The sequence below is a fragment of the Amblyomma maculatum genome, chromosome 2, assembly GCF_055883805.1.
Source record: "Amblyomma maculatum isolate TAMU_Amacu chromosome 2, ASM5588380v1, whole genome shotgun sequence".
Classification (NCBI taxonomy): domain Eukaryota; kingdom Metazoa; phylum Arthropoda; class Arachnida; order Ixodida; family Ixodidae; genus Amblyomma; species Amblyomma maculatum.
Window position 1 is genome coordinate 15,583,122 of NC_139345.1, and position 288,358 is coordinate 15,871,479.

Genomic DNA, 288,358 nt, shown 5'->3' on the forward strand with positions numbered 1-288,358 from the left:
GTTCGGTAAAATGATAGGGGCGACCCTGCATGCGGGGTGTTGTGTTGTAGGGCCTTCTCAGTGAATGTTCGCAGCCGTGTCGACAGATAGTACGAAGCCATAGTTTTTGTTAGCGGCATGTCGCATTCGACGGCTCTGAATGTCCATTTGATGTGCAGAGCCCTTGCGAGAATATCCAGATCGGGCAGCCCCAGGCCACCTTTGAATCTGGGCAGGCAGACAATGGCTCGTTTTACCTTATCGGGGGCTCCCTGCCACAAAAAGCGGTATATGTGTTTCTGGAGCTGTTTTTTCTTGTCTGGGGGGATGTCAAGAATGCTGGCCACAAAGCTGAGGGTAGAAATCAGCATTGTCTTGATGATGGTGGCCTGCGCAGTCAGGGGACATTTTAGAGCACCAAGGTTGTGGGTTTTGATGCTCAGTTGCTCTTCAGCCCTATTCCAATTTCTAGGCGCTGGCCCAGCCGAATCGAAGAAATATCCGAGGATTCGTGTCTCGCGAGTAACAGAGATCGATTGGATAGTGGTAGGGGAGGGGGTCGCGTTCAAGGCCATAACAGTGGATTTTTTGTGATTGAGGCGAGCCCCACTCGCTTGGCAGTACTCCGCAGTTAATTCAAGTAGTCTCTCCAGTGATGTTGTGTCTGGCACCACCACAGAAACGTCATCCGCGTAGGCGAACACTGGAGTGCAGGGAGGGCCAGCTGGCAAAGGTGTTTTGTGGATGCCGCCATCTCTAACAATCTTTTGCAGGAGGGGTTCAATCGCTATGACATAGAGCAACGGGGAGAGGGGGCAACCTTGACGGACACCCCTTTCCACGGGGAATGGCATTGAGATGCGCCCTTGTACAATGACTGCTGCTTGTGGTGCGGCATAAAGCGCCTTGCACATATTTATGTACTGTACGGGAATGCGCGCGAGCTCAAGTGTCCTAAACAGGTACTCGTGACTCAGGCGGTCGAATGCCTTCTCTTGGTCCAGGGAGCAAAGAAAGCCATTGATGCTGCGTGATTCCATCCATGTCAAAAGGTCTCTCAGAGCCATGCCGTGGAGTTCTACCGAACGGCCTGGGACACAGCAAGCCTGTTGCGGGCCTACTATTGACGATAGAGCAGGCGTCAGGCGTAGGGAGAGACATTTGGCAATTGCCTTGTAGTCCGTATTTAGAAGGGTTATTGGCCTCCAAGCTTTAAGGTCACTGCTCCTGGAAGTGTCCTTGCACAGGAGTGTGATGAGGCCTTCGTTCATACTTGGAGTTAGTTCCCCTTGCTCTAGGGCGTCGTTTGCTAAGTTGGTGAAAGCGGTCTTTAGTGACGGCCAAAACTTTATGTAAAAAGCTGGCGGGAGTCCATCCATACCCGGGCTTCTGTTTGGCTTCATCTGTTTTAGGGCTGTGTGTAGTTCTTCAGACGACAGCCATGTGTCGTCTAGGTTAGGTGCGTCAGTTGCTACCTCCAGCTGGAACGATGTGGGGGTGCAGGGCTCAGCAGCATAAAGTTCGATGTAGAAATCGCGTGCTAAACTCAATACCTGCTCAGGGTTCGTAACAATATGGCCGGTGAGTGGATCTTCGACTGCAGAGAGGGTTTCGTTCTTTCTGGCAAGGCGACGGCGTAGCAGATGACGCGAACACCATGCCTCGGTTTCCCATCGTTCAGCGCGTGCTGTTGCGCGAAGTCTGTCCCAGCGCCGATTTAGAAGACGATGGAACTCCTTACGCAGGGTGGCCAACGCCGCGGGGATGCTTGGTCCCTGAGAAAATGGGGCCGATAGCGCGATGATGGCATCCGAGACTATTCGGATTTCTTCTCTCTCTTCCCGCGCCATCTTCTTCCCCCACTCTTGGAGGCAAATCTTGATGGAGGTTTTCATATTATCCCAGCTTTGTGCATCCATGTTAGGGGAGACGTAACGCTTTATAACTTTGACGACTTCCTGCTGGACACGCTCGTCATCCAGAAGTCGCGTGTTTAATTTCCAGCAACCCTTTTCTCGTGGAGAAATATCAGCCGCACACAAGCGCGTGATAAGCAGCTTGTGATCACTTAGGGCATTGGGGAATACCCACACAGAGTGCAGGGAATCAGCTACGCTAGCAGAGACATAGACGCGGTCAATACGGCTTTCGAGACCACGGCCAGACCAGGTCATGCCGGCGCGACCAGGTTGTAGTGCGCGCCAAGCATCGGTTAAGTCTAACTCCTCCACCAGATCACGCAAGGCCTGTGCGCCATTGTGGTCTCGTCTAAGCCGCCGCGGTGTACCCCGAAGAGAGCGGCGGTCTTCTTTGAAGAGGACACAGTTAAAATCGCCCAATAACACTATTTTGGCTGGGCCAATAAATCTCTCTTCTAGCCCCTCAAAAAATTCTCGCTGTCCAAAACGGCATGGGGCATATACATTAATGATGCGCATGCCATTGTTAAGGTCAATCGAGACAAAGCGTCCTGCGTTGTCCCTATCATGGCGTAGGACTGACAGGCCGGCGTCTCTTAGGAAAATGAGCGCAACTCCCCCTGAACCCTTCCTTCCGAAACTCCAATAGGATTTTGTGCTGAAACGGAGGTCAAAATTTTCAATTTGCTCTTGCCGGTGAATATAAGTTTCTTGAAGTGCGAGGATGTCGATCTTTTTGGCGCGGGCTATGTCTATTGTTTCAGCTTGTTTCGGTGCTTTAGTAAAGCCGCGAATGTTTAGCGTTGCGAGAACGAAGGAAAAGGCCAGGATGTAGCTAAAGGAAGGAAAGGGGGAAAGCGCGACCACCTCATGAGGAGGGAGCGGTGTCATGAGCAGTGGGAGAAGCGGAAGGCGACTCCGCTGTGGAATCGGCGTCGTAGATGTCCGAGATGTCCGAGTAGCAATCACAATTCGTTGTGTTGCAAATGTGACAGCGATGTTGGCTCGGCATTTCTGTTTCAGTGTCAGAGCTGCTCTCGCTTATTGGTGGAGGGTTTTTCAGAAACGCACGCTTCGTCAACGGCGCGTCGGCGGAAGATTCCGATGATGTTGATGGTGCTGATTTTTTGGTTTTCTTCTTTTTGGGACTCCGCTTGCGTTTGGGCCGCACTGTGGTCGTATCCATGTCCTTCTCTTCATCTTCTTCAGTTTCAACCGATCGGTCTTTTTTTGCGGCATCGACGCCGGCTGCACACTCTTGTTCCTCTACCGTGGCGGCCACTGAGGGCACCTGGCAGTGTCCAGTTTCAGTTTTCTTTTCGGGGTTCTGTTCGGGCGCTGTAGAGGGTGCGGCAATGTCCGTAACCGCTTTCCCGGCAGCGGACGTTGGGGGCACCTCGTGGTCTTCATAGACAACTTCTGCTTGTTTTTCTTCTAACTCTTCACATGGCGCGGCCGCAGCCGTCGCCTCCTTGCTATCTTCCTCGGTGACGGCGTTTGTAGACGCATCACCCTGCGTCTCGGTATCTTTCGGGTTCTCAGGACTTGCCAGCGCGAGTGCTGGTGCGGGCTGCTCCCAATAATCGGCTGGCTGTTCATTCACGTCTTCATTCCCTAGCACGGACGCAAATGTCCTCTTCTTACATGCCTTTACAGCGTGGTCCTCACCACACTTAGGGCACACGGCATCGCACACTTCATGCCCATACGCGCCGCAACGCTCGCACTGTGGCGTGTTGCAACTCGCGCCCATGTGGCCTTCATATCCGCACTTGCGGCATACCCTCTTGACTCCTTCATACTCGCACTGGATGGTTGTATCAATCACATCCAGGAAGTTCGGAATCTCAGCCTTCATCTCTATCTTTATCCGTCGGATCCCCGTGGTGACGAACGGGAAACCGGGGACGGTCTCGCGGGCAACGCTGACAATTTTTCCATAGGGCTGAAGTGCATTTGCCAACTCTACGTCATGGTGCTCCGATGAGTAGCCAAAGACGCGCACCAGCTTCGCGCGCGTGCCTCGATACTCAAAAGTCACCGCAGTTCCCTTAACATCTACGACGGGATCGTTCAGGAATCTCTCAACAGCAGCCCTAGTCTTCAGGAAAATCTCGAACTTCCCGCCTGTGAAATCTTGAACGCCACCAAGTTCCGTTTTCGAAAAACGTTTCACTAGGATTTTCGTCAGTTCTAGCGTTGTGGTGCCTTGCGGCACACGGCCGAAAAACGTAAAAGGCTTCAGCCGCTTGGCTCCTGGCATTGCAAGAACGCGCCGGCGAGCGCCGGACGCGCAAGTGTCCTCTCAGCGACGCGAGGCAAGAATGGCGGTGTGGACGCACAATAATCAAATCACAGGGCCAGCTGGCCAACTCACCCCTTTAGGTAACGTATCCGTCCTTGCGTCGCCTTCCTTATCGCTTCCTGCCTTCTTAATGGAGCATCCTCACACTACTTCAGAATGCCCCTTGTCCCGCGCAGAGCCAATGCCAGCTGACCGAGCGGGCAGAGCGAATATGTGACCATGCATCGGGGTTATATAGACTGATAAACTTGTACCTGAAACCGCTGAGATTTGAACAAGAAAATGGCAGCCTGCTTCGTTTTAATGCAGACCTTATACATTCGAGCGCGAAGGGTCTGAGACCGCTTTTGAAGACTTTAAGCCCTGCCCGAGTTACTTAGCAAGGCAATGTCAACAGTGAATCGCAGATTACTGAGACATTCTCCATCGATCCTTATCCCTGACTGCTCCCATTTCAAGTATCCGAATACCTCCTCTAGGCAAGCTGTGAATAGTACTGGGGAGATTGTGTCTCCTTGCCTAACACCTTTCTTACTTCGAACCCGACCTCGGCGGCTGCGTTTCGATGAAGGCGAAACGAAGAGGCGTCCGTGTGCTGTGCGATGTCGGCGCACGTTAAAGATCCCCAGGTGGTCAAAATTACTCCGTAGCCCTCCACTACGGCTCCTCTTTCTCTCTTTCCACTTTCACGCCCACCTTCCTCCCTTCCCTTACGGCGCGGTGGAGGTGTCCACAGAAAACAAGTGAGACCGCGCCTTTCCCTTCCTACAAATCAATCAATCAGTTAACACCTTTCTTAATCGGAATTTTATCACTTCCTTTACGCAGAACTATGGTTGCTGTGCAACCACTATAGATATCTTCCAGTACTTTCGCATATGGCTCACCTACACCCAGATCTATCTCGCAATGCCTGCATGACCGCAGAAGTTTCGGCCAAGTCAAATGCTTTCTCATAGTCAATGAATGCTATGTATAGGGGCTGGTTATATTCCGAGCACTTTTCTATCATCTGGTTTATAGTGTAGGTATGATTGATGGTATAGTGCCCTTTCCGAAATCCTTCTTGATCCTTTGGTTTATTAATGTTTAACGTTGCCTTGATCTTATTAGCGATTACCTTAGTAAATATCCCAGTCGAAAATTGTAACTGGTCTAAATGGTTTAAGGAACAATTCCCAGATCATACTACTTGGATCCGCCCCGCCGGGGCAACCACGATCCTTTACTGATGTATTTGTACCAATCCATGCAATAAAGAAAAAAAAAAAATCCGGGGTGGTGCAGTGGTAAGACGCCCGACCACTGTGCCGGAGTTCCCGGGTTCGAACCCGACCACGACGGCTGCGTTTCGATGGAGGCGAAATGAAGTGGCGTCCGTGTGCTGTGCGATGTCAGCGCACGTTAAAGATCCCATGTTGTGCCCGGCTACTCTAAAACATTTTGATCCGCAATTCGACGTGCTGTGCTCGCACTGTGGGGAGGTGTCTGACACTTACCACATGGTGTGGGCCTGCCAGAAAAACCCATCTTTGCCCCCTATCCCCAACCCCACCCGAGAGAACTGGGAGGCGACTCTGTCCGGCTGCTGAACCCTAGAGGCCCAAAAGGTTTTATCGCAGCGCGCCCGGGCTGCGGCAAACGCCAATGGAGTGCCTGTCTAGGCATCCCACCTAGTGTATACACCTCCATGAATTAGAATAAAGGTTTTCACCACCACCGCCCACCCAGGTGGTGGTGGTGGTGGTGGTGACTATGTTTTATTTTTGGGGAGGGGGTACTGGTCACGTCTTATGTTAGCCATCTTTGTGGCATCACTCTTGGTGACCAGGGGGAAGGGGAAGTTGGGATTAGGGGAAGGTTGGGGAGGGGAAGGTTGCTGACGCCGCCTATGTCGCCGCCATTTTCGCACGAAGCACTATAGGCCCATGCAGGCCTACAGAACAGAGCTGAGGCCAGACTCTTCCAGATAAATCAGGAGGAGCCGGTGAGCAGAAAGTTGGTTCCGAGCTGGGAAGAGCAATTGCCCTTCCGTATCAGCAGGGAGACCAAGATTCCGATAGCCATTCATAAGTTTCTGGCGATGGCCAGCGGAGGCTGGACACACGAGGAGCAAGTGTCCCAGTGTGCCAGTATTGCCGCAAGAGGGACAGGCTGGGCTGGGAGCTCGGCCACAGGCATACATGCGGGACGGAGTCCACGTGCAGCCTATTCGAAGTCGTAGGAGGAGGGATTTGTCCTTCCGTGGAAGTTTGTCAGAGAGCCGTTGGAGATGTTCACCAGCGGCAATACGACGGTCAGGATGGAAAGACCTTATCGACCTTATCAAGAGGGGTCTTGAAAAGTCAAAAGGTGTGACAGCTTCAGTGACTGGGGCGCCGTTGTCGTGCGCCGCTTTGGCCAGGGCATCCGCCTCTTCATTGCCCTGGACTCCAGTATGTCCTGGAACCCAATGTAGGGCCAGTTGATACCCCGAGTCCTGAAGGGCTAGGAGGCGGGCTCGGAGAATGTTCACCGAGAGGTTGGTGCCGTGGTAGATAGTCAGGAGCTGCAGAGCAGATCTGGAGTCGCACAGAACATTCACAGGTCCAGGAGGGACACTGGAAGCGATGTACTGTGCGGCTAGATGTAGACCGGCCAGCTCAGCAGCTGTTGAACTGGCAGGGAATGACAGGCGGCAGGACCTAGACTGGTCTAGCTGCGGTGCTGTCATAGCAGCAGCTGCTTGGAAGGTAGCTGGTCGAACCGAGCCATCCGTAAAGAGGAGTGTAGATCCTCTACACTCCTCAAGGAGGGCTGCAGTTGCCTGCTGGAAGGCAGCTGCAGGGGTGTGACGTTTGGTGAGACCATCCGTATCCAAAAAGACAGGAATTGGGGGTCGATTGGGTGGAGGGGGTAGGACTGAGAAACCTGGGACAGGACCGATGATTTCTCTGTACACTGTATACAGCTTACCCATACGAGAATGGGATTTGCTGTGCAGCCGTGCTAGGAGTGAGGCACCATCTGGAGCATGGCTGAGGTCGAAATTACTCCGTAGCCCTCCACTTTGGCTCCCCTTTCTCTCTTTCCACTTTCGCTCTCACCTTCCTCCCTTCCCTTACGGCGCGGTTCAGGTGTCCACAGAGCAAGTGTGACAGATACTGCGCCTTTCCTTCCTGTGAACCAATTATTATTATTATTATTACCATTTGGATCCCAGTTGAATTCCAGTTGGATCTAAATGGAATTCAACTGGAATTCAACTGGGATCCAAATGGTATCAACTGAAACTAATGGTCTGTAATTTTGCAAGTCCTTAGCGCTCCATTTCTTAGGAATTAAGATAAGGTTAGCGTACTTCCATGATTCCGGTACCTTCGATGTCATCAGGGATTGCGTACACAGGATGGCCAGTTTTTCTAGCACGATATCCCATCCGTCCTTCAACAAATCTGTAGTTACCTGAACCACCCCAGCTGCGTTCCTCCTTTTAATAGCTTCTAAGACTTCTTTCGTTACTGGCGGAACGTCTCATTGGTCTTCATTACTGAGAACAGAGTATGAGGTCAATTTCATGCTTAGTCTCTCCGCTAGGGCTTTTCCATGTCCACTTCCGGTCCTTCCGTGTGCTGAAGAAGGTATTCACGATTCATAAGTTATTTCTTTCAGCAGACTCAATTGCTAATACCTCCCCCGTTTATTCCTTAATATATTGCCATAGTTGCCTACTGCCTAGTCTCTAGCTTGCTTTCTGCCCTTGGCATTAAAGTCGCCTTCAGTACTGTACACTGTGTTTTTGCTTTACCCATTGCCGATTCTACACCTTTTTCGTAGAAGCTTTCGACTGCCTGATCATCATGACCTACATGTAGGCGCGCATACTTGTACAACATTCAGTTTATACTGCCTATTAGGCTTAACTGATACCTGCCACAATCTCAATCTATACAATTCAACTATATTACCAGCTATATATTTATTGACAAGGAGCCTGCTCCTAATTCTCGTCTCTGGTAAACCTCGATAGCACAGTACATGCCCGCCCTCTATGAGTATGTGCGAAGCACGTTACAAGACCCCCGATTCCATGTATTGCGTTAGAGTAAGGGTTATGGTATCTTCCCCATCAAACAAAGCGGCATCAAGGTATCAAACAAAGCGTGCGCAATACAAAAAAAAAAAAAATAGGTGTGGCTCAGCTCTGGTTAAGCCTGAGTGATTGCGAAAGCAATACCTCCCTGGCTGCGCTTGGCTCTGCTGGTGGTTTGGCATGGCTTCGCCTTTTGTGCAACTAAAGGATTTACTTTGGACACAACATGGTTTCTACTGTTTGTTTATTCCAATGAACACGCTTTGGTGGTCCGTAAAGTAGTGAATCTTGGTCTGAACACTGGCTCGCTCACTGAACTTGTAGAACGCCGCCGGGCTCGCCATTCTGCGGCATAGGCGCGTTGCTTAGCCAACCGCCCTCGCTTTTCTTCATCTGTCTCCTCGGCACGGCACCGGCGTTTGCGCGCAGCACGTCGCTCCAGCGACGCCTTGTACACCTCAGACATGGATGGATGGATGGATGGATGGATGGATGGAATATAGGAGCGTCCCCTTTGAAACGGGGTGGTAGCAGTAGCTATCATGCTCAGTTTTCTCCATATATCTTAATCATTGATTTAGAATGGTTAACTAAACCATCATTCTATTTATTAAATTTTGCTCCTATACATTACTAACATTATGTCACATCTCTGCTTTTAAGCCACCAATCTTCCAGCCGTTTTTTGCTAGTTTCCACCGCCGGTTTATTCACCCGGCCACTGTTATCTCTAAACCCCAGAGCTTCAGGAACAGTGATTGCGCCTGCATCAACGTCCGGATGGATACCATTGCATTCGAGTATAATATGGTCAATTGTTTCACTGGAGTTTCCACATACAGCACATGCGTCATCTCCATTGTTAAACTTCTTTTTGTAGCTTCGTGTTCTAAGGCACCCTGATCTAGCTTCAAAAAGTAGGGCACTGCCTCTTGAGTTATCAAAGAAATCTTCCTTCCTGATCTGCATTTTCCACTTTCGGTATAATTCCACACTCTGTTTTTTTTTTCATCGAATTTATCCAATTTTTACCTTCTGTGTTTTTCACCTGTTGCTTAATGCTATTTATTTCTCCGTCCTTGTTACTAGCATACTTACTAGTTAGTTTCCTAGTTCTTTTCCTCCATTGTGAGTCAACGCTTTTTAGGTACAGGTATTTAAATACCTTAGCTGCCCATCTGTTACTGTCCAATTTCCTCAGGCGTTCCTCATATAATATTTTACTCTGAGCTTCCCGACTTCGAAAGATGCCCAGCCCATATCTCCCTGTACCACCTCATTTGTAGTTTTGCCGTGGGCACCTAGTGCTAATCGTCCAACGGATCTCTGATTTGTTTCTAATGTCGACTGTACCTCTGATTTTAGGCACAAAACCGCATTTCCGCATTTCCACATGACTAAGCGGAGCGAGCGCCCTCACGCGGCGGGCCGAGGAGGCCGTCACGTGGTAGCCGCCGCGAGCCGCGCCGAGCGAAGGAACGACTACGGCCGGAGAGACGAGTTGGGGACCCTGCTCTCCTCTGGTTGTGACGTCACGCTGTCACGTGGTAGCCGGAGCGAAGGAACTACCTCCTAGCAGTATTGCTTTAGCAATAAAAGGAAACACGTGACTAGCACATTCGTGCTGTACGATTGTGCTGCTCTCAGCCGTGGTATGAGTGTAAGAAATTAGCCGCGGCTGTGATCCGATGGCCCGTTGCAGCAGTTTATTTGTCGGCGTCAGCCGGTAATTGTCGCAGGAAGGTGCAACAAGCTGCCGCGAGAGCATCGCGTTTCGCAGCGGCAATCGCGGGTTCTGCTACCCCAAATGTAAATATTACGGGGAGGAGGCAGGCCTGCATCACATGGTGTGGACCTCCCCACACAATCCACCTGATGACCCAAATGGAGGCTATGCCCAAATGTAGTGCCAACTATTGAGGGGTGGGAGACTGCCCTATCCAGCTCTGGGCTAGAGGCCCAACGGGCCCTCCCCAGACGGCCACTGACGTCCGACGGACAACCGAACTCGGCCGCAACTCGGCGGCCGATTTCGGACGTCCGCCGGAATTCCGGCGTACGTACGAAAGCGGATGGTCGAATCCGTTCGCCCAGCGGACAGCCGCCGTACGTCCGCCACTGGATTTGCTTTCACACAGCTATGATATAGTTTGTAGTCGTCGTGCTCGTCTGAACTGCGTATAAATCAGTAATGCCGTCAAGTCTGCATTATATGATGCCAGAGCGAATCGATGCGATAGAAAGCGTTTCCATTAAACAGTTATTTTATTTTCCGCATGTTTCATCGTTGAATTCTTCCATCAAAAATTTTTGATTGAAAGTTAAATGACCATTAAACATGTTTCTATCATGATGCTTCGGTGAAATTTTAATCAGTGGCTGAATAGACGCAGCAAGCAGCAAGCTCAAAAAGAACGAAACCGAACCTATCCTCAAAAAAATCTGAAATGAGCCAATCCAATCCACCTGACAAGTTGAAGTTTAGTCATGAAAGATGGCTTCACGTTTCCGTGTTCTGCATTTTCTGCGCAGTTACAAATACCTACGGCTGTAATGCACTGCTAGCATTGTTTTTGCTGTGGCTTGGTGCGGCTGGCACACTTTGTTCACCCGCTGATTCCAAAGTAAGTATTTCACCGAACTTTTGTTTCTTTAGTTGAACTTTTCGATGCACCGATAGTGGTGAGCTTTTGCGTAAGGAAACAGCTCTGTACAGCAGCCGAACGGTCGAGTGTTTTAGGCGAGACTGACAGGATGGCTCCGCGCCGACTAACTAAAGTGCAGCCTCAAGTCTGAGGGCCATCTTTTCGGCATTACTGGACGCTGCGCCAGTAAGCCGTGCAACTTCTCTGTCTCTGATAAAGGAGTGCCTGCCCGTTAACCATGCGCAACGTGCTGAGTTGTAAAAACTATACGAGAAAACTATTGCACTCCTCGAGCCTATCGTGGGACATGCCTGCACTTGTGACAACGTCGCGAGCTTTTTTTTTTCTTTCTTTTTTCTTTTTTTTTAATGGACAGCCGCTGATCTTTCTCTCTCGAGCTTTACGGCAACTACAGTTTCTAGAAGGAACGGCTGTAGCTACTAAATAACTAAAGGTTTAGTACTCTCCTTCAGACAAACCAGGACAGCACCTTACGCATGTTGGTTATGCATGTGGGACCGAACCGCGCAGAACAACCGGACAAGGAGATGAGAGAAAAAAAAAAAAAGTCAGCACTTGTCTTTTTCTTGACCCGTTGTACTGCGCTGTTCTGGCACGAATTTGACATACCGCCGCCGCGATACAGTTGGGCTGTGAGGTCTGGTGCCTGCAACGCCTTCTTTTATGCAAAACAGGCGTACTGGGAGGCCATGCAAGCCGCGGGCTCAAAAAAAAAAAAAAAAAAAAAAAGGAAAGAAAAAAAAAAAACACGAGTTGAGCAAAAGTGAGATGAAAACAAAATTGTTGTTGCTTTGTCCTTACAGATATTCAAAGGCTCCTCAGAACTTCACTGCATTATTGACAGCGAGATAATGCCAAAGCTACACTAGAGCCATGCAGCACCTTATAGTGCATGATACTGAGCTTATGTCTCGCACTGAAAGCTCTTACCATGTTCTTAGATTATCATATTAAAGTAGCTTTAAACCCATGCTTGTTAATACAGTGATAGCCATAAATTGAATCTAGGGCATCATGCTCACATACAAGGCTTCTGATAACCGCTGGTCACATGATGTGGGCTATAGCAGAAACCTGTACCTGGTCATCTTACAAGCATTTGTACAATTGATGCTTTTAATGTGTTGTAAAAGATTTTGTGTTCTGTTTCTGTATGGGAATGCTTTCCTTATTGAAGGCTAACATTTGGCTTGCTACAGCAAAACCTGTACCTAGTCATCCTAAAAACAGCACTGCAGTTGGTGCTTTTAGTGTATTGTAAAAGTATTTGTGTTCTGATTCTGTATGGCAATGCTTTTCTCGTTGAAGACTAGCATGAGGCTTCCAAAAATTTTTCAGATGCCATTTGCTGTAGCCGATTTCGTAGGCCAACAGGAATCAGCACTTTGAACATGAAAACTGTCATCCACGGGGGAAAAACAGCAACATCCCTTTGCATTCTCATTTCTTTGGTATGGCTAAAAGTGAGTATTGTATCATTATCTATATTATTAATATTGAATCATGATTGTCAGTGTTGAAGTTGTTTGAGCGTGATGATTTTAAACACACAGGACATCCCTTCGACATTAAGGTTTTAGCTTGTTTACATGTAGGATGTAGAACTGGTTTCAACAAACTTTATGCAGCAAATTCTTTTTGCATTGTCCACCATGTTACTTTTTGTCATTGGACACAGTCGTCCACTCTTAGCTTGAATGGGAATGTGTGGCATGCAGTTTGCAAAATAGCAATGCATCCGTCACAGCCATGCATCAAGGCTAAGTGGCTTGTGCGTAGAGGGACCAGCCGCTCCAGCTTCACGTCATCTGCCTCTTTGCTCCGGTGTGCAGACGTGCATTGAGGCAAAGTGGTTTATGTGTAGAGAAACCAGGAGCTTCTTTGTCACATCTGGCTGTTTGTTACGGTGTGCAGATGCGCATCGAGGCAAAATGGCTGATGTGTAGAGGGACCAGGAGCTGCTGCTTAACGTCCTTCGCCTCTTTACTACAGTGCACAGCCGTGCATTGATGCTAAGTGGATTGTGCATGGAGGGCCCAGGAGCTGCAGCTTCACGTCTGCCTCTTCGCTCAGGTACGCAGGTGCGTATTGAGGCAAAATGGCTTATGCATAGAGGGACCAGGAGCAGCTGTGTGGCGTAGTGTGTATATTTGCTATGGTGCGTATCGAAGTACAATGGGGGGCTCATGTGTAAAGGTACCATGAGCTGCTGCGTCATGTCGTCTGCCTCTTTACTATGGTGCGCAGGCATGCATCAAGGCAAAGTGGCTTATGCATAGAAGGACCAGGAGCTGTTGCTTCACATCTGCTATGATGCGCAGCTGCGTATTGTGGGTGGTGGTGGAAAACATTGCCATCAGATACAAATACAGGGGGTTACTCACTAGCTGACCCTGAGGGGGCCTGTCCTGACAAAAACAAGGGGTCCCTAGTTTGGGACCCCAGTGGTGGTAGAGGGACTAGAGGCTGGTACTTCACGCTGTCTGCCTCTTCGCTACGGTGTGCAGCTGCGATGGATGCAGTGGCATCTCAAAAAGTGCATGCCACGCACTCGCATGTTCAGCCTGAGTGGACGACTGTGTACCTGCTATAGCTTTGTTATTCATAGAATAAACCTAGGCCAAGTTGGATAAATTATAGCTCACCTCAAATGTGGTCAGCAAAGAAAAGCCACTCCAGAAAATCTGATGCATTTACTGTCATAGGATTCTTATTCATATACATGCTACTGACAAGTCAGATTCTTCACCCTCAGAAATGCCAGAAAAATAACCAAGGGTGCGTCTGCAATAGTCTAGCTTGCTCTTTCTCTGCAGACTTGAGTCAGATGTGTGTTCCATTGCTGTGGGTGGGACAGGTGTGAATCTTTGATTTTAAGCTTGCAACAAGTATGTTATTGTAGTTTAAAGGCAAAACGGTACTAATAATCGTAGCCCCCCGTGGCCTTTATCCCCTTTTAATAGTGTTGCTAGACACTGAATTATTAGTTTACTCTGCACTGTTTCTGTCTAGTTAATGTGCGGAGATGTACATATATTTATATGACTTGGAGTTGTCGACTTTGTACTTAGAAACATTGTAGCGTTATCTGATGTGTTGCTTTCATTTCTTTAATGATTTCTGTAAGGGATCGGTGGGTATGCTAGGCACCATTATTAGTCTGCTCTTTTTGGGTCACCTGTTCAATGCCCAGCTGCGGCCGTCTCCCACTTGCCCTCGGACAGGAGGCGGAGAGACGCGCACAGAGAGGCAGCTACAGCAGCTACAGTGCTTAACGGAAACGTAGGCAGAGAGGGAAAGAAGTCCCCTCTTCCGAGGACTTTGCTGTCGCACTCGAAGACGCGGGGACAGGCAGTTTGTTCTCATTGCTGTGTCATGTAGGGGGCTCATTTTTATTTAAGGAGCTTTACGAACAGTATACAACTAAGGGGTCCTTAGTACTAAGCGTACTAAGGGATCCTTAGTACGCTGACTGGACCCATCACCCGGAGGCAGCACAGCTTTGAAACGAGCACCTCTTTTGGAAGAACTGCTTATCGTTCAAAGAAAAAACACTGTCAGGTTGAAGGGTGCAAGGCCCTCTTCCTTGTTGGGGAGCCCATAAAAGTGACAATTATTCAGTGCAGGCGCGCTGAGTGGGGTCTCGTTGAGGATTCCAACCCTGGATGTCAACAATGGTGGGAGATAGCGGCATTGAAAAAGGGCAATTGTGTAACAGTGACGGTATGATGCGGAGCGGGAGGATGTGGGTTGACTCTTCTGATGTGGTCCGCAAGGGTGCTGACTCGGACGCCAATAATTGCAATAATTGCCCTGTAAAAGGAGCCGCCAAGGATGCAAGCTTTGGGCAATGGTTGCGCACGTGGGACACCGTTTTGATGGGTTCTAATTTTTTTTTTTTTTTTTCCTAGGGGAGAGAGTTTGGCATGTGACCTAGTGAGCCAATCATTTCGAGGTCCATTCTCTAAATTCCGTTTGTTGTGAAACGAATTTGTTGTCCCTTTTGCATTGCTTGTATTAGGGAGAGGTTGAAGAACTTATGAAAGTGGAAAGACATGCCAAATTGTTTGTTAGCCAGTCATGTGTGAGTTCGTTGTCATCGGGGAGAAGAAATGTGGGTGGAGTCCCTAAGTTAATGAAACGGCCCCGCGGCCTGGAGAACTTGTTCTGAGCTAGATTTTGATCTCTTTACTCTTCGGCATAGATCATGGTCATTGTTTCACCTGTTGTAAATACGTACATTCATGTATAAAATTTTCAGTTCATCTTCCTCTCCGTGTGCAAGTTGTTGTGGCCAGATGCAGTAAATTCACTATTTTCATTTCTATATAACATGCCTTTCTGAAGACGGTGAGCTCTTTTGTCCAATCCTGTAAGAAAGCTGCAAAGCGCTCCCAAATCTTCCACAAAACTGTGTGATATCTTTAATACTAACTGCGGCTTGGTGTCACTCAAAACATGTAATTGAGGTAGATTTCTTCCCCCCCCTCTTTTTGTTCGTTCAAATGAGGATCAGCGGACACTAACTCTTGCTTTTGTAATGCCCTAGGCCCCGCCTTAAGGTAGTACTCCAATGTCGATACCATTTTTATAGCTATGGCTGTCCAACAGCACAAATGTCTTTTATACACTTCTTTTATTAATCTCTTACCCAAGTGGTGGCTTATACTGCGGGGGCGAACGTCTGGACAGTATGTCTGTAGATTTTGGATTAGAATCGTGATGAAAACGAATTGTAAACGCCCAGGGAATGTCTTCAGTAGAGGGTACATGGAAACCAGCGAAATGTGTAGTTTACAGAACAAAAAGGTAACAATTTTAAATGATGTTATTATTGATCACTTCTTTTCAGAGCAGGAACAATGACTTTAGAAATCTGCCTGTTAAACCGCTCAAAATGCAGGTTTCTGTCGCCAATGCGTACCTCTGTAATACTGCAATGCTCTGGCTGTGCTTTATGTTCATATACAGAATCCTTTATGCTTAGTTTCTCTGCATGTGCACTCCATGTCTTGGGCATTGCTGAGGGTGCATAGCAGCAAGCATAACATGCCATGTTTGTTCAGAGTGGCATGTTCAAAGAGACGACATAAAAACATTAAAATACTGAATGCCAGGTTCTGGTCAAACTACGTTTGTATCTTTTGTTATTCTGCATGGGTTTTGCTGCAGTTGTATGACCTTTCTATATAGTATGTGACAGTTCTGAATGGAGATGCATGCGTACAGTGCCATCTGGAAAAAGCAATTGAGAGAAACTGGCAGTTGCCCTTGGAGATGTGTAATCAAAGTTCAGCACAGATAACTTGAATTTCATTTTCCCTTCTATTGCAGGAGGAGCCCAGCCTGCTCTTTCCATCTTAGGCCTGAAAGACCAGCAACAGCTGATCGAGCAAATGCACAGGATAGTAACTGCTCCTGGAATCCCGGCCTGCGGAGGCCGCCCACAGAGAACTCGATCATCTCCTCGCTAATTCCGAAATATTAGGTTTCAATAAATACCTTTTCCTCCACCACCTCCCCAAGGGAAGAGCTGTCACGGCCAAGGATAATTAAAAAAAATTATTCAAGTAGATTCTTAATACTCCCGTTGGCCTGCATTTTACCATGCCATTCCTTAACATCGATATTTTTTTAGTGTAGACTATTTATGCATGCAGTTTTTGCAATAAAGTAAAAAAAAAAATGCTTTTTTTACAACCTCGCATGCTGGTATGCCTATGCACTTAGCATGTTTGCAGGAATGGTGCATTTGTGTAAAGCTCAGCTAGCATATGTGCCTCTTTGATGGAAGTTTTAATTGCACACTACTGTTCAGTGCTTTGTGTGTGAAAGTAAAGCAGACAACAGGAAACTTGAACCTGTTGCATAATCTGTTGTCTGCTTTACTCTCACGACAAAGGCATTGAGCACTAGTATGTGACTGAAATTTCCATGGCACATGCTTGCTGAGCTTTACACGAATGTTATTGGCAAGTTTAACACGAATAGCGGGCCCTGCAAGCATGTTCCGGGAAACGTCCGAATGTCCGCCTCCGGCTGCCCGTCGGACGTCCGTGGGACGCGATCCGGATCCACGAACGATAGTCCGACGGACGTCCGCTGTACGTATATCGAACATAACCGGACTTCCGTCGGATGTCCGAAGGTCCGAGAACGGACGTCCGTCGGTCGACCGTCGGACGTCTATGGCCGTCTGGGTCGTGACACGCGTGCGGATAGCAGCGGCAGCCGCTAGAGTCCCGGACTATATATAGGGACCCCACATACACATTCCCCTCCCTTACCTCTGCTCAACAAAATTTTTAAATCAGTCAGTAGCTGGAAAGGATTCAGATAAGACAAGTTTTATTGTCTTTTGTTAAAAAAAAAAAAGATAATGTCGCATCTTGTGGCTTGGCTGCGCAACGGTAGAAGTCGTGACCCGTGGCTATTCTGAACTCCTTTCACTGCTGGCTGCTATCGTTTATAACAGGTTTGTTTACTTACTTAACATTTATTTATTTATTCATACCTACAGCCCCAAAGAGCACTGGGTGAGGAGGCTTATCAAGAAAGATTGCACAGAGATAAAAAGCAGAATAACGGTATAACCGACATATGGTACAAAGCAAATTCTGTACAAAGAGAAGGCGTTCAAAGTTGATCTCAAAAGGGAAAAAAATGAGCCCGTGAAGACAAAAATTGAAAATACGAACAAAACTAATACATATAAAACACGAATATGCAGAAAAGTGCTAACCGAGTGCAACTGACACGTACGCCAGTACAAAAAATTCAGAACAACTGAAACAAGAACAGTTACACAAGACAATGCTTAAAAAAAGATACTAATAAAATGAATGCAAACAGATTTTTAGTCTCACCAGGGTTAGAAAAAGTGATTACGGTGTTAGGAAGAATTAATTCCAGAGCCTAATAGCCAAGGTAATAGCTTTATAGTTAATGAAGATGAATTGAATGACGGAATTTTTCCATATGTGCGATTGAAGCAGAGATTATTATGTAAGCGTCGCGATGAGCGAGCAGGTGATTCTAGCGACAAAAGCGAAGTGCGAGCGTAGACATATTTATGAAGCAAACAGAAGTGAAATAGAACGGCGAATAGGTCACCTTGCGCAACGATACGGCTGGTATCACAATATACGTGATTGCTTTTCTTATGACCTACCATGCCCGGGCATGGTAAAGCGAAGTTGGTGCACTGCCTAACGTTCTCCTTTACGTAACGTACCCATAAAATTGGGTGTCGTCTCAAATGGCCTGACGGGCCAATTTATGGGCCATAACCTTATCCACGACTGGCGGCTGACTGATGCAGCTGCACATATGGTACGGGTGCAGATAATTCTTCCGCAGTATCCTACACACATGACGACATAGAAATCGCGATCCCGGCTCACGCTGATGACGCTTGCTTGGGGATCCGAAGAGAATAGCGACATAGTATTTCGCGACGTCCTCACCACAAGAGGTGATCGGCGTGTAAAACCACCCTCCTGTCCCAAAGACCCTTCAGCTAAATGGCTTCGACCGGTTCTCATGAGGTCGCAGCCATAGTTCTATTAAAGGGCCACTGTCCAGGGAAGGCCCTTTTAAGCAAAGGAGCCCAGTGTTTCGATCAGGTACCGGAGATAGTCTGTGCAAAATGCTACAGTGACACGCGCGCCGCAAAGCATCGAAAATACAATTCAAAGCTGTCTCATGCTCTCCTCCGGGAAGCCAGATTCCCCGTTTCCTGCGCTGGCTCGACGGGCCACGATAATGACGTACGTACCGGGAACGACGTCAATTGGTCCGTCTCGCTGACTGACGGGAGAAGGATGGGGGTCTACCGCTCGCGGCGCGCTTTTCCCTCGCCACGGCCAGGCTGAATCCAGCGGCGCGCGCTCCCTCGACCGTTTCTTTTTTTTTTTTTTTTCGCGCTCGCGGAGAGCCACGCCCCACCTCCCGCCAAACGCGGAGGAGGAAGGGGAATTTGTATTGCGGAGGCTAGACGACCTCGGGCAGGAGAGTGAAAAACCTTTGCGAGGGAATGGAAGGAAAGAGGCATGACAGAATCGGGTGATTGCGGTGGCTGTAACTGCGTTATTAGTTACTCTTTTCAAAAAACATTTTGCGGCCTTGCGTTCCAGGGGCGAAGTCTCACAGTCACCGGAATATTTTCGACCGGAGGGTGGACAGTGGGCCTTTAACATTGGTCGCAGCTACAGTGCAGCAGAGGCTTGACGGGAAAATGAAGGAGATGGTTCTATCTCCCCTTGACTTGGGGTAGGGTGGCTCTTGGGGAGATAGATGTATCCAACCCAGATTGCTGCCATATTGCTCGCTGAAATATGATTTTTCAACTGGAGTGACCAACCCATCAGTGGGCAATGCAGGTATGCTAGGAAAATGAAGAAGACGGGATTCTGTCCACTTGCCCTGGGGAGTGGATGTTCGCTCATTGTTCGCTTTTCGTGTGGATAAGTGAACGGGGAATATGGGGAAAGGGTGCGAGGATAATTATAGAGTTCAAAAACCCACTTCCACGTGATGGGCACAACACCCAGCAAAGGCTCGCCTCTTTTGCTTTCTTGTCCTGCCCCTTCTTCACCTGTCTCCACCTGAGTCACACGTAGTACACGGCTTGGGGATACAACTAGTGTATAAGCTACAGCCATCCATAGAATACAGCATCCCATGGTGGCTGTAGAGGGGTGAAAGTGTCTTCCTTTTGTTGGATTCGGGGACACAGGCGAGCAAGAAGTAAAGAGGAAAAAATACTTTCGAAATACAGCCCATGCAAGAAAAAGAAGTCAAGCAAGTTCTGAGACATGTTCGCATGAAAGAGGATGGTGGTAGAGCGTAGTATTGTCAAAACAGTTTGACATAGATGCCCCGCCGGGGTGGTGCAGTGGTAAGACGCCCGACCACTGTCCGTAGCTCCCGGATTCGAACCCGACCACGGCGGCTGCGTTTCGATGGAGGCGAAACGAAGTGGCGTCCGTGTGCTGTGCGATGTCAGCGCACGTTAAAGATTACCAGGTGGTCGAAATTACTCCGTAGCCCTCCACTACGGCTCCCCTATCTCTCCTTCCACTTTCACTCCCACCTTCATCCCGTCCTTTACGGCGCGTTTCAGGTGTCGGCAAAGCAAGTGTGACAGATATACTGCGCCTTTCCCTTCCTGTGAACCAATTATTATTATTATCAGATATAGAGTGTACTAGAGCCACGATGCAGTTAAATTTGGCGCGAATTTCGAATCGCCGTAGAAAACATAATTCTACAATGGAAAACATTTATACACAATTTTCAGAATCTGTAAAACAGTAGCAATAGGCTCGATATGGATGAAAATTACGGTCTAATAAGCAAGAAAGAAAAATGAAGGGAATGTTAGAAACCAAGTTTTAATATTTAGCCTAGCTTTTTCTTTTCTTTTCTTTTCTTTCTTTCTTTCTTTCTTTCTTTTTTTTTTTACGAGATGAAAAGAATACCGACGTACCTAAATGCAATTTTTATTGATGTTTATCTCTGAAGTTAAAGACAATAAAATTTTCAAAATAAAATCTACCCGCAGCATTTCCTCTATTATACCTCTATCTCTAAAGAAGAAAACGCTGGTACAAACCTCATGTAAGTTACCATGTGTTTTCAATGGACGTTGGCACTGGTACAGTATTCCATAGGTACGTACAGCCACCATTGACCTTGCAGCCACTGTAGCACTGGTTCGAGAACATAAAATATAAAATTTTCTGGGGCAATCAGTCCAAGTTTGCTAACCTCAGAAAGTGGGAATACGGAATCCAGCTATCTAATGTATATTTTTGGGCTCACATTGTAGCATATTCTTGATTTGATGATAAAAGAATATCCGCAGAATTTCTGGCCGGACTATATTTCACTGCGGAGTGACTGGTGCTGTTCACCGGTTCAGCGGAGCGGAGCGGACTGCTCGGCGAGGAGTCGGTAGTTTTACCAGAATCAGCAGGGCAGCAGTCGTGCCTTGGCAGCAGGCTGCAGGGCAGCCGCTGCATCTGTTTACGCTAGGGTATTGTTTCTTTTTTTCAGTCTGCACCGAGGACAAGTCGTGCTGTATGGTGGCCGAGTGCCATTAATATATTCCAGGTAAGCGATCTGTGTCAGTCAATAAGTATGCGAACTATGTTGTCAGTTTGGTTTTTGTCTTGCTCTATCCTCGGGCATTCGAAGGCATTAGCCGGCGCCCCGCGTAAACGTCTTTACGCTCTTTGTGCTTTTGTGCTGGTGTGAACAGCGATATCGCTACGTGGTTTAAACTTTGTGCCGCTGCTGTGTGGCCTTGCACTTGTTGCGTAGGCCTTACTTTGACAAAGAAGAGAAGCGCATAAGTTTGCAACGGCCGCTCGGCGCGTTCCTTACGGCTAATTTGCTAGGTAAACAGTGTAATCATTTAGGGTTTTTCAAGTGTGTCTTCTTATTTATATGCCAACCAGAGTATTAGATTATTTTTTCTTTTTTAGGCCTACACTTCCTCTTTTGCTCGCACAGCTTGTTACAGCGCTTTGGAAAGAATATTGTCTTCTGAAGCACAGTGGTCTTGCCACGGGACTGCTTTAAAGCGAAGTCAGATTTTCCTCCATTTGTTACAGCATGGACAAAACTCCCTGCGTGCTGCTGGAACGGATAACAGCAGACATGCGGCGGTCGATAGACGACATCGCTGACAAGATCCCCCATGCCAACAGGTAAAGATTTACAAATTTAATTTCTGCGCAGGTAAAGCTGCCTAGTCAGTTACGTGTATGGGAAGAAATGTCTGCCGTTTCTGCGCTGCCGTTTTGTTAGGAGCAAACTATTTTGAGGCACCGGCTATGATAGTGTCCATTGTGTATTTCTCACACAAAGCCTTGGCTCTTGTTTATTAGCTTCACACAGTGCTGTGTTTGATACTGCAAAGATTATTATATTAGCTACTACATGGTGCTTGCTTTCATGCCCTTGTTAATGGGCTCGGAGTGACAGCTTTCTTGTCTTGTCTTTCTCTGGTAGTAAATAGCACATACCTGCTCTAGGTAATTAGCCAAGACACAGGTATTGACTGACAGATGCTCAGAAGCATTTAGCACAAGTTTTAATGAAGGGTGTACAGATTAATGTTAACTAATTCTTTCCTGTGAGATGACTGAATTTGGGAAGGGTTTTTACTTGATATGTGAGTACTGAATGGTTTGATTATGAATGAATTTTGTGCTTAAGCAGAATGAAGTAAAATTCACAAAAAATTCAGGATGGGAGGAAGCTGTTGGAACAAATTTTCTCTCAAGGAAGGAAAAGTGGTACATTGTTTCTGTGGCGGTAGAAGTTTAATTGAGGTACGCGGCAACATAATCGTTTAAAAAAGCTGCGGTCTTTGGGGTTGCCATTGATTGCTTATCTGAGTGAATAGAAAATACTGGTCGTTGAAGATGAGATTTTTGCTCTGGTTATAAGCTGTGTTGATAATGCTCATAAATCGTACAGGAACATTGCACCCTGATCAGTTTCATCCAACGCGTTAGCACAAGTTGCTGTCAGACACTTTTAGTTGAGTGCTGATGAGAGAAAATGGCCCCCCTGTATTACTACAATGTTCAATATATATAGTGCGCCCATCACACCATTTTTTGTGATCGCTTTGGATGGACGAGCAAAAGGAGTATGCTCGCTCTTGTCTGGAAGCTGACATACATCTCCTTTTTGCGAGCAAAGTACATTGAAAGTAATTTGAGTGCGCAGTTATTAATTTGTTGAATCCAAGTCGTTTCGGTTTCTTGATGTGACCGTAGCGAGTGGTTGTATGGTGTCCTTTAGCTTCACTGGCTTGATGAGCATCCTCATGCGGTGGCTGTAGATTTGCATACTTGACTGCCGCCGTGTCTGGTGACATTGACTCTTGCGGCATCTTTAACGTTGAACAGATCTTTTCTGGTTGCTCATCCTGCTAAGTCGCTGATGATGCACTATCGTCATCTCCCGTGGCTGGCAGTAAGAACAGGTAGCGTCCATTCCAGCGAGCAATTGTGGTGTTTGGGATGGTCTCAGGATAGTTCCGAAGCAGCCTTGTCTTTCAGTTGCAACTAGTTCTCAGCGCATGGAAATTATCAAAGTATCTTTTTGCCCTTATCTGTAATCTATTTTCTGCCAGGAAGAACTAACGACAGGGTTTTAGCTCAGACAGAATACAAGGTATTCTTGAGTGCAGTCGGCAGCTCGTCAGAAGTTGTTCTGGACTGTAGATTGTAGGAGGACCTGGTGAGCTCTGTAGTTCAGCAAGGAAATGCAAAGACAGTCTCCTTTGTCCAAAAGTAACTATCGTTCTTACTGATGTTGAGCTTTGCTATTGGCTTGCAGGAAGAGAGGGTTAGTTGGGGCGTGCTTGAACCTGTACTCGTGGGAAAAATTCTTGGAAGACAAATGAGACGAACAGCGGCCTGTTGTCTAATACCACGCTGTTTGGAATGCCGTGCCTGGTGACGACGCTCTTCAGATGGTTGATGACCGCTTCTGATCAGGTGTCCTCCTTCAGCAGGGCTAGCTCTGGACACCTGGAATGATAACCCACGACAACAGGGTACACGGTGCTTTCATCTCTAACAAGTCAAAGCAGACTTTTTGCCATGGCAGTTCAGTCTCTTCCCGCAAACTGCACACGTTCGGCCACACACATTACAGCTTTTGCTCTCTCTTTGCTGAGCCCCGGCTACCAAACTGATTCCTTTGCTTTTGCTTCACAGCAAATGGTACCTTGGTGCCCTTTGTGTATCTGTTCGTTTATTTATTTCCGAAGACTTCGCGGAATAATAATGCAAGCTTCTTTTAACAACAGTGCGCTGCAAACTGAAATGTTAGCACCTTCGGGCCAAAACTGCTCCAAAATTTCTGCTAGTCTTTCTTTTCTTGGCCACCCATGGTGGCAGGCTTCCAGCAATGACAAGCCCTTGTGGTCTTTTCGTTGCTCGGCGCGTATGGCATTAAGCGTGCTTTCTGTAGTAGGTAGGTCCTGAAAGATTCCATCTACAAAAGCAGATACGTCAGCCTCTGTCATGGTACCTGGAGTATTTTTATCCATGTTTTGTCGCACTCTTGATAAGGTGTCTGTTGTCACAATGCTTTTGGCCAGTACAAGCACAATGTGTTAAGGACCAGCTATGTCATTTTATTTGTATAGACAAGGAGTGAGCCATAAGTAGAGTAACAAACCGTACAAAATTGTGAGCATTTTTCTTGTTCTTACTATTGCTGTGCTCATTTTATATCTTCAAGGATAACTACTATACTCCGTTTCATACATCAGGTGCAACGCAGCGAAAGCTACGCAAGTAGTCCGCAAGAAAAAGAAAAGGCGTACCACTACGCGCTCGTTTTGTGGCCGAGTGGTTCCTGTGGAAACGGGCTCTATTCCGAGCATATACGTTTGCAATAACTTGCTTCGCATACCTAGACATCTTCGCAGTGCGGATCTTAGAGAAAAATGCGCACCAATGAACCATTTTCTCAAAAAGAGATGCGCTGCGCGGAGGGCACAGCCAGCGCCATCTAGTAACACAGCTGGCAAGGTTGCGGGGCAGCGAGAACGCGACACGAACGAAAACGACATAAAAAACATACAAATTCACCGAATCTGATCCTTTCTCCCTAAAAAAGGTGATCTTTGTGAAGTTAATGGCAAATGTAAGATGTATTAAGCTTGCAGACAAAATAACTATTATTTCTTCTCGTCAAGAGCAGGCACTATTTTTCATCGCGGATGCGGAGAGCGCAAACAAGAGCTGTAGCTTTGGCAGCGTTGCACTTGATGTATGAAACGGAGTATAGTGTACTAACTTTAATTTAAAGACCTCTTGAACAACTTTTATGGTAATTTTTTGAGATCCCTTCTTCATAAAGTATGCTATGTAAAACCATGAAATAACAATAAAATATTCCATATTTCTGTATACTTCTGCGTTTTATATGCTTTCCCTGCTCTCGCCATAAGGCTGCTTGTGGTCTTCGTTTTATCATCTGTTCCATCAAGTGTATTCGAAATGCAGCACTTCTGAACAAAATTGCAACTAAGCTTTTCATGATCTCATTCTAGCTAGATTTATGTGGTCTGTTGGGGCTTTTCTATTCTTTGTTTCAATGAGCCAGTCTACACAAGACTACCGCAGACAATCTTTAAAAGGCTTCTTGGTGCATCACAGGAAATAGTTGTCAACTGTAAAATTATTGTAATTTGAGCCAATGTATTGTGTGCTAAAACTATCATACGCATGCGGTGCAGACTTTCAAGCCCCATTCATATTCAGTGTACAGGTTGCCAGGTCGGGTGGCGGGACAGATTTCCATGCCCCATGGAAATTCTGTATGAAGTTTTAGCCACCTCCTCAAGTGCTTTCTTCAGCAATCATTAAGAGTAGTAATGGCTGCAATACTATATTTTGATTGATTTTGTGGCACTTGTGGGCCATTTCTCCACTTTCAACGAGCTGTCATCCTGTATTATGAATGATGTATCTATACAGTTGAAGAGACAGAACACTGGCTAAAGTATGTATTGTGACTCATATGTGCTCATCAATCACTACAATATCAAGGCTTTACAATTTACCGTATTTACTCTCATAATGCTCGCACTTTTTTTCGCAGAAACTCGGTGCTAAGTTAGGGGGTGCGATAATTACACGGGGAAAAGTTTTCAACAATTGCTTTGGAGGGCTGAACGCAAATATAAATAGGCTGTGAACCGGGGTTCTCAAGCCAGCTATTGTAAATATAACCAAAACATTGATTTCTAGCAAGTCTTACGTTTGTAATAAAGCACAGAGACGACAAACACTGACTGCAAAATTACTTTATTTGCGAAGGCTTACTTTATTTGCGAAGGCTGGCCGCCCGCAGCATCGCCATCACTCTGAGTCAGCGGAGTCTGCGTCGACACTGCCATGGCTATCGCTGGTCGCTGCTTCATCGGCTTCACCTCTGTAACCTTCGTCCCACGCCAAGTCATCTTCTGTCGCATCCAGGGCGCTGGAAATGCCAGTTTTTTTTTAAGCTCTTTACGACGACTTCAGCCCCAATCATGTTCCAGGCTTCTGTTATCCAGCTGCACAGCTGCTCTACAGATGGCCTCTTTATCTTGCCGCCTGGCGTAAGAGCATGTTGGCCTTCGCCCATCCATTCTGCATACAGCCTTGAACGTTATCTTTGAACGGCTTGTTCAAATACATGTCCAGAAGCTGTAGCATTGATGTGAGGCCGCCTGGTATTAATGCTATGTCTGTGCGTAATTCAGTCAACTTCGCGCGAACAGAGTTCATGAAGTGACCGCGGAAACTATTGAGAACGAGAAGCGATGGATAAAGAAGTTCTCCCGGTCGCCGTGCCCACATCATCTTTAACCAGTCGGTCATCAACTCTGCCGTCATCCAACCTTTCTCTTGTACCCTTCCGTGTATTCCGGAGGGCAGCTATCCTTTTGGCAGGGTTTTGCGGTTGAAAATGACATGGTGGCAGCTTCCGCCAGTCTGCCGTCACACCTAGCATCACAGTGCATCATTGTTTTCAGCACCAGTAGTCCTTATGTGCACAGACCGCGCGCCTGTCTGCTCTACTGCCGTGTTGCTCGGCATGTCAGAATTGAGGGTCGTTCTGTCCACGTTCCTTATCTGCAAGAGCAAGAAGGTTTTTCTTGCCGAATTCGTATCTAGAAGCGATGGACGTCCACGACCTTATCTTCATAGGCTGCAGGTAGTCGCTGGCAAAGTGTCGTCCGCCTTCTCAGAGAAAGTCCATTGCGCCGAGATGTCTTCCAGAACTCTAGGGAGGACATTTCAAGGCCAAGACTAAGGACTCTTGATGCCTTTGCTGGCTGTGGTGGTACGTTTCATTGAGCTTCCTCTGTTGACATGACTTCTAGCCGTGTGATTGATTTCGGGCATGGTGTAGAATGGGAAAGAGGTTCAAGAGCCCGCAACATATTTGCAGAGTCTGCACCTAAGTGGTATTAGAACACCTCGATAGTATACTCACATGCCATTAGTAAAAACACGGGTTAGTAAAGTGAAACTGTGATCCCATGAACCCTTTCGCTCTCACGAACGTACCGGTACGTTTTCGCACTTCCCCCCACAGTGTCACAGACATGCCGGTACGTTCTCTATCGTGCATTCAAAACTTCGCGCCATGGCGCGAGACTGGCACGCTTGGACAGGCTGCGCCATCTGTCAAATCTTTCCACAAGTTCGTATTTTCGTGCCGAGATCCTGCGGCACGCGTTTCACAACGTGTGCGTGTGGTTAGGGGTTCAAAGGTTGTTTTGCCATCTGTCACAAGTTTGCAGGTTTTTATTTTTATTCTGTTGGCGTGTCTGCTACGACTCGTCACGTTCGGGGGCTCGCACCATTGCCTCTCCAATAGGTCGACACATGACTCGATCGCTGCTTTCGCTCTCTTGCGGTGCGCTTGCTTGCGGCTAGCAGCAGCAAAGGAGGTTGTTTTAACCTCTTTCCATCTTCCTCTGTCTTTTTGTTTTCTTGATTTTACAATGTGCCATTTATCTCTGTCGTGCAGGCCACCGAAAGTGCGCCTTCCGTGCGCACGGTTACTTTAGGATGACTGATCGCGCAGGCCCTTCGACTGCGAATTGAATCGATGGCTCTTTTGATTATAAATACGAGTCGAGCTCGGATTTCGGTCTCTCAAGAAGTTTCGAGCAGTTTTTTTTTCCCTTATATTATCCTCATTTGCGAAATTTATAATCAGGCTGGTAATGATGATGATAATTAACACCTACAGAACAATGAAATATACATATTCCGTTGACAATGTATTTATTTGTATAGCAATCATAATCAAAAATAAATTGCCTGAAACCAAGCCTACACTATGGTTGCGTCACAGCCAGAAACGCCTAAAAACGAAAGGGTTAAATGAAAGCCCCTCCTCCTGTTGCATTGCAAATGGTGTGCTTGCAGATTTTGTCACTAAATGGCACAACAGTGTTTTAAATTCCTTGGATGAAGTGGAAATAGGGACAACTAAAACTTTTGTTGAGGAGGTGTATGTTATTGTGCCATACGTTTTCTGTGTGGAATTTGAAATGGTCGCTATTCTACACTAAAAGTGTCTAGTTACTGTCTGGCAGGTGGGCTTTTGTCGACTACCAGTTGCCATTGCAATCTCTGCTTGTGGTTTATAACATCAGACTACGTAAAAATAACCGCATGCACTGATAAAAAAAAATTCTCAAATTTTCTACACCATTTCTACCAAAGCTGCTATGGAATCGAACACTTTAGACAGCAGTTGTGGCGAAATATTTTTTTGCCTAAATATCAGTGCTGTGTTGGCTTAAATGCACAAGAGTTGAGTCATAGGAGAAAATGCCTCCGCCTTAAGTGATTACATAATATATTGCACGATTGCACTGGTATCAGCAAATTCAATTACCTTAAGCCCCCAAGCTATGTATCGCAAAGAAGAGACCAGCCGAAAAAGATCTGACCATTTCAATGGAAAACTAGCTATTTTAAACATTCTTTCTTTCCTAGAACGATGGAGGAGTGGAATAATTTGCCAGTTTCTGTGGCTCCTGTTTTATGTAATGACTGTTTCTTTTTAGCGCTGAACGCTTAAGGTTTTATTTGCATTCTAGTCCCCTTTCTTATTTATTTTAAAGCAATGTCTTAAAGCTTAGCTGTCCTGTGTGCTGCGATATTGAGGAGAAAAGTGTGCACTATTGTGATGTGTTGTTAAGAGGAACTGTGCTGCATGTACGATTTTATTTTGCTTGAATATATCCCCCCCCCCCCCCCCCCCCCGCCTACTGTAATGTCTAACGGCGCTTTGGGATTGTGCATAAATAAATAAAACAGTACTGTTTGGGACAGTATATGGGCCATAAGAATGGACTATAACAATGTTGTCATAGTGCATTATCAGTTGTAACAGCTAAATATGGTCACTGAGAGCCAACTTTCAAAGAGAAACAAATGTTACAACCACGTATGCCAGAACATGCCCACAAAAGGAGCTGGCAGAGCCATCTGACGGATCGACCTGGTACTGTGGAAGTGAAAACTCCCTTTCACACACAAACGTCACGCGTGCTGGATATGCCGACATGCTGTGCTGGTGCAGAGAAGAAAATACGGATACTTTTTTTTTCAGTGGAGCAATTCATTTTATGTTCCGAAGTGTGTGCCTCTCCTAAGGATGGACGGGGAAAACATTATTTTGTCAAAAGCTTGTGTAGACTGTTCCTAGAAAACTGGCTGGGCCACCAGTGCCTTGCTGCATAGGCCACATGCACCGTACATAACTCTGTCAGTTAGTGAAGTGCATGTGCTTTTTGAGCATGATTTTCTCGTTCTCATTTGCTGTCAACTAATTAGATTAACTATGTCAGGGTGCCAGTGATGCAAGGGTTTGAGAAGCTCCTGCTGATGTAATGATGGCGGTGGTGTATCGAGAATTCCTGCATGTCACGATAAATGAACGATTTTTACCAATGAGGAGAGCATCTCTGCTGTAACCTGTGCTGGCAGTTACAACGAATAGGAACCCATGTTCAAAAGGCTTTACAAATGGTAGTCGCTCCGGGGCTCCACTTTTGTGAAACGCTCCCACCAGAGTATCTACAGCAGTTGGGAACCCTCCAGAGCGATGTGAATGAAATGTGGCATGAAGCAGTCGGAGCTGGTTGATAGATTTTTCCTGCAAAGGAATCATTGTAAGCTGCTTTGTAACTAAATGCTTTGATCGGCTTAACCCGCCTATAAGAATTTATACCAGTGATATTTCCTTGTACTTCAATACTGTAATAAGTAGGTTTGGCTATAAATCCTTGATTCTGTGCCAACCTATGAGCTTTGTATCATGCAATTCTAAAAGCTTTTAGTTGAATAAATGTAATAAATATGCACCATAAGACATGCACTTCAAGGTACAGACCCACAGTACAAAGAAATGTGGACGGTTTCAGGAAAAACTGTTGGACCTGTACATGATAAATTTGTTCTGTGCATTCATGAGAGCACCAGGATTCGAAAAATATGTTCCGATTAATGCTGAAAAGCTTTGCTTTTGATTAGATGGCGTATATTAATTGATTAGATCATCATATATAGCATTCATTGATAGAAACCTCAGCGGTCATGCAGGCATTGCGAAATCGATGTAGAGGAGTCATATGTGAAAGTACTGGAAGATGCATATAGTGGCTGCACAACAATAGCTCTGCATAAAGAAAGTAACAAAATTCCTATAAAGCAAGGTGCTAGGCAAGAAGACACCATCTTCCCAGTATTATTCACAGCTTGCTTAGGGGGACTATTCAGAGATTTGGAATGGGAGCAATTAGGGATAAGGGTAGATAGAGAATACCTCAATAATCTGAGATTCGCTGATTGCATTGCCGTGCTAAGAAACTCAGGGTATCAACAGCAAAGAAGGATTGATGACCTAGACAGGAAAAGCAGAAAGGTAGGCTTGAAAATTAATATGCAGAAGACTAAGGTAATGTTCAATAGCCTCAGGTAGGAACATCATACGTTAGGTAGTGAAGCACTGGAAGTAGTAGGCGAATGTGTCTACTTAGGACAGGTGGTAGCCGCTGATCTGGACCATGGAAATAACAAGGAGAATAATACTGGGATGACGCTTATTTAACAAGTACTTGCAGATTATGAGTAGCAGCTTACCATTATCGCTTAAAAGGAAAGTATACAATAGCAGCATTATACCTGTACATGGAGGTTAACGAAAAGGGTTCTACTTAAGTTGAGGACAACATAGAGGGATATGGAACGGAAAATGGTTGGTGTAACATTAGGAGGCATGCAAAGTGGGTCAGAGAAATAACTCAAGTTACTGACATTGTAGTGGAAATCAAGGAGAAATGGGCATGAGCAGGATATGTAGTGCGAAGAGAAAATAACTGATAATCGTTTAGGGTAACAAACTGGATTCCAAGAAAAGGAAAGCATAGTAGGGGGTGGCAGAAAGTTAGGTGGGTGGATGAGGTTAAGATGGTTTGGTTTGCTTGTGGGGTTTAACGTCTCAAAGCAACTCGGGCTATGGGAGACGCCGTAGTGGAGGACTCCGAAAATTTTGCCCACATGGGGTCCTTTAACGTGCACTGACATCGCACAGCACACGGGCGCCTTGCTTTTCGCCTCCATCGAAAAGCTGCCGCCGAGACCGGAATTCGATCCCAAGCCCTTGGGAACAGTAGTCGAGCGCCCTAACCACTGCGCCACCCCTGCGGGGTTGAGGTTAAGAAGTTCACAGGGGTCAAGTGGATGCAGTTAGCACAGGACTGAGTCAGTTGGAGGAATATGGTAGAGGCCTTCGTCCTGCAGTGGGTATAGTCCGGCTGATGATGATGATTATGATGCATATACTATGTTGGCTTCATATGTCTGTGTTGCACAAATGGGAGGCTCTATGTCAGAGCTGCCTTGCAGGGGATATATTTTAAAGTAGATGTTTGGTGGACTGAGCGACCCCAAGTATCCTCGTTTTGCCATGCATGGCATCACAGTCTTTGGGGAAAAGGAACCCTAGTTGTTGAACTAATGCCAAGTGTTTGGACTTTTACACCCCTCAGCAGAGGTAACTTGCCACTTCTTGCTCCCTGTAGAAAGCTCCTCTGGCCTGAGCAGATAGGGTAATCGGCAGTCACCTTTTCCTGTCCTACCTTCCATCTTTTACTTTCTTATTCATAACTTTCTTGTTTTTTCCTCTTTTTTTCTTTTTTTCATGCGGCAAGGATTAACTTTGTGTGACTAACCGCCCTGAGTAATGCTCTATTGGGTTATAATTAGGGTTTACAGCTGGTGTAGGCAGGGCTTTCCGTCTAATTTCCTGTCCGGTCCCCTTGTTCGGCTTCATAGTGGATGGGTAGCACAATGACCAAACAATATATTTCATGACTTCTTCCCTTCTTGCAGTTGTCATCTTACCAAAGGAGGGTGCACCGAGATGACGTTGAAACTAATAAAAATGCAAACTGCTTTCCTTGCTTCCATGTAATTAAGTCTGTAGAATCAGAATTAACTCCATGACTAGTCTCACCATTCATAGTTGCAAAGACTAATAAAAAATGATTGGTCAGTGTGTGGTGGGAAAATAGTGCAAAATTGGAGGGGGACGGATGATGAGGGTGCATACTTTTTGTCATAGTTCATTTTTGCTTTATTTTTGCTCTGTGCATCCGCTCCAACTCGCCCATATTTGCATCCTAGTGCAGGTCCTTTTTGTGCAATAGGCTCTCTTTCCCACCTTATCTTCGCTGCATTTTGCACAGTTTTGCATTTTTGTACCATTTGTCAAGGCTACAAAATCAAAAAGCTAATTGCGACCTTCTACTGGAAGTGCTGCTGCTGAAAGTGACAGCATAAGTGAGTCTTATAATAGTTTAATTATACTTTAAGAAATTCATATGGTAACAGTACTTTTAAAATTCTTTAAGTACAGGCCATGAGAAAAATACCTGTTGCTTGGAAGACTACCATAGTTGTACCATTTCTCAGACATGGAAGCTGTCAACCTTTTGTACTAGTATATGCTAACAGCACCCACATGCTGTCTCAGTAAGGCCTTTTAAAGTGTCCAGAATGTAAGGGTAATGCTTATTCTCTAATCCCGTGAATTTGTTGACATCTGCCAGTGCAGATTTAAAAAGTCTGCTGTACAGCTGACCATCTAGTCCAGCTGGAAAGCGGCTGGAGGCTCTCCTGCAAGGAAGACTACCATAGTTGTACCATTTCTCAGACATGGAAGCTGTCAACCTTTTGTACTAGTATATGCTAACAGCACCCACATGCTGTCTCAGTAAGGCCTTTTAAAGTGTCCAGAATGTAAGGGTAATGCTTATTCTCTAATCCCGTGAATTTGTTGATATCTGCCAGTGCAGATTTAAAAAGTCTGCTATACAGCTGACCATCTAGTCCAGCTGGAAAGCGGCTGGAGGCTCTCCTGCAAGGTTTTTGTCCGACCATTCATTTCATGTCCACCTGGTTGGCCCTCTCAAGGAACTTTATTCAGGTGTGCAATGTACCTTAGGGACGTATTGAACAGCATGCTCTTCATAGTAAAAAATATTTTTGTAGCCAGGTACATTTATTATTACGCAGCCTACATCACTGACCTTCAAATTGTATGCACACCCTCCAGCATGTCAACATATCAACTAACTAGCAATACGGGTCGACAGGAATTGATTAATGTTAAAGCTCCTGAGCTGCTATTTATGCTGGTCTTGATGCGTGAAATCCAGACCTAGCACATGAACACTACGTGGACTTCGTGCCAGGCATGCCGGTGCTACTTCCTTATTAATGCACTAGGTTTAAAAGGCCATGACTTCATAGCCTAGCATGAGCATTGCATGTGGACTTTTTTTTTTTTTTTTTGAGATGTTTATTGCCTCAGGGCATAAAGAGAATGTTATGGCGGGTGAAGGGTGAGGTCAAATAAATGAAAAAAGGTTGGCTGGTGCAATGAAGTCGAGGAGTGAACGATGATGCGGTCCCTGCGTCTAAACGGACTTATTCCTAGGCGTGCTGGCGCTTCATCCGTCATGTACTCTGTGTAGGATGGCGTGACGTCACGCCCTGTCATGTAAATGCCGTATTTTGGCTGCTCAGTGAGCCAAGTTGATAATGTGACCAGATTTTGGTTCACTTTGAAGTGACCTGATTTTGGTTCACCTTGAAGGGCTTGACCCTTGACCTATGCAATGGCTTGACCATTGATCATCGAGTGGTTCTCCAAACTTACAAACTGAAGGTTTGACCTTGTCTGAGCCTTGGAGGACATGAACAGCACACACTGAAGAGAGCCCGAGACCTCTAGTAGTCGAGCTACCGCTTCAAAATTTGCAGGCATGCCTCTGGCAGGTGACGTGGCCGGCCTCTGATTGGATATTGTGTTAAGTGACGTCTTAAGACATGACATGGTATATTTGGTAGTAGCTGTCAACTCTCGCAGCTCCTTTGAGATGGGATTGGAACTCTGCTGGACCCGTGAAACCAGAGTCAGACATGCTACCCTTGGGCTATGCTGGCACATTCCTACAGCTTGGTTAATGCGGGGCTTTATGTCTGTGTCTGTGTTGTCTCGCGTATTGTGCTAGCTTACTACTGTATGCAGATGAATATGTGTGAATAACAGAGGCACAAATCAAGGGATTTGTGATAAGCGAGTAGCAAGGCATATATGCTAATGAGCATCTCATGGGGAGCCAGACACTGGAGTCATTAACGCTGTCACATCGTACCCTTAAAAACTGAGCGCCTCCCGTCTTTGTGTCACTAAATAAAATAATTGAAAAAAAAAAATAAATTGGAAAGAGGAGATTCAAAGGTGTCATTCTCAGAATGGAAGGCAACATTTGCTGATGCTAAATATTTGTGTACAAAAAATTAACATAAAAAGTAAAAAAAAAAAAAGTTATCTGTGTGTGGAACTTACAGCGTTACTCTTAATTGGAGAACCCCAGCGTTACATAGCATACAAACAGCGCATTCTGATGAATGTGCATTGGCATGTCTGAAGTTCAAAAAAGCGGCGTCCCAAGTTAATGGCGATGTCATTGCCTGACAGGTTATGAGAAAAAATGAAACAAATAAACTGCTCAAAAACAATTTTTTTAGTGAGTAAACATTGTTCATGAGCGTTTGCTATTGCGTCTTAACGACAGAGCTTATGTGTCCTCTAATCTTCTGTTTTACCGCTTTGTGGCGTTACCCAACATTTTTTGTAAAATTGGTGCATCTCATTTTGCTAGAGTTAATGCGTTCCTGTTGAAAATGCATGTTTTTTACTTTTGGCTTTTCTTACTCCTGTACATTAACTGACCTATTTTAGCTTAAAAGCCAAAACAGCGCATTTTGGCTCAATCTTTGTTTGCAGAGTGTTTCAACTTCATCCGAATTTTGCTTATCTGGGTGCAGTGTTGGTGTTATTTATTTACTTTAGATCTTTGTGTGACTTACTTGTGTTTTGTAGGTTGTGCTTCACCTTCATTTCTTGCACATTTATTGCTTTAAAGGGGTCCATATGTTTTGCTGAAAAGGCTTCCTTCCTCAATAAACAGCCATAGTGGAGCAGCTGAGAATGATGAGCCTGCTGGCAGTCACTGTGAAAGAGCTCCCAAGAGGCACCTACCACCTAGTCCATCAGAGTATGTGAATTTTTCTGTTTTATTCACTCTGCAGTCATGATCCAAATGCTTTAACAAAACTGCATGGATAGGTGAACAAACGTCTGTATTATGAGGAAACGTTTATCAGCTATTTCCTAGCAGTTGCCCCGTGCACTGGAGCTTCATATGAGGCGAGCATTGCTTCAGCATGTGTAACCAGTTACAGTCGTGCCCCGTTAATATGACCCCCGTTAATATGGACAGTTTTTAGGGAGACGAAACTTTTTCAATGTATTTATGCCTTGTTAGTATGGAAACTCGCTGTCAGTACAAGTGACAGGGGAAGAATGCACGCGCCCCACTTGGGCCCATGTATTTTTGTCTCGTTAATATGGACATTGCTTGAAAAAAAGCACAGGAGTCCGAACAGAAGTTAAAGAAGGACATGCCGCCTGCGAACCTATGCGACAGCCGATACGGCGGGATGACTAAACGAGTCCTGTGAAGTTGAACAGAACCAAAGCGGGCGTGTCGCCGTTTTAGGGGGGCGGGGGCAGGCAGGGGAGCGCAAGAGCGGAGAGGAGCATGCACAGCAAACAGAGGGTCAGCGTAAGAAAGACCCCGAAAGGGAGATTTCTGCATGCAGCGGAAGTACCGCCACAGTCGGGAAAACAGCAACATGTGGTTGCAATAAATTCTGCTGAACGTGAACAGAAAGGCCGGTAAAAGCTTAAGAGAGAAATGACAGGAAGAAAGACCCTACAGTGGCGGTGGAGCTGACGTTTTCTTTCCCAAAGCGCAATGTGTGTTCTATGAAGCCGTTAATGCTTTTCGGTGAGAGTTAAGACACACTCACAAAGTAGAGCGACAAAAGAAAGGTGACGTACGAACACGCAACCGGGGCCGGGCGTCCTGTCCTGGACGCGCTTCCCTCATGCTCCTGGTTTTCGTCCCTGTTGCGCTGCCGAACTGCCAAACTTTGCACACTAGGTGGTACGCATGTCGGCTTCACTTTGAGTCAGCAATGCGGCCTTGACAAGGTCTGAGCTCTTCGTAGTCTGCTAGCCGTCGTTCTAAACTGTACTTCAGCTTGCAGTGTTTGCTTTATAGGAATACATAAAAACGGCGCCAAGATGGGATGTTCGATAGGCCTCTGCATAGCAGCTTGCCAGCTTGACTCCCTTGCTTCCTTACAGAAACAGTACAAGGCAAAACAAGAAAGAATCAGAAGAACGGAAAGGCAGAAAGGTTAACTAGGCAAAAAAGTGCACAGCATCAGGAGTCTGTAAGCCTCAACTTGAGTCTGGCTTTTGGCATGGCGGGAGTAAAGGGGGGACGAGGGTCTTAAAACTAACTTTTTTAGTTATGGCTAGAGTCTCACAAAACTGCACACAGATGTGGTTTTCTCTCCTGATTTCAAAAATGTAATTATAATTGAGCTGGTGGTCTTAGATCAAAAGTTATCTAACAAAGTCCAGAGCATAATTAGTGAATTTCTTACGCAGCTTTAATGAACTTTTTCATTGCATTTTGTTGCTTTTAATTACATAGATTGATAGCCAAAGTCTTCCCATACCCGATGACATCCTTCGTTTTCCTCAAAAAGGCACGTCATTCTCACATATTATGGTGGGAGTAAAAGGCTGCATTATTTGAAACGAACTCAATAAGCTAATCTCAAATTGACATTTATCCATTGCCTAAACTAAAAAATTAAAAATGTCATCGGGTACTTCATTTCTCTCTGAAGAAAATGGTACCAAAGGTATTTGTGTGAACTACCGTATTTACTCTCACAATGATCGCACTTTTTTTTTTTAAATACTGACGCAAATTTCGGGGTGCGATCATTACGCGGGGTAAATTTTCTACAAAAAATTTTTGAGCACCGAAAACGCAAACAAGTTGCAGGTCAGACGTCTTAGAACATATATCTCGATTACAACCAAAAATAAAAGCTGAGTAAGGCTTACCTTCGCAATAAACACGCACATTAAGCATCACATGGAGTGCACAATGCCCATTTATTTTTTTTCGTCAGTACTCTAATCAAAGTCTGAATCCTCGCCATCCTCGCTTTCACTGCTGCACGACTCATCGGAAACAGCAGTGTCGTCGCTGGGAGCATCTTCACAATCCCACAGGAAGTCATCTTCCGTTCCATCCAAAGCGTTAGATATGCCTGTCTTCTTAAAACTCATAGCCACTACCTCGTCGGGGCTACTGCTCCACGCTTCTGTGATCCACGAGCACAGCATCTCCACGGATGGCCTTCTAATCTTTCCGCTCGGCGTCAAATCATGCTGGCCCATCGCCATCCACTCAGCATAAAGTCGTCGAACGTTGTCCTTGAACGGTTTGTTCAAAGACACGTCGAGAGGCTGCAGCAGCGAAGTCAGGCTGCCAGGAATGACTGCAATGTCCGTGCGCAGCTCTTTCAGCTTGGCACGCATGCTGTCCACAAGGTGACCCCTTAAACTGTCCAAAACTAGAAGCGAGGGAAGCAGAAATGCTCCTGGTCTTCTTCCCCAAACAGTCTTGATCCAGTCGACCATCAGGTCTGCAGTCATCCACCCTTTCATCTGTGCACGTATATGGATGCCACGGGGAAAGTTTCCCTTCGGAATAGTCTTCCGTTTGAAGATCACGTATGGTGGCAGCTTCCGCCCGTCGGCCGTCACAGCAAGCATGACTGTGCATCGCTGTTTTTCTGCGCCAGACGTCTTCACGAGGACGCTCCGAGCACCCTTCTCGTTCACAGTTGTATTCCGGGGCATGTCGAACGTCAGTGGAGTTTGATCGGCGTTTCCAATTTGCGACGTGAGGTAACCGCATTTTTCGCGAAGCCTAGTGACGAAGTGATGGAAGTCTATCACTTAGCTTTCATACGCGGCTGGGAGCCGCTGGCACAACGACGTCCGCCGCCTCAGGGAAAGTCCATTCCGTCGCATAAAGCGAGTCGTCCAACCGGAGCTAGCGCGGAAATCCTTTGCGGCGATTCCCAGCTTCCTGGCAGTTGTGCGCGCCTGCGTCTGTATCATTTCTAATGACACTGCACAACCATCCTTGCGCAGGTCCCTCACATATTCTAGGACCGCCTCCTCAACACGAGGGAACTTGCCCGTTTTGGGTCCACGGAAAGCCCGCCGTGTCTTGTTTGTAGCCATCAGCTTCTCGCGCTGCTTCTTCCAATAGCGTATCCTCATTTCGTCCACGCCGAAATGCCTACCAGCAGCGCGGTTGCCATGCTCCAGTGCATAGTCGACAGCCTTGAGCTTGAACTCGGCGGTGTAACTGGCATACCGCCCCATGGTGAAATGGCGTAAACTCGCACAAAAACACAAAGCACGCTACGACGCTGCCGAATTGCAAAATGGCGAACGCCGCAAAGCATGGAATCATGGGAACTCCAACGTTACTAGACTAGGTTGGGAACTCGTCGGAATGCATTCGCTGCAGGATGACTGCAGATCAACCACCAGGCGGCTCCATGTTCGGGGTGCGATCATTACGCGGGGAATTTAAAAAATGGAATTTTGACCTCAAAATTCAGGGGTGCGATCATTATGCGAGTAAATACGGTAAAAAGAAGTTATCAAAACCCTGCGTAAGACTGTAGAGATCGACCAAAAATATGAAACTGAGAAAACTGCATTTGAAGTTTGACCACATATTATAACTTGAACAATCAGTAGCCTCACTGTGATATTTCTCACCAAAAATGTCATGCTCTTCCCATTTCCAAAACTGTCTTTGGATTTTGAATATGTCAACTAAAACTGAAGCTATCACCATTACCCATGGCCAAGGTAGTGTATGCCATTAGGAAATCAGCAAAATTTTTGACATGCAATATTATTTTAATGGCAATTTGAAAAAATCTCGATAGAGTGATGCAAGTGTTGGATCACCCCCTGATCTTCTCAATATGACCGCAGTGATGCTAAATTTGTCATTGTCACTCGGCGACAATGTAGAGAAAAAGCACAGCAAGGCTGAGTACAGTGTCCAGAAACAGCACCGAGAAAAACTTGTTTGCATTTTGAGACCTTTACCTTTTGCTACACTGCAGGCAGCTATGGTAATATAAATGGAATCGTTGTGAGGCTTTGTTTCTTATGAGAAAGGCTATATACTAAACATATAACAGTACCCTCCCCAAATACTGGTAAAAGCTTGCCACACAGTCTAAATATACCGCCACTAGAACCAGCGTGAGAAGCTTCATTTACCACTTCATATGCCTGTGGCAGTGCCCTTTAAGGCAAACAAATACTCAAAATTACGATAAAACGATCTTGCAATATTAATAAACTTGCACAAAGTTGAAGGCTAAAACACAGCGGCATACTTGAATGACCTAATAAATTGGCTAATGTTCCAGAATGAAACTTTGCTACTTTGCTGTACAGCGCATGCAGGGCCGCACGCGGGGTCCCTTGCTGGAGCTAAAGCTCGAACTTTCACACCCCTTGAGCGCAGTGACGCGATTACTTAGGTAATCTGCAAAAAAAAAAAAAACCCCGAAACCGTTTGCGGAAGAGAAACGCGGGAGACGGCGCGATATCAGGCTCGCCTGTCGTCTGAAGCGACGCGATAAAAAAGCAATGAAGTAGTAGTGTTGGTGGGGACCATGGGTATCAGCTGAACAGTTAAATCTATCGATGCTATCTTTGATGCCTCTGAACCGCTCGCAAACGATTATATGCCGCCGGACGTGCTGCAGCTAGGTCGAGAACACGCCGCGCGACCCTGGCAGCGCGCCGCCGTACTCGTTCTTCGACGCGCACTCGCTAGGCGCTTCCATTTTCAATACACTCCTAATACGGCTACGTCCACCGAACTACGTCTAAAGACCAGCACAGGCTGCGGGAACGACTGATACGATCGCGAAAGCGCATCATAAACGATCGAAGCAGCAACCGCGACAAAGAACGTTAAAAAAAAATGGTAAGTCAGTCGCGCTGGCCAATGGGAAGCGCGAGATGAGGGGCTCTCTTCGCGAGCGTGCGCTCCAGCCAATCAGCGGATCGGAAACTGCTTTCGGAAAAGCCGCGACGGTGGTCGTTCTGTTTGAGCGACGTCATTTGGAGATGCCGCAAAATGCGCACAAAGAAACAAGCTTCAAAACAAGTCCAAGATGGCGGCGGCCTGCCGGCTGCTTCACCCGCGGTGAGCGCGGGAAGTTCGAACAATTTTCACCCCTTTTTGGCCATTTCGAGGCTCCCGTGTCGTTTTAAAAGTCGATTTTACGTATTTCCCTATCGAATTCAGTGTTGCTATTTTGAAGGCTAGTGCTCAAAGGTACAAACATTCCGAAAATGCGTTTTCCTCAAAATCAAGTTTTTGCCCATTTTTGACCAGTTTAAGACCCGCGTCCCCCCTTAAACGCAAAAGAACAGAGCTGAACATAGGCGTGAAGAAATCTGTGAATACAAGCGGCAAAAGCCATCTCTGTCAATCCAAGCTGCGAGGGACTAGTATTGGCAGCTCAGCTGTTTCCTCGCCTCAGGAGAATCTCAAGCAGCTACTTTTCTCAGTGAAGAGGCCGTTTTGGAAGTGGCGGTGAGTAGAGAATCAGACGCTGATTCACCGGCCAGTGAGGAGTTCGTGCTCGAAAGTTCGACCAACACAAAGCCCAACATCACGGGTGTCATGGTAAGCGAGTCGCTTCAGACTACACTACAATTTTTCGAAGACAACAATGACAAGAATAATGCACTCAAAATTACCGGTGTTCTGTGCAATTTTGAGTCCAGTGCACACCGTTATGTACAAAAGCAGTTGTTAATTACAATTCTTTTTCTCAATAAAATCCTTTTTGTTTTTATTCGTGACTTGTTATTATGGATGACTCTCTTTATGGACAGTTTTAGTCGGAAACCAAAGTGTCCATATTAACGAGGCACGGCTGTATTGTCTGCTGCTGACCATTTGATTGCTGCTGGAGTGTGACATGGTGTGGCAGCAACTTCCATTTGCTGAAACTTGCTTCCCTGGTGTAATTCAGCTAGACTTTGCACACCTTTTTTGGTCAGAGGAGAAGGAAAAACTGTGCCACACTGTAGCTTTTGTCTGAACTGTGGAGCATGTGTATTACCACTCGGGGGTGGAAGTGCTGCTCCAATGGCTCCATTCTGCTCCAAACCGCTTTCCCTGCTCCATCCTGCTCCAAAATGCAATATTGCTCCAAAACTGCTCCAAACTGGCTATTTTGATGCTCTGCCATCAAATTTAGCAGAGCACAGGAACAATGTCATTCCACCAGTGGCAAAGATATAGCGCATCTTGCACTGGGCTTAATAGAAATGAAATTTTTGCAATGGAAGGAAGCATGGAGCATAATAAATATTTGTTCGCAAGCAAATTTAGTATAAGCCACCGGCGACTGGTGGTAATTGCAAAAGAAAAAAGAAATGCATTATGCATGTGACGTAGCACCCCCTGAGAGGGGGGGCTACGTCACATGCATAGTGCACCATCACTAGGAAGCTTCTCAAGATTGTTGCAAAGGCATACGGAATTTATTGCGAAAATGTTAAAAATGAGCCCCAGTATTGCTAAAGCAAAAAATGAACTATTGGTAGGAGGCAGTGAAGTAAAAAAGCTGCAGAATGGAAAGGCTACCCCTCAAAGCCATCTCTCTATATCCAAAAGCTGTTCCAAAATGCCCGAGCCTGCTTTCACCCCTGTAAACCTCCATCATATTTACAAATGGACAAGACGATCAAGGTTGTGCTGCAGTAGTCTGCGATCCCACGGTAGGCAAAAAGCAAGGGAGCGTCACTGGCGCCAAGCCTGTCAAGGCGCAATATTGTGGTATGAAAGCGCCTTTTTTGCAGAAGAAATATCCATGTGCTTGGGAATTTATCAGTCGAGGCATAGCATCAAAAGGAACCATGTAATACCCCATATCTGGTGGCTTTGAGGTGCATTCTAAATAAGCAAAAATTAAGTAGATAGAAGTGGACAATGGCGTGGGCAGGCGCGCTCGCGCTAGGTCCGCCATCATTCATTAAACGTCATCTACCATTGCCATCGGTCATGTTCTGTCTCCTTTCATCATCGGCTTGCTGCCCCGTAACATTTGGTTGGAGGCGCGGGGTACATCATCATCACTCGTCATCCTGGCCCGGAGCTTCGGCGCCCTGTGTCATCTTGCGGCGTCGGCAACGGGTTCCTGGGACGACGCATCACCTGGCTGTTCCCTAGCCTGCTGGACCCTACGCCTTATCGCCGTTCCCCACCCCCGCCCAGTCCGCCGCCCTGACCAAATGACACAAAGAAACACGAGCAGCCCAACTTTAAGATCCCACCGATCTGAGGCTCCACGAACATGTGCAAGGACACATCACAAGACACAGCGCATGAAAGACCTGACCGAAGAATCCGACAGATCCGAAACGCCGACCAGATGAACCCACCGACCCGATACAACACTACACGTGAAGACATCGCCCCTGCCTGTGCCGTTTGATGCGTACCTAGGACCCAGCCATCAAATCCTGGCGACCGGTTCAACGAAAGCTTCCTGGACCAGGCTTCATTGGTCATCATGGTGGCAAGCCGTTACCTTCTTCACTGGTCCACACAAGATCACTGTCATGTCACAAATCTGATCAACTTTGACTTCTTCTTTGTCCACCGATCGGGACGATCACTCGGTGGCCCCGTGTAGTGTTACGGGTGAAGAAGAAGCGGACAATGGCGTGGGCAGGCGTGCTCACGCTAAGTCCGCCATCATTCATTAAATGTCACCTACCATCGCCGTCGGTCATGTTCCGTCTCCTTTCATCATCGGCTTGCTGCCCTGTAACAATATGCACAAGATAGGGAGCATAATTGCCATGACCATTAATCTGAACTCCAAATTAGTATCGCTGTTAGAGTGCATAGCAGTGGTAGACTCTGCATTTGAATCTATCAAGTCAAAATAGGTGAATGCATTAGTTGAGACTAGATGTCCAATTATAAAGCGCACCAGCAAGTGTTACATTTGCTGGTAGTCTTTTTCCAAGTTTTTGCTAAGGTTCATCATCATCAGCCTGACTATACCCACTGCAGGGCGAAGGCCTCTCCCATATTTCTCCAATTAACCCGATTCTGTGCTAGCTGCATCCACTTGACCCCTGCGAACTCTTCACCTCATCCACCTAACTTTGTCACCCCCTGCTACGCTTTCATTCCCTTGGAATCCAGTTTGTTACCCTAAGTGATCATCAGTTATCCTCTCTTCACACTACATGTCCTGCCCATGCCCATTTCTTCTTCTTGATTTCCACTAGAATGTCAGTAACTTGAGTTATTTCTCGGACCCAATCTGCATGCGTCCCATCTCTTAATGTTAATCCTACCATTTTTCTTTCCATAGCCCTCTGTGCTGTCCTCAACTTAAGTAGAACTCTCTTGGTTAACTCTCTTGGTGGACACCTCACAAATTTTAGTGAATGAAAATGGTCATCGAGTACAGTTTTGGCAACAGTGAACTGAAATTACAATTGCTTACATTGCAGAACGCGCGCACAATCACCACGAAGCGCCAGTGTGACCCCGTTGCGTCGAGCAATGCTGCAAGCGGCTCGAAACAGTCGTCGGCGCTACTTGGGGAGAGCAAATTAGGCCGATTAAGGACAGTCGCCATACACACATTTTCTCGAGCTTATTTTATTATGAAATAGGCCTCCTATAGAAAAGCGGTGACGGAAGACGAACTTTTATTAAAGCGTTGCGTCGCTGACTCGTTCAGAGTGCCGCCCTGCGAAACAGACCAGGCCTAGCGACTAGCAGGGCAGGCGGAAAGCAGCGCAGTTCGTCGCCCGGCACGCCTGCGGGAGGTGTTGTTGCCGAAGGCTCTATACTTGTGCAGGCATGCTATTGTTGCACAAGTATAACAGATAGTCCTGATAACATTTGTCTTTTCTGATACAAAGCCAAGGAGTGCTACATTGCCTCACTTCTGCGATGCCGGCCACTCCGGTCTTGGCTACGGCGACTGACAACAACGCCGTCCGCCGACCATTGCCGCTCCGTCGGCTGCAGCCTTTGAAAATTTTAGTGGATGAATATTGCCATTAAGCATAAAGTGCTACATTGCCTTACTGCTGCGCCGCTGGCCACTCCGGTCTCTGCTGCGGCGACTGACAATAACGCCGTCCGCCTACTATTGCTCTCCGTCGGCTGCAGCCTTTGAAAATTTTAGTCGATGAATATTGCCTATAAGCATAATTTTGGCTACAGTGAGTGGTCGTGCTGCCCATGCTTAACAACTGTTAGAATGCTACGGCTGCAAAAGAACAGACGAAACGAGCTGATCAGCAGCATAGTCTCTTACATCAGAAAACTGTGCAGTGACGTCGCTAATACTTGATTATAGTTTTTTCAGTGAACCTACGTTACATTCAATGCGCTACCAATAGGTCCGGAATGCAATAGCGACCATTTCCACAAACTTTAAAAAGGAATTAAAATATTTTCTGCACTTCTGAGTCTAACACTTGGCTGTGATGGTCTTCAAACACAAAGGAAGCTTATGACAAGCTTTGCACAACCTTGTAATATAGTGTCTCTACCCCTTTAAAGGCTTGGTATTCTTGTAGTTTCTTAGGTTTCTTTTCGCAATTACGTTGTTAGTAATTTTTTTGTTTCCGTGGCTCACTTATTTTCTTTTCTGTGTTAACCTCTAGTCTCACCTGCCCTGAAAGACTGACTGAGCATGCTCACTGCAGCAACAAAGTCCCACGGAAGCTTCCACGGATGAGTTTGCTTCGATCAGGTCCAAAATCTGCCAAAGAAAAGTGAGTTGTTTCTTCAGTGTGAGCACTGTTGGGTAGGAAAGTGGTGCTGTCCTGTCCTCTGGTACTTGTGCTCAGTGAATTAGACTAATGTTTCAAACGGTTATGTGAATGTTGTCAATAGTTATGAAGTTACAGTCGACAGCCAATTTTTTGGATACTCTAGGGACCACGAGAGCGTCCGAAAATTTGGGCAGTCTGGAAAATCAAATTTTATAAAAAAAAGTCTCTTTTCATAACCTTCTGATTGCCACTATAGTGGAGGAAGGGGTCACTAAACGAGTTTGATGCTTGATGGTCTCGCCGCGCAGTGTTTGCACACAATGGGCAGCGACCGGCGCTCAGTAACTCTACTGTTGCTTTCACTTCCTTGCGGGCAAACATGCTGGTTTAGATCAAACCCAGATGGGAGAACGAATCTGCCATGGAGAGTTCGCTTACCGCCTCGTTTTGAGGACGCTTCACCGCACAGTCCCCATACGCTGTGCAGTGCAGCTACTGCGTCGCACTGTGTACAGGGCTTCACATGTCTAGTTTTCAATTTGCTTTATATAATCGCAGAAATTTCGGTGGAGCTCATATACATTAGTTCCATGGAGCATGTCGTGGTGCCGCGAAAAAGGCTTAATAACCAAGCTTGTCCAAAAAAATCTGGTGTCCAAATTTTTGGTTGTCGACTGTAGTTTCCATTAAATGATTGGCTGACACTAAACATTTAGTTTAGATATCCTTTGCTTCAGACATTACCTGCTACTACAGGTTGCGTTATGTGCACACTCCAGGATTCATGAGCGACGTTTGCATAAATGCAGTGGATGCCAACTCAAGCCCAATCAACTCAAGATAACTGAGCCGAGAGTGTTAACTGAACAAAAATGTTGTTACATGTATTGTATGATGTAAGAATATGCTCTGAAATGCTGCTCATGGACTTCAACTTGACTGCTTAGTGTTCTGATGTTGAGAAAGGCATGTCACATTTTGTTAAGCCTTTGGTAATATCTGCAAGCTAACTGTAGGCTGCACTGGGGGATCTCTTCATGAAGTATGGTGGTCATTACCACTGATAATGTGCATAGGCTTCACTTCGCTGCCTGTCCTCAAGGCGGTTGCTCAAAAGATTCGAGGTAGGGCTGATGCAGCAGTAAGCACTGGGTCCCAGTGTTTGCAGCTCATTCGCCTTGCTCATTAGCATCGGGGTTAAGAGGGGAGGCTACCCTTGAGCACCAGGTTTTTTATTTTTGTGAAAGCAATACTAGACAGCCAAAGCAAGACCTCATGTGGCTGCAGCTATGCTGTGAAGAGGCGTAGCTACGGTCTCCTCATAAAAATATGATAAGCATGCCATGACATTCGAATTCATGTTACCGCTATGCCACGGGTAAGAGCTGCCAACTCGGGTCGCTCCTTTTAAGTGGGAGGGTGATATTAAAATCAGCCTGCCAGAACCGTTTGCATTCTCGTTACTCCTACAACACCTACGATGCGTCCATGTAGCTTGGTTGAAGCATGACTTTATATGTGGGCTGGTAGCTTATGTACCCTTAAAGGATGGCCTTAAGTGTCCTAATAATGTAGCACCTTACACTGATAGGGTGTGATAGGGGAATAATGTAGCAGGCAAAAGAAGCTTTCGCTGTTGCTTTCACAATTCAACTAATTCAACCACAACAAATTTGTTTTTAGATATTTGAATGAAATTTCCAGGGTAGGCTCATAGTTCAAACATTTGAAGAACTACCAAGTTTCATGGAACTGGGCTCATTGGTTCTCAAGTTAGAGAAGTGTATCAAGATGGTTTACAATCTCTTAGGACAGGTGTGGAGAATTTGCAAAACATGTTGGCATTATGAAATTTGTTATGATTATTCCTGGATAGTTACCCCAGGTGAAGAAATTTCCTTTTTTTTCCAAATTTCTTCACTGAAAAATTTTAGCACAGCCCCAAAATCAGTGTTATTAATCAGACTTGCATTAATCAAATTGTAATTGTTTGTCATTAATTTCAGACACTTCTTAAAAAAAATGAAAAAGCTTTGCCGTCAGAAATTTATTGAGGTATGGAATGAAACAAGCCTTATGAAAGTCTGATAAGCCGTTCCCCAGAAACTGCTTTCTAAAGCAGCCACACTAGGCAAAAAAGGGGCTCTGAGAAAACGACCCTAGAAGGTTGAGAGAATGCCAACTTTGTTGTTTGTCGAGGTATTTCACTGAAATTTTTAGGGTAGGCTCATAGCATGGACATTTGAACTGCTACTAAGTTTCACAGAGCTGTGCATGCTGGTTCTCAAGTTACAGGAGTATATAATAAGGGTCACATAAGTCCAGGCCTGGATAATTTGCAGCATGTTTGGCATTGTGAAATTCATTGTGGTAATTTCTTAATAGGTATCACAGAGCAAGACTCTAAATTTCCTTATTTTCTAAGTTCCACTGTAATAGATGCTAGGACGCTGCAGGCATCGATGCAATTGTTGGCAGTACGCTTTGCCAATTAGACGGCCTTCACTTCCGTGCACTGAACGTGTGTCGCATCTCGAAGCATCGTGAGCAGCTACGCAACATTTGACACATTGCACGAAACCCGACGAGAGATCGTAAAGACGGTGATCGTAAAAATGGCAAAAGGCGAAGGGAACACACGAAGTACTAAGACAGCTAACAAGAGCAAGGAACCGGAGCGGAGGACACTTGGGGGCAGCCACGGAGACCATCGCGTGAGCGGGTGCAGCAGCCAATAACAGTCTCTCAACACCCCGCTTTCTTAAGGAGCATGCACTTTGCCCAATCGCAGCCTTGAGTTTGAGCGTGGGAAACTCGAAAGCCGCCGCGAAGCTCCCAATCGGAAGCAAACCACACTTCGACTGCACCGCCTCCGAGGGTGGAAAAAGAAAGCACAAGCAGGATGGCGCTCGCGTGAAGTTTCTAAATTTCCGGTGCTTGCTCGTGGCTCCGCGGCTGCCACCGCTTGTTTATAATTGCTTATAATTAATTTCCAGTATTTCTACTACGAGTTCGGCATTGATGATTACAGAAAGGATAGTTTACAAGGCATACTACCGGAATATATAACCTTCCAAAAATTGACTTTCACGATTTTCCGGTTTTCAAAGGTTGCGTCCCCCCTTAACAGTGGCCTCGGCTTTTATCCTGTTTCTGCCTGCAGCAACCTTGAAAGCATGTTTGAAGGCAGCATTAGAGCACTGCTTGAGCTGGATTTGTCAGCCCAGGCCTGGGCCCGGCTGCCTTTTGTGTTATCCGCCTGAGCCCGGCCTGGCTTGTCTGATACAATCCCGGGCTTAGCCCAGGCCCAAGGAACCTCTTATCTATCCGGCCTGACGCGGCCTTCCAAGTGGGCAGGCACGGCCAGGGCATGAAAAAAAAAAATTTCGTAGCTAAGCGCTCATCCCTAATGCAGATGTCCTTGGTAATTCCAATTTCCATGAAAAGAAGCCTTCGTTTTTAAAACAGTATACTGTGAAACTCCAGTTCCTGGTTCTGGTTGAATTCTTTATTGTTTCTGTGCCTGAACAAAGAACAGTGACTTGGGTTCCACAGATACGAATTTCTCGATATTAATTCTACCGACTTACTAAGGGATATGTAAACTAATTTCGTCTTCAAAATCCATTCGCTGCTAGAATCGGTTCAAATCGCCTATGTTCCCATCTCATGATCTGGTTCAGTCTGGACAGGCAAGGAAGCGCGGCATACGCATATAAGGTACCTGAAACCTAATTACTCAAACTAAAAAAACAAGCAGCAAAAGAATGAAACTCACCTCCGATCTGACTACACAACACTTCTCAATTGGTCAGCAAGTTTCCTGAAGATATCCGAGGGGGTTGCGGCACTAAACTCATTCGCACCACTACACATGGGCTTGACATACATTTTGAAGCCGCCCAACAAACTTGTCAATTTCAAAATGTGTGTAAACATTTTCAGTGGTCAGAAAGTCACCTAACACGCACAGAAGAGTTCGTCTAGCCTGTGTCTGACATCGCAGTGAATTGTGGCCCCTCAGTCAGACCGAGGGTGCGGATAGGAAAATGATGCTGATGGTGGGCCTTTCTGCCGGTTTTTGACGGAACTTTCGGGGCCTTGCTGCCACTTTCGCCCTAAATACCTGGCGCTCAGCGCCCCATGGTAGACCTGATGTGAGCACTGTAGGAGCGCATGGGCTGCCTGCCGCGGCGCGGCAGATTTTTTTTGTTTAACACATTCCTACTCACAGCAATCTGGAATTGAGTGGAGGGTGAGTCGTGCTAGTGTTGTCGGTGCATTGTCGCTGGAAGGAAAGCCGAGTGCACTTTTTCCAGCTTTGTATCTCTTTTACTTTCTTCCATTCAAAGCATATGTTAAACAGTGTTAGGCTATATGCACTCCACACTGATTGTTCGTAACGATCGTAAGCATAAGCTCAAAAAACGTAATGTGTGTATTTAGACTGCTGTCACCTTGAACGTAAGCTGCGCAACATCTGCAGCCAGCATGGGCGTAAATGTTGGTGGGCCTGCAACTTTTACGACTGTCATAGATACGTCTGTTACTGCTCCACCAATGCACACAGCTGTTTTGGTTTTCCCTTTCCGGTCATGGGGGCTTCCGGTCCTCCCAGATTTCATGCACAAACCAGCTTGCAGGTAACATCATCTAACGCTCCTACAGGCTAGCTGGTGTTATTATTGATGTTGTCAGTGATTGTGTCTGTCCGCAGTTTGATTGTATGCAATACGGAATCTTCTTCGCTGTGTATTATTAGCCTCTCATAAAGGGGCAGCAGGGGCCGGTTCTCTATGACCAGTGGCTGAAATTGCACCGAGACAAGTGCAAAATAATGCCTGGCTGCAAATTGCCAGTGCGTTCAGTCAAAGCAGTAAGTGCTTTTCAGTTGGTTTTTTTTTGATGTGTGAACAAACTCGCGACAATCAAATGCTTCCTCTAGGTTATAACAGTGAGGTTATGGCAGCGAGTGATGCCCGCTTCGTCCCAGTGCATTCTCGCAGTCTGTCTGAACTAAGACGAGGAATAACCAGCTCTGACAGCGTTTGTGTTCGAACAGTTTTTTTTTTTTTATTGTACTGTTCGTGCTGAGGCGCCTAGTGCCACCTCTTCTTCATTGTCCAGCGCCGTGCCGTGGCTTGCGATAAGCGGTGCGAGGGACACTACAGGGCTCCCCTCATAAGCCATGGGATCTACCCATGCAGCAGACGAGTTTGGTGGCAGAGTTGGCAGAGTCGAAGCGAAAGTGAGTGGAGGGGGGGGAGGGGGTCACGGTTGGAGGAGTAGCAATATAGGCAGGTATCAGCCTGTCAGCAGACACATCTTCACGACCGTTGAGGTCTAGGGAGAATGTCTTCGTTGCACATTGGAGCACGCGGAACGGTCTGTCATAGGCTGGTGTTGAGGGTGGACTGACGCGGTCACAGTGAGCGAAAACATGGCTGCAGGAGTCCAGATCCTGGCCCACAAACACGGATTGAGGGTGACCATTAGCAGGGATGACCGGAGTGATGTCATTGTATTCTGGAGGTCCTAGAGGAAGGGTGAAGCATCATGGATGAGCGAAGGGGACGAAGGAGAGAATTCCCTAAGAAGTCTCGGGAGAACGCCATACACCAGCTTAGCAGAAGCGCATCTAAGGTCAGCCTGCAATGCTCAGCGGATGCTCACAAAGACGAGGGGAACATGGCCGGACCAGCGTTCCCTCGGTTTATAAGTGGTAAGGGCAGCCTTGAGTTGGTGATGAAGACGTTCCACCATGCCATTTGCTGAAGGATGGTAGGCGGTCGTATGAGTACGGCAAATGCCCAATTTGGGCGATGAACAAGGTCGACTGAAACTGGCGGCCGCGGTCGATGGTGACGACAGAGGGGAGCCGAAACGAGACACCCAGCCAGCCATGAAGGCCATAGCAACTGTCTCTGCCATAGTGTGAGAAATGGTTATAACCTCAGGCCAGCGGGTGAATTGATCCACATATGTGAGCAGGTATGAGGCCCCATGTGATGACGGAAGAGATCCAACAATGTCTATGTGGATGTGGGAGAACCTGCATCAGGAGGCCGACAAGGAGAGGCAGGCGTGACGGTATGCCGTTGAACTTTCATGTGCGGACATTGAAGGCAGGTTCGTGCCCAGCAACGGACATCGGCATTCATGCTTGGCCAAAGAAAGCGCGATGTTACCAGCTTCTGTGTGGCACGAATACCAGGGTGGCTCATGTGCAATTTGTCAAATGCGCGACGGAAAGCCAAAGGTATGTAGGAGCGCAGAACACCAGTGGATGTCTCTCACGTTGTCAACGTGGAGGAAAACGGCAGCGGACATTAAGCGAAGGGCAGGGCCGTGGCCGAGGAACGAAGGCAATGCAGCTGTGGGTCGTTGCACAGTGCGGCTGCTAACTCTTCCATGTCTACTGTGAGTCGAACGTCGTGGAACCGACACGGGAAAGTGCATTGGCAGCAGCATTTTCCGGCTCATGAGCGTGACCGAGATTCACTGTAAACTCTGAAATAAAGGACAGTTGGTGAATCTTGCGTTCAGGGTAGGTGCTGTGATTCTGTTGGAAGACAAATGTCAAGGGCTTATGGTCTGTGACAACGTGGAAGTCCCAATCCTCCAGGAAGTGGCAGAAATGCTTGATGGCGAAGTACACCGCAAGGAGTTCTCTACTGAAGGTGCTGTATTTCCTCTGGTGGCTTTGTGAGAAAAACCGAGAGGCTAACAGCTAGAGACGTGCTGCTCAAGTACTGTGCCGACTGCAATGCTAGATGCATCAGTGACAAGACGCAGGGGAGTGTCAGGAACGGGATGTGTTAGCAAAGTCACCTCTGCGAGCGCCGCCTTCGCAGCAGCGAATGCAGCTGCAGTGCCGTCAATCCACTTAAGTGGCGCAGCTGGATCTTTTTTGGTAGCCAAAAGATTAGTTAGAGGCTTCAGGAAATTGGCACACTTAGGGAGAAAGCAGCGTTGAAAGTTCAGAAGGCCCAAGAATTCTCTGAGCTTCCTAAGTGATGTAGAGGGTGGAAAATCCTTTGCTGCCGAAAGGCCGGATACCTTGTGGAGTGATAAGATGGCCTAGAAACTCAATTGTAGGGACGCCGAAAAGGCACTTGTCCGGATTGATAATAATGCCGTATTGATAATAAGGCGTTTGAAAAGGACGCACAGGTGAGCATCATGCTCATCCTCGGAGGAGCTTGTGACGAGGAGATCATCATTGTTAGGTGAAAACAAAGTCGAGGCTTCGCGTAACCTCTTTTATAGTTGGCTGAAAAGTGCTCAGCGTTGCGCGATCCAAAAGGCATCGAGCCGAATGGTGGGGTAATGGCCGTCTTCGGAATATTAGTGGGCTAAGCCTTCACTAAGTTAATCTTAGAGAAGATCGTGCAACCAGCCAAATTTGAGAAGTCTTGTATGTGAGGAAGTGGATAGCGGTGTGGTAAGGTGTGAGCATTGAGGGCGCGGTAATCCTTACATGGTCTCCAGTTGCCGAGATCTTTCTTTGGCACCATGTGGAGTGGGGATGCCCAGTTGCTGGAGGAAGGGCACACAATGCCGAGTTCAAGCATGTGTTGAAATACATGGTGAACGGCAGCGAGGCATTCTTCAGACAAGCGGCGAGGGCGAGCGAACACAGGTGGTCCAGAGGTCACCATGTGGTGGGTGATCGAGTAATTCACCGGTGGCTTCCTAGTGTGAGCTCTGAGACCTGTCGCCAAAGAGATGGAGAGTGCGCCGTTGACGAAGAGTTTTGTGCTAAGATCGATGAGGCGATGGGCCTGCATTTCGACAGCGAGGCTGAAGAAACTGAGGAAGTCGGTGCCGAGAACAGCTTGCGAGACATCGGCGATGATGAAAATCCAGCGAAACGTCCGGCGCAATTCGAAGTTAAGAGTAAGAGACCGTTGGTCGTACGTGCGGATGGGGGAGTTGTTTATCGCTTGGAGCTGGGAGGGTGGTTCGTTGCGACGACAATCTGCCCAAGCTGCTTGTATTACACTGACCTGTGCTCCCGTGTCAACAAGGAAGTGAGTGCCAGTGATCTTGTCCAAAAAATAAAATAAGCGGCATGTCCGTCCACCAGTACCACTTGGCTGGTCTCAGCGTTTCCCGACCAGGAGTATGGGTGGGTGCAATTGTGGGCAGAGCTGCCCAAAATACAGTGGTACCAGAACACAGCCGAGGTGGAGGAGTCTTGCTGCGCTTCGTGTGGTTGGAGTTCGGGCAAGGGCGACAGTGCCTGGAAGTGGCGGCAGGACTGGAACCTTGGCGGAGAATGGTGTGGCAGGGGCACGAGGTCATCAAGACGCCTGGCTAAAGCATCTAGTCGCTCTTCTTTGCTCACAAGCTTTGAGGCTGTGGTAGTAGTGGAAGGTGGAGTGGTCACGGTGCTGACGCTGGCGTGCCTTGAGTAATCCGCAACACAGTCCGTGAGTTCGGTGAGCTTGTGCAGAGGGATATCACCCGCAGCCACGAGGACGAGGACCATATTCTGGGGAAGTCGCTGGAGAAACAACTTGCCCAGTAAACTGTCTGGTCCCGAGGGGAGTCTCCGAGCAGCTGTTGCATGCGACTGAGGAGCTGCGAAGGACTGCTGTCACCGAGTTGTAGCGGTGAGGAGCTGCTGGAGTCAGCTGCGCTCGGACACTGATTTGCGGTCAATGAGAGCCGCCTTCATATCAAAAGGTCGGGCTGTGTCCGGCGAGGTGATAATGTCCGCTAATTCCTCGGCGACGTCGGGAGGCAAGGAGGACACGAGATGGAGGAACTTGGTCTCCTGGCTGGTGATACGCCGCAAGTGGAAATGCGCCTCAACCTGGAGTAGCCAGGCACGAGGGCTGAGTGTTGGGCCAAAATGATGGCAGGTTGACTGGTTGAAACATGCCCAATGAAACGCCGTTATGCTGAGTGTACTGGAGCGGGTCGCTGGCTTTAGGGGGAGTAGAAGAGCTAGCAGAATCCATGTAAGAGTGCGGGGCTGCGCGGTCGATGCCGGGTCACCAAATATATTGGAACTAAGACGAGGAATAAAAGCCCTGACAGCGTTTAGGTTCAAACTGTTTTTTTTTTTACTGTGCTGCTCGCGGTGTGGCGGCTAGTGCCAACCTCCTCCTCTTTGTCCATTGCCGTGCCGTGGCTTGCGATGAGCGATGTGAGGAGCGCTACAAGTCCATCAGCTTCGTTGACAAGTGAGGGAACAATTGGCCTGCAGCGAAAGGTCAATGCATGGTGAGGTTGCGGCTGGGCCACAGAATGGAGCTGGTGTGGACCTATCTATGTTTAAAAGAAGCCTACCATAAAAGAGGAAAAGAAAACGTCTTCCGAAGGTGGATGAGTTAATGGGACACATTCTGCGGACGTTTCTGTGTCTGTCGCGCGCCCCGATTGTTTGAAGTCAGTAGTATGACCGTTTGAGTCACCGCCCCGAACTGCTTCCAAGATCGCTCCAGGGCACTGGTAAACGATATCGCATGCAGGGATGCAGACAGACCGCACGCCGGAACTGCGTGCGAGCTGGGGTTGCCGCAAAAAAAAAGATGCTGCCTTGCTCCTTAGACTGAATGTTGCAGAGCGGTAGGGCGGAATCTGGTATACAAGACCACTGTAGGACCATGCGGACAGGCATCCACTATTGAAAATTTCACTAACCCTAATTCTGAATATTACTAGCCCTTATATATAGCTTTCAATAATTACGAAAAAGCATTTGACACAGTCAGCTGAGGCAGCTGTCGCAGGACCAGGCTAATTGGAGGAATGTGGGAGAGATCTTCACCCTGCAGTGGATTTAGTCTGGCTGCTAATGATGACAATGATGATGGCGCAGATGCCATTTCTTCAGTGTGACCAGCTGCGACTTCTTGCTCTAGCTTCCCAGCATAGTGTAGTGGCTTGTGTGCTGAAATATTTCCCTCTTCTATTTACAGCACTGAATATCACTCACTGCCCAGCATAGTGTAGTGGCTTGTGTGCTGAAATATTTCCCTCTTCTATTTACAGCACTGAATATCACTCACTGCCAGAGGTTGCCAGATCTATTTCTTGTGAAAGTACCGTTGGTCACAAGGCAGGGGCACAGACACAAACGTAAGTAAAATCGAGGAAGAGCAAATTGTTGCAGCATAGCTTGGCATCTTGCAACTACCTATTAGGTGCCACATTCTATTCGGCTGGTCTTTTATTAAGGGTGCATTAAGAGCTGCCTCTTTTTACAGGAAAAAAATAAAAGCTTTAAGGAGGTTAAGAGCTTGATAACTACCCTACTTCTCGGCAAGCTCTTCAAAAATTAGTTTTGTTATTTACCAACTAAATTTGTTGAAACTTCACTGAAATGCTTAGTTTTTCATTTTTTACTGATTTCAAATATGCAAACATTTTCCTTCTGGGACAATTAGTTCGAGAGCTATTAGGAATGTATTAGAAAACTACTGTTGTCTGCCCAAATCATAGGGGAAAAAAAATGCTCATCAGAAATTAATTTGTAATATACAGGTCGATACTACAAAGTGTAAGGAATGCAATGTTTGAAGCACTTTTTGAATTGAGCTAATATATTAGAGATTTAGGAGCTCGTTGAACTTTGCACTCATAGCCATGGCTACTACGTAAGAATTTCAAGAGAAAATAAAAAAAATCTAAAGTGAAAATAAAAAAATGTGCATCCAACATTGCATGCATTATACTTTCACCTTCACAATACAAAAAGAATTATGGCTCCAGCTACTCTAGTTGCTGAGATATCCTTTGAGCAAACTTGTAGTTCAAATCAAAACACGGTTTTGAGAAAAAGCCAAAAAACGCACCAGAGTAATTTTAATGATTGAAAGAGAGAAATATTTGCACAGTTACATTGCAAAAGCCTAATAAGCCCTAGGCAAGGTCTCTCTCTCATAGGAAACTGCAATATTTCTCGAATTGCTCATTCAGTTCGGCGTACAGCTTGTGAACAGATTGCGCGCACTTGTGTTTTTTGATTGTGTGACTGGCAGCAGACTGCGTTTATTTTTATTTTTTCACATAAGGCCTGCCACGTTCATGGTGACATTCATTTTGGAAAATACATCATTCAAAGCCGTTTAACAATTGGCAGTAGCCTACATCGCACGCGTCGCGAGAACGTTCAGTGCTCTCGATGCACGGTGAACTGATGACATCGCGCCGCAGCCTTCCCGCATGAGATATTTCAACACAAGGTTGTATTCCCGCTTATCGCCAATTAATGTCAGAGCACCATAGCAAAGTTTGCTGTCCACAAGTGACGCAAGTCTCGAAATTGAAATTTACAACGGAGAGAGAAGTTCCGCTGGGTGGTTGGGTCGCGACGCCGGCACTGTCAGGGAGAAATTCATTCTTCCTGTCTGTTACATTTGGAGCTGCTGTTGTATCTTGTCCACCGCTATATTTTGTCGCTCTTTGGTTTCTCTGGCCTGCAGAAACGCCGTGTCGTGGCGTACATAGCTGTCGCAGGAGATACTTTTGGTCGCCGGGAACGTTAGGCCTAGTTCGGTAGGTTCGACGTCGCAGTCAGAGTTCATCTCGTGTGTCCTATGATGTCTTCGTCGTGAAGTTTTCCAATCTGTGAACGATCCGCTTTCTCGCCAGACTTCTTTCTTAGGTGAAATTTCACCGCTGGCCGGTGCACCTCTTATTGTTTCGATCACAACACAGGAACGAAATGGTACTGCCTTTCGCGCTGGGCTGCGTCCGAGCGTGTCATGCAGATGATGCAGGCCTAATCAGCCAATCGGGCAGCGCCTTGACGTCACGTGCCCCGAGTGACGAATAGGATTGTGCATCGGGACATTTTTTTGGCGCATTTTTTTCTCATGCCAAAAAACTGGCGAGAATGGTGGTGGCGGGAATTAGAAGAGGGAAAGCTGCTCTTTTAATCGAGACCAAGATGGCTTCAGTAGCATGCATAGAACCAGATCTGCGCGCTGCTGAAAAATTGTTATTTTGGCATCGATTTTGGTTGAAGTTCGGTCAGAAGTGACAATATAAATTGTTCTTGCGGGCAAAATACTGAACTTAGAACTGTGAGATTTTGCAGAAAGGTGCACAACTGGCTGCAGACTTCGAAAATAATGTTTTCGAAAAATCGATTTTCTGGTGGTTTTTCGGTTTCTAAGACCCGTGTCCCTCTTGAACATGCAATGTCATATCGTACAGCACACCAAAGTTTTCAAACCAACGTGTTCTTAAAGAGGCCCGCAGTTTGAGCACTTGCAAGGAATGGTCCCTTTCTAAATTTCAACCTTGTCACGGTCTAACGGCGGAATGAATGTAAAGATCAGGATGCAGCACACTTTGTCATCTGCTTTCCCTCTCCTCTCTTGCCCTTCCCTCCATTTTTCTATCCTCAGTGTGTTTTGGATTTGCCTCTTAAGGAGTGCTGTGTCATGCTGAGCTTGCTGTCTCCTACGAATCTCCTGTTCTATCCATCTCATTGTTTTGCTTGGCATGCTGAGTGCACAGTTGTGAACTAAGCTGACTCGTAGCTTTGGCAGCAAACATTTCTTTGCTTCCGGTGAATTTTACATCTATTGCATCACACAATAAGGTATTTTTTTATGTTGTTAAAGGTGAATTCAGGGACAATACTATTTCACAAAGCAGTTAGCTGTATGCCACATCTCTGCCACTTTTACATGGATATATTTTGCCAATTCAACATGCAAAAGACTAAAATAATGTTCAACAGCCTCGGGAAGGAGCACCATTTTACAATAAGTAGCGAAGCTCTCGATGTGGTAGGTGAATATGCCTACTCAGGACAGGTAGTAACTGCAGATCCGGACCATGATTGGCAGATCTGGACCAGAACAAGATTGGGATGGAGCGCATTTGGCAAGTACTCGCAGATTATGACTAGCAGCTTTTCGGTATCGCTCAAGAGGAAAGTATGCAACAGTTGCATCTTAACTGTACTCACCTATGGTGCTGAAACATGGAGGCTAATAAAAAGATTTCTACTTTTAAGTTGAGGACAACGGAAAGGGCTATGTAACGAAAGATGGTTGGTGTAATGTTAAGAAATAGGAGGCATGCAGAGTCTGTCAGAGAAATAACTCTTTACTGACATTCTAGTGGAAATCGAGAAGAAGAAAGGGCATGGGCACGGCATGTAGTGTGAAGAAACTATAACCGATGGCCGCGAAGAGTAACAAATTGGATTCCAAGGGAAGGAAAGCATAGCAGGGGGCGGCAGAAAGTTAGGCGGGCAGATGAGGTTAAGAACTTGGCAGGGGTCAAGTGAATGCAGCTAGTAGAGGGCTGGATTAAGTGGGGACATGGGTCTTAGAGCTATTTTTGTTACTTTTTGGCAAATTGTAATAAAAATTCACAGCCTTACTGAACTGATGAGCTGCTGATGGTAATGCTATTGCATTCTGGTAACATTTTTTTTTTTGACAGCATCGAGTGCAGTGTGCACTGTCAAAATATTTTATTTCCAAGGTGCTATAAACAGGTTGCAGCATTTTGGTGCTACTGTTGCCATAAATTGTGACACTTCATATGAAATTTTGCTACAATATATATCATCTACATATACCATCTATAAGGTACTCATTCGTGGCAGGCCATTGAATGTCTTTCTCATGGCAATTTGCATTGCTTGTTGGGCTTTACAAAATCTAAATGCCATATGGAGGTATTCATACTCCCCATCTGATGTGATGAAGGCTGTTTTATGCATGTCCTCAGGTTTTGCACGGATTGTGAGGAATGCTGACTTGATATCCATGGCCGTGAAGTAATGTTAGCGGTCTCTCATGACTTCATCAACAGCATCTGCTATCAGCGGAATCGGATATAGCGGGTTCACCATTTTGGCATTGAGTTTGTGGTAGTAATGAACCATTCTCGTCGCTGGGTGGTTTGGCTGATCTATGATGAGTGTCGGTGCAGCGTATTCGCTCCGACTTGGTCTGACTGTTCCTGGTCTGATGTATTCGTTGACCTTTTTCTTTATGAACTCGCTATTTGCATTTGAGGCTCGGTATGGGTGTGATGCTACAGGAATGCAGTCTATCAATTCGATCAAGTGTTCTGTGTGCGGGCCCATTCCCAACCTGTGCTCCTTCGTAGCAAAAGCTTTATGGTGAGTTGTCATGATTTCATGTACAGTCGAACCTCGCTATAACGAACACGTATATAGAGAATTATCGGAGAAAATGAAATAAAATCAAATTTTTATTGGTCTATGGTTTATTTCTATGGGAGTTCTTTTTGTATAACGAAATAAAAATTTCAATATTTGACGCTAGATCGGTTATAACGAAGCAGTTGTTTTGCATCAAAACGACAAAAAATGTGTAAAGGAGCCAGAAAAAAATGCCAAGATTGCAATTTTTCAATCAGTAGCTGCACCTGCTGGAGAAGTTTGTTTAAACCACCCGCGCATTCTCATGCCACATCATTTAGCGGCGGCAATAAAAACTACCGCCAACAGCTTATCGTTTTCAATATCACACCCCTGCGTGAGGTGATCCTCTGAGGTCATGAACACCATGGGACCATGGCCGGACTCGAGCGGCGACGCCGAAGACGTGTTTAAATTGCCCGCGTGTTCGCATGCCGCGTCATCTAGCGGAGGTGACAAAAACTAGCACCAACGGCCCATGGCCTCCGCGATCACACCTCCACGCGCGGTGATCTCTGAGGTCATGAACGGCCATGGCTGGACTCGAGCGTCGGTGCTGCTCGAGTCTGGCCATTCAACGGCTGACAGGCATGTGACTGGCATGCCATCATCATTGCCTCGTGATGGCGCGAGCCCCTGCCGTACCTCTGCTACTGCGACCGACCCGTGCGCGCGCGCTACACTTCCAGAGTCTTTTGGCTCCATCGCGCAAATTGTGCGCGGAGGCAACATCCCAAATTAGTATTCATTTTTGCTCCTGAAATTTTGTGCTTATACCCAGTTCTTAATTAAAAAATGTGCGTTTTTGCACTTTTGTGTTGTCCATATTAGTGCAAATTTTGTTTCGTTTTATTAGCAAACTTATTTACAGGAATTTGGGTGCACACTTTTATGACGAATGTCGGATATAACAAACAAATTTTCGTGCCCCGTACTACTTTGTTATAACAAGGTTTGACTGTAATCTCTTGCGCTCATCTGGGGTTGCATCAGATGTCATGAGTGCTACTGCTTTTGGGATCTTTTCAAGTTCAAGGTCTGGGCCTGATGAGGTAGTCTCTATTTTGACAAACATGGCAGTATTGCTACATTCCTGTTGTTTGCCTTTGGTTGCAATGGTTGCAAAAAATGAAATAAGGGCTTCTGCCTCACCTGCAGACTTTGAAGGCTGGTCCTCCGCAACTGTACTACAGTAAAACCTCGGTAATTCGGCCTGCTCACTCCCTCCCTTCAAAATTGTACATAGGTCTACGGCAGCAAACTCGTTAATTCTGCGCTAAATTACATGCGCATCGGTTAATTCGGACTGGAGGCGGGCCGAGGCTGCCGCGAAAATTAGTTTTCTGGGCACGAATCACTACGGCCATCATTCCCCAAGGACCGAAAACGCCCGAAACCACTATTTCAAAAACGTACCCGTGTGGCGCGCATCGCTACAGCCATAGAGGAAGGAAACAACTTGCTACAGCCATCATCTATCCATCTGCAACTCCGCTGCTGTGCAGACATGTGTGCAGACGATCCAGCTCGTGCTTCTGCCTCCGTGCTTCACCCTATGGATCAAGGAGTTATCCAATATGTAAAGAAACATATCGTAGGCAAGTGCTAGAGTGTATGCTTCTATGCATGGATCTGAAGCAGGCGTGCGTCATCACGCTTCTGAGAGTGCCATTCATATTCCGGCTCACGTGTGGGCACACGCGCCGCCAGGCACTGTGGATTTGTGCAGTCTGCCACAAGCTTGGAGTCTGCAGCGCCAGCAGCTGCTCCCCACTGAAGTGAATCTCGCCGAGCATGCGCCGGAAAAAGGAAAAACCATACCACGGTGGATGCTCTCGACAACGAAAATTTATTGCCTGGCTGTACAACTCGTCTCCACTTCAGATCGTTTATTTCGGCGATATACGCTGCAGGCTTGGCCTCCAACCATCTGTGTCCCTTGGAAGCCTCTTTGCTTTGCATCAAAATTCAAAATTTTGTCTCGCTGCCCCCACTACCACCGCCACTCCCGCATAACCAGTTTAGAAGCATCGAACTTGCGACCCATAGCACAGTTCTTTCTTCGGCATAAATGATAGCCGCCTCCTTGAACGCTGCACGGAACAAGCGGTGAGGGCTTTTTGGGCTGGAGAGCTTGAGGCGGAAGCATATAGCTGGTCGTAAAGTTAAAAGTGCAAACGCGGAATGAGCCCAAACTCTGCGAATGATCGGTGTCAGCTCTTCCATCAACCATCGGCACCCTCTGGAAGTGCCGCCGGGTGACTGACGTGCAAAAAGAGAGCATCGCCGCGATTCGAACAGCGGCTCTTCTGTAAACTATCGGCACTCCCGCAGCTGCAGTTTATGCTGCGCAGTAAAAGTTAAAAAATTCTTCCCGAGAAGCACGCACAGTAACTGAATGTTGCACTTAAAGCCGTAGAGCAAACAAATTTGCCATAGACTCCCTGATATGGTTATTATCTTGCACTTGTGGTCAGTGCCATGCTTTGATTTCGAGTGTAAATCGACCCCCCAACTTATTATTTTCGAATTTGAAAAAAAGGGGTCGACTTACAATCGTGTACGTACATAAACAATGATGAAATAATCAGTGATGCCCTCAATGTGGCAGATGAGGTGTCTGGTGAAGATAGCTCGCTCGAATAATGAGCCCCCGGTGCGTCGTACCGCTACAGAAGTCGCGGATGCTCTTGCAGTTTTAGAGGACCTCTGTTTATGATGCAACACGCTCGCCCTGGAAGGGTTGTCCCATGTCCACTAACTGGTCCTCACTGCCCAGCTTTCTGCGAAAAAGCTAACGGGCATTTTTGACTTCTTCACGAAGTAAAGGTATGCAATAACAAAAATAATAAAATCACATGCGGTTTTTCTTGCTCATTCGATAATTCGACATTCGGGTAATTCTGCATTTTTTTCACTCCCATGAGATCTGAATTAACGAGGTTTTACTGTACCTTCTACTGGAAGCTCCACTAAGGTCACATTGTTGGACACATGAATGGTGCTACATTGGCCCTTTTTCTCCAGTCTGATCCGAGAAGAATGTCCATCGTTGGTGGAAGGGGCAAAACATAGACTTCAGGCAAACTGATGCACACTTTGCCGACATTGACTGACACGCAAGTCTTCCAATCAGGCACAAGTGGTCGGTCCACAACAGGGGCTTTGTTCCGTTTCTGTACAGGCACTTTTCTCTTAGTCGAAGACAGCACCTTGGGGTCTATGATGGAAACATTTGCTCCTGTGTCAATGCACGCTCTCACTGCGGTGTTCCCATTAGTGTAGGCAGTGACAATCGGAAGGGTGTCCCCATGAGTGCACAGGAAACAATGCACGTTTTTGTCGTGGTTCCCGTTCAACCTCCTGTTCCTTTTCTCCTCTGCTTGGAGAGTTGCCTGGATCTTTAGTTGCGGGCATTCTTATGGTGTATGACCTGTTCCCGAACAGTTATAGTACTTGCGTTCTCTTTGTTTGTAGCTGTCCTGTGGCCTCAAGTTTAACTGTTCTCGCCGTGGCGATGGGAGATGACTTGGCTGCCGTCCTAATTCTTGCCGTGCCATTGTGAGATGACTTTGTTGGTGTCCTGGCACCCTGTATGCACCAAGATGCATTTCTTTGGGTGGCACCTGCTGCACTTGTCAGCGGTTGTCGAGGTTTGTGGCCCAATCCATGAGCTTTAGCACAGAATGACAGTTCTGGGCAGCCAGAGGAGCCACCCACTTGTCTTCGTGAATGCTGCTCAGTATAAGAGATACGCATTCTTCGGGGCTGAGGCTGTGCGGCGCCATTTCCAACATTGTGTTTTTGGCGTACATATACTGGACAAGGGTTTCGTCTGGCCGAAGTGTGTGTTCCTTTTGAAATTCCAGGAATGCTTGGAGGTTCATTTTGTGTTCGAAGTGTTCAGTAATAGCTTGCTTCCATGTTCTCCAGTCGTGGATGTGGCTACTGTATGACTCCTGCAAATCACCTGCTGCTCCGCGAAGTCGTGAGATAGCATTGAGCATCGTGAGAGATTCGGTCCAGTTCGCAAGAGATGAGACACGTTCAGCCTCTTTGAGCCACGCTTTCAGCTTCTCTCTTGCAGTACCTTCAAAGTCGCAGATAACTGTGGTCGTGTCTCCAGAGGAATGTACTTGAAATGGATGCATGTTCTGTTGCATGGCTTGAGCAAGCTGCCGCTGCGTTTCAGCTATCACGGGGAGGATGCCGTTTGAACTCCGGGGCAGTGTCCTGCAGTCTTCGTCTGCTTTGACGAATTCGTGCGTTTTGTGGACTGTCATGGACGCCACTCGTGCTGCTGGGCTTTTCTTACCGTGGCCGTGAGACTCATACCACTCCCTTGGCTCGTTGATCTTGGCCGTGATCGTTGCCGAGGTTCAAGGTGTGCAGTAGCATCTGCAGCTGCGACCGGATGTCCTTGATTTATGCTCTTAAAAATTTTAGATTAAAGTTTATGCTCTTAAAATTAATATGCAGTGATCAGTCAGGGATGTTCTTTTTTTTTTTTTTTCATTCTCGGTGAACCTTGACTTGTATCTGCATCGAGCAGGCATCGTGCTCTGTGCAATTTGTGACTCTTCAGCATCATTTGAGGTTTATTCTTTGCCTCACTTAACGATCCTTATTACTGGCATTGTGATCAAGTTACTACAGGTACTATATCGTATGTAGGATTTTCTTCCTTTAAGGGGGGATGCGGGGATCAGATCGCGAAAATCGCGGAAAAAATCGATTTTTGAAAAGTGCGCTTTTCGGAATCTACAACATTATTTCTATGTTGTCCTGAAATATTTCACCAAAAAACAAACTCTAAGTAGTCTAAATAAATATATTTATCGGTGCCGGCGTCGAGATATTCTTCCCGAACCGCGAAAAAGCTGCCAAGTTCACGGCATGACTGCTTGACTTTCCCGCCACGGAGCGCCGCCATTTTGGCATCGTTGGAAAGCCCGACTCTTCAGCTCTTTGTCCCAACCCCTCCCTCCCTTCTCCGCCAGCTAGCAAGCGCACAAAAAAGGAATATCCGCAAGACGGCAGCACGAAGCAGCCAATGAATACCGCGCCCCGATTGGCTCTGCGCCGCGACGTGTTGCTAGGCGCCTCCTCATTGGCTGATGCCGCGGCAATAATGGCAGCCAGCGCAAGGAGCGTCTGCTTTGTCCGCCGCTGGAAAGCAATTCTTTTTCTTGCGTTTCGAGTCTTCGACCACGTGCAATGGATCAGCGAACGTTCGAAAAGAAGTTCCGGACAAAGCATGCTTACGGGAAGCGAAAACGCAAGCCTGTTACAGCAAGGAAGAAGCGGCGATCATCAACAGGTGGTTCTACCGAGCCGAGCGTCCGTTCGGAATCGGCGGAGTACGCGCCCAACGTGCTACGCGATCTCTCTCCCAATGTGCTGTGCGATCTCATGCCGAGTTGGGCACCAGCCAGCGATTGTGAGAACAACCAACAACGTGCTGCGCTGTCGAGGCACGGGTGCAATGTTACTTCACCAGCGACGATCGACATGCCAGTGAGCGTCGCCGCACACGTGCGTCTCGCCGTGCACGGACGTGCCACTGCAAGTTCGTCGGGTGAGACACCAGCCAGCGAAGGTGAGACGGGCCACGATTTCTCGCCGTTGAGCCGTGGGCGCAACGTTAATTCGCCAGTGAGGATCGACACGCCAGTGAATGTCACCGTATGCGAGCGTCCCGGCACAAGCTCGTCGAGCGAAGTGGTCTTGCAACAGTCATCACCGCCTGACTGCACAGTGGAGACACGTTTCCGCGATGTGTTTTTCAACTCCAAAATGTGTCCACAGCCGACAACCGCGAGTGAAGGCAATCCTATGCCATCGACGAGTTACGGTGTTCGCGGGCGCGCGCTCGCTTTCGCGGACGCGCCGGCGGCCGAGCCATCGACGAGTTACGGCGATCGCGGGTGCACGCTCGCTTCCACGGACTCGCCGGTGGCCGATCATCGCAGTGACGAATATTCATCCAGTGAACGTCGCACTATTCAAGCTCACCTCAGAACACGATTTGTGTCCGCGGAAACGGCAAAGGTGCAAGCATCGAGTGTTTGCGAATCGCTTCGCGCGGTTTCAGCTACGGAGCGCAAGTTTGCGCTGACCGACTCAAGAGAAGATGCCATTTCCGCACCTCCAGAAGAGGAATTTATGCTTGTGCAAGTAGCAGCCTTGAACTCGCTGATTAGTTCCATGCTTTGCCCAATTTGTCATCAGCCTGGCCTAACAGTGCATCGGGAAACTAAATTAGGGCTAGCTGTGAAGATGGTACTTTCGTGTATTTCCTGTGGTGCCCTCCAATCTGAATGGTCTTCACAAAGGCAGAGTGGTTCTAGAGCCTTTGATATCAACATCAGATCAATTCAAGCGATAAAGAGCATTGGTAAGGGACCAACTGCTCTCAATGACTTCTGGGCCACCATGAATGTTTCACATAGAGGATTACACCACAAAACATATGAGGAGCATCTAAAAAAAACTTTCAAGCCTGCTGCAGAAGCAGCTGCAAACAACATCTTTGCAGATGCTGTAGAGGCAGTGAGAAAGGTGTACACAGAAATGGAAACTACCTTTTCGAAGAATATTACAGTCGTGTACGATGGTACGTGGCTGACACGTGGCCACAGTTCTCACACTGGCGTTGGCTGTGTAATTGAGTTTCATACAGGGCTTGTGTTAGACTGTGTGGTTCTCTCGAACTTCTGCCTTGGGTGCAGCAGACAGCCAGCTGAAAGTGACCCCACTTATGCTGAGTGGAAGCAACAGCACCAGTGCCAGAAAAACACTGATGTGAATTCTGGACGAATGGAGGTGGAGGCTGCACTGCAGCTGTTCAGGCGCTCTTTGAGCAAGAATGATCTCCGGTACACAAACATAGTCTGTGATGGGGACAGCCGCATGTTCCGCACTCTGTGTGACGAAGAAGTTTATGGTTTTGTGCAGCTCTCCAAAGAGGACTGCATAAATCACGTGAAAAAACGGATGGGTGCTGCACTTCGCTCCCTGGTCAGCAAGGCTAAAAAAGGAGAGCCACTAGGTGGAAAGGGGGGCCTGACACAGCAGCTGATGAAAAAATTGACTGACTACTATGGCCTCGCTCTGCGGAACCACTCAGAAGTTGAAGAAATGCAAAGGGCAGTAATGTCGACCTATTATCATGTGACGTCGACGGATGGTGAACCCCATCATGAGCTGTGTCCCCCTGGCCCCCTCAGCTGGTGCAAACATCGATCAGCAGAGGCAGAAGGACAACCACCACCCCCTCACAAGTACAAGTTATCACCGAAGGTCGCTGAAGCACTTCTGCCAGTGTACCAGCGCCTCTCAGACCCTCAGTTGCTGGCCCGGTGCAGGGGAGGCAAAACTCAAAATGCGGCTGAGAGCCTCCATTCAGTGATTTGGTCACTATTATCGAAAGACCAGCATGCCTCACTGTTCGCTGTGGAAACAGCAGTGCACGAGGCGATTTTGAAGTACAACTCAGGCAATCTGAGAGCATATTCAAACCTGTGCACAACATTGGGCCTGCGCCCTGGAGCCCTTTCTCTTCAGCGGGCCGCCGAGAAAGACTCTCAGCGCATTAAGAAGGCGCACAAAGCCCATCTTTTGAAAGGACAAAGGTCTAAGAAATTGCCTGCTGCCAGAGACATGAAATTTTACAGTGCAGGAGCATTTTAGACAGTGTGTGCCAGTTTGGAACTTTCGAGCTTGTTTTCTCAAAACTTCGTTTTGAACTTACCACCTTGCTTGTGGAAAGCGCAGCATCGCAATGGGTGCATGGATTTTTATCCCGTTTGTCTTGTTGTAATTGCTGAAATGTGCTTTACATCAAGACAGTCTCAGATTTGCTATTTATATTTAGGCTCACCATTTTTTTATTACACAGTAATTAGAGCACGATACCTTCTAAACATAAAGAGAAGATGTATAATAAGTCATTTAGGAAAAGAGCAGAGAAGTTTAAAAAAATTTAAGGAGAATCTTGACCTAGACCACACTTCTTAGTAACTATTAAGAACATTTACAGACCCATAGCCCATTTTGCTGTCATGCTAGGCTTTCCACGAGCAAGCAACATGTTACCAACATATAAACAATGGTAAAATAAAAACTACTGAAGCTATCATTTTGAAACTTTATATCTTTCTGTTTGATGCTATTTCAAGCCAGCCTACCAAATTTCATCCCTCTAAGTCAAAAAATAAAAAAGTTTGCTCCGATCCCCTCATCCCCCCTTAATAGCTGTCAGTGTGTGCACGTTACAGCAAATAAGAGCTGTAAGGTTGAGCCAGGTGTAGTGGAGTGAAAGTGAGCTTGCTGACCAATTGATATTTACACTATTTTTTTTTTCCTTTTCCAGCCTCTCTGTGTTGCTTGGTGTGCGGAACAGAGGAGTTCCTGTTGTGGAACTTGAGCGCCTTGAGAATTTTCTTCCTGACATCCATTCCGATTCAGCCATCCCGGCCACCGGGACCAACGGGGGCCAAGAGCCTAAGACCACGAATGGCTTTGAGAGTGATTCTGATGCCAGTTGTGATCCCCTTCCCTCACCGAGTACAAGACGGCGGAAAAAGGCCAGCAAGAGCCCACGCAAGACTGCTTCTGTAGCCTACAACGAAACAGATTCATCAGACGACAACTGGTCAGTCTCTTCGTTACGCCTCTGGCGCTGACTCACCGGGACAAACAATCACATGTGCTGGAGCTGCTCTGAACTTTGGGTTACTACCTTCCTGATGTGCAGAATTTAAAAATTCTGCTTCTGTTTAACTTTAGTCTTGGGTAAAGTCTTGCTTTAAAACGTAAGTGAAACCTTTGTTGTGCACATCTCTTTGTCTACTGGCACCTTTAAGAAAACTAGTGTGTGAAAAGAAGTCATATAAAACCAAAGCTTGGCTCTTTCGTTCCAGTATGCTATCATGTGCTTTGTCTGCAGTCTCTAGGGTCATGTATAAGTTGCCAGCACTGGGGACGTCTGTACTGTATTAGCACTGCATACTCAAAATGACTTAAAGCTTATAGCCCCAGTGGAAGGAAAATAATGACAGTTCTGTTTCAAATGGATAGATGAAGTAAAGTTTAATTTTAACTTTTTTTTTCTCTCTTTTAGCATACCTTTTCCGAACAAACCCTTGCAGTACACGTAACCTTGAGTTATGCAATATGCTCTGGTACAAGAAAAGGGAATGAAAAGGGTTATGGCAGGATCAGCTAAGACATTGTTGGTGGGTTCTAAAGCATGTTGCTGAGTTACCCAGTGTATTAACATGCACATTTCTGTGCCATTGTCTGTTATATTTTTTAGATTAGCTTGTGTTTTGAAAGAACTGCTGTGTTCAATTGCATACTATTTGCAAGACTTTGATCCTGTAAGAGGGCAGATGATATGTATTCAGAGCTTGAGACATCTTTCATTGGCAGGCTAGCTACCTGGATTGGTAAAAATTGGGCGTGTGCAGAAAAGGCTACCTTTTGGCTTGTTTGAGTTTTCGTCCTTTTTTCGTGGGACTTTTTTTCATTTACACAGCAGGGTAGGAGCAGTCCATGCGTGTAGTATTGAGTGCGTAGCTTGCTCTGGCCATGGTTTTTTCAACATGTGTATAGCAGCAGTGTTTTTACATGTTTTGGGCAGGCTTGAATGGTTTCATGCCGTAGTTGTATTGCCTGATGAATCTCATTCACCAGCATTTCATTAGGTAGTACATTGAGAGCAGAAAGTTTCTAATTTTCAGTGTTTAAACTAGTGCTTGAACACTGTTTCACTTCTTTTCATGGCCTGCTTTCGATTGTAGTTTCAGATGAGGGAAGGCTAAGCTAAACACTTTGGAGTTGGTTGTTTTTGTTCTCAATCCGTCAGTGCTTTCTTTTAATGTGGCAGCCTCGCTACTTGGGTTAGTTCTTCAACACATAGCATAAGCACTAGCTTGCAATTGGCTCATTCATTATCAGCAGACATTTTTTGCTTCTTAAATAATGAGAATTTTCTATTTAATGAAAGTGTAGGCTTTATTTTTAAAGCTTTGCTGAAGGCAAAGTTCTGAGCTAGGGTGTATGAGCAGTACTGCCTAAGTAACTTGGGGGTGGCAAGTGTAGATCTCAAAACATGACCTTAGTATTGCAGAAGTGGCAACCTGTTACTATTGTGACATTACAGATTGCCACTGTAGTGGGATACTGTTTGCACCTTGACTGGCGATTAATCATTTTGCTTGTGCCACTAATAATATCAATTATGCCAACTGCATTTGAAAGCTTTGGGCCTGCTTCTACCTAGCTCATTGACGTAGCTTCTTGTGTGCCAAACATGCTCTTGAGCCTGCCTTTCAAGCATGCTTTGAACTTTTTCAAGTGCATGGCTGTCGCTCTGCGTTATTGGATAAGTTTGATCTTACCATTTTTTGCTTTAGGTATTTAAAACGTAATTTTCAGCAACCTTCTGCTCCCAAAGAAATGGACAGCTTGAATATCTAATTCTTAAGCTTCTTTTCATCTGTTTGCAAGCATATTTATGGCAGTGTGTAACGTGTGTTTATTTTTGTGAGACAGTGGATGTCAAGAGACAGATAAAAATTCATTTGTTCGTACTAGTTCTGGGAGGCCTAGCCTGACAGTGGCCATTTTAATGGTGGTTTTGTTGATAGCCACCGATTAATTTGTAGCTCAAATACTTTCGCTTTAGAATGAGTTATGTAATAACACATTGACTACTTCCTGTCTTTATCGATGTGTTCATGTGCTATAAATATATAGCACATGAATACATGTGTAGCATTTGTATTCATGGACTACATAGCCGTTGGTGTTCCACTTTGCATTTTGGCTTAGCACAGCCAGAGGGGATTCACTCAGCACCATAACTGGTTGCTGTGCAGCTCTTGTCAGTACTCTGTTCTTGCATAGCTTCCTTGTATTTGGGGCTTTCAAATAAAGAGAGAGCACACTTTCTGTGTTGTGTGCTTTTTTGGGGTTTTTAATGCCGGTGCTGGCTACACAAGTCTGTAAAAAAAGGGCAGCAGAAAGGGTGGTTACTTTTTTCCAAATGAAGCAGCTACTTTTTTACATTAAGATCAAAGCGACTAGGTAGCATTTACAAAATGCAACCAGTTCTTACATAATGGTGTTTTGCAATGTAAAGCTGAAATTTTTCTTTTAAAATGGTAGAATTCCGGCAGTTGCTTGTTTGTTGCCTTGAAACCGTTTGTGTCATAGTGACACCCGAGAGCTTGACATGCTTTTTCATACCCTTGAGTAATTGTAAGGATGCGTTCCCTCGCACTGTGAGAAATTTTCAAAACATGCTCCTTTTGCACTCCTCGCACTCGGCAAGACAAATTATAAATTAGCATGTGCAAGAAAAAAAAAGTTGCCCAGGTCGCATCACACTAGACTGACAGCATGAAGAGTGCCACCTTTGCACAAGAGGAGCTCTACTACATGACTTGTCACATTTCAAGTATAGCTTAAAAATATTTTAAAAACCGCATATTTAAAGTGAATACTAATGGGCAGATGGCTGATTGAATTTATGTAAAAGCCTACCTCTTGCTAATTGACAGTGCTCTCGGTTCTTGTAGAAATAAGTGTGTGTCAAGTAAAGCACAGATGGGAACTTTGACACTGGTTATTACTGTTTCATCTTAAGAAGCAAGATTGACACTTCATTGCCGCCGAGTGGACTTTTCTGCTTTTTTTTTCCTTTTACCTGCTTTGGGCAGCAGCAGTTCTTGCTTAGGATGCTCTTCAGCCTGATTCGAGAGGCTGCTGCTTGATTTTTTTTGGGGATGCAGGGGGTGGGTGTGACACAGAGCCATCTGCCTTACACATGTTTGGTCCTTGATTTCCTGGACTTATTGAGCCCTTTCATATGCCAGTTGCTTTTGCTTAATGCTTTGGGCGAGTTATTGGCAATATTGTGCGAAGAGCAGTCGCACGTGAGCACGCAGTTCTGTTGGTGCATCATGTTATGTGTAGTGTGCCTAAATAGGTTACTTTTATTACTGGGACTAATCATGCATTTAACTAAAATTGGCTTGTGTATGATGTGGTCGCTTTGGTAGATTGATCAGATACTATGCAGTAGTTAGATGTTGTTTGGCAATTGGTCCCAAGGTCTTTAGTTTGGTAATGCCTATAGCTACCATATATTGATGGAGCCGAAGACAAAAAGAGAAAGAAAAAAAAGGTTCATGTGCTATGCAGTACAAGCGCTCAATAAAGAACTTGAGATAGTCTAAATCCTGAGCCCTACAATAACAGCATCTCTCCTTAGCGCATGTCTCACTTCAGGATAATAAAACATTGCATAAATAATATTCAGTTTTTGCTAGGGGTGTGTGAATACTTGAAGTTTTGAGTGCGGATCGAATATGTTCTTTTTTTTTTGTGATTGTATTTGTATCTGAAAACATATTCGGAATTTTAAGATTTGATAATTGTCGATTACGCATAGAATTTCTGAATTCACCGCAGTTTCACTGTAATGCTTGACCGCAGGGAATGTGCAATGAAGCATCCAGAAAACATCACAAGGCTGTTTTGCAACTGAGGGACTTTTCCTTTTGCAAAGAGGGCCTTTGCGACGGTGTGCACGAGTGAAGCACTGACAAAAGCAGGAAAAAAATGTTTTCACTTTTGTTTCATCTGAAATGCAGGCAGTTGCTGTGAAAGTGTTCAGCAGATAAAATTACTTTGTACAAATGGTTTTCAGCAGCTTCTTCAGGCCCATTCGATAATGCGAGGTATTTGGTTAACTTCGGCATTTTTTTGGTCCTTTCAAGGCTGCATTAACAAGAATTAAGTGTATTCAGCAGCAGTATGACAACTCGATCCAGTTTCATGCAGGTCCTTACTCTACAAAAGACCAATATTTGGAATGTTGTATAAAGTTTATACTAGATTTTACAGTAAGGTATACACTTCTATGCAATTATAGTTTAATTTTATTTGCAAATATCGTGTGACTTCTGATATAAAAAAGGTAAACAATGGTTGCTATTTTTACTTTTCTGTTTTTCTTTTCACTGATTAGATATTAGATTTGTATTCAAAAGTTTCAATATTCGCACACCCCTAGTTTTAGCCCTTTGGCTTATTGAACATTTTTTTGGAGTCCTAATTTTACTCTTTGGAAGGTAGAATGAGAGAGAACACCACCTATTCTCGACCGTAACTCTGCTTGAGAATGCCGGGTAGCTCTCGTGTACTTATCCCAGGCTTAATGTCATCTGTGGAGAAAGTGGTGACAAACATGTTTTCTGGGCATATGGACAGTCCCATAATGTGCTAATGCAGTCGGATTAGTCCCAGTAATATTTGTATTGAAGTGACTTGGGCTTGTTTTGTGTGGAGCAGTAATAGGGATCACTGAGGGTAGAATTGACTTGGGTGCCTGACCAGTTCAGATTGTGAAAGCGAAAAGTGCAGTGACCTTTTAAGAAGTAGTCTTCTTATAAATCCTCTGCACGGTACTACTCTGCATAGCCTCTGCACCATGCTGCTGTTAGACAGTCCAAAATTCTCATGTGGGGATAACCTCTACTTGTTTAGAGGACTGCCTATTTTTTCTGTGTATTGTGTGAATTTGAGCATGTAGTTGATATCTTAGTTTAAGTATAGTTACTATAGGGGATGTTTTAAGGGGTGTTCATGATTACAGCTAAAAATATTGGTGCAGTGCCAAGATGTCATAACAGGAGCATTGACATGGTGCTGCAGGGTCAGGGGCCTCGGCGCACTCCTACTGCTCGTAGGTGGCTGTGTGTGTCCTCACACTTGTACCAGCACATCAAAGCTGTGCATTACCTTTCTGTGGCACAGGTTATGGTTTGCCATGTGAAGTTTAAAAGGAGTTCTAGTTGCCTGACCTTGCGATACGTCTGTAGTGTGTTCGTTGTGTGCAGTTACAAAGCTACAGGTAACTGAGCACTGAGATGCACGGGAACATATGTTCAAGTTGTTATGTTTCACCTCATTTTCAGAGCTTGGAAAAGAAGCTTGAGGTTATTTAAGCGGTGCAAGTTAAAAGTAGCCTTTTCCTACTATATAAAAATGCTTCTCATTGCACTGCTCTGGTGCATATGGTACAACAGGCATTCAGATCATTCAAGGTATTGAAAATATACACTAACAGGCATGTATAGCATAGTGCATGAGAGCCTGTTAGAATAAATGTTGGGTATCTAAAATATTGCCTACGTTCTTCGAGTAAAGTAGGGCTCTTTGCAGACTATAGATGATCAGCAGTTCGGGAAATAAAAAATGCCATATTTACTTAATGACCCCCCTCCCCCCCCCCCCCCCCCTTTTTTTATCATGGGGATATTAATAAAGAGTTCATCGTCAGCGCGTCCCTCAGTTACATACTGTCGTCGTTGCAGTGCGCCAAAATGGTGTGCCATGATAACATCATTTCAATACAGTAGACTCTCGATAATTCAAACTCTGATAATTCATACTTGCGGTTAATTCAAACAAAAATCAAAATTTTGGTTGGTTCGTCATGTTTTCAAGTATTTCAGCGCCGCTTAATTCAAACACCGCAATTCAGTGAATTCATACTTTTTGTTCGCCCATACCGGAAAATTATCGGCTATCGTTTCCGCCACTGGCGAAAAATCTGAGTTCTTATAACACTAAAACAATGGAAAATGTGAAAATAAGCGCTTTATGACTTAAAAAAGAAAAAGTGAAGAAGAGCCTAACAAACATTCGAAATGAAACAAAAGCCTCCCGAAGGGCTCTGCTCAACTTTTTGTGGCTTGCTAGCCAGTTCAATGGAGAAAATTCGAAATAACAACAACACTTAACCCCCAAAGCTTGTGGAAAAGACGACTGTTCGCCTGCACTTGTCAAAATTCTCAAAACTGCAGGAGAAAAAAAAAAGCAAAAAAAAAAAAAAAAGGGATGTGAAAGTGATGCGTGTAGCATCGGCCGACTGTGAGTCACGAGACCGCTCGTGCTTTTCTTTCCCTAGTCGGTCGCCCGCGTCGGTAGCACCATGTCTCCACGAGGGAAGTATCGGACGCTCTCTGTGAAAGAAAAATTGGCTGCCATAGAAGTTGAGGCTGGAACGAAGAAGACTGCTGTGGCATTGAAGTATGGGATAACTAAAAGTACACCGACAACGATTGTAAAAGCGAAAGACAAGCTGCGAAACAATGCAAGTCGCTTCGCTTCTGACAGAAAAAGGTGCATCTGGAGCTTGAGAAAGCGGCTCTCCTCTGGCTTAAGCGCGCTCGGAGCTCCAATCTATCAGCAAGTGGACCAATATTGCGAGAGAAGGCCGAAGAACTATCTGTGCGTTTTGGAATGGACGATTTCAAGTGTAGTGATGTATGGGTGTCGCGATTCAAGCAGCGACATGGCCTCGCTTTCAAAACTGGAAGTGGAGAAGCGGCAGCGGTGAATGAGGCGGTTACTACCGACTGGCAGCAGACGCGTCTTCAGAGCCTACTGCTTGAATACTCCCCCACTGATATTTATAATGCTGATAAAATGGCACTATTCATCAAGTGCCTGCTTCTGCAAACATTGTGTCTCAAGGGGGAACGTTGTACCGGCGGTAAGCCGAGCAAGAAGAGACTCACAGTCATGGTTTGTGCCAATATGGATGGTAACCACAAGCCCGAACTTTTCGTTGCGGGCAAATCAAAGCATCCGAGGTGCTTTAAAGGCGTCCGAACTCTACCCGTTTCATATGTAGCAAATTCACGTGTGTGGATGACGCAATCTTTGTTTGAAGAGTCGCTGCGGAAACTTGACTTGGTGTTCAAGCACGATAAAAGAAAAGTGCGGATGATTGTTGACACCTTTCCCGCTCACGGGGATCTGGAGGCAATTCTCTTGAATTCCTCCCTCCAAACTCAACTACTGTTCTCCAGCCCCTGAATCAGGGGGTGATCAAATTTACGAAGACAAACTATAGGAAGCTACTCCTTAAGAAGATGCTAATATGGATGGACAATTCCATGTTGCACAGCATAACATTACTGTCGTCGGTGGGAATGCTAGCTGACGCATGGAGTGCAGTAACGCCCGCAACGATATGGAACTGCTTCCAGCATGCCTTCCGCATACCAGGCCACAGTAGTGATACTTTGCCTGTATGCGCTCAAAATGAAAATGAAGACTGCCTCCAAAAGGAGAGCGAGATGCAGGGCTAGTGCTTTCTGCCCTCCAAGCACACAACATAGCTGCGGACCTCAGCGAATTTGCAGTTGCTGACGATAACCTCTGCGTGTTCAGGGAAGACACTGTGCACAACTTGGTAGCTAAGGTGCTGCCAACACAGTACAGCAGCGAAAGTGAAGAGGAGGAATCAGAAGAACAATTCTCTGTGACAGCAGCACAAGCCTTCAACTACCTTGCCGGGGTCCGGAAATTTCTGACTGCAACAGAAAATTCGGAAAAAGAACTGGCTGCTCTTACCGGAATAGAGAACTTTGTTCTGACTGCACATATAAAAAAAGAGTAATCAACAATTCATGGTTTCTTCAAACAGTCTAGTCAGCCATAGATTTCCAATAAACTTGTTCTGGATCTTTCACCTCTGCTGTATTTATTGTGTTTAAAATGTGATTTAAGTGGATACTTAATTATAATTTGCACTGTAATCTTGCTCAGAGTCCTATATGCGAGAACGCCCGATAATTCAAACAAAATCCTGGGGTCCCTTAGAGTTTGAATTAACGAGAGCCTACTGTATTATCTTCTGATGCTAGCTCCTGTGGTGGAGGGGGATGATGGTGACTTGCACTGCAAATTTGGCAGTGTCGAGACACACAGGCTGGATGGAGTGCCAGTGATGGTCTGCTCGGCGAGCTGCCCGAGCTGTTGCAAGTCTACTTGCGTAAGCTTGGTGTCCATTATGTTCGCTCAGATCAGCGAACACCTTTCTAAGTGAACGAAGCTAAATATGAAAACTAGCATCTTGATCGCGGCTGAACGGGCGCGTTTTCATTATAATTGATGTGTAGGATGGAAGGTGATGGACGGGTGTGCGTGAAATTTCAACTCGTGAAAAATCCACCTTTCCCCTAAACTGATCCCAATTTTTTTTTAAAAAGAAAGGGTTCATTGCGCGTGTATATGGTATAAGCATTTTATATCTCTAGAATTTAGTCATTCATTTCATTTTGGCAAAGAAAGACAAACCTATATGCAAATACTGTGGAGACGGGGTCACCACAAACTACATTTTAATATTGTGGGCAAAACTCTATTAACATAAAAAAAAAGAGTATTTTCCCACAGTTCTATGATGAGTGCATCTCATTACACCTTAGCTTACTCTTAGGAGGACAAAATTCACTAGTTAAAACTTATTCTCTTGTTTCTTTCTTAAAAGATGCAAACATTCTAAACCTACTGTAGTGTCTTAAAATAATTGTTTAACTTCCTCTCACCAAAGAGACGTATAAACTTTCTATTTGGCGCATGATGACCTTAGCCTTATCTGCCTATGTGCCATGAAACCCAACACAACACAACACATTTATTGCTGGAAATGTTTTCCCAGTGCTAACTTTTGAGCTAGTCTACGGTGTAGGATGCTACGCAGTGTAATGGGTGGGATTGAATCTGAAAATAGTCTAAAAAAGAGTGGTGGATCTTTCTGAATACGTACAGTGCATAAGACTGAATGCATGCAATTTAACTCTACCACAGGAAATGTTTAGAGCCTATCGAACCTACACTGTTAGGCGTGAACTCAAAAAAAAAAAAAAAAAAAGTGTCCTGCATGTGGAATACTAGGAATATACAAGTTAAATTATTGTCACATGGATGTGGCAGTAAAGTGTTGCACTTGCAGATGTACACATACACGCAAATATATCTCGCATTACATAACAGAGAACAGAACAACTAGGAATATATTGTCACATGTTTACAAAGAAACATTAATTGGAGGATAGGTAATTAGGTAATCTTGGTTTGCAGTTTATGGTGAGAGCCATTAATGAGAGGCCACCTAAAGTTGTTGGGTAACTGAAGCCCATTGTACTTATTGTAGAGATCCGCAAGCCCACCCAAGCCAAAGTTGAGAAAAAAAAGAAAGAATAGCTGAGCCGTGAGATAAGGAGAATAAATGGATGGACATGACCCTTCTCCCTTGTCAAGTTTTGAACTGAACTGTAGCCTAGTTGTTTAGCCCATAATTTCACTTGCTCAGGGTCATATTTTTCTTTTTAAAATGTATGCAAGTTAGTTGACCAGGCAGCTTCTCATTTATAAAAACTACCATTCACCATAATGTATTTCTATATTCTCAACTTTTCCCGAAGCTATTAATGCATTTTATTTTAGCACCAATTTGCATGATCTGAACAGCAGTAACTTATCAGTGGGAGGGAAATGTCTTAACTGTACTACATCACACGGTGTTATAGTTAGAAGCAAACTACAAGGCCTGAGTATCATGATAATTGGTGTTAAAGTTAGTTTTTATGTGAGATTCAGACTAGCATTGTAGTGAACACAATCCTCTCTATGCCTTTGTTCTATTCTGGGCTGCATCTTTCAGTTAGAGATGAGGGAGTTATTTGAGAAAGGGCAGTTTTGGTGCTTTGTGAGGGTGTTCACTATATGCTGTTGCTTACACTGACTTATGTGCAATCGGTGGCCCTCTCTCTAATTTTGTAGTCTTCTTCTGTGGACTTGAGTGTTCCTTTTATTTATTGGCTTAACATTTTTTGGTGCTGTTGGAAAGTGATCTGTAGCCATCACACACGTACGTATAGATTAATTTTATTTTCGCATTGATAGAGCCCTGTCGTGCAGTCACATAAACCGTACGCAGTCTTGTGTTTCTTGCTTATTTTTCTCTTGTTGGCAGCATGACTCGTTGCAGGTCCTGCTGCCAGCGTTTGGGTGAAGTTGTTGTTGCAAAATTTCCAAAGAGCTCCGTGAGTGGTATTTTTTTTTTTTTTTACGCATGCTTTTTTCTTTTCCTCTCCAAAACATGCGTGCCTTAGATGGCATTCAGCAAATGCTGGGCCGGCTATATGTGAAGTTGATGATCGGTGTTCAGGCTTTTTAATTCTGTTTACGGTTTGGTATGCACAAAAGTTTCATAATGTAAAAAAGATAGGCTATGTGGGCTGAATGTTAATCTGTGAGTGAAGCTCAAAGATGGGAATTTACTTACTATTGCGGTATGTAGGTTTGCTAAAAAAAAAAACTCCTTTGAAGTAGGCTTAAAATATTTGCAGCTGATGCAGTGGGTGGGAATATTGTGATGTGAACTAGTTGGTCAGTGTTGACTTCTTTTAAAGTACAACAGAAGTTATTGCACGTCTTGTCCTTTGGATTCAAAGCGACAGGTATCAGTTTCTGGTGGTGGATAGGAAGGAATTCTGATTCTGTTATTTTTCAGAGGCAGACTATTTGGCCAAGGTAATTAGAAACACTTGCTGTAAATGCTCTGACTTTTGTATGAGCCCAGATTTTGCATAGATTCGGTGTCTGGCTGAATCTGCATCTTTTTTAGCAAGCATGTTAGAATAACATACCATAAGCAGTGACGGTGTCTGGTTGAATCTGCATCTTTTTTAGCCAGCATTTTAGAATAACATACCATGAGCAGTGACGGTTCTCTGTCAATCTGCCAGGCCACAGAAGAGCACTTGATGCAGCGGACCGAGTTCCTCACAGAGACTGGAGAGAAGCCTGCATGCAGGGCATCTGATGTGCAGTGAGTATGCCCCCCCTTTTTTTTTTTTTTTTTTGTGAAGCATTGGGCAAGGTAGTTTCCCTGTAGAACAGGGTGATATGTGTCATCTGCACCTGGAAAGTTGTCTGTGCATCTAGGCTTACTTCTTGTGTTCCTGTATGCTGTTCTGCTCAGTTTTTATAAGCATAAATTGCTTTTAGAGTCTAATTTCGGCATGTCGTTTGGGAGAACACTGCACCGAACCAGAGGAGAACATGCAGGTGAACCTAAGCAAAGTTTTATGGGTTCACCCCGTGCATTGTTGCACTGTTTCTTAGTGCATATATCTGATTTCTGTCTATTCCTACTTTTCTTTTGATAGCTTTTAGACTACCGCCATTTTTCAGAGCATGCTCAGTTCTCTCATATTTTCTTATGTTGGACACTTAGAGCATGCTCGATTTTCTCTTTATTATATTTTCCTATGTCTCAGACTTTGCGCTCATTGATTATCTTTGATAGCTCTGGCTGTTCTATCCTGCTTGTTGGTTTGGAGACTTCCATGCTTCGGTGTTTCCTCATCAAACCTTTCGTCTCCTTAGGTAGTTTACTGGTATCCTAAATACAGTGTACTCTCGTTAAACGGAACCTCAAGGGACCGGGAAAATATGTTTCGTTTATCAGGAGTTCCGTTTACCGTGAGAATGGGTTCAGCATTGCACAATCAGCTTCCGCGGTCCCGACACGACAGGCAGGCGCACAGTTTGTGATTTCCGCGGAAGTGAATCCCGAAATGCAAAATTTCGGTAAAAAGTAGAACAGTATACAATGGGCAAGAACTTTACTGCACAAAGTACACAGCGAACATTTTTTTTTTTTTTCAGAGTACAGGAATATTAAAAAAAAAAAAACAAAAAAAAAAACAGACCGCTTACTTTTCTGCTGGTAGGGCAGTGGGAACTGCGATTTAATTTAATGGCTGCTGAAAAATGATTTTATGCTTGATTGTTTTAGCTCTCGCAGCCGCTTCTTCTGAATAGCATTACCCATGCTGGACAGGCTGCGGAGAAACAGTTCGGAGCCATGTTCTCGCTGGAAGAAGCTCTTGAGCATTTGGACGGCCGACTGCGCTTGCAGTGGTGTCACCACGGGGTCAATATCTTCATTTTTGAGCTCTTCCTCCTCGTTATCGGTTTCATCGGGGGGGCAGACATCGGCTAAAATACTCTCCACAGTATTTTGCGGGCATGTTGCCACGTCACTGTCAATTCTGACATACTCTTCAAATTCCATGCCCATCGCAGCACAATTTTTCACCAGCAGATCTTCCTCGGCTGCATCGCAGAAATCATCAGGCTCGTCCTGTGTGCAGGATTTTTCTGCCGTTGAGGCAAACCCAGCGTGCCTGAAGGAGTTGGAAATGGTCGTCGCGCCAACCTGCCGCCAAGCGTCATCAAGAATATAAATGGCACGCAGGACATCCACCTTGTAGTCCTTCCCTCGGTCCATACATAACACCATTCTCCGAAGAAGGATTTTGCGGAAGCGCGACTTCAGTGCTTGAATGACACCCTGATCCATAGACTGTTGTGCTGTGGTGTTGGCTGGCAGGAATTCCAATGTGATGGACTTCAGCCCCGGCACAGTGCCATGTCCAGGGCAATTGTCCACAAGGAATAAAACTTTCCTTTTCTCTCGTGAGAAGCGTGCGTCCTCGCGACAAATCCATTCTCTAAAGATGACCTGCTTCATCCACGCCTTACCGTTGGCCTGGTAGGAAACTGGCAAGGTGGCGACATTTTTAAAGCAGCGAGGATGCTTGGATTTTTCGATTACTTGTGGCTTCAGTTTGTTGCTTCCAGTCATGTTCGTACCGATGAGGACGGTCAATCTGTCCTTACTCTGCTTTTCGCCGGTGCACTTCTCTCCTTTGAATGAGAGGGATTTTGAAGACAGTAGCTTGAAAAATAATGCCGTTTCATCCATGTTGTAGACGTTTTCACGGTTGTACTCCTTTAGAATTTCGGGCAGCCGTCTTGCTTTCCACTCTCCGCATGCCGTCGTATCGGCAGCGGCAGCTTCCCCTGAAATGGCACAAAACACTACACCATTCCGGTCTTTAAACCTATTCAGCCACCCGTCGCTGCATGAAAAGCCCTCAATGCCGAGCTGGAGAGCGAATTCTTCTCCTTTAGCACGAATGAGTGGTCCGCTGATGGGGATGTTTTCGCTGCGGGCCCTTCGCAGCCAAAGCACGAGGCACTTCTCCAGATCCTCGTGGTCAGCTGCTCATAGTCTTTTTCGCTGGGGACCAAAGCGTGATGTTTCGAATGCCGCCTGCAGCTTGTCCTTGTCTTGGAGGATTCTCGTCAGGCTGCTCTTCGGGACGCCATACTTCGTCGCAAGCGCCGTTTTAGTAAAGCAACCACTCTCGAAGTCATTGATGATATCCATGTTCTTTTCCAGTGCAAGCGCATTGTGCTGTCGTTTTTGCGTAGTCATCGGATCCTGACTTCACGACGAAATGTCACTACGACACCGAACACAGGTTCTGAGGCTTAGGCCTAACTGAATACGGAACAGCACGCACACCACGACAAGTAGCGACGCGGCGCACTGTGCGAGAAAACCCGGAACTGCCGAAACCGCCAGGAGGTCGGGGAGGTTGAGGGGGGCAGTGATTCGCACCGCAATGGCGCTGTATTTGCCCAACTAGTTTTGGTTTCGAGTTTGCTTTCGGTTCCGTTTATGCGATGGTCGAAAAACTTGAGTTCCGATTAACGAGATTTTTTTTTACATTGCGTTGATAGAAAACCAACCAACTCTGATGAGTTTGTTTCGTTTAAGCGTCTGTTCTGTTTAACCAATTTTCGTTTATTGAGAGTCTACTGTATCGTACTGCTTACTTCTACTGCGCACTTGGTAATATCTGTGAAATTGTCAGACATTGCTTCTAGGCTAAGGTCATCTTCCTTGGTTAGAGCTGGATATCTGTTCTACAACAAGATCCTGAATTTCTCTAGACTCCCTCTTACCTCTGATTCATTGATTGGGTTCTTTCATACTAGTTTTGTCTGCTCCCTCTTTAAATCTAAACTGATTCAGGATTTGCCATCCTGTGGTCATTGCATCCCAACTTTCTGATAACCTCCACATCCTGCATAGTGTCACGATTAGAGCGCAATATGAAATCTATTTCATTTTAGTCTCTTCATTTAGGCTTTCTCATGTCTACTTACTATTCATTTGCCCATTTGATGAAAGGGGTTATCATGATTCATAAATTGGATGTGTGTGAACTGTACTAATAACGCTCCCTGCTATTTCTACAGCCTATGCCATATTCACTCACTGCATGGTCTCCAGCCTGCTTCTTGCCTACCTTGATATTGAAATCCCCCCTCACTACAATATGCAATGTTTTAAGGCAAAAGCCTTACTTAGCTCATGAGTGACATCTGCTAGGAAGTGGCAACGAAATAGATAACCTTGATTTCTTGTCAAAATTATGACACAACTGTTCTTTTTGCTGCACTCAGGGTGGTGTCATGCCATTTCACTTTCCATTAAGCATCCAACTGAAATAATAATAATTGGTTCTCAGGAAGGGAAAGGTGCAGTATCTGTCACACTTGTTTCTTGGACACCTGACCCGTGCCGTAAGGGAAGGGAGGCAGGTGGCAGTGAAAGTTGAATTATCAAATGGGGCAGGAAAGACTGCCGATAAATGCCTGCTTCCCAGCAATTTTATCCAATGGACACCTGTATGATGTTTGTCTGCATTTGAAATTAAACACAAGTGAGAATGGTGGCCTTTCTCAGTTCCTTTAAGTGCAAGTGCACAATGTCAGAGGAACATTGAAGAATTGCGCCAAAATCATAAAGGCCTCCACTACCATTTTTGCAATGCAATGCGAACCCCTATTGCGTTTTCATGATTCTGCACTGCATCGTCCACATGGTGAAGCACCGTGGCAAAGCACGCAGTGTGGTGGAACTGCGTTTGTCCAACACCTAGCTTCAGTGATTTCAATGTATCGGAAGCAGCATGTGGATGCATGCAAGAGTTGTATACATAGGCATTAACAGCCTAACCCTATTCTGAAATCAAAGCATCTGAAAAACCGTAACTGGTCAACGCGTGTGCCTGATTGCAACCATGAAATGACGTAAGGTTAAGCCGACAGTATGTATCTAAGGTATGTTTCAGTAATGGTTCGCTTCTGACAGTCATATTACCTGTCATAGTGCTTTCGTGCAGGGGCACCACTTTTCCATGCTAGTATTGAGGTTCGGGGAGGCCTGTTTTGCTGATTGCTGGCTGCATGGGTAGTAGTTAGATGCAATCCTCCGTCTGAATTAACCGGAGCAAGCTCCCCCATTCTTTGAATTAATGGACATCCGATGCCATAGACTTGTACATGGGCATCTGCTAGGACCACGCCCCTAGTTCAAATGATCCGAATTTCCGACTTAATGTTGGCTAAATTAATAAGATTTCACTGTAAAAGGCCGAGGAGACATACCATTTTCAAGCAGTTCTGCTTTAACATTTCTGACAACATTTCTGAATAAAACATTGTTCAAAATGAGAACTAAATCGTAAGTGACCACTGCACTGTCTTTAACGAAATAAATTTGCAGTGGTGCAAGTGGTTCTTGTCAGTTTTTTGGGGGTCATTTGATAATCATACTTTTTTCCCCATCCCTTGGAGTTTGAATTAATTAGTTTTACAGTATTAACAATTAATATTCACTGTACTGCGGCCATAAAGAACCCTTTCAGCTATAATTCCTGTTTTGTTCTTGAAGGCGAGAAAATTGTAGTACATTCGGTTAGGAGGGCTATTATAGTGCGTATTTGCCGCCTTACATTATGACTGTTAAAGGAGTATAGACACCAAATTTTGGGGACATTTTCCTGCTTGGTAGTGATGCTTAAGACATTCCTGTATGTTGATCTGCACACCGTTTTCACCTACGACCGCTAAATAATTCATAATTGAATATTCTTTTCTCGCCAGTTTCGGTCTCAGCAGATGGCTGTGACGTCACAGTCGAGTCTTGACGCGTGACATGAAAAGTAGCGATATAAACGCCAATTCTTCACTTGTAGTGATTTCTGTTCTTGTGGTAGGCTGGCTTTACCACTGTAGCGAAATAAAATGACACGGGAATGATTATATCGCTGTTTTTTTTTTTTCATCCCTCACATGACCAAGACTTGACTTTGACGTCACAGCCACCGCTCGGTTGTTGAAACCGAAACTGAAATAGACGAGGAAAGAAATTCGATTATAGATTATTCAGCTGTCGTAGGCGAATATGACGGGGTGATCAGTGTACAGTGATATCTTACGCATCATTACAAAGGGTAAAGCACGAACCCAAAAATTAGGTGTCTATAGTCCTTTAAGAGAGATCGGGTGATTTTGCCTCACTCAATGTCTTCACAGGGATTATGTTTGTTTATGCGATGCCACATTATAAAAGAGTTCAGCTCGATTGCTGTAAGCTATGGATGGGGCTAGCCTTGCAACAGTTATGGCAGCGATTGCTCCCCCATAGCGAGTACAGTAAAACCTCGATATAACGAACATGCATATAACGAATTATTGAATATAGCGAACTCTTCCGAATTATTTTTGTCAAACACATCTATTTTTAACTTCCCATAGCGAATGCGGTTCGGCATAAAATGGATATTACGAACTTCGCGACGCCAAGCACTACCTTACTTTAATAGCAGGAGGCAGGCTTCGTTGCACTACATGTATGTTATGCGGCGCAGCAAACGTTCAGGATTACCTCGCAGGAGCTGACAGCGCCACAGATGCCACGACGGCATTGGGAGTTGACAGCCAAAGAAATCTATGGCCTCCGATATTACCCCCGCACGCCTGTTTGTGCGCACGGAGGTGATCTTGAAGGCCATAAGAAATCATTTGCATCTCACAATCGCCGACAGCGCCGCTTCAGCGGCGGCGGCAGCGGCACGATCGAATGTTGTTTTTTGCCTTTTTGGATGGAGGAAGGAAACAACTTGCTCTTTTGGTTTTTGTGCCATTCGCGTTTTTTGGTTTTAGTGTTAGCAGCGGCGTGGCTGTCGTAGCGTTCGGCTGAGGCTGCATCGGTTGTTGTGTCGAGTGTGGTGCGCGGGTGTGCGTAGTGCTGTGATGGCGGTGAACGTGAAAAAAAGAGCAGAACTGACATTAAAGACCAAGCTCAAGATAAAGGCAGTTTACAAGAGGAGACTGATTGACACTCTTCTCGTGAAGCTTCTTATGAAGCAGGACTTGAAGATCGACTTGCTGGGAGTATTAAACTGGCATGGGACAGCGTGAAAGGCGGAACGATTGCCAACTGCTTTCGGCACGCAGCTTTTGTTCCAGCAGAGGCGTGCGCATCAAGTGACAATGAGGACGAAGCAGAAGCAGAGCTCCACGAGCTTCTGACATGAGGTGACATGCCCGCAACAATGACTGTAGAGGACTTTGTAGGCGGCGACGACATCGCGGCGACCACAGCTGTATTGATGGACGCCGAAATCGCTGTGGACGTTTCTGAACATCCTGCAGACGAAGCTCAGGCTGACCGTGCAAGCGATATTCCGACTTCACAAGAAGCGCTTCCTGCATTGGATTTACTGCGCCGCCACTACAGTGCTATTGAGAGCAGTGGGTTTGCCCTTGTTGAGCGTTTGCAAACTGTGGAACAGGGCGTGATACGGAATGCGATCGACACAAAAAAGCAGGCCGCGATAACGCAGTTCTTTGCGCGTAAATAAACGGACGTGACCCAAGAAGGCACCCTCCGAGTTGCTGTGCCTTCTCTGATTGAATTTTGCTGCTCTTGCATGGATCTTCTACGAAATTTTATATTACGAATTATGGATAGAGCGAACTATTTTCCGATTTTTTAACTGTTCGTTATAACAAGGTTTCACTGTATGTGCAGGTGTATTGCAAACTTGGTGCCACATTATGAACGCCACTTTATAAGCAAGCTACTAAAAGTGGATAGTAAACTGCTCACTACTGCACAATGATATGCTTGTTCTATCCACAGATAATTCCCCTCTCACATTTCCAAGAAAGTTAGCTATGTACATATAATGGCTAATGTGTGGTATCAGACTGTGCAGTGTAGCCATTGTAATTACCTCTGTGGATTTGTTGTCCCAGGATTTATGACAGCAGTAACCACCTTGTTGCCCTTGATGGACGTGGACCTCAAAAGCGTGACCCGACACGTTTGTTTTTGTCTGCTCGTGTTTCACCAATGTGGGTTGAGAAGGGCCGAGGTGAGTGTGACCGGCTACTTGGCTGAACTTTGCATGCTTTGTTCAGCCAATACAGCGCTACTCGGTAGAGCTGTACTCGCTCAGCATAGCTCACACAATTCTTGCTTTTGTATGGTACTTCACCATGCGTGAGCTAGCTCTGTGTGACCCAAGAGCAACGTATGGGGCTAGGTGGTACTTCATTTCGTAATGAACAGGGCCATCTTCAACATAATGAGGAATAAAAGGATGAAACGGGCAATTAGAGACAGGATAAAGCACTTATCCTTACCTGGAACTGTTTTGTGTTCGTGCAGAACTACAGTACTAATACCAACGGATGGGCAATACTGAAAGCGTAATGGTTGCCACTTTGAGAGAATCATTTTTTTCTGCAAGGAAGGCTCGCAACCTTTTTATTTGTGTGGGAAGGCTTTGGATTTTGTGGGCAAACTTTTTCAACAGACTGTTAGAGGAGGAATGCCAATGTTACGAAATACGACAGGGATGAGCGGTAGCGAACGTAACGAGTCAAAAAAATCAAATTGCAGTTTTATACCTTCCCTTACATGTTTATCACCCCATGTACGTCCTTTTTTTGGTTACAGAAATGTAGCAGCAGGAAAACGCTAAAAGTGAGGCTGTACTCACTTTTCCAACAATTGATTTCTTGCATCATTCAAACGCTGTATTCCAAAATTAGTGGATACCCAACGTAGAGCTGAGAAACACAGCAGAACGATTTATGAATTCATTTTTCCTTATGGTAGCTTCGTTTTCTCAATGGCATATGGCACCTGCAAACCATGACATCACTGACACAATATACATTAAGTATAGCAACTATGCAGCTCTGGGGACACAATGACTGCCCCGCCTTCTAGGTTTCATGCAAAGCGTGACATTGACTAAGGTGTGCAGATTTTGTCAAAATTATAATTGAAAATACTAAAGTAGTTCTAAATGGAATAAAATGAATAAATAAACTAAATCCGGTGATTTCTATCACTGATACCAACAACCATTTTTACCTAGCACTGCTGATAGCAGTAAAGCCAAATAAGGAATTTAAAAGCTTATTAAACTTGAAACAAGTTATGCGGTTGGATGTAGCTGGTGCATCAGCTCTTGGCTTGCATCGGCTTTCATCTCCCCTCATTCCAAATGCTGCTCTGAGGGGCCGAGCCTACCTACGATTCTTCTGTGAAATGAATGCACACAATGAAAGGGCACTACATACTACCACCATTCATTCTGTCCCGACTTCCTTGACCAATTTAAAACATAGATTCCTGCCATAATTGCTACCTCTGCCCTTATTACTGCTACCATGTGGTCAAATCTTCCAGAATATTTCAGAATTTCTATACTTTTCTCTAGTAGTGGACTATTCCTTTAAGTGCGGTTTCCTCTTGTCTAGGAGGAGGAGGAGGAATAAATTGATTCCTCTTGTCGAGAGTGAGGAACTTTCAGCTTTACTTTTATTTACCTGATGTCATAAAAAACAAGGCCTATCACATGCTCAAGGAACCAGGTGACCTGATTAGGATGTTGTTTAAATTGTTCTTTATTGAAGCCTATTGCATTTTCAAAGATGTTTGAAAATGCAGAATTCGATTTGCTGATTGCGTATATGTCGATTTGGCCATTACTTGTATCCATAATTTGAAAATTCATGTCATTTTGCAGGTATTGCTTGCAAAGGTATTGGGCCGATAAGGTCTTGGTGGCTGGCTGGATATGGAAGTGGAGAGAAGCCTGTGGTTGGCATAAGCACCAGTAAGCATCATTACTACTACTACTACCACTACTACTACTGCTGCTGCTGCTATTGTTATTATTCCTTATATATTTATTTTGGTCATAGGTGGAGCAACTTATTTTACAAGCCAAGATATGGCAAGCGCTTATATAAAGTATATAAAGTAAAAGCTTGTTAATTCAAACTTCACAGGACCGGAAATAAAGTTCTAATTATCCAGTTTTCAAATTATCGAATGGCCTAAAAAATAACTGATAAGGCCCACTTGCATTACGATAATTTAATGTACCATATTTACTTGCCTATCGGCCTCTTCGCATAATGAACCCACACTCACTTTTGCCGCTGAGAATCTGATAAAAAAAAAAAAAGTTTGTTAGCGTCTCTTTAGTTTCCGCCGTCACCGTCGCATTCCACCTCGCATTTCTTGGCAGTACGCAAAGATGCTGTGCAGCGATAACATTACGGTGCGTTTATTTTTTCGCGTTAGCTCTAGTGGGGAAAGGGGGCAACTTGGCAGAGTGCGAGTGCTCGTTTGGTTATTTGGTTTGGTTGTGGGGTTTTAACGTCCCAAAGCAACTCAGGCTATAAAAGACGCTGTATCGGAGGGCTCCAGAAATTTCGACCACTTGGGGTTCGTGCACTGACATCGCACACCACGTGGGCGCCTAGTTTTTCGCCTCCACTGAAAAGCGGCTACCGAGGCCGAGGTTCAACCCTACATCCTTTAGCACAGTAGTCGAGCACCCTAACCACTGTCCCCCCCCCCCCCCCCCAACAGTCTTAGTGTTCAGTATGTTCTATTTATCATGTCATATTTGGGATCGACGCCATCCTCTGCAACATCTCATTGGAACGCATGTGCAACACGCCTTCTGAAACGAACAATGCTAAAAATCAGCGTCATGATTGCAACTGGCCATCTACTTTCGTTGATGATTGATGATTGATGATTGATGGGTTGAAGGATGGACAACCGTTACAAAAAAAAAAAAAAAGTGTTTTGACAGGTAATGATTTGGTTTTTTATTTGTGAACCCGTATACCACCCGTCTCACGTCATAGCCTCTCATGAGTGTTGGCTGGGACCGCGCCAACAGAAATACTTATCTGTATTTCCGAATTAACGGGGGTTGAATTAATATTTAGTTGTAAGCTTCGGAGGTTTCACGGAAGAGAGAGCAGGCAGCCACCGCCGCGGTCGCCAACCAAGCTATACTCCGGTGCTGCTGGCTGCTGTGTTGGTCATGGCACCATTTAGGCTTTATCCACTATCCACTTGCGTTCGAATTAACGTATTTTTTCTATGTTTAGACCTCTATGGAGCTTGGCCGGGCCAAGTAATGTAATTTGAATTACCCCTAAAGTTTAAATTATCGAGTTTTGAATTAACGAGCTATCACTGTGTATGGACAACGTTAATGCGACAGTGTTATAGGCACCATTTTGCAGAAAATCCGGAATTGTCAGCGTTGTACATGAAAAGTCATGGGCATGTCTCTGGTGGGTTGTAGCTTGCAAGTTACATGGCTGAGCACCAATTCTGCAGTGTATTGTGTGGCTCAATGACACCAGATGGTATCATAAAGTTCAGAAGAGATGCAAACCCTGGTAGCTGACTTGAGATGGTAGGATGGGTTAGTTATCTGCTATTCAGGACTCTTCTATGCTGAGCCTGGCACGCTGCTTTTGTGCCGTGCATGTTCGTATGGGTTGGCTGAAGCGGAGCTTTGTGTCTGTCTGATGGTTGTCTACGACCAGTAGCTGGATAACATGGCAGCTTAGGACTGAATGCTAATAAGAATGTGTGGGATATTAGGGGCACAAATTAAGGGACTGGTAATTTAGCACACAGGGACTATATGTATGCAAATAAGAAACCTTAAAGGCAGCTGCAGATGTTAGCCTTTAATGTTATGGCATCATACCCTTAAAGGGCAACTCCGGAAGATTTTCAATATTCGAATATTCCGGCAAAACATTTACTCTAGTCTTTCCTCTCCATCCTGACCATTCTACAGATTTGCAAGCTGTGTGCAATAGTTAATTCGTGCGCTACTTGATTTTCGCTGTCACGAACGTACCTGTACGTTCGTGACAGCGAAAGGGTTAAGTCATCTCGGCCATTTTATGAACTTAATCGGGATGTTCAGTCTATTTCTGCCGTTCAATGCACGCTCAAGTTCTTTTCCAATACTGTATGTGACATCACTGATTCTTTAACCGGAGCATTGTTTCTGGCTATGCAACCATTTTCAGTTTAGATTTGCTGCTTATTAAAGAAGAAAAAAAACTCGTTTGAATGGATTTCTGAAAAACTGTTTGTTGTGTCAAAGATCAGGGGCACCAAGAAATGAATGCAATAAGTACCTCGAAATGAATAAAAGCACTGGAGTTTCCCTTTAAAGACGGAGCTTAAGTGTCTCTGATACTTTTTTAACACTTAGTACGTCCTGGTTGAGAGAATGAGGAGGGGCCATAAAAATTGAGAATTTATATGAATGAAATTTTGTCATTTTATTAAGGAATTAAATTTTTAGAGATCATACACTTTTGTGTGTAGATTGCAAATATGTCATACAATTGCTCATAAAACAAGCCCTTGTGCTTTAGCGTTAGTTTTTTGTAAGCTTTTCTCGAGAGTTTTTTTTTGTCACAGGGGATTTTCTAATATGGGTGAATTTGGTTTCTTTCGAAATCAAGGAATGCAACAAGAATAAAATTGTCCTGCTGCCTGTTACAGTGAAATTTTATTGGTATAATCTTGCTTAATACTGTAGAGCCTCATTGATATGTTCACTGTTCATGCAATTTTTCGTTTCATATGCTCAGTATTGATGGCAGTGAAAACCTCTCATATTGTAATGCTATTTTTCTCTTGGTTAGTGTGTTCCCAGATAACACGATTTCCCGGTTACTGCATTCAGAATTTTGACAAACAATGATTGTATAACATGTTTTGCAATCAACTGAACATGTGCCAACGTGGGAGGGGCCCAAACATGGCGACTTGCGATATAAAAAACTGAACAGCGGCGCTCACCTGCTACTGTGCTTTCTTGTGGTGCCTAAGGCCAAAGCACCAAAGGACAATGAACCAGCATCGGAGTACTTGTTCCCAAGGAAGCATGACTTTATAAAGAGAAACGCGGCGGCTTCTTTGCAGTGCCTTGGGGGCATAGGGGTGGACCATTTGATAACTACAACTGTGCGCTTACATACGAGGGGGCCAAGTTCTGGGGATGCAGCATGAACAAAAAAAGTGACTGTAAGCCATCATGATGGCTTCTCCCCATATCACTGGTGTAAGTGGGCGAAGCATCCGGATGCAACCAAGGAAACTATCCTGGCTCGTGATTGCCGTCTACGAACCGGATTTTACTGAATCTCTTTTGCGCTTGGGACATCATAAATGTGAACTGAATTCTGCAAGAACTAAAAGAGGAGCTGTTCATTTCTGATGTCAAGAAATGGTAATCTACATATCTACATTTTTATGCAGTTGAAGTGTCAACTCTAAATGACTTTGTACCTCATTCTAAAGTTTAATTTTTCATAATCAGGCAGTTTGCATCATACCTTTTCTTGGATAATACTTTTTTTTCCTTCAATTGTTTTAAAAAATGTATGATGAAGTCTTACTGTGCTTTTTCTGTGCTAACGTGTTTCTTTTTGTTCCCTGCTGGTGTTTTATAGAGGTAGTGCATTTTCGTATGGCTAATGCAGTTGTATTTCCACTTGTTATGGATATGATCACAGAAATATACGAGAAACTTGGATGGTGTCGAGTTTCGCTCCAAGAGACAGCAAAAGATTCCTAGCAGGAGGTTATAGTAGCCATTGCTCTTTTGACCGAGATTTGATGTGATCTGCAATAGATGGTGTATTTACTAGCATAATAAATCCAGACCCCTACTTTTGTTGGTGAGAATTTCTTTTTGTTTTGTTTTATTTTCATATGTCCTTCAGTTCAGTGCGGTTGTCGTCACAGTCTACAGCGCTGATCGAGACAGCATGCCAGGATGCTGCACGCACAGAAAGCATCTTGGCATGTTTATCTTTTCACAAGATCTCGTCTGGGGCTGCAAGACCTTCTACAATGATTTTGCTGCAGGCTTTCTCCAGTGCACGGTTCAGTGATTTGTTGAGTTTTTGCTTGAACGAGCATGTTTTCCTCCAGTTACTCCCTAAACAGCAAAGTCCTCCAGACTGAGATTGGGGGAATTTGATGGTCAAACTTTCTTTGTTTAGAAAGTGATGAGATTTGCCTCATACATGCAAGATTTAGCATCTTGGGCTGGTGCCTAGTCTTGGTGATAATGATGTTGGCCCACCCTTGGTAGCGTGCCACTGGTTTAACTCCAAGAAACTAAAGGCATGCCAAAAAAGAACAAAAAGAAAAAAAAAAGCACAGTCATTGCAGTTGCGGCAGGGTTAGTTTGAACTGCATCTTACTGTTGCTCGCAACCACCAAACCTCCAAACATTTCTTCATTGCCTCAAATACATCCACTGAGGCTGCTTCTCTGCTGCCAAGCCTAAAATCAAGCGCGTGACACCATATGGGCAGATGGGAAAGTAGCAGTCTTGCTGAAGCTGCCAGTCAATGTTTCCAGCATTCTCTTTAGCCCAGGAAATGAAGTCTCCCTGTAGGATCAGCTTGTAGTGTCTCTCCTCGTTGATTTTGACGTCTTATTTTTTTTTTTTTTGCACAAAAACAATTTTTTTCTGCTATGAGGGAAATGAATTTTTTCCACTCATGCAGTTGGCAGAGAACCGTTTGGCTACAAGTCTAGATGATTTGGTAATTTCAGGCTGGTTCAAGACTCAAAATTTTCTCATCTGTTAACAGAATACAGTTCGGGGCTTCACCGCAGCTTAGCTGCATCGTCATGTGACAGTCTTCCATTCTGCAGGCTTTGATCTGTCCCTTTTTACTGATTTATGCATTTGTAGTCCAAGTTCCTGTTTGACAAGTAGATGCTTGGTAGTTTTGCAAACTCCGTGCATCTGAGCGAGTGTTGTCAGGCTTTTCAGAAAGTTATACTTGATTTTTAGTACACACAGGCAATTTCAACTACCAGGTTTTGGTTACTGGAAGTATTCCTCCCTTCTGCTGTGACTCGTGGAATAGGTTTATGATGCAATGGGTTTTCACTTATAGCAATCTCAGCCTCTCTCAAACTCCAGAATTGGCATTTTCTGCCTGTGACGCGTGACAATGGTAGTTCCGTCAAAGACCATTTTTTCCAACAATATTGCATCAGTAGCATTAAAATTAAGCATTGTATTTGAACATAGCAAAACAAAATAATATTTGGAGTGCTTTACAGTACTGTTTGGTCACCCCATATGGGTTGCACATAGTACATGAAATGTAGTTACGCCACAATGCTTTTACAGAACAGCGCCTTGTTCACACGTCACTGTGTGAATGTTGACACGTACAGACTTCTAGTGAGTACAGACGACATGTAAAATGCCTTGTGAACATTAAGATGAGCAGAAAAAGACCACAAAAAAAAAAAAAGAAGCGTTCAATATTCCAGTAGAAATGCAGTTGTAGGGGTTTACAACTTCCTTGGAAACAAGCGAGGCATTGCTCAGTATGCTTCTTGCTACTTTTGTTTTTTGCTCTTCAGGTCTTTGTTTTTGTTTGTACTCATTGAGCATCCAAATATGCTTATTTATGCGGACTTAATGTTATTGCTGCTTTTGAGAAAAAGAGTCCAGTAATGTTTTATCTCGTCACCCGTCAGACTTCACTGCTGTGACATGCGGCTGGTAGGGAACGTGTTCTTTTTTTTTTTTTTTGACAAGCAGCTGTATCTGCAGAAATAGCGATATCAAACCTTGACCACATCATACAGACAGACAACAAATATTGCCCATAGTATAACTGCTGACATTCCTGTTTTGTCTTTGGTAGCACAAAAACAAACAAACAAAAAAAACTCCATAAACAAGGTACTATGGATGCTTATAGTATAATTGCAATTTTATGTTTTGTTCTGTGGCTGTTCCCATACCATGCAGCATTTACAGTTGTGTAGATATGGAACTGGCATAAAGACCCTGAAATATCACGAAACTCTGTTCGTTTGCCGTAGTTTCTGGCTATCAGAAGGTTTGGAATTCTTGCCAAAAATTGTTTTACATTGCATTCTCTGCTTAACAAAACTGTGAATCATATCACCGCAGATCAGTACAGCTGGAACACTGCTCTGCTTGCAGTGGTGGCTGCATTGAAAGGGAAAACAGAGTGCTGGTCATTCTTACCTTTGCAGATTCAGCAGACTATTACATTTCGAGTGTGCACAACGCCTACGCTAACTTTGCCAGGCCTCTTCATCGCAAGGTGCACCTTACGAAGTTGGTCATTGATGCTGTCAGTGACAACCCACACTGCAGCTACGAAAGTCTTGCCAGCTTGATTCAGGTAAGGGCTAGTGATAAAAACATGTTCTACTCGCTTGCAGAGAAAAGAAAGAGGGCACAAACAATTTGATCTCTGTTTGCATCAAGCTAGCACAGAACGTAAAATATTTTCCCCTTATCCTGCTTGCAAGTACTTTGTGAGGGCAGTTACTCTAAGGAAGAAGGGGCAATTCTGTCATTTCTTCTGCCTCCTTAAATTTTGCTGAAATTTCACGTTAAATTTTGTAAGTGTTCTGGTCTTTTATGCCACATTTTGCATCGGGGCGCTGCATCATTCTTTTTTAAATGTGTTATTTATTTTAAGTTCACAATCTGATTGCATTCCATAGAGCCCCCCCCTCCCCCTCCCCCCCCTTCAGTACAATAAATAGTAGTTTTCAAAAACTACAAGTGGAAGCTCCTAAGAAAGTATGTAATGCCATAAAACCAAAATTGAAAGTCAGTTTCAACTAATCAATAAAATCATAGATATTGTCACTAAACCTGTTGCATGCGCATTGTGTGACTAAACTGGCTACTGTAACTGACAGCATTGGGCCATAATTTTTCTGCAGTGACCAAAAGCAAGCTCAATTTTTTGTCTGTCAGCAAACTCACAACTCATTTCAATGACAATGTGTCTAGTGACATCACACATACAAGACTCTTGGTAGAAATGTTCCAAATGAAGGCCACAGAGTGAGAAAATTAATGTTAATTTTTGCTGCAACAAAAGACTGCCCAACTACAAAATTTGGCATAAAGGGTTAGAAACTTCGAAGAATGTACCATGAAATTTTCAGTAAAACCTGAGGAGGTAAAGAAAATGGTGGAGTTTGTAGCCCCTTAGTTGTCGTATAAAAAATTTGGGAATAATAAATTTTTTGGCAGCTTTTGTGAGCTGGAAATCAATTTATAATCATCTGGCCCCAGGTGAAGAGAAGCTGAAAGCACAAAGTGTGGGTGCACAAGACACAAAATTGAGGGCATGCCAGTGCAAGGCTGAAGTGGTGGCCTTGTGGTAGAGCATCCGCCTTGCGTTTGGGAGGTTTCGGGTTCGATCCCTGGGGCCGCTGGGTACCCACTGGTTTTCAGGGTACAAGATTTCCTCCGGCCGGTGCTTGGCGCTTCTTGGGTGAAATGCTTGGGAAAGGGGTCATGGCCCGAATAGTGCAAGGGTGCCAGCTGTGCCCTTGATCATACATGCCTGTGTACTCATCATTTAGTTGGCGCTGTTATTTGTTTGGTTATGCTGGCATCTGGTATGTGCTGAGGAGTATATCATCATCCTTGCCTAATATTCTGTCAAACTCATCCTCTTGTATATTTCTTGATGCCTTTCTTTCAAATATAATATAACCTTTGCGCTGACATGCTGTCCCCAGCTTATATTGCCTTTGTGGCCTATTTGGTGTAACTTGCACATTCTTTTCTCTTGAGAAAAACATATGATATTAGAAGTACGTGAAATCTTCACATTCGTTGAATTAAGTTTCGAGGGAGGCGAAACAGAGTGACATCCGATGTTAGTCCACATAAAGAACTCCAAGCGGTTGAAATTTCCGGATTTTCTCCACTACGGCGTCTCTCATAGCCTGAGTCGCTTAACCCCTTCACCGTTTTGTTATATCAACAAATTTTTTAACAAAACTGCTTAATTTTTTTATTCCTGATTTCGGTTATTACTGCAATAAAAAGCATGCATTCGATCTTTAAAAAATTTTTCAAGCACACACGAAGTCAAATTAGCATATTGAACTTTATTATTTCTCACAATACGGAAGAACTGCTCAGCATGAAGTCATCACTGTCGTCCTCGCTCCCTGAAACAATGTACACTTCAGTGTCTGAATCACCATCGTTCGAAGAAGATGACAACGAAGAAAAGCGTCGTTTCCGAGAAGACGGGCCAGCAATGCATGCATCGCCTCCGCCGGATGCCATTTTTAAAACCCATGTTGCCATACGAAAAAGACGTTTATGTGGTAGAAAAAAACCAAATTATCAGGTCAGTGCTGCCATCTGTCGAGCAAAATGCCATCTAAGCCACAAACGAGCGCTGCTCGTCCGAAACGCTGAAGGGAAGAACCTATTCAGCGAGGACGAGCTACAGTCGTCCAAAACGGTTTGGGGACGGCTTGGCAAGGACGGTTAAGGGGTTAAACCCTGCAAATCAAACCGAACCTACTCCGAACCTAATTAAGTCCTCTTCCAGGTGCAGAGACAGGAAACTCTGGTTTATAAAGCAATTTTTTTAAATGGGGATGGCATGCCCTGCATTGTAGAGTAAAAGCTTGTTGTTTCGAACCTCAAAGAATCGGAAATTAAATTTGAATTATCCGAGGCATTATCCAAAGTTTGAATTACTGAATGGTTTTCGAAAGAAACTGACAAGAATTGCAGGGTGGTAAGTATATTTGTTGAAAGACTGGGGCAGTGCCTGTTTTTAGCAAATTCTTTACTGTGTGTATACTGTCCGGAGCATCGAAGCAGAACTGCTTGAAAGGCTTCAGGGCATGTGGGCATACACAGCTTGTACAGTCAGGGACAAAAGTTTGTGGGATGCGGATTTGTGGAAAAACATTCATATCTTTGTTGCCTCGTTTGCTTTTCCTGTGATATTTTCTTTCTGAATGAGGCCTGCATGTCCCCTCAGGATTCAGTACATTTCATCATTAGTTTGCCCAGTCACACAGAAATAAATATTTTTCCTCGAACTCACATCCTGCAAACTTTTCCTCCTGACCGTACAATGTACAATGTAGTTCAAAGACAATGTAGTTCAAAGCTACATTGTCATTAAAAGTGATGTCAAAGCTAAAAAGGGTCACAAAACTAAGTGAGTGTCAGCCTACCCTTGGAGATGAGGCTGTTTATGTTCCGTCACACCTGCTGTTGCAGGCCTGTCAGAAGTGTACGGTCAACTGCACAGCATGCTGTTCCGATTTGAGGACTATTTTGAAGATCACTTACCATGTTGATGTTACCCGATTGTGGCCTGCCGTAATGATGTGAAACCTGTACTGTCCAAATTAACAAGTATCTAAAACTAGCCTTACAATGATGTTGGATGGCACCACACTTAGTCATAATTAGAGATGTGCAAATAGTGAAATTTTTTAATTTGAATCGAATATGAATATGGGGAAAAATGGCTTTCAGATCAGTGAAAAAAAAATTTGAAAATAAAAAAATAGCAGCCAATGTTTATGTTGATTATTTCAGAATTCACATGGTATTTTCAAATAAAATTAAACTAGAATTGCACAGAAAATTTCCCGGTTTATGAAACAATTTTGTTATGGGGGATGGTGTAAAAAAAATCTACTAAAACCTACTAAAAAATCTAGTGTAAATTTTATACAGAACTTCGAATACCATTTGGTTTTGCACAGGACGGACCTGCACTAAACAGTGTGATATCACTGCTGAATACAGTAGACTATTGTTTACTTGGTCTCTGAGGGACCAGAATGAAATGTCCAAATTGACCAAAAGCTCGGAACTATCGAATGTCCCTGAAGAAACTTCTGAAAGGCATTTGCATCACAGTAATTTTATTTGGTGAGCACCTGCACGATGGTTATGTGCATAAAGTGAGAGTGACTTTTTTCTTTTCAGCTCCATTATGTGCTTTGCTTTATGCACCGTGTAGGAAAATGCTGGCTGCAGAATTTTATTGAATTCTCATAGGCTGAAATGTCGCATTGCTTATATGATTTTTGAATTCTCTAGGCAATTGATGAACTGAAATAGTTGAGTTAAATACATTGCTTGCCTTTTTCTTTTTTTTTACCCCGGTGCGATGATTGAGTGGTGTGTACGGTCAACTGCACAGCATGCTGTTCCGATTTGAGGACTATTTTGAAGATCACTTACCATGTTGATGTTACCCGATTGTGGCCTGCCGTAATGATGTGAAACCTGTACTGTCCAAATTAACAAGTATCTAAAACTAGCCTTACAATGATGTTGGATGGCACCACACTTAGTCATAATTAGAGATGTGCAAATAGTGAAATTTTTTAATTTGAATCGAATATGAATATGGGGAAAAATGGCTTTCAGATCAGTGAAAAAAAAATTTGAAAATAAAAAAATAGCAGCCAATGTTTATGTTGATTATTTCAGAATTCACATGGTATTTTCAAATAAAATTAAACTAGAATTGCACAGAAAATTTCCCGGTTTATGAAACAATTTTGTTATGGGGGATGGTGTAAAAAAAAATCTACTAAAACCTACTAAAAAATCTAGTGTAAATTTTATACAGAACTTCGAATACCATTTGGTTTTGCACAGGACGGACCTGCACTAAACAGTGTGATATCACTGCTGAATACAGTAGACTATTGTTTACTTGGTCTCTGAGGGACCAGAATGAAATGTCCAAATTGACCAAAAGCTCGGAACTATCGAATGTCCCTGAAGAAACTTCTGAAAGGCATTTGCATCACAGTAATTTTATTTGGTGAGCACCTGCACGATGGTTATGTGCATAAAGTGAGAGTGACTTTTTTCTTTTCAGCTCCATTATGTGCTTTGCTTTATGCACCGTGTAGGAAAATGCTGGCTGCAGAATTTTATTGAATTCTCATAGGCTGAAATGTCGCATTGCTTATATGATTTTTGAATTCTCTAGGCAATTGATGAACTGAAATAGTTGAGTTAAATACATTGCTTGCCTTTTTCTTTTTTTTTACCCCGGTGCGATGATTGAGTGGTGTGTACGGTCAACTGCACAGCATGCTGTTCCGATTTGAGGACTATTTTGAAGATCACTTACCATGTTGATGTTACCCGATTGTGGCCTGCCGTAATGATGTGAAACCTGTACTGTCCAAATTAACAAGTATCTAAAACTAGCCTTACAATGATGTTGGATGGCACCACACTTAGTCATAATTAGAGATGTGCAAATAGTGAAATTTTTTAATTTGAATCGAATATGAATATGGGGAAAAATGGCTTTCAGATCAGTGAAAAAAAAATTTGAAAATAAAAAAATAGCAGCCAATGTTTATGTTGATTATTTCAGAATTCACATGGTATTTTCAAATAAAATTAAACTAGAATTGCACAGAAAATTTCCCGGTTTATGAAACAATTTTGTTATGGGGGATGGTGTAAAAAAAAATCTACTAAAACCTACTAAAAAATCTAGTGTAAATTTTATACAGAACTTCGAATACCATTTGGTTTTGCACAGGACGGACCTGCACTAAACAGTGTGATATCACTGCTGAATACAGTAGACTATTGTTTACTTGGTCTCTGAGGGACCAGAATGAAATGTCCAAATTGACCAAAAGCTCGGAACTATCGAATGTCCCTGAAGAAACTTCTGAAAGGCATTTGCATCACAGTAATTTTATTTGGTGAGCACCTGCACGATGGTTATGTGCATAAAGTGAGAGCGACTTTTTTCTTTTCAGCTCCATTATGTGCTTTGCTTTATGCACCGTGTAGGAAAATGCTGGCTGCAGAATTTTATTGAATTCTCATAGGCTGAAATGTCGCATTGCTTATATGATTTTTGAATTCTCTAGGCAATTGATGAACTGAAATAGTTGAGTTAAATACATTGCTTGCCTTTTTTCTTTTTTTTTACCCCGGTGCGATGATTGAGTGGTTAGGACATTTTAGTAGTGATCCCAGTTCGTTCTCAGCCTTGGTGGCTACATTTCCATGGAGGCACAACCCAAAACACCCATGTGCTGTGCAATATCAGTGCATGTTATGAACCGAAGATGGTCGAAATTTTTAAAGCCCTCCACTTTGGCATCCTCTTACGTGATGGAACTTTGTTGCATTAAACCCAATGAGTTAGGAAACCGATACGTTACTTTTTTTCTTTGTTGCAGCACAAGGCTTTAGAGTGATCAAATCAATGAAAGAGCTGGATTACAATCTGTGCAGGACCAGAGTCATTGTGCTTGTGTGTGCATGCAGGGTGCCAGCGTGCCGGAGCAGGAAGGCGAGCATACTTTCTCTGAGGATGAGCTTCTGGAGCATGGTGAATTTATTGCGAAGCATGCCTGCAGTTATGACCATGCCCGGGATGTCAGCAGTGAGCCTACAGCACTAATCGCTCCATGCCTTCAGCGTCTGGTTAATTTGTGCCAGCTCAAGAGACTCGAGTAATGGCCTTTCACATGCTTATTTCAGTTCACTGATTTGGAACAATTGAGCATGCTTTGCGAGTGCGCGGTCTGTCTTCCTATAAATCATGGTACATTTTTGTCTTGTGCAGGTGAGTTGATTTCAAAAGTTTTAAGATTTCTGTCATGTGAGATGCATTGCTGCAAGCTATGTGTTCTGACCTTGGCTCACTCAGGGCAGCTCTGGCCAAACATCATTGCAAAAATAAAAATAAAATACAAAATTGTCACCAATCATATTTAAATACACAAGATCACTGTTTGAGTCATTAATTTGTAACACCTTGTGTTTTCTTGCATTTCCTTTATCATTTTTGTGTTACAGTAGTGAGCCTTATGATTACTACAAAAAGTGTGAAAATATATTAGCTTTTAAATATGAATTGAATGTGAAATCATGAGAAGTAGCTTCATATACTGAATCAAATACTATTCAGCATTAAAAAAGTTTTCAAAAAATAAATGGGCATGTGCTTTTTTCCTTTTACTTTTTAGCATAATAGCATGGGCCCTATGCAACTAAAATAAACATGGTTGATTTGACTCTGTACTATGTGAAAAATAAAATGATATGATAGAAATATATTCAGTTTGCCTTGATATCATAATAATATTCAGCCTGTAACGCAGTCATGCAAAATCTGCAACAAAGTGAAATATGCGACAACAAAAGTGCTAAATTAAAATTGCATGATGGCCAGCCCCGCTGTACAGTAAAACATCATTATTTCAAACTTAACAGGCCGGAAAAAATACCTGAAATAACCCCTCTCTCTCATGAAGAAGAAAAAAAAAAAAAATTTTTGAAAGTCCTTGCAAAAGAGGGTGTGTATGAGCCCACAGTTTAAACTGACTTTAAGAACAGCGCAGACATAAGCAAGGAGATTGCAGGTTGGTGCCAGAACAATGATGCTGTTCTTAAAAAAAAAAACATTGTTTAGTAGTGTGTTAGTTTGCATCTGAAAGCAGCATGCTATTGGGTTACGTCAGTTGACTAGCGTGTTTGTTTGGCCATTACTGGTGGCTGTAACGATGGGCTGGCAGCAAAGCCGAGAAGGCAGAACTGTAGCAAAATGACCTCGCTTAGCTATTTTATTGCGGGGGGTTAGACGCCCCGTTTTGCAGAAAATCCGGCATCAGTGTTGTCGGGTGTTGTGGGCGAAAAATCACGAGTATGTCTTTGGCAGGTGACATGGCCAGACAGGCAGGAAATGTTAGTTTAGGCAGCTCCTTTGAAATGTGAGGATGAGGTGGGAATCAAACCCACAGGGGCCCTTGGAGGCTGATTCAGACGTGCTGCCCTTGGTCATGGAGGCAGATTTGTGCTGTCTGGTTAAAGTGGGCTTTGTTACATGGTCTTTCACACAATTTCGAGCTTGCAACTGCATGCTAATGTATGTGCGAAAGATTAGAGGCACAATCTAAATGAGAAGCAGAGGCCGCATACGGAAACAAGGATCGGCAAATGAAGCATAGATGGGAGCCGTTAGTACTATTGTTGGGCCACACCATTAAACACAACGCCCAAGTTCCCCCCCAATTTTTCTGACCTAGCTGCAGGATCTGCAAGAAAGGCATGCCGATGAAGAACTTCGACTGTGAAGGGCTGAGGCGATGCCACAAAAGGGCCAGCAAGATGCAGAGACACGATGAGAAGCCGAGGCAATACTATTGGGGTGGGGCACAGTAACGCTTTCGCATTATCACATCTAAGCAATCTTACATGTTTTTACTGGAATTATTTTTACCCTTGGAGGAGCCACTTTCAGCAGCTCTTTAATGATATAGATATAGATATATGCTTCAACCTGCTTTCAGCCTACAATCTTTTTTTTTTTTTTGTGGAGCCCTAAATATGGGTCGAGGTTTGTTAGATCTGGTTTGCGCATGTCAGAATAGATATAGTAGTTTTCACATGCAGGACATCAACTGCTTTCTTTTGAGTCAGGCTGAATGCTTAAGACAGTCTTTATTGGTGGTGAAATTCAGTATTTATGTAATTTTTCGCACTCTTTTCTTATGTTGGTTATGTCATACCTGTGACATCTTGTTTAGAGTTGAATGAACTTTTGTAATTGCACGTGTGCATATAGCAGCTATCAACTGGGCTTTTATCACTTTTTTTTATATATATGTGGTTTGCCCCGAATGTTACTGTGCTCTGTCACTCAGCCTTCCTCTGTAGTGCGGGTTTAAGTCAGATGGCGACTGTTTATTTTGTCTCTACTTGCTGGCATTGTGTGATGCCCAAACAATACATTGCAATAAAGGGATTGAGTGCTTTATATTAGTAGGGGGGTTCTGAAAAGCATGGCTCAAAGGCCTGCATCCAAACACTAGCCATGATTTCATCATAGTTTGCCTATGAACATGGCCAATGCTGGCTATAATGCCTTTATTTTATGTGTTCACCTTTTATAGCTTATAAAACTGCTATCATTAGTGAGAGTGGTATTTCTGTCATTGATGCACTAATACTTTTATGCAGGTGAACTCCAATCGGTGTTTGTTTCAATCTCAAGCACAGTTTTTTTATGCTTTTGCCTTTTGGCCTTGTTGTGCAGTGTCAGTGAGGACAGCCCATTGAGGCAGTATAGTCGAGCGGACGAAACTTTGGCCACCTGCACTCCATTGGTACGGGATGTGTTCTTGGAAACATTTGGTTCCCACATGGCAGATGGAAGTTGCCGACGTAATGCGACCAAAAATCAGGACTTGAAAGTGTGCACATCGTGCAAAGGTTGGCTGCACAAGGTTAGTGATGTTAATCTGAGCAAACATTTCGTAATGCACTGCTTTCAAAGTAATAACTTTAAGGCTGACATTGAGGTGAAGTTGCTGCGCCGGCATTTTGTCTAGAAGCTCACATAAGGCAATGCTTTCTGGAATGGAAATAATTAAATATAGGACTTTTGATATCAAATAAAGGTTACCGCAGGTGTCAACCAACTTAGCTTTATAATGTAGCTTGATTTTAGGCAAAGATTTTTCATACGCATCATTTAGCATTCAAACCCACAACCCTTCTGTCAAGAGCCAGGTACTCTGCCAACTAAGCCACAATGGCATGCTTGTATGGTTTTGGTACAAGTGGGGATTCATATTGTTACATCCTTAGCGTCACTATGGAGGCATCCTAGAGTGTTCAGCAGGCCAGGAACATAGGGTCAGCGGGCAGTAATGCAGGTGCCACCAGAGAATGTCGAGGCTGAGCAGCATGCGCATGCTTAGTGCCCCTCTTCCTTCTTCCTAATTGTATGCACTGCCTGAAGCAGAGTTCGTAACACCTCCCCCATCGCAAGCAAAGACTGCTGGGCGAATCAATTGTCAGCATGGGATCGCAGGGTTTCAGTCACATCACATGAGTAAGTTCAGTGTGCACAGAGCATCGTCCACTTTTTGTTAGGTGTGCAGTCTGATAGGTGAGGTCACTGATTTTTTCGAGAATAACATAATCAATATAGTGTACCAACATTTTCTGTCTCAAGCCATGCTTCCGTATTGAACGCCAAACCCAGACCAATTTAGCAGGGTGGTAGGTAACGTGGCGATGGTGGTCGCTGTTGCAGACTGAAGCACAGTTGAGGGGTGCGAGTCTTTGGTGGGCTACCAGATGGGCTTCTTCAGCTATGCAAAGGATCCCGCTAATCTCAGGATCTTCATTTGGGAAGAATGACATAGAAGACATACAAGAGAAAAAAAAATTGCCTATAACTTGTTGTTTTCTGTTGAGCAGTATTGTATGCATATGTGATAAATGGTAGCACAGTGTCCCTGTCCTTGTGGTCAGCGGTGACGTACATGAAAAGCAAGTTAGTGAGTGTCTGGTAGTTTCATTCAGTCAACCCATTTATTAGTGGATAGTAAAGGGTGGAGGGCCGGAAAGGCGCTTTCACAAATGGAGGAGTCCCTCAACAACATCAGCTGTTAATCAAGGCTCGTGGAGGCCCATGGCGCAGTATAACCAAGTTCAGCAAGAGTTACGAGACCTATTGTGCAGCAGCCGATGGAAGAGCTGCCGTTTCACAGTGATGAGTGTGGCAGTCAGTGCAGATTGCAATCCAGCAGCTGCAGGTGTGAGACTTAGGAAAGTGTGCCAGCCCAACAGGTCTATCCCGACCTTTTCAAAAGATCTCTAGGTCGTCACAGGATGGAGAAGACTGAGAAGAGTATTGGTTGAGTGTTTCTGACTCGCATGCTGGGAGCAGCTAGCCACATACTTAGCTGTTTCATGCACCTGCAGCCAGTAGAAACGTTCTTTGGTGTGGTATAGTGTCCGTGCTGATCCCAAATGCCCTAAAGAATGGTTGTCATGAATGCCGCGCAAGACAGAGGAGTGTAGGCTGTTGGGCACCGCCAGAACATAGCAAAGACCAGTGGCAGAATAGTCTTTCCTGTACAAAGACCACCCCTTACACTAAACAGACTTGAAGCTGTAATGCCCTCTGCAGCAGCTAAGAATGGCTTGAGATTCTTATCCAGCCTTTGTTCAGTGCGGAACATACGGTCATCAGGGAATGGAGGTGATTTAGCAGCAAAAGTAATAATCGAAGTGACCGGAGTCACACTCTGTCATGGCAATCGGCAAATGTGACAGACAGTCCACGTCAGTGTGCTGACGTCCACTCTTGCATGAAACTAATTCTTGCAAATGGACTGCCCATCGTGCGAGAGGGCCAGATGGATCACAGAGGTTGATCAGCCAACACATTGAATGATGATCAGTAACCACTGTGAAGGGTTGCCCGTATAGATAGCAGCAAAATCGCTGAACGGTGAAAACTACTGCTTAGCACTCCTGCTCAGGGATTGTGTAATTGCGTTCAGGCTTGCTTGAGGAGCAGCCAACGTAAGTAATAACATGTTCTTTGTCACCATTATGCTTAATCAATGTGCATGTTGTGGGACCATTCACTTAAAATGGCACTTTACGTGTGTATGCTTATGAGATGGCATTTAATTAGAGAAGTTCTGGATATGGTAGTAGGAATTAAGAAAGTAGCAAAGTGCATGTTGGCATTTCTCATCTTTGCTTGACATGGCATAGTGGTGCCACCATGTGATGGTAACTGGAGTACCTCCGCGATCTTATGTGCCTTGCTGCCCCAGCAGATAACATGTGAGGTTACTGTGCAAAACTTGCACACTAGTGGAATGCTCCTTTGTGGGCTCAGCATTTTCCATTTGGAATGGAGAGTGCACTGTGATCTTTTATAATCTGTGCATATCTTCATACGATTTCTCAGTGTGTACGCACCCATTTGGCATGGGCCATTGCTTGGGGATATTTCCTGCAAATGGGTGGAAGTGCTGCTCCAATTGCTCCATTCTGCTCCAAACTGCTTTGCCTGATCCATCCTGCTCCAAAATGCGATATTGCTCCAAAACGGCTCCAAACTGGCTGCCTTGATTTTCTGTCATTAAATTTAGCAGAACTCTAGAGCAATGTCACAGTGCCAAGGGTAAAAATATAACGCATCTTGCACTGGGCTCAATACAAATGAAATTTTTGTAAGGGAAGGAAGCATGGAGCATAATAAATATTTGTTCGCAAGTAAATTTATTATGAGCCACATGTGATTGAAGATAAGTTAATTGCAAAAAAAATGCACTATGCTTGTGACGTAGCGCCTTCTTCGAGCTTTCTGAATTGCTAGTGGAGAGAGTAGCGAGAGTAGCAAACGAAGAAGATAGCGTAAACTACCACGAGCTGTTAGGAAACTTGTCCTGTTGCAAAAAATACACAAGTCTTTGTAATGCTTTTACTGTGAAAACAAGCCAATACTTCAACATCAAGCTCCTTTGTCCCTAAGAAGCATGTCGGGCTTACGTCAGACAAAATCATACTTGAAGCGTTATGGGTTGGAATGCCAAAGTTGTCAGTCACTAGGAATCTTCTCAAGGGTGTTGGAAAGGCATATGGCCTACTGCCAAGATATTAAAAATGAGCCCCAGCATTGCTCAAGCAAAGACTGATAAACTGTTGGCAGGAGACAGTGAAGTAAAGCTGAATGTTGATATACCCTTCAGTGCCATTTGTTTATGTCCCAAAGTTGCTCCAAAATGCTCAAGCCGCTTCCACCCCTGCAGACCTCCTCCATGTTCACAAACAAACAAGGCGATTGAAATGGCACTACAGTTATCTGCGATCCCACGGTTGGCAAAAAGTATGAGGGCGGGACTGGCGCCAAGCTTACTAAGTCGTGTTATTGTGGTCTTAAGGAGGCTTTGGCAGACCAAATAACCAATTCTCAAGAATTTATCAGATAAGGCCAGGCATAGAATCAAGAAGGATCATGTAATACTCCATATTTGGGGGCTTTGAGCTGTATTCAAAATAAAATAGGTGGGTATGCACAAGGGAGTGTCATGCCCATTCATCTGGACTCCAAATTAATATCACTGCTGAAGCGCATCGAAGTGGTAGACTCCACATTTGAATCCATCAAGTTAAAATAAGTAAATGCATTAGGTCAGACTAGGTGTTCACTTATGAAGTGCACCAGCAAGCGTTCTGTTTGCTGCTGGTCTGTTCCGAGTGGTTGCTAAGGTCAGCCTGTGTTATATATATATCTTTACATGCTTTGGCCGTTTGTCTTGTCAGGGATGAGTGTGAAGTTGGAAAGGCATTGAACGTGCATAAAAAGGAATCAGATTGTAGATTTTGTAGTTCAGAAAACTAAGACTGCAATTATCAACGACGTTTGACCTTAGAAACGTGCTCCAAAACGTAATTCAAATGCTCCAAAACTATTGTTTTGTTGCTCCGAAGCTGCTCCAAAATGGCTTTATTACTGCTCCCAAAGCTGCTCTAAAATGCTCGTGCCTGCTTCCACCCCTGTGCAAAGCATTTCATGCTTTATTTTATATGTACAGTAAAAGCTCGTTAATTCAAACTCGAAGGGGCCGAGGAAATTGTTCGAATTAAGCGGAGTTCGAATTAACAGTCGGGCACTGGAATGAGCGCCATCGTGGCCCATCGTGCTGGCCGAGCCCACATGTTGACTCATTACCATGAGTAAAGAGGGCTAGGCGCTACTGCACGTTTACGGAGGGTGATTCCGATAATTTTTGCAATCGAGCCGCAACGGTGAATGAACGGGACTAATCGGTCAGTCATGCGCCGCAAACAAGAACCAGAATGCATTCGTGTGAGTAGCGAGCTTCAAAACATGTTTATTTACACGGAAAAATAATCGGTAATGTGCGTTTGCTTGCGTGCCGCGACTCCACAAGCATCGACTGCAGCTTGCCCAAGAGTTCCAGCACAGGATCCGAGTTCTCATCGGTGGAGAAGTATCGTGTAGCGAGATCGAACGCTGACACTACTTCACATGCACTAGGGGGTGGCACCGGATCGTCGCCTTCGTCAGACGCTTTCAGCCGTGTTCGCCACCCGTGAGCCCTGTGGAGCACATGCAGCCGCGATTATATCCTCTTCACTCAAGGGCCCAGACGTCTCCACATCGTTGTAAACGTCAACGTAGGCTTCAAAGGCGACACTCTCCGACAAAGCCGTGTAGCCACGGTCGAGCACAACGGAGTCATCGTCAGACGAAGCCTCCGCTACCTCCACGCTGCATGCTTCTGGGGCGTCACCGAAGCCACACTTGCGGAAACAATTTTTGATAGTTTCCGGCTTGACGGTATTCCACGATGATGCCAGCATGTGGACAGCTCCAAGCAAATCGATGTTGTACGACTTGCCACTGTCCAAACAAAGAAGTCTCTCTAGGAGGGGGCGCCTGTAAAGCATTTTTAAGTTCTGAATAACTCCAAGATCCATAGGCTGGAGCACAGAAGTCGTTTTTTTAAGCAAAAATGCCAAGCGGATTGCTGTCAGTCCATTCACGTCACAATGAGCTGTACAGTTGTCCACGAACATGAGAACATTCCTGTTCTGTGCAGCGAATTTTCTGTCTAGCTTGCGCAGCCAGTCGGTGAAAATTTCCCGTGTCATCCACGACTTTTTGTTTGCGGTGTAATCAACAGGAAGCGTCTTGATGCCTTTAAAACAGCGAGGCTTCTCTGCCTTGCCGATCACCAGCAAGCGGCACCGCTCCGTGCCCGTCGCATTTGCGCACATCATGACGGTGATTCTTTCTTTGCTTCTCTTTCCGCCAGCACAAGTGTCGCCTTTGTAAGTGACGGTCTTCTTGGGGAGCAATTTGAAATACAGCGCCGTCTCGTCAGCGTTGAATACATCGCTGAGCGCATAATCAGCGAGCAGTTCCTTCAGTTCACTGGAGACCCACTGTTCACACGTTTCCTTGTCGACTTCAGCTGACTCTCCAAAAACGTTTCTAAATGTCAGCCCGTGACGCGCCTTGAAACGCGACAGCCATCCTTCCGACGCGCCGAACTCGCTGATGCCCATTTGGCTGGCAAAGACTGCAGCCTTCACAGCAATTATGGGCCCGCTTAACGGAATGTTCCGGCTGCAAACTTCTTTTATCCATGCCATTACGGCACTCTCCACTTCGGGATGGGCCGACGTCCGTAGCCTTTTGCGAGAGGGCTCCATAACGTCTTTACGAAAGGCAGCACTGATCGATTCCTTGTTCCTGAGATACGTTGACAGCGTGCTCTTCTTGATGTCATACTTTTTGGCTATATCCGTCTTGGATAGGACACCACGTTCCACCTCAGTCAAAATCTCCATTTTCGTCTTGAGGTCCTTTGCCGTGTATTTATCGCGGTTTGCCATGGCTGTCACAATCGATGAGTCGTCGCTGGCAAAGCGGTGAGGCAACGAAAGTGGTAAAACTTGGACCACCGCGGCACGAACAAATGCACGACACCGACAACTGCGTTGTGCACACAACGTGACCGCAGGACCCAGCAGCCAGGACCCAAAGCGCACCCAGCAACCGCGATGCAGCCAAAACCTGCAGCGGCTTGCGCCTGACCGTTGGTGTGATGGAGCCTGGCGGCACCCGGCAGCGAAAATCTGCTACGGCATGCACCGGAATGCTCGCTGTGACTGTCGAGTGCGCACCTCGTCTCGCGCGCGCGGGCAAATTTGAAAGATTTTGTTTTTTGCGTCTTTTGTAATCTTTCTGCGCATTGTACACAGTATTGGCCGACTTCTGTCTGCGAGGAGCTGTGTGAGCCACGGGCTCCTAGTTCGAATTAACCATTGTGGATACTAGCATGTTCGAATTATCGGGCGTTTTCTCCTATTGAAATACATAGGGCCATGCCGGGATCCGAGCGTCAGTTCGAATTAACCGAGTTCGAATTAACGAGGTTTTACTGTATCTTGTGCGGTGAGCCAACTGGGATTTTTTTCTTTTTTTCATTTCTCACAAAAATTTTCAGCATCCACCTCGTATAAAGAGAAAAATAACATGGTGCGGAAGCCCGAAAAGAGTGAATGATCTGGTACTGTACCCATCAGTGACAGTCGGCAGTGAGAAGGTGAGAATGAGAACATTGCACTTTTGTTGTGAATTTTACACAGTGGTCTGTTGTACCTAATAAAGAAGGGCAAGAAGAAAAGTTTGTTGTCTGAAAGCAGTTGTGGCACCACTTGGAGCAAATTTTAATCTGTCTGCCATGATGGGGAACTGAAATTGTGGTGGTAACATTGTGGTGGTAACAGTGGCTCTACCGACTGAATTTCATTTCTGTGCAGAATTGAGCTCTAAGAATTCAACGTTTTAGTTTGCAAAAATATTCCATGAGATTCGTATGATTGCGCAGTGCATTGTAGGCTACTTTTGTCTGCTTTAGCTTTGTCCCACCTAATGGATTTGTTTGACCATCACTAAAGGGGACGTTGAAAGACTGAACACGTAGAGAAGCATTTGGTGGGAGGTTTGCTTGGCACCGTCATCAACACTGTGTCGTGCTGCATCGTAGTGGAAATTATTGCGGCAGTGTTTTTTGTTTTTGAATAACTGGCTGATCGAAGTCGTTATCCACAATTTCTGGGAAGCTTGGGTCAATGTTTAAAGACTGCTTCTTTGTGCTGTGTACCATTTTTGTACCATTTAGTATACGGTGTTTTGTAGATTTATTAGGTGCAGTAAAACCATGTATGCCTTTAGTGTTGCAGACAAATTGTTTTCTAGCTTTTACCGCATCATATTTTGCCCTGTGTCCCCCAAAAGATAAGCTGTGGCGATTACGTAATGGCTTCCCGCCATGGCTGCTGCTGCCCGAGAGTCGGCCGGGCCATGCACTTCTTCGAAGAACGTGAGGGCAAGAAAATGGTGCATGTTCAGTGGTTCATGTGAGTACTGAAAAATTGTCACGATGGATTTCTTTGCATTGTTGCTTGCTCATGGGCAGACTGAAGTGCTTGTAGACAACCAATGCTTATTTTTGAACAGGAGAGCATTAGTGCCCCTATGTTTAAAAAAAATTTGTGTGGCACTTTGGACTACTAAGTGTGATAAGACCTTTGTTTGAAACTTCGCTGATTTCTGGTTTTACTGTGCCTGCTTCTGTAGGCTGTGTGGTGCGGCGTTCGAGGAAGTGCGAAATGAAAGGCGCCGCACGGATGCCTGGATTGGTATCACGCGATAGCGTAAGCTACCAGCTATCATATAAATCCCCGCTTTAACCGTATGAATGCGCCTGTGTGGCCCAGGGATAACGCGAATGCAAAGGTCTTGGCAGGCTGATTCTGATATGACTCTCCCATATGAAAGGAGAGGCCCGATTTGACAGCGCCTGCCAAATGTAATGTCAGGGAGCCCTACGTCCACTTAGTGCTCGGCCATGTCAGCTGCCAGCTACCGCCTTCCAGGTAACGAAAACGTATTGAAGCGTACGCCTTAATACATTCCCCTTTGGTGGGCGTAGGCCCGGAGTGGGCTTTGGTTGGTTGCCATCTTGGGTAGCATTACATGACCTAGGGTGGGCCTTGAAGTGGCTGCCAACTTGGGTGGCACAACTTGACCTATGGTGGCCATCATCTTGGGTGGCATCATGCGACCTAGGGTGGCTGCAAAGTGTGGCACCTGTGACTTGCGTGGAATGTGTCCACCGCACGCTGAAAGACGAAGGGATCCCACAGGTGCCGGAGCAACCACAGGCGCTGTAGCGCCACCACATGAAGAAGAAGGCCTGAGAAGAAGTGGTGCCCAGCACGTGCTGAAGAGAAAAGGAGGCAGCACTGGCACGAGAGCTTCGGAATGCTTGGGACCTTCGCCTCAGCCAGGCGCTGCTGCTGCCGCCTCTTCAGCTTCTTCTCAAATAAATGTGGCCGCAGTCTCCCCTGCCTGGCAACCTCCACAAAGGCTTTTGCCTTAAAATTCTCCAGCAGTGTTAGCTTCGTTATTGACGTCGACTGTCCGCTCTCCCTCGAGACCGGCTGTGACTTAGCTCGCATCGAGGCTTCCTATATACACCCAAATTTTGACCAATCAGAATCGTCGGTTTTTTTATACTTGGGGCCTGTAGGAAATTTCGCAACTGTTGTATCAAAGAGCTCTGTTGAGGGTGACTGCCATCAGTGTGCTTTTAACTTTCAGTAAACTTGAAACGTTTTTACCCACCATTAACACTAATATCAGCCTTTAACTATTGTAAATTGGAGAATATGATTAATTCCCAAGAAAAAGCTATTTATTATTAGTCTATACTTATTATCATCAGCAGCTACATTTTTGAGCGTCTTCACTCGTCAGGGAATTTGACCTGAAATAATCAGGGAAAACCTGGAAAAGTCGGGGATTTTGAAAATAGTGGCTTGCTAGACACCCTTAGGTGGAGCCTGCTGTTGATCCCAGTACCTCTCAACCAAAACCCTGCAGCTATGCTCCGGTTGAATGCTGGTCGACCAGTCTGTCAGGATGGAACATCACAGTCAGCATCCCCAGGTTCCGGCTGCCGTTCCCCCAACTGCTGCTACTTCCTCAATTGGTATGCTTCCCAGACTGAAGGCTTCTATCAGCACTGCTTACAGTCACGCGTCTCGGGCTGCGCCGTTAGATTGGCCAACCTGGATCATAACCATCCGGCAGCGCAATCCCCCATTTTTCCTGGCCTCCCCAGCCATGACGTTGAGAATTGGCTGGAGCAGTACGAAGATGCTGGCACCTACAACCACTGGGACGTTTCAAAAAAACTTTTGAATGTTGGCTTCTTCTTGAGCCATGTATCCAAGACCTGGTTTGTCAACCATAGGGCCGCCGGCATTCCCTACTGGACTCTGTTTACAACTCGGCTTTGTCAGATCTTTGGAATGATGGCCACCGGCCCCACTGCTTACCAAAAGAAATTAGATACCCACATGCCTACATGCCTGGGGAAAGTTACATGTCATATAGAGAGGACGTATGTGCCCTTTGTCAGTGTGTCAACACTATCATGCCTGAAGCCGACCGAGTCCATCGTGTCGTCATCATCATCAGCCTGGCTATACCCACTGCAAGGCGAAGGTCTCTCCCATATTTCTCCTCTGCTCTGAAGAAAACTTGAAAGGCCACTCATTGACAACGCCCTTGACTCTCCAAGGTGCTGACCTTTTCTTAAGTTTGGACCTCTGATTGGGTTACTGGCAAATACCCTTGCATGAGGAAGACAAAGAAATGACCGCTTTCGCCATTCCTGATGGGCTCTACAAGTTTATTGTGATGCCCTTTGGCCTATGCAATGCTCCTGTAACATTAGAGCGTATGACCGACAGCGTTTTGCGAGGCCTTGAATAGAAGGACATGCCTGTGCTACTTCGACGACATAGTGATATTTTCTCATTTTCAGAACACCTAAAGCGTCTCGAAGAAGTTTTAATTGTTTCAGCTTTAACTTCAGCTCAATACAAAAAAAAATGTCAGTTTGCCTCAAAACCCATCGAAGTTCTTGGGCATATCGTCAGCAGGCATGGCACTAGGCCTTATCCCGACAAAATTGCTGCTGTTGTGCATTTTCCGCAACCCTCCTGCATCAAAGATCTGCAAAATTTCCTTGGACTAGCATCTTATTTTTGCCGGTTCATCCGTTATTGCACTTCAATTGCATCCGCTCTATATCGGCTGCTTCCAACTGGCGTTTCTTTCGACTGGACTCCCGACTGCAAGACTGCCTTTAAGAAGCTGAAGCAACTTTTGACATCACATCTATTGTATGCCATTTTGATGAGTCTTCTCCAACCATATTGCACACTGATGCTAGTGGCCGTGGCATTGGCGCTATGGTAATACTACAAGATTCATCCGTCGAAAAGGTTATTGCTTATGCCAGACACACGTTAACGCCAGCTGAGCAGAACTACCCTATCACTGAACAAAAGTGTCTTGTTGTTGTGTGGGCTGTTCAAAAATTACTCCCGTATCTTTATGATTGGCATGTCATGGTAGTCACTGACTACCACGCTTTGTTTTGGCTCTCATCCCTGAAAAATTTAACTGGGTGACTTGTGCACCAGATTCTTTGGCTTCAACAATTTCACTTCACAATAACTTACAAATCTAGCAAGAAGCACTTCGATGCCGATGCCCTCTCTCATTGCCCCCTTGTCTCCCCATTGCCTAGTACTTCTCCAGGTACTTCCTCCTCAGCACGGGCAAACGATTTGTCCGACCAGAATGTGCATACCGCGTTGATTGCTGCCTTGTCTGGCGCCCCGCATGATCTGCCTTCTGCTCGGCAAGCAGGCTCATACCATCGCAAACTGACAGATCGGCTCAGCGGTACTTCGCTACTGCCGAATTCTCGATTGTGCCGTGAACTTGCCAACTTTAAAATGAAAGATAGATTTCTTTACGGCATAATCACAACCCTTTCGGCAAACCATGGGTGCCCGCTGTTCCAAGTTCTCTTTGCCATCAGATCTTGCACGCCTTCCACGATGATCCCACTGCTGGTCATCTCGCTACCATAAGACCTATGACATAATCAAGAGCCTCGTTTTCTGGCCCAGTCTCTCGACGAGAGTTGCCAAGTAACGTTACCTCTTGTGTGTCATGTCAGCGCCGTTAACGGTCGACATCACCCCTAATGAGCCTACTTCAACCTCTTCCCTGCTCTTTTACACTTTTCAAAGTTGGAGGCATTGACCTATGCGGCCCTTTACCGTTGACTGAGGCAGGAAATCGTTGGATCATAACAGCTGTGGACCATCTTACCCATTATGCCGAAACCACAGCCATACCGTCTGGTTCCGCTGAGGCGACAGCAAGCTTTTTCCTGCGAGATATTGTTCTGTGACACAGAGTCCCTCGTGTTCTCCTGTCTGATCGCGGCAAGTCTTTTCTCAGTGCAATCCATGCTGCAAGCACTGTTCACAAAACAACATCAGCCTACCACCCGCAAAGGAATAGTCTCACCGAACGCTTCCGTCGCACTCTGTCCAATGTGCTATCCATGTCTGTCGGCCCTCATCATAGTAACCGAGATTACTTGCTTTCTTTTGTCACCTTAGCATACAACACTGCAGTCTAATGCACAACCCGCTACTCTCCATTTTTTTCTGGTCTTTGGTTGCTTCCCTACATTCTGCCTAGAAGTATCCTTCTTTGCACCTGTTCTCTCTGACACACCCTCTTATGAACTTCACATTTTCTCTACTGTCGCGAATTTGCCAGACTCAACACAGAAGCCACCCAGACTGCGCAGAAAAGCAGTTATAACTCCTTTCACCGTGAGGTGTCATTCAATCCTAGTGACGAAGTCTTGCTTTGGATGCCTACCCCCACACCAGGCTTGTCTGACAAGCTTCTCAGCCGCTTCATTGGCCCATACACAGTGCTCGAACAGACTTCACCGGTGAACTATCGAGTAGCCCCCGCGTCTTCTGTCAACGACAGTCGTTGTCATGGAACTGAGATTGTGCATGTGACTTGTCTGAAGTGCTTTGCCCGCCGTGCTTCTTCTCTTTGATTCCTGCGACCAGGATGGCCACACTTTCGTCAAAAAAAGGGGGGGGGGGGGGGTGAGTACTTATCGTGAACTTCATCCATATCTGTGATTACTCATCATCACCCTTCGCTTCACGGGAACTTCATCCTCATTGATGTATCATCATCACCAACATGCTGGATGATTGTTTTTCGACACCAGTGTTGGCAGTGCTAATAAAGGCCGGTCGCTAGCTTTCAGTGTAAAATTTATTCTGGATTCTTCATTAGGGTGTACACTACTCTGCAATTTTAGTTTAATTTTTGATAATACCCCATGAATTCTGAAATAAGCAAAACTAAGAATGGTAGCTGTTTTTAATTTTCAGTTTTTCTTATACTGATCAGATATTTGTAAGCATATTTTTTTCTCGTATTCATATTCGGTTTGTATTAGAAAATTTCAATATTTTCGCACCACTACTTATGATCCCAAGGTAGGGAATCAAATCCCGCCTATGGCAACTCCGTTTGGATGGAGGCAAAATGTAGTTAAACCTGTATGTGCTGTGCTGATGATGTCCGCACATGCCAAATAACTCTATATGGTGTAAATTAATTCAGAGCCTTCCACTGCTATATACTCCATAGCATCGTGTGCAGCATAAGAACCTTAAAAAGTTGACGCGCCATATCATACCTTATGGTACGAGACTAATGGAAACAACTAGGGTCACATTAGGTAGGTAATATTATTGTCATAAATGGGAATAACAAGTTGATTTCTTTGCTTTAATGAGTCCTGTTGGCTGGTGCAAGTTGCACACCTGTTTCTGCGTATCTCTACTTGTATGAACACATTCAGTTCAAGCCAGCTATTTTAATTGGTCTATGGCCAGTCAAAATACCCTAAATGATATGGCGCCGGAAGATGAGCCCCCCAGGATGGAAGGCGTCCCACATGTTACTGGGGATGAACAAAGGGCGATTCCTAGTAGCTCCAGGACGAATGAAGTGGCTGGGCTAAAGCAAAAAGGATGCTCAGTTGTGGATGTGTCGGGAAGCGACCGGAAAGTCCGATGTTGCAAGGAGATATATCACATAGCAACATGGAATGTAAGATCTATGACACAAGGTAAACTGGATGTCGTCAAGCGAGAAATGGACAGATTGAACATTGATATCTTTGGTTTCAGCGAGCTCAAGTGGACCGGAATGGGAGAATTTAACTCCGGTGACCATTATGTCTTTTATTGTGGGCACGAATCCAAGAGAAGGAATGGGGTCGCTCTCATAGTAAACAGAAGAATGGGCAAAGCAGTGCTAGGGTACAACCCCAAAAACGACCGAATGATTTCACTTCGGATCCAAGGTCACCCTTTCAACATAACAGTTATCCAAGTCTATGCACCGACCACTACTGCTGAAGAAGCTGACGTTGAGAGATTTTATGTGGACCTACAATGCCTTTTAGACCGCACCCCATCATCAGACGTCGTTTTTCTCATAGGAGACTGGAATGCTAAGGTCGGGAGTGAAGAAATATCCGGAATTATAGGCAAGTTCGGTCTTGGCGAGCCAAATGAAGCTGGGCAAAGGCTAGTAGAGTTTTGTCAAGAAAACAACCTGACCATAGCGAATACTCATTTTCAACAGCACAAGAGGCGCCTGTACACGTGGACTTCACCGGACGGTCTGTACAGGAATCAGATCGATTATATTCTTTGCCGGCAGAGATGGAGAAGCGCTATACAAGCAGTAAAAACAATGCCTGGGGCCGATTGTGGCACCGATCATCAGCTTCTTGTTGCCAAAATTGAGCTTCGATTGAGGAAAACGCAGAAAACTAGAAGGCCTTTCAGGTATGATCTGGATCAAATTCCATTAGAATATGCTGTGGATGTGAGGAATCGATTTCAAGAATTGGATCTAGAAGACAGAGAGCCCGAAGAGATGTGGACTGATGTTTGTGATATAATACAAGAAGTTGCTACTAAGGTAGTTCCAAAGCAAAAGAAATGCAAGAAAGCAAACTGGTTATCTGAAGAGGCTTTGCAAATAGCTGAGGAAAGGAGGATGGGGGAAAGAGAAAGATACAAGGTTCTCAGTGCGGATTTTCAGAAAATAGCAAGGAGAGATAAGAATGCCTTGCTGAACATACAGTGCCAAGCAGTTGAGGACAACAGCCAATTAAGGAACACAAGAGCTCTGTATAAGACAATCATAGATATCAAAGGAAGCTTCTGTGCTAAGCTGGGCGTGATAAAGGATAAACGAGGCAAGGACCTCACTGAAGCCTCAGAGATAAAGAAGAGGTGGCAGGAATACACAGAAGAACTGTACAAGAAGGACCCGAATGTGCAAACCCAACGTAAGACGGTTGTGATTACTGATCTCGAGCTGGGCATCCTGAAGAGTGAAGTTGAATGGGCCTTAGCAAGCCTTGCTATGAACAAAGCTAGCGGAATTGATGGCATTCCAGCTGAGTTGCTTCAAAACCTCAACCATGACGCTATTAACATTCTGCATACATTATGTCAGAAGATTTGGACAACCCTGCAGTGGCCACAGGATTGGAGGAAGTCAGTTTACATCCCCATTCCAAAGAAAGGCAGTGCCAGAGATTGTTCCAACTACCACACGATCGCGCTTATTTCGCACGCTAGCAAGGTGATGTTGAAAATCCTCCAAGGTAGGCTGCAGCAGTATGTGGATCGGGAGCTTCCGGACGTGCAAGCTGGGTTTCGCAAGGGCAGAGGAACTAGAGACCAAATTGCCAACCTTCGCTGGATCATGGAAAAAGCAAGAGAGTTCCAGAAACCCATCTACCTCTGCTTTATTGATTATGCGAAAGCGTTTGACTGCGTAGATCACAGCAGATTGTGGCAAGCTCTCCAAGAGATGGGAGTTCCAATTCACCTCATCTGTCTCCTCAGGAACCTGTATGAAGGACAAGAGGCCACAGTCAGAACTGGGCATGGTCTTACTGATTGGTTTCCGATTGAGAAAGGAGTGAGGCAAGGCTGCATACTGTCGCCCTGCCTATTTAACCTATATGCAGAGTGCATCATGAGGAAGGCCGGTCTGGACGAGTCTTCAGCTGGAGTGAAGATTGCTGGAAAACATATCAACAATCTTAGATATGCGGATGATACCACTTTAATGGCAGAAAGTGAAGTGGAACTCAGGAGACTTCTGATGCGCGTACAAGAAGAGAGTGAGAAGTTTGGGCTTAAACTGAATATTAAAAAGACAAAGATCATGGCGTCTTGCCCTATCAAGTCCTGGAGCATCAATGGACAAGAAGTGGAAGCTGTGACAGATTTTCTCTTCTTGGGCTCCAAGATTACCTCGGAAGGAGACTGCAGCCATGAAATTAGGAGACGCCAGCTTCTGGGAAAGAGAGCAATGGTTAGCCTTGACCGCCTGGTAAAGAGCAGAGACATTAGTCTGCCAACCAAGATCCGTATAACTCGTGCTATGGTCTTTCCAGTTGTGATGTATGGATGCGAGAGTTGGACTGTGAAGAAGGCTGACCGCCGAAGAATTGACGCGTTTGAATTGTGGTGCTGGCGAAGACTCTTGAGAGTTCCTTGGACTGCCAGAAGATCAAATCAGTCGATATTGTCGACCGTAAACCCTGACTGCTCATTGGAGGGTCAAATTCTAAAGGTAAAGCTCAGCCACTTTGGTCATCTGATGAGAAGAGAGGAGTCGCTGGAGAAAGATTTGATGTTGGGAAAGGTTGAGGGTCGCCGGAGAAGGGGTAGGCAGCGAACGCGATGGTTAGATGGCATCCTCGAGGCACTGCAGATGAAGTTATGTGATATTAGGAAGATAGTGAGAGACCGGAAAACGTGGCGGGACATGGTCCATAGGGTCACGAAGAGTCGGACACGACTGAATGACTGAACTGAACTGATGCTCAAGGTAATTGAGCATTTGTTGAGTGTGCAACATGCTGCTGTAAAAAGATGAATAGCATGAATTCAAATCTGCCAAATGCATTTGCTTAACCCTTTCGCTGTCATGAATGCACCAGTACATTTTTGCGCTCCCCCCCCCCCACACACACACACACGTCACCAACATTCCGGTACAGTCTCTATCGAGCATTAAAATCTTCGTGCCTCAGCATGAAGCTGGCTTGCTTGGACTGTCCACACCATCTGTATAATCTTTCTACAAGTTCATATTTTCGTCCCGTGCTGTGTTGGTACATATGTATTAAAGAGTATGGAACGGCCGCACCTACCCGCTATCTTCTTTGCTGAGGCACATGGCCGCTCCGTGCGCGCTACTCTCTCGCGCCAAGCGATTATGCAGTGCACGCTGGTGTTACGACTTCAAGGGTTATTCTGCCATTTGCAGGAGGCTTGCAGGTTTTTATTTTTGTTGTGGTGGCGTGTCTGCTACGGCACGTCAAGTTTAGGGGCGTGCGCCGTTGCCTCTCCAATAGACCGACACAGGACTCGATCGCTGCTTTCGCTCTCTTGCTGCGCCGTCGCTTGCGGCAAGTAGCAGCAAACGAAGTTGTTTTTGCCTCTTTCCTTCTCTTTCTGTCATCTTGATTTCACAACGTGCCATTTCTCTCCATTGTGCGGGCCACTGAAAGTGCGTCTTCCATGCGCGTTGTTACTTTCGGATGGCTGACTGTGTGGGGCCTTGGACTGTGAACTGGAGTGATGGCTCTTCTGATGATGAATACGAGCCGAGCACGGATTCGGACTCTGAGGAAGTATCCCAGCAGTGTTTTTTTTTTTTTTTTCTCATATTATCCTCATTTATTTCATTTATAGTCAGGCTGATGATAACATTATTAATTAATAGCACCTGCAGAACACTGAAATGTGCATATTCTGTTGACTGTGTTATTTGTACAGCAATCGTAATAAAGAATAAATTGCTATGCTCATTCCCTGATATACTCGTTCCCTGAAACCAAGCCGACACTGGGAGTGCGTCACGGCCAGAAACACCCATCAGTGAAAGGGTTAAAAAGGTACATTAATCAAGGGCAATACTCATGTTTAATAGTACTATAATGCTGTATGTTATTGAAGTCTTGTAATTATTTTTTGCACAGTACAATATGTGAATGATTTGTCAATAGCGTGCTAGCTGCAATGCCCCACTTTAGAGGCAGGGGTCACAAATTATTCCCCTTCTGCCTGTTAACTTATGGGTATAACCCTCTCATTAGGAGAAAAATACAGGGGCACAACAATGGCAAAAAAAATATATAATTTTCAGTTACGCGATGATATTGAGTTGAGTCATGATTTTAAATGCGTGGGAAAGCATGAACTGGATTGTCTCTGGTCTGGGCCGATGTTAAAAAAGGCAACTTGCAAAAATGCAGAAGGTGCATGTAGTAATTTTTCTTGATAATATCTTGTTTTTGCTTGCTCCTGCGGCTTTGGCACAAAATACAATGAAATTATTGCGGCAGCTGGAGTTTTACCTGCCTTGACCTATTTAAGGGCACATAGGTGTTATGTTCACCACACATCTTGCGGCCATACTTTAGCAGCTGTGTGTGCGTGAATGTACCAGCTTATTTATACTGTTGCAAAATAGAGTATGTACCTCTGCAAAGCGAAAAAACAAATGTTTTTAGTGTTCCCAAGGTGCTCCAAAACTGTGTTTTGCCTGTTCCAAGCCTACTCTCAAGTGCAGTTTTTTTCTACTCTCAGGATGGCTCCGGGAGACAGTTTGTCAGTTTCACCTCTGGTGCTGAAATGATAATGGAAAACTCTTGTACAATTCCTTAACAGTGCTGTGAACACTTACTTCTTTCTTCTTTTTTTTTTTTTTAACAAATAGGTTCTCATGCGAAACACTTCTAGGCCAGCAAGCTGACCCGTCAGAGTTATTTTTCTGTTGTGAATGTGCTGACGCTGAAGTTGAAGAGATTCTTGCTCTCTGCACTGTAAGTACCTTATGTGATGAAAATGCATCCACTTAGTGTAACTTAGCTGACATGGCTTAAGACTTCAGCCTAAGGTTACCAGCCTTTTTTGTGATATGACAGACCAGCATGCATTTTCGGGGGGCGAAGGGGGTATTATGAGAAGCTAGCATAATGGTATGTGTATTGTGAACTGCATGCTATTTTGACGGACGTTATAATAGGGAATAATATATATTATGAAAATGAATTTGTTAGTCATCCGGATCCTTGCATATGCAGGTGGAGCAGAAATACTTTTACAGTGAGTGGTTTAAGGAGGGCGGCAAGCCATCTGTCCACCACTCTAAAGATATGTATTTCTACTCAAAGATGTGAGTTTGTTTTGTTTTTTTCCTCCTTTGGCTTCCACCAGTGTATACCCGGCAGGATATACACTGCTTTGGGTATCCTCTTGTTGCAAGACTTTAGAAAGTGAACTTTTTTTTTTTTCGTTTCAAAAACTTGTGTGACATTTTATTGTTCATGGCTTCGAACTCACCCTTTTGACTACCACCCAACTTAAATAAATAAAAAAGTTAGTTAATGGGATTTTGGTTAATTATGTGGATAATTTGATGAGCTTTGCAGCATATTGCGTGTGGTGCAGCAAAGAGTTTGTTCCTGTAAATATTTTTTTTCTAGTGTTCTGAACCCACTATCTTGTTTTTAATTACTTCGTCTTCCCTGAAACATCCTGTAGTATAACTTTCTTTGCGATAGCAGCTGCTTTTGTAACAAGGTTCTAGTGGTTACTTTACATACTGTGGTAAGGTGATGAATTACTTGTGAGATAAGATTATCAGCATAATTGCAGTGTGTTAGTCCTCACCAACTAGAGGTGTTTTGTTTCAGCTGATTTTTATCGTGAAGCAGTGTTGACTTAGGGGACTATATTGATTGCGTCCCCATGTTTTGCCTTATTCTAAAAGGTACCTGCCAAAATACTCGAGGTTCGAAGATGCTCCTAATGAAACAAAGGAAGGCCGAACATCATGGCAGTACAATTGCTACAGCTGTAGGAAAAAAAGGAGGCAAGAAAAGGTCTGTTGTGTATATTGTAATTGCTCTAGGTACTCTTGCGCCAAGAAACGAAGTTAATTTTTTTCTTGATGCAAAAGAATTTCTGGTCTCATGAGTGGTGTCGCCGGAGCAGCGTCACCAGTGTATGTCGGCAGAGTGTATCAGCAGAGCCTCTCATGAGAGCGTGTCTGCACGAAATCACTTTAAGGAAAAAAAGAAAAGCACTGCCCTGACTGCAAAACCTGCACCAGAACGAATAGGTCATCTTCCCTGGCTCACACATGAGAGTGATATACTGTCGCCACAGCCAATCACGGCTCGTTTAAAACTGCAGCGAACATCACCGTCTTCATAAACGTGAATCTTCGCCACTCCTTCATTTAACTTGGGTGAATACGCCATATGCATACGCTATCTGGGCGAGTGTTGGCAAGGGTCGCAAGTGTGGTGTCGGGCGAGTCTGCCTGGCGGCGTGACAGAAGTCATGATGCTTTCGCATTTCCACGCTTAAGATGACTCAAGGGCACCCGTCTAATTTTTTCGATATTGAAGAGAAGTCACATGCTGAGTTTGAAAGTGGGACACTGCACTTAGGGCAATGCCAGCTGTATGCCAGAATTTCTGGCATGTGCATGGTCATCAGTGCTAGTAGTCAAACTGTTCTTGTTACTTTGGAGTAACTGTGAGCAAAATGCTTAGGGAACTTGTAACACCATTCATGCAGCAGTCTTTATACTTATTTAAATGTGAAATTTGTTGCCTTTAAATGAAGAAGCCTAATGCTGCTATCTAATTTAAACCGAATATTTGATGTAGCCACAAAGGTATAGCGTGGCATGGCATGTGCTGATGTCCCAAGGGACAGCAGTTGTGAGGGAAACCATTGTGCAGGCCTACAGTAATTTTGACGATCTGGGTCCTTTAACACATGCTGGCATTGTGCAGTTCATGGGTGCTATGCAATTTGCCTCTATCAAAATGTTGTCCTTTGTGCTGTCCTGCCATAGGGTGCTTGTTGGCTTGGGCCAGTCTAAAAGGCACATGGATGAAAAATGCACCTGCTAGTAGACTTGTTGCTTAGACAATTGGATAGAAGCTGAATTTTAAACTAGCATTGCATTACAGCATGGGTTTGTACCGTGCGGAGATCTAACATATGCACACATGAGCACTGAATCTTGCCTGTGGCGGGCAGAGAAAGGGAGGTACACCTGCTCATATACTTCATTACAGCTGTGCTGCAGATGGAGTTGGTTGGGTTAAGGTTTATAGGGTTTAACGTCCCAGAGTGACTCAGGGTATAAGGGGGGGGGGGGGGGGCATAGCAAACAGCTGCAGATGATTTACTAGCTGGGATTTCTTAATGCACATTGACATTACACATTATATTGGCACCTTGCTTTTCGTCTCCATCAAAAAGTGGCTCCCGCAGCCAGGATTTGATCCCGCATCCTTGGGTTCAGTAGCCGAACACCATAAACACTAAGCCACTATTGGTGGGGCCCAGAAGTAGGATAATCGAGAGCGTAGAACGATTATACGCTTCCAGAACCTGCACCACATGGCTAGCTTTCTGTGCACCTTTGGTGCACTTTGAAAAACAAAAAAATCATGAATAATGGTCTTCGCTAAAGGGAGAAAGGGACAACCGGCTCAATAAACCACTCTTGCTTTCAACAGTATAATGAGACTTTCTTGCGCATGCTCACCTCCTATCCAGCTCACTTCATATATAATGCTCTCTTTACCATTGCTCTTTTTACTGTGAGGTTATTATACTCATTCTCCTCATCCAGCAGACATTTTGACATTCATACTGGCTGGCATATTCTTTCTGGTGGCACTTTTGATAAAACAAACTTTGGTAAGGCAAAGTTTAATGGTCTCTTCAAGTTTATATTGAAAGCAGTCCATTTCAGTAAGCCACCCGTTATTCTTTCAGGCAGCAGGGTCTTTGCATGCAACCAACACATGTGATTAGTGGAAGATGCATTTCACCGTTTAAAGTTTATATTGAGCTGTGCATTTGTTTTACTTATCTTAAGTTCCTGTTGTTTGCAAGACCCTTCCCTGCCCTCCTTTATTCTCACGAAAGCTTCACATATTTATTTCTGTGGTTTGCAAGTCCTTTCCCTGCCCTTCTTTGTTCTTCATGAAAGCTTAACTAGGTGCCTGTGCTCCACCTATGTTCCCATTTTTTGTTTGCAGCTGTTCAGATTCTTCTTCGTAATTGTTACTGTAGATTAAAACTATGCGATAAGTATGAAAGGAACTGAAGTTTTTATCAATGAACCAACTAGCCTACCAAAATGCTCTACTTTGGTTTTAAGCAAGACAAAAGCCGGTTTTTCAAGGTCTGTTAATGTGATTATGCTAAAGGCCTTATTTTTCAGAAAATCTGGCATTGGTCTTGCGAGCGAATAATCACAGTCGTGCCTCTGCCTTGTGGTAGTTGGCAGGTGACATGGCCTTGCATTTACTGGCAGGCTGTGTGACGTCGTCACATATGCCGTGGCTGATTTGGGAGGCGCTGCCAACTCGGGCTTCCCTTTTGAGATGGAAAGGTGGGATCAGAATCCAGCCTTCCCGAATTGGGTCCTGACTCCTGAGATAGGCACATTGCCCTTAAGCCACGCAGGCATGGCTTGGTTAAAGCAAGTCTTTATACCTTTGTCGGTGGACCTTTTTTATAATGTGGTACCTTGTGACTGTATGCTAATGAGTATGCATTTGGGCTAATAGAGGCACAAATTAAAAATTAGTAATTAGGCAAGTTGTGAAGTGCATGCATGCGAATGAGAGTCTGCAATTGTGGCTGGCAACCAGAAGCCGGATGGAAACTTATGCTCTGCCTTTAAGGGTATGACAGGACAGCATCATACCCTTAAAGGCAGAGCTAAATGTCCTCCAAATTTTTATGTGCCAGTAATGTTAATCTTGAAATTGTGGGATAATTGTGTAGTCCTTTAGTTTTTTGTTTTAATGCTTCGCGTATGCAACCTCATGTATACTGCCTTGCAGTAACTGGACTTCCTTGATTCACTTTTATAGATTTAATTCTACTTGTCATGCCTCTGTCCAGGCCAATAGGTGCCAGCTTGTAGGAGTTGCCTCTATAAAGTGGCAAACAAGACACTATGCAGTCGGAGACTGCATTTTTCTCAGGCCAGGAGCCTTCAGCCTTGGCTCCAAGAAGCAGCAGGTAAGATTGTCATGAATTTCTCAATGTTGCGAGCACGGCATCACTTTTTGTCATGGCTGGATAAGACGTGGTTGCATAGGCATTACATTGTTCTCAATAGAATGAAAATGTAATTGAAAAACTAGAGAAGCCTTGATATTCGTATGGAAGGGGGGGGTGGGAGTCGCATGATAGGGGGGGGGGGTGCATGCCACACTGCTTACCTGCCATCTGGCCATTGACAAGAGCCACCTGTCACTGTCTAAGGTTGGTACAGAAAAAAACCAGCTGTGACTTGCCATGATTGGCAAATGGCATTGTGAATTGTTTAGAAGAAAATGCTCCTTTCCGCTTAGAGAGAGGAGTAAGCAGTCATGGGCAGTATCGAAGATACATGTATCTTCGACACTATCTTTAGATACATTTCGTGTATCGGTATTAGGTATTGTGTGTTGAAAATGAAAGTAGCGGAGTATCGGTATTGAAAATACATTTTTAAAATATTGTGTATTTTGAAAATACATACTCGATACTAAAGAAAAATTCAAATATTGAAACCGCTCTGAGTCTTTGGGTTGACGGCGCTCGCTCAGACGATAGTACAAGCCCTGAGACAGCTCGGCTTGTAGTACCGCGTGCGTTCCCTACAAATACCCCGGCCCCTCAGCGTCAACCACATTTCCAGATTCTCTTTCTTTATAACTGAATTGGAGGCAGTGGTAAGTAGGTGCTCACGAGGTGCTTTACTTTTGAGCACACACAGAGAGATAGTAACAAAGCGGAAACACAAGGCAAACGCGCAGTAGGGATCATGCACACTGCTGTACCCGCTCTTCCCAACCTTTGCCATCCACCCCCGTCTCTGCAGGTGGATGGCATTTCTAGCTTTTAACAATATGCAGAGCTTCAAAAGTTTGTTATCGCACTAATGACAATATAACTGCTCAGTTCTCCAAACGTATGCAGGTTGCACCTTTGTATTTGTATGTATAGCCAAGTGCTCACAGGTCAGTTCGCATGAAAAGCATTAGTTTAAAGAAATATTTTGCTAGGCTGCTTGTGGAAGCAATCGCTTAACTGTAACCATGGCTTCAATCCAATGTGGAGTTCTGACTAGGACAGCTGCCCAAACAATAACTCCCGGCTGGCGTATTCGTAAAGCTCTTTCAGAAAAACTATGCTGTAGGAATGATCTTAAGGTTCCAGAAATCACGGTAAAATTTTCTAATGCCATTAATCGTATTAACAGCTTTATTATGTTAGGATTTCAGTGATGTATCAAAATATTGACGATACAGTACCGAGTATCTGTATCGAAACTCTATTTCGGTCCTGTATCTTGTATCGGCATCGGAAATACAATTTTTCAGGGTATCGAATATCGGTATCGAAGATACTTTTTTGAAGTATCTTGCCCAGCTCTGGAAGCAAGAGACTAGAAAGTGGTTGCTATTGGAAGATGAAAGACTTGAATCAATTTGATTGGTTGGTTTTTAGGGCGTTATTTCCCAGAGCACATCAGGCCATGAGGGACACTGAAGTAGAGGGCTCTGGAAATTTCAGTCACCTGGGGTTGTTTCATGTGCACTGAAATCGCATGCAGGCATCTTGCTTTTCATCTGCTTGAAAAGTGGTTTCCACAGCTGGGATTGAACCCGTGTCTTTGTCTGTCGAGGGCCATAACCAGCGCTGAGCAGCGGGCCAAGTCAATATGTGTGGTAGTGCATTGCATATGCAGTCATGTGTCATGTGCATGTGTGTGGTACTGCATGTATGCATTATGTGTGATTGCATATGGCTGTTCACAACAAGGTTCTTTTGCTATTGCATTGCCACAGCAAATAATAATTATTCCATAACTCAAATTATTGTTTTTGCTTATTTTCTGAAGTTCAGGGCCAACCTGCAGGATGCATAAACTATATGAAAATGGATGAGGGAAAATGAGCCTTGTCATCGCATGAAATTCAATCATAATGCGTGGAGTGACTTTTACTGCTATTATATGGGAAAAAATAGCATGCATAGTCTAAGCAGAGGCTAATGGGGTAATGCTGTATGTAGACGGTGAAGAAGTGGTATTGGTTCTCATTTGCAGACATTGATATAGAGATGATTGGTTGGACGACTGAGAAAAAGGATGTAAATTTTAGACTGCTTGCTTGCTCACATCTTTTTCACACAGGACCTTCATCAGGTCAACAGCATGGAGCCATTCAGTTTTCTTGTTAAGTCTGAAAGTATAGATGCAATGTTTTAGCTAACCACTGCACATGGCTATTGTGCACTTCCACGAGGTTTTTCCCAGACGAAAAAAAAATGCTTTATATTCTCGTCTTGGAAAATTGCAAACAGTTAGTTTCGAAATATTATAGCACACAAACAGTGCAATTCATAATCTTTACTGAAACTTCCAGTATGCAAAACAATGGCTGCTTTTGCAAATATGCAGTTTATTCCTTTTAGAAAAGATGTCAAGTACCACACCAAACAATCTATTGATGCAACAGCATTAAGGTTCTAGTTCGAGGAGAAGCCAGCATCATCATTGTAGCTGTTGGCATTGTGGACAAAATATCACGAGAATGCCGCCATCAGGTGGTAGCTGGCAGGTGACATGGCCAGGCACTGATTGTTCGGTGGGTTATGTGACGTCATGAGAACACACATGGTATGGCTGAGTTGGCAGTAGCTTTACAGAGGGTGAGATGGGAATCGAACTAAGGACCTTCGAATTCTGTGACAGACATGGGGCCATAGGCAACCCAGGCACATTAGTACAGCTTGATTAAAGTGGGACTTCAGTATATTTGTGTTGGGCAGTATTTCACATAATGGGGTAGCTTACGACTTTATGCTAATGAGTATAGTATGTGTCAGATAACAGAGGCACAAATTAAGGGTTTAGTGGTTAAGCAAGTAGTGAAAATCCACAAGAACAAGGTCCAAAATCCACAAGAACAAGGTCCCTCCCTAAGGGGAGTTACAGAAGAAACCATTATTGCCGTCGTGTCATACCCTGAATGGCAGAGCTTAGACGTTCCACAAATGTATTTTATTTAGGTTGCCTAAAATAAACTGCCAACTCTTTTGTACTAGTTTATGTATAACATAGCTTTTGGGACCATAAAGCCGTGAGAGAGTGTTTCAGATGTCTGTAGAGCTTCAGTCCAGTGAGCTAAGCTACACTTGGTTTTGGAATAATTGACATTTTATTTTGTACTGCCCTATAGGCTCGACCGAAATCGCAAGAACAGGATCCTTTGCAAATTGCAAGGATTCTGTCTATTAGTACAAGCAAAGAGGCCTGCAGTGGGCAAGTCTTTCTCAGAGTGAGAAAATTCTACAGGTAGGTTATGGCAATGGAAAAAAGAACAGTACCTCGTTTTTTATTTTATTTTAGGAGGACGGTTGTAGTAAGATCTCTTCAACTCTTCAAGTGCCAAGCTTCAAACTTGTTCCTTTGCTGTCAGCTATTGTTGTTTTCATGTATGGGTGTGATACAACAGTGCAATATTCATACATCACTTGCGAGGTTCTTAAAGTAAGACTCTTAGCACTTGTGCTGATTGACACGTCAATACCTTAACATTATGTGACTGCAGGCCAAGCCCCCAAGACCAAGCGATGCAGTTTTCTGGCAGGAAATTTTGCCTTTTGCAGTAATAATAATAACACATTTATTCTTCGAAGGAGTACACAAGATAACAGGTCGGCCCCAGCCAAGAAAGGTTTGTTGGGCCATACCCATCAGTCGAAGGGGGAGAGAGGCTACATATAGCTGCGTAGCCCAAAGAAAAAAAGAAAGAGCATAAATCAGGGTGGCAACGCAGGCCAAAAAGACGTTGCATTCAGCATAACAAAGAATTGTTGGCACAATTTGCAGATGATATATTAGCTCTTAAATAGCTCTTTAAAGATGACATTGAAGAAATAGAAAACAAGTATCAGGCAGTGAGTTGAAGAGTGAGGGTACATAGTAAGGTTCTTACAAAATTCTGAGCCTCATGCGTCTTACAATTATGTGAGCTGAATTCCACAGATTTGTTAGAATATTTGTTTATTGCATTAATAGATTAGCTTTCGTGCATCTTTGAAATCTGAAGAAAAATTTGAAGAGGGCTCACTTTTTGGTTGTCGCATGAAATGAAAGGGAGGGAAAAGCATGGTTCCTGTTTACAGCAACGATAAGTCTCTAAACATGATGAGCCTTCCTTTTGGGAATTCCAATTTCTTATGATGCTTGTCTTCATGTTTGTTTAGCAGAACTGTAGTACCAGATATTTGTTTTTAATTCTACTGTTGGGACGCTAGCGCAGACCAGGAATGAGCGACTACGAGCTGTGAATCCCAAACCAAGACTGATCTTTATTTTTCTCTCCGGCCGCTAGGCGCGTCCGTGATGCACCCTCTGTTTCCTCGCATGGCATACGCATCTATCGGTGCAGCATGTGCATTTAGGTCGCTACATCATTCCCTCCCCAGTGTGTTGCTGATTTATGCACCTCCCACTATGCTTGTAGTGTGCTGATGTTGGGGAGTTCTCGATATGGGCCGGCTTCACGCGATCTGTAGGCACAACCTCACGTTGACCTTTAATGTCCAGCGTCAGTTGTTTTCCCGTACGGTGGAGCACCTTGAACGGACCGTCGTACAGCGATGTAAGAGGTTGCGATACGGCGGAAAGTCACACAAAAACATAAGAGCAAGACCCCAGCTGCTCATGCATGGGCCATGGAGCTGGTTGATGTGGCGGCGTGGCACAAAGCTTGCCCATGATGTTGCATAGCTGGCTTGCATAGTCAGCAGTGGGAACAGCTGTTTTGTCTGTGGGTCGTGCGAAAAACTTGCCGGGCAGTCACAATGTTATTCCATAAACTAGCTCAACGGCGCTGTAGCCAATGTCAGATTTTAACGTTGTTCTTATAACAGGAAGGACAAGCGGGAGTGCTTCTGTCCAGCTGTGCTCTCCGGTCGCCATAAGCGCTGCTTTCAGCTTGCGGTGAAAATGCCCCACCGTAGCATTGCTCTGAGGGGGATAAGCAGTCGTTCGGTGCCAATCAGCCGCATTATGCTGGCAAAAAGAGCAGACTCAAATTGCCTGCCTCGATCAGTCGTGACTGTCGACGGCACACTGAAGCGAGCCCCCCAGTGGTACAGAAAAGTGCGGGTGATTGTGTCAGCGGTGATATCTGAAATATGCACAGCTTCAACCCAACGCTTAAATCGGTCGCCACACGTGAGTAAATATGACTGACCATTGGAGGGTGGCAGAGGTCCTAAAATATCTAAGTGTACGTGATTGAATTACGAGTCCGGTGCAGGGAACCACGCCAATGGCATCACGATGTGGCGCTGGCAGGCGATGCATTCTCGCGTTCACTGCCAGATGTCTCTTTTGATGTCTGGCCAGACGTACCTTGTCGTCACTGGCTTCTGAATAGCCCGGATTCCTGGATGTGCAAGCTTGTGCAGCGACGGGAAGATGCTACGACAGAGTCCGTTGGGAACAAAAGGATGAGGAATGTTTGTTGACACATCGCAGCACACATGACCCTCTGAGCCGGATACAAGTAGCCATTGCAATTTGAAGGTGGCTGCCGCTGTCAGCAAGTTAGTCTGCTCTTGGTCCGCTCGCTGAGCTGCCATCAACTGAAGTAAACATGTTTCCTCTGAAAGGCTAAGGGCATTTACAGGGCTGCGTGAGAGAGCGTTTGCGACCGCGTTGGTAACTCCGCTCACAATGTTAGATGTCTGTCGTACCCTCAGATACGTAAGCCATTTGACGTAACTCTCGGGCAGTGTGCGTTCTTCTATCTGAAGCTGATGAATGCAGGACATACGTCAGAGGTTTTTGGTCTGTAAGTACAAAGAATTCTACGCCTTCCAGATAGTGACAAAAGTGGTGGATAGCGGCATAGATAGCAAGTAGTTCTCGCTCTAAAGTGCTGTAGTGCTCTTCTGTTGGGGTCAGCTTTCGTGAGAAAAAGGTGATCGGGCACCAGATTTCGGGGCTAAGTTGCTGTAGCACTGCTTCGATGGCTGTGTCTGAAGCGTTGACCATGGCACACTGTAATATGGCAGGTTGTGGGTATGCTTGTAGAGCTGCATCTGCCAAAGCCTCCTTGACTCGAAGGAAAGCGTCGCATGCTTCGTCACTCTAAGTGAGGTTTTTCGCAGTGTTCTTCGCTGCTGGTAGTAGTCTGTGCAGAGGGTGCAAAATCGCAGTGCACTGAGGCACGAGCCTGCGATAGAAGTTCACTAGTCCAAGGAATTCTCGGAGCTGCCGCTTTATGCTGGGTTGCGGGAATTTCTGCACAGCTTTGGCCTTTTCCGGATGGGGGCGAATTCCGGCGTTTGATATAGTATGCCTCGGAAAGGACAGTTCGGGCACACCAAGCTAGCATTTTGCTGCGTTTACGACGATGCCGTGGGAGGAAAGGCGTCGGAACATGGCGCGTAAGTGTTCCTAGTGTTCGAAGTGGCGTCAGCAATGAGAAGGTCATCTAGGTAGACGTGGCAAAAGCCTAGACCACGTAAGACACCATTCATGAACCGCTGAAATGTCTGCCCGGCATTTCGAAGTCTGAAAGGCATTCTAAAAAATTATTTCGGCCTGTTAATATGGCGGTTTTTGTGATGTCCTCTGGTACCACGGGTATCTGGTGGTATGCCCTTACTAGGTCCAGTTTGGAAAATATTGTAGCACCGTGCAAGTTGGTCGTAATGGCATGAATGTGCGGCACAGGGTAGCGGTTGGGCACAGTTGCTCTGTTTAGCGCCCGGTAATCTCCACAAGGGCGCCACTCTCCAGATGTTGCTTTTGGGACCATGTGGAGTAGAGACACCCAAGGGCTTGACAAAGGGCAAACGATACCAATTTCAAGCATGTGATCGAACGCTTGACGGGTCAAACGGAGCTTTTCGGGGCACAACTAACGTAGGGCTTAACGGAGGGTGCCTTGACTGTTTGCTTTGAACTGCTGCTTGTGACACAGAATGGCCGTCGGTTGTATACGTCTACCAAAAGGCCAAAATGATGGCGGAAGTCAGCTTCGAAAATTGCAAACTTCACATCCGCCATAATGAAAATCCAACAGAATTTTCTTTTGAGGCCTAGGTCTAGTGAGAGGGAGCGCTGTCCGTAAGTAGCAATTGTCGTATTGTTGACTGCTAGCAGTGGGGATAAGCGCAAATGCTTGTAGTCAGTCGAAGACGCTGGTATAACACTAACCTCTGCACCTGTGTTGACAAGGAAATGGATGCCACAACCATTGTCGGTGAGGAAAAACACTAATGGGCTTTTTTCCATCAATGTTGCAGCATTGGTCGCCGTCAGGGCTGGCCTATGGCATTTCCCAGATATAGTCACAAGGGACCACACATTTGCGTGTAGCATCGCCATGCTTCCTGTGATACCAGCACCAACGCATCTGAAGCTGCTGCGGTGGTGTTGAACGCTGCTTTCAAGTGCTTGAGGTGCCTGTTTGCAAGGCTGCAACTGTGCCACTGTGATTTGCCGGGTGGCAAACTGCGTGTCCATTTAGACGAACCAAAGCTCGGGGTCTGCAGGACAAAAGGGGGAGAGCAGCTTTAGGTCGACTGCTGACACAGTAGGCATGTCAGTACTGCTGTTTGTGTCCATGTCCGGATCACGACTGTTGGGACACTATACTCCGTTTCATACATCAAGTGCAACACCGCCAAAGCTACAGCTCTTGTTTGCGCTCTCCGCATCCGTGATGAAAAAAAGTGCCTGCTCTTGACGAGAGGAAATAATAGTTATTTTGTCTGCAAGATTAATACATCTTACATTTGCTGTCAACTTCATAAAGAGCACCTTTTTTTAGGGAGAAAGGATCGGGTTCAGTGAATTTATATGTTTTTTTATGTCGTTTTCGTTTGTGTCGCATTTTCGCTGCCCCACAACCTTGCCAGCTGTGCCACTAGATGACGCTAGCTGTGCCCTCTGCGCTGCATATCTTTTTTTGAGAAAATGGTTCTTCGGTGCGCATTTTTTCTATAAGATCCGCACTGCGAAGATGCCTAGGCATGTGAAGCAAGTTATTGCGAACGTGTATGCTCGGAATAGAGCCCATTTCCGCAGGAACCACTTGGCCACAAAACGAGCGCGTAGTGATACGCCTCTTTTTTTTTTCTTGCGGACTACTTGCGTAGCTTTCGCTGCGTTGCACCTGATGTATGAAACAGAGTATAGTACAGGCCAAAAATGAGTGACCGCGAGCCATGAATCACAATCCAAGACCGATCTTTATTCTTCTCTCTGGCCATTAGGCGCGTCCGTGATGCTCCCTCTGTTTTCTTGTGGGCTCACACATCCATTGGTGCATGTAGGTCGCTACACCTCCTTAGTGTGTTTCTGTAATTTTTAGCATTGAGTTGGACACCTTTAGAGAACACTTCAAAGTTCAAAGTTCTATATTTAATAGATTAAGAGCTTTGCAAGGATTTGTTATTGAAGTTCGCAAAATTAAAATTCTTGCGTAAGGTGAATAAAGTTGATCCTTTGAAGCACTGTTAACTGATGCTGTGCCCATTCACGTGTTTGGCATTTGAACCATGAAATCAGCTTTCTTATTTTTACATAATATTCACTTTATTTATATGTGGGTTTTGTGATGTCATGCATCCATTGGCATGCATTATTTATTAATAGCCATAGCAGTTTGTAACAGAATAGGACTAGTATCTTAAAGCACAAGCAGTTTGAGTATGTAGAGGTGCATTCTTTGATTGTTCTGCTTCCCACATTTTATTCAGGCCCGAAGACACGCACCTTTGTAAGGAGTCATGTCTTGACACAAGCCTAAACGTGCTTTTCTACTCTAGAGAAGGTAAGTCTATTCAACAACATACTGTAAAACTTCGCATAGGGTCAAACATTTACTGCTCTCTCAAAAATGGTTCATGACCCTATATTTGTGGAGACCTGTACACCTTGAAGCAGAGTTTCGTCAAATTACCCAAGACAGAGCAACGAGGCATACTCTTTATGCATAATCAGTACAATTTGAGCAATTGATGCTTTAGAGCTGAGATAGTTTTTGTGGTGGGGTTAGTATTATGGCAAATTCGAGTGGGAGAGCAGGTGCACTCGAGAGCACTTCACGGGTGCCCTCCAGTGGCAGAGCAAAAGTAGAATCACTGGCTTTCAATGGTAGAGGAGGAGGGCTTTTCCTCCGCTGAGGACAGCCGAATGCACTCCCGGCTGCTCTCTCATCTAAAGCGAGTGTAGAGGAAGTCACATGGCATAAAGCGTCATATCCGCGCCATTTTTTTTTTTTTCTTTGTCGAGTCAGCAATGCTCAAAATGTTGGCTGCAAAGCATCGGCGCATGGCGAGCTCTTCGGAAACAAGCAAATTTGTGCCAGGAGCGGAAAGCATTGCTCAGGTGCTCTATGCATGTTTGAGAGTCGCTGCTGGCTTCGAATGGGCCAAAAGAGGCAAATTGCCGCGCTCTGAGAACAAAGGCATGCAAAACAAGCGGTTCTTCACGGAGTGTTGGCCTCTCCTCGGGTTGCAACTGCCGCCACTGCGGGCAAGCAGAGAGTGCTGGGAAGAGAAGTGCAGTCACGTAGTCGTGGGGCACTACTCTCGACACGCAGAGAGCGTTCTCGTGGGAGGACAGTTACACCCTCGCTCGGCATGCACCTGTACTGCTCTGCAATGCTCGGCACCTCTGCTCTCGTCCCCCCAACCAAATGCGCCATTAGGGTGGTTTGAGTTCAGTGTACTAGTATCTGTGTTCCCACTTATTTAGTTTCGGTTAGCATGATTCGGACACAAAATAATCAAAATCTGAATTGTTGCATCAGTGCTCTCTTCCCTCATTTTGGGCGCAATTCAGTGTGTTACTATGTATTTATTCATTTTTCAAGCTAGTCAGAGCAGGTAGCAACAACTAAGGTCCTATGTTCCCACGATTTCATACAAATTTACGGAATTTTATCACTTTTTACAGCAGAGTGTTTTATCAGCTACATCGTTTCTTTTTTTTTCTTTTTTTTGTATGGGCTGTGTGCTATTGTTCTTGCTGGCATCGGTAGGAATGACAGTGTATTGGAAAAATGATGGCTTTACCTTATTTGCTCAAATATAACACAAGGAAGGAGTTTGTCATCTTAAGAAATTTTTAAAAGAAGTATTAAGATTATATAATGGAATCTCAAACTGTTCAGGACAACAGTAGCTGCCCCCCCCCCCCCCCCCCCCTTTTATATCCAGACTACACGTTAATACATGAATGTAGCAAATGTGTCAGCACAATTTAAGACAATTTGGATGCGTGTGCCATAAAAATAAATGCAATCCTGCTTCATTGCCTTATCACAATCAGCCTCCCACACAGCTGCTCATCATCACTCTGTACTGCTGTCACTTTCATGCCTAGTGCCAGAGGTTGCTTCAGCTGCATTTATTATTGAGGGGCCAAAAAAAAGCAGGGGTTTACACTGTAGTCATACCTCAGTTAACATGAAGGGCATCCTGAAGCATTATTTGATGGCTGTTACATGGAATTTAAGATTGTCTGCTGCAGAAAGTTAGATGCCCAAAAAATAGTTACCAAGTCCCCATATGACAGTAAGGTCGATTGTTTTTTTTTTTTTTTTTTTTTTTTTGTTTATTTGCTTAGGGTGTGTGGCAGCATTTTAGAACTGCATTGGCACGGCAAAAACGGTTGAGAATCAGGAGTGTGCATATATTGAAATTTTCACACACAAATCGAATGTGAATACGGGAGAATGAATATGAATATAGAAATATAAGGGAAAAAGAAATGAAAATTAAACAGTAGCAAACACTGTTCATCTTGTTTCTTTCAGAATTCACAGAGTATTTGCAAATAAAGTTATACTAGAGTTGCACTGAAAATTTGAGTATAAATTTTATACGAGATTTTATGTACAAGTTTTTTGTACAGGAAGGACCCACATGAAACTTGGTGGAGTTTTATATTGCTGCTGACTGCAGTAAACTCTCGTTAATTTGGCCTTTGAGGGACCAGACAAAATACCCGAATTAACTGGAAGCTCGAATTATCGAAGGGGCTGAAAAGAGTGCCAAAGACCATTCGCGAATGTTATCCAAAGTAAGAAAAACTTTTCTTTTTGTGTGTGTGTGTGGCTCCGTCAAGTGGTTCGCTCTGCATACACTGTCGGGGAGGGAAGGCCCTCTTCACAAAAGGGAAGATCCCTTCACGAAACTGCCCTGTCGTATTTTGAGGATGCTTCACTGCACAACCCACGCGGTAAACATTGCGGTGAAGCGCGCAATGCGGGAGAAACTGGGGAGTATGCTGTAATTTTTGAATATTCAGAAATTTTGAATAGTAGTTTTCTGAATATGAATGCGAACCAAGTATTAAACACTCAATTCATATTCAGAATTTCAAATACATATTCGCATATTTTTTTTTGAGAATGTAAACAGTACTGCTCCTTTATCTTTCATTCTTGATCGTAGATTTCATGGTTGTGCATCATTTTGCAGAGGCAGACGTGGACTTGAACGATGTCCATGGCAAGGCACGTGTGTCCTTCTCCAGGTCTAGCCAGCCTGATTGCTCGGATATTTGGTCTGCTGGTGACGTGTTCATCTTTTCAAAGGTCTGAATTGTCTTTGAATTTTTAGTGCTACCTATCTGGGTCAGCTATGTTGTCGATCAGTGTTGGTTGCACTGTGTTGCCTCTCTGTCTCACTTTGAAATGCAACACTTGTGAATGGAAATAATACTCAAGCGTAGTTCTAAAGAAGCAATATTAACGCTCAACTTCTAACTTGCATATATATGATGGCATCCTAATACAGCTCTTTAAGAGTAGGAAAGGAATTTGCGAATGTGTTGGTGACAAAGCAGCAGAAACAGGTAGATACTTCCAAAAGAAAGAATAAAAGGTGATTGAGTTTTGTTTTTTACCACTGCTTTATATTAACATATGTTCATGCCCGAAAGGAACTCACTTATTTTTGTACGCAATGTACCAACACCTTGAAAGTTTTAAATCCTGCTCCAGAAAAAGCTTACTTAATACCATATCATGAATATTAGTTGGAAGATTTGACACTGGCTGGTGCTCATGAGGTCGAAATAGAGTACAGTTCCAGATTTTTAATATTACACGATAAGGGATGTGGGGAACAGGGCATTTGGCTATGCTTGCATTGGAAAGGGCTTTATGCACTTAAGTGGAAATTCAGCAATTTCCCTGTTATATCATCATTATAAGGTGCTTGAAGACTGTATGATAAATAATAACATAATATTATTGGTGTGCCGTAAAAACCCACATATAATACTAAGTTCTTTTCCCAGTTTTATCGTGTTAGATTTCCTCCTCATATAATACGTGGATTCGAACTCGTAGTTCCAGCTTCGTTATTAATCAGCTCCATGAGTATCAGGCTTCCAACAAGAGGAGGCGCTATCTGACGGTGGTGTTGGGTGACTAGTTCGGTGGTTTCAGTTTCACCGCACTGACCTTGCAATCCTCATGACCTCGCAGTGCCTGCGATGCCCACACGACCAGAAGGAGGTTGATCGCCCCTCACACAGCGTAGGGATAGAGAAAGGATCACTCTGCCCATTGCATGGGTCTCTCACAGATCTCTCCAGCCATTCCGCTGAATTGGGATGCTTCGCCAGTATTCCCAAGGAGAGCGTTGATCGCAGTTTCAAGAAATGCGGGATAATAAACACGTTTGGAGGCACAGGAAAAAAGTTTCTACTGAAATATGTCTTCAGCAAGGGACTCTTGGCCGACGATACACGTTCCGGATGACGACCACGAAAATCCCGAGTCTGAGAACACTTCCTGGGCACATGCCACATACTTGTGTGCTGGGCCGATGCGAACAAGTGTGAGCATGCCACATGATGGCTGGCAGCTTATGCGCTGCCGTCCCATGTCCAAGGTGGAATTGTCTTACTAGTTTTAGAACAACCAGAGGACCATGTGACTTTCACAATTTCCGGGGTCAATGTGAGCTGCTTTTCTCCTCATGGTACATGAAATTCTTCAACCAAGTGCGTCAGCCTAAGAAAGGAAGCAACCATGCTACCACGAAATGTAGTGCAAATCAATACTTTAGTGATCTTTCCTCGTGCTCATTATACGTGTTTGCTGTCCCGAAATTGTACCTGTTATTATATGTTGGTTCATATTATACACGGGCTTCTACGGTATAGGAGGCTGTACCTGCAATGCTAAACCTCAGCAAAAGTCAATGCATTGCCCACCTTCCAGATCAAACAGCAGGCATCACTGCAATTGTGGTGTGTAGCTTTAGTACCATGTTTAAAACTATTAGGTATTAATTTTGTCCCAGTTACTATAAGTGATCTGTCACCCTATGGCACAGACTTAATCAAGCCTGCAAACGTTATATGTGATGGCATGCATCAGATTGAAGTTATATAACTGCTATATTGGTTACTGCTGAAGGTTATAAACTAATATTGCTGCTTTGTTGCTGTGGTGATAACATAGCTACAGAAAGCTTTTTTCTTTTGACTGCCGAGTGAGCCTTCTTTGCGCTGCTCGATTCAGGCAGATTTTTCATCCCTAAGTGTGCCATCCAGTGACTACAATGTGTCTGGTTCTGACCATCCCAAATTTCAGATGTTTGACCCTAAAGCCAAGAAGTTTTTTGATGTTCCACCCCATGACCAGTTCATCACTGATGAGGTAGGGGTATTCAAAAGTATATTTCAGCATTTTTCTTCTTCAGAAAAGAAACACTTTCACAGTTGGAACAATATTGCCTTGCGTGCCTTCTTCATTGTATGCACTTGTGCACACAAGTAAAAGATGGGAAAATATATGGATGAAAATCCTTTTGCAATTATGTACCATGAAGCTGTTGGAAAAAAATTTGCTTTTTTTGCAAGCATCCACTTCTTTCCAGAACTCTAGGGAGGACATTTCAAGGCCAAGACTAAGGACTCTTGATGCCTTTGGTGGCTGTGGTGGTACGTTTCATTGAGCTTCCTCTGTTGACATGACTTCTAGCCGTGTGATTGATTTCGGGCATGGTGCAGAATGGGAAAGAGGTTCAAGAGCCCGCAACATATTTGCAGAGTCTGCACCTAAGTGGTATTAGAACACCTCGACAGTATACTCACATACTATTAGTAAAAACACGGGTTAGTAAAGTGAAACTGTGATCCCATTAACCCTTTCGCTCTCACGAATGTACCGGTACATTGTCACGCTCCCCCCCCCCCACAGTGTCACCGACGTACCGGTACATTCTCTATCGTGCATTCAAAACTTCGCATCAGGCTGCGCCATCTGTCAAATTTTTTTGCAAGTTCGTATTTTCACCCCGCGTTGTGTTGGTACGTATATACTGAAGAGTACGGAGCGACTGCGCCCACCCCTGCCACCTTCTTTGCTGGGGGCCTGGTAGCTCTGCGTGCGCCACCCTATTGCGCTAAGTGATCATGCGGCGTGTGTGTTTTGCGGCGTGTGCGTGCGTGCGGTTACGGGTTCAAGGGTTCTTTTGCCATCTGCCGCAAGTTTGCAGGTTTTTATTTTTATTCTGTTGGCGTGTCTGCTACAACGTGTCTCATTCAGGGGCTCACGTCGTTGCCTTTCCAATAGGTCGACACATGACTCGATCGCTGCTTTCGCTCTGTCTTGCCGCACCCATTCCTGCGGCTAGCAGCAGCAAATAAGGTTGTCTTAGTCTCTTTCCATCTCCCTCTATCATCTTGATTTCGCAACGTGCCATTTATCTCCGTTGTGCGGGTCACCGAAATTGCACCCTCCATGCGCGCGGTTACTTTTGGATGGCTGACCGCGCGGGACCTTTGACTACGAACTGGAGCAATGGCTCTTTTGCTTATAAATACGTGTCGAGCTCGGATTCGGTCTCTCAAGAAGTATCGAGCAGTCTTTTTCTTAATATTATACTTATTTATTTAATTTATACTCAGGCTCAAAATGATAATGATGTTAATTAACAACACCTGCAGAGCACTGAAATGTGCATATTCTTTTGACTATGTTATTTGTATAGCAATCATATAGTCAAAAATAAATCTCTATGCTCATTCCCTGAAACCAAGCCGACACTGGGGGTGCGTCACGGCCAGAAACGCCAGACAGTGAAAGGGTTAAGCCTTTCATAGATGACAGTTTAATCACCTGGCTGGAAAGCTGCTGGGAGAAAGCAGCTTTTCAAAGGCCTTGAGGCTATGAGACGAAATGTGCAGCACACACGATAGGAAACAAGAAGCAGATGATCGCAGAAAGGAGATGGCAGAGGCCGCTGAGAAAGGAAACTTATTGAAAGAGGAGCAGATAGGACTAAAGAAAGTAAAAAAAGGTTGAGTGGTCACAGCACTTGGCAGCACAAAGCACAAGTTCCAGTGTGATATGTGCACTTGCCTGAAGGACGGAGTGGACAGGCAGATAGGTTTAAAAGATATTGTACCAGATCTGGACTTTTCTATTGAGCATGCACACCACATAGATTAGTCTGCTATCAAAGACCACTCGAATTACCTTTTTTTTTTGTCTTAGATAGTGATGGCAAGCCCAACCACTGGGTAAGAGGTAAACATGAGCGATGGGTAGCACTCATCCTAACCTCTCATTGTGCCCACACCTTTGGACTATGCACATGTGTTCATCTTGAGAGTAAACCAATAAACCCAGCGACTATTAGTACTCTGTTAACATGTGTAAAACTTTTTGGTCTAGTTGGTGTCTATGTAATCCAAACAAGTTTGTGCAAAATGGGGCGGATACAAAATAGGAGGACAGGACACACACTACTGGCATCTGATTCTTTTATTGAAGGACACGCATAATATACAGGTTCACTGTCTCACCACCTATCAGCTCTCTTACATCTCAGAAAGATATGCTTTTACTGAATGGTAAAGAGATGCATGTTTAACATTGGGCTGATCCTTTCAAAGTGCAAAACACTATGGCACGAGGTGTAAAAAGCCAAAGTAACATGTTGGATGGGAAATGAAAGGACGAAGCCGCATTGAAATGCTTTAAAAGGTTCGAAACCTGGAAAAAAAAAACAGCAAAACACATGTAACATCTTTAAACTCCAGCATTTACTTCATGCTGCAGCTGAACAGGCAACAAATAAAGAAAAAAAAAAGGAGAGTTAACTGTCTAATCCCGATGGTGAAGTAGTTAGGCTAGTGTCTATTTCTACTTCCACCAAGTAGCTCATAACCTGAAAAAGGTAGCTGCAAAATACAAAGTGCCAGTAGTTTTCTCTGCTTCCTATGTCGTCATAACAACATGGAACAACAAAATGAAACAACTTGCAGAACAAAGCACAGCCACAAGTGCATAGATTTTAATGAAGGGGTTATTTATCATGTTCGTCTCACATGAGAAGGTCTACGTTGGTCAGACAGTGTGCTGTTTGAATGAAAAACTAAGGGAGCATGAACGCTCGATGGCAACTGGAACAGGGTCTAATCCACCGCTGCATTGTAAGGGCTGTGACCTATGCTCACGCAAGCCCATTCTTGATGAAACTAGTTCTAGGCAGAAGCCACAAACAAAAAATACAAATGAAGATTCAAATTGTGTTTTTGTGATGCTTCTATGTTCTTATATAAGACTGAGCAAGGTTTCTAGAGAAATTTGCTTGGGTAAAGGACAAGGTGTTGTTGGTTCTGCAGTGCGTGGTGCATTCATAGGGCAAAGCTGTTTGGAAAGTTTACACTGCTTCGGTTCTGTCTTTTTTACCGTCTTATCGCATTCCCATCCGTTATCGTTGCTTCATAATCATTTCATTCTTGTCACTTTGTCCGAATACACCACGGTCCTCATGCAAAGAAGACTGCAAAAAGAAAGCCTAAATGTTGGAAGGCAAAGAAAGTGTGTGCTGAGTAGCACTACAGGCAGTCAGTTTTTGTGTTTTTTGGTTCTCTGCAATCACAGCTATGCAATTTGCATTCCCACATGATTTTGTTCTTGAAGTGGTTTAGAAGCACAGAGCAGCAGAAGAGGTCCAAGTTTTCAGATATGAAGTTCATGCCTCGGCAAGTGTGAAATTTATGCCCCAGCAAGCGCTTCCCTGATGCAAAATCTGGTATGAAATTTGTACATATTGTGCGTGTTTGTTTAGTTCCCAAGATAAACATGTACGAAATTGGGTGAAACTGTTATACAAGTTAACTATTAGTAGCTGACTCTGGTGCTTTAGAAAAGGAAGCCTGGAAAAATTGTTGTAAGAACAAGATGGCATGGATGCTTAAGAAAGATATAAAGAATGATAAAATACACCAAGGATGATTTTGAACCATAACTCAGATCTCTATCAAAATACCTTAACCACCATAAGATATTGACTTTTCGTCCTTATTGCCTTTCTCACGAAAAAAATAGACTGAATTTTCAAAAGTGAGTCAATGTATCATTCGTATCGTTAGTACACTGTGCCTCTTCAGCCGCTCCATTTTTCGTTTGATTACTTGTGCAGTTTAACTGTGTTTTTTTTACAGATATTTTTTTAAAGTGTAAAATCGGCATGACCATTACACGATTGTCTGCAAACATGCTGAATGCTTTGGCGAGCTGTTAGGTAATAGCGTCAATGTCCGCATCTATAATAGGTATCAGAGTTTGGCTCTGTATCTTAAAAGATTTTAATTTGTCAGTGTTAGCTGTTCTGTCGTCGTCTCAGCATGCATGAACGCACGCACAGAGCCATCTGGTGCATCAGTTTGTGGCATAATGAGTATACTTCACCCTCGCATGCTCGCTGCATAGCACCGATGCGGACAACTTACGAGTAAGCCTCCAAAGGTGGGAACACTCAAGGAAGCGTTGAGCGAAGAGCAGCTCAATTAGTTCATATTAAGAAATACAAAAGCGAAGGACACGTAAAAAGTTGCGCAAAACAGGCTTTGTGCTTCCTTTTTTTGTTGTCTGCCACAATGCATAGCTCACCATCTGCTAATCAAAAACAGCCCTATGTAGTACAGTTGAGCCTGGCTATAATGACATTGTAAAATATCTGCGATATTTTGTTACGTCCAGGTTTTCGTTATATGCAGTTTTCGCGTGAAAGCCCAAAAGGGCAAAGCAGAATGAAAACCAGATTAAAAATTGATTTTAAGGGAAACCACCTTCAAAGTGGTTACAGTAAATAGGAATTTTTTGAAGTTATAGAAGCGGTGAAATGTTTCGCTACTGTGCTAATAGCGCAGCGCTACTGCAGCGACAGCCTCCACCTGCAGGATGCATCTGTGAAGGAGCAGGGAAATGGGGGTGGTAGAGGAATCAGTCTGGGGGAGAGCACGCACGTTCGCGCCACCACCAAGCGAGGAACTGCCTGCATCTTTACCAAGGATACTATAGTAGAACTGCTGGGGTGGAGGAAGCGTTCGTGAGGTGACGCTGCACGCCGTCATCTTGCCAGAAGCAGAAAATGCACCCGTTTCATTTGGTGTGGTTGGTTCCATCGCTTGATTTTGCACTCATGGATCCAGATCATCAGTGAGAATAGCGGCGTCGTGCATTGCACCAACTCTCCTGCTGTAGTGGTTCAGCGCTGCAGTATATGTTGTATATAAATAAATAATTATGTTAGAGAGCAAATGGAAAGAAAAAAGGTTGAGGGATTAGATTCTATCTGTAAGTACACTGAAACTAATAAAGACAATGCGTGTGCTGCTGTTGCTGTCATCTTGTACTCCTATTGCACCCATCCCTGCACCCAGCATAACGAGGCGAAATATGAGCACTGAAAAAATCAATACAAGAGCACTAGGTCCTTTTTCTTGCCTATATGGCAAGATGGCGGCCTCATGCTCGACCATTCTGCGCTTACGAAGGTATATGCAGTCGCCACTCCAGCAGTTATAACTTCTGTGGTCTTCACGCATGTTCCCGCTCGCCCACCACCCTTGCCCTAGGAAACTGACTCTGCCTCGCATTGCCGGCGCACTGTGCTGTTCCCGCTATTCCGCTACCGACGCACAGGGGGCCCGTGAGCAACTGTGTGGCAGCAATGGTCACACACTGCTTGCCCCACATCATTTTTTCTTTGTTCTGCTATCTTTTTCCCGTTTTTAAACATGAACTTTTGTAGTGCCACATTCCAAAAGAAAAAGCAGCAGCGACTGCTACGTCTGCCACGTAGATGCAGCGTCAGCGCTGCATCAACTGTGGTCACTTGTTGTTATTGTAGACGTACCTCTCACTCCGTTTGTTTTATCATCCTAAAAATTGTGGGATTCTGCCAAACTTCTAGTAATTCAGCACTAGCTAGGGGACAGTCGGTGCTGTGAGTTTATTATATCAATGTCAACCTCCATCACATGTTCGTTACATGGAGTATTCATATACAAGCACTTTCATAGGGGTGGCATTGGGAAATTAAGAAACTTCGTAATATGGAGGAATTGGCTACATGGAGGTAAGTTACATGGAGGTAAGTTACATAGAGGTTTAAGTGTGGTGTTTACTTGTCAGTCGTGACGGTAGCTCAGTAATGTCAGCGTCCTAACCCGTAGCTTCACTTGCTGCCAACACATTCACCTCGTCAGTGCTCAGACATTCTTGATATCCTGCTAGTTGATCCTCCTCAGCTTTAAAAAGCATCGCTTACTCTGTAGAGACTGAGGTCGCTAAAGTACATGCCAGCATTCACCATGAGAGCTTTGTTGTCAAGCTTGAGAACGGGACCTATGGCTGGGGCAAGCGAACTGATGGCTCTGGCGAGCGGCAGCTTTAATTTCGGCTGCTGCAAGTGCCCACCACTGACATTAAGTCAGCAATCATGTAGTTCGAGGTTTTGTTGTGGTTTGCATCATTTTACCCTTCCACATAGATCGGGAAAACAGTTGCAATCATAATCGTAGGAAAAAAAGCCTCTTCAACTTCGAATCGAAATATCCCAGCAATAAATGTGTCTTTTTCTGCTGGACGAGCAACAACAGAGCCACGAAATGCCGAACTATTGGATTTTGCTAAAGTAACATTTGTGATAAAGATTTCGTCACTGTCCCTTTAGACGCTTTTCTTGTTGTTTTAAAAACAGTTCAATCATGCACACTTTGCTCAACTGGTGACAGGAGGCTCTGTCTTTACAATAATTTCCACTTAAAATAAAAACTTGACTCACAGATTTGGATTTGACAGGGAGGGAAAATTTGACCAAATTAAGGCAGCCTTTTTTAATGCACCTAATGGTGATCTGGCTGAAGTGCCACTGAAATTATACTTCGAATTGACTAATGGGCTGAATTTAGTCGGTATGAATCAGCAAGCTTTCACTGTATTTTGGATATTGTCTATTGCTAAATCAAGCCGCTTAAAAGAGTTGGTGCAACAAGTCATGCTCATATCGATTAAATATCCCTTTTCTTTGAGAAGGTCTCCTTTGGTTGTGTTGCAGATATCACCCAAATGCTAGCTGGTGGCATGAATCTAACACTTGACAAGTTGTAGTATATGCCCAGTGACATGTAGTACATGTAATTTAAAAGAAGGTCACTGTGGTTCGAACTTGGTATCTTTTTGTTTTGTTTCTAAATTTTTGCTGAATAGTAGTCAGCAGTGAGTTTTTGCCAAATGCACAAGTGGCAATCGAGTCTCTGTCTGCAGTACTGCTTCTGTTTTTAGGAGAACTGAGGCTGGATATTGAAGCTTGCTTTTGCTTGCATTGCATCATTGAGCAGGCCTATCCTGGGGCCTGGAGGCTGTGGGTGCCAGTGAAACATGCTGGGCTGTGGAGAGCGGCGAAGTGGCATCACGGGCTTTCCAGAGGAATTTCCCAGACGCGACTGTCTACACCCAGGACTTCAATGCATTTCTCAATGACGTCCTGAAGGTTTGAGCAAAACTATTACTGCCTCTCCCGTAATCTATAGCAGGTCTGAGCATGAAATGGGTATTACCGGCGTAGCACATAATTTTGAAATGAGTCTATTGTGAGGCATACAACGGCACAATGCATGGCATGTACACACTCTGTGCGGATGCAGTTGTCTGGCTTTATTGTAGTTATGATTGTGACGAAATTTGTTACGCTAGACACGGCTTTCTTGACCCACCTCCACTGCAGAAACAAGTCTGCATGTCCTTACAGGGAGGATGCCTGGGAGGATGGTGATAAACGTAGACTTATTGTCCAAGCACACAGTGGCGGACAAACTTGAAGGCACCGTTAGGATTAATACATTGAGTCCTGCTGGCCTATTTGTGCATTCATGTTGAAGGTGGCAACATCAAGAAATATATGTGACAAACGTGAAGTGTATCTGCGGCGGGGAAGACACAGCAACAGCATGGTAGCCAGAACAAGAACGCGAGTTTGTTAGAAAGTGTTGCTTATATAGCCCACCAACAATAAAGGGCTTATAAAACACAGAATATGTGTCAGGCCCATGTATGACAGTACACCTTAAAACAAAATCAACATATCTATCTTCTTTATGCCACACCTTTTTATTGTGCAACTCACTCTGCAGTTTTGCACACATCTTCAGTTTTTTGCAACATCTCACCAAGCATCTTTTCACGTAATCCAGAGCTGTTCGTACCAAAGATGATTTGGTTCCTTATCATTGATTTGCTTAGCATTCTAAAATTACACTGTGAGGCTGGCTTCGTTGGGTCACACGGAAATTTTTTGAACGTCTCTCCTTCCACTTGGTCCCTCATGCGAAAGAGGTATCACTCATGCACTTCATTGCTCACCGCTCTAGAGTAGGCATCACACTTTCATATCAAGGTGTTGTAGTCACCCTTGCTCTCATCTGGCTCGAACTTGAAATTGTTGAACATATAGAGTTCGTCACCGGCGATGCTGAGCAGGAGCGCAGCTCTCGACTGCCAACGCTTCTAGGAAGACCTCATATTTTTAGCTAGAAACGCTTCCATGATGCCAAGATGTTCCCTGCCAGACTCAACGGTTCTGACATGATCAGTTTTTCTGGGCTTCATGCGCCGTTAGTGTAGCTAGGCTGCCGTAGCCACTCCTGACACCATATGTTCATGCTGGCAAAGACGAGACAACAGTACAATAGCCATAACAAGATGATCACAGGTTTGTTGAAAAATGTTGTTTATAGAGCACATGAGTGATAACAGGCTATTTGCGCCACAAATATCAGCGACACAGACATAGTGTCATACATGGGCCTGGTGCACGCAGTGCTGATGCGGGGAGTGTGGCAGATAGCAGCGTTGACTACAAGGCATACTGCACTCGAGAACATCTTTTTGCTTTGGTTTGTCTCTTCTATAATGGTGCATTTTAGGTGTCTATGAGAAGGGAGATAATTTTATGCCTTTTCAATTTTGAGAAAAGTTTGTTTATGTTCACCTTAGTGTTGCCACGCATCAGAAGATAGTTTTGTGCCTTTTCAGTTTTACCCCATGCAACCATGGAGTGTGGGTGAAGGAAGACACTTCGTGAAACGTGCCCTGCTCCAGCTGCAGTGTAATTGCCATCAAGAATCCATAGTACTTTGACACTATCAGTGCTTTGAAGGCTACTGTCTTCATGCAAGTAGATTCCCTCCCGGTCAAAAAAAACAATTGGAACTGGTTGGAAATTTCCAACTGGAATCATTTGCACTTTGCAGTGGGGGAGGCTCATGGTGTATAATGAGTCCACTGACACATGCCAATTAGATTTATCGGTTCAGATCCACTGCTTGTGATGGGCCCAGCGGGATATGTACCAATTGGATTCAATGGGTCAGACCTACTACATGGGATGGGTCCAATCGGGCATACCAAAGGGATCCAATGAGACTCACCCACTGCATACTATAGTACTTTAGTGGTAACTACTACTCTAGACAAAGAATAACTGCCGGTCTAGATTTTTACTAGGCATGTGGAAACTATGAGAATTGCAGCTTGTTATAGAAATCACTGCACGTAAGCATACATAACACACAATAAACACTATATACAGTTAGATACTACTAGCATAAGATCAATCCCAGTGAACACAACTTCTACTCCTGCTTATATACTCCACTCAGACACTCATGCTGAGGCTAGTGGCGCTCGTCGATTGATCGCATTTATTGACTGCAGTGATAATGTCGATGAATACGATTTAGTATGTTTGGCTGCTGATAGCCATTATTATAAAAGAATATTCTGTTCTGTCAATTATGCAAATATTCACAAAGATACATTGGGTGCTGTTGGGCTGACCAATTGGGCTCACTATTTGGCGAAGATTTATCCAGCTGGGTTTTCATTTAGAATATGGACAACCAATATTATAGCTACTACTGCTAGGTCTAAATAGAATATCCATTTATAGCTGCTAGGTCTAAATAGAATATCCATTTGGAATGTGTGTTTCATCTGAAACCAATTGGAAGATCCGTTTGGACTGTGCGATTGGTGTGATAATTCTATTTGAAACACATTTATATAGTCCCATTGGGAGCAGCTGGGATTCCAGTAAATTTATATGTTTCTTTTATTTATTTATTTTTTTTTGCCATGGGGGGATTTTGATTGTTTCAACAGTAGGGAGATTGTTTCTTGATAGCTTCATCACCATCAGCCACCACCAACAGTTTCATCATCATCAAATGAACTACATTCACTGCAGAACGAAGGCCTCTCCCATATCAGTCCAATTAACTCTGTCTTGTGCCGCCTGTAAACACCTTACCCTCGCAGCCTTCCAAATCTCATCTACTCAACTGACTGATTTTCTGTCGCTCCTTGCTTGCTTATCTTCTTTTGGAATCCACTCTATTACCATAACGACCATCCTTCGCATTGCATTCAGGTTACATGATTTGCCCATGCCCACTTGTTCTTCGTTTTTGCTCGGATGCTACTGATTCGCGTTTGTTCTCTGGCCCATTATCTCTTAATGTTACAGCTGTCATTTTCATTTTAATGCTCTACATAAGTACAATCACTTCTGCACTTTTCTAGCTAGGTGTGCAAGGCCCAAAATGGTTTAATTGAACATAAACAGTATTTGCCATCTTTTTTGTTTTGCTGGCCTTCAATACTCCACGTCTTTTTCTGTCTGTGTCATGTTTCTCAGCATGATAGCACCCAAATGGGCGTGGGTAGTTTTTCTCATCTTCTGAGAGGATGCTGTGCTTGCCTTGATGCTTGCTCACTGCAAAGTGACACTAGTGGTCCAGGGATTTTTTTTTTTTTTTTTGTACTCAGAAACCAGCTACTGAAACAAGTATAGTTCATCTTTCATCTGAGGGACAGTCCACACATGCTGTGTAATTAACGGATTGATCCATGGCAGAAAGCTTTGCTTCCTTCCAATCAGTCTGCGTATTCCTTGCTGTATCTTGTAGGCAAGGAGGAAGTTTAGGCGGGGCATAATTGCTATAGCTTTTACGTCAGCAGTCAAGAAATGCAAATGGACTTAATTACAGGCAGTGATGGAATCTTCATGCCATATGACACTGTTGGAGGGCTTATGCCATAACACAAAGCATGCAGCAGTGCTAGCCCGCGTGGCAGCACTTAAAGACGTGTGTTGTAGTTCATGTGCATGTTTCAGTGTGCGTTAGTGATATGCACTTCAGAGAGCTAAAGTGGTGTTTGTTCCGGCTTGATTTTTGCACAGGGCAAAGCAAGAAATGCTAAGGGGCAGCAGCTGCCCCAGAAGGGAGATGTGCAGTTCCTCTGTGGTGGTCCCCCGTGTCAAGGTTTCAGCACATTAAATCGTTTTCAATACAGAGACAAATCTATGCTTAAGGTGAGTAATTATTCACGGGATAATGCAATCATGCGACGAGGATGGTAGCAGTTATCATTATGGCAAATTACCTTGTGCAATATTTAGTTCTGTAGAATGCCTGCCTCTGTGGAAAAAAAAAGAAAACAGATAATTCACTTTCAGCATTTGGCATAAATAGATTTGTGTAGCATGCAAAAAAAAAAAAAATGTTTAGATAGCTCACATTAACTTTTTTTTTTTGTTGTGTAGAACAGTATAATCTCAGGGATACAAACCGTGCGAAGCTGCAAACATGTTTGTATCACCATAGCTTCGTAGAATCTTTTAATTGATTGACTAGCATAACTATTTATGTAGCATTTGAACTCTCTCCTGCTGATTTATGGTCTGCATGGTGCCTTTCATGTTGCAGAACTCTCTGGTGTCCACCTATCTCAGCTGCTGCGACTACTATCGGCCACAGCTGTTTTTGCTCGAAAATGTCCAGGGCTTTCTGTACGGCGTGAAAGGCCAAATGCTGTCGCTGACCATGAAGTGCCTGTTAAGGATGGGCTACCAGTGCACCTTTGCTAAGCTGCAGGCTGGAAGCTATGGTGTGCCCCAAAGCCGCCTCAGGTGCGTTGTCATAGCCTTATCACTTACGCTCACAATAAAGTTAAATCTCAGACACTGTTATAAGATACACTCGGTTATAAGAGACATTTGAAAATGGTTTGGTTGGTTTTCCTATGTCTGCCATGTTAGCAACATTGCATACAAGAGACATGGTTACAAGAGACACCCGGTTACTAAGGGCAAGTTTTTCAGGTCCCTGGAGTAAATTTTTCACTATTTAGAAGGGATACAACCCAGGTGTGCTCATGCAATGCAGCTGAAGCGTACCAACTCGTACATGATGGACTTCAGATTTCCTTAGCTGAATTCTGTTCCATATCGGCATCCTTTTTGTTGTACATGTCAGAAACCGAGGAGTGCTTCCCCATGATTGGAAAGTCAAAATGACCCCGATGCCTTTTTCTTTGTGGACAATGCTTCTTGCAGCACTAAAAGCACCAAAAGTTCTCGTGCTCGAAGCCACTAAAGTTATTTTTCACTCCAAACTCCACACCCTACCTTCGACCAACAGACAAAGGCATTATGTACTCTCAAATTGCTGTAAAAAACAAGGTTGGTAGAATGCCTGTTGCTCAACAGGAAGCAAGACTCTACAATAGTAAATGATAAGAAGTTTGCTGTTCAGGTGATTTCAGGTGTCTAGAATGGCCTGAGAAATGAAGAAATGAGAAATCAAAACCGTTTCAGACAAGCAGGCTTTAAATGTGGTGACATCATGTAAGAGGGCTCATATATGGATACTGTGGAAAGCTTCCTTAAAGATGAAGCTTGGGCGAGCATCCAAGAGACTGCTGAGGTACCAGAATCTTTTGAGGAATTCGTATCTGCAGATGTGGATCTTGTGTGCTCCCGAAGAGCTTACAGACTGTGCAATTCTCACGCAAGTAAATGGCACATGTTTCACAGTGGATGACTACGAGGACATTTCAGAGGAAAAGTATCAGCATCTGAGGGCGACAAGCATGCAAGAGTGCTTGCAAAGTGAAGTACTTTACCTCCAGAATTCGGGAAGGAATACACTTTGCACTCACGAAAATACATACTAGTATGAATAACTTCTTTAAGCTTTCCTGAACAACTTCCTGTTAATGCGTGTGAATGCATTTATATGCTGAGGTGCAGTAAACTGATCAATACAGTGCTTTTAGAATTTTTGGTTACAAGAGACTTTGCTTACAAGAGACGTTGTTTTCGGGTCCCTTGAGTGTCTCTTGTAACGAGGTGTTACTAAATAACATGTTTAGCTCTTATCCCTTCCAAACACAGACATATTTTTCTTTCTTTTATTTTTATACTTTTATTAAAGGGAACCCTCTTCAACATCAAAGCGGACCAAATACTGAAGCTGAGCATAATAATAGAGATAATGCACAGCCACCCTCCTGGTCACTACGAAGAAACTGGAGTGAAACACACAAGTAGCAGCCACCCAGAGATCAGGGATCTGGTGAAAAAAAGAAAAAAACAGTAAAATAAGTTAGCTAGCCAGTGCATTTTTCTAGTCCAATAATGTCAGCTTAGTCCATGCTCTCAGTCTTGCTGGCCTCATGCATAGTGCAATAAATCTTCTGTTTGCAATTTTTCTCTCACTGTTATGCCATTTTATGCATTTTTTCACTTAACATATGTACACTTCAAACTCTAGAAGACCGTGAAAATTGTTTACTTTTTCAGAAGTTTGTTTTATTAGGAGTGCTTCTAAAAAGAATGTGTGAGCATTCAGAGTACGTCAAAATACATCTTTAGTAAGAAAAAAATGAATGAAGCGGCATTGTAAGAAAAAAATTACTGCAAATTAAGGGGATAGTTGCTGCATAAAATTTCAGGCGACCTACTTTTGGACATCAGTGAAGGCTCGCATTCCTGAGATGACTAAAATCCTGTTGTTTCTTGCGCAAAGAAAGCGGCAAGCACTTTTTTCCTTTAACTGGGACATCTGGCGGTGGCGGCTGGAACTATTACTCCTCAGAAGCTGTGATGTCACATGTTTCATGCCTGTGTTCCCAACCCGCCCACTGCCCGTCTGCCTGCTAACACGAGCTACAGTAGAATCTCGGTGATACGAACTCGGCTGATACGAAATTCGGTGTGATACGAATTCATAAGATTCCCCGGCCGAATTGCATTGCGTTCAGTGGGCAAAAAATCGGATGTTCCGAACACTTTTTCTTTTCGCTACGGGTGATACGAACTTCGGTATCACGACCGGTCGAGGCCCACGCACACACGCACAGCGAGAAAAGCGTTCGTAGCGGCGCAGCACTGATAGCACGGATCACGCACACGCGCGCGAAAGAAGAAAAAAAAAATACAGCGGGAAAAAACTGGCTTGGCAACCCGCGGCAGCAGCGAAGTTGGCGAAGGAAGGCGGCGATATCTTGCCCCCCCCCCTTCTCCCTCCCACTTATCTTTCTTTCTCTCCCCTCCCCCCGCATTTTTTTATTTTTTTTTTATCTCGTTGTTGCTTCCTGTGCGCACGGCCTTGCGGCCCTCTCCACATTTCTCCGCCGCCCCGCAGGCCACGCTCTTCCGCTTTCCGGAGTCTCCGCTGGGGTTGCCAGATTTGGCTACTTTACGCCAAATTGGCTACTTTCTGAGCCGCCTGGCTACAAAAATTTTGGGTTGGCTACTTGGCTACTTTCTGGCTACTTTGAAAAATTTTCGCCTATTCCAACGAGCCCGTTTGCGCGCTGTTCAGGATGCTCATTTTTATAGATAGACAGATAGCAAATAACGGTAGCGCTGCAATACAACCAACTGTGCATGGTGACGACTGTCCCCACCCTGTTTCAAAGGGGACGCTCTTAACATCCATCCACTAAAACCCCTTGATAATTTGAAAGTAGCGACACTCTCCCCCGCGCTGCCCTTTCCTCCTCAATTCTCCTAGCGCGGGGCGGCTGCGAGCTCTGCGCACGACACGCTTTTTCTACCTGGCGCCCGCCGGCCGGCCGCAGCAGTCAGTGAAGTGCGCGTTTTTGGTCCAGGTCTGCGCTCCAGGATCTAGTACTGCCTCTGACTTTGTCTGTGTTTGTTTTTTTTTGGTTTTTTTTAGCGTGAACTCTGTCACCGCGGTAAAACTTTTTCAAAACGAGAAAACGACCCAAGCTGGTGCTTTGAACTTTAAGATCAGAGAAAGTCAAAGCGGCTGCTTAGTCAATTTCGCTTTCTTTCTTTTTTCGCAAAACGAGAAAACGACCCAGGCTGGTGCTTTGAACTTTAAGATCAGAGAAAGTCAAAGCGGCCGCTTAGTCTATTTCGCTACTTTCAAGCTATCTTGGCTAAGCATAGTATATGTCACGTGATAAACCTTTAGTTTGGATCATTGGTTAATTATACAGTTATTTTGACCGACTACGGGCCAAATTAAATGATATTTAGTAAACCGCACCTGAAACCCAAATTTGCACTGCAGCATCGAGCCATATAACGTTGGAAAGCTTAGGCCAAGTGTAATGACACTGTGGTAGTTAGCGATCCTCATTAATCTGCGTTAAATATTTATTTTGTATAAAACCTAACTTTGAGCTAGACGATCAAGTCATACCGTTGAAAAGCTTAGGATGAATCCAAATGCTCTGAATTAGCGATCCATATTAGCGTTAGTGAGCTATATGCAATCAAAACCATATACCTTTCATATACCGAGTCATAGACCTTTCGAAAGCTTAGGTTGAATGCAAATGAGTTGTGCTAGTTATCGAACCGAATTAATTAGTGCTAATTATTTAACTGCACTTAAAGCCAAATTTTGCATTATAGATGGCCAACAAAGGGCAAGTGTAAACGCATTATGCTAGCTAGCCAAACTTAGATAAACATCACAACAGAGCTAACACACTAACTAGGCTTACCACGAACTGCTTCGAAATGTTTTTCTTTGCCCGTGCATATTTGCGTGCAGTAGATCTTATTTAGCATGCACCCGTTGACAATAAATTAGTCATGAGTGCGTCTTCCGTCCATAGGTTTGTCTCATCAGTGTGAAAGTGGCTTTTGCACTCTAGTTTGTTCACTGAATAAAACAGTTGCGCACTTTCAATGCGATCAAGCAGCGCGGACAACCATTCATTGACCGCAATTCGCCGAACATTATTAGGCACTGGTGTCAAAAAAGCTTACGAATATACTTGGTATGCCTATGAAAGAATTTCTATATCTCTAGGCAAGGTAAACGCCTCTCGATAATGTAATATTATACTTGAGAAACCTAAGGTTCCCGTCCAACGCCTAGTAGTCATGATCAAAAAGAAGTGTGTGTGAACATGTGAACACCCCCTGCACATTGGCCGTATCCTTGATAAACCCAAACCATGATTGAGAAGGTCAACTCAACTATTTACAGCAGGCCTGAACATCACACCTGAGTGGTTGCAGTTTCGTTTCGTCGTGTTCTCCTTTTGTAGCCATTGTTTGAGACGTCCAACTCCACTAACATTTTATACTTACATTTTCGTGGGCATAATTTTATGCATTTTATACTGTTTCTAATCATCACAGAGAAGTTTCTGATAACATGTGTGTTTATCTGGTCAGTTTAGTTTTATGTCTGTTTATATAATATTGCTGTGTTACGCAGCCAGTTCTTTTTTTTTTTTTTTTCGGAAAACTTTTCTATGTGATTTAGTTGCTATAAGACGCAACTGGCATTTGTTTCTTCACGAGCGTTGGAATAAAACGACTATTAAACGAATGTTTTTGGTTGTCTTATTGCAGTGGGCGCTCTATTTACTGCCCCATGCATGGCCCCATGGCTCCTTTTTGGCTACTTTTTATTGCTCTTCCTCTGGTTGGCTACTTTCTTGCTACTTTTCCCATTTTTGTGCCGACTTTTCGTTTTTTGGACTTGGCAACCCTGTGACCGCTGCAGCGGCAACACGTTGCTTCGTTTTCTCATTTGTTGAGGCTGACAACGCGTTGATAGCGCATCGTTTTGTGATCATCTCGGCAACGCGGAAAGGTACATCATACTGCAATGTCACGGAAGAGAAAGGCGCTGACCTTTAAAGACAAATTGGAAATTTTAAATAAGGTGGACAAAGAGCCCAAGAAAAGGCGCACTGACATGGCCAAGGAGCTAGGCCTGCCGCTGTCAACGTTGTCAACGATCGTTGGTCAGCACGACCAAATTATGCAGAATGTGCAGCACTTCGCGATGAATTCTAAAGAAGTCAAAACTGCCCACCATGTGAAGTTGGAAGAGGTTCTTCTAACGTGGTTCAGAGAGGTCACGGCGGCCGGCGTCAACATCGACGGAAAAGTGCTTCGTGAGAAGGCAGCGGACATCGCACTCACACTTGGAATTGATGACTTTCAGGCCTCCGGTGGATGGATTCACCGGTTCAAGGTGCGTCATAATCTTTCCTACAAGACCGTTCGTGGCCACGAAGGAAAAAAAGTTGACGCCTCCGCCGTGGAAGACTGGATGACAACCACACTGCCATCTTACATAGTGGGATATGAGGCACGTGATGTTTTTAATGTAGATGAAGCAGGGCTGTTTTACAATCTCCAGCCCGAAAAAAGTTTGTGCTTTAAAGGCGATGCCTGCCGGGGCGAACAAAAGAGCAAACAGCGTATCACAGTTTTGTTTTGTTGCAACGCCGACGGATCGGAAAAGATGCCACTGACAGTCATTGGCAAATATCAAAAGCCCCGATGCTTTAAGGCAGTCGGTCGATTGCCCTGCGTCTACAAGGCGAACAAAAAAGCATGGATGACGTCTTCTTTGTTTATGGAATTCGTCACGTACCTCGACCGCAAGATGTCTTGCCACAACAGAAAAATAGTTTTGCTGCTGGACCAGTGCACCGCCCATCCAAAACAAATGACACTACAGAGTGTTAAGGTGGTGTTCCTGCCCCCGAACGCAACAAGTCATTTGCAACCACTGGATGCTGGGATTATAAGCAATGTTAAGCACCATTTCAAAGCTGTGTTGGTGCGCTGCCTCGTGAAGATTGAAAGGAAGGACGCGAATCTCCAGATCACTCTTCTGGACGCTGTGCATTTTCTTGCAATTGCCTGGGATCGCGTCCTTCCTACGACCATTACCAATTGTTTCGTGAAGTGTGGGGTTTTCAAATCCGCTGTGGCTACTGCCTCGCAAGTGCCAGACCCGATTTCCATCGATGTCTGGAATCAACTTGACATCGACTGTTGCGTCGACGATTTCATCACCGCGGACGATGACCTCGCCACCTGTGGTCTCCGCTCAGTTGAAGATATTGCGGAGGAAGCGTCATCACAGCCTGGCATTCCATGCAGTGACGAAGATGACGACGACCAAAGCGTTGATGACCCACCGCCGACGGCAGCAGAAACGTTGCACGCCATCGATGTTCTGCGGCGCGCCGTGACCTCCGAGTCTGTGCGGGAGAAGACAGCGGCCCAATTTTTCAGTTTTCAAAACTCTCTGTTATCAGATCTCGCGGAAAAGAAGGTGCAGAAGGATATACGCGATTTCTTTCAACGAAAATAAATATTTCGTACCTGTTGGAAGGCTTGAAAACGGATTTTGCTCGTTTTTTGGTGATACGAGATTTCGGGTGATACGAACATTTTCGTCTCCCTTTGAATTTCGTATCACCGAGATTCTACTGTACCATTAGCTACCATGGTATGCCCACCAGGACCTTGCTGCCAGCCTCAGTGCGGATGCAAAGATCGACAGCACCAGCGGGAATGGCGATTCCTCCCAAGCCTTGCAGTGGAGACGAGGTCTGTTGACTCGGACTGGTGCATGACGCTGTAGCAAGACCGTTTGCTGAGCGCTGGTGTCAACCAGTGCGGTCAACTCCCTAATGTCATCAACATGCACCGGCAGGAGAGGAAGAGGATGGTTTTGGAAATGTATGCGCAGGCGGGCAGCATGAGGACAATCCTTGTACATGTAGCCAAGTCGACTGCATGAAAAGCGACCACAGTGCTGGATCCCGGCGGCAGCAAGGATCCCGCGACGACTGGTGGTGTCATGCAAGGCGGCCGCCTGGTGAACAAAGATGGAAAGGCTGTCGGTGTCCACTGTGGACATAATCGATGCATGGGTGGCATTGTGAAGCCTGTTGACTATGTACTGCTTAGCAGCGGACGCGGGCCGCTCAATATTGCAGGCCTGAGGAAGACTGACCTTTTCGTAAATGTTAGGGCGACATCTTCATCTGGAGCGTGGCGCCGCAATCTCATCGTCGTGAATTTGACATGCGCACTGGCCAGGGGTGTAAAGGTGGCAAGGGTGGCAGTGGTCCAGGCCGATCAAGTGGTGTCAGGTGCCAGGCGCGGGCGGCACCATGGAGATGGTCTTCAGTGTGGTGGCAGGAGACCAGGCGGAACGCTGGGCAGCAGCGTCGACAACTAAAATCCACTCTTAGGCGTCATCAGAAAGACCACTGAACTACAGAAGCTGTACTAGCGGTACTGGGCATCCGGAGGACAGTGAAGCGTGGCCAAGCACTGTGGTGAAAGAGGCGGATAACTCCCGGAGGGTGTGGAGAGGGCTTCGGGAAGGAGGGCCAGGACTGAATTCGTTGAGGAGGAGTGAACACCGTTCTCGGACAGGATAGTGGTCTTGGATGCCGAGTGAGCCGGCCATGTGACAGCTTGGCCGTTTCGAAGGAGAAATGGGTTGGGGAGGTCTGGCCCGACGTTAGTCGACTGCACCATTGTAAAGGACTGAACAAGCAGAGACACGGGCGTTCCTTGGAACGTCCTGCTTTATTCTGTCTTCATCATCTTCTCCTGCTCCGAAGAAAGCTCGGGAAATGCAAAAAATATCACATGACTGAAGCATTCGTGTGCTACGACTGTGCTGCTTCCAGTTGTGGTTTGAGTGAATGGAATAACTGCAGCCGTGGCTCCACGGACCCGTTGCAGCAACAGGCCGATGACTGTTGGGGTTTCTTCATTTGCGTTAGCCAGTCAACACACATGATGGTGCAAGTAGCAGTGAGCATGTCGAGGACTTATATAATTTTTTGATCTCAAAAGATAACTTAGATTCTCCCATGGCTCTCATCAAGCACTGTCGCACATTCGAAGCTTTAAAGCTGCGTCGCATAACTCCGAAGTTTGGCCATTTGCCTAATGTGACCACTGTTGCAAGTGCGGATGCTCACGAGCATTCTCATGAGCTACCGAATTTAGCTGACATGATTCGCCACATCATCCATGATGAAGTCTCTCGCCATCAAGAAGTTGTGAGCCGCAATGCAATCTCCTGCAACAGCTGCTTCCTACAGGCAGCTCCAATCCAGCACTTCACTTCTTGGGGTACTACCGCTCACACTCGTCCTGCTTGTGAACCCTGGAATGGCTCCTATGGCTCCGCTCTACTCCCTCGTTCCAACCACAGCGCGTCACTCCCTCCTCAACGATACCAGCGGCTGGACTTTGCTGATCGCTTCGATCTTGCTTCCGAGGACTATTATTTGGACCATGCTCGCGAACCGCCAGTATGTTATTGCTGTAGTATGCTCTGCCACATATCCAGATTCTGCTGCCGATGAAGCCAGGTTTCACGCTACCAGCGCCAATGGTCGAACCGTCGATATAATGCGTGTCCAGAAGTCTGTGACCCGACCTTTCTACCCTCTTCAGGCTCCTACCACTACGCACCACCACGAAATTACTCTCCAGCTTCTGACCACAGCCTGACTCCCCCTGCTCGCCTCTCCCAATGTTCGTCCTCTCCCCGCTGCCTTTCACCATCACCGTGAAACTAGTGTGTGCTGCCGATGGAGGTGCGGTCACTAGGTCATCGATACTACCAATTCCTCTACCTGTCGTTATGCTAAAGGACCGCCTGGAAGTGTTAGTGGACGGTGTTTGTGTTATGGCCTTTGTGGATATGGGTGCTACAGTTTCCGTGATGAGCTTGGGTTTTAAGAGTCGCCTCGGCCGTAAAATTATGTTTGGTTGGGACAGAACTGTCTTATTTCGTGGTGTATGGGGGAGAATCATTGATTTCACTTAGTATTTGTTATGTAAATGTAGCGATTGCTGGCCATGTGCTTAGAACTAAATTTACTGTGCTTTCTCGCTCTATGCATGACGTTATTCTAGGTGTTGACTTTTACAGTGGCGAATATATCAATAAGCCCTAGCCTTCGATTGGCCCTCATAGAAGAATCGCCGCCGAGTCCCCAAGCATTTTCTTTCTTGGAAGGTACCGTTGTTTCGGCTATGTCTTCCATCTTCATACCACTTGTGTCCTCTGGAGCGGTTCCCAATGCTTTCGACGTTCTGGTGGAACCCGCTTCTCTTGCCGGCGTGAAAAAGAATGTGTTGGTGCCCCGCAGCATCGTTTGAGTGAAGGGGGCCATGCCACGGTTTGGACTGTCAACCATTCCAACAAACCTTCCGCGTGGTTTGAAACTCGCCGACTTTGAAGAATGCCTTTTTATGCACATCGCTGCATTCGCTGACGGTCTTGCTTGTTGCTCGTTCAGCTAGACAGCCTGATCTTACTGATTCCCAGTTCCACTCCATGATAAACGAATCGTTACCCACCAACGACCGCCAGATATTGATGGAAGTTCTTAGGAAACATGTGGATGTGTTCGACTTTGCTCGAGATCAGCAACAACCAATTCCACCTTCCCACATTCATCACATGATTGACACTGGGTCTGCATACCCGGTTAGACAGACGGCATACCGTGTCTCACCTTCAGAACGTAAAATAATTGATCAACAGGTCTGTGATATAATGCAACAGGGAATTATTCAGGAATCATCTAGCCCACGGGCCGCCTCTGTGATCCTCGTGAAGAAGAAAGATGGCACATGGCGATTTTGTGTCGACTATTGCCACCTCAATACTGTCACAAAGAAGAATGTTTACCCATGCCCACGCATTGATAATGCCGTTGACTGCCTCCATTCAGCTTCTTACTTTTCTTCTGTTGATTTATGGTCCGGATACTGGCAGATCCCGATGCATCTGAAAGAGAAAGAGAAGACTGCGTTCGTGACTCCAGATGGGTTATATGAATTTAATGTGATGCGTTTCGGGTTATGCAATGCTCCGGCTACCTTTGAAAGATTTATGGGCACCCTGAGTGATTTTCGGGAGGACCTTCGCCGAGCATAACAGCCGTTTAGCTGCTGTCCTTAACTGCATAGAGAAAGCCGGTCTCGTGCTGAACTCTAAGAAGTGCCGCTTCAGTGAACGCCACATCGTTGTGCTTGGGCATCTGATTGATAAAGATGGTGTTAGGCCCGAGCCACGAAAGATTGAAGCCGTCAGCTGCGTCAAAGAGACAAAGTCTGTGAAAGAACTCAGGAGCTTCTTGGGACTTTGCTCTTATTTTCGGCGCTTAATCTCCAAGTTTGCTGACACAGCCTACCCATTCACATGCCTCTTGCAGAAAAATATTTCTTTCAAATGGACTCTCGAATGTGATTCTGTGTTTCGCCAGCTCAAGCTTCTATTTGCCTCGTGGTCCATACTATGTCATTTCAGCTCGACAGCTTCCACTTAACTCTACACTGACGCCAGTGGCATCGGCGTAGGTGTTGTGCTCATACAGCGTCATGGCGGTAATCAACACGTTACTTATGCAAGTTGCACCCTCAGTAAGTCTGAATGCAGTTATAGAGAACCCAAGCTCAAGTTTCGTTGTGCGACGGCAGCGCCACACTCCTCGCGTGGTGGCGAAATGTGAAACGACGGCACGTCGCCGGAACTGACGCTCCGCTAGCCTCCTGTGCATGCCCGGCGATCGAGTTGCGCCTCGCTGATGCAAAACGGAGGTACTAAGTGGTGTCGTGCCGTGGGCAGCAACAACAACTGGCGAAGCGCTAAACTACGAGACCACGAGGGAAACTGCAGATTCCTTTGTAAGCTCTTCCGCATGACCTCTTTTCCAACCGAATGGCCTCGTTCTGAGAAGTCTCGCATCCTTTGTGAAAACGAAAAGAGCCAATTCCCCCTTTCTCCGTAAACTCAGAAATGTTGACAGTTGACAAAGACGACTTGGAATACTATGCCTAGAAATGGAGGGGAAGGGAGGATTATCCTGCATCTCGCTCCCCATATGTCTTGTTTTGCCGATTTTCAGCGCTCTCTCCCTGCCTTGCGAGTGCTCTGAAACAAACCAAATCAACAGATGTCCAGCATGTGACATCCACGATCGACTCTCATGTGGGAATGGGCCCCTGCCTTTTCATTTTAAAACGATCAAGAAAATATCGAGGAACGAGGCATTTTTGTTGGAAAACATGCTTTGCTGCGGCGCTTTTACAGATTTCCGCATTGGCCAATAAATAAAATGTCAGAAGCGCAATACAAAAGCGCACCTAGCTATCTCTCGATTGACACTACTCGCACAGAGCACCACTCGCGTCACATGTTTCGTGAGTGCAAATCAAACATTAGCATAAATGAATCACAACTATTTAATAAGAGCCGAAATAGAACGAAGTACAAGCTTGTATTTCACCTGCCTTCCGAGCCAGCGAGCCTGTTATATCGCCTGCAGTGCATGTAGCATGCGTGTGCTTAAATAATTTAGTTTCTCTTCCTTAATTAATTTTCCTCCATGGAAATAAACGGCAGGTTGCCCAAGAATCGAGGCGGAATGCAGGCGGTATGTCGCGCTGCGCCTGCAGGGATGCGTCGGGGCGCGTGCAGTGCGAGAGAAAGCACGCGGCGCATGCTGCGAAGGTAGCCAGCTGAGCCGGCGGCATCCCAGTTTGTGCTTTTCTGTCACAGATGGCGCTGCTCATCAGAAGCCACAGCGCCGCCCAGCGATGCTTTGGGAGCCTATACCGTGGCTGAGCAAGAGTTCCTTGCCGTCGTTTTTTGTGTACAGTGGTTTCGCTCGTACCTTTATGGACGTGCTTTTACAGTCATCACTGATCATCATCCGCTTTGCGGGCTGATGAATCTGCACGACCCTTGCGGTCAGTTGGCCCGCTGGGCATTACGCCTTGAGGAGTTCAAGTTTACAGTGTCGTACAAAACTGGTCGCCAACACGCCGACGCTGACTGCCTCTTGCAGCTGCCTCTCGCAACTACCCTTTGTGATGACAACTTTGACGACTATCTTGCTGCTGTTTCTGTCCTATTTCTGGATCTTGTCACATTCCAGTGAGAACAATGAAAAGATCAAGACTTGATCCTACTTTTTGAAAAAACTCATGATCCGGCATCTGAAAATCCTTGCTGCATTCGCATGATTTGCTCTATCAGAAAAATTACTCGTCTGGCGGTGCGCGCTTTCTCCTCGTCGGTCCGGCTAGCCTCGACTCCTCTCTTCTACATGCAATGCACGATGACGTTACAGCTGGACACTAGGGGTTTGCCAGGACCCTTACCCACATTAAGGAACGTTCCTACCGGCCAACTATGCGTTGAACGACTCAGCGCTATGTGATCTCCTGTGTGCTGTGCCAGCAATTCAAGCTTCCCATGACTCCTTCGCCAGGCTGCTTATATCCGGTGACACCACCGACCACACCATACGAGCAAGTGGGTGTTAACCTCATAGGCCCGTTTCCCCACTCGTCTAAAGATAATCGCTGGGTCATTGTATGCGTTGATCATCTCTCGCGTTACTGTAAAACTGCCGCCATCCCTTCCGCCACCATCGCTGACATCTCTTTCTTTCTTCTTCACGATGTCGTTCTCCGTCATGGGCCTCCTCGTGTCATTATCAGCCACAGTGGCCGGCAGTTTACAGCAGATGTTGTGGAACAGCTTCTGCGGTTTTGTACTTGCCAACTGCTTCACTCTACACCATACCAACCTCAGAGAAATAGCCTCGTTGAATGTACAAACTGGACATCGACTAACATGCTTGCGATGTAAGTCGACTCTCAGCACAAGAACTGGGATGACGTGCTTCCTTCCTTTTATTACATATGCCTATAACACCTTGAACAATGAAGCAACTGTTTATAGTCCATTTTTTCTTCTCTATGCTCGTCCGCCTCGACATTCTTTCGACACCATTTTGCCGTTCTCTCTCAACACCGAGCCTTCTGTTTCGAGCACTCTTTGCCGTGCTGAAGAGGCTCGTCGGCTAGCTAGATTACGCACTCTGGCCTCGCGGGACCACTCTAAGCAGCGCTACGATTGTCGTCATCAGGATGTATGCTACCTTCCTGGTGACTTAGTATGGCTCTGGACGCCTCTCCGCAAGCGTGGTTTGTCCCAGAAGCTGTTGTCGCACTATAAGGGCCCATTTATGGTGCTCATGCGTATCAGTGACTTGAATTACGTGGTGTCTCGTCACTGTTCCAAAGGCCGCCTCTCTTGGAAAACACAAGTTGTTCATGTCGCAAGAATGAAGCGCTGCCACTCTCGGAACTCTGACTGACAACCCCGGGGTCTTCGCCTGTGAAAGGGAAAATGTTAGGCAGCGCTGAAGAGAGAAAAGAGAAAGTGTGAGGATGAAGAAGCTCACACCAGGCTAAGGTGATAAACCTTAACAATATATATATATATATATATATATATATATATATATATATATACACACAGACTAAAGATTCATACAAGTGTATAAGGGGATCCTCATTCCTCAAGCCAATGTTTCGACAAGAGAACATGTCTTCACCTGGGCACCCAGATGAAGACAGATTTTCTTGTTGAAATGATGGCTTGTGGACTGGAGCTTCCCCTAACACTCTTCTTCAGTCGTCTTTGATATTGTCCAGCCATCTTCTTAACCTCGTTCTGCCGTAATCCTGAGCATGGTATTAATAGTGGCTCAAACATCAGAGAGAAATCAGTTCATGGCTTGCTTCACACATCATTTTATACTAACGGGAGAAAACATTTTTCTCCTTCTTGGGTTTTAGAAAATATATTATTCATTCATATTAAAGCTTACTGTGAAAGTGCCAAAACAACAAAAATAATGTTCTCACAACCGCTGACAGGCACAAAAAATTGCAACCTGCTTCATATTCATGCACTCCTTATACATTCTAGTGTGGAGGGGACCCTTCTTAAATACTGGTGGTGGGCCTCAGACCGCCCCGAGAACAACCATGACTTTAAGCGCTGCTCATGATCACCTGTACCTAAACTCTACGAAGTGCAAGAAGCTTTTGCAAAGAGGGAACCTCAACTACACGAAAATCACGTGTGACCTGTAAAAACAATGGGGGTACGTTGGCCTGCATGTTCCCTGTGAAATGTATTTGCACGCCTTAGTTTTCGTTATATACTTTGTATTGTACTTTACTTTTAGTTTCCAATTTTTCCTTGTTTTCCAATGCGTGACAAGATTTTCATCCACTGTTCGTCGCCTGTTTACCTTTTTTTCTGTTATTGCTTTCATAACCACTGTAGATGTATTATCATACTGTTATTTAGTCCCTCTATGTAGGCATTATGCGCACTATAAACCACGTTTTGTTGTTGCTTTAGTTGGGATTGCCCACCCCTCATGTAATGCCCCTTCGGGGGTCTTTGAGGTTACAAAAATAAAATAAGAAAGGGCTACTACAGGAGTATCGTCATTATTTCAAGTATTTGTATTTAAATTTAAATAATCTCAGATGGAAAATCATCTTTAAATGCGACTTATTTTGAATTTGAAGTACATAACTAAACTTCCCGTAGACAGCAGGTATGCTTACTTTAACTAGCTTAAAAATAAATGCTTTGTTTACTGAAGTTCTTGTGCCAGCTTGCGGATGTAAGGAACAGTGAGCAGAGGTCTCTATAATCAAAAGGTAACATTGACAGTGCTATCAGCATAGCAACAATGGCAATTTTTTAACAGGACGCCCATCTTGATGCAGTGGCTGATTTTTGGTGGATGAAGCGATGAATGATTGGTTCCTTTAAGTTCTCAATTTCAGAAAAAGTCGTCCAATGCATATCAGTGTAGATTTTAATATGCACAGCTATCACTTTGCTGGGCATGCATGCTTGGCGAAATGTCCATTTTTGCCAGCTCATTGTACTCTTCATTGGTTGATCAGGTGGCAGAAACGCAGCCATATGATGCATAGTTCTTAATCATCTCGATATCTAAAAAATCGACATTCGCACTGCCACTTCTACATTTTGATTCCTAGCATCTTTTCGTACTGTCAGCTTGGAGATGTCCAACTCTGCTAGCTCACTGTAATCTTGGTTGGTCGGTCAGGTGGCAGAATCGCAGCCATATGATACCTAGTCCCTGACCATCTCAATATCTGAATAATTGACGTTAGCACTGCCACTTCTACAATTTTAATTCTTAGTATCTTTTCGTGCTGCCACCTCAGAACGCACAACTGCAACAGCTGAAGTGATGTACCCCGGTACAGCGAGAACAAGTCGCTGGGAAATGCGTGACGTCACGCACACCTCCCACCTGCACCGGTGGCATCTGGAATGTGCATTCAAACACAGAAAATAGCACCATCCAAGCAATATTACATGAAATAAATGCTGCAGCCTTAGCTGCTCGCTTGTCCTGAATGCATTTTCAGTGATTTCGCACAAGGTCAAAATATCTGTGCAGTATACCTTTAAGCTTTTATTGCACTATTGATGCCATTGTATCATTGTCACCAGCAAGATTTCATGTATTTTCTACTCTCACCAAGTCTTTTTTTTTTTTTGTGTGTGTGTGTGTGTGTGTGTGTGTGTGTGTGTGTGTTTGTTGTGAAAATTGGGTGGCTGCCACAAATTGAAAGTGGCCTATAGAATTTCACTAAGAAGATGTTGAAGCACTTTTATCTAATTTTATCACTTTGTAGGGTCTTCATTTTGGCAGCCGCCCCAGGCCAGGTCTTGCCCTGGTTTCCTGATCCAAAGACCTCGTTCACTTGCAAGAAGACTGTAAGCATTATTTTTGTTGCTACATATATGTATATGTGGGCTCATTAAAGTGGACACTGAGGACAAATTCACTGAAAACAGAGGATTTTTAAGCTACGAGAGGCCAAAAAATGAAATACAGACATTGCCTTCGCTGGTTATTTTATCAACCATGTTGATAAAATGTAGATGTTGATATTTTATCAACCATCACAGTTCTTTTTGGCATAGATCTTTGACGTTACGCAACGCCGCTGCTCACTTGCGAACATTGATTACAGAGCTCTTTGCTGGTCTTGGCATCAGCACTTGAATAAGTCAATGGGAAAATGTTAAAAATCGATTTTCTGAGCTTTAAATGCATCTTTTGGTGTAGAAAAAGGTCAGTTTAACCACAAATGGCCGCAGCATTGCTTGTTACTGTGAGCAAAAGTCTAATGGCATTGTCCTCAGCGTTCTCTTAAAACTGCTGGCTACCTTTAGCAATGATGTCATGATATTGAAGCTTGCAGATGACAGTAGTACGAGGAGGTGTTTGCTTTACTTACCTCAGTAAATGGCATTGCCTGGTCCCTCTCCTTTGTGATATTTGTACCAGTACCACATCTGTGTGCCTACTTTTTCTTGCTTTATATATCATGCTTGATTGCGTGTTATTCTGCAATACAGAAAATTGCAGTGTGGTTACTTTGCTGTTGGGCTTTCAAGCATAGAACACCACTGTGTGGGCAACCACAGTTTCTTCCAGGGATAAAATGGCCGGAGCACGCTCCACTACGGACTATCACTCTGTACGATGCCATCTCGGACTTGTCTGGAGTGGAGCCCGGAAAACAAGGAGACAGCACTCACGAGCCTATCACGCACTACCAGAAAATGGTGTGTAACACCCTCTCCTCTTTGCTAACCCTTTATGTGCACATAACTTGTTAACTTTCCTTGTGTGTGTCTCGGTTACTGCTGGGATATTTAATTTGGAGCCATTTGTGATCAGCCACATACGACCATCTCCAGTGAGGTGTGAAAACAAAAATGCATTAATCATTTTTAAGATGGGTTCCTGCATGTTTTACAGCAGCTCTGATATAGCTCCAGTTAATGCTGCTTTCTTCTTCACTTATCTAGCAAAGGTAAAGGATTTAAGAGTCTAAAGCATGCTAACTGCTTACGTAACAACCAGTTGTGATGGGAACAAGTTGCAGTAAACTTCCTTAGGATGAACTTGGTAAAGAAGTAAAATTCTTGTATAGGAAGAGCAATATGAGACTGTTAAAGAAAAAAAAAAAGACACACTGAAGGGGACTTTCACCTCGTAAAAAGACAAGTTGTTTTGAAGTGAGATTTGTTTTTTTGACTCTTTGAGCAACCTTGATCATTCCTTTTCGTGCATAAAAATAAATCAGAGACATTAATGATCAGGAAATTATTAAATAACTGAGAGAAAGCACTCGTTGTAGCTATAAGGGGTGCATGCTCAGCCCATTTTCAAGTGCCTGTTGCTTCAAATCAAAGCGTCGCCCACAATTAGGCTTCTGCAAGCCGATAAACGAATGATTTTAATCCACAAGTCAGGGTTTGTCACTTAGATGCCCAGGAATACTAATAAAATAATTTTACAGCCAAAACTAAGCTCTTTCACTGAACCTTTTGTAACTTACAATTATACTTTTCTCAACCCAAACATGAATTGTGCATAATATTCTATTTACGTAATTTAGTCACACAAAGACCAGATTTAGCATGGATAAATCTTTAAGGTGTGTAAAGCACAGCTATCAAAATTGTAGTGCAGACACAAATATTTTAAAGACATAATATTTTTTCATTATTCAGTCACCTGCAACTGAAAACAATGTGCGAGCTATAATATTGTCTCAGAATGATGCATGCTTAGGGATAGACATTAATTTTTTGCTCGGTTTTACACAGTGGCATGTTAGAGACTAGAAAAATGATTTTATGCTGCTCTGGCTGGCTTACTTTCTTGAGCAGTAGATGCACAAGCAAAGCACACACTCTTCTTCACTTATGCATGAACAAGAAAGCACTGAGCTACTACCTTAAAACTAAAAGCAAATTTTAAAAGAGGAAATTAGGCTCTATAAGTGGTTCAGTTGTCAGTCACCTAGTTTTGATAGCAAGAAATGTTAAGGCACATATATACAGTCGAACCCGGATATATCAAATTTTGGTTATATCGAACTCATGAAATATCCCCTTGAAAATCCCATGTAAAAGTATAGGAAAGCCGCGTCATATATTGAACTCAATTTCACCGGTCGTTCGATATATCGAACTCCGCACCACGCACTGGAAAGTATGCCTTCCCGAAAGATGATCGCATCACCTTTGGTTGTTTGCCGCGTGACGTTTTCAAGCCACGCACGGAAGGAACGAGAGGGGACAGTTCGGCGACGGCTGGTCTGGGCAGCACCGCGCCCATTCCCCAAAGGCGCGCGCATCTGCAGTTGTCGTTTCCCACGCGCCAACACATGACGTTTGCAAGCCATGTGTGTGGGTGTGCCCATTCTTTTGCCGAGCTATCTCTCTCCTTCAGCACGCGCAACGCATGCGCCAAGCCAGCTCAGCCCGTTTTCAGACAGACGTCGGACGCTTTCTCCAGTGTGTGTTGTGAACCCTCTGCATGCGGCAGCGCGGCGGCGGACGTGGCTATGGCGCCTGCGGATGTTAAGAAGCGACAACTCTCTCCCTCTCTCTCTCTCTCTCTCTCTCTCTCTCTCTTTTTTTTTTCTTTTTTCTTTTTTTTTTTCTTTTTTTTTGCGAGTCATCCTTTCTTATCGTTGTGTTCAGGAAGCGTTGTGTTCACAGGCGTGTTCAGGAAGCAACTTAGGATAGCATTTCACGAGCGCAGACAAGGGTGCTGGACAGCTGTAAAGCTGAGAAAAAATAGGCAACTCAAAGCAAACACCGCAGAGCAGTGTTGTGTTGAAAAGGAAAGCTCAATGTATGCACCAGGCCCCTTTGATTTAATAATTTAGGCCCTAAATTTGAATATCATATTCTAAATTTTTTAACTCATCTTTCTCACTTTGCACTTTTTGTAAGAGCAGATCCGCCAGGAAAACTACCATTTCCAATCTCTTTCACCAAAGGCTGCTTCCAAAGTGGTTTCTGGACTAAAATTTTGTTGGGAACAAAATAAGGTACTTTTTGGATTCTTTATTATTCTCTAAGGAAAATATTGTCAAATTTGTGTAGTACAATGACAACATAAAAAAAAAAATGAAGCTCGTTTTAAAAGTGATCAGTATTAAAAAAATGTCATTAAGAACCTGCAATCGGCCTTATCATGCACGATGAACTACTCAGAAGTGATCAAAGAGCAAGTGGTTATAGTACACCTTTATCAGCTGACACACCTGATTAATCATTAAGATAGCTACAACTTTTTTCTATTCATGCTAAGTTGATGAAACTTATAGTATATTCTAATATGAAGAATATGAACCATCCCTGAAAATTGGTAGGTTGGCCCTTTAGCCCCGCATCCCCCTTGGCAAGTGCTTTGACTGAAACTTTCGCAGGGACTGAGATCCCTGCCGAATCTGCGCAGTGTCACTCCTGGGCCTCTGCACAGCACTGTCATGAAATAAAAATTGATAAATAGCTTCTACAGCAAGAAAGTGTAGTCCCCTCCCCCTCCACAGTGTAGGTTTCGTCCACCTTTGCGCAAAAGTGAGCGATGCTGCCTTGCAGGAGTGGATCTACATGTGAAGCAAGCTCTTTTGTTGGTGTGAAAAAGGCAGGACACCTTTGTGCCTGCTTGGCATTGCACGTTTATCTCATGTCCCGCATTGCCTACACTACATTCGGGAACCGAACTTTTAACTGATGCATTTCAGTGCCTTATTATCATGGCACAAAGGTGTCCACATCGGCACTGCATTGCATGCTGTCTGCAATAAATGGAAAGACAAGCAGTGCATATACAAATAATAATTGATACAATAAGGAAGGAGTGAGATTATTGAGACAGACAGAGCCTGGTAAGAGAGAGGTTAGGGTGGTACAGCTAAGCGCATTGGAAGTGCTAGGAACTGAGGGGAATGCAGAAATCTGACACAAATAAGGAGGCACTGCAAGAAGTGAAAAAAAAAAGAAAAATGAAATCTAGGCCTTCAACCTTCATTCTCCTCGCTTCATGTGTAGTACAAATAAATGCTTCATTTTCGATTGTCCTATCTCTGAGAGGCCATTTTATCCATTGTTTTTATCTAACACACATTGAGTATGCTTGATTATATACCTTTCTTGACGGTATTTCTCATAAGTCGAACAAATTTTTATATTGCCTTCAAGTTTGTCTGGAAGGAAGTCTGCTGTAACTGAGAGTTCAACAGAAAGATTGAATCCCAGTGCAAGAAACAGTAGAACCTCGGTGAAACGAATGTCAGTGGGTCGCGGAAACATTTTTATCATCTGAACATTCGTATCATCAAAACGAAAGAAAATAAATATGCAGAAGCATGGTAAAGGCAGTCATGCAAATCTGTTTACGTCCGAGAAGGTTTATTACAGTCACGTGGTCACAGCTCGCCACTCGCAGTGCACACAGCGCAACAGGTGATCGCGACATCGGCGACGTGTGGACCCTGTGCCTCTGCGGACTTCTTGCGGCGCATACAACATGACAAGAGATCGCGATGCGCCGGCCGCATAGCGCTGCAGACATCTCGTGACGCGTATAATGCGGCTAGTGGTCACGAAGTTCACGATGTGCGGCCCGTACGCACGCGCTTGCCACATGCGCCGCCGAGTACTATACTGACGGCCGCGCGCCATTGCAAACTTTTCATGGTATGGAAAACGATCATGATGCCAGCCATGTGTGGTCTTCCCACCTCCGCGTACTTCTCGCGGCGAGTACAACACGACAGGATATACAGACATGCGGGCCGCGTGGCATCTCAAACTGCTTACGGATCGCGATCGCAGAGCAAGTGATGTGTGGTCCATGCGCACCCGCACCGTACGCCGCTGCCAGCTTCTGCGATTGCGATGTCTGCGGTTTTGAAAGCTTTTCGCGACATGAGCCTGGCAGACAGCCGCGACGTCGGCAAGATGCGGACTATACGTCACCGCAAACTGCTCATGATGCATACATACAACACGGCTGGCGATCACAGAGTCGGCTAATAGCGATGTGTGGGCAGTGCATAGTGCTCAAGGTTGCGGTCGCAATTCGTGCATTTGTATCAACCGTAGTGGTGCGGGAGAGTGTGCGGAACATCCAAAATTTTGCACATGCACTTTAGTCGGGGAATTTTGCGAATTTGTATCATATTGAAATTTGTATCAACTGAATTCATATCACCGAGATTTTACTTATATACGAACCCAAGAGAAATTGCATTTTTAATCTTATCTTTTGCGGTCGCAATTCGTGCATTTGTATCAACCGTAGTGGTGCGGGAGAGTGTGCGGAACATCCAAAATTTTGCACATGCACTTTAGTCGGGGAATTTTGCGAATTTGTATCATATTGAAATTTGTATCAACTGAATTCATATCACCGAGATTTTACTTATATACGAACCCAAGAGAAATTGCATTTTTAATCTTATCTTTTGCTTATCTTTTGAGATTTGCCGTGCAGTCCTGACTGTAAGCCTTCAAGAAACCTTGGGAATTTCAAAACTTTCTTTCTAGGGGATATGTTCGCAGGGAATTTACAGATGCTGACAGCGAAAAAGCATGAGAGATTTCCCTTTTTTGTGTTGATCAACTGAAATAATAATGTAATAATGGCAATAATTGTCTAAAATGTAGAAGTTAAAAACAAACCCATGCCTCCGGTGGGATCCGAACCCACAACCTGCACAATTCTTATCTGCTGCTCCACCAACCATTTTGCATGTAACCTATCCTTAAGAGTGTCCACCAGTGCCACCTTCATCCATGATGGTGGACGTGGAATGTCCTCTGTTATCTTGAGTGTCACGTGGAGCTTGATCTAACGGGAAGGGTGGGGGCTATGCGATAACCCTCTTGTGCTACCTATGGCATCAAGGCTGCCAGATTCTAGACCTCATTTGGCTAGTCAGCAAACAAATGTAAGGAAGGTGAGGGGCTTATAATGAGGTCTATACAAAGGAAGCTAACAGCCACTGAGACCATGGAAAACATGAGGGATTGATGCCATAAGTAGTGCAAGAGGGTTATTGCACAGCTCCTGTCCTCCCTTTTAGATCGCATTCCACATGACACTTACGTGAATACGGATAGTTCGATGTCTGCTGCTGTGTATGAGAGTGATGCTAGTGAACACTCTCAAGGATAGGTTACTTGCAACGTCTTAGGAAGTAGAAGAGTGAACAGCCATTTGCGTAGCTCACCTGGTAAAGCACCAGAGGCGAAATTTGGAGGTTGTGGATTTGAATCCCACCGGTGACGTGGTTTTTTTTTTTTTCTATTTTCGTGATTAGCTACATTATTTAAATAAAAACATCATCATCAGCAGCAGCAGCAGCAGCGGCAGCAGCCGGACTATACCCATTGTAGGGCGCAGACATCTCCTGCACTCCTCCACTGAACCCGGTCCTGTGCTAGCTGCATCCACTTGACCCCTGCGAATTTCTTAACCTCATCCGTCCACATAATTTTCTGCCACCCCCTGCTGTGCTTACCTTTCCTTGGAATCCAATTGACTGCTCTTAGAGATCATCAGTTGTCATCTAGTCGTGCTACATGTCCTGCCCATGCCATTTCTTCTTAATTTTGACTAGAATGTCTATAACTTGAGTCATTTCTCTGACACACTCTGCACGCCTCCTATCTCTTTACGTTAAACCTACCATTTTCCATTCCATAGCCCTCTGCTTTGTCCCCAGAACTTTCATTAACCTCCATGTTTCAGCCCCATAGGTGAGTTCCGGTTCAGTTCAGTTCAGTCGTTCAGTCGTGTCCGACTCTTCGTGACCCTATGGACCATGTCACGCCACGCCTTCTGGTCGCTCACTATCTTCCTAACATCACATAACTTCATCTGCAGCACCTCGAGGATGCCATCTAACCATCGTGTTCGCTGCCTACCCCTTCTCCGGCGACCCTCAACCTTTCCCAACATCAAATCTTTCTCCTCCAGTTCCGGTAGGATGCAACTATTATACCCTTTCCTTTTGAGTGATACCGGTAAGCTGCTAGTCATAAAATCTGAGTACCTTCAAAATGCGCTCCATCCCAATCTCATTCTCCTAGTTATTTCCCTTTTGGGACCCGGATCTGCGGTTACTACCTGCCCTAAGCAGACATACTCGCCTACCACTTCCAGCACTTCGCTACTTATTTTACACTGCTGTTGCTTTCCCAGGCTGTTGAACATTACCTTAGTCTTCTGCATATTAATCTTTAGGCCTACCTTTCTGCCTCTCCTGTCTAGGTCATTAATCATTCATTGCAGTTGGTCCTCTGAGTTACTTAATAAGGCAATGTCATCAGCAAATCGCAGATTAATGAGATATTTTTCCATCAACCCTGATGCCTAACTGGTCCTATTTCATGTCTTTGAATACACCCTCTAAGCAAGCTGTTCAACACACTGATCAACACTAAAACAAAAATCTTGTCTCTTTTTCCAGTTTCAGTTGGCTCTCTTCATAGGTATCTCCATACTGAGTCCCTTGTTTAAATTGCATTTGTTTGCTGATTTCCAAGGGGGTGGTGACTCCTTACAAAAGAGGTTAAGCTTAACCTTTCATAGTCTGGGGATGTTAGTTTCATCATCACCATCATCACCATCTAGGTTACCATGGCACTGCTGTGGTGGTGTCAGTGCTAGTATTAATGTTGATGATGATTGTGGTTGTGATGTTATAATTTTAGAGATGATGAATAAAGAATGAGAAGAATGAGGTCTTTGAAATGTACACAGACTAACCATTGTTACTAATCTATCGACTTAAGCTCTGATGTTCTTGGCACAGCCAACAGTATTAAGTCTAAGGTGTCCGAATATTTTGCTGGCCAATATATGTCCATATCAATAGCGCACATTATCAATTGTGCGAAGAAAGTTGGATATTGAATATGTTTCGAAGTGTTTTAGTAGCTTTCATAGATAACAAAAAAGAAACGAAAAGAAGTGATAGTTTTCTTCAACAGTTGGTTTAAGGACAGTTCACTGTGGCTCCACATTGCATCAGGGCTGGGCAAGATACTGAAAAAGTATCTTCGATACTCCACGAAAAATTGTATTTCCGATGCTGATACAAGATACTACAGGATCGAAATCGAGTTTCGATACAGATACTCGGCACTGTATCGTCAATACTTCGATACATCACTGAAATCCTAAATTGCATTCATAGCTTTCATGTCATGCATTTCATAAAATTTTGGACGTAATATTTTTTCCTGAAAAAGAAGTCTAAGCCTGTTCCCTGTGCATTGCACCAGGGCTGGGCAAGATACTGAAAAAGTATCTTCGATACTCGATACCACGAAAAATTGTATTTCCGATGCTGATACAAGATACTACAGGATCGAAATCGAGTTTCGATACAGATACTCGGCACTGTATCGTCAATACTTCGATACATCACTGAAATCCTAAATTGCATTCATAGCTTTCATGTCATGCATTTCATAAAATTTTGGACGTAATATTTTTTCCTGAAAAAGAAGTCTAAGCCTGTTCCCTGTGCAGTTACAAAGAATGGATTTGTTTTCCATCAAGCGCCGCGTAACTACAAGAACGTGGTTAGCCGACTGCATCGGGGTGGACACACAGAGCCTAGGGGTTTTAGGTTGTGCATAAGTTACTGCGTCCAACAGCACACTGAGGGCACTGCTTAATGAGAATCAAACGCCGCAGAGACAGGGGGCGGATGGCAAAGGGTGGAAAGAGCGGGTACAGCAGTGTGCATGATCCCTACTGCATGTTCGTCTTGCGTTTCCGCTTTCTTCATATCTTTCTGTGTGTCTGTTAAAGGCTTAGCAGCTTCGTGGTATGCACTCGGTGCTCAAAAGTAAACCACCTCGTGAGCACCTAATTACCATTGCCTCCTTCAGTTTTAAAGAAAGGGAATCTGGAAATGTGGTTGACGCTGAGGGGCCGGAGCATTTGTAGGGAACTCAGGCGGTACTACAAGCTGAGCTGTCTCGGGTTCTGTACTAACGTCTGAGCGAGCGCCGTCAACCCATAGTCTCACAGCGGTTTCAATATTTGAATTTTTCTTTAGTATCGAATGTCTTCAAAATACACAATACTTTAAAAATGTATTTTCGATACCGATACTCCAATACTTCCATTTTCAGCACACGCTACCTAATACCGATACACAAAATGTATCTAAAGATAGTATCGAAGATGCATGTATCTTCGATACTGTCCATGACTGCATTGCGTGCTGTCACCATCGTCTATGTGGGCGGGACAGTTCGGCACCACCACAATGTGGCGAATTCTGTTACAATACCCACAATGCCCATACGCGGCCCGGGTGATGCAGCCGGGTTCAACAAGGTATAGCTAAACCTGCCTTGATGTCTGATCTCTGAAGGCATGCGTCATGGTTCACACCCCTCGTCTACTGAGATGTGGTGCCAGCTCATTGACTGTCATAACCAATGACACTGATTAATTTTTCACCAGACAGCATTTGCAGCAAATAGTTGCTGCCAGCCTCAGAACTTTGTGGATTAGTGAAGAAAAGCTGTTTGGCTTTCTGCTTTTGAGTCCACATAGCTTCTAAGCAAACGTGCATGTTACGATTCAATATGTATTCATGGAATAAAAAGAACTCCGGTTTTAGCCCATTTTATATGACACATGCAGGCTTCTTGCTTTTGTGCTACATTAGAATTGGCAATGCGGAAAGGAAAGACGCCTAATACTGTACTAATGGGCGACTTCAAATCCGAGGTAGGGAAAAAGCAGGCAGGAGACCAGGCACTGGGTGACTATGGCATTAGTTCTAGGAATAGCAGGGGGTTGTCACTAGTTGAGTTTGCAGAGCACAATAACCTAAGAATCATGAACACCTTCTTCAGCAAACGAAAGAACCGGAAGTGGACATGGAAAAGTCCTAAAGGGGAGGCTAAAAATGAAATTGACTTCATAATTTGATTTAACCCCGCCATTATACAGGATGTAGAGGTAGTCGAGAATGTGCAATGCAGTGACCATAGGTTGGCAAGGTCTAAATCTGAAGAAGGAACGAAGCAGATTATAGTAAGAAGTCTATCAACGAATTAGCAGGGAGGGGGAGGGCAGAAAAGTTCATGATCTTGGTATACAGAATAGATACCCAGCTCTAACCAAGGATGACAACATTAGCCTTGAAGCAATGAACAATAATTTCAATGATGTCATTACTGAGTGTGCTGTAGAAGTAGGCGGTAGGGTAGTTAGAGCGGATACCGGTAAGCTGTCTAAGGAGACGAAAGATTTGATTAAGAAACGTTAAAGTATAAAAGCTTTCAATCCAACAGATCAGATAGAATTGGCAGAGATATCAAATCTAATCAATAAGTGCAAATTGGCCGATATAAGGAAGTATAACATGGAGAAAATTGAGCATGCTGTAAAGAGCGGGGGAAGCCTTTAACTCTTTCCCTACTGTGGGCAAAATGACTGTTTTCTCTTGGTTTCAGTAGATTTTTTTTTCTGTAAAAACTATCATGTCTATAATTATATACAATACATGAAAAGACATCTAAATAGATTTGCTTTTTAGGCATACAACTTTGAGTATGAAGTTGTGGGTTGTAACACACATTATAGTTTCCCAAAAACCATATTTTAGAAAAAAAATTTAACAAAACTTGACAAATGCACTTGTAAATGAAACAACAAAAATTGGAATAATTTTTCGAGATACACAAATTGCAGAGCATTATATTGGCAACTCCCTGTGAAAAAATAACAGTTCAGTATTGAATAGTGTTCTTGATGCATAATGAGCAATCAAAGTGGGCCACTGCAGAGCGCCATGCCGAAACGGATGTCCGGTTCCCTTCTTGGGCGCTGCTCCCTGTTTTGTGGGAGGCAAGATATGGGGCTTAAATGATGTTGACACCCTGAGAATGAGATGAAAACACGAACAAAAAAAAATAAAATTCAAAGTACTCCCAGACACAAGCAAAACAGACCAACAAAGTGTAACCACCGATGTTCCGGGCTAGTTTCCATCGTCATCGAGGTTGGAACTGGATTCTGACTATAACGCAGCATCTTCAGAGTCACTGCTGCTTGGGTCATCGATAAAATCTGTTGTAGACAGTGCGGAATCGTCAGATTTGTGACGTTTTGAAGCGCATGTCGACGTGGACGCCGCCATTCTCGCATGCGACTGAGACACTGCCGCGAGTTCAGAGCGCGCTCAAAAATAGCCGCTTCATGGGAAAAATTTAAACAGCATCAAAATCGAAAATTCAGTTATCCGACTGCACACTAAATAGTGTAGCATGTCCGTGAGCGACGCAAAAGGGTTCAAAATCAGCACGCGAAGTCATCATTAGTGGGCTAACAATGCTCAATAGGCACGGTAGGGAAAGAGTTAAGTGATGAAGAAATTGGGCATAGGCAAAAATCCGATGTATGCCCTAGTGGACAAAGCGGGCACTGTCATCACGAATATGGTCAAGATAGTCAAAGTAGCTGAGGAGTTCTATACTGGTCTCTCAGTAGCCAAAGAAGTCAGGACAATGAGATTGGCGGTAGGTAAATGCAGTCAGACGTTCCACCAGTGACGAAGGACGAAGTTAAAGGTCCACTGAAACGGTCACCCAGAAGCCACTGATAAATGTGTTCAGTGTGTAGAACGAATCCTTTTGAGTATTAACCCAAAGTATAACGTCTTGGAATGAAGCCAGCGATTTATTACTAATTTTTAAAAACAGCATTTTTTGAAATTCGCGGGCAGAGAGGTTGTCGCTTGGCGGTGTCGCATGGAACTATTTTCTTAAACCGTGACGTCACGTGTGACTTGACTGGCAAGGCTTGCTAGAAGCTGCCTTTTGCTGCGGCCACCGCAGCCATGACGTCACGGACACACTTCCGGTAGCTGAGAAAGTTGTCTGCTCATGCGCTGCGCGAGCTCCTCAGGCACGGGCAAGCACCGCACGATGGCAGCAACTCCTCGACCGCCGTAAACACCGCCGCTGTGGCCCCTCCTCCCGCATACCGTACTACGCCAACGACACAGCGGATCGTTAGCGCCGATGTCCGAAAGAAAGCGTGCTAAAATTTGTTGCCGTTTGGAATACTGAGTTGAATATCAAGTATGAAGCCCTCGTGAGGATCGCTGACCAGCAGCAAATTGCTGGCAAGAGCGATAGCCGTGATACAAGCAAGTTTCTGCTCAAGCCAGCTGCTGCTGGTGCATTTCGGCTGATCCGATCTGCTCGTACTAGCTCTGCGATTAATGCGTCGTCAGAGTTAATCCTATGATTATTTTACTATGGCATGATAGGATTCACAATAAGGCAGTTTCATAAGTAGACGATTTACAACAGCGTTGATCAGTTCCAAAGCGCCAACTGCCGCGGCTTCGAAGCGAAACAATTTAGGCTTAGTGACAACTAGGAACGGTCATGCACGGCGTGGTCGTTCGCCGCGCTCGCGCGCTCCACCCCCGCGGTAAAGTGTAACGTACTTCAGCCTGTTCACGGCATCCCATGCTGCAAGCATTGCAAACTCGTGTACTTTCATTACAGCTAAGGCCGTGCATTTGTTGACGTTCTGCTCAGCAACAAGCTGTTCAAATGATACTGCAGGCAGGACAAGGCTTCAGTACGCAGTCGCTGCGCTGTCGGCCGTAATCGAAGACGTCGGGCGGCACAGTAGACATCGCATATTCTATACATCAATCCTTGAACGTGATACAGTGGGCAAATGAATAACTTTGTGAAGCAGACCCGCTCGTATGTTTTGCGCACTCGGGCGCCGACGAGTAGCCTCCGTCAACAGACGCCGCCATAACCTCGCAAACCGAGGTCGGTCGCCAAGCTCGGTTTGCGATAACCGCGGTTAGTGGTGTAAACATGGGTTGGTCCGCCATGTAACATGGGCTAACCATGGTTTCGCGTAACTGCGGTTAGGGTGTGCGAACTGGCAAACTCCTCAGTGTGCGAGCGAGGACGGGTTGAACCGAGTACGCCAGCGAGCGAGCCCACGGTAACTGGAAGTTCCTCGAAGTGACATATTTCTGGGTGGATCTTTGAACTTGCTTGTATTCTTTATTTTTTTATGACTCCTTTCGGTGTACGAGTTGAGAGGGAAGCTTGGAAGGGTCATTTTCAATCGCCGATATCTCTGGCATTGCAGAAGCTAGATCGAAAATTTTTGCGGGAGAATGATGGGTGGTTTGATATCTATCAGTGTTATGGCGTTGTTTACCCTTCTTGGTGACTCATTTCAGTGGACCTGTAAGACAGCATTAGAAACGATGAAAAGGGGGAAAGCAGCTGGAGAGGATCAGGTAACTATAGATTTGTTGAAGGACGTGGAGGATATCGTGCTAGAAAAGCTGGCCACCCTGTATACACAGTGCCTGGTGTCATCGACAGTACCGGAACCATGGAAGAGCGCAAACATTATCTTATTATCATTATTAGCGAAGGACCTGAAAAATTACAGACCAATCAGCTTACTATTAGTTATGTACAAGGTATTTACCAAGGTAATCGCTAATTAGATCAAGGCAACCTTAGACATTAATCAACCAAAGGATCAAGCAGGATTTCGGAAAGGGTACTATACTATCTATCATATCCATACCATCAACAAGGTGATAGAAAAATGCTCAGAATATAGTAAGCCCTTATGCATAGCATTCATTGATTACGAAAAAGCATTCGACTCAGTAGAAACCTCAGCGGTCATGCTGGCATTGCGAAATCAGGGTATAGACGAGTCGTACATGAAAGTGCTGGAAGATAGATATATATATATATATATATATATATATATATATATATATATATATATTGGCTGCACAATAACCACTGTCCTGCATAAAGAAAGTAACAAAATTCCTATAATGAAAGGTGTTAGACACGGAGACATGATCTCCCCAGTACAACTCACAGCTTGCTTAGAAGAAGCATTCAGAGACTTGGAATGGAAGCAGTTAGGAATAAAGGTGGATGGAGTACACCTCAGTAATCTGTAATTTGCTGATGACATTGCTTTGCTAAGTAACTCAGGGGATGAACTGAAAAGAATGATTGATGACCTAGACAGGAAAAGTAGAAAGGTAGGCTTGAAAATCAATATGCAGAAGACTAAGGTAATGTTCAGCAGCCTCGGGAAGGAACAGCAGTTTACGTTAGGTAGCAAAGCACTACTTGGTATCACTCAAGAGGAAAGTATACAACAGTTGCATCTTACCTGAACTCACCTATGGGGCTGAAATGTGGAGGCTAACAAAGAGGGTTCTACTTAAGTTGAGGACAATGCAGAGGGCTATGGATTGAAAAATGGTAGGGGTAACATTAAGAGATAGGAAAAGTGCAGAGTGGGTGAGAAAAGTAACTCAAGTTACTGACATTCTAGTGGAAATCAAGAAGAAGAAATGGGCATGGGCAGGACATATAGTGCGAAGAGAGAATAACTGAAGGTTGGTTAGGTTAACAAACTGGATTCCAAGGGAAGGAAAGCATAGTAGGGGGCGGCAAAAAGTTAGGCAGGCGGATGAGGTTAAGAAGTTCGCAGGGGTCAAGTGAAAGCAGCTAGCACAGGACCAGGTTAATTGGAGGAATATGGGAGAGGCCCTCGCCCTGCTGTGGGTAGAGTCAGGTTGATGATGATGATGATGATGAATGGAAGGACTGCTCTTTCATCACGGTTTCATTCAGCAATGGTGTGGCAATAAAATTGCAGATGGCAGGCCACTTGTTCATCACAGTTTCATTCAGCAATGGTGTGGCAACAAAACTGCAGATGGCAGGCCACTACAGGGGCCCTGTTCGTGACCATAAGGGGCAGACTCTGTCGCCTCTTGAGCAGGCCCGTGTAGACCGCATTCCTCAAGTTCCAGGGGCCAATTGGAGGGACCTACCCAACTGTCGTGTTCGTCTCTCAGATGGAACGTATACAGACAAGCTGTAAGTCTTTCAGACATGGCATATTGCTTCTGCATGCACATATTTTAAGTGTTTTTACTCCTGTAAAGTAGTAAGCAATCAATTGAAAGAAACTCTGAGATCATCAGTGTATTCAGAATGTGCCAGATGGTAGTTGATATAGTTAAAATGCATTACAAGAGACAGTCAAGGGACCCGAAAAATATGTCTCATGTAACCAAAAATTCTTACCAACTCGTATGCATGGCGGTTTAGATTCCCTTAACTAAATTATGTTTTGATTTCAGTTTTGATTTCCTTATCAAAATTCTGTTCCATATCAGTGTCCTTTTTTGTTGCAATATACCAGGAACTGAGAAAAAGTGCCTCCTCTTGACTGGGAAGTCAAAATGTCCTTATTTCTTCAGCCACTGTCATCACGTTCCTGCGCGATTGAAACAACACGGACATTTTGACTTCCCAGTCAAGAGGAGGCACTCATTCTCGGTTCCTGACATATTGCAACAAAAAAGAACACTGATATGGAACAGAATTTTGATAAGGAAATCAAAACTGCCACACATATGAGTTGGTACGAGTCAGCTGCATTACATGAGCATACCTGGGTTAATTGTCTCTCTTATAAAGGGTGAAGAAGTTACTTTAGGGACCTACAAAAGTTGTCCTTAGTAACAGAGTGTCTCTTGTAACCAGGTCTTTTGTATGCGATATTGTTAACATGGCAAACATAGGGAAACCAACCAAACCATTTTCAAGTGTCTCTTCTAACCATGTCTCTTGTAACAAGATTTTACTATCATCTGCCTTGCAGAAAAGCGTTTCGGCCCTAAAGAGTGGCCTTGTCTCTGAAGTTGCATAGTATATTATATGAAAGTTGCATAGATTAACGTGTGATGCAATTCCTCAAGTAACACAAACTATATAGTACTGGCATCTGAATCCTTCTTTCAGCCTGTCCTCGATTATAGTAATAGTACTGGCATCTGAATCCTTCTTTCAGCCTGTCCTTGATTATAGTAATATCACCTGGTGTCCTTTCACAGATATTAACCTTCACAAACTGGAAAGGGTGCAGAATAAAAATATATTGCTTTTTATAGCTATAGGATAGTGTCTGTTTTAGAGGTCTTCTTGAAAGCAGTATATTTATGCAAATTTTTAATAAAAGAATAATTTTTTCTGTAAGCTTCTTGTTCAAAATAATCAAAGATTAATGTTATCAGGTGTTTCAAATTATTCGGTGCAGATTTTCTCACGAATTTTTTCACGAACCCATGCAAGATACTTCTGCGCAGGGGAACTATTAAGCCGACATTATGTACGCCCGTGAGCAAAAGTGGACAGATCACACGTTTTGACCAAACTGTACTGACGATGAAGCGGTTGTCTCTACAATATGCATCAGGTACCCTCCTAAATATACTTGTCATCTTGCCCAAGCCATTTTGCGTGGCTTATCTTTTTCCATAGAAAAAAAGCAATCATAGTGGTTTACATGGTTTCTCCACTTTTCTTATGGGTGTACATTGTAGAGCTTAATTATTAGGCAGTAAATTAATATAAATAATCAATTTCCTATTTTTTTTAAGGGCATCTTATTTTGCAAAGTTTGAGGTCATCAACATGAAAAGTGAGCCTACTCTTAAAATTTTCTTAATCGACATCATGGATCTAAATATCAGAAAGTCAAAAATACGCATCAGAATGCTCATTTAGTTATATATGTTATTTTTTGCATTTTTTATTCATGTGAGACAAATGCCGTTTGTCTATTTGATGATGTAGATGAATTTAGCATGATTCGGGGGATAATACTGCCCGCAGACATGCCATTTTATAAATGTGCAATGTGTGAAAGGCAACTGAACGAGGTTTAAGATGCATATTTTTTATGCCTGATATTCCAAGCCACATTGCTGAATAAGAAAAAAAACCAGTCTCACCTTGGGTGACTACAGCTTTCAATTTTATAATATTGCACCTTAAAAAAATAAAATTGGTGAGGTAATTTTTATTAATTATTCATTGAGATCTATTGTGCATGTAGTGTTTGCCTTGCTGCATATTCCACCCAAACAGACCGCATTGGCATATCTTGACTAGTTTTTGAAAGAAAAATTTGTATTGAATAATTAGAAACACCTTGTTGTCTAACTTGCACTGTATTACACATCTTCTCTTTTGGCTATGCTACAAGAAACCACCAAGTCCTCACTCTGCTCCCTTTGCAAGCTAACCAAAATACATTTCATCACTCTTTTTTTCACCATGGAGTAAAGAACTAGCAAAAGCTAGACATTGACAAAATTATTGAAAACAATATATGCATAACTTTATATCATTTACAGAGGTGTACACCCTCTGGACAATATTTATGATTACCATCGTGAATGGTCTAACCTATTCTGTTCGTTGTCAGTTAATTTGGGCATTTGAACTTTGTGGCTTGGAAATTTGGTATAATTTTTTTTTTCAATGTATATTCTTTGTTATATGAGTGGTTACTTGAGCTTGTCAATGCTCCCTTTCTTTTTTGTTGATGTTGATTTACACTCTGCATAAAATGGTGCCTTGAAATTGACAGTAGTCCAGATAAATAACTATACATTTAGTATAATATCGAATGAACACATTTTGCGAAAATTTGTGAGGAAATAGCGTTGATGTTTTATTATGTTATGGACTAGAAGGAATTTTGCCATTGGCACAAAGAGAGAGAGAGAGAGAAAAAAGAGAAAAGCTGAGTGATGGTAAGAGTTTCAAACGTTCTGCACCAGTCACTCACAGTACAGCAGACAACATTAATATAAAGAGATGACAAGTATACTGCTTATTATTGCGAGTTAATTTGAACTGTAAGTGAGGTTAAAGGGATGCTGGGGAGGACAAATTGAAGTTGGTCCTTATGTTTAGATTGCTGCATTCTGGTGACTGCAGAAAGGAGGCCATTCTGACAAAAAGAAACTTGCTTTTATAAGCTAGAAAAGGTAATAAAAATGAAATCTAGATATTATTACCACCAGTCATTTTCTCAACACAGCTGTGGTGAGGTGATGACATCAAGGCGGTCTTTGTGTGTCCACCATTGCAGCTGGGCTACAGCTGCATTCACTTCCAGGCAGTAATTGTGGAGTCCTTCGGTTATGAATGGCATGTTTTTGAATCAAGAGGAAAACATTGCATTTCAGTGTAAGAGGTATTACTGGGCAAAACCTGCTGTTGGATGAGTCTGCACCAAGGGTGCCTAGAAGGAAAGACCAAGACAAGGCAAGGGACTGAGGGAGACTGAAGGCAACAGATGTTCAACACCATGCCGAGAGTGGAGAGAAGGAAAAAGCGACTGAAAAGAAAAACTGTCCTAGGCAGTGCCCAGCCTCATTTGCTTTAGTTAGCCTTAGTGTCTCATTGACAGCTGCCCAGACAATCAGTGTGGGACATTTTAGTGTCTTTGCATTTGGGGTGTCAGTTCTGGCCTGATGACATCATTTTCACTTTTGCTGTGACATCATTTCCGATCTGATGATTGCATAAAACTCAAAGGACTAAACATGGAGTTGTATATATTCCTGAAATCATGTGCTCACGCATTTTTGCCCGGCCAAATCGTCGATTGTGGCCAATTAATGTACTTCCAAATAAGCCAAATAAAGTCAAACTGACCATGCTCACTTGGAGCCTAAATTGTGCAGCTTTGTCCTTAGGGTTCCTTTAATACTTCCAGTGAAATCTGAGAAAAAGTCATCTACCGCTTACTTTGGCAATGGCTTCTGGTTGTGTAGGATATTCAAGACCTATGCCGGCGGTGTTCAAGGTGTCTGCCCATGTGCAGCTGGCGGCAGCTGCACCGAATCACCAGCCAAGCGGACGCTTATTCCGTGGTATTTGGTGCACAAGAGTGGGCAGGAGGCCTCGCAGGAGAACCTGGATGCACCATATGCTCGCCTTGGGTGGGACGGCTGCAGCAGCACGCTCCTCACTCAGATGAATCCTAAGAAGGTACGCAAAACATATCACAATCCTGGCAGAGAATCTTATTGCTAAAAGAGGGCTGAGGCAGTCTTCTTGGTGTGTATCGATGGAAATTACTGAACAGCGCTAACAGATGGGTTATAACAGGGCTGGTAGGTTTTTTTCCCTCCAGTACAGTTGCTAGCCTGTGCGTATGATTGTGTTCTGTTCCTTCTCGGCTGTTACCTCTGTTCAGTCCTTTCCGCCGCTTTAGTAACCCAGCTGGGAAGTAGTTTGGGCAGTTTGGTTTGACAGTGCCTTCCCGTCTTCAACGAGTGTGCAGAGCATCACTGCTGCTTAAAGGGTTTGAGACACCAATTTTTTTCATTGGGCTCATTCTTTGCATCAAATACTGCGTGTTGTCTTGCGACACGTCATACATGCTGTCGGATTCATGGTATGTGCGGGAAATAATTTGTTATTTCATTATTCATATTGAGCAATTTCGGTTTCAATTTCTCTATGCCAGGAGGTGCTGTGACACGACGAACAGGGAAGAACAGCAACTCTGGTCATGTGGGTCTTAAAAGTTGTTGCAAGGTTTCTGTTCTGTAGTCTGCTCAAGTACACGTGGTGTGCATGCCAATTGGCCAAGTATGAGTTGGAACAATGCATACTGAGAAAAGCCGAAGGCATCACCGTGTTCTCAAATCGAATGGTTCGCTTGGGCTGTTCTGAGCCTTTGTATTTATATAGCTTTGTCACACAATTCGACGTCGATTCTTGGTGATGTCTGTGTTAATTAGTGGCCCACTGCCGCGACAACCCATCAGTTGGCCTATCACTTTTCTACATATCAATGGCACTACGCTTTGACGCAGATATCTTTGAAAGTTGGCAGGAATATATAGCTAACATGAGCAAATAAGCACTGACACAGAGAGAATATAGGGACACAAGAACTCAATGCTCACTATGCTTCCCTGTCCGCACTGACCACAATCCGCTGCCCTCCAATTTGCCTATCCCTCAGCTGCGCTGCGAGAATGCTCTGAGCCCTTTGGCTGTTAATTTCGTTACATCTGCTGTTCGCTTTTTTCTGCTGTTTTTTTATTCATTCGTATATTCGCTAGATAAATGCTTCAAGATAATATCACAGGAATCAGCATTTACGACAGCAAAGCATAATTTTCCTGGAACACCCCGGTGATAAGTCAAATTGCTTCAGCCTTCTTGTGCATTTTAGTGCTGCTTATGTGTACAAGCTGCATGTATACGCAGCAACTTCGCATGGGTTCGGTTGGCCTGAAATTCCAGGTTGTATCCTGCTCAGGTTTAACAATCTTTTGTTATGTATCAGCTATGCACCAGTTTTACTTTTACTTCTTTAAGTAGTTGCAATAACTCTGCACGAAGCGCACCAGTGAATGCAAGCATGTCCGCAAGCAATACCGATCAGTCAACGACTGCTGCCAGACGCCAGCAGCATTCCTTCGCAGACCTGGTCATGGTACTTGACAGTGGCGTTTTTTGCTTACTCTGTGTGCATCCTAGGATTTAAAGAATCGACGATTTCAGATCACTATGGTCAAAACAATGCTCTATATATTGCCAAACGTCATATTTATGTAACGTTTCAATACAGAGATAAGATCATGCTAATTTCAAGAAAACGAGCAATGAAAATTTCTGAAGACAGTTAAAAAAAGAACATTTTTGATATTTTTTTAACTTTGTCCACCTCTTCTCCTCTACTTCAGCTTTTAAAATTATTAAAAACGTTGCATAATTTTGTTGCAAGCCCCTTGCGCAAGGCGCAGAGCACCATGCAGGTCTGAAGATTTTACAACATTTATGAATCGACTACGATTTTTAAATTTTGGCATGATATTGTAACAGGGAGAAATATATTTACAAAAGAGGAGGAAATATATATACAATGAGAGACAGCCAAGGAGCAGTCAATGAAGGCCCAGTGTTCGTACCTTTGAGTGTCCGCTTCACCCACATGGGCAGCAGCCGCTGCCCCCTGAGAAACTGCTGCACCAGATACAATCGGTGGAAAGCATGAGCGTGGCACTCCAGTGGCAAAGCAAGGTTTCGAGTACAAAAAAAAAAAAAGCAAAAATATTGCAACTATCTCAGATGACGGCAGCCAGACGGCCTGAACTGGGTCTTTGCGGCGTGTTCGATCTGCTGTTCACACTTTGTGCCGGCACGCATAGCCGAGACTGCATGAAAGAAACTGTGTACAGGAATGAAGGCAATGTGCACTGTTGAATCATTCGAATAAACGATTGCAGCCCAGATGCATGGTTTCTTAATGAGGCAGTTCTTCATGCCCTTCACAATTTTCTCATTTCACTAAAATTTATTTGTAATATATTGCTTGCTCATTGAACTTTATCGTCCTTTTTGTGTAATCTGCATTATAATGAAGGTGAATTGTGAAAAACGCCCGTGTGCTACCCAATGCCACAGTGCCTCAAGAACTCCACGCGTATAAAGTTGATTCCGAATCGTTCGATGCGGTGTCTCTCACAGCTAACTGGCAATGTTGAGACAAAAAATGACTAAATACAATAATGTTACATGTGGAGAACGATGAAACAAAGTGGCACGCTCATGCGTGGAAGGGGAAGAGAAAGAAGTGCTTCGGATGCTGGGCCCTCATTGCTGCATACTTAACCATGCAAAGGACGAGACGCAGGAAGGAAGAGGAGAGGACAAGGCTGGACTAGCACCGAAGCGGTGGCCTTGTGGTAGAGCATCCGCCTCGCATTCGGGAGGTACCAGGTTCGATCCCTGGTGCCGCCGGTTACCCACCGGTTTTTCAATGGGTACAAGCTTTCCCCCGGCCTGGTGCTCGGCTCTTCTGGGGCTTGGGAAAGGGGTCACGGCCCAAATAGTTGCGCCGATGTGGCAGTGATTTGTTCCGCCATCGGGCAACAATAAGTCCGCCTCGCGCGGCAAAATCCCATTATGTGGCCCTTTTATTTTTTAGGACTGCTGCAGCTGAGGCTCTAAGGGAGCACTTCAGGTGAGGCTCAAAGGAAGTACCTTTGCAGGACAAACTGGACGACCTTTGCAGGCTGCGAGGTTCGAAACTGGGTTTGGGCCCTCTGTGGAGGAGGGGCGCGCAGCAGGGTTTACGGAGCTTCTCCCAAACACACACCCCTATAAAAGCCGAGCGCCAGGCCGGGGGACGCTTGTATCCATTTTTACCGGTGGGTGTCCGGCGGTGGGTTTCGAACTAACCACCTCCCGCAGCCTTGTCCTGTCCTCTTCTTTCCTGTGTCTCGTCCTTTGGCTGGTTAAGTATGAACCCCTACCAACGTGCCCAGTCGTCAACCTTGTTGAACCTCATTGCTTGCTCTTTGGCTGTCTCTCACTATATTTATCTTTCATCCTTTGTGTAAATATATTTCTCTCCGTTGCAATATTATGCCCAAATTTAAAAATTGTAGGCAATTAATAAATGTCGTAGAATCTTCAGACCTGCATGGTGCTCTGTGCCCTGCACAAGGGCCTTATTGAGGTGGCCCTAATTACTTCTGCAACAAAATTATGCAATATGTTCTTTTGAAAGCTGAATTAGAGGAGAATAGATGGACAAAGTTTAAAAAATATAAAAAAAGGTTTTTTTTCTTTTAAATTGTCCTCGGAAATTTTCAGTGTTCACTGTTTTTTTGAAATTAGCACGATCGTATCTCTGTATTGAAACATTATATAAATATGTCATTTAGCAGTTTGATAGAGAAGTATGCTGAGAACATACTTGCTGCTCTACTATAAACCATTTTTGAGGTAAAGGTCTGCAAAGTAGATAAAATTTTGTTTCCTAGGCCGATTTTGAAAAACATTATAAAAAACATCTGAACTACACAGAAAAGCGAAAATTAACTGAATAGAAATAAAAACATGCATATATTCAGTCAGACAATTTTCAGCTACGTAGTGTTAATATATTTTGTGTAATTAATAACCAAAGTTGGCCAAAACAGCAAAGAAGATAAGTGTAGCACTCCCCCTCTTCATCGTTATTATTTCCCTGTGCCTTGAAAAAATTTTTGGCAGCAAAACCAATTGCAGGTCTCCTCTTTAAAGTCATCAGGCAACAATATTTAAAATTTTGAAATAAATATAAAAGGTTGACCGACTCTGCTTTGTTCGATACGTAGAAACACCTCTCTATACAATCGCTGACCTATCACGCGTACGAACCCTGCAGACTCCCTCGACCTGCTCAACATGGAGAGGACTGTCGTCAGCTAGAAATTTGATCGGTGTTTATTCTGAGTGTTGGTATTGCAAACATATGAAATGTATTTTTATTTTGCTTATTTTTAATTTGTGTAAAGTACAGAGAAGCTAGTCAGGTCGTGATATTATCGGCAAGAAGGCTTCACTCATGTGCTGATGCTGATCAGCTGACCGACCACCAATGCAGCGGCTGGCCAACGTCACGCATCTCGGCGTCATTGATAGTACACCACACCACTGTGCTGTGGCATCACTAGTATACCCTGATATTGTTCCTAGCTCTATACGTTATTGATTATCATGCTAGGGATGGGTCCCAATCATTAGAGCTTGCAACAACTTTTTGAAGCTGAATTAAAATACATTTTAAGTGTTGTGTCAAATGCTTGCTCATAAGTGACCTTACATGCAGAGAAAGCCCTTAACATGCTTTATATTGTAACCCGCGCTAACCGTGTCAGTTCTTGAGGCAGAAGAAGACGAAGTTCTGTAGAGTGCGCGTGGTGCTGGGACGCCGCTGTTTTTGCCTGGTCAAGCGCCTGCTCTCTGCCTCCTGTTCCTCAACCCCGTCCTTTGACCCTGTCCTTCTGGACTGCCGTCCGGGTAGCGATAGAACCCTTGACATTCTGGTGGAGGTGCGGGGTAAGTGCAGCACAGCCCCTCAAAACCCGCTACTCTGAGTTCACCCCCAAGTCTCAGCCGCCGCCCCTTCGACGAGGAGGCCGAGATACGTGCCAGCCGGCGACTTCAAGGGCTTGCTCCTGAATTTGGTCTGTTGCCGAACTCCAGCTCTCCACAACTTACAATGGTCCGGAGTACCATGACCCAATGTCAACAGACGGACTCGTTTCTCGCACCGTCCGTGGTGTACCTACTGATGGCTCCTCGAGCGGCTGCCACGTTCCATGGCGATGCCTCCGAAGATGTGGAGGATTGGCTGGAGCAGTACGAACGTGTGGCCCGACACAATGGCTGGAATGCCGAAAACTGTCTTCAGAATTTGTATTTCTGCCTGGACAGTACGGCTCGGCACTGGTTCGAAAACCACGAGGCCTCCCTTACATCCTGGGACACCTGTAAAGAAGAGCTGCGACGGACGTTCGCCAATCAGTATCGGCGACAGCGAGCAGAAGACCTTCTGCAAACAAGAGTACAACGACCCGACGAAACTGTAACGAGTTTTGTTCAAGACGTCCTACGACTTAGCTCCCGTGCCGACCCCCGTGCCACCGAGGAAAAAAAGGTGCGTGCACTCATGCGGGGCGTCAAGAGTGACATTTTCGGCGGGCTTATTCGTGATCCGCCGACTACAGTGGCACAATTTGTAAATGAGGCGACGAACATTGAGCGAGCCTTGGTTACGCGAGCGGACCATTATCGTCGCCTTGCTGGAGGTCCCAGCGTTTCGAACCTTTCAGCTGCTCGCTTCCCTGTTGGTTCCCTCGACACCGCAAACCTACGCGAGATCATCCGCGAAGTTGTACGCGAGGAAATACGGCAGCTGCTTCCACCTGCTGATGGTACGGCATCCTGCGCCCTCACGGATGCTGTCCGCGAAGAAGTACAACGTGCCCCTTATCCACAGTGCTCCGTTGCTTCTTCACCTGCTCAGCCCATCGAGCCGTACGCGTCCGTTGCTAGTCGCCCGCCGCCGCAACAGCCACCACCGCCGCCTGCTCGCCGTCAGTACTTGCCTGCACAACCCCGTAATCCTGTGTACGATCTTCGTCCGCAGCAGCAATGGATGAGCAAGGCTGACGCGTGGAGGACAACCGACGAACGCCCACTATGCTTCCACTGCGGAGAAGCAGGCCACGTCTACCGTCGCTGCCCTTACCGCGAGCTTGGTCTTCGCGGTTTCCAGCAGAATGCTCCCCGCCCGGAGTTCGGCGAGCAACCCCGCGACATCGCGGATTATCTGCGCCGTTCACCACCACCCGACCGGTCTTCACGTCGCGACCTTCGCTCGACACCGTCCCGCCGATACGATTCTCCCCTTCGCAGCAATCGACGGCAAAGCCTGTCCCCTAATCGGGAAAACTAAGCCCGGCGACGTCTGGAGGTGACGTTGCCGAACCCGTTCCTGTTAAAGAGCCTCCACGTTTTTCGCCCCGCTCCCCCACGCGAACCGACGATCAACTCGACGACCTTCCCGACGAACTTCGCGCCGAACTTCTCGCCGAACTTCCCGCTAAGCTTTCCGACGAGCTTTCTGACGAACTTCAGGACGAACTCCCCGACGAAGCTTCCGACGACCGTCGCGCCACAGTGTACAATAACCTCGATGTTGTGATCGACGGATACGACGTGACGGCACTCGTTGACACCGGTGCAGACTATTCTGTTATGAGTGGGGAGCTATGCCGCCGACTTCGCAAGGTAACGACGCAGTGGGATGGCCCCGATATCAGAACGGCTGGAGGCCACCTCGTGAGACCAGTCGGCAGATGCACTGCTCGTATTGAGATTAACGGTCTCAGGTGCCCGGTTACCTTTGTTGTACTATCGAAATGTTCCAGAGACATTATTCTCGGCATGGATTTTTTGAGTGATTGCAGCGCTGTAATCGACTTTACCGACCGCTGCCTCACGCTTCGTCAACCTCGATATACCTCGGCGCAAACAAAGCCCCAAGTTTGCACGGCACGCGTCTTGGAGGAGCACGTAACCGTACCGCCCCAGTTTAGCGTATTTCTCCCTGTCACGTCCGACCACGTTGCTTCTGGCGAAGTTCTGCTGGAAGGAAGTGCTCAGCTGCTTCTTGACCGGGGTCTTGGTGTTGCTCGAGGTATCGCGCAGCTGGATACTGGCTGCGTACACGTCCTAGTCACCAACTTTCGTGGCACTCCACAGCGCCTTACGAAAGGCACGGCTCTCGGTACCATGGAGAGCATTACCGCCCCTATTCAAGTTGTTGCCCTGTCCGAAGGTGCTTTCTCCTCCTTCTCTTCGCAGCAGAACTCCAACCCTCGCACAGCCCATGGGCAGCTCCAGTGGTACTAGTAAAGAAAAAGGATGGCACTCTTCGATTCTGTGTTGACTATCGCCGTCTGAACAACGTCACCAAGAAGGATGTTTATCCCCTTCCTTACATTGATGACGCACTTGATCATCTACAACATGCCCGTTACTTTTCATCCATAGATCTGAAAAGTGGTTACTGGCAAATCGAAGTTGATGAGCGCGACCGAGAGAAGACTGCTTTTATCACCCCGGATGGTCTATATGAGTTTAAAGTGATGCCGTTCGGCCTCTGTACTGCCCCAGCAACCTTTCAACGCGTTATGGACACTGTCTTGGCTGGACTGAAGTGGCAAACTTGTCTGGTCTACCTTGACGATGTTGTAATCTTCTCAAGCACGTTCTCCGATCATCTTCTTCGCCTGAGAGCAGTACTACAAGCTATAAGAAGCGCAGGCCTCACTCTGAAGCCAACAAAGTGCAAGTTTGCCTATGATGAATTAAAATTTCTTGGCCATGTCGTCAGTAGCGCGGGTGTTCGTCCAGATCCCGATAAAACAACCGCCGTCGCCTCCTTTTCTACACCATCGAACAAGAACGCCGTACGGAGGTTTCTGGGCCTCTGTGCTTACTATAGGCGCTTTGTTCCCAATTTTTCTTATGTTGCTGCACCACTTACTCATCTCACGAAGGAGAACGTCCCCTTCCAGTGGTCGGATGAACAGCAGCGTGCATTCGACCGCCTTAAACAAAGCTTACAGACCTCCCCTGTACTCGGGCACTTTCATCAGGATGCCGAGACTGAAGTTCATACAGACGCCAGCAACAAGGGCCTCAGAGCCGTGCTCATTCAAAAACAGAACGGGACCGAGCGTGTGATCGCTTACGCAAGTCGAACATTATCGAAGGCGGAGACTAACTACTCGACCACTGAAAAAGAATGCCTCGCGGTAGTTTGGGCGATTAATAAGTTCAGACCCTACTTGTACAGACGCCCATTTCAGGTGGTTACCGACCATCACTCTATGTTGGCTCAGCACTCTGAGAGACCCTTCAGGGCGACTTGCACGGTGGGCCCTTCGGTTGCAAGAATTCGATACTACAATAGTTTATAAGTCCGGTCGCAGGCACACAGATGCTGACTGCCTCTCGAGAGCCCCTATAGAATCAGCATCTGACGGTCAAGACGACGAGTATGAAGATGCTTTTATAGGTACCATAAGCACGGTCGATATGGCAGCGCGGCAGCGACACGACACTGAACTTCGTGAAGTAATCGCCCATCTGGAAGGTAAAGAAGGCACCATTCCACGCGTCTTCTTGCTCGTTCTACACGCATTACGTCTTCGCAACAATGTGCTATACAAAAAGAGCTTCGCAGCGAGTGCGAGGTCTTGGCTACTGGTTATTCCGGCTGACCTACGTAATGAAATTATGGACGCTTGTCATGACGACCCAACTTCCGGTCATTTGGGATACAGCCAAACACTCGCACGAATTCGTTCCAAGTATTACTGGCCTCAACTTGCTAAGACTGTTCGTCACTATACCAGGACCTGACGCGAATGTCAGACGTAAGACTCCGCCCGTACAACCCGTAGGACATCTTCACCCCATTCCGCCGCCTATGACTCCGTTCCAGCAGGTAGGCATGGACCTGCTCGGACCTTTTCCTACGTCCAACTCGGGACACCGCTGGATTGCTGTAGATACGGATTACCTCACACGGTATGCTGAATCGCGAGCTTTGCCTTCTGCAACAGCGGCTGATGTAGCGAAGTTTTTCGTCGAGTCCATCGTCCTCCGTCACGGTGCTCCCGAAGTCTTAATCACAGATCGCGGTGCCGCGTTCGTGTCCCAGCTAATGGCAGAGATCTTGCGTTTAAGCAACACGCACCGCCGCAAAACTACCGCATACCACCCCCAAACGAATGGGCTCACAGAGCGCCTTAATAAGACTATGGCCGACATGATATCTATGTATGTGGACGTCGAGCACCGTACATGGGACGATATTCTTCCCTACGTAACTTTCGCTTACAACACCGCAACTCAGGAAACAACAGGGTTTTCGCCGTTACGTCTGGTGCATGGCCGAGAGGTGATTACCATGCTTGACGCCATGCTTCCCCATGAGCCGGAGGCCTACTCTTACGACGATGTCCAACTGGTAACCCAGCACGCAGAAGAAGCCCGACAGTTGGCATGACTACGCATACAAGACCGCCAGCACGTCGATGCACGCAGGTACAACCTCCGGCATCGTGACGTTCATTTTGCACCTGGTGATAAAGTGTGGGTGTGGACTCCCGTTCGCCGTCGCGGTCTCAGCGAGAAGCTGCTAAAACGTTACTTTGGCCCATACGAGGTCGTTCGCCGTATAAGCGACGTGAATTACGAGGTGATTCCGATTGTTCCGAGCACATCTCGTCGGCCCCCTCATCCTGAAGTGGTGCATGTGGTTCGCCTCAAAGAACGCTAGAACCACGTATTCTGACTCTGAGCTCTGCTCGATTTAACGTTTCAGTTACGCTGGAGCGCACATCGGGACGATGCGCCTTTCAGGGGGAGGAGTAGTGTAACCCGCGCTAACCGTGTCAGTTCTGGAGGCAGAAGAAGACGAAGTTCTGCGGAGTGCGCGTGGTGCTGGGACGCCGCTGTTTTTACGTGGTCAAGCGCCTGCTCTCTGCCTCCTGTGCCTCAACCCCGTCCTTTGACCCTGTCCTTCTGGACTGCCGTCCGGGTAGCGATAGAACCCGTGACAATATGGCCTCATAATTTGGTGTCTCAACCTTTTTAATATAGTGTTTCCCTGAGCTTTTTGTTGAAGTACATGAAATAGTGCATAGTGCAGGGTCACAAGCCACGTGGTACAGGCTTTTTCCCGATAAACTATGCAAGAGCTTCTGTTTGCATTCAAAGCAAAGCCTCTGTACAAGTTTCTAGTGCAGTGCTCCTCTGTCACCTTCTTTGGGTGTCAAAACTTTTATTTGGCACTGACAAATGTGGCAACAAGCAGGACAGCACAGCTGTTCTAATGGGGCAAAGCTTGCTGAACCACAAAAAAGCCAAAGACAAAGTATGGCCACATGTCATGATAAGGTTTGGCCACAAGGTCGCACCGCAAAAGCATCAGCAGTGTGGCATTGCTGCCCTCTCTTCCAAGAGGCACTGATTTGATGCTGTGTATGCAAAGAAATGATGGGTAAGCAGGACAAATTATACAGAAGGAGTATCTTTGGTCCTGGTCTGAACCCTGGAAAGGGTTTAGCAGGTGTAATATATGGCTTCATACTCATGACATAAATACTTGACTTCCGTTGTTGAGTGGAGCGGACAGTTCTTTGCGGGAGCACCTCAGAGTTCCCCTCTCTGAGGTGGCATAGCACCTCGTAGGGGCCAAAATAATGGTGAAGAGGCTTTTCAGAGTGCCCTCACAAACGAATTGGGCTCGCAGCCAAACATGGTCATCAAACTGTTAAGACCTCCCTGTGACATAGGTTGTAGCACTGGGCGTTGCATTTTTGTTGACACTGGATTCACTGTCAACCATTTGGCGTGTGGCCCCTGCATCGCAGTGAGGAGGGAGCAGGATCTGGAAGAACGGTGGCATCCAGCATGGTCAAGGCTTCATGACCCTGGGCCAAATAAAATTGAGTAAAGCGCATCCAATCATGGAGTGACTTAAAACAGTATTTGGTCCCAGTTTCTATGATAATCAACAATATACGTGGAAATCATGTCAGTAATTGTCTCGTTTAGCCGTTCAGTCAGTCCATTTGCCTGGGGCTGATACGCTTTTGTCTTGCGACAGCTGGTTCCACTGAGTGAAAGGGCCTCGCTCGTAAGTGCCAACATAAACTAAGATCTCTTGTCAGTTAAGATGACTGCTGGGGCACCGAGAGGAAGCACAATGTTCTGGATGAAGATATGAGCAACCTTTGCTGCAGTACCACAAGGAATAGCCTTGGTCTCATGCTAGCGGGTGAGGTACTCAGTGACAACCATATCTGTTACCTGTGGAGGACTCCGGAAGTGGGCTAAGTGCATGCTGACCTGTTGAAATGGGAGTTGCGAGGGATCAATAGGTTGCAGAAATCTGGCTGGTGTAATCGCCGACGTCTCCCACCACTGGCACTTATAGTGGGTTTGTACGTAGTGATGAACCAGAGCTAACGTGGGACAGTAGTACATTTGGCGTATCTACGCCAACGTGCTTGTGAAAACAAGAGGTGGCCAGAAGAAAGACATGCACACAGAACTCTGTCATGAAGCAATGTAGGTACTGCAAGCAGATCAACAGTTTTTGTTAGGCCATAGTTCTTCTTGTGGTGCCCACCAACTCACAAGCAAAACGACAGCAGTCTGTGCCTGAAGAGTCGAGGTGGGAATAGTGCAGTTCCTTTAAGGTACTCGATGAGGAGTAGCAGTTTGAGGTCGGCCCTCTGTTGATAAACTATGGTGTTCACCGAAGAAAGCAGGATCGTCATCAGACCCATCCATATGGCAGGGAATAGCGGCATGAGCCAGTCAGCGTCAGTGTGTTTCTGGCCGGACTTGGGTACAATAGTAATGTCAATTTCTTGCAACCGAATGCCCCAGGGGGAGCAAGCCATCCCAATGTATTGTTCATGTTTGCAAGCCAACACAGTGAATGATGATCACTCATGACTCAAAACAAACAGCCATACAAGTACGCAGAAAATTTCATGGCTGTGTGCAGATCAGCGGGGTGTTCCTTTTCTGTAGTATAGATTAATTCACATCGGAACTGGAGAAAGTACAACTGGTATGAGCAATTATGTATTTCTACTATCCTGCCACCGTGGCCAATGTTACTAGAATCTGGGTGCAGTTTCTTCATGGCCTCTTCCTCAAAGTGGCTATGTATAAGCACACATTTGAGGCGGGATTTGAGAGTGAAGACTTTTGTAGTGAAAGCTACACTATGCTGCTCTTAAGCATTTTGCTGTTATTTCGTCAATGCCTGAAAGAGCACCAACTCGGGCCTCTCCTTTCATGTTGGAGGGTGACATTAGAATCAGCCTGCCTTGACATTTGAATTCACATTACACATATACCACGCAGGCATGTTCATGCGGCTTAGTTAAAGCAGGGCTTTGTATGTAGGCTGGTAGCCTATGCTATCGCTTCATACCTTTAAAGGCAGAATTTAAGCATGAACCATAATTTTGTAGCGAAAGGTACAATATGCTACCATTGAGCATTCGCCAGTGCCTGAAAGAGCATCCCATTGCCTAGCAACCAGTTTCGCTATTGTTGCAGAGGAAAGACAAGAAGAAGACAAAGAAACTGCAAGTGATAACAGCAGCTCGGTAGTTGCCACCCTGGTAGAGATGAATTACAACAGCGAGTTGCCCGTAGTGAAAGCTTTCGCTCCATATTCGGTTTAACAACGTTGATCCCCTCTGCTTTTTTCCTGGTCCTGGCCCTGGAAGAATGATTCGGCATCTTTTGTTAGGCAGGTCAGGAGTTCCAATACTCACTGCGTAGGTCAATGACGAAAAGTAGGTGGCATGGCATAGTGAGTCTCACTTCAGTTCAGTCGTTCAGTCGTGTCCGACTCATCGTGACCCTATGGACCATGTCACGCCACGCTTTCCGGTCTCTCACTATCTTCCTAACATCACATAACTTCATCTGCAGCGCCTCGAGGATGCCATCTAACCATCGCGTTCGCTGCTTACCCCTTCTCCGGCGACCCTTAACCTTTCCCAACATCAAATCTTTCTCCAGCGACTCCTCTCTTCTCGTCAGATGACCAAAGTAGCTGAGCTTTAATTTTAGAATTTGACCCTCCAATGAGCAGTCAGGGTTTATGGTCGACAATATCGACTGATTTGATCTTCTGGCCGTCCAAGGAACTCTCAAGATTCTCCGCCAGCACCACAATTCAAACGCGTCAATTCTTCGACGGTCAGCCTTCTTCACAGTCCAACTCTCGCATCCATACATCACAACTGGAAAGACCATAGCACAAGTTATACGGATCTTGGTTAGCAGTGTAATGTCTCTGCTCTTTACTAGGCAGTCAAGGCTAGCCATGGCTTTCTTTCCCAGAAGCAGGCATCTCCTAATTTCATGGCTGCAGTCTCCTTCAGGGGTAAGTTTGGAGCCCAAGAAGAGAAAATCTGTCACAGCTTCCACTTCTTGTCCCTTAATGCTTCAGGACTTGATAGAGCAAGACGCCATGATCTTTGTCTTTTTAATGTTTAGTTTAAGCCCAAACTTGTCACTCTCTTCTTGTACGCACATCAGAAGTCTCTTGCATTCCACTTCACTTTCTGCCATTAAAGTGGTATCAACCGCATATCTAAAGTTGTTATGTTTCCCAGCAATCTTCACTCCAGCTGAAGACTCGTCCAGACCAGCCTTCCTCATGATGCACTCAGCATATAGGTTAAATAGGCAGGACAACAGTATGCAGTTTTGTCTCACTCCTTTCTCAATCGGAAACCAATCAGTAAGACCATGCCCAGTTCTGACTGTGGCCTCTTGCCCTTCATACAGGTTCCTGAGGAGACAGGTGAGGTGATTTGGAACTCCCATTTCTTGGAGAGCTTGCCACAGTCTGCTGTGATCTACGCAGTCAAATGTTTTCGCATAATCAATAAAGCAGAAGTAGATGGGTTTCTGGAACTCTCTCGCTTTTTTCATGATCCAGCGAAGGTTGGCGATCTGATCTCTAGTCCCTCTGCCCTTGCGAAACCCAGCTTGCACGTCCGGAAGCTCCCGATCCACATACTGCTGCAGCCTACATTGGAGGATTTTCAACATCACCTTGCTAGCATGCGAAATAAGTGCGATCATGCAGTAGTTGGAACAATCTTTGGCACTGCCTCTTTTTGGAATGGGGATGTAAACTGACCTCCTGCAATACTGTGGCCACTGCAGGGTTGTCCAAATTTGCTGACATAATGTATACAGAACGTTAACAGCGTCGTCATGGTTGAGGTGTTGAAGCAACTCAGCTGGAATGCCATCAATTCCGCTAGCTTTGTTCTTAGCAAGGCTGGTTAAGGCCCATTCAACTTCACTCTTCAGGATGCCCGACTTGAGATTAGTAATCACTAGTCTTATGTTGGGTTTGCACATTTGGGTCCTTCTTGTACAGTTCTTCTGTGTATTCCTGCCACCTCTTCTTTATCTCTGAGGCTTCAGTGAGGTCCCTGCCTCGTTTGTCCTTTATCACGCCCAGCTTAGCACGGAAGCTTCCTTTGATATCTTTGATTGTCTTATACAGAGCTCTTGTGTTACTCAATTGGTTGTTGTCCTCAACTGCTTGGCACTGTGTGTTCAGGAAGGCATTCTTATCTCTTCTTGCTGTTTTCTGAAAATCCGCATTGGGAACCTTGTATCTTTCTCTTTCCCCCATAACTTTTGCCATCCTCCTTTCCTCAGCTATTTGCAAAGCCTCTTCAGATAACCAGTTTGCTTTCTTGCATTTCTTTTGCTTTGGAACTACCTTAGTAACAACCTCTTGTATTATATCACGAACATCAGTCCACATCTCTTCAGGCTCTCTGTCTTCTAGATCTAATTCTTGAAATCGATTCCTCACTTTCACAGCATATTCTGATGGAATTTGATCCAGATCATACCTGAAAGGCCTTCTAGTTTTCTGCGTTTTCCTCAATCGAAGCTTAAATTTGGCAGCAAGAAGCTGATGATCGGTGCCACAATCGGCCCCAGGCTTTGTTTCTACTGCTTGTATCAGGGGTGTGAAACTCCCTATACCTCCCAGCGGCCACGAATTACAGACGCTAGCGCCAAACTCCCCATTATAGGAATATAGCGGGCGGGGGCGCGTAAAAAATGGACTTGACGGGGGAGGCCGTATAGCGGACTGGTCCAAAAAAACGGTGCGCTGAAGGGGGTGTCGGTAGGCTGCTTCAAGCAGCGCGGGTCGCGCGCTCGCGTGCGCCCGCGCCCGGGAAAACGCTCTGCCCGTGGATTTTCTACCGCATCATCGTTCTGCCGCGGCGCGACCATGCGACCAGCTCGCGGCAGGAACAGTGTGATGGAAAGAAAAACCACAAACATAGCGCTCTCGAGGGCGCAGGCGCTCGCGAGCAAGCGTACCTGACCGCAGCAAGAAATAGCACAGAGAACAGCAGATATCGTTTCTCTTTTTTATTAGCTGCACGTGAAACAGAAAATGAAAAGATGCGACAAGGTATCCCTCACACACGCGCACTTTACATAGCTAACAGTTTACAGAAGTGTTATGTGTTCTGCGCTAACATTGTAATCTTGCATGCCATGCTTTATCACTACAAAAGAACCCAGTTTGCCGGCACTGCTTCTGTCAGCATGTGTACAGTTGATATGAAATTAAATAAATGATGCACATATTCATTCTACGCATTCCATACCATCAAAACAATGTAGAAACATGAGCAAATACCTGCGTTCTAGTTACCTAGTGGTTGGGATTTGATGCAAGTAATCACATGTCACTGCGCTATACATAACCAAAATGCATGATTAAAAATTTACACTACCCTTCCTGGAAGAACCGTCTTCTTCGAAACGCACGTCTCTCCACAGTACATGAAGGTAACAAGTTCAACAACACGAAACACAGCGGATATCGCCGACTGTAATGGCCAGCATAATGAGCAGACGAGATGGGTCCACGGAACTGGAGGTGCACGCAGACAAGTCTCTCGTCTCACGAAGGGGCGAAGAGCCAGCAGGAATGAGATGCACAGAGTAAAAGAACCGCGACGAAAAATCGCGACTTTGGCCGATAAGCCAACACGCAGAGAATTCACAGCGCTAGGCTACGCAGACGACCGACGCAGACGACAGTTCTAATTCAAAACGAGCGGAGTCGTAACGGTTGCAGCGGTTCACGCGACGAAGCAAGCCACGCAGTGCAGTCGGCGGCGCCGTCAGTGCGAGGGGAAAATTTAGGCGCGAGGGAGAAGTCCTCCTCTCAGCTTTTTCTTTCCTCCTTTCGCCCCCGCTTGGGAGAGTTAGACGGGACGGAAGTGCCCCTGACTTTCCGCGGCCTGCTTGTATAGCGCTTCTCCATCTCTGTCGGCAAATAATATAATCAATCTGATTCCTGTACAGACCGTCTGGTAAGTCCATGTGTACAGGCGCCTCTTGTGCTGTTGAAAATGAGTATTCGCTTTGGTCAGGTTGTTTTCTTGACAAAACTCTACTAGCCTCTGCCCAGCTTCATTTAGCTCACCAAGACCGAACTTGCCTGTAATTCCGGATATTTCTTCACTCCCCACCTTAGCATTCCAGTCTCCAATGAGAAAAAGGACGTCTGATAATGGAGTGTGGTCTAAAAGGCATTGCAGGTCAGCGTAAAATCTCTCAACGTCAGCTTCTTCAGCAGTAGTGGTTGGTGCATAGACTTGGATAACTGTTATGTTGAAAGGGTGACCTTGGATCCGAAGTGAAATCATTCGGTCGTTTTTGGGGTTGTACCCTTGCACTGCTTTGCCCATTCTTCTGTTTACTATGTGAGCGACCCCATTCCTTCTCCTGGATTCGTGCCCACAATAAAAGACATAATGGTCGCCGGAATTAAATTCTCCCACTCCGGTCCACTTGAGCTCGCTGATACCCAAGATATCAATGTTTCATCTGTCCATTTCTTGCTTGACGACATCCAGTTTACCTTGTGTCATAGATCTTACATTCCATGTTGCTATGTGATATATCTCCTCGCAACATCGGACTTTCCGGTCGCTTCCCGACACATCCACAACTGAGCATCCTTTTTGCTTTAGCCCAGCCACTTCATTCGTCCTGGAGCTACTAGGAATCGCCCTTTGTTCATCCCCAGTAACATGTGGGACGCCTTCCAACCTGGGGGGCTCATCTTCCAGCGCCATATCCTTAATGCTATTGTGACTGGTCATAGGGTTTTCTTGGCAGGAAATACTGGAGTGGGTTGCCATTACCTTCTGCAGTGAATCACATTTTGTCAGAACTCTCTGCCGTGACCTATCTTGGGTGGCCCTACACAGCAGAGCTAGACTCACAGAGTGAGTCTAGCTCACAGAGTGAGCCTAGCGAGTCATTAATGCGCAGCAGAGGCTTCACTTCCTTTCTCATTATGTTGTTGAGGCATCTGTAATCCATGCAGAACCTTAAGGTGCCATCCTTCTTTGGGACAAAAGGCAATGCCCAAGGGCTCATAGACAGTTGGATGACATCGTCCTGGAGCATTTTTGTAACTTGGCGGTGGATGGCAACACATTATTTCAAAAACACCCTGTAATAGCACTGGCGTAGTGTAGGGGTACTTGGTCCATGGAAGTTATAATTCGGTGCTTTGTTAGGGGCATCTATCAGACCTTGGAAGTTGAGGCAATACAGTTGCTGAAAGAATGGATGCTTTCTATGCAATGTTTCTGACCGGCCTGGAGATGCGGGTTTATAAGTCAATCATAGTGGTTGCAGGCATGCATCATCGAGGTTTGACATGCTGGATAAAGCGCACTGGTCGGTACACATTCCAAGTTCTTAAAAATAAGTGACTGTTGTGTTTTCCATTAAAAAAAGAAAGTTTATCACTAGGATGTTGGTTCACTGAAGTTTGACAAGGCAGTAACTAAATCGTATTGCCACAGACTGCCCTTCATCTTCCTAGAACTAGTGAAAAAGTGGCTTCCAGCTGTTTTTCTACTTGAGCCTCTGACATTAATGGCTTAGTCAGCCCTAAACAAACACTATATCAAGCTTATCCAAACACTCGTCACTAGGATGTTGGTTCACTGAAATTCGCCAAGGCCATAAGCCACAAACTAAACAAACTTGCCAAGTAGCAGTGACTTGTTCGCTTGAGCAATGCTACATGTGCCTGTGCCGTGATCACACTTGTCTTTGACAAACTTGCTCACTTGCGGAGAGATTCTTATGCGGTTGTCTAATGCGCACAACATTGCTTTGTAGGGCTTTGTGCCGGTATCAGCGACTCGCTGGATGGAAAATGATACCATGTAGTCAATAATTGCACCCTGCTGTTGAAGGAAATTTATGTCAAGAATCATGTCTTGTAAGCACTCTTGCAATACAACAAAGATGCCAGAGAAGGTAATACCAGGGATCTGTATTCATCAGGTGCAGACACTACTTGGCGCCATCGCATGGCACTGGTGGTGTGCATCATCGGTCTAGACCAAGGTGTCAGAACCTTATGAAATATCGTGGTTAACTGGCTGCTAATGACAGAAAAATTAGCACTGGCATCCAACAGCACAGTCACGCCACAGCTGTTGGCGGTTATCAAAATTTTGGCAGAAGCCAGTCATTCACAGCACGTCAGCGAGGTCGTTTGGTCGGATCGTCACGTCAAATAGTCGGATGGAGGTTTTTTTACTCTGAGCAGTAGAGCAACAGCCCTACTTCCAAAAGTCGTTGTCTTTAGTTTTCCTGGTGAATGGACATACCTCTGGATTGACCAGAGGATGAGGGCCAACTGGACGAAGCAAAGTGCCTTGAGGATGATTATCAGGATTCTTGTTGAAGCAAGGAGCCACATGAGTGGCCAGGTAATTCTCGATGTCTTTCAGCGTTGTGCGGTCAAGGCTATGTTAGCAAAGATAAAACCAGCGCTAAAAGTTTACACAAACTACACAGAAAGACGAATAGGACGGGCGCTGACTCCAACTATGTTTATTGAAAGCCACATGTTGCATATATATAGCCTGAAGAAGGTGAACGCATGAGTAAGTCTTACATAGAAAGACAGAAAAAAGCACGAACAAAAAACACACACTCAGGCAAAACCTTCTAATAATCGTGTATTTTTTAGTAACCTATACTACTCACTTCCTTGTAAGAAGGTAGAAGTGGTGCTGACGCACATGCCCCATCTCTCTTTGATAAAAGAGGCTTCTGCCAGTTCGTGAGCTAATTTACCTTTACTCCTAGTTGGAATTTTAATCTCGTCAAGTCATGGTTCAGTTTTTTTTTTTTTTTAATTTTTATCAATGCAAGAGCGGCAATGGGCGGGTGGGTTTTCAGGTGAATTCTCTCAAACCCACCTCCGGTGCAGGCAATTGTGAATAATAGGGCCGGGCTCCCCATATTGATAGCAGAGCAGTAGATTGTCAGGCATGCGCCAGACGGGTGTTTTCCTGATGGCAGGAAGCAGGTCCTGCTGCTACTTGACAGAGCACTGGTGGCAGTGAGGTGATCCGGCAGCATGATGGAATGCATGTCACTCGGAACCAGGCCAGTGTAGGTAAGGCATGATATATGGCTCCAGTAGTGGTGCTGGTGGGAGCTGCAATGCTCACTGAATTTCGTCACAGACGACGTTCACTGTGGAAGGAATGCTTGCCAATGGAGCGTCCAAACGGAGATTTTGCAGTTCTTTGCAGACAGTACTCTGCTCAAGCTCTTGGAGCGTGTCGCCTCCGGGGGCTAGCATGGACACGCAGTAGTGAGTGGCTGCTACACTTGCCTGGCAGCTGTATTGCATTCTTGCCGTAAATGTTTCATACTCAAGGCTGCCTTGGCAAAAGCAGCGACGGTTTTTGGAGGGTCGTGCATGAGGGCAGCAAACAGCTGTTTCTTCACCCCATGTATTATGTGCCATAGCTTCATTGCCTCAGACATGGCAGGGTCGACCCTATTATTTAAGAGCCATATTATGTTCTCTATGAAAATGGCCGCGCTCTCGTTGGGCTCCTGTGACCTGGAGCGAATAGCAATTTTGTGTGTTTTCACTTTGCTCACTCGAGGTCAATGTTGTGAGAACTCACGTTGAAGAGCTGCCCATTTGGAAGAGGACGCCCCATAGTTCTCAAACCACATCTTCGCCTAGTTTTGCAGTGCGAATTACACGTTCATCACCTTTGGCTTGTTGTTCCATTGGTTGAATGCAGCCACATGGTCAAAACTGACCAACCAGTCTTCTACATCCCTTAACCGGTCACTGTGAAATGATGGCGGTGATTGAAGTGCAAGAAGAATGAACAGCGAGGCATTGCCCTGGCTGCATGTAAGGGAAGTCATGGTTCACACTGTCATTGTCAGTTGCTCAAACTTGGGTAGCAGGCCTTGCAAGTGACGGCTCGTTTTATGGACATGTGTGTCTGTGTGTCCTCCGGAGAAGGGGTAGGCAGCGAACGCGATGGTTAGATGGCATTCTCGAGGCATTGCAGATGAAGCTATGTGATGTTAAGAAGATAGTGAGAGACCGGAAAGCGTGGCGTGACATGGTCCATAGGGTCACGAAGAGTCGGACACGACTGAACGCCTGAACTGAACTGTCTGTGTGTCCTGATTAGCGTCACTGATGTCATGGTCAGCGTACATGGGATACTAGCACCAACAAACTTTGAAAGAAGCATGACAAAACAGCTTTTTAATGAGGCAAAGCGTGCTGAACCATGCGCTGATTTGAGAGAGACAAAGACGTTGCTTGGTTACACGCCAAGGTATGATTTCACCTCTTGGTTGCGCTTTCTCAAAGACGTTGCTTGGTTACATGCCAAGGTATGATTTCACCTCTTGGTTGCGATTTTTCATGTGGCTCACCATGCCACTACAGCAGGTGCAAAGCACAAAGCTGGCAGTTCTTGCTGATCTCGCTGAACCATGCAATAAAGTTTGAACCAAGCGCAACAAATATGTCCAACCATGCTGAACCAAGCTTCCACTCTGCATATCTAGGTTCAGCTGAGTTGAACTGCAGTTAATTTTTTGTTTTGTTTCCTTCATGCACTATTGTGTTTTTTTTTTTGTTTATCAAATTGTTGTCCTTCATATGATCATCATTCGTGCTGATTTGGTATTAGTAGCTGTGTAATATGAACTTTTTTTACCACTCCCGTTAATTTGAACCTTGATAATTCGAATTTTCGGATAATTTCAACTACACTACTAGGTCCAGTCCAGCTCCATACATCCATAGAGGTATTTGCTTAAAAAAGCCCATTAATTCGAATGCGAGTCAGTTCCACTAAGATCATTCGAACTGTGCGCCGCCTCGTCTGGGTGGTCTGGCACCCATCACATGGCCAAAGAAACACCTTTGCGATAGGGAGGCATAGTTAGAGGCTGCACATGTCCAAAACGGGGACAAAAGATGAAACCAAGTTAAACCATGGAGAAGTGGATAAAGCCTGAATAAGTATCATGACCAGCTCAGCAGCCAGCGCCACCGAAGGGTTGGCGGCCGCAGCTATGGCTGTCTTCTCTTCTCTTCCATGCAACCTCCAAAGCTTGCAACTAAATACTCGTCAATTTGACTCCCGTTAATTCGAAAATACAGATAAATATTTCTGTCAGTGCGGTCCCAGCTCCAACGCCTATGAAAGGCTATGATGTCAGGCGGGTACTGCGGGTATTCCAAATGAAGTAACCTAATCCTTATGCAAGAAAAAATTTTTCTTTTTTTTTATGCGAAGTCGTTCATCTTTTTCACCTATCAGCTATCAAAGAAAACTCGCAGTCAGTCACGATCATGATGCTGGCTTTTAGTATCGTCGCTTCAAAAAGTCCTGAAAGCACTGCAGAGTCTGCAGTGGAGAAATGCGAAAGCCTGAGTGTTGCTGCTGCATATGGTGCATCGTGCACACCGTGTCGAACACAACCAGTGTTTTGTTGAACGCATCAAAGTTCACTGCTGTTCTATAATTGGTTTACAGGAAAGGAAAGGCGCGGTATTTGTTACACTTGTTTCTGTGGATACCTGAAGTCTCTCGAAAAGGTCAAAGGTCAAATTGGCTTCAGACATCGGGGTTTTGCAAGAATGAGGGTACTAGTCCTGCAGCTGCAAAAGCGTTTTCACCATCGCACGTTCCAATAACGTGTGGCAGCACACGGCGCCCGCCCCAAATGCGACATGATAAAGTGAACGTACTGAAAATCAGGCCTACACAACCGGATGAGCTCTGGCACTCTGCCAAGTTGCCCCGCAAAATAGAGGAATGCGCAAACGGGTGCTTCCTTTTTTTTTTTTTTTGATATTCTTGGTGGCAAAAGTATGTTCGTGTTGGCGGGGGGGGGGGTCATTATGCGAGAGGGTTGTTCGCGAATGAATATGGTTTTTTCCCAGTCTCGTGTTCAAATTAACAGGCTTTTGCTATGTTAGAACATATATGTAGCTTTCAGCCACAAGTAAAATGAAGGATATACTACTAGGAAATTGTTGATATTTGACTCCTAATTGTTTTTGAACTCACAATACTCTCTCTGCTGCTTTGCTGCTGTGAAAGATGTGACAAGGAAGGTGTTTCCTCTGGTAAAAAATTAATAGCTGGTATAAAGCAAAGAATGAACCCTCATTCATCTCAAAAATGAAGTCCTTGCTCAGGAAAGCAGCCTGCAGGACAGCACTTGCTTTATGTCATTTAGGTCTCTAGCTTTCTCGTATTAGTAAAGAAAAAGCGTAAACTTCTGGTTCACTGGACTGTAAAACGTCTGATCTTCTTTATTGTCTCCATTGTGCAGTCTTGAAAGCTTCATGGTTAAAGAAAAAAATATCCTGACTTATTTATGCTCTGATGCTTGATAAACAAAAGCTCAAAAACTGTTGTGGGAGTAAAAGGAGTTGTATAGTGTAGCATGCAAAAAATAGGTCTTCTTTGAAGGTCTGATGAAGAACCACAAGTAATAATGTTTGGTCTTTTCAGTCCGCAGTATTGCACCCAACAAAGAACCGGCCGCTCACTGTTCGGGAGTGTGCCCGCATTCAAGGCTTCCCTGATGACTTTATATTCATGGGCTCCACTGCTGACAAATACATGCAGGTAACTTACATCCACACTTTCCTGAATGAGATATTTATAGATATTTGCGTTGCTATTACAAGCTAGCACTATGCTTAATTTATTTAACTGTGCATCTAATTACAAAATTGCAAAAATGGACTGCTTCTAAATTAATGTCCCTTTTTGTTATTAGTTTTTGTAATAGCCACTAGGCACACATTTATAACCCTGCTTTGTCAGAAGAAGCACAAGCTTGTTAAACTTTACATACGCCTGTAAGCATACGCAATGTTTTTCGCAGATGCTTGAAAATAGTGGCACTCTGAAGCTCCCTCACTTGCCACTGCTCTTCTCATTCTTGGCACTGTTGTCAGAAGAGTGCGCATATTGAATCCAACTTATGCATTAATTGCAAAATGCTTCGTGGTCTTGCAAGTTTATAGATAAATCTAAAAAAAATTTTTTAATTATTATCAGCGGTGAATTATTACAGACCCCTCAGAGAATAGGTTTTAGGAGGTGTGTGTTAAAGTGCCTGCCATAATTATAATAATGTAGTAAAATGCATAAACAAGTCTGATTCTCACCATGAGATGCATTCTTTTGGCTGCCGTCAATATTCTTTTCTGTAGCGGCTACAAAATGTTCATTTCAGAGAAATCGCAGGCTGGTTGGCATACCTGCAACAATGTGACTGAATTGCCCTTTAGCCGCCACTGCATTTATGCCAGTGCTAAATAGGCACATGTTTTCATAACCAGTATCGCGAAATCATTGCATTTGATGCTTTTTTTTTTTTTTTTTTGCTTTAGGTGGGCAACGCCGTACCACCGCCGCTATCGGCAGCCATTGGCCAGGCTATAATCAGATCTTTGATGTGAGGCCAGCCATACTTGCAATCTTCCATAATGTGATATACAGTGAGGCCTCGTTGGTACACGTTTTGAAAAGTGCGGGGAAAAACATAGTATCTGAAAAAAATGTATGATCCAAATTGCATGGTTTTGGAAAATAAAACTGTTGAATTAAGTTGAAAAGCAATTATTGACACTTTCACTTCGTGAAAATGTAGATTAGCACTTCCATGGCTAAGATATCAAGGGTCCTTGTTTTATTTCTTGCAGAAATTAGTTTGCACTTGCGTTGTTGTTAGGGCAGAAGAGATTTAGCAGCACATCCGTTACTTTGACGTCAATGCGAAGCTGAGATTGCTTCTTTGTTGATTCCAATTGCTTCACCCTCTTACAACAATCCACTGTGGAGAAGCCATCACAATGGCTGACTGTCACCGTGTTTCTGGTCTTGATGTTGCCCTCTCCAGATCTGACCTGCTCGTATGTAAGCACATAGTTAATCCCAAATGCTTGGCCTTCTTGTGCAAAGAAATCACTGCATCTCTTCATGTCAAGTCACTATGGGAGCGGCCTTCACGCGTTAGCTTCGCCTCTTTCACCAAAATGCTGTAGAGAAGCCACCATGGTCAGAGAGTGCCACTGCTTTCTTACTTATGCCACACACTCCCGCTCTCAGCCCATGCATTGAAACTGGTGATCGGTCGATAAATTGCAACTGTTCATTTGTTGTCATAATTCTCCTGGAACCACCGTCCAGCCCGAGGTAGACATGCAGACTATTATTACCTTCGTCATGCTGCAGCAGCCGCAGGAGCCACCGACCTTCCAAGGTTTCCTAAGTGAAGACTTGGAGGACTGGCTGGAGAAACTTGGAACATGTGGCACGGTACAGCACATGCGCAGTTGACTACAAGCTTCAAGACATGCTTGTTCTGCAGGAGGGTGTAGCTCATGCATGGTTCAAGAACCTGTAGTTGTCTACAACGACGCGAAATTCTTTCAGACATCAGTTCCCAAGAAGCTTCACCACGATGCTCTGAAAAGAAATGGCCCAACTGCTCCTTTAGTCTCGAATTTATCTCCCAAATGAAAACGTACTGGTGTACTTCGAAGACATGGTGGAGTTGTTTCAGAAGGCTAATCCAGATATGGCTGAGCAGAATTCCTGGTACTTTATGTGAGGTATCAAGGAGCAAATCTTTGCTGGACTGATTTGCAGTCCACCAAGCACGGTTGCAGAGCTTGTGTCGGAGGCTGCCACCACAGAAAAGACACTCAAAATGTAGTTGGGCATGTCAAAAAGTTAATAAGCATAAAGTGTCTGACATAAGGTAGTATAACATGGAGAGAATTGAGCATGCTCTAAAAAATGGCAGTAGTCTTAAAGCAAGCAAGAGGAAGCTAAGCATAGGCAAACATTAGATGTATGCGCTATGGAACAAGGCAAACATGTCATTACCAATATGATTAGGAAAGTCAAAGTAGCGGGGGAGTTCTTTACTGTCAGTACTGTAGCCGAAGTAACTAGGGGGATAATGATAATAGCAGAAGGGCAGAGCAACTTAACATTCTATTGGTATGGAAGTACAAAGTAAAGAAAGCATTAAAAGCAATGAAAATGGAGAAAGCTGGGGAGGATCAGGTAACTGCAGGCTTGTTGAAAGATGATGGAGAAATTGTGCTAGAGAAACTGGCCACTCTGTACATGCAATGTCTTATGACCTTGATAAGGCCAGAATCATGGAAGAATGCTAGCATTATTCATGGCCGGACTCAAGCGGTGGTGGTGTGCCCTTTACAGCCTGCGCACAGGGGGTGCTTCCTGTCTGCTGCCCCTGCAAGACCTTTGCGCCATGACATCCTCTGCGGACAGAACAACTGCTTGTCTGCGATGCGTAATTCCGTCTCCTCAACGGTAGGATCCCGCAACTTCTTGCTCCTCACTGGTTGCCTCTCAGCGGGTTAAACGGCGATTGTTACCGAGAGGTGTCTCTGAACGCAACCTAAAGGCAACATACACTCACTAAAGGCAGGAAATGATTAGATTGAAAATAGTTTATAGTGTTACCGTTGTCAGGCTGTCACCTCGTGGTTCTGTTCACGGCTGGTTTTTGTCGCAATTAAGAATTGAAAACATCACATGAGCCTAAAGGGGAACACCCCTCCAGAAAAGATGTTCATAGCTTATTTTAATGTTGCAATTTTAAAAAAAATGATAAAAAATAGCACATACGGGATTCGAACATATGTTATATTCGCTAAGTTTTCAGGTAAGTAGCACTAATCAATTGCACCATTGAGGCAAAGAGTAAGGCAGGCTTTAAATGCTCTGTTATTCATTTTTACAATATTTCCACTATCTGTCGGCAGGTGACGCTGCTCAGAGGACCCTACCGTTGAGAGAACGGAATCACGCATCAGCGACGCACGTTGTCGTGTTTGCTCTAAGATGGCGCTTTTGGTGCGCAACAAACTGGAAAAAAAAAAAAAAAAAACAAGAATTGAGGTTGGCCAAGCTTGTGGCTGCAAGCCTACACATGCTTTATGGATTCACTCAATTGTGATATTCACGTCCTTCACTCTCACCAACAAAGCTAAACATAAGAAGCGCTCATAGGCTCGATTGTAATTTATTACACAGTATAGTAGGGGTCATAGGAGACCACGACTGCACGAAGAGCCAAAAACCAGGTGAAAACTCGCACATAAAGCACACGTAATTTATTCGGAAAAAGTTCTCCAGCACTCGGGAATTGGTGAAAGAAAATGCAGGGAGTCTTTTCAGACTAGGACTTACAGAATGGGGTGCAGCAGTGAACCATGGCATGGTCACATACACGGCAAAAGGAGGATTCGGACACCAGATGCACCATGCCTCAGAACAAAAAGCGGGGTTATGGTGAATGCGCCTATCGAAGTGTACAAAAAGATAAGGGTAGATTTTTAAGCTTGGGCTAACAGAACTTACAACGGATCAATGACCAGCCTGACTTGCAGGAGACACGTGAAGGTGCCCAAAATTGCGGCACATGTGCGGAAGCAGATCGAAACGTGTCCAAAAGCGAAAAAATGCCATTGCTCTGGCATCCTTTGAGATAATGCATGCAGGTGAAACAGGTACTCCTCCTCGTTCGCCTGCTAACTGTAATAGGCTGACAAAATTCGATGCATCGCAGCGAGGTGAAGTAAACAGCATACAACACGCTCGCTCTATTTCCTACGGCGAACAGACCTAAGGTGCAGAAAGTGCTCATGTGATGCATTCTGTGCTTCTGCAGGCTCGCATTTACATTTTTGATGAACGTCAATTTGTGTCATATCAATGAGGAAACAAGGTTACCACGGGAAGAAAGCAAATGAGCTTTTGTACAGCATAGTGGTTTTCACCTTACAGTAGTACGCTGCTATTTGGCTGTGTTTGCGATGCAGAATAATTACAAAAGAGAATTGGGTTTTGAGATGGTGCTTAGTACACATTTTGCACCATAAGAATTAAGACATAAAGTAAATATTACTGTTGCCTGAGTATGCTAAACCGCTTCTACATGCATACTGGAACTACACTATTCCGCTCACTCTATAAACTGAACAACTGAACTGAACACTTGCTGCCGCCGCTTGAGTCTAGCCATGCATCAGTATCTTAATTATAAGAATAGGGATGTCAATGATTTGAAAGCGTAACGTTAAAAGATAGGAAGTGTGCAGAATGGGTCAGGGAACAAACTCGAGTAAATGACATTCTAATTGAAATAAAGAAGTGATTACTGGCGGGACACGTATGGTGAAGGAAGGATAACACAGGGAACGCAGTACACAGAGATTCAGACCACCCTATCACCCTGTGCATTGTGTATTACCACGTCACCATTCCACCTTGTTTGACCATATTGGTATCTCTCAGCGCCGAGACTGTGCGGATTTTTGAAGGCGTCACAGCCGGCAGCGACATCTTGGCTTTCGCCAGGAGCCTTGCTATTGCCAGAGGAGTCGTTTGCCTTATTAACGGAGAGACAGAAGTGCTCATAACCAATTTGGGAGATGCACACCAACATCCGACGGTGGAAACCAGTGTTTCCATGGTGTCATCGTCAGAGAGGAACCCACTCACCGATTTCATGTTCGACATTGATCCTGCACTCTCTCTAATGAAGCAACAAGTTAAAGGTCTTCGCCAGCACTATGAAGATACCTGCCTGGCACTATCACCTGTTGGACGAACTCATCTAGCGAAGCATCGCATTATTACGGCCGAGAACATGCACCCTTTCCAACAGTTCCTCTACCAAGTGTCTCTCGGTGAATATGACCCTGTTGACTGCCAAGTCAGGGAAATGCTTCGTGGCAACGTTTTTGGACCTTTCCATGTTTCCTGGATGGCAACTGTCATCCTTGTGAAGAAAAAAGATGGAACATTGAGGTTCTGTTTCGAGTACCCTCGCCTAACCAAAATCACCGAAAAGGATGTCTGTCCTCTTCCCCGAATCGACGATGCTCTGAATTGCCTCTGTGGTGCAAAATGTTTGATTGGGTGGATCTTTACTCAGGATATTCATAAATTGAGGTCGAACAGGTGGACTGTGAAAAAGCAGCCTTTATTACTCTGGATGGACTTCTGAATTTATGGCCATGTCTTTTGGACCGTGCTCTGCACGGGCAACTTTCCAGTGCCACGAGGTCACCATCTTTGCCTATTTGAAATGGCAGATGTTAGTCATCTACGTATCTTGACAATGTTTTTCTTTTTGCCCAAACTTCCCAGAAGAATATTCACCACCTTGAATCGATCGTACAAGCCATAAAGCCTTCTGAACTCACACTCAAAAATAAGAAATGCAGCTTTCATACACATTCATGCCAGAGTGAATCATGCCAAAATTCAGCCCAATCCTGAGAAAAACAGAGCTATTGCCAATTTCCCACTGTTGCAGGACCTGAAAGCAGTTCGCCGTTTTCTTGGATTGAGCGCTCATTACCGCCACTTCATGTATAATTTCGCTTGCATTTTTGAACAAATAATGCACTTGACAAGGACAGACATACCTTTCAAATAGAAGGCACCGCAAGCACATGAATTCTGTACCCTTCAAAGCCTCCTGCAGGTGCATCCTGTTTTGGCTCACTTTGACGAAAACACCAACAAGGAGCTCCATACTGATGTCAGCAACATCGGCTTAGGTGCTGTACAGGTCCAAATCCATGCAGGTTAAGAATGGGTCATCGCTTCCTTAGATGTACCAAACTACGCCTGACGTAATGAGCTATGCGAGACAATATGACCACAATTTGTGCAAATTCGTAATGTGTGTCCTGGAAGCAGTGACATATTACCTGGAAGAGAAACTCTAACTTTATTGGAGATTTTTGCTACCCGCAATTTTGACCTCATGAACCGGGAATGTATCAACGAGGTCTTAATGCATTCGTGTGTCTTTGCTCATGTTTATACTGTATTTTCCACTTTATAAGGCGTGTTTTTTAATGCTGGTATGTATTTAATAGCTGTTTGATACCGAAGCCAAGTTATTTACAGTTTGAACCTATGTAGGCTTTTGGAAGATATTTGTTTCTATACAGCACAGCACCTTGTTAAGCACACTCAAAGCTTATGGTTCTAAGCATGGTGCACAAATTTTGTACATAGTTATGCGTGTTTTACTTCCATACATGGCGTTGCATCAGGAAAAGTTTATATTAAATATAGCATTCCTTAGGGCTCTGTACTACTTGGTCCATTGTTATTACATGCATAAATGACATTGCTAACATTTCGACAGTTGGTTGTACGCTGGTGATATTATTTTTCGCGGCAGCAATAATTTGTGTTTTGCATTACTGCACCTAAGCAGACATAAGTTCACCCCTGGAGTTTTTTGTTATATGTGTATGTTTACTGTAATCATGTCAAATATTTTGTGCCTGTAACTGCTGCTGTTGCACTGGTGTTGGTGTGGTGATGGGGGATGGGGGGTGATAGAGCCTAGTCACAAGACTAATTACCTCCTTTTGTCCTGCCTCACAAGCAGTGCCATATTTTGCCCATTCAATAGACAATACAACACATTTTCACCTTCTTTTGTCCAACTGCCCACTGTCTAATCCTCGAGGTAATGACAATTTCAACTGAGCTACTGTCACTGCTGTGTGCATACATATGAAAGAAGTGGATGTAAAAGAAAACGTCGGATAAAGTTGGCATGTTGCAGATATCAGGGCTGTCTAAGTGAGCGCCACAGCAACAGCTACCTCTAAATACCCCCTCCCTCCCTTCCCTCCCACACACAGATACACATTAAAAATTTTAAAAATCAGAGCATTGCACCAACCATGACAGCAAAGCGACTACTGCAAAAGCAGATACCTTCCAATTATAAGCTGTCACATGTTATGTTTGTGATATAAAAGCTTAGGTGAGAGACTCATGTGATGGTTAACTTGCAGTTTTTATGACAGTAAAAGCATCAGCACTCCCAGAAGCTAGCATGGAATTTGTGTACAGCAAAACACAAGAACGAAACCAAAAAAAAAAATGCAACGCTGACAGTACATGAGAAGAAAATGGTAAAGCTTGTGAATGCACAGACCCTGATGTAGCGACTAAAAACAGGCTCCTTAAAAACATTGCAACTTTCTAAACATTTGGAAACGTCTTAAGATGCACATAATGGGTAGCAAAGGAACGAGCAAGGCATGAAAAGGCTGTACAAGTGATTGGCAGATGAATGCACCTTATAAGCATCTCATGCTTTAAAATAAATTCTGGATGGAGGACCTTCGATGCCAGCACTTTAGGAGCTTTGAGAAAGTGGAGGGCCATTCTTGGATCGCCACTCAAAAAGAATGCATAAACTCCACGGTGCAGTGAGCAGACGAGGATTTTAAATAGTCATGTCGTACACACTACATTATTTTTAATGATACATACGTAGGTGCTTACAAGCAACTTATTGAAAAGACAGCATAAAGGTTTCCTTAGTGACAGCCTTCCTTATGTGGTTCATTGTATATATGAATGCGATCAGAAAATTTAACAGTATGCGTGGACTCCTTGGTATAGCATATAGCATTAATCAGACTGCAAACTTTTCAGACTTTTCTTTTGGTGTGTCTTGTATCGTATATGCAGCCAAAAATGGCACGCAACAACTGTTCCCCTTTTGCTGCAACCATTAACCATGTTGGAAAATGAAATTGAAGCCCAAAAGCAGAAAGAATTAAGGGACACTTCATTTTTGCCCTCAGGGTATGACCGAGTGGTGTTAATGGGTGCCTTCAGTGGCCTGGTGTACTTTGCATATTACTTTGTGCACACAGATGCAATTTCAGACACATTGCAAAGTATTTGCAAACACAAAGTATTTTAAATAGTCATGGAACCTTCTTATCTGGTTATAGATATGTCATATATCAGTAGAAGAATGTGTGCAATATTTCTGTTATGATGTGATACAGTGACTGCTGTCTTTTTCTTTGCTCTTTTTTTTTTTTTTGTCCTTGTCTAGCTTATAATTCCTTATTTAAAGGGACAGTCTACTGATCTTTTCAACATTTCTTTTTCTTACTTTCTTGGAAAGCTCTATTTCCAAATTGACGAATACTTGACTGTGGAGCTGAAAAACACAGCAGAACCGCTTGAAACTGAATTTTTCCATATGGTAGGCTTGTAACTCTAATTTTCTCACTGGTAGCGTGTGTCTGGAAACACTGACATCGGGGACATGATGTCAGTGTGTAGTAACTCTGTGCAGCTTTATGAAAACAGTGACTGCCACGCTTCTTAAGCCGCGTGCAGAACATGTAATGAACTAAAGTACACAGATTTTGCTAAAGCTGTAATTGAGAGCACCAAAACTGCTTAAAATGAAGTGGAATGAATGAATTAACTGTAAAGATGAAGATGTACTTGAAAAGATGAAGAGAAAGATTCTGCACGCCGTTTTCAGTGGCATCGCCATCGGTATGTGCGCTTGAACGCTCTATACACGGACTGTTCCTGCCGTGGTTCTCAATTGAGTCCCAGTACCTCTAATAAACCCCCATCCTACAAAACTAAATAAACCCTGTGACATCTGCCACAGTATTAACTTTATGCTAGCACAGATACCGACAACTATTCTTGCCTATAGCAACGCTGCCAATGCCAGCACCGCTACAAGTATGGTAGCATCTTTGGTCGAGTGTTTTTTTTTTTTTTTAACCGCATTTTAAAAGTGAATCAGCATGGTTAAAGCATAAAAGTAGCTGCATTTCATTGAAAGAGAAAAATTAGCCTGCCTTAGGTTGATATAAACACAAATGCCGGTCTGCATGGTGCTGTGGCATAGTCATAAGATGTAGTATATTCACTTCGGATGCTCCACACAGACAAAATGTTAGTAGCAAAAGAAGGATGCAGCATGGTGCCATCACCTGCTAAAACCTGACTTTCCTGATCAATTCAAAATCTAAAAGTTAAACCATGTGTTCTCCCCTATATATTGTTACCAAGTAGCAAGATCTACCAGCATATACCAGTAATTTTATGCTCGTCTTGGGCAGTAGACTGTCCCTTTGAGTGATGTGTGTGTTCATCCTAGTTTTTGTATATTGTACACCTGTAGCAGTGCATTTCTATGCTGCCCCATGTGCTATAGGGACCGGGCGCCCGTTGTATGGCACTACCGTCACCTCGGTGGAACAGCGCCGCCCGTGGCGGAGTGCCGAAACAGCGGAGTGCTCAGGCAGCTGAGCGGCGCAGTCGTTTCCGTTCTGCGAGGCATTTTTGAGCATGTCCCTACCCATCGTTTTGCGGTGTGGCTTTGAGAGCTTTGAGCTGCTTTGAGTAATCGCAAGTATTTTTTAACCAGGATATCTTGAAAAAGAAAAGAGTCGTCCTCGGCAGGGCGTGTGTGTTTTCTCTGTTTTTTTTTTTAGACCACCCGGCGCATGGTTTTTCTGTTATATACTCGAAAATGCCGCGCACATGATTTCACCATGCGCTAGAAACACCTTCACTAGGCACTTTTTAGGACGACTTCGAAGACTGGAATTGCGCCTGCACTGCGCATTCATCTTATATTAGGTCTAGTCAAAACCTGCCTGAAGATCAAATACCGCCGAGCCGTGTAGCCATGGCGCCTTAGTAGTAGTAGTTGTAATGGTCAGCGTTCATGTAAAATGAAAAAAATACTGCACCTGTCTTTTTTGGTAATAGCTAGGCTCAAACGATTCAGAGTAGAATAATAGCAAATGACGTTTCAGTTTAAACCTTGCAACGAGAGCTGTAAAAGAAGAAAAATAAACAAGCAAGACAAAAGTAGGATCCTATTTATCATTGGAAAAGCAAACACACATATACTTCCAGGACTTCCTGCACAATTACGCTACAGTAGCTCACTGATCCTGGCCTTGAGACTATCAAACTTAATCATAATATAAGCCAAATGAGTAATACCACCTCAGCATCGTTTTTACATATACGACAATGCTCTTGTTGAATACGTCGGAGCTGCTACATATAACTAGACTAGCAAACTTAATCATAATATGAGCCAAATGAGTAATACCACCTCAGCATCATTTTTACATATACGACAATGCTCTTGTTGAACACGTCAGAGCTGCTACATATAATTGACTTAGAAAATATTGTACTATACTAACCTTTCTCTCAATGTGCTGCAGAGGTTGTGAAAAGAAAAAAATTTAATTTCCTGCTATCAGTGGCCCTATTTTTTCGGACGCCTGTTATGATAGAAAGATCTTGGTAGTATTTGGCTTTTGCTTATTTAGGCGTTCTCTCAGCGCAGGAAGTTCAATGCAATTGACCGCAGCTGCCTTGAACATCTGAAAGCAATAGTCCAATACAGTCAAACTGTTAAATACAGTCGAAAAAAAAGCACACACACAGTGTGATGTGTTGTAAGATAAGCCACCGACAACTAAGAGAATGTTCTATTGTTAAATGGATCCCTCTGATGGCTCATTCGCTAAGGTGTTCTACTTTCTCAGCGTACCACGAACTTGCGGGGCCGATACCTAGCTGACCTCGATACCTGATGAGTGTGAGGGCACACGACCATGTAGGCACTTTTCTATTTGCACGTAAAGGAATCCGGATAACTGAAAGCCATTCCTTTTACAACTTTGTCACAGCAGCTTGCCGGACTGCTGCTAAATCTGTTTACATTGGCCATAAAAGCAATTTCTAAGAGAGGTAAAACGGTCTTGTCTTACTACGCCACAATCAGGAAATCTCATGCTCACCAAAACTCCAATGAGAAACACATGTATTTAGGTGGGCCAGGAAATGGGCGCTGCTGAGAAAATACGTAAAGCCGTGTCAGGTGCAACGTGAATACGAAAAAAAAATCTGCTACAAGGCCTTCGAAATTTTAAAAAAATGCTACGTTCATGCTCGTTTCCACAAATGAAATTGTTTTTTTTTGTTCGGCTTTTATATGAAGCCGATAGCAGATTTTGTGACCATGCGGTATTGATTGAGCTGTGAAATGAGTGATTTTATTATGCGAAATGGACATGCGACAAACAAATATTAACAAATTCTAAGAGTATCAACGCAGAGCTTGCAGCGTATTTTCATTGGTTGACAAACGAAGAGCGGAAAAATGACAAGATCAGGGTAATAGGAATTGTTCATGTCTCCTATCTGCTCTTTCTGTTAAGAAGAAAAGGTAAATTATCTTTGACTATGTCAGCGAAAGTAGCTGCACAAACATTGTTTCTGCCCATCACTGAAGATCGTAATGCAGCCAAAACGACGATGTTGGAGCTGCCTTTTCTTTTTTCGTGCTGGGGCTTTCTTATACACAGGTAGGGATATGCTAGCGTTGTAACTTACGCTGTTGGGTTACTTCAATTTCTAATTGTCAATAAAGTGACTACAGATGAAGGAGTGCGGCTTTGACTCCGAGACTCTCGTACCGTCACTCCTGGGGAACAGACGGCACAAAGCATCTGGTAGCAAGCGGATTTTTTAAAAATTTTAAAAGTCCGCTTTAAAATTTAAAAAATTTGGCACTTTCTATGGCCATACAAAATACGTAAATTCGTGCCTCTGCCTTTCAAAGAACCATACTTAGGTCACCCGCCACTCATGCTTGTTTGGAAACCTGTAGAAATGAATCGACTTAAAAGCGTCCGACGAGTTTGCGTAGCTGCCAGTGCAGCCAACAACTCACCACGTTTCGCCAGCCTTGTTCGGCCAGACTTCGTTTCACTGGACATATTCACACAACTAGCCCAACTTTCTGTTCTCTGGAGGATATATTCACGCACAACATCATTTAAACCTTAGGATTTCCAATTTTCATACAAACCAACGAAAAACAGCACGCTCCAATGTGCTGGCAATGCGCATTCCAGCGCATGAGCGATGCGCGAAGAGGCTGTCCGTTCAGCTGTCCGGTCCCTATGGGGTCAGTGCTTTTCATGCTGTTCTCGCAGCTTTTACTTGTCGTCCTTGTAACTCTTTGTTGTAGAAAAAAAATTTGTTTTGATTCCCACCTGAATGTGATTGTGTCATCTGCAGGGTTGGTAACCGACCCATGAACACTTCTTTTATCAAATTTGAGCTGCATTGTGTGAAATCTGGCATTATAAATTACTCTTTGAATGGTCGCCTACATATATTTTTTTTCAATGCCGCACTTTACCAATTAGTGCAATACCTGAACCCTTGTGCTGGCAAATTAATCTTCATGCATATATTATCTAGATTCCACGAGTGCATTGCAAAAGTGAACTGTAGTGATGTTCTCTGTGCATGTAATCCTGATGTAACATGTGACAACTTTGTGGAAAAATCTTTATCATTTTACAAATTCTTTTTTCCATGCAAGGCCTTTTCTAGGTCAGTCTGCAAACTATGGGTGATGTCTGAACTTCAGAGCCTGGTTAAGAAAAGTGACCTTTTGTCAAAAGTAAATACCCAGAGACACTCAAAGCTTTTAAAAGGCATTGAAATCAGGTCATGAAAGAACATGCTGCAGAAAACAGTTATCACAATCATATTTTAACTTCAGCCAACTACCAATGAAGCGGCATTTTGCAAAAATGAAATCTTGAAATTCAATTTTTATCCAATCACTGGATATTCTTACATAGATAATCCATATATGTTTCATCCAGGAAATTAAGTTTATGTACTGCCACCAATAGCAATTAATCATGCAGCAATATAAATTGTGCAAAATTGTAAGCTACCTAATGCCATTTTTTCTGGAAACCTGTCCTGGGGGGATGCTTACTTAACTGACCTCGTCAAAAAATATTAGAAAACTACTGAGCTTATGCAGAGTCACTGTTTCACCTTTCCATGAGCAATGGACATTATTTTTTACAATTGTCTGTTTTCATCAACACTCAAGTATGCAGCACTGTTTTGGAAAACCATCACAAAAGGCAATAGTGGTAATGAGCTTTAGTTGCTACAGAAGCAGCTGATCTGTATAATTTTGAGCCATATGAAGGGTATGTACAAGCATCAAAGATTAAAAGTAAAGCAATAATGCCATGAAATTATTGACCAGATTAAAAAAACACAGTTATAAATACCTGATCTGAAGTCCAGAACAATGAAAATTAAACAAATGCTGTATAAATTATGGAAAATGAATGCTACAATTTGGACTGCCACTGTTAATAAATGATTTCATGAAGGATGGTAACACAGACAAAATCCATTTCAATGAAGTGCCTGTGCAGTAAATGAGCTGAGGTGTACCTTCGTTGTTTTATCCTAACTGTTTTTGTGCATTCTCTTTTAGTTTGTTATTTCTCAATTTGTTGCAATGATGTTGCATGTAAATGTACGTTTTTACGTCTCAGAGCAATAATTTCACTACTGTGTGGTGTACTTATTGTCTTATGCACATGTGGGACTAATGTGCATTTTTTGTAGTTTCAGTGCTTCCATTATGGATGTTTTTATTTTCAGATATAGTTGCACTTGAGGTTTAAAAACATTCTATAAGCACTGTTCTTATTTTTTTTCTCAATGTGCTGCCTTTGTTTGCCACATATTCGGGTATGGGCCTATTTAAACCCATGGACTTTGTCCACACTCCAAGCATTGTTGAGATGTTAAATAAATACTGTACTGTACAGTAATATTTAAACTCATTGCATAGAAGTCCTTTCAAACAAACCGTTTGGGTTTGTGTCACTAGCAGTCAGTTTTGGCACTCATTTGGCTTCGAGAATGTGATCAAGTGATGGACCCTGAAGGAGCTGCTCGTGCTAGCCCATCAGGTTTTGCAAGAGCAAGGGATGCTGTGAAATATTTCAGAGGTTTGCATGGCAAGAAGCAGCGCAGCGGGATGCATGCTGCCCAAGTTGCCACGAGTAACATAGATGTGAAGTCCCACTTTAGCCACGCCATATGACCATTGGCGTACACAGAGGGGTGCGCCAAGAGAGTTATGGCCATGCAGATTGTTTTACTGTACTGCCGACTGAGGTGTCGTGCTGTTGCGTTCCAAGCCACCTTTTCCTCCGGAAAGCCGGCGACTCGAGGAATTGTTGTAAGAAGCGCGTCATCGAGTAATTTCCAATTCTGCATCCATGACAAGCTTGTTTTTGTTTCTTAAGTACAAAATAATTTTTCTATATTGCTATTCCATCAAATCAAACTAAATGCTTTATAGCCATTTCTCATCTTCTTGCTTTGTTTTGGGGGCCCTGGAGTGGTGTGGGGGGGGGTGGAGGGGTGGCGCTGCAGTGAAACTTGGCTCCCCCAATGCTAAACCCTGTGCACGCCAATGCGTATGACGGTGTGTGCATGACATATACAGGCGTGACCTAGGGGCAGTGTGTCCAAATCAAGTGTCCTGGAAGGTTGGATTCTGATCTCCTCTTCCCATCTTATCAATCAAGCACGAGTTATCAGCACCTGCCATTTTTGCGATGCACTGACAAAGTGACCTTGTTAGACATTGGGAGTAGTGTTTTCGCACTAGAACATCCGAGGCGTCGTAGCGGCGCTTCTCATCGCGCAGCTCCATCCGTCGTGCGCCGTCGCGGCGGCAGCGGCGGGGGACACCGCACAACGGATGAAGCGGACGAGGATCGCTATGGCTCATTAGAGAGATTTAGCTTACCGTGATCCGCGATCCGCCACCGTGACCCTCTACTGCTCGTGAGTGGGGCGCACAAGCTGATTGGTCCCGACGCGGCAGTTCCAAGGTGCAGGTCTATGTGCCGACATCGAGTATGTGGCGCCATCTATCGGCGTCAAGAGGATCTGGGCATGCGCAGAGGAACGCGCGGTGGCGGATAACAGTAGCGGATCGCGGATCACGGTAAGCTAAATCTCTATTATCATAGATGGTTTTGCGTTTGACGGAGGAGGGGAGTTTATCCGGCCAGTACACCCCGAAATCGGGTGGCCGGTAGCGTGGGGTTTTGCTCCACGGTGCCGCCGTCCGGCAAACGACGGACTCCGCCCCACGAAAAGCGAACCAGTGAGCGCGCTCGCTTCTCTCACGTGACACTACGTCATGGCTTGTGTGTCACCGAGCGCCGGCGGAGCGGCCGCTTGGCTCTCGAGGGCTCGCATGCAGACGGCGGCGCGCGAGCACAGAGAGAGAGAGAGAAAAAAAAATGACCCACGATTATAGTTATTTCCTAATGCTATTTCCTTTCTGCAAGGCGGCGACGGTGTTCTACGCAGCACGTTGTCTTAGCGGCGTCGGCGGCATCAGTCAGTCGCTGCTAGCGTTGCCTCCGGCGACACCCCCCTCCCCCCCCCCCCCCCGTTCGCCGCTGAGTATACCCCCCTCTCTTCCTGCGAGGCTCCGGTTGCCGAAGCGCCGGCTCGAACTGGGGGAATGAAAGGCGGGCGGAACTGGTTACGAGGCCGACGCCGCCGCGAAACCCAGGAACGGGCGCCAAAGATCTGCGCTCTAAAAAAAATAAAAAGCGTGGGTTGCGCTTCTGTCTGATGTCCCGCGAGACGCGCTCAATGCACCGGGTGTCGCCGCGAAACAGACCTTCTGCAAAACTTTACGGTATTTCATTTGATGTGTTACTTGTGCGTTTGCATGGGTGTATCAGAAGAAATCTTGCAAGTTCTGGCGACCCATTCCTTTGTTGATATGTTCTTCGATTTGCTGTTTGAGCAAGATTTTAGGGTGAGGTAGATGATTCGTGTACCTCTTATCACAGGTGTGTTATCCCCAAATCATTTTACCAGCTAAGCACAGCTGTCAACGGTTTCTGAGGGATACGTGGAGCTTGAATCTCACTTATTACGAACAGACATTCTGGTGGACTTCTAACAATACCTTGACAACTGAGTGGTGTACAATAACTACAGTACTTTAAAAAAGAAAACAAAGAAGCCATTGGCTATTGCCTTTTTCCCCAATAGCAATTTGTGTTAGCACAATGTTTTATAAATTCACAAGAACACTGCAAAAATAAGGAGGCATTTTTCTGCTCACTGTGTGGAGTTCCAGGTTGAAATGGATTTAACCGTGGTTCTTGATGATGAAAGCCAGAGAGAAAAAGCAGGGCACAGAGGGAAGAAAAAGAGAGCAAGAGGGAAACAGCAGTGTCTAAGAGAAGTGGAGACAAGTAAAAGGAAAGCATTGCCATAAAGTTGCCCTGTATCACCCCTGGTCAATCATGAAAAATGTTTCTGGAACTGTACGGCACATTACGAGTGATACTGTCCAATAATGATTGTTGTTACTCGCACAACCACAGCATAAAAATTTCATGTAGTGTATTTAATCATTGCTGTGCCCTTCAATATGAATTCTGTCCTCCATTATTCCTCGACTTGCACTCAACCATGGAAACCTGGTTGCCACTACAATTTTGAAAAGAGGTAGAAAGTGGAGGTACCGTTTAATGCAGCCACTAATCACCCCAGCATCACACCTTCATGGTGTAACAGAAGAGATCACACTGTTTTGCTCAAGATGTGAGGGCACAGGATCATGTAACTTAGCAGAAATATTCATGGCAATATAGTCACTGAATGTGACAACTGGCCAAGCTCAGAGAGTGGTTCAGGGCCTCTTTCAGAATTACGGCAACTACATACATGACAATACGACTGCTAGAAAAGCATCAAGGCCACAACAGCAAAGTGAATCCACAGCAAAGCATAGCAGTAGCAAGACAGCAAGCAAAGCTGTCTTCCAAAGAACAAACAACTTGCACTATAAAGGACTAGCTGAAGCCTGAGGTCCACATATAAGAAGACACTTGGCACTATTCACTATTTGTAATGGTTCCTAAATAAATTTTCCAACTTGCACACAACCCTGCTGCGAGTTAGAGCAACTCTGCAATTTCTAAAGAACATGTACCATATGCAGGGCCAGCAATCTTTCATATGTATGACGGGAGTTTGCACAATATGCCTGTCCTGAGTAGCACTGTGTGTAGTCAGCCTCCCCATCTAGGCCTACTAAAGAATGAACTCTCACTAGTGCTCGAGTTTTTTCAATCAAGTCAAATGTGATGAAATAAAAACTATAAGCCATCACTTGATTGCTTATATTTTTGCAGATGTCAATTGCACAAACTTTTGTAACTATGACGACTCATCAATTTTATAAACCTGTATTAAATTTTCAGAGTACTGAATTTCCCACTTTTTAAATGTTCAGGCAACTGTGACAGCCGATATAAATTATAAGCCAGCATGCTTTCTTTCCTTTGTTACTAATAAAGAAAACAACTATCTGAACAGCCAGAAACAATATTTTCTCCAGTGGCATACTACTTCAGAGTCATGCACACCCTTTGTCAAAAGTTTAGAGCCCAGGGGGGTCTGCTTCTGAGCCATACTATTGTGGCTCATAATGCATTCCCAGGTTTCCAAACTTGCTGAAGGCAAGAAGAGTTTTCATTCTACCCTCTCCAATGGCTACAACTTCCACAATTGTTAAAGAAGTCATACTATACGGCTTAAAAGCAAACCCTCTAGGCTCCAAGCTTTTGACAAAGGTTGTACTTGCATTTTTACACCTTGCATTTAACACACAGCTTAAAAATAAAGAAACAATGGCTACATGAGGGAGGCAGCACCAGAAGCAAAGCAATGTGTAAAATAAATTGCAAAGCTAGCACACTCAATATGTCGAGCACAAAATAAAAAATCAAATCACACTAATGCAATGCAAGTACTAGTGAAAATAAGTTTTGCAAAAATAGATTATTAAATTATATGGGGGCATAGTTCCTTTACAAATGCAAAAACTAACCTGATGCAAGCATGTTTCAGTGCAAGTGTTCAACTTTGAAACATGGCACTCCAGGATGGTAAACAACCTGAAGTGAAACTAGTGAAGTCCCAACTTAATAAAAGATGTTAAAAAAAAATATGGTGCTTACTGCCATGAATAATATAGAAGTGCACATTTATGCTGAGCTTGTATACTGGCTTGATATACTCGTATATTCGCACCCATTTGTTGATCCGTAGTACGCGCGGTGTTTGTACTGAGGATAAGGTAAGAAGGCTTTCCAACTTCAAACTGGTGCGAGAGGTCGCGACACTAAATGCGGAAAATAAGAGACGGGTATTTATTTTTTTTTTATCTGGGATGGGGCTGAAGTAACATTATTCTCAAGTAGTAAATTTGGAATTTCACTCCCTTTCATTTCGGAGCTACTCACGGTACCTCGTTGCAAACAGGTAAGCTGGTAGTTTTTCTCGCAAACCTAAGCCGATCCAAACGAAGAACAGGTACTTAGCAAATTGAAATCATGTAAAGCATATGGCTCGCAAGTTGAGCTAAGAGCCATTATATAGACACAACCAGAACTAAAAATTGCCCACGATTACTTCACTTCCTAATGCGAAATTTGAGCGCAGCTCATCAGCTGTTTCACCTTTTCGATAAATTGAGGCAAAGATTTCGAGCAAGACACGTATGTACAATTACAGAACTTTTTTTTTATTATTTTTCACACGTATTCCTTCAAGAAGCACGCCACTAACAGTTCTTAGCTGTCATGAAAGAAGCCTTGCGGTCGGAGAAATGAAGAGAGCAATTGAGCTATCGGGAGGTTATGGGAGGCAGCGCGTGGGTCCATAGGAAAGTTGCGCGACGAACAGATAGCAGCGACTAACTGATGCCGCTAGTGTGAAACGAGTGAGAGCAGTATGCACGCACCGTGATCCGCTGACAGCGAGCCGCGGTGTTTCGGCAACCGCAGAGCACCCTCGCCATGACGGTGACGGTGTTCTACGCAGCACGTCGTAGACCCCCCCCTCGTTTTTTCGTGGTCTTCGGTTGCTGCGCGTGCTCCTGCCCCCATCGTTCGCCGCTGTGTGCCCCCCCCCCCCCCCCCCCTTCTCTTCCTGCGAGGCTCCGGTTGCCGAAGCGCCGGCTCGAACTGGGGGGCTGAAAGGGGGGCGGAACTGGTTACGACGCCGACGCCGCCGCGAAACCCAGGAACGGGCGCCAAAGAGCTGCGGCGGGGCAAACAAGGTTCAGGACAGTAATGATTTGGACGGGCGGAAGACCTGTTGGCTAGGCAGCCCAGCCGAAGAAGTCAAAACGACTGTCTCACAGGGGAAAAAGGGAAAGACAGAGGTAATGGGCGAGGTAAGGAGGAACAGAGGAGAAAACAACAAATGAAAGAAAAGCAAAGAGCGGATGAATGGCATGGCAAGAGAGCATAATCAGAGATGAGGTCTAAGGTAGGAAGTAAAGAAAAAGCATATCAAAGGGGAAAAGAAACGCAAGAAAAGACCGCATTCTACCTGGCAGACAGAGAACCCATTTTATGAAAGCTGTGACGAAACTGCGTTTCAAGAGGAAGCCATAGCTTTTGAGGCCGCATTGTTTTGCACTTGCCGGTGATAGTGAAATATTAAACGCTTCCTTAATATCATGAATAGTGGTATCGACAGCAACCTCTTCAGCCTAGTATTCCAAGGTGAACTAAGGATTTGCAATCGAAACTTTTTCCCGAAACAAATATAGCTAGCAAGCGTGTCTCGTAAAATTAACCAAGCATCGCAGAATAAAAAAATTGGCAGTGGCTTAGCTTGGTTAAGCCTGGTAATTGCGAAAACAATATCTATGGCTACGCCTAGGTTCAGCTGGTGATGTAGCTGGTTGTGGTGCTTGTGGTTATGCTTATGGTTATGCAGTGATTCACTCTGGCCACGGCATATGGTTCAAGTGTTTATTGCGGGGGGCTACCATTGTTATTCTATGTATAACTAGTAGCGAGGCGAGGAGTGTCGTGGCTGCAACGATATACTTGGTTGTGGGTGAGGTTAAGGCAGAATGTACAACTGCCGCTCCGGCACCGGCCGCAACGGCATTCTTTACGCCAGCAGAAATGAAAGCATCCCTGGATACTGCGTTGGTTCCACCTGCCGCTAGACCACCTCCTATAGTATCTAACGTTGCACCCCCGGCGGTAGGAGCGGGAGTTAGGCCGCGGTTGGTAGCTACCGCCTCGCGAGTTGACGACGCAAGTTGGGGGCCCTGTTTTTGCGGCAGATGGGATGACGTCGCTCCGGCTGTAGCGCTCCCTCACGTAGGGAGCGGGAGTTAAGCCGCGTTTGGTAACTACCGCCTCGCGAGTTGACGGCGCGAGTTGGGGCCCCTGTTTTTGCGCAGCTGTGCTTGGCGGCGTGCCAAAGGTCACGCTAATGGTAGCTACCGCCTCGCTACGCGAAGGGCTGAAAAGTGAAAGTAGTATTGCTTTCGCAATAAAATCCGAGGACCCCTGCGACTCTCAACAGCAATGAGTTAGTGTAACGTCATTTGTAAACGCTGTCACTGATGAAGGATGAATAGCACTTGAAAATAATTCGATCATTTGGACAACAAGAGGCGCCATGTCGCATAAGGCTAAATTGTATCTGATGCTATAGTACAATATTCGTACGTACTTTCGTCGCTTTCTCACTTTTGATGGCTGCACTCCAGAAGTGCAGGCTATAAATTTGACAACACACAAGAGTAATATAACGAGTGTGCATTTACAATACGCTTTAATACTCGCTTATATTCGTGCCCATTTGCTTTCGCGCTGTACGCGCGGTGCTTTGCAGTAAACTAAAAGCTAAGATGGCAACGCGTTTAGCCCCAAAGCACAAGAGACTGACAACAAATGCCGATTTTATTTCATTTTGCAATATGCAGGGCGTCACAGCTATCCTCGACTTCCAACAGATTTGCGTGAAATATTGTTTCAGTTGGTGCCTTTTTAACTTGATTTTTTAATGCTTTTATCAAAAGCATCTTGCCATGTTGTCGCGAACAATTCTATTGATAAATAGCTCATTATGTTTTCGCTGATTGCGAAGAATGATGTTATTGAAGTGAGTATTATTTCTGCTGCGGTGTAATACATGGTTGCTATAATTATACTCATTTGTTTTGGCGAAGTACTTGCGGTGTTTGTACCGTTACCGAAGCTGAGATTAAGACGCGTTCTAGCTACAAACTGCTGATGGAGCACGTGAGACAGCACGCTTTTTATTTTATACAGACGCGGAGCACACGACTTCCACCGCTGCAGGGAGGGCAGCCGCCACCTCCGCATTTTTTTTTTTCTTATGGGAGAAAAAAAAAAAAAGCGCCTGACGTAGTCAGTAGAGTCACGTGGGAGCGGAAAGGCTCCATCCGAACAGGTTTGACGGCATCCGGCGCCCATTTCTGTTTGAACATCGCGCCTCTCCATCCGTCGTGCGGTGTCCCCGCCGCTGCCGCCGCGACGGAGAGGAGCACCGAAGCTGAAACGTCTGCGCGAACAGTTTCGAGCTCCTTGTCACCCAGTGAAAACTATTTCGGCAAAGCACTTCTACCTGCTCACATCTCTTCAGTGCGCGATTTCTGCGTGCATGTACACAACCATGTAAATCGGATACACCCACGCTGCATGCCGAGCTGCGTGTGCGTTTGACAGTGAGGTACGATAACTGCATTTCGTGCGCCGCTGCAACAAAAGTAGCTTTGCTGATCTCCTGCGCCATCGATTCTGGCTCGGACGGCGCATACACAGATGCGTAAAATGCGCGTGCACGTTACACCTTCAAACTTCCGACACGATGAGTGCGAAAGATTTTCAAAGAAACAACGCAACACTACTCTTGTGTTAATCTCAATTCTTAAGGCGCCCCAGACGAGGAACTCGTGCTCACCTGTGAAATCCGATTACAAATTTCAGAGATTTCATCAAATGATCTATCCTTGAGCTTTCGCTGATAACACATTCCGTGCACCATAATGGTGGCTTCACCAAACATCTCAATAATGCACGCTCTTGGCTAAAAAAGACTACGGCACGTACACGTACACTCCTCTGCCGGAACCTGCGCAGAGAAGACTGGCCACCGCCATTCAAACTAAAGAAGGCAGGACCGGTCCTACAGACAAAGGAGATAGGTAGTAGCAGACTCGTCTTCTGGTACCCGCGCAGACTGTTATCGCGCAGCACCAACGGGACAAACGCAGGGAAACTGTTGTACTCATTTGTCTCTACTCACGGCGAGGGGTTATTGTAGAAAGCGTGCGGCCTTTTGTGTTCGTGCTGTTTTTTTGTTTTTCTCGTTTACTTTCACTGTGCCGGTTTCCAATGCCTTTACGGGCATAGCTACAAAGTGCTCTTGCTTTTCATTTCTGCGACAGACTGAGCAAATGCCTGTGGATAAACGGGGAAAGGTTGGTCTACACGACGGTTTAAATATTCGGAGTGCTTTGAATATAGTTGTAATTTATTTGCAAGACAAAACTCGGAAGAGTGCTGCAGACATTTACTGACTTTCTTGCATGGTCCGGTTCTGCATTCCAGCTCGGATTAAATGCATTCTCCTCGTGTTGAAAATGGTCAGGGAATGGTACACCGCAACTGAGCGAAGCCTCATAACCAGTGTTTCGCACTGTTCTATATAAAAATTATACACTATCAGACAGGCAGTCCTGTCAAAATGTTGTTTTCAACTTTTGAAAAGCGAGGAAGCTGCAGATTCCCCCCCCCCCTACGCCTGCTTCACAGCCCAGTCAAACCGTTTTCTCTCAAGGTCGCGTTCGTGCAAGCGCCCGGCGGCCTCCGGCAAGTCCAGTCTTATTTTAGATTCGGATAAGACTAGACTTGGACTGGACTTTTACCCTCGAGTTCATGCAAGCGGTCCCTGTGTCGGCAGCTATTATATTGGCACGACTGAGAAGGAGCGCTTGGGTTTCTGGCGGCCCGTTACGCTCCGAAAAGCCGCTGGAGGTGCTCCTGTTTTTTTTTCTTTCATCCATTCATTTCTTTCACCTATCCGGATGTCGATGCACGCGCAGTCACTCTTCCTGAGGCCCTGTAGGTGGAGACTTTTCAAAGAAGGTAAGAGAGATATGAGCTAGCCTTTGGGCGTTGTCAGCAGGAGAAAAGGCGAATGGAGCGAAAGTGTCTCTTGTGTTAGCCAAGTTGAAAGTGGATGGGAAGGTGTACATATGTAATCGACAACAAAATTGTAGAATGGAGGCATCTCGCTCAAATGCTGGTGCACTTGACAAAACAAAAATCTGGCTCAAAGAATGACAAGATGGCCGTAAACCTCTGACGTATATGTCTCAGTGCTCGCAGTGTACTTAACAAACTCAGTGCTCTTGAAGGCATAATACTGTCTTATCAGCCACATATTCTGGTCATTAGCGAAACGGGGTTGCATGCAGATGTGCAAGACTCGGAAATAATTCCACCATCGTACAAACTTACCCGTAAATACCGAGGCGCAAGAGTTGGAGAAGTCGCGATAGCAATAAAAACGTTAAATTTTCCCGCATGGATGACATTGATGACATAGATGACATCGATGGTCATGAGAGCGCATGATGCAATATAGAATACGCGGGTAAACGCATAATCTTCCGAGGCGTGTACCGACCGCTCAACGCTCCCCCCGAGTATCTCGAAGTAGTCCACTACTACCTCATACCACGTGCCAATTAAGATCCAAAATAATCATCACAGGAGATTAACTTGTCTGGAATAAGTTGGTCAGACTTGTCACACGACAACAAAGAAGCCAAAAGTGCAGAAATGTTGCTCTTGAGCACGTTTAGTTTCTCATTGAATTAGTTTCTTCTGATACTCGAACTTATGTTTCGTGCTCTTCTCTACTCGACATTGCTTGTTAGCAATTTACTTGAACTGTTCAGTAAATGTAACTGACGGAATCCCAAGCCATAAGATATTAATCCTGCATGACCATTGTATGCTTCAAATAAAACTGTCAAACCACCTGCTACTTTTGGTAAAGATTACGAACGGGCTGATGACATTTCTGAATTAGCTTACCCGAGAGCTTGTTACCCAGCCTTTGAAGCAATCAACGACGCTTTCGCTATGTGGTGCTATTTTAAACAAACTGTTCATTTCTGCGAAAAACAATACATTCATTTGGGGGGAAAACGCGTCAATCGGGAATATCCGTGGGTAACGCGAGAAATTATCCATCTGGAAAGAATTAAGCGGCGGCTCATGAGTTGCCTATCAGGCCTTGTCAGTACGCTGAAAGATAAAATTTGAGCCGCGAAAACACGTTTATTTCCGGGGATGTTACTCTCATTTATGAAGCATGACCCACACAAGTTTTGGCGCTACTTAGCAAGCGAGCAATCCGGAGTTTCCGAAATAATCATAGCTAACGCTGACGTTATTGACAAAATTTAACAAGATTTTTTTTTTTTCTGTCTGCTTTCTCAAAATCGTGGCTTACCATGATTCATACTCCATCATGCATCCCATGTCTGAAATAAACATCAGTAAAGATGGCATTTTCTACCTGCCGCGAAAACTGGACATAAAAAAATTTCCAGGGCCTGATGACATCTCAGATAATTTCCTAAATATTCACGCGGTGCAGTATTTGTCTTCGCTCTGCGCTGATCGCGAGCGTGTGCCTCCCCGAGGAGAAGAAGCCAAAGTTATCTTGTTGAGGCACTGGCCCTGCCTAGTTGGCTGCCATTCTGTGCACTGTGACTTCTGACTAGACTACTCCGTGACAATATATTTGCTTTCTGGGGTTCCAAATACTTGTTAAAAATTTTCACTCTGTCGTTGCAAACCGTAACAATCCCGGATGACTGACGGATGGCTAAAATAGTTCCAGTTCATAACGGTGGTCCCAAAAATGAGCTAAAATATAGGCCGGTTTCGTTTGCAGTCTCTACCTGTAAGGGGCTTGAACATGTCATTTACAAAGCAGTTATTAACCACCTAGAAATTTAAAATTTTGAGTAGGCACTTTAGATAACTAAACTGCGGTGAGGCGAAAGCCTCTATGGCGCGGTGGTCCAAAGCCCTCCACTACGGCACCTCTTTCTTTGTTTTCACTCCCACCTTCGCGATGACGCGATAGCGTAAGCTACCAGCCAACATATAAAGCCTCTCTTTAACCGAGTCGTATGAACATGCCTGCGCGGCCTAGAGATAACGTGAATGTAAGGGTCTTGGCAGGCTTATTCTGATATCACCTTCTCATATGAACACGAGTTGGCAGCTCCTGCCAAACGTAATGTCAGGAAGCCCTACGTCCAGTTAGTGGTCAGCCATATCAACTGCGAGATACCGCCTCGCGCGTAACGAAAGCGTTACGGACGGACACGATACGCGAGCATGAGCCATTAAACACTATCGCCTTAATGACCTTCTCTATAGTAAGCAACGTGGCTTTAGATCATGATTATCAACCGCCACACAGCTGGCTGAGATAATGCACGATATTGTAAGCTCCGTTAACGCAAGGGATTTTTTAATTTTGGATAGGAAAAACAGCGCAAAATGACGAAGGACAAAGTAAGAAGAGCACACAGACGAGCGCTGACTCGCAACTACATTTTTATTTAGAAATCAAAAACATGCATATATAACATTACATGAACTTTCCTTCCCCGCGCACATGTCCAGAGCATACCTCAGAACGCCACATCATAGGAAAAAAGCAAAACCCCAACAACCGGTATTTGGCATTTTTTCGGTTTTTTTGTGGCTTTTGTCGCGTTTTTTTTTCCTGATACCGGTTGTTGGGGTTTTGCTTTTTTCCTATGATGTGGCGTTCTGAGGTATGCTCTTTGTGTGTTTTTAAATATTTTACAGTTGTTCTTTCGGCATTTTTTTCGTTTTTTTTTTTTTTTTTGGCTCTTGTTGCGTTTTTTCCTGATACCGGTTGTTGGGGTTTTGCTTTTTTCCTATGATGTGGCGTTCTGAGGTATGCTCTGGACATGTGCGCGGGGAAGGAAAGGTCATGTGATGTTATATATACATGTTTTTGATTTCTGAATAAAAATGTAGTTGCGAGTCAGCGCTCGTCTGTGTGCTCTTCTTACCTTGTCCTTCGTCCTTTTGCGCTGTTTTTCCCATCCAAAATGAACTTCGACCAACTTGCCCAACTCAGCATCCTATTGCAGGATTTTTTTAGACCTCTCTAAAACATTTGATTTAGTTCCCTCAAGACTTACTCGAAACTGCAGGTTATATGGATCGAAAACAACATCATTACATGGGTTGATTGCTTTCTGAACAACCGTACACAGTGCGTCGAGCTGAAAAACTCCGATTCTGATAATCTGGATGTGTATTCAGGACTTTTGCAGGGTTCCCTCCTCGCCCTCTTATTGTTCTTAATATATATACCAACAATTTCCTTTTAAGCGATGACTCGGAGGTACAAATTCGACTCTTTGCGAATGGCTGCGTAGTATATAAGGCATTAGATACCATAGAAGGTCAAATTAGGTTTTATATATCGTCTATTCAGTCTTGGTGCACTAGGTGGGGAATGAGACTCAGTGCTACCAAAACAAAGAGCATAATATTTAGTAATAATAAAATAATTACTAGTTTTTTCGTACACTATAGGCAATGTCCCAGTCGAGAAAAGTAATCATATAAAATTATAGGAGTGATACTATAACACAATTCAAGCTGGGAACAGCACATTAAAAACATATGCCATAAGGGCCAAGGAGAGCGGCATTTTCTCAGAAGATTATGCAACGCTCCTCCCAAGTAAAACTTAATGCATATGTATGTATGTATGTATGTATGTATGTATGTATGTATGTATGTATGTATGTATGTATGTATGTATGTATGTATGTATGTATGTATGTATGTATAACTTTACTGAGATGCCGGCAAACGACGGTTTGATGCGTCGTGACGCTGGCCAAGCGTCGACCCGGGGCTATGCCCTACTCTGCATTACCTCATTTTGGCCCGTTTTTGGTAGGCCGTGAGGCTTGTGCTTTTCGAGCGCACTCCGGGTCTGCTGGACGGCCCATAGTTGAATGTCCTTGTCTGTACTTTGCACATCACTTTGAAGTTCGGGTGGGTATGCCTTGGATGTAGCTTCGGTCGGGAACCTGGTCCCGCATGCCGTACCCACTTGACATACACTGCACATATCACTCGTGTAGATGTCTGGGTAGAGGAAGTGTAGCACTACCGGGGCGAGGAGTGACCCGGTTTGTATTTGCCTTAGGATGACCGCCTCATCCCGATTAAGTGCCGGGTGGGGCGGCGGCATTGTCCGTCGAGCTAGGCGGTAACACTTAGTCACTTCCTTGTAACTTAATGCATATAAAACACTCGTGAGACCATCCTTAGAATATGCAAACATTATTTGGAGTCCGCGCAAGAAGTATTTGATAAACAAACTAGAACGTATTCAAAGCACAGCAGTTCGCTTTGTGTATTCAAACCTTTCGAGACATTCCAGCGTATCTAACTTATTTCACAAAGCAAATCTTCACAGCTCAGCACATCGTAGAATAACATCAATACTTAAATGTGTTTACTTACTCTATCGCGGTCATCTGAACATATTGTTACAGTATGGAAGAAAAGGAAGTGCGACGCTAATGCGTGAAAGGGAGAGCGGGAAGAAGAGGTCGATGATCGGCTAAGTATTGGGTTGCTGGTCCTGGCTTTGTTTTTCCCCATTGCGACTTTGTGTCTTTTGTTTTCTGTTGGCTAACGCACGCGGTGACATTGGTAATTTAAGGTAATGTCGACGCAGACCCCCGGCCAAGGTCGCTCCCCTTGGTCGGCTTCCCTTCTGCCTAATTATCAGCACTTGGAAGCTTTTCAGAGCTCCGTTGTCCGCAGCATCCCTTTGGCACTCGTTCTTAAAGGGCAACTCCGGGGGTTTTTTGACATTCGAATATTGTAGTGAAACTTTTACCACAGGTTCTTCTCTCCGTCCTGACGCATTCTACAAAATTCGGGTGCTGTATGATAATCCGTTCACGCACAATACGGCTTTAAAATATGCCGTTTTCATGGCTTAAGTTGAGACTATTTCTGCCGGCAACACTGAGTTTCTGACGTCACAAACAGTATACAGGCGTTAATGTATACTTCCCGCGTGATTATGAAAGTGTGAGGCTTATATTGAACTACCTCAGACATTTTATGCAGTGCGTCATGATTTCCATACTTTATTTTCACCACCCAATGCACGTACGAGTGTTTTTCTAATACTGAGTGTGACGTCACCATTTCCTCAAATGTGACGTCGTTTCTGGCCGTGAAATCAGTTTCGGTTTCGATTTACTGTTTTTCTTTTTTAAAAATACTTCTAATTGTAATTTTGGAAAACGGCTTTTGTGTTGGAGTCAGGACGTGACGAGGAATGTAATTCAATTAAAAACACAAAATGATGAAAAAACCACCGGAGTTGCCCTTTAAGGATGGTGGCACCATTGAAATCAACAACCCAGGGGCTGTTCGAGCTGCCCTTCAGGAAACCACTTTCTTCTACGAAGGAATAGCTGAGGTATTTCAATTTGGTCGCGGCGGGATTTGTGCCGTTCACCAGACTTGGAATGTGTAAAGGATCTTCTAAACTGCTCTACATTTTCATCTCATCCGGTAAGCAGTTTTATTCCTTCGCATCTGGCCTGCACAAAAGGTCTAGTCCGAGGTGTTGATTCCTTCTTAAATCCAGAAGAAGCCCTTGACCCTCTCTCCGCGGCAGGCGTTGTTGCTGTCTGTCTCTGTAGCCGGGAGGTAAATAATGTTCGCTTGCCGATAGAATCGGTAATTGCTACTTGTGCAGGTACAGTCTGTTCATCAGAGATTAAAGCGTGGCCTTTGATATTCCGTGTAGATCCCCTACCATCAAAGCCTCTGTAGTGCAACAATTGCTGGCGTTATGGCCATACTGGTGGGGGTTGCAAGTCCACTTTGCAATATCGCAAATCTGGCAGCGCCCATAAATCACATTTATGCTCAAATCAAAACGTCAAATGCTGTCCTTGCGGTGGAATTCACTCTGAAAATCATTTGGACTGTCCTTCTAGGGCTCATGAAATGCAAATTCTGGAGATAATTGGCCGAAAATATTGCTCGCGGCACGATGCAATACAAGAAATATAAGAGAGAGCTCACGGGTATGCAGGTGTGTCAGCCCGTTCTGGAGTCACATTATATTCCTCGCTGTCTAAAGCCATAGTAACTGCTGTGGAAGCGACCATGGCCAAAATGGTTGATAGGATTTTGACAACTGTCACATGTCAAGAGCTTGTGGTGGAGATGAAAAGACCTTGCCTCCATATAGTACTGATCGAACACTACAATATCAAAGAAGAGAGGCTTTACCATTTTAATTTGCCATTGAAAATAACATAAAAACAACTGAGGCGCTATCTAGCGGAGAAACCCTATTATTTTCGGTGTAGTACCCCACGTGACTACATGCCAGCAAAATATCGCTAATTTTCGCAAGTGCACACTATTCCTTTTCCTTCTAGGAGTGCTTGTCATAAATTATTATATTTTGCGCTCTCTCCACTGCGTCCTTAAATAAAAACCACCCCTCCTTCTGCCTTGCGTGTAAAACTGAAAAGCACGTTACTGTAAGCAAAAATGTCGAATTACTGCCTGGCGAGTGATATATTTGTTTTCGGTAGGTCTCTTTATTCGACCACCAGTCGTCATCGCGGTCGCTGCTCATGGTTTCTAGCATCGGACTACATAAAAACGGGCGCATGCACTGATCGAAAAATTCTCGGTAAAATTTTTCTACAGCGTTTTTACGAAGACTGTTATGTAATCGAACATTATAGACATCAATCTTCCCATTGCACCGAAAAATATTTGAGACCTAAATTCTAGTATACTGTCCCTTTTAGCAATCCCAGGTCTCGAATGCGGCGAGATGCTCTTTTAATGATTTATGTTATCTATGTCCGGCTAATTATAGAGTTTGGATCTGGGCTCTTTCTGGCTCTCCTGCTAACAAAATTTTTCTTCTCCTTTTAGAGCGGGAAGCGCTTAGATTATGTCTTGGGCTCCCTAAATTTGTGGCTAACAATGTACTATACATTGAAGCCCGAATACCAGCGTTGCTAGCTGGAATACAATTCTTGACGGTCCAGACGTATCTAAAAATATATGAATCTAAATTCCATCGCTCCTTGTCAATTTTTTGTTACGAGCCAGCCTCCATTTTTGGAGTCAACTGGCCTCTGTTTCATCAGTTCAGTTCAGTCGTGTCCGACTCTTCGTGACCCTATGGACCATATCAAGCCACGCTTTCCAGTCTCTCACTATCTTCCTAACATCACATAACTTCATCTGCAGCGCCTCGAGGATGCCATCTAACCATCGCATTCGCTGCCTACCCCTTCTCCGGTAACCCTCAACCTTTCCCAACACCAAATCTTTCTCCAGCGACTCCTCTCTTCTCATTAGATGACCAAAGTAGCTGAGCTTTAACTTTAGAATTTGACCCTTCAATGAGCAGTCAGGGTTTATGGCCGACAATATCGACTGATTTGATCTTCTGGCCGTCCAAGGAACTCTCAAGAGTCTCCGCCAGCACCACAATTCAAACGCGTCAATTCTACGGCGGCCAGCCTTCATCACAGTCCAACTCTCGCATCTATACATCACAACTGGAAAGACCATAGCACGAGTTATACGGATCTTGGTTGGCAGTGTAATGTCTCTGCTCTTTACTAGGCGGTCAAGGCTAGCCACGGCTCTCTTTCCCAGAAGCAGGCGTCTCCTAATTTCATGGCTGCAGTCTCCTTCCGGAGTAATCTTGGAGCCCAAGAAGAGAAAATCTGTCACAGCTTCCATTTCTTGTCCCTTGATGCTCCAGGACTAGATAGGGCAAGACGCCGTGATCTTTGTCTTTTTAATGTTCAGTTTAAGCCCAAACTTCTCACTCTCTTCTTGTACGCGCATCAATAGTCTCTTGAGTTCCCCTTCACTTTCTGCCATTAGAATGTTATCATCCGCATATCTAAGGTTGTTGATACGTTTTCCAGCAATCTTCACTTCAGCTGAAGACTCGTCCAGACCGGCCTTCCTCATGATGCACTCAGCATATAGGTTAAATAGGCAGGGCGACAGTATGCAGCCTTTTCTCACTCCTTTCTCACTCGGAAACCAATCAGTAAGACCATGCCCAGTTCTGACTGTGGCCTCTTGCCCTTCATACAGATTCCTGAGGAGACAGATGAGGTGAATTGGAACTCCCATCTCTTGGAGAGCTTGTCACAATCTGCTGTGATCTATGCAGTCAAACGCTTTCGCATAATCAATAAAGCAGAAGTAGATGGGTTTCTGGAACTCTCTTGCTTTTTCCATGATCCAGCGAAGGTTGGCAATCTGGTCCCTAGTTCCTCTGCCCTTGCGAAACCCAGCTTGCACGTCCCGAAGCTTCCGATCCACATACTGCTGCAGCCTACCTTGGAGGATTTTCAACATCGCCTTGCCAGCATGCGAAATAAGCGCGATCGCGCGGTAGTTGGAACAATCCTTGGCACTGCCTTTCTTTGGAATGGTGATGTAAACTGACCTCCTCCAATCCTGTGGCCACTGCAGGGTTGTCCAAATTTGCTGACATAATGTATACAGAACGTTAACAGCGTCGTCATGGTTGAGGTTTTGAAGCAACTCAGCTGGAATGTCATCAATTCCGCTAGCTTTGTTCTTAGCAAGGCTGGCTAAGGCCCATTCAACTTCACTCTTCAGGATGCCGGCACGAGATGAGTAATCACAAGTCTTATGTTGGGTTTGTACATCCGGGTCCTTCTTGTACAGTTCTTCTGTGTATTCCTGCCACCTCTTCTTTATCTCTGAGGCTTCAGTGAGGTCCCTTCCTCGTTTGTCCTTTATCACGCCCAGCTTAGCACAGAAGCTTCCTTTGATATCTTTGATTGTCTTATACAGAGCTCTTGTGTTCCGCAATTGGTTGTTGTCCTCAACTGCTTGGCACTGTATGTTCAGGAAGGCATTCTTATCTCTTCTTGCTATTGTCTGAAAATCCGCATTGAGAACCTTGTATCTTTCTCTTTCCCCCATAACTTTTGCTATCCTCCTTTCTTCAGCTATTTGCAAAGCCTCTATTTGCAAAGAAAGATAACCAGTTTGCTTTCTTGCATTTCTTTTGCTTTGGAACTACCTTAGTAGCAACTTCTTGTATTATATCACGAACATCAGTCCACATCTCTTCAGGCTCTCTGTCTTCTAGACCTAATTCTTGAAATCGATTCATCACTTTCACAGCATATTCTGATGGCATTTGATCCAGATCATACCTGAAAGGCCTTCTAGTTTTCTGCGTTTTCCTCAATCGAAGCTTAAATTTGGCAACAACAAGCTGATGATCGGTGCCACAATCGGCCCTAGGCCTTGTTTCTACTGCTTGTATAGCGCTTCTCCATCTCTGCCGGCAAAGAATATAATCAATCTGATTCCTGTACAGACCGTCCGGTGAAGTCCATGTGTACAGGCGCCTCTTGTGCTGTTGAAAATGAGTATTCGCTATGGTCAGGTTGTTTTCATACCCTGTTCTGTTCTGTAACATTTTGACGGCAGCGGTGGGATGGCGGTCACTCCCGCCCAGCGCCGAGTGCCATACGAGACTGTCGGTGGATCTCTGCTACCCAGGCAACAATATCAGCTTCTCTGTGCGCGCCGGCATGGTCCCGGGGAAAGCCTGCAGGACCTCGCCGCTGATATCGAGCTGTTGGCGTCGCAGTGTCTGCCGGGGGCGCCTCAGAAAGCCGTGATTTTGATCGGCACGGAGGCCTTTCTTGAATGGAAGGAAGAAACAGCTCAAACGGACGGGACGTATGTAGAAAGGCGAGACAGACACATGAGCTGATTAACAACCAAATGGTTTATTGCGACACAAGGAGTAATATATAGCAGAGAGCCAAAGCGCATAATAAAACCAATTGCGACACAATCATGGTCGTGATATCACACAACAATTATCAAAACCGTCCGCGATTGAGATACGTGAGCTCTTGTGGGAATAGAGCAACGGATGGTTGGCTGACACACGTGTCACCAAGTTCGTGAATGTGAAAGCCTGAGGCGTGAGGTCAGATCTTTATATTTGGCAATAAATGTGGTTTGGTTTAAAAACGCCTCACAGTCCTTGCAAGCGGTGGAATGGATGACTATGTTATTTCGGCATGACTGGTTTTCTATGTCTTTGGCGTGTTCGCGCACTCTATCATTAACGCACCGTCCAGTTTCCCCGATGTAAAATCGGCCGCATGAGAGTGGAATCTTGTAAACAACACCACAACAACAGTTCACAAATTTCTTTCGGTGTTTCTTTTCACGAGCCTTCTTTCTACTTTCTTGGTTGACTTTCTTGCACAACCCTCCTAACTTATTCCTGGGTGAAAAAAGAAGCTTCACGCCGGCTTGGCTGACAATCTTTTTCAGGTTGTGCGAAACGTTATGTACATACGGTATGCACGTCATGTTCTTATAATTTGAATTGATTTTTGATTTTTCTTATGCGCTTTGGCTCTCTGCTATATATTGCTCCTTGTGTCGCAATAAACCATTTGGTTGTTAGTTAGCTCATGTGTCTGTCTCGCCTTTCTGCACGTCCCGTCCGTTTGATCTGTTTCTTCCTTCCATTCAACATGGACCAACCAGTCCGACAAAGCCCTCTTCTTGAGGCCTTTCTTGACGCCATCAGGGATCCTGAGGTCCAGCGCTAGGTACGTCTCGGGCGCCCTGATTCCATCCCCACCGTCTCGCCATCGAGGCGACCGGCAAGTGGCGCAAGCGGGGCTCAGATCAAGACGCCCACTTACGGAGGAAGCTGGCCGACCTGGAGCGGGCGCGCAGCGATGCTGCCGTGCGCTGCCAGAGGCTGTAGAGTGATCTAGACCAGGACAACGGGGCGCTTGAGGAGCTCGAGTCGCGTGCCTCTCAAGTTCTCAAGAGGGCACAGGCCTTTAAGACACGGAACGCTGAGGTCCAGGAACTGCTGCATGAAGAGACCAAGCAGAAGCTGGCACTGAGCTCGCGTCTTCGCCAGCCGGAAAGCGAGCGCATGGCACTCCAAGAGCAGGCAGCGGAGGAGGGGAGGCCAAGCGCAACCTGGAGAAGCAGGTCACCACCCTCATGCAGCAGGTGACCGAGCTCAAGAAGAAGGCGATCCAGGAGGGCGAGGTGGCCACGCAGGCCGAGGATGCCCGCAAGCGGCTCCAGAAAGACATGCAGGCCCAGCAGCAGCAAATCCACGAACTGTAGGCCCTCAACGACAAGCTGGACAAGTCCACGCGCAAGCTCTAGGCCGAGGTCGATGACGTTACCATTGAGCTTGAGAAGCAGAGGGCCTTGGAGCTTGAGAAGAAGCAGCGCAAGTTTGACCAGCTACTGGCGAGGAGAAGACCTTGTCGGAGCTGCTAGCCGCCGAGTGGGACATGGTCGAGCGGGAGTGGCGCGAGGCTACTCGCATCCTGGCCCTGGCGCGGGAGCTCGAGGAGCGCAACACCCTCGGGAAGCTTGAGCGGTCCCGCAAGCAGTTGCAGGTGGAGCTGGAAGACCTGGTCAACTCGCAAGGCGCCGCGAACCGAAATGTGCGAGGTGGAAAAGGCCAATCGCTCCCTGCAGAACCAGCTGGCTGTGCAGAAGACTCGTCTGGAGGATCTGCAGGTTGAGCTGCAGCTGGCCGAGGACGTCAAGCTGCGGCTGGACGTCACCCTGCAGGCACTCAAGTCCCAGCACGAGTGCGACCTGCAGGCGCGCGACGAGCAGTCCGAGGAGAAGCGGCGGGCCCTCGCCAAGCAGGTGCGGGACCTGGAGGCGGAGCTGGATGAGGATCGGAAGCAACGTTCGGCAGCTTTGCAAGAAGCTCTAGGCATATTTCTAGGAGGCCAACCGGCAGATGGAGTCAGAGAACAAGGCTACGGAAGAGGCCATGCGGAAACACGAACGAAAAACTGAAGCCTATGCCAAGGCGTTGAGCACGGAACTGGAGACGCTGAAGACCAGGCACGCGAAGGAAACCAAGAGCTTGGAAGAGAAGTTGTTGGCCGAGGGTGAGCGGAAGGAGCGGGAGCTGCTGGAGCGTTTGTTACCTGCAGTGAAGGCGGATGATGGTCTGGTCCACCCGGAGTGGCTGGTGTGCTTTGAGAGGGTGGGGTCATCTGAACATATGCAGAGAAACTTACCTCCAGGAACCATTCCGCAACTGTTCGAGAACTAACCATGAAAAAGCGCTTCATCAAACCATTAGCCACATTAATGCTCGTAAATATTCTTTGTTCCGCTCTGCTATTTCTTGCTCGAATAAACTACCCTCGGCTGCTGTAAACTGTAACTCAGTAGAATCATTCATACAGCACGTTAATCGCTTTGAGTCACCACCAATACCACCGTGATGAAATTATGATGCCAACTTTTCACTTCTATGTAACTACATTTGGTTCCCTGTTCAACCAGCTCTTTTCGTTTCGTTGAATATGTATCCACCATATGTCGCTGCTATGGTAATGAATTTTATTGTGCACGTCTTCTTTCCTGCAAACCTTTTTTTTTTTTTTATCCACTCCTGCATGGGCCCGAGAAGGGCCTGTAAGCTCTCACGTCCAAGACATCTGAAACATTTGCGGTGCAGTACAAGCACACGTAGCCCGGCACAGAAGAAAACCGCTTTGTACTTATTTGAACAAGGGTGCACGCATTGCGACATTGAAATGGGGTACGCGTTGTTAGGTTTTGTGTGCTCCAATCATAAGTGCGGTTGATTAGCACTAATGAGTTTATTCTAATTGGCTGAAATATAAATTTCACAATTTCACTGAGCTCTCGGTAACTGTTGCGCTGAACGTCTTAATGGGCCTTTTTTTTTTTAATATAAAAGAGTACGCATAACGGGCTAGCGCTACACATTTAATCACGGCAGCCTCAAGTTGACCAACATACTCCTCAAGGGAGGCAACGATAAGGTCATGTATAATTTTGTATCCCTACTGCCAGGTTCATATTTTGACTGATCCCAGGGAGCATTATCATTCAAAAGACAAAACCAAGAGCAAAATAACATCGGTGATAGACAACATCTACAAGATCGTACGGTGCAGGCCCGTTACGAGGCTTGTTTTCCTGCATGAACTCTAGCTTTAATATTTTGTTTCAACTTACCCGTGAAAACTTGAACTATGGAGTGTGGAAGCCTGTCTCCCCATCCACGAGTCTCCTGCTGATTGCACTCCAGCGCTATGCACGTCAGTGCCCTTTTGTGAGTGGTCTTCAAAGCGGGCCCTTGTGAGCAGCGGCAGTGTCGTCATCTGTGACGCAGCCGTGACCGCTTGCCATCGTAAGAAACACAGGAGTCCCTATAGCATTGTCTCTCGGTTTATTACTTCCTTTTCCCGAAACATTATACATAACAAGCTTGTTCCTCATCTTCTCTCCTTTCCTTTTTTTTTTGCTCATTTTTTTTTATCCCTTGAACGCTTGCATATGATTGCTGAAGACCTAGGGTTGATCAAAGATGCGCGACCACACGCGCAACCCGTATGTACCTGTCGATGCGTCGCCTTTGTATATGGTCCTCGCGCCAAGGACCAGTTAAGGAGCACATCAGCTGAACCTAAAATGGGTATTGAACCAGCGGACCTGCACGTCTTTATAAAAAAGAATAGATTCCATTATTGGGCAGTGGACCAGAACAGACAATATTTTCCATCATCTCATCTTAATCTTTGCCTATCCCCCCACCCTCCAAGTACGGGCCGGCTCAGTTAATGTGATGCGTTGCGGCCTCAACTGGTGCGCATGAGTGGTGGCGGTTGTCGAGTTCCTTTTTTACGCATGTCGTGACGGCATATGTCTGCATGTGTCCTGACAAAAATTAAGGCATGATGAAAGAAGCGACATATGCCATCGTTTGAGACCGAGGCAAATCCCTTATGCTCGTATGTTTTCAAAGGCAGTAGCGTTACAGCAAACGTTGCTATTATTATGGCAAACTTTGCCACGTCTGGCTTGTTGCAGCTGACTGATCCTCTATGCGATGAACAGACGGTCATTTCCGTGCGCCATTTACTCGAGGAAGGAACGAAAAAAATATACATGTAACGTCGGTAACGCTTAGGTACTTGAGCGACGAGTCTTAATAACGAACCCGCACTTTGTTCAGTTCATTTAACGCACCGCCGAACCGGGACTACGCATCTGCTTAACAAAGAGAACCCTTGCTCTGAAACTTGCGCAACAGCGGACATTAGAGCAGTAACAATTAAAACGTTATCACTTAAATGCCGCTTAACTGGAAATTCATCTTACTTATCTGCATGGATGCTTTCACGTTATCTGAACTCGTTATAAGCTCACGCACATCAACGCAATGATGGCGAACATCGACGGTGCATATCGTTGCGCGAGTGCCCGCGCAGCCGTGACTTTTTTTTTCCACCTCTCTCTCTCTCTTTCATTTTGTTTTGTTGCAAACTCGTTCGATATAGTTGCCATTCTATTTGTAAACATTGGTTCTATAGAGCTCTGTCAATAGGTAACTCTGAAAAAACGCACCGTGCACACAGCGTTCTCTCTCTCTCTCGTTTAACATTCAATTAACAAAAAGGAAAAAAGAGGGGATTCAGGGCTGCGTTCAGTGCCCCAGGCATCAGCAGTGGCTCCATGTCGGCGCCGCGTCCGGTTAGCGCAGCTTGAGTGACGACGGGTCTCTATACAAGAGGGCGGCTGAACAATACATTAGTACTTGGCTGGTTGCGTTGTGATTGACGCGATTCATCGAGAAGGTAAAAAGAAAAATGAAAAGTTCGTAGTGTCTTGGTGTTCACAGTACGTAACACTACAACGTGCTCGCGCACATACGAAACAACGTGAGCGAGACACAATGCAGGCTTCGAAGTTTCGTCGTCACTCGATCCTTCTCAAGCCATCTCCCACGCAGTTCAGTCGTGGTTCATGCCGAAGTCCGGGAGATTGAACGCAGCCTTACAGTTTGATTCAACACGCTATAGCGGTAGATATAACTATACGCGTGCCCTCGATTTATCCGTCAGAGGCTCCAGCACGGTGTCGCGGTGTGCCCGCGAAGCGTCGACCAGAACTGCAAGAACAGAAACAATGGCCTCAGTCACGTCATAGCGTGCCAGTTTCTCTCGCGGATGGCGAGTACGTCGAGGTGGAATATATTCAAGCGATAGCGCTTCACTAGCACGCAGTAATGGAACTATAGCCAAATGACAAAACATTTTCTTTTCTTCTTTTTTTTTTTAAGCATTCTTATTTTTTCCTCTAGATGTGTGGTCTCGGCCATTTCGGTTTCTACCCACACGGAAAAACAAAACAGATGAAGTTTTTGTAGACTTAACAAATGTCCTCATCATATTCCACTGCAACTATCTCGCCCTATGGCTGCATATTACAAACCTTGATGCGTACTGGCGTTGGACTGACAACTTGCAAACTATGCGCACATTAGACTTTTTGGCGTCTCAGGAGCCGATATGAAGGTGGTCGCACAGTTTGGGAATGGGATAATAAGGGCATCAAAAAGAATAATGCACGCTTGAGAAATGAATTAGCGCAAGAGTTAAACAAAAAAAAGAAGAAGAAGAAAATACGCTCCAATAGATTCCTTCCTAAATAATCTATTCCGGCATGCTTAAAATGCGTATGTGAAGTCCAACCTTCGTCTCATTTGCTGGCGGCCGTGAACAATCGCCGGCACTGCGTGTCATAGACTGCCAACAGCTCTAGATTCCCATCATATTTTAAACTCTTGTATATAAAGCTGCGATGCATTGACAGGGTGGTAGAATACGCAAACTATAAAATTCAGAGAATCTCAACCTGCCCTGTAGCACGACACAGCAATCGTGCGAACTATACATTTAGTATTGCTAGCCAAGAATAATAGAGAGTTAAAGAAGGTCCTCGGGGCTGCAGGATTATAACTGGCTAACATGCCATCGAGTAGCGCTCTAAGTTCTTCTGGACTAATATTTTACCAAGTTTCCTCCATGTCGGCTTCCATTGTGCAGAGCGAACACATCCATTGCTCTGTTGAAAATTGCCATTAGTGGGCACGTATACAACGTAGACGTACGATGTGCACGCATATGTTCCTAAATCTCTGCCCAGTTGATTCCAACGCTTTGAAGAAATGTCGCTACAGTGTCGAGGTCCACGCGCACCCAGAAATGCTGTCAGTTTCTGCGGTATCGAAACGGCATAAAGCTGCATCTGAGCACAAAAATAGGAATGTGGTCCTAACCCCGAATGACATAGGAAGATTTACTGGGTATCTAGGCAACCTGTGCACACTTGAGTAACGCATTATCGCACTGTTTGTAGAGAGCGGCTGCCATTCAACACTAAGCCAATTAGTCGCAGTTCTGGTCGAGAGCCTGGCTCCGCAGCCTGGAGCTTCCCAGTGCTTCCTGGCGATCACGGCGTCACCGCGCGGGTTCCCCTTGCTATCGAGAGCACGGCAGCGGCACGTGGCATTAACTGCCGCCAAACGAAGCGCGCTGAATCGACACGCTCATTACGCTTCTATATAGATTATAACGCACCCTCGAAGGAACAACAATGAACAAACGGAAACAGCAAAAACTATACATAGTATGCTATACAAGACCTCTCGTTCTTCGAAAACCTAAAAACATGGAAAACAGGCTGCGCGTGTGCCCACTTGGTTTCCTGTTTTTCTTTCCCCCCTCCGTGGTATAGAGTTATTACCAGTCCATGACATCTGCATTTGTTTATGAATGTGTGTGACTGTGTGTTCGTTTTTTTTTCCGTCCGGCTAGGTGCTGCCGGTCTGTCTTTGTGAAGTGTGTGTCGTCATAGTCGTCGTCTTAAGCCTCGCGTCACCTCTATCTCTCTCACTCGGGGTTGAGAGAAATGGGAGGCAGAGGGCGATAGGGTTAACAGTACTGCATGTTGCTTCGCACGCGAATGCACCCACACACACACGCACACTCAGTCACAACGAAAATTTGTTGTCCACACACGCACGCACGCACGCACGCACGCGCACACGCACACATACACACCACCACCACCACCACCATCACCACAGGGAAATCAGGTACTCATAAATGGACGTATGGCTAACAAATCTCACAAGCAGATGATGAAAATCTTTTTTTTTTTCTGTCCTCCTGTCGCTTGATCGATCATCTCTCACTTGACATTTTTTTCACCCAGAACAAAAATGAAGAAAAAGAATACAGTCTATAGCGCGCAGGCGCACGCACGAAAAGCGAAAAGCTGGGTTGTCTCCTACTTCAGAAAAAGAAGAAGAAAAAACGAATCGTCGTCGACATCACTGCTGAGATGCCCGGGGGTGCGGAAATGGCGTTAATCCGTCCGTCCGCCTGTCCCCTCTTGTGTGTTTTGTTTCTTCTAACGCGCACAAGAAACACGCACGCACGCACGCACGCACGCACAAAGATGCGCACACAGCCGCCGGCGCACGTCTTGACAGTGGCTGCGCTGTCTCCGCTTGTTTGGATGTCGTCGCTGGCGATGATGGCACTCGCTTCCTTCGCTGTCGACGCTTTTCTGCGGAGTTACTGATGACGACGTGACGCCGATGTGCTTAAGCATTCGTCAGGGCGTACCTTTGAGGAAAGTTTTTACCCTCATGGTGTTTGCCTAAGTTTTCGAGCCAGAATTGAGCGCGCCGTAACAAAGAAAGAAAAAAACAAAAACGATAATGAATGCGGTGCTTGGTGTGCCGGCCTCATGGCATGCACTGCTCTCATCTGAAGAGTTTGAGTTTTTCGGCGCAGTTCGAACCAAATTATGTTGCTACTTAAGAAAACTCTTGTCATCACTCTCGAGAACGTATAAACCGTACGTGTGCTGCCGAATGGTCTACAGCGGTCGCTCCGAATGAAGACGCAGCATTTTAGGAGAAAACGCGTTTGAAAAAGTGCCAACAGAAAAACTTAGAGCAAGTAGTGTTTCCGGAGCATCACACATTCCCAATTTCCAAACCACAGATCCTCTGTCGCGGCATCAGGTACTCATTTACACTGCCCGCTTTACTGTCGGTGCCCTTGAAAACCGTTCACGATAAATTCCTGCAGCATTAATAGTACAGCTCAAACAGCAGTCTATTGCGAAATGCGCGTGGCCTTTGTGATTCCCGCGCATCGTGGAGTAAACGCGCTCGCACACTACCAGACAAAGTATAAAAGCATTCGGCTGCTTTCTGACACGCCGGGCTTAATGCAGTCATGACAAACCATTTTCTTGCGAATATTCTTTTCAGCGGAGCGAACTGCAGGATAAGAACTCCCTTTTTTTTTTTTTTTCGCTCTACCGCTCTCTGCTTTTCTCTGGAACTCGTGACGTACAGTCGTACCAATAGACTCCGTAGTTTCGAATGAGCCTCACTTGTTTAGGAACTGAAACAATGTGCTCGAAGAAAGGCACAGTTCAGAGCTGTCCCATGAAGCTTACTCTACTCTTCAACTGGAATTTCGACAATGATACGTACAAAAACTTTTTTTGAAAGGGTTTATGTGACTTCAGAACGTCCTAATTTGCTTCATTAGATTTGATTGAAGATTGCCAATGTTCTTAATTGGGCTAGTTGGTGAACGAATTCAGACACGGTGCTAGCGCACAAGAAAGACACACACAGAAGGTAGGGGAAGACATAGAAGGTAAACACACATCGAAGGTAGGGAAAGACACACACACAGAAGAAGGCGTGTCTTTCTTGTGCGCTAGCAGCATGTCTGATTGGAGACGTTTTAGGAGCCGAAGCTACACGAAGTCACGCGCTGCACTAATGGCATGTGAATTAATGTTCACCACCCAGAATCCATTAACGTCGTACCTTTGTGTGTGAATGGCATACTTTGCCAGAAGCGGACATACTCTAATAATTCATTTTGCCTTCTTTCTTTGGTTAACAACTGAGCCTTGGAAAGTAGTTAGCCGTAAGCAGGTGGAAACAATAACTAATCTCACGGAATTTCGTGATGCACTGGGCCGGTTGCATAGCCTTCCACGACCTTTTATGAGACTGCCCCGCAACTATGCACCCCTACAGGTAGAAGTGCGAAAGGAGAGCGCCGTGAGCGTCGAATAACACGTTCGTGCAGTTTCCGACTGTGCGATGACCCCGTTTGCAGTGGACCTGATAAACACGAATACCTCAGTGCCGTTCGGACTTCCGTGGGCGTTGCACAAAACGTTCGGAGAAGCTCCGCATTCTTCTTCCACCTCGCAGCCCCTTTTTACTCGTTATTCTCGTGCCAATGCGAGTTTCCTGAGCGCGACGGCCGATGCAAACACAATCGTTCCCTCTGTGCTCGCCGATCGCCTTTGTGCGGCCGCCGAACGCTGGGTGAGCGGATTTACTGGCAGGACGAGATTTGGTTGATAATAGAACCTTCCTTCCTTTCGGTGTTATCGCACATTTCTTAGCTCCCTTTTAAGTTTTTCCCAGGCCGCCTATTGCGATCGAGTCATTTTTTCGGCTTTTCCTTTTTTGTCCCTATTCCCTGCTCTAGTTCTGCCTCCTCCCCCCCTTCCCTTTTTTATACTTGCTCTCAAGGCCTATGCTGCGGGACCGCCACAAACGGCTTTCTTTTGATTTCGTTCCGCCTGGGCTTCGTCCCGCAGACAGGCCTCGGGAAGAAATAGGAAGAGGAGGCGTTAACGCCACGGTGACCAATAGCGACGGACAGTGACAAATGGCTGCCGCACGCACAGCCAGTCAGTCGGAGCCGACGCAGCCGCGCGGCAGAAAAGGAACGACCGGCGAGTGCAGCGGGAAGAAGAGGCGGGGGAAGTTCCCGTCGGGCTTCGTTTTCTGCCCTCCCTCCCTGAACGGTTCAGCCGCAGCCGCTTCCTCCATGCATGGTCACTTCCCTGCTCCTTCGTTTGCGCCGCGCAGTGACAGTTATTGTGACACGTCCAAGGAACGACCGCCGGCGTCTGCACGTTCCTCTGAACGTTCGGGTTTTTCCTTTGCGTCCGCACGTGTCTAACCCCTTGTAAGCTTTGTATATTACTCGCTCGCAGACACGGGACACACCTGCGGTCGCGGATGTCTGCTGTACGAGCAGAACGGCACGAGCGTACGCCGTGGCTATGTAGACACTTTCGGACTGCTAGTGCCCTATCGCCCCTGCAGTTGTAAATTGCAGCTTGTTGAAGTGCGGCATAAAATGACACGGCAATGGGCGGCAGGCTTTAATATATATATATATATATATATATATATATATATATATATATATATATATATATATATATATATATATATATATATATATATATATATATATATATATATATATATATATATATAAGCTCTCTCATGGTCGATGTGGCTTTGGGGCGTTATGCATCGTAAATTAAACCAAGCCATGAAGTTGCTTTGCTTCCGGTAAATAAATAAGACAAATAATTATGGGCTGCGAGTCCACTTTGCGTCATTGCGAATTCGCGCTTAGATTATAACGAGCGCTGCTTTCTCGGTATGGAGTACTCTGCACCTGAGGCGTTATGTAAAAAAAAAAAAAAAACCCGAAGATTTTTGTAGCCCAGTATATTGCATCCTCAGCACTGGACTCAACGTGGACAGCCAAATAAACTGTCTCGAATTTTTCGGCTCAAGTGATCTTATTCAAGTCACCGACACCGGCCTCACGATCTATCTGCTTTGCTTAAGGGCGCTTTTTCCTTCTGTCTCATAACGGCGTGCTCAGCCTTATTAGCAAGCAACTGGCTTGTAGTACGAGGGTGAATGACAGTTTTCGGAAACAGTTTTGCTGTTGACAAATTAGCCAGCGGTTGCTATTATTTCTCAGATTGAACAATGAAGTGAAAGGAATCGTTTCCCAAGTGCCGCGACTCGGTGCTTTCTTTAAGGCTGAACGGGACTTCGCACAGCGTTTTACCTGAAGAGCGAGAGGGAGCTAATGAGAGCCATTTTCAACAAATCCGACGAGTTTCGCGTATGCGTGTGCGTGCGTATGTGCTACTCGCATCTCTTTTTGTAAGTCTTCAGTGTTTTGTGTCTGCGTAAGTGTATAGTGCAATTTAAACAAGAAACGAAACGAAAACGGAATAAAGATGGCAAGAGTGACCTAGCTTGGAATTCGTCTGCGCCCGTGTTCTGCTAGCCGCTTCCGTCCCACAGAGCACACGTATGTGTACATATACACATATTACATGTACATACATGTGTATACATACATACATACATATATATATATATATATATAGCTGTCTCTTTCTCCTGCTGCTGGGAGATGGGAAACACGAGTCTTGAGCCCTGCAGAAGGCGGCGGCGCTACCATCATTTTTTTTTTTTTTTTCCGTCGCACGCATGATGTTCTCAGTTCGAGTAGAGAGGTTCGGGCACTCCTGTTCAAGCATGTGTCCCGCACAACTGCTGCTGCGGCTGCCGTTGCTGCTGGCTTCTTCGGTGGCTGAGTGGAGGCACACGGGTCGTCGTCGGTTTGTGTCGCGCGGTGGCATCAGCACTCGTCCCGCGGGTCTCCGGCACAACGTTTTTCCTTTTTTGCTTTTCTATTTTTTTTTCTTCTCGGCGGCGTTCGCGGCGCGCACTTTGTGTTGTTGGCGGCGTCGCGAAGGAAGCACTGGGATTGGCCCACCTCAGAAAGATGAAAAGAAGACAATAAAAAGAGTACAAAAGAAATTCCACGAAGGGCGGTGTCCTCCGTCGTTGTGGTTAGATTGTTTTTCCCCCTTGCTTTCCCCCTCCTCTTTCTGCGTTTTTTTTGCGGTGTGCATTGCATGTGATGGTGGTATTTTAGAGCTCCTGCTTCGCTTCTTGTCCTGTTTTAGGTACCTCCACTCATGCCTGTTTAAGTAAGTGTTGCATTTTGCGCTTAGTCCTTGGCCTTAATGCCGCTTGGTCTGGTACAAAGTGTCTTTGACTTTAGAGAACCCCGCCGAGGTGCAGATTGATGGGACGAGCCTTTTTTGCGCGTGTTATTTTTTACTTGTTCTTTCTCTTGAGGGAATAGTATTCAACGTAGGTGCTTGAAATGGGGCGGCGAGACCCGGGAGGTGCAAATCATACAAGCCCTTTACCTCGTTGTATGTTTGCCGCTTGAGGATTGTTTGCGTATTTATGAATAAGATACGTTTTGCGAAATTTCTGCTTATTTAGAGATTTACGTGGCGCCTTTGAACACAAGTGGACTCAAACCGTGCTCAGAGACGTCATTGACGCGTGCTTGCGATTCGGACAGTCGTAACGGAAGCCTATAACACGTTTAGTAAAGTGTGCTTTTAGGTATTTCTCAGGCGAATAACTGCAACAGGTGCGTACTTACGTGCCTACATGTGTCGGCAGTCCAGGATCGCAAAAAAAAAAAAAGAAAAGAAAAAACAGCGGCTAAGAGTACCTGTCGACACTAGCTGACAATTTTCCTTCTGATTTCCGTTCCATATCGAGCTGCTTTCGATGTACTATAGGTATGCGCTAGCTTATGCCGAAATTGCCGACATGAACCGGCTTTTGGCTCGGGGACTCGGCCCCGACTAGCAGACAGCACCGGCTATTATTCCTGCAATGAAAATGACAAAACAAACCAATTGATTTGTTGGTGTAATTACTCGTAAGTGAAATTATGTAACATATAATGAAAGGGCAGACTGCTAGGCTTGAGCCCGCTCAACAGGCAGTGGAGCGAAAGTTTGCTTTTCTTTGATTTGGCTAATTGAGGAGGAGGAATAGGGAATACCAAATAATCATGAGTGTAATTACGCCCGATTGCTCAAACGGGGAGTTGTAAGTCTCGATTCGCACACAAGGCCTTAATCAAGCACTGGATTAATTTCGGTTCTCATCTCTCTCGCCTTCGTCTTCCCGAATCTTCAGGCCAGTTGGCAGTGTGGATGTTTTCTTTAGGTAAGCCGATTGGTCTGGCAATGTTGTCCCCCCCCCCCCCCCCTTCCCTATATTATTATTATTTTTTTTTTCGTGTAACGTGCGACGGGTAGTATCGATGGGGTTCTCTGACGTCTCGCTTTGTTCCAGACTGCTGTTTCCCGGCCGTGTTCCTGTTTTGCGCGTGTGCCCTTGTGTTGCGTGTCTGTGCTCACGAGTGGGTAACGGTTCGCTCTGGTGTTGATGCCGGAAACCCGGAGAGGCTCGCGCACCGCTTCCGTGGTGTGTGACGTATGCAAGGCGCGGCGTGCCGTGGTGGTGGCGGGCTCGTTGTTGCAGTCGCTCGGTGAGGGGGGACCCACCACGGCTGGTGCCGCCGCTGCCCTCGGCTGACGCCGGATACGCGGGGGCCAGCCTAGGCTGGTCGACCTTTCTGCACGTGCCGGCCCTGCAGCGGGAGAAGAAGAGGAGAACTGCAGTTACGACCACGCGTGCTTTGATTACGCGCGCCAGGCTTGTGGCCCCTCGCAACAATGGCAGCTCAACTTTTAAGCATTGCTGCGTCACCAAACTAAGAAAGCTGTAAAAAAAGCTGTAAAAAGTAAACTGTAAAACTGTAAAAAAGCTGCAAACTGTAAGACAGACAACATATTTCCGCTAATATTTTACCGTTTCGGCGTCGACCTCCTCTTATCACAGTGTATCGCGTACAGATCTGCCTTAGCAAGCCCAGCTAAAAGGGGGAGCTGAACTGGGAAGGGGTGGGGGTAGAATTTATTCGTGCGAAATCATTAACACGGAACCTACTACCACGAGCAAAATCTCTTGCTTGTGAAGCAGCTTCACAGTAACGCGTTTCTATGCATAGCAATAATTCATAACAGACGCAACAGGTTCCCGACTCAACGTCAAGCCCCGCAGTATGACGCTGCAGTCGACCAGCTAGCCAATAAACGAAGAGTTTTAATTGGTGGTGGCAACCATTGCCTACGATCAAAGCTGTTGGTGACAGAAGAACAAACCTACCGCTTCGTACGATTGTAGAATTTAAGCAAAAAATTATGTCCATTTTTTTTGCGTGTGTTTGCGTGTGAGAGGCGATTCAAAAATTGTCGGTTATGCAATATTTAGCTATGTTTAGGTAAATTTTGTTTATCGCAGCCATTTTGTTGACACGTCGGAAGGCCAAGGTCTGGTACTTCATAAAATAATTAATTTTCCTGCCACTGGAAGTTTAATGCAATGCAGAAGGTAAAATAGTTAATTCTACGCGGCCTGAAAAGTGGTTGCTCATGGCTTGTGAATTCGATGTTGACAATTTTATGTGCAGCGGTTACACCATTCGTTTCCTTGCTGCCGAAATAATCGTACGAAGGTATTAGGATGCGAGAGAGGGCCTCACTAAGAAACGAAACGCATAATTACTATTATACGTAATCACGCAAGAGTACAACCAATCTTGACGTAAAGTTAAGTGGACCCTAGTATCTACGGTCAACCGCAGTAGTGCATATTGTTGTCATATGCTTCAGTCATTATTCCATTATTTTTTCTATGCCACTTGTTGCAGTATTCAAAGGCTGAAAGTCTATTCACGAAATAATTATAAACTACAAATGAATAACTTTTGGAAATATTTTATTACAGGGCTCTAAATATATTTTGCTGTATACCGCGGGTACAGCAGGTACAGGGTTTTCTTTCTCTCGACCGCCGTCTAATTACGAATTACGATAAGCGAAGACTGAGAAAGCGTGAGATTGCTCTCTTCATGGTAAATCAGTCTCTCACTCCAAAATACTTCATTTCACTACATACTAAATATTGAAGCCAGAAGAGCAGAATGCCTATTAAAAGAGTAAGCTTTGCCTACTAAATTTCACAATTTGCAGGTACACAAAAAGCTGATGAAATATCCTGGCGGGTACACCTCGTTTCAATAGGATTATTTCTGGCATTCTGGCTTGTAGACAGAAATATATATCTTGCCAGTAATCTCTAAATTGAAGCCACTGGGTATCTGGGGTGCTAGAAGAGGTGTCGAACGCCTATTTCAGCCGTGAAGTTAGTCAGTAAAGCAGGGTTCTCATACGTATTATGCATTTACCAGTAAACACAAAACTGATAAAATATCCTGGCAGGCACATTTAGAAGCCAACCTCAGTCACGTTGGCATGTAGTTACGTGCTTATCTGGCCAGTTACGACGGCTAAAGCCTCGCTGCCACCAGATTGTGGCTAATTCGTCCTTCTAGAAAAGGTGTCCACTGCCTTGTCTGCGAGATATATGTCTTCCACCGTGCGTATAAGCGACGCTGCTAGCTGCGTTTGTTTAAAACTAACGCTGTGAAGCAGGATAAGATTGTAAAAGAGCAAACATTCCTGTTATTCCACCAGAATATCGATTGGGCAGGTCGTCAAAGACTAATTCCGTGAGCCAATGCAGCTCAATAACGCTTCAAATTATGTTGCTAAGGTACTACTGTGATATACTAGAGCAGCTCTGAAAGCGGCATGACTCTATATTGGGTGCTTCACGAGCGTGTTCGCGCCGTCATCACGTGTGGTCTTTCTTTTTTTTTTTTTTAAACCCAGACCAGGAGTAATCGAACACAGTCCAAACGGCTCTTATTGCACACCTCACTTGCAACGACCGCATTTGTAAGTGCTGCCGGAATGTGGGACGTTTGAAAACCTAATGTAACACTTATGCGTGTAGTTCTACGACAGTTGCTCTCAGCACACTGGTGTCACTAGTTATGTTACGATAACGAGCGGAGAAGTTGGTGTTGGACTAATATGCTGCGCGAGCAGTTCGAACTCCTGATCGAGCCTTCCGCTTTCATCGACGGGCCGTCGTCATAATGCGACATACGAAACAAGTTAGCATCTTATCTCTTTTCCAGAAACTGGTTTATTTAGCAGAACTGGATTTGAAAGGCTCATTAGGCTTACATGCAGTGTTTGAGAATCGCTGCAAACGCGTAATCAGAGCTTTGTTTCTGAATTGATGTCGAGAGTGCTCCTAGGGCTTTATTTTTCTCTCTTCTGTCTCACCTTGCCTCGTGCACACGACAAAATAGTTCATTGAATAAGTTAGGAACGTTTTTCAGATATTAGACTTCCGTTGAAGCCACGTTCGGTCTTCTCAGAATTCCAGAAGATATTCCCAGTTCTACAACTCGCACCCACATATGCAGACTCATCTTCGCGGTGTGTTCTTCACTTCGGATACATGCATTTTTATTTCTCCCAAAGGGTAAAGGAATGCAATATCCAAAATACGTTTCACGAAGATGGCCAGCACAGCGTGAATTTCTGCTTTTTTTTTTTCTTTTAACCGATGCCTTCCGGATGCTCACACCGCGTCCCACATTGTGTAATCTGAAACCCAGAACTGCATGCAGCCCAACGCAGACAAATACGTAAATAGAAACACAACACAGGCGCACACTGTTTATTCTGTAATCTGGAATGTTGTGCGAAAAAGATGTGAAGGATGCATAAGAAGGGATGATTGAGTTAACGAGCACTGCGCAGGAAAGCAGAGGCGTAGTACACGGAATAAATTTTCTTTTCTTTTTGTTTTCATTCGATCAGCAGATATTCGTTTCTGTAGAAAACTGACCGCAGTAGAAAACGCAGATAAAGACGTGGCGCTAAGGTACTCAGTGTGAAATTTCTTTGTGTGGTAGGCTTCTGAATTAATCCGCGCTGTCTTGTCACCCTTTGTCACGATTGTCGTCCCTTATAGATCAGAGCCACATATTTGTGCACACACTGGTATGCGCAACTAAATGTACATTATTCACATCTAGGTATCTTCTTTTTATCCATTGTTTTTTGTACCATGCTCTCCTAAACGGTCATTCACGCAACGTCCTGTTTGGCCGACTTAAATCTTTTCAGACGACATATGGAACTATGTTGAACACTCTACAAGCGTCGTTCTAACATCCACGTTGTATAATATTACAAATACGTGCGCGTAACTCCCAGCTCATTGGGAGCCGAGTAACAGTAGACACACCATATTTGCTGGCAGATTTCATGAGATCTTGCGAGATTTTGTCACTGCAGGGCACGACCTTAGGCCTAGGTGCCTTCCTTTGACTTTGAGTAGTGTTTACTTTTTTTCAAAGTTTCAACTCTTGAAGGGGGGTTTCCAAAACTGTAATTTGGACAGAATAGTGGATGCCAGAAGCTAAAATCCTGCTTATCTGATTAACGAAAAACTTGATGTGAGCATGATTTTAGGAGAATGGATTCCATGTACAGCGACGCTATCTGTTTTCGTTCTTGTGATGGGCCGAGCACCGGCTCCTTTTTAGTACCTGGCCAATAAATAGCCCTTGCAGATGTGTCCTCCTCAGAAAGTTAGTTTAAGATCTCAAAGCTTCAAAACCTAAACATAGGCAGTTCATGAACAAAGCTCAATCCCAGACCATCTTTGTTAAAGGTAGTTGAAAGGTTACGTGCCGTATTTTTTTTTTTTTTTTTCAACATACTAAGAAAGTGATGACATATCTAAAAACGTTTAAATTTGCGCCCCAAAGGCTTATGTACCTTAGACTGTACAAAAATAACTCTTTATCAGAACCAATATAGTTCAAAATCATAAACCTGACACAATGCTAGAAAATTATCAACGAACGTACCTGATTTGTTCTGAAAAAGGCACATCACTGTTTTTTTAAACTTAAATTTAGTCCTTCACAGAGAGCGAAAGCTGACCTCGGTGTATGGAGTAAAAATTGCAGGGTGTACTTGGGAACTTCTACTCTAAGGGTAAAAGGTGACAGCATTAACGACTCCCATTGCGGTTCTCAGTTCGCTACATGCACTTCAATTCCCACTAGCTTCATCAACAAGGCTTTTATTTCTGCCTCTTAAGCATACCCTTCGGCATAAATGGTCACGTAACCTACCCGAGACTACCCGAAATAGATATAATGCTCAGGATCTTTAACCAAGCCGTATGAACTTTCCTCAATGGCCTAAGGGTAGCGTGTCCGACTCGGAATGAAGGGTTTTATACGATTCGATTCCCCTCGTCCATTCAGATGGGAATCTGAACTGAGTAGCCCGATTTGGCAGCTCCTGACAAAAATCGGTATGTAGCGTGGTCACGTGACGTCGCACAAGTGCACGGCTAATCAGTACCCTGCCACGTGACCTGCCAGCGACCATTTGCCCGTGGTTTTTCGCTCACAACACCGACGCCGGAATTTCTGGACAACGCTATCGCATAAAAACGTCTTGTATGTCCAATAACACGACAGCATCCAAGGCCTCGTCCTCGAGAAAATAAAGCGTCGACGTTGTGATCGAAAAATGACAGTCATGGCTCTATCAGGTGGTAGTTGGCAGGTGACATGGCTGAGTACTGTGAAAAACTGCGCCGAACTTAACACACCACAAGAAAGAAGACGAGACAAAAGCGCTACTCACAACTGAATTTATTGAAACCCACCAGTGATCTTATATAGGCGAAGTTTCCAAAGGGAAAGAATGATGGGGAGAAAGATAGGGGAAATCATCAAACGACCATCGAGAACGCAAAAAACGCAAACTCGGTTAATGGATAACAGAATCTAAAAACCTAATTTCGGAGGCCAGAAGAGATAATGAGGGGATGCTGATACACCTGCTGTCAAACTTCTTAATGTAGAAAGCCTCCAAGCTAACACGTGCCGTTTTATCCTTACTCTTTCCAAGAATCTTCGTCTCATTCAACCTGGCCCCGCATCCGTTGCAGTTGATTACGTGCGCAACCAAATGTGCGTACTTGTCTTTTAAATCTGACAAATTTCGTGCATGTTCCCCCAAACGCTCGTTGATGCATCGGCCAGTTTGGCCTACGTACAACTTTCCACACGTCAAGGGAATAGCATAGACCACTCCAACAGAACACTTTGTAAACGGAGAGTCGTGCTTTATCTGGCAACCCCCTTTTCTTGGGTTGCAAATTCGGGGGCACAACTTTCCCAACTTGTTGGGAGCCGAAAAAGCGACACTCACGCCATGCCTGTTGGCCACTTTCCTCAGGTTGTGCGAGGTTTCGTGCATGTAAGGCACAACAAGCGGTTTCTGCGTCCTCCGTCGATCCTCTCCAGTATATCTTCGCGTTCTCGCAAACTGCAACCAACACAGAGCAAGGGAACCCAGCCGCCCAAAGCCGGCTCATCCGATTATGGAAGCTGGATTGCAACTGATGCGGGCACGATTTCCTGAGCGAAGACTCTAAGCAATGCGAAGCTATTGCTCTTTTCACAGTTTTCGAATGCATAGAATCATAAGACAAAAGATTTTTTTTTTTTTTTAATGAACAAGTATGAACCAACTAGCCCAAGAAACGGTATTAATGACATGGCTGAGCATTGACTGGCCGGTGGGTTTGTGCCAGCTAACGATTCCACTCTTTAAGAAACGCTGTGTTCTAAAGAGAGGAAAAGGAAAGCATTTCTTATTGATCATGTACCAATTAGCTCGTCACAAAGGTTTACCTTTTCAACGATACCACATGCTGCAACAAATTTAGGAGAAGCTGCCAACTTTGAGACGGGCGATTGGGAGAGGAATCAACCTTTCTTTTGGATGCCGAGTCAGGCACTTACTCGTAGGCCGTGCAGGCACTCTGTTAGAGCGAGACTTTGCGTCGGGTGGGCACTTACGACCGGTAGCTTGATAACGTCGTAAAGTAAAACTGTGTACTAATAAGAATGTGTAAAAATTGAGTGAGCGGAAACGACGTGTGCGAACGAGGAGGATTCGCGAGGGGAAATGCTGACGGGTGCGAATACAGCTATCGCGTCCTACATTAAAGGCGAAGTGTCCCCCATAAGTAATATCCCTGGCGTATGCTGATATTAAATGTTCAGTGTTCGTCGTTGTGCCGGCGTACCTTGCGCTGGTCGTATTCGGTGTGACCATGCACCGGATGACCCAGACCTACACTTTTGTTAATCTGCTCAGTCTTTTTGACACGAAAATGCAAATTTGGAAATTAATTTTTAAAATGAATTACTTTTGCCTATTTTTCTTAAAATTTATGCAGTTTCTGCATTCACAGCCTTACTGAAGCAGATCCAAAGAATGCAAACGCTGCTAATTTGAGGTGAAACCTGATATTCGTCTTCCACAGATTTTTTTTTTTTTCTAGCATGTACAAACTTTTGGAGTCCGAGCAATCAGCAGATTTACAGAAAACTGTTTCGTACGTTTGTGGAGATAAGATCAGTACCGGATTCGTCCATCTCATTAGCTGCAGTCACCGTGGCTATCGTGACTGGACGGCTCACAGGGTAATAAGTGTAGCCGCTTTTGTTTGTATTATCCTTATTACATTTGTATTACGTTTGTATTACCCTTGCGGTGGGTTCCCATGCAGGTAGGTACCCGCCAATCAAAATGAGTATTCAATCTACGGGCCTTAATTAACTGAGTATTGCTGCTGTCCTCATTGCTGGGTAACCGGATACCCTGGGGCAAAAAAGACCTTGGGGCTCCATTTCTATATTTCTTAACAATTCCCCAAATAAGTCACGACCGAATTACGCAACCAGGGGCATGCCAGTGCAAACTTGAAAAAAGGACCAACGTTCATTTTTTGGCGCAACAAACAGCACAAAGGAAAACATAGAAACAGGAAGGATACGGTGGCACATTGCGTTACTAAAAAACTTATAGCTGCTATCACTGCACGACGCCCCACCCTGTCTTCGTTTTGCTCATGTGTGCTGCTTTGATGTTTGTTCCATAACCACGTCAAATAGCCTCAACGGCGGGCTCCTGGAAGAGCATATTGCAAAAGAAAAAAAAAATGCGCAAAACACGACGAGACACAAGGAAGGAGCATGAGCACATACGTGAGCGCGAGCTGCAACTGTATGGCTTTACGCATGTGCGTGTCTTTTTATTGTGTCATTCAAGAAAACAATGCGCAAAACACGACGGGGCACAATAAGAAGACAGGCACATGCGTAGGACTATACAGTTGCAGCTCGCGCTCACGTATGTGTTCATGCTCCTTCCTTGCGTCCCGTCATGTTTTGCGCATTGTTTTCTTGAATTACGGTCGTTTTGTGCTATGATTTGTGAAGTAACACATTGATGAGGATGCGGAAAGGACGAGCACAAAAAGACTACCGCTGCTCCTATAAAAAGAACTTGATGCTTATAACAATTTTATAACAAGGACTAGCACAATAATGTTATTTTGCTCATCTGTTCAGTATTTCGGAACTCACGTCAGCCCACATCATCGACCACGCTTTAGGGGAATGAGACGCTTCGGAGCAGCGCGTCCGCAAGCGTCACTGAAGCTTTAATGTCCTGGCAACACTAAACACAGAAGACACATCCTGTCCATGCCTCCTGCGTTGCATGCAGAACAGAACCTTCGAGCTACAATGCGGTCCCGAATAAAGTGCTTTAGTGTATAATACCTCGTGTCCCGGGGAGGGCCCTCCCAGCAGCAGCAGCGGCGGCAGCCGACGGCGGCCTCGCCTCTCACCGGCCGGGCGGTCCTACGCGAGTTTGGGCGGCGTGGCGTGGTCGCCGCACTGGCAGTCGTCGTCTGCTGGCACGGAGGAAGAAGAGGGCAGCCGGTGCTATGAGCAGAGTCTGTGCCGGCCTCGTGTGCGGCCCGCAGCCCACCACACTGTCACCACCACCGCGGTCACCGAGAGACCACCGCACGGCGTCCGCGCACTCCCCGCCCCACTGACACCGGCGCTGGCCGCCGTCGGCGCACCGTCGTCCGACGGCGGCGGGGCGGTAGCCGCCACTGAAGAATAGTCCAAGGCGAGATGGTCCTCGACGTCGGGACTGCAGGGCCGATCGTCCGTGAATGTCGCGTTCACGTGGCACGGCTCGTAGCAGTTTCCCGGCGGCCCGTACGACGAGCTGCTGATTGACGGTAGGTCCGGGATGTTGGGGTCTGCACATAAGCGACACGGTGCAAAACCGTCACTCTGGTTCCGGGGCGGATACAGGCGTACAGCGCTGGAAGAAACTGATTGAAACTCAATATCGAACGCATGTGCTGTCGCACAAGCGACGCGATAAAAGGACGGTTGGCAGTTTACGGCTTAAACCAACACCGCACACCGCAGCACAGGGCTCTTGATTGATTTCGATTACTCGTTTAATGTGCTCCTGAAGTCGGTACTCATTAGCGGTGGAAAAGCACGTAGCCGCATTTGCGTGCAGCCGGGAACAGGAAACCATGACCTGTGCGTGCACAAGACGACGCTAGATCTCGCGCGATGCTTCCCGAGTGAAAATAAATTAAATCTCTTCTCCACAGCCGCGCTTTACGAGCTCGCGATGGCGGATTGCGCATCGAAATCTCATGCACGGGCGTTTATGCGCGTTTGACCGCCGTCGAAAGCGGTAGCAACGGATCATCGGTCTTCAGGTAACAGCGCGGAACACAGGACGGGAGCACAAGATTAGAGGACGACACAACGAGCGCTGACTTTCAACAACCTAGGTGTTCCATCAACTGGTTCTCAACAGCCGACTATCATTGCCACAGAAATATTCAAGCTGGGCCCGCAAGAGGTCGGCCAGAATCATACGATAACTGGAAGCGGAACATTCTTACGCACACACATATTGTTATTGTGTGATCACCTGCGTGCATAACGTGCGCATGCAGTAATAGATTTGGCAAATTTTATTATGCGGGGAAGCAAACGAGGAAGCTGAGAAGAAAACAGCTGGTAGAAATTTAACTTTGTGTATGTTCGCATAAAATAACTATAAAATAGGTCCACAGCGGTACTCCAGCAGATGCATTTCAAGGCCGAAAAGGCTCAAGGTCGAAAATGAAAGCCGTGCTTGCACAGGCGCATGCAATGTACAGCAAGGACATATATTGTGTTGTAGACGGGCCTCAACCAGGGGAAAATATATATCGGCTTGTCGAATTCCCTCTAGTTACAGGAACCGTACCGTTATACATACTCAGCGATTGCGAGATACACTAAGGATGTTTCCGTAAGCATGCTTGCAACATGGTCGCGTTACAAGCCGACTAAGGTGCGGCCTGTGGCATCAGTTGCGGCTCTAGAAACACGCGATGCTTATTAAAAGTGACACACACACACACACACACACACACACACACACACACACACACACACACACACACACACACACACACACACACACACACACACACACACACACACACACACACACACACACACACACACACACACACACACACACACACACACACACACACACACACACACACACACACACACACACACACACACACACACACACACACACACACACACACACACACACACACACACACACACACACACACACACACACACACACACACACACACACACACACACACACACACACACACACACACACACACACACACACACACACACACACACACACACACACACACACACACACACACACACACACACACACACACACACACACACACACACACACACACACACACACACACACACACACACACACACACACACACACACACACACACACACACACACACACACACACACACACACACACACACACACACACACACACACACACACACACACACACACACACACACACACACACACACACACACACACACACACACACACACACACACACACACACACACACACACACACACACACACACACACACACACACACACACACACACACACACACACACACACACACACGCACGCACGCACGCACGCGCACACACACACACACACACACGCACGCACGCACGCACGCACGCACACACACACACACACACACACACACACACACACACACACACACACACACACACACACACACAAGGTCGAAAATGAATACTGTGTTTACTCAGGCATATGCAATGAATCATGAGGACGCATATTTTATGTTGTACAGCCTCTTTGTACAATTTTCCGAGGCTGATTTGGTGTAAAGCAAACGCCGCACTAATTTTATGCCATAGGCACGTATAATCGAATTTAACAACGCACGTCTGTTGCTCGACACATTTCGCTTGCGGACCGCTGGACACCAGGAAGAAGGGCAAGTCCCGAAAGGACCTGTGTCATATGTGTCGGGTCGGCAGCAGTTTCTGCACTGAGGATACTAGATGTCGAATTTAACCGATGCAAATCCGCGATTGAATCGATGCACAGCGAGAAGCAGGCAAGGCATTTCAACATTACTAGTGCTATAATAAAACCCTGATTCGACGGTCACATTTGACTATAGGTCCTTCAAGCTACAAGGACGAATCCCCAGAATACTTCAACGGGTTCTACCAGAGACACGTGGGAGTGAAATATATTTAATAGCGACTGTTAAAGCTGTCGAAAAAGGACTGGAAGAAATAGTATACCTAAGGACATTATTGCGTTCCTGCCAGGAATAACTTGCAAGTTAAATTTCGCACTTTTTCCAGGCTCTTATCATAGTGGGAAAGACATCGTATACCCTTAGACAGGTTCGCGCAAGCTATAAGAAATACAACGCCTCAAAGAGTTTCATTTAGAGTCCGTTATTACTTCACCCCCACGCAAGCCACCTTGAATGGCCGGTGTGGGGAGAATCCGCGCGAGCTGAATACTGAGCCCCCCAGAACACCCGTTCCAGTGAGCCAAGACTTGATGAGGAGATCGGCCGACGCCTGTATACCCTTTCTTGCCTCTCGCCCAGTCTTTACATTTTGCCCGAGGTGTGATTAATGGGGAGACGGCCGGGAGAGGAGGAGAAGGAGTCTATGTAGAAGGAAGCCTCGCTTCACTAGCTCTACCTCGCACACACCGCGCTCGCGCTGCGCGCACACTCTATATACACGGTGTATTTATATCGCCGCTGCGCCGGCAGAAGAGCGATCTGTGTACACAGTACGTGCGCTACCCGAACACACGCACGCGGACACACGTATAAGGAGGAACACGAAAGAAAATAAAGACCGACGAAAGCAGCTCCGAGGATGGAGAGAGAGAAAGAACAGCGATGCGGACCAAAAGAAATAAATACAAAGAATGCGCAGAAAGGAGATGGCAGCGGCCCACAAAGAGATCGCTCCGTTGTGGCAGTGGGTATGAGGTAGTGTGGAAAAGGGAAGGCAGTAGAGGTCGTCGAAACAAGCAAGGGATCAACGAGCTTTTCCTCCACCCTAGCGCGACTCTCTCCTCCAGGCGAAAAGGGACGGCGGCCGGCCACGACGGCAAACCAATGCGTCGAAGGACCACCTCGAAGAAGAGCGGGATGTCCTTCGCATCGCTCGTGCGCCTGTGTGCGGAGCCAGAAAGAATGTGTGGCTCCTTCTTTGTGTCTTATATCGTTTTCTCCCAAGACATTGTCCTTTACTTTCCCCTGCCATTCACCTGATTTTTCTCGCTCGGCCGCGTATAATAACAACATGCGCGAAACTGTTGGCGGTGGCCTGATTAGATCGGATCAGTCGCTGCACCGATGTTTCGATGCGGAGCACGGTTGGGGAGTGCAAGCATCAATTACACACTGAGCTTGGCTGCTGTTTTTTTTTTTTTTTTCGATACCCTGTTAGGACTTATCTTTTGGAGCGAATCATGTGCTGGAGTAGTTTCGGTTCCTGTAAACTGAAGGCTTACAGCTTGTCTAGAATTAATATGGTTTCCATTTTGTTAAGGGCTAAATGAGTGCTTGTACGTTTCCTTTTATCAGCGCGAGATTTGTGTTCTAGTGGTGGCGCAATTTTGTATTAGGAAGCTTCTCTCAAAACAGTTTTGATGTCTCAGCAAGCCTGTGAATACTCTATTCAATTTAGATGATTGCTTTGCAGTTCTCATGCCAAGCAGCCGCTTGAAAAATTCACGTCTTCAACCTGTTAAAGATCTTTAAAGCAATGGAATGGGGTGTTCAGTGCCCCAAGGTAGACTGAGTTTATGGAAATGCCTATAGAGGTATTACCTGAAGTCAATACTTACGCTAAGCGCAGACAGCACATGCGGAAAGGCTGTTTTAGACAAGTGGCTTTTCCCGACCGCTGTTGCGTTCTTCACATGTATTCTATCCTTTAGGGTGCACTGCATAATACACGTATATAGCCCGTATATAGCCTGTAGGAAATGTTGAAGCATTTCAGCCAGTTAAAATGGCAAAACACAGGATTGGAGGAAAGGGGACAAATGCTAGATTAAACGCTGCATGGTGCCTCCTTTCGGCTGGTTGGGCTTTACTAAAGTGTTGCTCCAGCAGAACATTTATTCACATTTTTTTCACCTATGAAAGCTTTGCAGAAAAAAAATCTTGTAAATCAAGTTAGATGTTGATGTCTGGTTGGCTCTTGCTCTCTACACTGTTTGTCATGACAGTCATTGCACATAGACACACGTGACAATCTGCTTTCTCACATTTGTAGATTAAAGAAAAGGTTTTTCCAGAAACCTAATTTCGAAAGGATGCTACACAGCAATCAGAAACAGATACCAGCAAAAGATAGACGCATCCGCACTACAGAAACACAATCAGGACAATTATCATTATGGTTTTGAGAAGCTTACCAACAACACAGCAATAAAATGCAATACCAAGATTCAGAAGGGATATCGCAGGCCCCCAAAATACCACTAGAAATGTAAGCGTAAGAAAGCTGAATGAATTCTATAATATTTTCAACCAGAAGGGCTTTAAGCGTTCTCTTGAAGATATCGAGGCTGTTTGATTCTTGTACTTGATTTAAAAGGATGGGGGTTTATATTAAGCGTGTCGTCGTCCATAATCCGTTTTCGTGTTTAGTGGTGGGAGTTTTTTGACGCAGGGAGTATTTGCATCTGAGGTATTCGCATTGTAAAGTTTCTTTGATGTTATATGCTGCAATAATTTGAAATAACAAATTAGATTGACTTTTAACACTTCGCGTGTCAAGAAGTTTGTTCGCGATCATTATGGCGAGCCGTGGTAGCGATAATCTCAGAAATATTCTCAGCACTTTATTCTGCAAGATTATTAGTCTGTTGTAACTTTCACCGAGAGCAGTGCCCCAGATTAAGGTGCCACTGGTCCTTTAGGATACGCATACATTATTCGAATAAGCACTTTGTAACCCTTCTTTGCACTGAAGCGCCATCTGTGGAGCCCAAACTTGTGCTACTGAGGGTACCGGGCATGTTCGGAACGACTCCATCCCATACTGCAGCGGAAACAGAATGTACTACGGAGTGCGCTGCGTGCGAACAAAGGCTTTTTTTTTTTTATTGGTCAGGAAGCTTAGTACGCAGATTTCCTCGAATACTCGTTTCCGACGCGGTAACCCGCAAAATTTGTTTATTTTTATTTTTGTATATTCAGATTCAATTTATTTATAATTTACGAGAACTTCTGTGCAAGTTTCAAATTTTGAAAATCACTTTTTCCCTTCGTAGAAAGCACATTCATATTTAATCCAACAGATTAAAAAATAAATTTGTTATCGGCAAAATGATGCGATCAATCGACCAAACACTTAAAAGGCACATCACTTCGAAATTTCCTCTTTTCTTGCGGTAACATAGGAGACGCTGAGGATATTAGCATTATACAGTGAAGCTAGATATCCACACGGTGTAGATATAAGGCAGTGCGAGGTTCGTATAGGTATGCGGCATAGCGGTAGACATTCAAAACGTCTTTAGAAAAAAAAGCAACAGCAAAGGGCGCGTGAGAGAAAAAAAACACAAATGAAAGAAAACAGAGCCATATTCGCAGTAAATTGCGGTAAAGTGAAATATTTTAATCATTTAGCATTACAATTGCACAGCGCAAGATTCCTCAAGGCACATTTGCCTCGTTCAATTAGGATGGTTCTCAATTATTTTAGGAATTTTGCTACCACGTCAGCGTTGCTTGGTTCGTAAACGGTGATGAGCTCGGTGCCACTGTCTTAATGAGGATAAAGGGATAAATGGTTTCTCAAAACTGTCACGCTATTGATTTTGACGACACCTGTAGCGCTCGCAACAAATAGGCTTTAAAATGTGTTTAATGATGAAAGTGGTATAAAAATGTATGCCTTCAGTATATTGTAATGAAGCACCAGAAATGTGGGTATTTCACTACCTTGAATCACTCATCATAAAAGGAACAGCGTAATACGAAATATGCCTTTATATGCCTCTATTGGAAGACTCCCACACCCATGCTTAAAACTGCGCACGCGGTCTAATTTATTACGCCTTCTTTGCCCTCTCTGACGCGGGTAGCCTCCAAATGTTGTGGAAAGTTCTACTGGACTATACCCGGGGACACTTATTCTTGGCATTGGGCGCAAAGATAGGGAGTCGGGGCGTCTTTATACGTGTCACACCGTCACGTAGTACGACCTCGCGACTTTCGGTCTGAATAGACGTTGCAGATCATTTCCTTCGTTTGCTTCGACAGCCAGCGTCTCTTGAACGAGGGAAACTCGAAGAGCGAGAAGAGGGACTTGCAAAGTGACGACGCAAGGCAGCGGAGAAGGTGCGACAACAACAGAGAAACGATTCGGTTTCATCCATAACTACTACTACTTTCGCTTTGTATATCCTGGCTAGCCACTGCCGATTTTTTTATCCTTGCGTTGCTACAGTAATTAAAAAAGCCGCCCCACGAAGTGAACATGATAACATTACTGTCAAAAAAAAAAAAAAAAAAAGGCTGTTTACACGATACGATGGGACCAGATTCGTTCCGCAATTATTAATGCTGCCTACCATGGCCCTTCGACCTCGTCGATGAATTTGATTTGGTCGAAAACATTTGGCCATTATATTTGTGCGCCTGAGTTACAGATAGTGTCAGGCGGTCAGATTTCAAAAAGTCTAGAGCGCGCAGTGCTCCCTATTGCGCCGGCTAGAGTCTAGGACACAGTGATGCCCGGTTACGCCTCCATGAGGCGAGGCGAGGCAAGGGTGAGGGTGAGGGGAAATAGGCGGAAAGTGCATGGCGTGAACATTACTGAACACAAGATGCCGTGGTCGATTGCTGCGACCACCGAACAATAAATAACCTCCCTAGAGGGGTGCCGGAGTGAGTGAGGGAGGGGCTTCAAACGGCGGTGACAGCTACGATCCAGTGAGGCGCTGGGTTCTCCGCTCGTTTCTGTTTTAAGTGAACAAATTGAAAGTGCCAGACCTTCGACCAGGCTTCTGTTTTCGTCGTTTTGTTGCCTTGTCTTAATTGTCCTTGTAATAGCGCGTGCTATAAGAAAGAGGCAGCAGAGAGTATTTGTCTGAATTAGAATTTTCTGAATTGTCTGAATGTTTGAATTAGAATTAGATGAAAGAATGTGTACTTCGCGTCCAGAGAGAGGTTGCAGCTTTGTTTACTATGTTTACCTAGTTTTTTTATGAATTTAAACCAGAAATAATTTAAGAGCATACGCTGCAAAAGTGATTGCAGCGCCACCGCTTTTGGGGAGTAGTAAATAGTAATGTAATTTAATTACAAAATTCGCTGTTTTCAAGAAAGTAACCAGTAATTTTATCTAATATTTTTTTTCCCAAACGTAATTTATTATGTATGTTGTTGTGCAGCACCACAGCAATACCGTCTAGAATCGCACTGCCCCAACTGTCCCACGTTTTTATGCTAACCTGGAGCACTGGCCGGTAATTCTCCCCATCGCTTTTTGAGGGGCCGTTTTTTGGGGGGCCGTTTTTCAGCTGCACCTCTCATTAATATCTTTTAAAATGTGCGCAATTTCTTGCATGTATACATGGCAAATGATAACGATGATGACCAATTTGGTAGAAAAAACAAACAATGAAGGAACGGGGGCGATAGTTTATTTGCAAGAATGCTTCGCTATTATCTTTACTTTTTATATATTTGTCATGTAAGATCGCTTTCTCAGCGCTGTTCGCCTGAGAGGCCTACAGAACGCGAAGAAACAGTGCTTCGTGATCCGCAGCCGAAAGGCGCATGGGTGACCTCCACCTCGTCCCCTTTTAGATTGGTCATTGCCGGGGCTGACAAGTGGCGGAGGACAGACTCGATCTGGCTCGGTCAACCGTTGCACTGACCGCTGACTCTCCGCCGTGAGGAACCAACCGACGCTCGACGACGCCAAGGCAAACAAGTGCGCTCGACTAGCCCAACAATCTCTCGAGTCGCCGGCCAGACGGTGACATGAAGTACGCAGAGCAACTATGGGGCCAAGAAATAACAGCGGCAGGGACTAGCGGTAATAGCAGAGGAAATGGGGAGCGATAGAAAAGGGCGCGCGGAGGTGTGCCAGCGAAAACAAAAGGCAGGGCGTATGCTATTGCCGAGATGGCTGGCGCAGCATCAGAAGAGGAGGAGAAGCGTCTGGTGACACGCAGGTTCCGGGGGGCAAGATGCGAAATGCTCTCTTGCGAGTAACGGTAGTTTGCAAAGCAACGCCTGTTCCCTTGCTTAAGGTACGCATTGCTGATCAACTCACCACTTGTGTCACTTTGTGACATAAAGAGTATTCCCTTGCTTTCATCAGGGCCTCTTTGCCCTTTCCCATTTGTAACACCGCGCTCCTATGTCCATCGGTGAATGTACAGTCTTTTTCAGGGGGGAGGGGGGGCAGTATAGAACATTCCTACTTACTTCACCTAGGGGCAGTACATGATTACTTCGCTACGGGTGTTGATTGTCATAATATGATTTTACTGCGTAGCAACGTCTACATACAACCGCGAAAGAACCATGGCCTTCGATTCATCTGCTCTTCGACGTGTCATCGTGCTTTGGAAGGGTCTTCCTGACGCTATCGCATACATTTTCAACAATCAAGCATTCCATGACCGGTTGTACAAGCATTATGTGAAGTGAAATTGTGCTTAGGTAATCTCCTTTTTTTTTTTTTTTTTTTTTCAGCTGTATTTTATCCTACTCTGATGTGTGCATGTGTTGGTTTGCAAGCGCCTTATAATGCTTGCATAACGACTGGTGTAACTCCTTCGTAATCTATATTTTGCAACTTTTTCTTCAATTTATTTTACTACTCCTGATAGTCTAGTATGTGCACAGCAATGTTGTTACATTTTGTCTAAAGTTGGTTGGTTTGTGGGGTTTAACGTCCCAAAGCGACTCAGGCTATGAGAGACGCCGTAGTGGAGGACTCCGGAAATTTCGACCACCTGGGGTTCTTTAACGTGCACTGACATCGCACAGCACACGGGCGCCTTGCTTTTCGCCTCCATCGAGAAGCGGCCGCCGAGGCCGGGATTCGATCCCGCATTCTTGGGAACAGTAGTCGAACGCCGTAACCACTGCGCCACCCCGGCGGGGATTTTGTCTAAAGTTTTCGTGTACTAACCGACCGTTTTTTCCCCTCTTGCCTTGAAATTTGCTCAATAAGTTTGTAGTTATTTTCTTGTTATATACCTCCCCCTCTCTCCCTTTATTACATACCCTCGAGCCGCGTGTGGTATTATGAGTAATAACAAAGCGAGAAATAGGGATTGAATGACGGTGCATTTTCGGGTGAGCAGCACTTCAGACGCAGCAAATCTATACAATGGCTAGTATTTTTAAAAGGACATATTTGTAATTGCCATCAAAACCTAGCCGCGCGTCTTGTAGCTTACTTTTTCAAATTACAAATCTGCTGGAAAAGCTTGTCCTATCAGTACAGGAGAGTTCTTTTCGCGTTACTGTAATGGCCAGTGATGATTTCAAAAAGGGCATAGCATAGGTGCAGTTCCACTCGTTATGCGCTTTTCTGTAACAAGGGCATGGATAAATAGTTCTAATTAAACCAGTGTTCAGTTTTCTCCGCAACTGAAGAGGGTAAAATAACAAACGAGAGAGCAACAGCAAGAGAATACTTGAAACATTCTTGGGGCAAGCGGACTCCGGGGTCTCGACACTGGTCAATTACTAAAGATGGGGTCCTCGTCAGATTTGTTAGGGAAAAAGTTTATTGAAAATAGCACGTACGTAGTAAGAGAAACGATACGTCGTTTAGTTGCGCCGTTACAACTAGTTTTCAGTGTTTTTTTCCTTTTTTTTTTTTTTGTTACGCTGCGCGAGAGGTATCAGAATGATACCACGCATCTGTTCATCGTGCCACGCACGTCTAAACACGTGGAATATACTCTCTTCATGGGCTCTCTTTATAAAATTTTAGCTGCCTGTAACTTCTTTGTGTGTGCGTGAAGGGGGGGGGGGGGCACGGGGGGGGGGGAGGGAACATGCGCATGCCTGCATATACGGTAGTCTGTTCTTCGTTGTCACCGCACTGTTCAGGTTCCCAAATTGCTGACACGTGCAGAATGTTCACCATGACAGCCAGTAAAATGACCACCTTCCTTACTGTGCAGCATTTGTGGTTCCTATCTCTCGTTTTCGCCTTTGTAACCCTTGTGGCATATTTCTTGGTGTTAAAAGTGAGCAAGTATAGCAGCACTGCACATGGGGTTGAAATCTTACGAGTCACATCGAGTGGCCAATACCGACGCTAAAAGATGCATGCGGCTGCGCGCGAGCCGCTAATGGAGCTTGAAGAATCCCTCCGTGATGTACGGTGTAGCTGAAATGCAAAGTAATGATTTTGCCCCAGAACATGCTATGATAACATGCATGTTTGCAGCGTTTGATTATTGCCATGTTACAAATTTCCATACGACTAAAACTCGGCAGGTAACACTACGTTTATCAGGTGAGCGCAAGGGGTGAGGGACATTTCGCGATTTGCCTAAGTTTGGCTTTTTGAGGCTCAAGATTTCTCCTTGCACCACCGACTTTCCGACTTAACGACGAGATTTCTCTGACTTATATATATATATATATATATATATATATATATATATATATATATATATATATATATATATATATATATATATATATATATATATATATATATATATATATATATATATATACAATCAGGAAAGAGGAATCCATTGACCGTTAGCGAAAAGAGATCGCGTACTGCCCTATATTTGTACTATATTTTGTTTCACCTTTTATGCTAAGTGCTGCAGTAAAGAAAAATCCGGATTCATTTAATCGCCTCACACCTTCAAAGACCACAGTTAACCGTTACCGAAGCTATAGTAACAAATCTCGAACACGCGATGTCGGCAGCACAAATAAGGCTCAAATCATTAATGTAGTGCATATTCGCGCTTGCATACGTGCGTGCGTGTGTGTTCTGCTGCGGCCAATCCCTCTTTCCTCTTTTTTATTTTGCTGAAGCGCTGAGACAACAGGAGAAAGCTCGCACAGGAAGTGCGTGAAACGTGGACCCCTTTCGGCTCTGGGTTTAAGCTTGTATTCTTTCAGTTTTCATTCCACATTGTGCGCTGATTGGAGTAATCGATACCACGACCGAGGCATGAAAAGAGGTGAGCACTTTAGCCCAATAAAAAGCTGGCTTCCGGGAGAGAAACGCTTTGCGCTCTAAAAGCAGTTTGGAGAAAAGTGGCGACAGAAGAAGCGAATACTGTGCCTAAACCGATAAACTTCTCTCTGCCTGCAACTTTTGCTCCCATTGTGTCGCGTTCAGATTCAGGCGATGCTGGCACGCAAATATCAGGAGTGACTGATAAAACGTATTGAAATGCGAGCAGTTGTCAATGAATACATACCGAACGTTAATGCACTTTACTAAGCGCACTCGAAAGATGCGCGCATTTTTTTTTTTTTGTTAAGTGTTCCCGCTGACTTGTTTTACATTAGACGGGGATATGGTGAATATAGAAAGCTTTTGTATATACCTTTATTGAAAAATTGAGTTCAAGTGCAGGTAATTACCGCGAGCGGCTCGAGGTATCAATGTGGTGTGCTTAGCCTTACTCTTGGAAATAGGCGTGGCGTTAAAAGTCAACTGTGACTACTCTTAGGCAAAATGATTCACACGGTGCGTAGAGCTTTAATGTGGCTAAGCTCTCTCCCTAAACGCTTTCAGTGGAGTACTATCGCAAAGACACACACACACGTCGAGCGAAAAATGTCCACGCTTTCTTAATCCCACGAATAGTGGCAGCGGCGAATAGATTTGCGTGAGGAGGCAATGAAGAATGTTTTGTTCTCGCTATTTTACCAGAAAGCGGGATATCATATTCTTTATTGCAGTGCACGCGAGAGGTTTGTGCATAAAAGAAAAAAATGTTGTGCAAACCCCGTTGCAAGTAGCTTGGCGAATTCCGTGCGCCCGAAACTTTCCGATCGTTGCAAAGGTTGTTTCGATAGCGTTTATTAAAGCGGATTTAGCATTGATGACATTGCGGTGCCTTCTCAGGGTATGATACCTTGTCGCCGCTGCGGCATTCGACATGGTAACAGGCCTTCAATGATGACGAATAGCTTCATAGTCATCATTATCATCAGCTTATCAGCCGGACAATACCCACTGCAGGGCAAAGGCCTTTCCCATGTTTCTCCAATTAACCCGGCCCTCTACTAGCTGCATCCACTTGACTCCTGCGAACTTCTTAACCTCATCCGCCCACCTAACCTTCTGCCTCCCCCTGCTACGCTGTCCTTCTCTTGGAATCCAATTTGTTGTTTTCGCGATCATCAGTTATTCTCTCTTCGCACTACATGTCCTGCCCATGCCCATTTCTTTTTCTTAATTTCCACTAGAATGTCAGTAACTTGAGTTATTTCTATGACCCACACTGCACGCTTCCTATCTCTATAAACACCTACAATTTTTCGTTCCATAGCCCTGTGCGTTGTCCTCAACTTAGGTAGAACCTTTTTCGTTAGCCTCTATGTTTGAGCCCCATAGCTGAGTACAAGCAAGACGAAACTGTTATATAGTTTTCTCTTTAGCGATACCGGTAAGCTGCTAGTCATAATCTGCGAGTGCTTGCCAAATGCCTTCCGCCCTATTCTCATTCTCCTGGTTATTTCCCTTTTATGGCCCGAATCTGCGATTACTGCCTGTCCTAAGTATAGACATCTTGCCTACCTCTAGTGTTTCGCTACATATAATAAACCGCTGTTCCTTTCCTAGGCAGTTGAACATTATCTTAGACTTTTGCGTATCAATTTTTAGGCCTACCTTTTTGCTTTTCCTGTCTAGCTCATCAATCATTATCTGCGATTCATCACCTGAGTTACTTAGCAAGGCAATGTCATCAGCAAATCGCAGATTACTGAATTATTCTCCATCAATCCTTATCCCTAACTGCTCCCATTCCAAGTGTCTGAATACTTCCTCTAAGTATGCAGTGAATAGTACTGGGGAAATCGTGTCTCCTTGTCTAACGCCTTTCTTTATAGGGATTTTTTATTTTATTTATGCAGACTGTGGTTGCTGTGCAGTCACTATAGATATTTTCCAGTACTTTCAAATATGGGCTCATCCACACCCTGATTTCGCAATGCGTCTTTGACTGCGAAGGCTACGACTCAGTCAAATGCTTTTTCTTTATCAATGGATGGTATGTATAGAGGTTGGCTAAATTCCGAGCATTTTTTTAACATGTGATTGATAGTATGGATATGATCGATAGTAGAGTAATTTCAGAAAACTGGCTTGACTCATTGATTGATTAAGGTATATGGTTGCCCTGATTCTATTAATGATCACTTTAATGAATAACGTGAACGTAAATGATATTTAAGATGATTGGTCTATAATTTTTCTAGTCATTTGCGTTTCTTTTCTTATGAATCATGATAACGTTCACGTTCTTCCGTGATTCCGGCAACCTTGATGTAATCAGGCATTCGTATTCAGAGTGGCCAGATGTTATAGCACAATGCCCCCCCCCCCCCCCCCCTCGTCCTTCAATAATCTGCCGTTATCTGATCCTTCCCAGCTGCCTTTCCGCTTTTCATAGCTCCTAACGTTTTCTAAACCTCGTATTTTGTTTCTGGCGCAACTTCTGGTTGTTCTTCACTACCTCCAATCTCATTATTCTCCTCACTACTTTGGCCACTGTATAAGTCAGAATTATTCGGCTACTTTCACCATCTTGCCCATATTAGGGGTGATATTGCCCGTCTTACTCCCTTAGCGCATACATCTGATTTTTGCTCATGCTTAATTTTCTCTTTACCGCATTAAGGCTGCACAGTTCTTAAGAGCATGTTCGATTTTATTCATGTTATACTTCCTTATGTCGGATATTTTAAGCCTATTGATCAGCTTTGATACAGCTCTGGCAGTTCTTCCATGTCTGTTGGATTGGAAGCTTTCATGCACTGACTTCTTAATCAAATTTTTTTGTGCTTACATAATTTACCGATATCCTTTCTAATTATCCTACCGCCTACATCCGCCGCGCACTCAGTAAGGATATCTGTGAAGGTATCGTTCATTGCTTCTACACTAAGGTCGTCTGCCTGAGTTAAAGCTGAATATCTGTTCTGCCGAGATCCTTTCCTCTCACCGCTAAACTGTTGATGGATTTCCCCCTTATTAATTTGTTTCGTTTCCTCTTCAAATCTCGATTAGTTCGGAACCTTACCATCCTATGGTCGCTGCATCGCACCTTTGCGACTACCTCTTCATCCTGCATAATACCAGGGTTAGAACACAGTGTGAAGTTAATTTCATTTTTAGTCTTCCTGTTAGGGCTTTTCCATGTCCACTTCCGGTTATTCCTTTTGCTGAAGAAGGTATTCGCGATTCTTAAGTTATTGCACTCCGCAAACTATCAGCTCCCTGCTGCTACTCCTACAACAAATGCTATAGTCACCCATTACATGGTCTCCAGCCTGCTTTTGGCATTGAAGTCGCCCATCAGTACAGTACACTACGTTTTTACTTTTCCCGTTGCCGATTTTATATCTTCGTAGAAGCTTTAGACTGCTTGGTTATGATGACTGCGTGTAGGTGCGTAGGCCTGTACAGCCTTCAGTTTATACCACTTATTAAGCATAATTATGAAGTGTGGCACCCTCTCATTGTTGCTATATACCTCATCTATCTTAACAGCAACATGCTTATTGACAAGGAACACTACTCCTAGTTCTCGTCTTTCCGGTAAACCTCGATAACACAACACATACCAGCCCTTCAGTACAGTATATGCCCCATTTGGCTTCCTAACCTCACTAAGCTCTACGACATCCTATTTCATACCCGCCAGTTCCTCGAAGAGGAGTGCTAAACTATAGCCTCACTAGCTAGGCTTCTAGCGCTAGACGTTGCCAGGGTCAGTTTTCTAACTTCGCTGCACGCTTACTTCCACGCGCATAAAGGTGGTAACTATTTGTATTTCTGAAATTGGCAGTGAATTTTCACCTTAAATATATGTGCACTATCTCTTCATAACAACGACACAGCAAGGAGCACCGTTGCAGAGCTGTAAGCCAGTTTTCGTGCATCCCACTTTTTAATTTTATATTTCTAAAGCAATATTCTTGCGTTCTTAGAATGTTATTACTAGATTTGACGGTTTGACGAAATCTTGTCTGGTTGGATAGTAAATTCATTTCAACAACAGGATCGCCGATTAGAGGTATGGGTAAGCAAACAAGATGTTTAGCAGCAAAAGAAGTTTCATCGTTCCATTGATGAAATGCTTTCGGCCGTTATTGAAAGATAAGGCCACAACAGTTTTCGTTTGTCGGACGCAGCGGTCTTTACGATGCCCTGAAGTTGTCACGGATGTCATTGACAGGATGCACTACAATGAGCCCTAATGACTTTAAATCGGACGTCCATGTTATTGCTACACTATTTATCTTTTAGCGGAGTGGCTCGCAAGCGGCACAGTCCGAGAGTCCAACTAAAAAAAAGGAGAGTACTGGCTCAAACAAAAACACATTTTGTAACCTTACAGTGTAGAAAAAATCATTGTGAAAATTTTGGCGCTGTGGTGCGTAAATATAATCGTAAATATACCGCCTATTCGAGAGGCCGAAAATGCGCGCATTGATATAATTGGTGCTGCCGATAATGCTGCAGTCACGAAATATTTCCTGTAAAGCGTACTATTCTGTTCGGCACCACTGTTGTGTAATAAAATAAACTGTAGAACCTGTGGGAGCGACGACCAAATATATTTCCCAATACTTAAGAATGAGGCTGAAAAAAAAATGCAAAAATTGTAGAAAGTTTAAAAACAATGCCTACAGTTTTGACATAAACTAAAATTTAATACAATCACGAGCAGGATTTCATTAATTGAACTGTAATCTTTCACTCTATATTGTTCCTGATTTCTTCTCGCCTTCTCCAGTTGCAGTATCTGTAACAATGAAATCAAGAGTCGCTCAAGAGAAAGAAAACAACTGCGTTATTAAATTCTGAATAGTAAAAAGCAAGCCCTTGGATTCACTCTTCCTGGTATTCAACTGTTGCATGTAGCAGCAGGCTTAAGAATTTATAACAAATACAGGAATGATGCAGTTCAAATATCCTAACATTTATATATAGATTAGGTTAGGTTGTATTAGACATACATACACGACAGAAGGATATGTAGGTATACAAAAGTAGATAGATAGGGTAGAGAGGTAGGAAAGTTGATCAAATATTTTAGGAAATCACCAAGATGGAGTAGATTTGTAGTCGCTCTACCGACTGAGCTAACCAGGACGGTCAGCAGATCAAATGGTAAGGAGACAGTGAGTTGATCTATAACTCGAAGTGGGAGCGGTGTTGGTCAAATTTTTCATCGGAATCCCTAAGGTGGAGTAGATTTGTAATAAGGGAGTAATTACTCATTGGCATCCACCCAAACGTAGCCATACGGCTACAAAGGAAAGCTATACAGCAAGATATAGTTGTACAGCTTTCCTTTGTAGCCGTATGGCTACGTTCAAGAAGCCGTACCGCTTTCAACGGCAGACCTGGAGCGAGGCTTGCCAGGGCAGCTGGCTGCCTTCGTCGTGCGCCGAACAATGGTCGCGTGCTCTCGCGGCCATTGGCGTCCGCGCTCGCGGAGTGCGCGGGAGGAGTAGGCGATGACGTTGGCCTCGCGTGGCGTGATGGTGCTCGTAGGAGAACAGCGTCAGCCACGCCGCTAATGCCAAGCGCATTTTCTTTCGCTGGGCACACTGTTTCCGGCTCTCGCGCGAGCCTTATTCGTACTAGCGAGCGTGATACGAAGGGTTCGTCAGCAGCATCAGGGCGTCATTCTTAACGGCTGTGTGGGATTTCGCTGTGCCACAATCCTTTGCTTAAAGAAGGCTCGCACGCGAATCGGAAACTGGATAAAGTGGCGAATAGATGGCTGCATTGGTATTTACGTGCACCAGGTTATGTCTGTCTACCGCGTGAAGTCAGCAAAATGAGATAAGTGCGGCAACTACGCACGAGATGATAGCGTGTTTGGAATGTGTGGACATATAGGGACAGTCGTACCTCGCACATTGTCATAAGCCAGCCGGCATTTTTTTTCTTTCATGCTTATCAATCGAATTAAAAAACAATTACGGCGCACTGTGTGCGCACCCACACTAATAGGGAAGGATGTTACGGTACGGGCTCTCCGCGGGCGATCGCCGACTGCGACGACACGCCAAACGGTGAACCGATGATAGTGTTGGGCTCTATGAAAACCTCACCATCGCCATTTGCAGCCGTCCATTGTCGCCTCTGTCTCTCTCTACTTTGCCTTCCTCTCCTTTACGTCCGTCCTTTTTCCCCATCGCGCGCGTTGAAGCCGCGCGGAGGAAGTCGCCTCGCGCAAACGATCCTTTCTGCTTTCCCACTTGTGCCAGATGAGAGACCATCTGTGTCCTTTAACAACATGTCCGAAATGTTGGCCGCACTGGGAGCCGGCTAACAAAATACGCTGAAAGAAATGTCCCGAGTTACAACAACAATGTTAAAAGAAGAGTAGGGAGTTAGAGAGAAACGAGCAGATTGCTGCGATCACAGAAAGCACAGTACCCAAGCTAGTGGCAGAAAGGGAACATCAAGAAGGGTGGATAGAACAGGAGGAGAGAGGCCGTAGTTATCGAGACAAAAGGGACCGAGGGGGAGGAATGCAAGAGAAGGGAAGATGACGACGACTGAGGTGACACGGCAATGGAAGACAGCGCGCTGGCGACGGTGGCAGTAGCACACCACTTCGCCGGACCAAAATGAAAACGACATCGGGTTTCGAAACAGAGAAGATGGGACGCAGAAGGATAAATAAAAAAGAAGAAAAATACCGCACGAGAAGAGGATGTCGGGCGCGAGCGCCATGTTGGAAAAGGAAACAAGAGAGGACCGCCACGAGAAGGCATGAAGAAGGGGAAACGTTTGTAGAGCCAAAAGATGGGACATTGAGCAGGAAATGGGAAAAAGCGCAAAACGAGCCATCGCTCTTGCCCGGAGAAACAAATGTTTTTGCGCTTTTGAATCCTCCTATGCCGTGTAGGACGTCAGCGAGACTTTCGGCTCTACCTTCTCTTTTTCCAGACGCTTTCTTCCGTGACTCTCCCTCGCTCAGGGGCCGGGTCGTCGTCTTCCCCCCTCGGCATCGTTGTCGTATTTTATACCAACCCTTTTGTTCTGTACGTTCGCCGCTTTCTTGCGGAAAAGGAAGCCGTGCAGCGTATGAGCGGCGCAGGTGAATGACGTCTTCCAGAAACTGAAGGAGGTTGTCTGGCGACCGCCGATGGAGGTGAGCATACATATATTGGCGAGAGTGTTTTTTTTTTTACTATTTTTGTTATATTTAGAGTACCAATACAATTGCCCCTCTAGAGTTTCTCTCTTTCATTCTCTATCCCTTTATACAGCACGCATTTGTTTCGGCTGCACACTCGGTCGGAAGTTCTAAACAGCGCAGTGTGGTACCGCAGCCGGACTACATTCGCCGATGGTATCGGAAGCCAGCATGCCACACGGGCGAAGTCAAGCAGGGTCGTTGCATGTAGCACACGCTTGCTTGCTCTAGAATCGAAGGCCGTCTACAGAGACAGCATTTGGCGGAAAAGTTTGGTAGTATCCCCTCTCCACCACTCAGCAAGGATCAAGTCCTTTCCTTCCTTCCTCTTTTATGTTATCACCAGCTCCCTCTGGCTAACCAGTTGCCGATATGGTATCGATGTACGCGTGCAATGCCGTGATGGAAGCCTTGTTAAGTGACTCGCTTCGTTGGGGCTTCACGGGAATCGATGGCGAATGTGGATGTTTGTTTCTTTTTTCCATTCCAGTGTTAACACTTAACTTGTAATATTTGCTGGGGGCTAGTTGGTGGAATGCGGTGAGATGTATTTGTCTATCATCCCTGTTTTGATTTGTACACCCTTCGCGCTCATGCGTGGTTCAATTCCTCTTCCACTGATTCGTTTGCTATATATTCACCCATATCCGCAGTGAATAAACAGTTGCAAGTTGCCGTTGTTTCTTCTTTATTACTGTGTACTGTTCGTTGGCGAGAAAAAAAAAAAAAAAAAAAAAAACTCCCGATAGCACTGTGGAATCTGTACTGGTGAAATGCGAAAGCCCGAGTGTTGCTGCTGCACACGATACACCGCGCGCCGCTTGTGGTGTTTTTGCTAGCAAGGTCGCACAGTGGAAATTTCCTTTTCTTGACACGCGTTTGTATCAGTGCTCCTGAAAGTGTGGTATTGACAGTACACCGTCGCTCTTGTGGCGTAACGTTCCTTGGAGCGCATTCTTTGCAGTGATCTTGCAAGTGTAAGATTGGCTGTAGGTTGTCGTTGATCATCGCGCCCCCTACGTTGCAACTGAGACAACAGAAGAACTAGAAAAGGAGATCTCGCGAAAACATATCGCGTGCGCGAGATTTTCACCAAAAGAAGAATATAGCACTTTCCGCGTCCGATGTTCCTGGAAGAGGAAGGGCGTGCAGTATCGTCGGTGTCCGGTACGTTCGGTATTGTTTTGCCGTCTTGGCCTGTGCTGCTCTTGTTGCTGCAAGTGCATGGGAGTATGAAGGTGTAACAGCCGCCTGTGGCTGCGTCGCCGCGAGCATACATCGCGAGTCTCTTCTAAGCCATGATGTGACGACCGCGATCGTCTAACGCTTGTTGGTGACCTCATCCCCCTTCTGTTTATGTCGATGGTCGGGGCGGCGGTTTTTGCGTTTCTGGAGCGGGACAAACGATCCGATAAAAGCCGATTGCAGGGCAGAAGTTGGCAAATCGTACGCTCTGAATGAAGGTAGCAGCAGAAATAACTTTCATACACAAGGACGGGAAAAATTGTAGTGAGAAGCGATGTCGACGTAGCTGTAGGTAGACGGTGTGACAACAAATTTGAAGCGATGAGCTAGAATTCACAAAGGGAGGAGCTGACACGAAACTGGCGGTAGCGCTTGGCACTCAGTGAAAACTAGTTTTCAGTTTCATCAAGGATTTTGAAAATAAAGAGAGGGGGATTAATGAAAGCGTAAGCTAATGAAGAAACACGGTGAGAGAACCAAAAATGCAGCGAGAAGTCTTGTGCAAAACTCTCATTTTAATTTCTGTTGGCTTCATTGTATACCTATTTTATTGATATTGATGTTTTGTGAGATGTATTTCTACTTCTTGTTTCAAATGACTCACTCATGTATACTTTATTAACTTCAATGACTGACGTGTGCTCGTTATAAACAGCATTAAGTGGCCAAAGCGCACTTTTCATCTGTTTAAGATAATAAATGTCTTACATTTAATTGAAATTAACGCCCCTCTAGGCTAGTGCTAACACTAACTTCCTTACGGCTAAACTTATAAAATAATTTCAGGACATAAAGGGCGGTGTTCTTTGAGCGAAAGGAGCTAACAGGAACAATGCATCTCTGAGCCTTTAACGAAGCTCCTTCCATTTCCATCCGCACTTGTCGTTTCAAACAGAGATTAGCTGAGAAAGCGGAAACACACTGCCTGGGTGGTGCTCGTTAGCAGTGCCAGACTTTCTTACAACTGTCAGAGCAAACTTTCGACTATTAAAATCTAGCTCGAACGGGCGTCTGCTAGCGATGACGAGACAGGCAAGAAACAAAAGCAGAGCAGAAAATGAGAAGAAAAATATTAATAATGCACCTAGCCAACTCAACAAATTGATCAGGAAAAGTTGATTGGCATCAGCGGCCGAGAGGTGTGGAGCAGCAGGCCTGTTTTAGAGCCCCAGGGGTTCATTTAAGCACCTATATGCTGATGCGCACATACTCGACCTTGTTACTCTTGTGCTGTTCGATTCGATCACGTCCCCGGAAGGTAACGTCGGTCTGGCGGATGCAGCCAAATATTATTGTACATGCACATCCATTTATAAAATTTACGTATGCGACGAACCAACCAGATGAACAAAATCCAACTCTGCCGAGATGTGGAACCTTTGAGCATCGTACGATGCCCTCTTTTTGTATTGGGGTCCCCTGCCAAGGCGAATTACGTCTTACAGGAGCTTCACGTGTCTTGTCCGAAGCACCAGCTGCTCTTGTGGCTCCGCGGACAGCGCGGTCAAGCGTCAGCTTCCGCTCGCCGTCGTGAATTTCGGTTTTGGCAACGTTCAGACGCAGCGGCATCCATCCGGCCTTCACTCTTCCGTAGCTGTCCGCTTTTCTCTTTTCCACTGGTGATGTTCCGCGTTGTGACGGGGACCGCGCCGTTGTACGCTCTATATTTGCCTCTTTAACTAAGCTAAGTCAGCTTTTGCTTTAAAGGAAAAAAAAATGCATCAAGTTGGAGTGGAAACCCCTTAGCTTCCCTCGTCCCTGCACAGTGCCACAATTGCAAGCGCTTACTTAGTTTTTTTTTTCTTCTCCTTTCATGCGAAGAGATTCATTCCAGCCATTACACACTAAAGCAACGGAGTGCAAATGCGGCCGCGCACAATACTGTGCCCCTGCAAAGCTTCGCGCGCCAGAGCAATGGAAGTTGCAGCTAAGCGCACACTGATGAAGGGGCTTGAGGACGAGGGAGCGGTAGAGGTTGACTTTCCTCCCAAACATCGAAAACCCTTCCTGTATCGCCTCTGCTCTCTGTATTGCGCAAATTTTCTGATCATTGTGAGCGGATTCTGATTCAGATTCGCTTAGGCATGACTTGTTGCCCGCGGTGGCGTTTGCAGACTGCGCTTTATTTAGTTAGCTGCATGCAAACAATCGGGCGTAGTGTGTGCATGCGTGAGCCGAGCTCGCTCGCGCGGACGCACTGCTCTCTGGAGACGGCCGATGGAACCGTAGTCTACGAGAGTTCCGACCCGCCGGCCGTCTTTCATGGGCGATGCACAGCCAATACTGCCAAAGCGAGACCTCGGGTGGCCGCAGCTACGCCGTGAAGAGGCATGCCTACTCCGTAAAGATGGGTAGCTACGGTCTCTCATAAAAAAAAAATCAGCCTGCCGTGACATTTTTTTTCTTTGTTTTCTTTATTTGTTCTAAAAAACTGTACACGAGCAGTTGGTTGAACCCATAGTCTTTCAGTTCAGTTCAGGCGTTCAGTCGTGTCCGACTCTTCGTGACCCTATGGACCATGTCACGCCACGCTTTCCGGTCTCTCACTATCTTCTTAACATCACATAGCTTCATCTGCAATGCCTCGAGAATGCCATCTAACCATAGTCTTTACGGCTAGTAATTGGTCCAAATGAAAAACAAGTACAATGTTACTGCAGACCTTGTACAGAAAAACTTCAAAATTAACACACACAATCAATTTATTCCGACAATTCTGCGAAAATTAGATATTGTTTTAAAGATGCCGAAAAGTTATTTTTTTTCTTTAATTTCATTTGAGGGGGGGGGGGGGGTGGGAGGGGGGACTTCATTCCACACATGGGCTCCACTATATTCTAGGAGTCTCCGGCCGCACATATTATAACAAGGTGGTAAATTAAATAGGTTGTTAGTTGCATCTCTTGTTTGTTTCATTGGTAATCTAAATAAACTAAGGGGCAGGGGGTTGTTAGATTTTATTACAGTGTTTACTATTTCAGCTATCTTCAGTTTATATGCCATTGATAGCGGTAAGATACGAAGCTGCTGAAAAAGTGGCCTACTGGAGTATGTACTATTTGAATAAGTTATCATACGAATAACTCGTTTTTGAAGGCGAGAAACAGAATCTAGGTATGTTTTATGTGTACCACCCCATGTTTCCAGACAATAGGACAACTGACTGTGCACAAAAGCGAAATACAGGATGCGTAAAATTGGAAGACCAAAGCAGTCCCTGGCCCTTAGGGAAACATGACAACCATAAGCTTTGAATTCACGTTGCCCCTATGCCACGGGCAGGAGCTGCCAACTCGGGCCGCTCCTTTCATATGGAAGCGTGATATCAGAATCAGCCTGCCAGAACAGTTTGCATTATCATTACCCCTACGACACGCAGGCACGTCCAGACAGTTGAAGCGTGACTTTATATTTGGGCTGGTAGCTTACGCTCTCGGGTGTTCATGTGCTGCATACCCTTAAAGGATGAGCTTAAGTGTCCCCAATACTTTAGCACCTTACAGTGATAGGGCGTGATAGGGGAATAGTGCAGCAGGCAAAAGAAACTTCCGCCGTTGCTTTCGCAATTCAACTAGAGTTAACCAGAGCTAAACAACAACTAATTTTTATTTTTATGATGACGTCATCAGTATGATTGACAAATGAAATCCCGTGGTATCCCAGGCGCACGCCGCACCTGCTCCTCCTCTTCAGTTGCCATGGTAGCGGCGCATGCGCACAACTGGCCTTTCCCAGCCACCGCAAAATACTCAACTGGTAGCCCAGTATAGTTCTCGCTACTAAAAAGTTTATTGACAGCCGCCTTCGTGCTGTTCCTTCTCAGGCATGGGGTCAGACGTTTGGACGACACTCATGTATTAGTTCAGTTCAGTCGTTCAGTCGTGTCCGACTCTTCGTGACCCTATGGACCATGTCGCGCCACGCTTTCCGGTCTCTCACTATCTTCCTAACATCACATAACTTCATCTGCAGTGCCTCGAGGATGCTTTACTGATTCGTTTTAATTCGCGTGTTGCACGAATCACATGGCAGATATTTTAGCGCGTCCTTTTGTATCACATTTGTCTTTCCTGATCGGCATAGCGAGCTCTAACTGGACATGATACCAAGATACCATTGCTAACACACACTGATTTTTGAGACCCGACGGAAGGAATCTGTGATGGCATACACGGCAGAGCTGCGTGACAGTCCACAACAGTGGCGAAGGTGAGCCTCCGCTGCCTATGGCATCGCTTTTGTAAAATGTTGTGGAAACCTCAAGCTGACACAAAATCGATCCCGTAAAAGCTTGCCTATACATCATTCATGCCGACAAGGCGGTTTCAATGCCACAGGCCACACAGTCTACTGGCGTCAAAAGTTAATCAAGAACTAGGAAGTATCAAGAAGTCTTCAAAAATTGCTTCTCAGCTGCCGGAAACGTAACCAATAGCCACGCGAAATACATGAGAGTTTCACGTGCCGTCAGTCAGTTGGAGCTGTCGCAAGCGCGTCTTCTCTATGGCGTAAGCAAGGGATAGTCCTATAGTGTACTTTAATTGCCACCTTGTGAACAGGAAAATGTGGACACTCAACGCAGCTGCTTCCGAGTGCGTGTACTGTTGTAAATGGGTAAACGCTACCATATCCCACTTCTTTCAGCACTTTAACTATTGCTATTGGCTCCCCGTGAATGACAAATGAGCAAACGAAAAAAAATTGAGAGCACTGCTGAAGCTGCACTGCAGAAATAAGAAAGTCTGAGCGTTTCTGCTGTCGTTGCGACACAAGACACAACAAACGTTTATTCTTTACGCATTTTTTATTTTTGAAAATATTTAATGATTTATTTTACTTCTTTATTTTTGTTTAATTTTATCTGTTTTTATTTTTTATTTCCCTCAGAAGAACCATGGGACCCGCTCGCAGGAAGTCGGCGTAGAGGATCGTGGTCGAAGACTCCTGTATACTCTACGGGTCCATAGATCACCTGTATTCTGAGTTTGCATTGTTAGCGAAGTTATCGAAAGTGTCGCTACCTCACGTGACCTCGAGTCATCTGATTTTTGGACGCAACAGAACTGGATGCTACTACCACTTCCGGTTCCGGCGCTTCCTACGACAAGATGACTAGAAGTCAGGTAGATAGCGACACTTTCAATAACGACGCAAACTCGAAATACAGGCCTAGGAGACAAAAAAGGAACGTGGCAAGCCATGCCGCGTCTAGTCCATCTTCGTCGGCGGACCCTATGGCATCCCCTGAAATAACAGTGCAGTGCGTTTGTGCATCATACCGGATAGAAAGAGGGCGTTGGTCAGGAACCCAGCC

At 45.1% G+C, this 288,358-nt stretch overlaps 3 protein-coding genes and 1 long non-coding RNA gene across 5 annotated transcripts in view; 3 read left to right on the forward strand and 1 right to left on the reverse strand.

Moving 5' to 3' along the window:
• Positions 1–10,760: 10,760 nt before the first annotated feature.
• LOC146198023 (uncharacterized) lies at positions 10,761–16,626 on the forward strand. Its single transcript, XR_014704938.1, has 3 exons — positions 10,761–10,899; positions 12,280–12,404; positions 16,276–16,626. It is a non-coding gene; the product is annotated as an uncharacterized LOC146198023 (long non-coding RNA).
• A 3,955-nt stretch (positions 16,627–20,581) lies between these two features.
• On the forward strand, positions 20,582–211,624 carry LOC146198024 (DNA (cytosine-5)-methyltransferase 1.S-like). 2 transcript variants are annotated; one of them, XM_084593341.1, is made up of 33 exons: positions 20,582–21,057; positions 21,561–21,656; positions 34,991–35,122; positions 44,767–44,877; positions 54,883–54,969; positions 67,401–67,682; positions 77,874–77,943; positions 78,649–78,731; positions 85,874–85,992; positions 87,661–87,750; positions 94,020–94,171; positions 100,102–100,289; positions 102,875–103,064; positions 109,632–109,730; positions 110,426–110,547; positions 120,926–121,031; positions 121,293–121,384; positions 121,982–122,093; positions 125,155–125,274; positions 128,487–128,602; positions 134,035–134,108; positions 136,765–136,880; positions 138,894–138,959; positions 139,180–139,243; positions 145,943–146,094; positions 149,845–149,976; positions 150,371–150,573; positions 166,279–166,360; positions 167,078–167,218; positions 181,245–181,408; positions 185,167–185,383; positions 208,195–208,311; positions 209,085–211,624. In XM_084593341.1, the coding sequence occupies exons 2-33, from the start codon at positions 21,562–21,564 to the stop codon at positions 209,151–209,153; spliced, it is 3,963 nt and encodes a 1,320-aa protein (XP_084449467.1). In that variant the 5' UTR covers positions 20,582–21,057; position 21,561; the 3' UTR covers positions 209,154–211,624. The 2 variants fall into 2 exon arrangements, with proteins under 2 accessions (XP_084449467.1, XP_084449466.1); XM_084593340.1 differs by lacking the exons at positions 20,582–21,057; positions 21,561–21,656; positions 34,991–35,122; ... (1 more) ...; positions 54,883–54,969; positions 67,401–67,682 and having other exon boundaries at positions 77,852–77,943; positions 181,185–181,408.
• On the forward strand, positions 63,718–66,889 carry LOC146198025 (uncharacterized). Its single transcript, XM_084593343.1, has one exon. The coding sequence runs from the start codon at positions 64,244–64,246 to the stop codon at positions 66,716–66,718; it is 2,475 nt and encodes an 824-aa protein (XP_084449469.1). The 5' UTR covers positions 63,718–64,243; the 3' UTR covers positions 66,719–66,889.
• A 51,079-nt stretch (positions 211,625–262,703) lies between the features above and the next one.
• The window catches only part of Mid1 (calcium-permeable channel component Mid1), a 124,647-nt gene continuing 98,992 nt past the window's right edge, over positions 262,704–288,358 (reverse strand). Inside the window, exon 3 of the mRNA XM_084592553.1 lies at positions 262,704–263,184. Coding sequence (XP_084448679.1) covers positions 262,856–263,184 — 329 coding nt within the window. The 3' untranslated portion in view covers positions 262,704–262,855. The remainder of the gene's footprint in view (positions 263,185–288,358) is intronic.

Excerpts from the sequence above, each read along its gene's own strand:
- LOC146198025 (XM_084593343.1), top strand. The coding sequence starts at position 64,244 with ATGGATCAGCGAACGTTCGAAAAGAAGTTCCGGACAAAGCATGCTTAC.
- LOC146198024 (XM_084593341.1), top strand. The coding sequence starts at position 21,562 with ATGGACAAAACTCCCTGCGTGCTGCTGGAACGGATAACAGCAGACATG. Across the intron at positions 109,731-110,425 it reads TGACAGTCGGCAGTGAGAAG|ATAAGCTGTGGCGATTACGT; the intron begins GTGAGAATGAGA and ends GTCCCCCAAAAG. Across the intron at positions 166,361-167,077 it reads CGTTCACTTGCAAGAAGACT|TTTCTTCCAGGGATAAAATG; the intron begins GTAAGCATTATT and ends GGGCAACCACAG.